At 39.2% G+C, this 288155-nt stretch overlaps 5 protein-coding genes across 5 annotated transcripts; 1 reads left to right on the top strand and 4 right to left on the bottom strand.

Moving 5' to 3' along the window:
* Window positions 1-11202: 11202 nt before the first annotated feature.
* LOC139731214 (bcl-2-like protein 1) lies at window positions 11203-24593 on the bottom strand. Its single transcript, XM_071642097.1, has 2 exons — window positions 23811-24593; window positions 11203-14679 (listed from the first exon to the last, which is right to left on the bottom strand). Exons 1-2 carry the CDS (start codon window positions 24261-24263, stop codon window positions 14554-14556), a joined length of 579 nt encoding a protein of 192 aa, XP_071498198.1. The 5' UTR covers window positions 24264-24593; the 3' UTR covers window positions 11203-14553.
* A 10675-nt stretch (window positions 24594-35268) lies between these two features.
* LOC139731237 (uncharacterized) lies at window positions 35269-41370 on the bottom strand. Its single transcript, XM_071642122.1, has 5 exons — window positions 41179-41370; window positions 39378-39505; window positions 38593-38634; window positions 37128-37202; window positions 35269-35791 (listed from the first exon to the last, which is right to left on the bottom strand). Exons 1-5 carry the CDS (start codon window positions 41368-41370, stop codon window positions 35269-35271), a joined length of 960 nt encoding a protein of 319 aa, XP_071498223.1.
* A 10758-nt stretch (window positions 41371-52128) lies between these two features.
* On the bottom strand, window positions 52129-61497 carry LOC139731238 (zinc finger CCCH domain-containing protein 10-like). Its single transcript, XM_071642123.1, has 3 exons — window positions 61465-61497; window positions 57851-57924; window positions 52129-55625 (listed from the first exon to the last, which is right to left on the bottom strand). The coding sequence occupies exon 3, from the start codon at window positions 55381-55383 to the stop codon at window positions 54265-54267; it is 1119 nt and encodes a 372-aa protein (XP_071498224.1). The 5' UTR covers window positions 55384-55625; window positions 57851-57924; window positions 61465-61497; the 3' UTR covers window positions 52129-54264.
* Window positions 61498-71478: 9981 nt separating this feature from the next.
* Window positions 71479-90507, top strand: LOC139731239 (uncharacterized). The gene is made up of 5 exons (XM_071642124.1): window positions 71479-71612; window positions 80306-80337; window positions 81825-81917; window positions 82540-82786; window positions 89932-90507. The coding sequence occupies exons 1-5, from the start codon at window positions 71544-71546 to the stop codon at window positions 90274-90276; spliced, it is 786 nt and encodes a 261-aa protein (XP_071498225.1). The 5' UTR covers window positions 71479-71543; the 3' UTR covers window positions 90277-90507.
* Window positions 90508-101545: 11038 nt separating this feature from the next.
* Window positions 101546-269190, bottom strand: LOC139731213 (SWI/SNF-related matrix-associated actin-dependent regulator of chromatin subfamily D member 1-like). Its single transcript, XM_071642096.1, has 10 exons — window positions 269060-269190; window positions 266015-266183; window positions 195930-196052; window positions 194253-194366; window positions 147037-147138; window positions 138696-138857; window positions 132878-133030; window positions 107898-107978; window positions 103149-103271; window positions 101546-102148 (listed from the first exon to the last, which is right to left on the bottom strand). The coding sequence occupies exons 1-10, from the start codon at window positions 269167-269169 to the stop codon at window positions 101993-101995; spliced, it is 1293 nt and encodes a 430-aa protein (XP_071498197.1). The 5' UTR covers window positions 269170-269190; the 3' UTR covers window positions 101546-101992.
* Window positions 269191-288155: the final 18965 nt, after the last annotated feature.

Here is a 288155-nt window from a genome sequence, read left to right as displayed (position 1 = left end):
CAACAAGGATGTGTTTTACTGTTTTATAAAACAAATAATCCACGCCATTTTATTTTGTTCGGGCATTGGTATAATTACCCACACCCAGTACCTTCGAAACAGTCCAAACACCCTCGGCTACCTCTTCGAGAACCAAAGGATACTAAGTATACAACTTTTAATTGCTTGAGTAATTATTCATACTATAACGCCCTCACTGATTATTACTGGTATAACAATATATAACTTTTCTTCTTTTTGTCTGATTTCAACGAAACTTTTCCTGTCCTCTTTGTTTGATACATTAACTCTTTTATTAACAGTCAACTTTAGAACAGCGCATGCATGTGTAGCGAATGTTCACTTTAATTGACTCAAGGTCACAAGAAGAGGGGAAGAGGGAGGGGAGAGGGAGAGACTTTTGAATGTCTGGCCTGCTCGGAATGCTTGACATTTCGTTTCCATTGACGTATAGTATAGTATAATAGGGACCTGGAGAAATAAGGAGAAAAGTTGCCATGAAACCATGACCAATGACTGACTGCTTGCGGTATCTGTCAACAAATTAGTGACCGCTTGTTGTAACTTTCAGTTTGGATTATATTTTACGCTTCTCAGATTTACAATCCCTCTCCTCTAGTCTCACTTTCAGTCTCATCCTTTCTTCATCTTTCTACCCCCTCTCTCCCAGATCTGCGAATCTTCATGCATGCACTAATGTGTGTATGTAGACCTCTTCATCTTTATATATATATATATGATATATCATATATATATATATATATATATATATATATATATATATATATATATATATATATATATCTTAATTTACTGATATATTCATTATTCATTCATTCATTCATTCATTCATTCATTCATTTCCATAAGCGGATCCAGAGGGTGGCGCCCCGGGCACGCGCCCCGGGCACGCGCCCACCCCTATTTTTCTTTTCTTAAAAGAAAAGAAATAAAAGGAAAAAAATTAAAGGGGGTGCGGCATCCCCTTTAATTTTTGAAGAAACCATCTTTGTCAGCCGATTGTAGTGGCAGCAGTTGCGCTGAAACCTCTTTTGCTTGTCAGCTGATGAAACCCGGAAGTGGCATGAGGAACGGAAAAAGTGTGCGCTGAAGCGTATTTCTTTTTTGTTCATTTGTTTGTTTGTTTGTTTGTTGTTGTTGTTGTTGAGTTTGTGTGTGTGTGTGTGTGTTTTTTTTTTTTTTTTTGGGGGGGGGGGGGGGGCTTGTCAGCCGATGAAACTGGTACGTTGTAAAGTATACTTCCATTCGTTGATCTATTCATTATCTTAGATTGTCAGAATATAGAAACATACTTATTGCAAGGAGAACTTAGGACCAACGTAGACGATGTAGTACAACGATATAAAGAATATTTAAAGAGAATTCCACAAAATCTCATTCTTTGTTAAAGGACAAGTCCACCTTCATATACATAAAGATTGAGAGAATGCAGCAATATTAGTAGAACACATCAGTGAAAATTTGAGGAAAATTGGACAATCCGTTCAAAAGTTACGAATATTTTAAGTATCTGCCCAGTCACTGCTGGAAGAGAAGACTACTACAGTGTATGATGTCATATGCGTACAACTATATAAGGAAATTAAAAAGAGAATTTCACAAAACTATACTTTTTGAATAAAGTGCACATTTCTTCGACTTGCTACTGACGTATGTTAAGGGTAATATTATTCCCCCTGCCTTCTGAAAGAGAGAAGTCGAATGTTCTTTTGTTATGCGAGAAAAATGGAAATATGTTGAATTTTCTTTATTCTTTCTTTATATTGTTGTACTCGTGTGACATCACAAGCTATAGTAGTCTTTTCATCCAGCCGTGACTGAGCAGAAACTTCTAAAATTCATAACTTTTTAACGGATTGTCCGATTTTGCTCAAACTCTCACTGATGCGTTCATATTGCTGCATTCACTCAACCCACATATCTATGAAGGTGAACTTGTCCTTTAATAGTACATACTCTTTTCACTTGATACAACTGACATAATGTTGCCCCATTATGCCAGCATCACAGCGTCCCGAACCAGACAAAATCAACGTGAAAAACAATTCAAAAACTAGTTCTCAAGGCACTATGCTTGCCAGGAAATTTACATTTTTTTTTTTTAAATGGAGGCCATTGACTTAAAATCGTGCTTCCTTGATCTGCAGTTTATTACATCTGACGAAATGCAAAGATTCACTTGAATCTGAGTTGCGAAATCGCTCTTCTGTCATAATGTGAAGTACTCCACAGCACTCCTTCAATTCCAGTCAGAATCCTGAATTTTCTTATACTGTCTACTCCGAGGCTATCATCTCACTCAAGCATACTGTTAAATGATAACGGTCTCCTCCACCATCAATCAAGTGTATTCCTCGAAATAATAGTATGCAAATGTTCACATGTATATATTTGTCTATATTAATGTTACAACTTTTAGTATGATAAGAAAGATCAGATATACTGTAGTTAAATTGCTGATGATCTGTTACATTCTTTATTATTCGTATACAAGTGGACAAATGAAACAAACTGAAACTGAACCTGAAACCTGTAAGGTGCAAGGCATGAATATACTCACTGATATATAGATACGCGTATATATACATGCAAATTTCTAAGAGAGAGAGAGAGGGATAGAGAGACAGAGATAATTATAATTATGTTAAAGGAAACCAAGGCCCAAATAAATGGGGATAGAGAGACAGCAGCAATATTAGAAGAACACATTATAGTGAAAGTTTGACGAGAATCAAGCGATCGATTCAAAAGTTATGAATTTTTTAACAATGTCATTAACTGTAGTAGTCTTCTTACCTTATCCAGCAATGGGAAAACACTGCTGCACCAAATACCGAAACTTAAACATCATAACTTTTGAATCAATAAATGTTCGATTTCTCTCAATGATCTTTCACTGATGTATTCGATACCATTATTGATGCTTTCACACAATCCACACTGATACTTGGGCTTTTGTTTCCTTTAAAGGAGAGAGGGGGAGAAATGGCGAGGGTAGAAGAGTCAAAGTAAGGTGCTGACAGCAGACTCAGAAATCAAGTAGCCCAATAAGTCAAAGTCTGTTGCCTCTTCTGCCCTCTCAAAATGCCATATAAACTGACACAGACTCACCACTCATCTACACACGCTGATGGGAGAAGTATGACCGACGAGACACGCAAGTTCTTCAGTATCAGAGGTCGTTCATCATTATGTAAATTATAAGATAGCTTTATGGGTGAAAGTCAGCGGGTACCAAAGTCAGATCCTAATGGGCCCAACCTTGTTTTGCCGTCCGCCCGATGTGTTCTGATGGCTTTACCCTATATCTAGGGTGCTGAGTCCGAATCTGAATGATACAACTCTTGCATCCCTGAGGGTTTTGAGATATCCAAAATGGCCGCCAAAAAAAAAGTGAATTCTATTATTTGGGTGGGTTTTTTTTATAAACGGTGAATAAATTGAAAATTTAAGGTGGTGTTTTACGCTATTTTGAGGATACTGAAACCGAATCCGGGGGTGCAACACTTGCAATAATCCTTTAGGGTTTTGCGATATCAAAGATTTTGCGTGGCCATTTTGGCGGCCATCTTGAATATCTCAAAACCCTCAAGGATGCAAGAGTTACATCATCCAGATTCGGATTCAGCACCCTCGAAATAGGATAAAACTATCAACATCGGATGGATGTTAAACAAAGTTCCGCCTCTGGCACCCAGACTATGACGTTTCCTTCTCCGAGGGGATTTCCCGTCTACGGCCCGTTTCTTTCTCAACCAGCACATTCATGAAAACTTTCATGCACGCAACTTTCGCTGGACGCGTATGATCACCTCGCAAGAGTTTCCTCCTTCGTTAAAGGTCTACCCAAAAGTCATCAGATAATATAGGTAATGACCATGCACAATTCTTATTTTCTTAAACACATTTCTTCATTTTTTAAATTTTTTTTAAATTTATTTATTTATTTATTATTTTTTTTTTTGGGGGGGGGGGGGTCATTGCTGTTCTTCATTTTATAATTCCTTGCTGGGCGAACCATTTCATTGTCAAGAGCACAATGCTATTTCTGCAACTCCTCACAATTTTCGCCGAATGTTCAACTTTATGATTTTGTCTTATTATCCAAGGAATACAATGTGACCTGATTCAAATTTTCTCAGTTTCCGTTTGACTTTTTTCGTGAAACTTTCAGCCGTGGCAAATACATATCGGAGTCATGCAGGAATGAATGCTTCCCGTAGAATATTTCGTGTAGGGGAAACATTTCGCATCATAAACAACAGAAAGGGAAAGGTTTACAATGGTGACGACATAATAATATTACGCATACTGATAGCTATTCCGATATTCTCGCAAACACTTTGTGATAACATGACTTCCGTTTGAGAATATTCCTTGTCTTATTTCTAGGAGATTTTTGCCTGTTTACTGTTCGTTAATTTTGTTGCATAATGTCATCTCTTCCCCCATTGTATTATGCACCCTCGCTTCTGCTTTATCATGTTATGGTCTATATAAACACTGGTCGATGATTGGTCAAAATGCAATCACGTGACTAATAAACGGAGTATCGAAATAGTAATTTTTGCTAGCAGTGACGTCACGTCAAGTAATATAATTCTAGAATTTGACAGGCTGCGACGAGGCTATAATGGAATGTGTATTTATGTAAACAACAAATATTGCCCCGTCTATCGTTGTAATATAAGACTTGACATACCCTTGAGCATTATTTTCCCCTTGAGACAATGTTACCTATACGCGGGGGTGGGGGGGGGGGGGCGAACTCCTGATGTCAAGAACTATACTACATATATGTATTACATTTGTAAAGCCTCTAAAAAGGCAATGCATAAGCTCGTATACATACATAATTTGGTGGAACGGTGTAATGACGTCATCCTCTCACAGCTTTCCCAGTTGTTGTGCAGTGATACAAATCATGTTTGCAGCCCAAATTCAGCAACTACAACCCCTTCTCCATACATATTATATAGAAGTCATTACCTGGTTATGATAACACAACTATCCTAGTGTGATGGGAAGGAAAGTAAGTTCTTCTCTTTTATTTCATTTGTATAACTAAGGATATTTAGTGAATATTTTGTGCAGGTCAGTTGGAGTCTTGACCGGTGATGACGTCATCAATGTGAACAATGTGACTGTAATTTACGTCACTGTTTCGTCAAAACAAGCGACATCATAAATCCCTTAGAATATTCTAGTTCTATGCCCGATTTTCATCTTTGAAACATTCTGGCCTGCCAATAACTGACCACAAGTCGTGTTGGTCAGTTCACTTTAACGATGGAGTGAAATCACACTTTAAGAGTGCGCCACAATGTCAAGTCAAAATCCAACGTCCATTGATAGCTCGAGTCCAGATACACATGGATCACTTTCGGTTTTTGGTCCCCAGCAGTGAGAGTTCATTCAAGATTGATACCGGACGCCGCAACTTTCGCTAAATGATCGGATATGACAATCGAGAACAATGGCAAACGAAAGCGCAGTTTGCTGGGTAAAATGCTATTGAAACTTGCAAAAGTGGAGAACAGAAAGAACGTCAGATGACAACGCTTGTTTTTTCTTCCCCCACACATCCCTTTACAGCTGCGCCTGGTTAGAAATCAAAGCGTGATCATTTTATTGAGCAACCATCAGGGATCTTAAAGGGATAGTACAGTATTGGTGGAGATGAGAATTGGGCTTTTAACTTTTTGCGAGATACCAAGAAAACACTTATGATATAGTACAGAGCATACCATTTTAAGAGGAATTCAAAGTTTATTTGATGAAAATCGGGTTTGGAATGAATGAAACATCCAAAAACAAGGTAAAACAAAGCGATCGTAATAAAGTGTGGGTCCCACACTTTATCAGAATCGCTCTTTTTTGGATATCTCAGCCATTTCAAAACCAATTTTCATCAAATAAACATTGAATTCCTCATAGAATTACATGCTCTTTCATATTTCATAAGAGGTTTCTCATTATCTCACCAAAAAATGTTAGAAACCTGAAATTAGGTCTCAACCAAAACTGTACGATCCCTTTAACTTACAAGAAAAATACTATTTGTTTACTTTCATTCTAGACATCTGACGTCTTAAATCGCCTGGTTCCGGGGCTCGCAAGTATAAGATCAATCAAGAAACAAAAGCGAAAATTGAAATACCGGGTAGGGAGAAAACCCGGCGACTCTTTTACAAGAATCCTATTGTTGAGCAGCCTCTCACAGGACTATCACATGTTCACAGGTGGGAGGGTATGATGTCAGTAAACGGATGAATAGAAACTTTGATACTTTGTTTCGTCACCATCATCTATACCCTATTTATAGATTTAATTGTCACCTATATCGATTCTATGCAGAAAAGCTCGTTTCTAAAACTTACTTCCCTAGCAAAGTTTTTCTTGACATCCAGCAAGATAACCTTCCTTAATTTTTTTTTTTGTATTGTATCTGTGTTCTCAAAAACCATTGCTTTTAGAACAATCCAGATAGGCCTTATGTACTTTTTTAATACTTTTTTCATGCTAGGGTTAGGTTTTGTGTTAGGGATAGGATAATTGCTGCTGTTTTGCTTTTATTTATCGCTCCGCCACTTGCAGGTCATGGACTTTAATGAGGGTTTTTGCAAGATTCGAAGACATATGACATACATGTATTGCAGATATACTCACCGGGATGTAGTCTTTTTCTTTATCATAATTATAATCTAGGGTAGCCTCTTCAGTGTCCACTGTTGCCACTGCTCTACCCTTGTCTGCCACAGGGCCCTGTACCATTATCATTGGTTATCACGTATCCACAGAGGAACAAAGGGTAAAAACATCCTGTCTAAGGACGTAAAGGCATTTGATGATATTCGAACTCGGGACCTCAAATTGAATGTCAAGGGTCTTATCCACTATGCCATTATGCAGTGGTGGATCCAGGCGGGGTCGCACCGGGCGCGCCCCCTCCCCTTTATTTTTGTCAAAACAAAAGAAATCAAAAGAAAAATGGAAGGGGGGGGGGGTGCGCCCCTGGATCCGCCCCTGCTATGCTACAATATTTGGGGAGGTCTCCTCTCAATCACATTGTCATTTGGAATGCTGAAAGTGAGTACGACCCTGCATTTTACATGAAGATGAAGATCATTTATTCTGTCGTGACCTTTGACCTTAAGGACTTCCCCCTCCCCCCTTTGCCTGAGGGCAAAACCACCCAGTAGGCCCTACATGTATAGTAAGTACCCAAAGTCAACCTAGGAAAACCATTCACGTAGCATTTAATGATTATGTGGTAAAGCATCAGGCAAATTCACTCAGGAAGTTTCTTTTTCTTTTCTTTGTTCTTCCAACTGATGAAATGGTCATGTTGATGTAGTTGTTCATGAAATCTGGAGCAGTCCCTGTAGATATAGAAATCTGGCTTTACAATGTAAGTAAGTCGACAGATGAATTTATCCTATGAACGGATGAACCAACGTCCTTATTCATAGGTTGAGGCATAAAAACCTACCCTGTAAACACACACATTTTTTACACATACACACACACACACACACACACACCACATTTGAAGTGTTCAACATAGAAATTTCATCCTGCATATTTCTGCGTTTACACTTTTGACAAGTTTCCCTTTAAACTATTCATGCACAATAGAAGGTGAACAGATTCAGGGTACATAATAATTCACCCCACATTCACAAAGAAAGCTATACAGTGTGCATCATTATATCAAAAACTAAATTTGCACTTGAATGACAGAAAAAATGACAATAAACAAAACATATTTCAGTCAACATGTTCTACACTTCTTTATTCATTCTCAAAGTGTATGAATAACAGTTGCAATGTATAACATTGTACAAATTAATGTACACCATTGGGCATGACTACACAGTTTTTAGCAAAAGTACAGAGACCTTTGACCTTCGAACTTTTACTTATCAACATAGCAATTTATGCATATAATTGTTATTTTGTTTCTACCCTTCCAACCAAATTTACTACAAGTTCTATGGGCAATTAAATGAAGTTACAGTTCAAAAAAGCTTCCCCCTTTTTTTAGTCAATTTTGTGACCTTTGACTATGAGGGAATCTACCCCAAATCTAATCAGCACATATTGGCTCATGTAGCATCGATACCTAGGCCAAGCATTAAAGGGATAGTACAGTTTTGGTGGAGATGAGAATTGGGTTTTTAACTTTTTGCGAGATACCAAGAAAACACTTGTGATATAGTACAGAACATACCATTTTAAGAGGAATTCAAAGTTTATTTGATGAAAATCGGGTTTGGAATGACTGAAACATAAAAAAACAAAGTAAAACAAAGCGATCGTAAAAAAGTGTGGGTCCCACACTTTATTAGAATCGTTCCTTTTTGATATCTCAGCCATTTCACAACCAATTTTCATCAAATAAACGTTGAATTCCTCATAGAATTACATGCTCTTTCACACTTTATAAGAGGTTTCTCATTATATCACCAAAAAATGTTAGAAACCTGAAATTAGGTCTCAACCATAACTATACAATCCCTTTAAAGCAAATCCACGGAACAATTTTGATCAAAGTGTTGACAACGAGATCTACATTGTACTTGGGATGGACGGAGACAGACCAGGAAGGCGGATGGTCCACCTCCCTGGACAGACAGACTGACAACCTGAAAACATTTACAACTACATGTATACTGCCTGAAGCAGCCTTCAGTGCAGAGATAATACGAAACGTCAGGGGTCACAGAATTCCTTCCTAATGTCAGGGGTCAGGTGTCATAATTACCACCATCAGTTTTTGGCAGCCAACACAAATGTCATGCCACTTTAATGTTCAAGTAAGATTAACAGATAAAAGCCTTCTATTAGTCCTGGAGACAAATCTTTATCAAGTTTCTCCTCCATTTTAATTTTTTTTTAAACAATTTTTCTTAAAATATATATATATATATATTATATCCTGTTCATTAATTCACTGCAGTGTTATAATAGCCAAATATTAATGACCTCCGTAGCAGGAAGGGGTTGTAGTTGATCAAGAGCATTTTGATGATATCATTGTGTACAAACCAATGGAAGAGTACATCACCCCACAAAATGCAACTGTATGAAACTTCAAATTTCAAATCTTTATGGATGTCTCGTGGATTTGTTTCCAATCTGCCATCATGCATCCCCTACACGGGTGGCAAGATGTCACTTATTATTGACTTTTTTTCCAACCCAAACCTATATAAAGATTCTTCCCATTCATGATGTCATTGCCAAAGATTTCTGTATACACTGTATTACATTTCACAAATTTATCTTTATGTATACAGCTGTAAATCTAAATTTATTTTTTTTTTTCTAAATGTATACTTTTATCTCCCAGTCTGTGCTTTAAACATGTAGGACTACTCTTACTATCTGATTACAAAATATGTTTGCTACATTTCAGAGTGGAATGACTGTAGAATAGGGACAATATACAACGAATGTTCATTAAAACAGCAACAGGTTTGTGTCATATACTAGGTCTTGACAAACATCGTTTTAATAATGACATACATACAACTCTGTGTCAATTACATGTACAACATGAAACTCCATACAGCAAAAAAAAAAACAACAATTACAGCAAGAGCACAGAAAACGGAAAAATGGCTCACAACCTAAAATGGCAAGATGGCAAGTGGTCAATGAGAGATATTCATTCATTGTCACTTTGGCCCGAATTCATGAAGGTGGTACAAATGAAACCATGGTTTAAACCATAGACAAAAACCATGGAGCGCCAAGTGTCGCACGGAATATTTCGTTACGAAATTGGTCATTTCGTCGACAAAATGACCATTTCGTTAACGAAATTATTATTTCCTGGACAAAATGTTCATTTAGTTACAAAATGTTGTCATTTCGTTACAATTAATAATTTCATCGACAAAATGACTGATTTTGTAACGAAATATTCCATGCGACACTTGGCGCTCCATGGTTTGCGCTCCATGGTTTAAACCATGGTTTCATTTGTACCACCTTTGTGAATTCGGGCCATTGTGACAAGACCAGTAGTGTGGGGAGTAATGGGTGGCCAAATTCACTCGCTGCCCACCAGGGTACATTCGAAAACCACAAATAGCACTGGTCAGATAATACTTAGTGCATCGAAGTGTACTAATGGTCGACTCTAATAGCTGAAATTCTTCGGCTACCTGTGCACAGTGTACAAACACAGAGATCAGTAATAAAACTGTACACGATTCATCACGAGGATTCTCGAATAGACCCAAACAGGACCAACCTACCCATTGTATCCCCACACTCCCAGAGGTCTTTAACAAAATAAGATAAAACATTATTGTTAAATTGAAAACAAGAGCTGGGTGACTACTACTCAGGAGCCTTCATTAACCCATTTCTCACAGCGTTCTTAAATCACCATTGACTTTACACACATCTCATCACATTCTGAGAGACAGTGGTTTAAAGTCGTATGGTACAGAAATAATGAATGTTGCTGGATATCATACAGGTTTCCTGTTCTAGTTTCTCCATAAACACTATCTTTTTAATCTAAATGCAACACATCTACAAATACTTAACATCTTTGCCCTAGTCAAACATAAACACCACAAAGATTCTTTAATTCATCATATAGGGCAAGGTTTCATTCTATATCTTTACTGTTGCTTGTCATTTTACTTGAGGTCCACTGCATATGTGTACAATTTTTTCTTATAATGTAAAGATATCAATTCAATTTTTGCATGAAGCAGGCAAACTTGCAAACACAATGAATCATTGGAATTACCTTTTCCATCAAATGATACTATTTATGGACATTCTGCACATTGATGTTGTGCCTGAAAAGTGTACTTTCAGCCAAAGTTCAGTGACATCAGTCATTTTGGCCCAAGCCTAGGCAGCACTCATATGTCTCATGAAACATTACAAGTATAACCAGGCATGTCATTAAAAAATTCACATTTTAAGATTCTTCCTAAAATCATAAGAATGAGATGTGACAAGAACAGACTGACAGACAGATGGACACACAGCCTGACACCATGGTTTTAGCACTCTTAGGGGTAGAGGTACAAAAGGGGAAAAATAAAAGATATCATGCACATATGAATACGAGATTTACAATGGCAAAACAAAAGCCAAACAAACTTGATGCCTACGAAAACCCCCCCCCCCAAAAAAAACAAAAAAAACAAAAACAAACAAACAAACAAAAAAACAAACATCAGGTTTCAGCTTGAGCGTGTGATTGTCAAATTCGTTTTTGATAGTCAAACATCTTAACATACATTCATGTCTTATCAGCATTACAGTTGCTTTTTTTTTAAAGATAAGTTTTACTGCAGATGTTTTAAAAGCTTACAATATATTCATGTCCAGAGTTTTTCCTGGCACACGATTCAGGCATCCCATCCAGCATCCCAGGTAAAAGATGGAGATTACATTTCAAAACAAGGTTCCACTGTCAGCAGTTTGTCCCCATATGCAGTGGACCCCAGATTCAAAACATCAAGATGAAAATGTACTCAACCTTGTACACAATTGTCATCACACGCACACACATACACACATCCATAGACACAATGGCAACAACATAGAAACGATGGCAATCGCTAACAAATTCACTCAACTAAACATAGATCTATAGAAGGCATTCCAGCATGGTAAACATATAAATTATGTACACTTTATACAACTGTACAATAAATAAACCACAAAAATACTGTTTTGAGTCATGTACAAATTAAAAAAGCAAAAAACATTTCAGAGTACTGTCAATTCTGAAATGAATAAAATGAACTGTTAAAACAATAATAACTACACTCTGTATATCAAATACAACATGCTGAAGTACTTGTACCTTTAAAGGATTTTTGAACACAAACCTCATACATGTACTGCAGAAAGAAATACTGTACTTTACACAGTTCATTTCTATTCCTAAATCACTCATCTACCAGTTATTCTGAGCTTAAAGGGTGCGTACAGTTCTGGTTGAGGTGAAGATTTAGCTTTTCACGTTTTGCGAGATATTCAGAAACCAATCTATGAGATGTCAAAGAGCATGCAAGTCTAAGGGGTATCAAAAGTTTATTTGATGAAATTTGGTTTTGAAATGGCTGAGATATCCAAAAACAAGGTGAAACAAAGAGATCCTAATAAAAGGCGTGGCCTGTCGCCTTTTATTATTATCATTTTTTTTTTTGTATCTCAGCCATTTGAAAACCAATTTTCATCAAATAAACGTTGAATCCTTCTTAAAATTACATGCTCTTTCATATTTTATAACAGGTTTCTCATTATCTCACCTAGGAATGTTCAAAACATGAATCCCCACCTCAACCAGCACTGTACAGTCCCTTTAATGAATTCATGAAGGGACTGAAAATGTGGTCCACAACACTATATTGCAAAATGTGTATGGTATCATAAAAATTTCAGTGTAGCTTTAAAGGGAAGGTGAACTACATGTACTTGATATGATGATTATTGATATCTGCATCTTGGCCTTCTATGTACAAGAACTATTTTCTCAAAAGGACTTACCTTCACCTGAACAGTGAAGTTCAACAGTTTCATAGTAATTTTCATCTCCTTTCCATCTATCCAACATTCTAATCTTTTATCATGATCATTAGCATCATGATTATTCATGGAATCAAAATTGCATTGATCTCGCATTATAACATTTTACCCCTTTAAAACCATGAGAGCCCTGTCTCGTTGTTTCATTAGACTGAAAGAATTGTGTTATTTGCCAATGCTCATTCATAAATCAAACTTAAAAACACAATTTTATCTATGAATAAACCTGAAGATTACTTTAAAATGCAATCTCCCTTCAGTTTGCTCTTTATCTTTTCCCATAAATTCTGCAGAACAATATCTTACAAGAGGTCTCTCTTGCTTTTGACAAAATAATGGTATACCCAAGTGTCATTCATGTGTGCGCAATGTTAATTAATAGGGTTTTGACCTTACCATACATACTTGACGATCAATAATGACATCATGCTATAATAATGCACAAAGACACAAAAACATGATTGAAAATATTTGCAAACAAGAGAAGCACAGGTGTGTTAACAACTATAAATCCTGGTAAAACCACAAGCCCCTTGAAGTCTATCCAGTTTTCAGGGAGCAATAACAAACAAAAAATACATCTACATGATTTGGCCACTTTTGTATTTGAATTGACTTTCCCTCTGTTATCAAAATGTGTAGATGTGATTTCTTGCCAAGAGAAAATCTACGAAATGGCCAAATATACTGAAGCTAACCCATCTTTGTTTCCCATAAACCTTGTCATTAGACTACAACAATGAACTTTCAAACAGCAAACTTTTTACACACAGAGTGTAACTTGTGTCAGATGAAATGGATACTCCACTGTAAGGAATTTCAGTTTAGGACATGTGTCACATAGATACATTTTGGCGATGGGGTGACAAGACCTTGGTTCTAAATTTTGGTGAAAATAACTTAAAAAGAAAAAAAAATGTCAGATAATCAGTAAAGTAATATTCTGTCTAAATCCTCTAAATCCTGTCCTACTCCTAAGATGAAGCCCTCATGGCACGTCATAGGAAAGGTGATCCCATTTGCTATAGTGCTTTAGCTGCCATGTCTTTTATTTTTTTCTGCTCTTCTGAACATTTGAGATTTCTGAGATACAAGGTTTTGTCCCCCCATCAGCGATTTGTAAGCCTGACAGAGTATACAGTCTACTAGTATCCACATACACTGTCGTGAATACTGTAGAATCAAACATGAATGAGAAGTAAATCAAATTTTGGCACAGTAGCATTCCATTCTGCATGGATCATGTGGATGACACAAATCCTTTGCATCCTGCCTCATAGAAAGACGACCCAAGTTCTACCTTCTCTGAGCAGATTAAAAAAACAAAACAAACTTACCTGAAATTTACACATGTCAAAAATTTGCTCTTAAAGTTACTTGCTCTAGGGCAGTGAAACCAAAGAAAATTGATGAATATCTGAATGACATTGAGCAAATATCAAGAAAATCACTTATTTTTAATTGATTTATAAATGAGAAACACAATATGAAGATAGAAAATGTTTAACACCACCATTCTATCCTGTGAAAATTTAGTAGAAATTCTAATTTTGGAGATCACTAGCATCATAAAAGGAGTGGTTGAATAGGAAACTGTAGATAACGGAAGTTATGACATTTCTTGTGTCCTTTGAGCGCTCAGGCAGAGTGGTAAAGAGAATTACAAATACCTTTTAGCATTATGATTATTATCATATTTAAAGGGAGATAAAGTATTCAATTTCCTCATGCTCAAGTTCTAAAGCTGATGGCAAGGACAGTCAAAGTCATCATAAGCTGAGAGCCAGAAGCACTACTGTCACTGTTCAACATCCTCATACTCAGCATCCTTTTGCTTCCAAATACTAGCCGGTGTCATGTGATGAAAGCAATGCTCATGTGGAAAGACATTTCACTGCACTTTTACTGTCATGTCAATGGCAATCATTCATAATCAGCAGGGAAACCTTGAACCACACCTCAAGGCCGGAAGAAGAAGGAGCCGACCTTAAGGAGTCCCAGCGTTGCCATGGTTGCCAGTTGCTTCCCGCTCCACGCTCCAGTGGAGTCCCTCGACCAGTCCTGGTAGAATTCAATCAGTCCCTCCTGGGGAGATCACAAGACAAGAAAGGGCAATGAGATTTGAAGAATGTCAATTTGTGGTTGCTAATGGACTGTAATAATGCTGTTAAATCATTACACAGTAACCTGTACATCGGACTGAAGATGCATCGATGTCAGAGTATTCCTTACACAAAAAAAAAGAAAAAAGAACAAGACGAAGAAAAAAAAAAACATTATGGAAGACCAAGCAAAAACAAAATAGATATCAACTTTAGGACTACATAATAGGAAAGAGACTACAGAGATACTACAGAGTTAAGGCAATCCACGATTTGTACTGATGGTAAAAGACAGACATAATGGGAAAGTGTAGATTTTCACCCATATCGCGTTTAACCAGAAATTAGCGCCAAAATACATTGTAAACACACACATATATTTTGTGCTTGTCATCTGTATCATTATGCAATGTCTTGATACCGTGGAATTAGATACACACAAAATTGATCTTACTCTGCAGAGTGTGAAAAATTACTCGCGCAAAAATATCCACTTTTACTGTACAGTACATCACAAAGCAAAACAAAAACAGATCGGTAGACAACCAAAAACAAAGCAAAGACTGATCTTGCGAATCAATCAATATGCATATAGGCCAACCGTCACCATCACCAAGCTCTGGTCACTGCACACATTCCAATAAATACAGAGACGAGACCCCAGACAGAAAGTATTAGTCACCAGTGTCCATTCATCTTTCCCCTACCCTACCCCCCATCCCCTATTTTTTTTTTCGGGCAGGATGCCAAGAGAATTCCAAACTGACCCTTCCACACAATTCAAAGAAAAGCATGCCAATCTATCATTCCCTGACACACTAGAAAGTGTGATTCATCGTGATTATCATAGAATGCTGGGCTCTTATTACCCCAAAATTAGCCATTTCACTCCCACGTTAGCCCCTCTATAGAGATATTGTCAGCTGTTAAATACAGTGTCGTGACACAAACACACTTGTGCCTGTCATGATAGCCATGATAAATGGGTCAATTCCCTACCTAAAAATGTGTATTACACAGGGCTAGACAACTTGTTTAGTGTCCCATATGTCTAGTGGCCCATTTGGGCCACTAAAATCCTTTTATCTGAAGTTTGGTGGCTTAAAAAAACCCCAGAAGATATGTAGTGGTCCAAAATAAAAGCAAGAGTACCATATGCAAATCCATTTTTAATCTTAGTTGCCTAATCAGGCCATCAAAAGGCAAATTTGGTGGCCCGACACCAATTTTGGTGGCCCGACACCAATTTTAGTGGCCCTGGGCCACCAGGCCACTGCTAATGTCAAGCTGTGATTATAGTATCAATTTGTTATTTGGTATTAAACACTGTGTCCCCTCCATTCCCCTAACAAAACAACAAGAAACAAGTCATACATGCATTTCATTATTACCGGTATTATTATTTTTTTATTATTTTTTTATTTTTTTATTTATTTTTTTTTTTTGGGGGGGGGGAAGGGTGAGTGTGGGTGAGTGTGCAAGGGCAAACTATATCATAACTCTATCTCTTTACATTTACATAATATAAACTCATTCTCAGTTTTTCTTCGAAACAATGGAAAATTTGCAATGGTGTGATACTACCGTATACAGGCATGATGCATCCACTAACCGCAGGAACTTTGCAGATTGAGTGAGCACTCACTAATTTTGGCTTTAGTTACATCCTAAGAAAACGTCACAGGCTTTCTCTACATGCCTAACGTCATGCAATATCACCTATCACTTTACCTCATGAATATGGAGCTTACTGTGCTCACCAGCAACATGAAATTTACACTGAATCACATTCTCCGCTCCTGTCATCATGCTTTCCCAGTCACATGACTCATAGTTTTTTCCCCGCTGGCCAACAAATTTCCCCGTACGGTCAGCCACATCATCAAACTCCACATTATCACACTTTTCCATGATGCAATAAATTGCGCAATACTTGTGCATATCACCAGCAAATCAAAACATAACAAAACATAACAAAACAAAACAACAGAAGAAATCTGAGGGATTTTCTGTTTGTTGGCTATGTAGCCATTATCATTCTCAAGGCCTATATCAAATATTCATTCCTACCAGCGTAGTCATAAGACCTGTTGTTTATAAGATCAACAAGCATGTGACAATGACAAAAGCATGTTATTCTCTACTGCTGGCAAGAACTTTAATTGGCAAGAAAGAAAACTCATAAATTATGTTTGATCCCCCCCCCCCCCCCTTTTGAACAGCTCCCGTTTTTCCATTGTAATTGAGGTAGTCAACATGTCCTTCGTTTTCCTAATTTTAGGAATTCTGTAATACTGTAAAACATGATATATTCGCGGCATGAATTTTTCGCGAATTGGAACCGGCAGCCTTTTTCGTGGTATGAAATTTTCGCGAAGTGCCACTGGCGTTCAATGCATAATAGTGTTAACAAGGACTTTCGCGTGCATTTTAATTTCGCGAATCTTGGCGCTCGCGAAATTAAAGTGCACGCGAAAATTCCTCGTTTTACAGTAGTTAGTGACTATTACATGACCTTTTCACGTGGCATGTTTAATGTGATAGTATGGAGTAAAAACCTCCTGGAGTTGTTTACTTTCATTTCTAACACTAGCTTCACTGTATCATTTTTGTCTAGCTACCCACTGATGGATGGAATTTATTTACAAAATTGTTGATTTGTGTTGAGGTTGGAAATAGAAACCTCCATGATGAAAATAACATCAATGGTACACTTCATTTAACTCTAAAAACAAAACTTCAGTTTTGTCTCCAAATCATGTCTGTTGGAAAGTATGTACAATGTACTGCACGCATGTACAACAAGTACAGTCTATCGATGCTTGCATGCGTAACATACTTCATACATAACATACCATATAACATACATAATACACAAAGATCTTGACACAAAAATTATATAATAGGCCTACAGAACATGGTGAGTATGTGATGAAAATATGACAGAAATTAACAGGAATATTAAGGCATTAGGGTACACACAGTTGTACGTGAATGTACCAGTACAATGTACATGGTGTACATGTGGGCCTAATTGTTTTCAAAAGGTTCATGTTGTTTAATGTTCAGTGTCAAATTTATTGCATGAACCCAACACATAAGCACAGTGAGGCTACAATATGATGCATACTTAGTAGTGTGATATTCCTCAAACAACAACAACAACAACAAAGTAAACTGATCATGTCAATACACCTATATGACAGCAAGAATGTGTTGTATTGGTGAAACTAGCACTGCCAAAATGTCACATAATGTCTGCTACAGGTCACCATCCTAACCTTTTGACTTGAAGCAGGGTGTGTTCGGTTTGTGGTCTCCGAATAATACTGACTTTTGCTCACACACCAGAGAATAAAAGCTTCATTCTCTCTTTAAAATGCCAGGAATGCTGCTCTTCTGAAAAAGTGAAATGAAGAGCAGAATATGAGAAATGTGATGTGATTTTCAGGCCAGTATATCATGATTTCTTATCTTTTGTGACATCATACAAAATGTTTCTACCATACAGAATGTTCATTATGACTATGATTGTGGGATACCCAATTCATCCGTTCTTACTTTCCTCAAAATAGTCTTTCACTGTCTTTTCGAATTGTCGATAATAATTTCCTTTGGTGAATCATTGGTTATGATTGATATGCCCCTTTATGTCATTATCAGAGAAAATGCACATTGCAGGTTCTGTTTTTCTTGTTGCTTTTGTTTATTTAGCTTAGTTTTTATTTCCTCCCTTTGGTGTTTTAATGCATTTAAGCGAATGCTTCATAAATATTCAGTATAGTTTGGTATTTTGTAATGTTGTCTTTGCCTGAACATTTTGTTTGATCACACTACATCACAATTTGTAGTTCGTGCACAGCTCACTGGAGAAAAAAAAAAAGACAATAGTCACATTCATACCTGACTATACACATTGCTTTGACAATTCATCAACTCGAGGTATTTTGTTTGCTTTTCTCACGCTGCCCTACCCATACAGGAGAACGTTGACTGGAGTTAGCTCAGCCACACAGGCAGGCAGGAGTGTACACTGCCACACCTCCACTACACAAGTAATAGTAGTCTCAGATTCAGGCACTAATATCCTGTATAAACACCACACACTGTAAAACACGATATATTCGTGGCATGAAATTTGTGCGAATTGGAGCTGACGGCCTTTTTCGTGGAATGAAATTTTCACGAATTGCCACTGGCGTTCAATGCATATAATGTAGGTAAGAACTTTCGCGGGCAATCTAATTTCGCGAATTCTAGCTCTCACGAAATTTGCAAAATTAAAATGCATGTGAACATTCCTCGTTTTACAGCATTTCACTGGGTTTTTATTTTCACATATTTCGAGCAACTGGCGCTTTTCATAAATTTGAAAATACGTGGAAATATCAAGTCCAATCCTGACATAAATGCAACATGCACAAGTACATACAATCGTACATATTTCTCCATCCATTACTGTCCTCCACGATGGCGAGTTTAATGAATTACAAAATTGATGGGCACTTCCTATTCTAGTTATAAATAGAATGGGATCCAACAGCAGCCTACTACAGCAGTCTTGGTATCTCCGTGAGTTTTCTCCTTTAAAGGGATCGTATAGTTTTGGTTGAGACCTAATTTCAGGTTTCTAACATTTTTTGGTGAGATAATGAGATTATGAGAAACCTCTTTATGAAATATAAAAGAACATGTAATTCTATGAGGAATTCAACGTCTGTTTGATGAAAATTAGTTTTGAAATGGCTGAGATATCAAAAAAAGGGCGATTCTAATAAAGTGTGGGACCCACACTTCATTACAATTGCTTTGTTTTACTTTATTTTTGGATGTTTCAGTCATTCCAAACCTGATTTTCATCAAATAAACTTTGATTTCCTCTTACAATGGTATGCTCTGTACTATATCATAAGTGTTTTCTTGGTATCTCGAAAAAAGTTAAAAGCCCAATTCTCATCTCCACCAATACTGTACCATCCCCTTGAAAGGATGGTAAAGTTTTGGTTGTGACCTGGCTTCAGGTTTCAAACTTTTTTGATGAGATATTGAGAAGCCTTTAATGAAATGAGAAAGAGCAGGTACAGTAATTCCAAGAAGAATTCAGAGTTTATTTGATGAAAATTGGTTCTGGAATGGCTGAGATATCGAAAGCAAAGTGATCCTAATAAAAGGTGGGACCCACCTTTTATTACTAGGATTGCTTTGTTTTACTTTTTTTTTTTTTGATATTTCAGCCATTTCAAAACTGATTTTCTGAGTACCGGTACCAGTGTCTCACAAAAATTTAAAAGCTGAAACCTCGCCTCAACCAATAGTACCTGGTATGTATACCATCCCTTTACAACGTAAATCAGTTTTGGCCTTGATGCCCCCTAACTGGCCCTGATGCCTCCTCCACAAATATTAGACCCAATATTGACCCAAATCAAATGAGATTTGAGGCCTGTAAACATTCCTACATGCATCCCAACTGTTTGTCCTTCTGATCAGATGATTGTATTGTGATTCTCTTAATCGTGACTATTGTAAAAAAGCAAATTTCATGACATGAAATGTTTGTGGATTTGAGCCAATAGTCTTTTTCGTGGCAGGATATTGTTGCGAATTGTTACAAGCATTCCATATGTATGGTGTATAAGACAAGAACTTTTCCATGCATTTGAATTTTGCATATCTTGGATCTCGCAAACTTTGCGAAATTAAAAGGCACACAAACATTTGTGGTTTTACAGTATGCAATGCAAATGTATTTGACTTGTATTGTTTTAATACATTAATGTGTATTACCCCGATTGCCACTTATGCGGCCCAAAGAATATCTACATATATAATGTTCAGTTTAGTTCATTTCTGCAATGTGTTTTCAATTCAATATATAACAGAATTTTACAACAAAATGTCATGACTTTAAACATTGTACAATATGTAGGCCTACATGTAACGGGGTAAAATGTAAAGCAGTGTCAAATTGAAGGTGCATTATATGGGAGGGAACACTTCAAATTAAATTTTGAGAGAAAAAAATAAAAAGGGTCATATACAATGTATTTCATTATAATTGTCCTATTTTCTTCAGATTAAACCTTCCAAACCAATACTCTTCCAGTGACATCATCTGTCATACACTGCCAAAGTACATGTACTAATATGATCAACAAAAGACATTGTCACTGGAATGCACCTTTCCTTTAATAGGTATAGACTGAGCAAAATGTGTACCAGGTATATTTCTATGTTACAATACATGCATGCTAGTTATGCCCACAGGTCCATTCCAATGTGTTAATCATACCAGGGTCTACATAGTACTTTACAACTGTATTATACAACAAAGGGTCAGATTTTACAGTTTTCAAATCCTTGGCTTTCGGTTTCTCTACAATAACTTTCTAAAACTGACCTTACCCTTCCCTGGTATGTGTATAATTCCCAAACATGACATCTTAATCTTTGTTGTCTAATGTCTTGATGTACAATTCATAATGAACTTCATTGTCTGTTCAATACTTTCAGTCAGTCAACATTGTCAAATTTCATTCTGTCTGTGAGTGATGTCATTGTTATTCAATTGGGGTTTTTTTCGTGGGGGGGGGGGGATGTTGGTTCCTTTCTGTGAAACAAAAGTTTATTTTGATATCAACCTGTGTACATGAGTTTGTATCGGTATACTCCGCTTTAGACTACAGTATGATACTGTGAACAAGTGTCTGGATGCAAGACTAGGCATTGACCTACTGTACCCACAAGGCAAAGGTAACCCCTGCCTTCCCATGGTGAACAAGTTTGAATAAACAGCTGTAACCACAAATATGCAGCTGGGGAAATTGGAAACTTCCAAAGCACAGTTCATTGCTGGAATGTCAACGCAGAGCACTCTCGAACGCTTGACCTACATTCGTGACACAAGCTTTCGCTAGTTCAATTTCACACACACACGCTTGCACATATTACACAGATGGGTAGGACCTACATCTTACTTACTTACACCATTGCACACAAACACCTACTTGTATGGCCGCTGATAAATGCCGCACAACTTGCACGCTCTTGTGCTCAATCACGTTTTCAGATATATGTGAGAAGAAATTAAAAAGCCCAAGTTGCCAATGCCATTTATCGGTGGGGAAATTTAATTCTAGGTTCGATCAAACAAGGGTTTTTATGGTTAGGGGAAGAAAGGTTTGCAGTTTAAATTACGGACCTATGGTTTGCCATAGAAAAATAGACAATTGACGCTAGGATATATTGGGGCGGATGCATAAAAAACAGCAATTTCTTGTGCTAGCCTTTTGCTTGAATTTGTATGCATAAACACAAGCAATTGCCTTGGGGGAAAAAAGCTTTAGTTAGCAAGCACAAGCAACTGCTTAGAGATCAAGCATTTGCTTAAAAATGTATATATTTGCATAGAATTAGAACAGACCTTTTGCTAATATTCTTGCTAGCAATCGCTTACAATTTTCCAAGTTCTGTAAAATGAGCTTGAGCTTTTGCTTAATTGGGACGTTCGCTTTTAAGTATCATTTTCATATTCATAAAAGAAAGACCAAACCTGTGCAGGAGTGGTATAAATCATCTACAAGATATTCGTCTTAAGTTGTGTAAGAAGCTTTTTCAATGATGGGAATGTCCAGTGGCTAGCACACAAAATGTGATGAGAAACAGGTAGGATGTCTGACATCTGTGTAGAGCAAGGAAACCTCTCTCCAGCCTCCAGGTGTGACCTCACAGATCTGGGCTACCACAGAATAAGTGGTGATGGGAATCAGCTAGTACTGCACGTGTAGATATGTGTGTGTGAGCGTTTTGTGTGTTTGCGTTTTATGAGTATCATCTCATATCATAAATATTCTGCTATGTCAGGAAATGTTTCTACACTTACACACCCTTTCAAATACACGCTCTAAAACCCCGCCTTTGTTCTTGCGTTCGCACAGGCATGACGTCCCATTTGTTTACAATGAAGCAATTGCTTGTGTAGGACAAGCAAAAGGTATTTGCTAAGCAAAAGCAAAAGGTTATGCACAATTGCTTGAGCTAGATCTTTTAGTTTTACTATAGACGAGCTTGTGCTTATGCTTGAAGCAATTGCTTAGTTGCAATTGCTGGTTATATGCATTCGGCCCATTATCAGGTCATTCTTTTTTTTTTTTCTTCGGTAGAGTAAATACTCGATACTCGGCTGTTTTGAGCAGGTTGCCTATTTGTGGCTAGGGCAGTTTACAGTTTCATTCATCAATATAAACACTCCAGCTATATTAAACATCTAGGTGTGAGCTTAGTCCCACTTTAACACTTAGACAACAAGCAGAGGCAGGAGCTTTAAGACAGAAAAATCTGTCTGTCCAGCGGAGTTTTTTATCATATTTTGACATTTACGCCCTTACCACTTAATAAGCTAAACAGTTAGGGCTCTCCTCCGTATCCTGTGAAGCCAGACGTAGTGTGGGCGGAACATATCCCCAACGACCAGATACAGGCCGATCTTTTGGTCAAATGAAGGAGTTAGGCCCTACTCGCAAGTTAAAACTTATGGGAAGTGACACCAGCGTGATTGGGCCTTTTCTTCATCAATGAATGAAACGGCCCCTGTGGCAGTAGGCACCTTGTACAAGCAAGGCCTGTCGCACACAGGGTTGTTTTACTCTAGAAGAATTTAAAGGGTGTGTACAGTTCTGGTTGAGGTGAGGATTTAGCTTTTAACATTTTGCGAGATATTCAGAAACCACTTAGAGTCTATGAGATGTCAAAGAGCAAGCAATTCTAAGAGGTATCAAAAGTTTATTTGATGAAAACAGGTTTTGAAGTGGCCGATATATCCAAAAACAAGGTGAAATAAAGAGATCCTAATTAATAAAGTTGTGGCCTGTAGTCTTTTATTATTATCACTTTTTTGGATATCTCGACCATCCGAAAACCAATTTTCATCAAATAAACGTTGAATCCTTCTTAAAATTACATGCTCTTTCATATTTCATAAGAGGTTTCTCATTATCTCACTTGGGAATGTAAAAAACATGAATCCCCACCTCAACCAGTACTGTACAGCCCCTTTAAAAAAGAGGGCGAAGAAAAAAATTACACTAACATGTCTACTGAGAACTATCTTCTTACCCATCCCCCATTTTCCAAAATCCATGTCATGAGGTGTGTGTCGATGTACGAAGTCATGAGCTGTTGAACTCGTCTGCTTGCCTGGGGAATTCGTTTCTCGGAGCTCCAAATGCACAAAGACCCCCCAAAGGTCAGAAAGGCGATAATTCGTCCCCACGATATCACTGTATCGATGAACATTTCCTCCGTCACGGCGGAGAACGTTGAAATTATCGAGTTCTCCGTCACATCTGCGGTGCCGAGCCCTAGCTGCTTTTGCATACCGCTGAAGGTATCTCCGTACTTCATCATGAATCGTTCAGAAAGATTCACGACTGCTTCGTGGAGATCTTGTGGGACATTTTCGTACAAGGCTGGGTTCGGAAAGTCATTGATGTGAATGTCTACTCCGCTGCTCTCTAAACGATAGCGCACAAAATCCGCCACGACACTTGCCGTACTCACGCCCGGCATCTTCAATCGTTCCTACCTTCCTTTCTGCTGCGAAGCCTTTGCTTTCTTCCTAGCTTGACAAAGCGCAGATGTTCGCCTCAGCAACAAATCGATGACTTCGGTGTACTGAACTCTAGGAATCGGGATTTCCACGGGTGTGAAGGTAGACCTAGGTTGCCAGTTTAGCCAGATCTCACTAGTCTATGCCTCCTCCTGATAGAACGACAAAACCGCGCAGTAGTATTGTAGTACAGTAGTGATGATTTTACAATAGGATCATTTTCTAATCCAGTAATGCGGCATGCTTCGGCAAAACTATAACCTCGGCATCACACAACACGTGTATGATTATACTGTGGGCACGCTGTATGTGATACTATAACGTCAAGTTCGCGATTCGCGCAGTTTCTCGTCGGTCGAGGGTTTTTTTTCACTATGCAGTACATGCAGTATGCACACTGCACGATAAAAATCGCTCGCTTTATACACAGGATCTAGGATCCACTAGCGGATTTCAAGGGGAAAGCACCGAATACTAGTACACGCATGTGGGACTGCATCAGGCTGTGCCATTACGCCTGCAGAAGAACAACTACAAAATGAATAATTGAAATGTCAATCAGGGCTCTCGAATTAACGCAATCATAAATGCATAGCTTGTTAATGCTTTGCAAAAAAATAGAAGAAATGAAAAGATGAGTAGAAATATTCGTTTACTTCCAATTTATTTAGCCACTCGCAGAATATGAGAAATACAAACACCCCTCTAAATAATATAGTTGCCCACGGAGCCGGGAGGCCATCCACCCACCCACCTAACCCCCCTCCCATAGTGAAAGTGTGACGGCGGATCTCCTAGTACGCACATGACCAAGCTAGTGAGCTTCCTGTGACTCACATGAACAGAAATTCCCACGAAAAGTTTGACTCTAAACATAAGCAAACGTAATATCGTCAGGTATTACATTTAACTAAAATGACGTACTTTCCTATTCAAATAGGTCTTTTACATCGCACCACGCTTGATAATGACATACATACATTTTGTTGAAAGTAAACGCTTTTGTTTATATATATGGAGGAAAATTTGTCGTATTGGACAGTTTATAGTGAAGCACGAAAATTAAGAAAGTATACGATGCAGTACTTTGTTCTGTTAAAGCAAGTAAAGATTAAGGGGGCTGTACAGTACTGGTTGAGGTGGGATTCATGTTTTTTACATTCCTAAGTGAGATAATGAGAAACCTCTTATGAAATATGAAAGAGCATGTAATTTTAAGAAGGATTCAACGTTTATTTGATGAAAATTGGTTTTCAAATGGCTGAGTTATCCAAAAAGGTGATAATAATAAAAGACTACATGCTCCAACTTTATTAGGATCTCTTTGTTTCACCTTGTTTTTGGATATCTCGGCCACTTCAAAAACGATTTTCGTCAAATAAACTTTTGATACCCCTTAGAATTGCATGCTCTTTGACATCTCATAGAGTGGTTTCTGAATATCTGGCAAAATGTTAAAAGCTAAATCCTCACCTTGACCAGAACTGTACACACCCTTTAAGGTAAAAACTTTTAAAGATATATGTTTGAGATTTGTGTTTTGTAAATCCCCCCCCCCCAAAAAGGAGAAAACTGATCAATCCATCTCTTACAACAGTATGTGCGCGAAACTTTTTTTTTCTAAGAGCTTTCAACCAATCTGGCGCTATCAGATCCACTGAAAATTATGGATTTACACCTTTTAAAAGCAAGCTCTTCTTAGGTTTTATTGATTTCAACAATTGAAATACAAATGCGCGTGAAACTTGAAGGAGATTTACAAAAGTAGATTCTGATTTATTGTCATGTTGCACAAAATAAGATATAATGGCAATAAGTCTATATTCTGGCAGTTTCGGTTACAACTAAAAGAAAAAAACAGAGAAAAAATAGTATAAACCATAACAATATCTACATAAAAATATATTTGCGCAGATTCACTAACAGAGTCATACGCTCTTAAAAAGAAAAGGGTAAATCAGCGTTTTAAAAGGGGCGAGGAGTGACAGCGTTTTAAAAATTTTGTATTCACCCCTTTTCTTGCTGTATCTAGCACATCTAACTGTTGGATTCAGCTGGATAAATAGGGTGAACATTATTTTAAAAACGCTGTCACTCCTCGCCCCTTTTAAATGTTGATTTACCATTTTCTTTTTAAGAGTGTACATAAATGCATGACACAACTTTGATACAAGAAGAACCGAGAACTATTTTTTCCTTTGCACAAAATGTGGTGTCTTGTAACACGGTATCGTATGAACCATTCGAACGTTACCATTTTTATCTACATATGTGATTAGCCAGTGATTTGAAAGTTTAACAGAAGACTTACCAAAAATGTTTTTTTTTTAATAGGATGTGATAGGTCCTAACCGTCTGATTTGGACTGATGCGTATCGAGTAATTTTGCTCACAGAAATTCCCTTCGAGTAAAATGTAACAATAGTCATGTAACGTGATACTTCATACACTACATGAAAGTTATAATAATCGGCAGTAACTATGTAAGCAATGTTAATGTAATGCGCTGTCTCGACAGAATCGAGTAGGCCTAAATTAGAAGAACAACATAACAGAAGTTTAGTAAGAACAAAACAAAATCAATATATTCATGAGAAAGTTCTGGAATTTTACGTCTAAATGAATACAGTGGAAAAGATAGGGGCGATGTACATGTTATCACACGTTTGTAAATGTACACACACACACACACAAATAGGAAAACATGTTTCTAGTCCATAGCAGTTGCTTTCACTTTAGAGTCATTATAGTTGTAGACAAATCCAACAATTAAAATATTCATTTGATGCTATGGCTACAAATTCTTATAGTTTCATGTTCAAAAGGATGTTATCCAAGGGAAAATTTATAAAGAGATGACGTAGTCATCATCATTGCCAATTTGAGTATATATTTGCGATTCCATCACTTATTATCAGACATGGGGAAATCTAAAATTCCATAGGCCTAACTTTCTGAATTAAAGGTCCAAAAAGGAAATGTCAGATGAATTCCACGAACTTTTATTTTTCATAAACAGGACACATTCCACCGACTTGATATTATGTTAAGGGTAATATCATTGACCTTGCATTCTAAAAGAGGTATGGCTAGTACTCTTTCATTATATGCTAAAAAAAAGTTAAAATAAAAATGTTGAATTTCTTTATATTTTCTTTATATTTTGTCCGTACATGACGTCATGAACTGTAGAAGTCTCCTTATCTAGCGATGACGGCACCGAAACTTGAAAAAAAAAATATCATAGCTTTTAAGTCGATTGCCTGATTTCCCCCCAACTTCTCTGATGTGTTCTGCTTATGCGCTATTGCTTTCACTCAATCCACATTCACATTTAGATTTACGTTCCATTCAATCATCACGGTATTAAATTCATCTTATAATAGCCTCGGATAACTAAGCGGTTTTTTTCCCTTTCCTATAGCTCTCCTTCAAAATCCCTTGTCTCTCGTTTCCTCTTGCTGTTTCTCTTTTTACGACGACGACGATGATGATGATGACAATAATTAGGTTAATGATCATGATGCTATACAATAGGTAATGGTAGGTGGCCTACTTAAAAGGACGACAATGATCCTATATACTGTACACTATCGCTCGAGTATTGCTACGGCTAGGTCTACTATATATAAAAATGATATAAAATTAGGCCTACTACATAACAATAAAAAATTGAGTACCGGCTTTCGGGAAATTCCCATTCTGGTGGGATACGTCTTCTATTCATGCCGTATACAGAATAATTTTGTTTGGTTGTATCTTTTTTCTTGTATTGACTTATATTGTATTCGTGAACTTGAGCTGCTCTCGACCATCATGAAACGCCAGATACAGTTTTTTGGCCATGTCGTGAGGAAGAGGCAAACGGAACATCTAGTCCTGACTGGATTTGTAAAATGAAAGAGATCACGTGGACGACAGCGACTCACTTTCCTTTCCACAATGGCTGGGATAACTGGCGAGAGAGGATCCTATACCTTGCTGCATTCATGCGACGATAGAGGGAGCTGGAGGAGGCTTATACTGCATCAATGATCACCAACGGGCAGTGACGTCCATGGTGGAACAGAGAGAGAGAGAGAACCATACTGTCTTTTCATCGAGTTGTAATTACTACAAAAAAGACATTTCTGCATTTCGTTTGTTTGTTTGTTTTTGACGCATGATTGAGGGGCATTCTAGATTAAGGGGAAAGGTAGTATTGTCAGAAAATCAAAGACATTCGTTTATCAGGAGAGTTTTGTTCAGTGTAGGGATATGGAGCATAGGACTGATCAATGTGCCAAAGCCGTACAAGAATCTCGCTAACGACCGGTACTCAATTTTTTTATTGCTATATGTTAGTAGGCCTATTCATTTTTATATATAGCAGACCTAGAAATGTAGCAGTACTCGAGCGATAGTAGTAGGATCATTGTCGTCCTTTTAAGTAGGCCACCTACCATTACCTATTGTATAGCATCATGATCATTAACCTAATTATTGTCATCATAGTCATCGTCGTCGTCGTCGTCGTAAAAAGAGAAACAGCAAGAGGAAATGAGAGACAAGGGATTTTGAAGGAGAGCTATAGGAATGTCAAAAAAAAAACCCGCTTAGTTATCCGAGGCTATTATAAGATGAATTTAATACTGTGATGATTGAATGGAACGTAAATCTGAATGTGAATCTTGCAATCTAATATTCCCGACGCAGATGCTATCAATCGTAACTCAGTATTTATTCACTCCTTTTGATTATTCACTTTTGCAATTTTTATGTCGTGCAGATCAGAACTTGTAAAAGAACCTATCACACAACACAGACGTAAAACAACAGTATGTAAGAATAGTAATCTGAAAGCTCAAGCAAGGACACTGAAGATTTAAAACCTTTTCATGGTGTCACAACAAGAGCTCTGAGAAATAGCATATACTCTTTATGGAGTTTATTTAGTGATGGTGTACGCATAAACGTGTTCTAACATTAGTTATTCTATACGCGTCATTAATTATAAACATGTAAATTCGTTGAGCTAAATGTTGGTTTGAATAATTTTGTGTTTGTTTGTGTTTTGTCGACAAAGGAATGAACAAAGTTGATTTATTGAATCTATTTATTCTATATTGCAAGATAGCGATATCATTGTCGCCATTACTGTATCCAAGTATCATCCCTATCATGTTAAGCAATATCATCACCTCGAATGTTAATTACTTGGACTGCAATTACAAGGAAATCTCTGTGGCTAATATGAACAAGGAGATAGGTAGTGCTAGTACCTTCTACCTATGAAGGTGTTACAAAAATGTGACTCAGCTAGGATATAGAGCAAGATTATCCCGACAATGAGGGCGCAGTCACCCCAATGACGGTAGATTACCTGCATTACAGATTCTAAAATAATGAAGGTACTCTAAATGACGGTAATCAAATCTTTCTTCAGCACATCAACTTTCGATCTATATCCATCATCGTCCATTATTCTTCATAATGGACAACTGCGAGATTTCTCTTGCACGCGATGGCGACATCAACAAAGATTTTGTTTTCGATAGGCCTACTCTATTGAAACATGCACCAATTAAGAACAAAAAGTACCTCTATTTTAGTTTAGATGAAATTTCTTAATCATGATAATTATATCAAAGAGTGAATTACCTGTCGAAACATACCAGTAAGTTTTTGTTTTAAGATTTTGTGCCATATCAGTGAGGGTACTTTCCTGTGTCTATTTTGCCCATCAATGCTTTTGGTGGAGTAATTCAAGAAGTGATGACTACCTGATCGTACCTTCGCATTTATAGGTAGTCAAATCACCGATTGACTTAATGTGATTTCCTCTAAATGGCTGTATTTTCTTGTGCACACTCTCTTCTACGACTGAAAGTGCAGAAGTATCAAAAGATATGACAGTGAATAGATAATCTAGTGAGCATATTATAGTTATTGCAATGATTCAAATGGAATGTGGACTCATGATGTGAATACCTGTAAATAAATAAATAAATAAATAAAACACATATATTATATAATTATATACATATAGAGATGTTTGTTTTCCTGTGTGTGTGTGTGTATATATATATATATTACCATCATGATCAAAACAAAACTGAAACGAAGTTCATGCTGTATTCACCAAGTTTATTTCTGCACACAAATTTTCGAGCGATTTGCTCTTTCTCAAGTGTTGATATTGGGAGAATAACAATTGTTATTGTTCTCTCAGTATCAACACTCGAAAAAGGGCAAATCACTTGTAAATTTGTGTGTAGAAATACATTATTGGTGAATACATGAATTTTTGTTTTAGTTTTGTTTTTGATATAATCACGCCAACACGTGGACAATATATATATATATATTTGAAGAGTTTGTTCACAAAACCGATAAGTCCATTTTTGAGGATTTTGAAGTACGGTCTCTGTCATAAAGTACAAAATAATACCTTTTGAATGATATATTGGTTACTACATATAAAGGTACATTTTTGAAGTTATGGTCAAAAGAAGCAAACATTTTCTTATTATTCTCTTTATTTTTCTTGACCTTTAATCGCAAATATCTCCATTTGACAAATATGGACTTATCGGTTTTTGCAAACAAACTCTTCATATATATATATAGGCCTATTATATATTATATGGACCGTGACGTGAGAAAAGGGCCCTTAGCGCCGTCTTCGAGCGTACGTATGGTAGTTTGAGCGTACGTACACTAGATAGCATTAATGGCAGCAATGGCCAGCCATATAAAACGGCACGGAAGATTGACAAAGCAATATGCGCAAAAACGATCAGCTAGCTAACTGCATGCGTATATGCATAGACGCATCAAAAAGTGAAAGGATTTGGGCAAAACATGCTATTGTAAATGCCATAACTGGGACATTTGGGAGTGGAATTTCAGAAAACGGTTTGCATACCTAAATACGTCAGAATTCATTCTACAATGTGGCGGTGAAAACTAATTTTCGGTATTTTATGCCCTAAGGGCCCTTTTCTCGCGTCACGGCTCATATATATATATATATATATAATATATATATATATATAAATCAAGATTGGCTATTAATGCATTCCCTGCATTCCTCTGTTGTGACTTTATTATTGCTATTTCTAGTACTGCCAATACGCGGAACAACTACAATATATATATATATATATATATATATATATATATATATATATATATATATATATGTATATACATACATAAATATTACATACAGGTTATGCCTATATACAGGGTGGCCCAAAAAGAACGGAATGCCTAAGATCTTTAATTTCAGCAATATCGTTGCAAATATGTCATCATGTTGCATACTATTAGAATGGCCATTCTTTTTCCAATAGAATGACACCAAGCTCTTTAATTTCAGCTAATGCATTACGATTTTAGGCCCATTCTTGTCAACCCTTGCAATTTTCAAAATGTGATCATTTTGCACTCTCAGAGATACAGAAACCAGTGAGAATTCGGCTTACCGTAGAACCAGTAGCGTTCGCAATGTGCGGAATGTGGGGCGGACAGTGTTATTGTCGTCAGGTCGTCTCATTCACAACGGTAACGGACAATGACAGCCACGTTCCACACATTGTGAACGTTACTGCTTCTATGGCAAGCCGAATTCTCGCTGATTTCGGTGTCTCTGAGAGTGCAAAATGATCACATTTTGAAAATTGCAAGGGTTGACAAAAATGGTCCTAAAACCATGATGCATTAACCAAAATCAAAGAACTTGGTGTTATTCTTTTGGAAAAAGAGTAGCCTTTCCAATAGTATACAAAATAATGACATTATTAGGAAAAATATTGCTAAAATTAAAAATCTTAGGCGTTCCTTTCTTTTTGGGCCACCCTGTATATCAATCATACATTGAGGGTACATTGTTGTCACTTGTACCATTAAACATGTTCATACCATGTAAGGGAATGATGAATATTATCATCACCATTGTCATACAATGTATTATCATTAATATCATCTCTACTGTCTGATGGTGTACATATCAAGTATCATTATATGTATTGATATCATTAGGCTCGGTGTTTCAACAACTTTAATACAGCTGTATTTTCAAATTTTCAAAACTCATAGATTTGCAGTCTAGAGCAGCATGAACACCCAGATTAGAGCTACATTTTGTATGTTTTAAACAGCAGAAGTACTGACCTTTTGATAATCTATTCAAACACCTGGTATTTAGTCTCTGTGGCCCAAATTCACGAAGGTGGTACAAATAAAATCATGGTTTATAAACCATGGACAATTTGTATGGAGCACCAAGTGTCGCACGGCCTTTTTTTTTGTACGAAAAACATTTCGTCGACGAAATGACTGATTCCGTAACCAAATAGGCCATGCGACACTTGGCGCTCCATATAAATTGTCCATGGTTTAAACCATGGTTTCAATTGTACCACTTTCATGAATTCGGGTCTAAGAATTATTGTAATTTTGACATGAATTTCTTCCTCTGCAAATCCTCTCTACCTCTATATATCTTTGTGTATGAAGCTACTACAGCGAGTTCATAGTAGCTCCATGCTCTGTGTATGTCTCTCAAAAACTGTCAATGGATTTTGAAAATAAAAATAAAAACAACACAAAACACAAAACATTAATCCACCACAGGAACAACCATGATTACATGGAGGTAGGAACACACAATTATTACATTTACACTTAGTAAATTGTGCCAATATGTCATGAATGAGTTTGTGTTTGTTTGTTTGTTTGTTTTTCCCACTAGTTGAAAAGGTAGACTTCCACCCATTAGCACACAGTGTCAAACATAAGTCGACGATAAACATCACACAATGTTTATTGGATACTTTGATTTCATGCAGTGATTTCAAAAAGAAGAGATACAAGGTAACATCTGAAATATTCTGAACATCTAAAGAAGAGTATGGTAAGAATCCTGATTTGGAAAATACAATGTATTATACTTGCCAAACAATGATGGAAATCTGTGGTAAATCATTATTCCTTCTTTCTGATTAAAAAAGCAAAGATCTCCTCAAATATCCTGGTTTTAAAGAATGTTACAGAACAAACAGATTTATTCTGTGTCCTTCCTTGTCTAGTTTCTTGGAGCAGAGAATCACTGGAAAGAATTCAGTTGTACACTAGAAAAGCACTCTAAGAAAGCAGACTTCTGCTTTTAAAGCAGCTCATTTCCACTCACAGGCGCATGCTGAGAATCGCCCAATTTCCCAATCTAGAAGCATTTTTTTTTTCGTCATCAGCTTCAAGCTGCGTGGCACCTGGCCTGAGCAGAGCACACGCTTTAGTGTGTGTAGTATGTAAACCTCAAATTAGCACAGCTTGAACTCCCAAGTTCATTTTCCTTTTTCTATCTGCCAAAATATATATTTTTTTTAATCCTTCAAAAATTCATTAAATATTCTCAAATCACTACCAAAATGTAATCATCTGTTCCTTGTGTAATTATCGACTCTTCCAGCATGTTTCATTCAAATCCATTCACAAATGTTTTGAGTCATTTTGCTATTAAGAAACAGACAGACAGACAAACCAACCAATGCAATGAAAACATAGCCTCCTTCCTTGGTGAAGGTAATTGGCACATCAAGCTGGTACAACTCCTTCCCTCTGCTGTGCTATCAACAAAGACAGGTAACAATCTTCACAGGTTGTATCAATTTGTAACTGTGAAGCTGAATCCAGGTTATGAAAACTTAATCAGTTCTATGACTGTTTGATACGGTGCTTATTTCTTGCAGCCCATCAACAATCTATAATGCAACTAATTCTCCAGTCAAGGACATTAGGATAAAATTGGATGCCAATTTGTCAAGAATCATAGAGAATGGCAGTCATTAGTGAAAAAGGAAGATGGTGCACGCTAAGTCCGCAGAACTGGAAGCATATACTGGATATGGGAGCAGTGTTATTAAAAATTTTGGTATTACTGATACTAGGAGGGTTTGTTTTGTATGTGTTTTTTTGTTTTGTTTTTCTTTTAAACAAATACACCTGCGATTCAACAGTACACTCGTATCACTTGTATACCAGTATGGCCACAGCACAAACTGTATACAATGTAGTGGAATCCTCACTTCCACCAAATGAAGCGTGTAGATTTTTGAAAAGCATTTTGCATTTAGAAAAGATACATATCCATTGCATTACCTGAATAATAGCATACCATATTTTTTTCTCTTTAGGTTGTTGAAATTAGATGGTCATCGGGAGATTTGTTTGTCTGGTTGGTTTTAGCCAAAAAGGACTTCAAAAACAATCTGATCACTTTTTGTAGAGGTAGTACGATGGCACAGGAGCAATCTTGACTGTGTTGATGGTTCCCTGCTATGTAGCTCTAATCACAGTGTTCAGGGAAACGTTGTTATACTAAACTCGATTATAACGAGGCACTCGTTTTCTCAAGGCAAATTCACCGGTCCTGATTATCCATTATTGTACTTACATGTGTAGCTGGTCTCTCTTTTAGTACATTTACGATGAAGTACATGTTATACAGCTGTACCAAGGTGAAATCAGCTGTCCTGGCGACTTCCACATAACAGGGTTTCCCCTGCATTCTTATCTTTCTCTCTGCCACATCTGGGTGGAAATATCCACTGGAAGGAGTATAGAGTACATTTGCTATCTTATATCATATGAAGATGAGAGCCTTGTTGGTCTGAAACAGCAGCACATCTTCCTCTTTAATCTTTTCTGCACACAAGGCTTCCTGAAGGACCACTGCTGCCCTTTACCTTTAGTCACCACAGCCTGGTAATCCTGAGTTTACTGCATTTCTTATTCGTCATGCAGTAAGTGGTGCTCCTTTCACCTTCTGCTCTCTAGTCCCCTCTACTCCCATCCTGTGATGCACAGTAAAAATCCTTTAGCTAGACATCATCATCCTACAGGTGACTTCAGTGGTCATCAGTCCTGCAGATCAAAACTTGATGTCTCGCTATCCTCTCCCTTGGGTGATATCAGCTGACCTCAATCTGTCTCCATTTTGTTGGCCACAGGTGTACCCTCCCCACCCTTGCCATGCCCCTCCCCGCCCTTGCCCCGCCCCTCACCACACTTACCCTGCCCCTCACTGCCCTTGTCCCGCCCCTCCCCACCCTTGCCCCGCCCCTCACCACCCTTGCCCCGCCCCTCACCACCCTTGCCCCGCCCCTCACCACCCTTGCCCTGCCCCTCACCACCCTTGTCCCTCCCCTCACCTCCACCCATGCCATGCCCCTCCGCTCTACCCACCCTCCTCTCCTTGCTACCACCAGTTCGCCTTTGCTTTGGTTGCTGGGTGTCGCCACGCCTCTTCTTTCTGCGGTTCTTCCCGCCCATACTCCCCTGGGTTTCACCCCTGCTGTCTTCCCCCTTTGCGTCCCCTTGCTGTCCAGGCTGGCGTCCACCGTGGGGTCTGGCCACTGACTGCTTCTTCTGCTCATTCTTCCTTCTCTTGTCCTTGCGAGCATCTTCCGTCCACTTGACTTCAAATGACCCTGGAGCTTGATACCTAGATGAATGAAACAGATGGCCAATCATTTAGATTTCCCAGCACTCAGATCTTCTTAGCTTAGGTACAGTGCACTCCCGTTACAAAGAACATGGTTATGACAAAATTGTGGCTACAACGAGGTGAAAATTCAGGCCGTAATATTATCCATTCTTTGTATTTTTATTGTTTATTAGTTTGGTTATATCAAACTTTTTGATATATCGAAAGAAATTGCCTATCCCACAGACTTCTGTTATTGTATCCACTGTATTTATCTAAATCGATGTCAAGCTAGACTCAAACATACTGCACAGGAAACTGCATTTAAATCAGTTCACAAAAATATCTATGACAGAAAGAAATCTTCAATTTCACTAGGAAAGCAAACTGACCAATTCCACCTTCATGTAGGTCGAAGGAACACACATTCCTCAACAGTTTACAAGTTTGGACCAAATTTTGGTTCTATAACTAAAGCCCACATCACCCTTGGAATTTATTCTTACTCATTGTGAAATCTACACTGGAAAAGTAGTCAGATTTGCAAATCATGAAACCTCTATGCATTGGAAGAGAAATAGAAAGGATGTCCATGTCTTCAAAAACAATTTGATTTTTAATGTTGTTCATTGATGAGAATGTGAGACAGAAAGATCACAGATATCCCCATAACATAATATCTCTGGCTTCCTTGGGGGAGGAGCATCTATCCAACAAATGCTGCAAGACAATGATCCCTGATGCATAAGGCAAATCTCTGCATCTTTAAAACAAGGGGTCTACTACGACAAGTGGCAAAAGAGGGTATATTGCACATGACCATAATAACAGAGACAAATCTAAATGCAATGACTACAACGGTTTTACGTCAAGTTCAGCTGAGGAAAGTGCGATAGTTGAGTAAATCTGTTTTGCGAAGCGAGCCCCCAGTTACAGTTAGGCCAATGTTCTTGTCTGGAAGCTAAGTATGTATTAAAGCATTGCAGTATTTGGCTCTGAGAAACACAAATTCTTTGGCCCGAATTCACAAAGGTGGTACAATCTTTGTCCATAGTTTGAACCATGGACAAAGACCGTAGTTTTGTATAGGGCGCAAAGTGTTGCATGGTCTACTTCGTTACAAAATCAGTCATTTCCTTGACGAAATTACCAAATTCGTTAAACGAAATGATCATTTCATCGACAAAATGAACATTTCGTTGTAAATGACTGATTTTGTAACGAAATAGGCCATGCGACAATTGGCGCCCCATAAAAAAATGTACGGTCTTTGCCAATGGTTTAAACCATGGACAAAGATTGTACCACCTTTGTGAATTCGTGCCATTGTGTTTGTATGCAAATAAATACATACCCAGGTTCTGTTTCCTCCAGGGGATCTTTGGAAAGGAGAATCGCTAGGGCTGGCACCTGTCTGTTCACTCTTAACCTGGTGAGCAAAATGTCAAATAAATGGGAATTATGTTCACTGGGTATCACGCACAGGAACATCTATCACTGTGCTGTTTCTTCAGAGAGTTTCACAATACATCACACTCACAGGCTGTTATAACAAATACAGTTATAACAATTTTCCGTAACAATGAAATAAGAATAAGGCTGCAACATCATCCTCTCTCTGTTTTTGTATTGTTTATGTGTTCATGTATAACGAAAATTTGATACATGTCTAATGAAAGAAAACTGCTGGTCCCCAGGACTTTGTTACAATGGGAGTCCACTGGATCTTTCTTTTGCTGACTAGCAGCAAGGGGAATATCATGGCAAATGTCTGTCAGAGGGCTCAAAATGATAACAAAGGAATTATCTTCTCAATAAATTGTACTTTAAACCCTGAAGTACATTGTTATCTACACAGATTACATATCTATTTTGATGTTATGAAATACAGCATTGCTGCTTTACAACATGAAGCTCATCTCCTCTGTGATTTGTGATAGAAACATGGAGCCTTTACATACAACATACTGTCAAAGTGGAAATTTTCGCGCATTTCGCGCGACCAGAAACTAGCGCGAAAATAAAAGCACGCGAATATTTTTGCTTACCATATTTGCCTGTGCGTGATGTCTTGATTCCGCGGAATTAAAAACACGCGAAACTCTTCCGACCCTGCCAAGCGCGAAAAATTAGTCACGCGAAAATACCCACTTTTACAGTATTGTATCCATGACATCTGCTCCTACAAAAACTGCTCCCACGAAATATCTCCACGCTAAGCTAAACATAAATTCTACCCACAAACATAACCCTAACCCTAATCCTAGTCCTCAGATTATACTTAACCTAAAACCCTATCACAACCCTAACCTTAAAGGGACTGTACAGTACTGGTTGAGGTGTGGATTCATGTTTTGAACATTCCTAAGTGAGATAATGAGAAACCTTTTATGAAATATGAAAGAGTATTTAATTTTAAGAAGGATTCAACATTTATTTGATGAAAATTGGTTTTCAAATGGCTGAGATATCCAAAAAAGTGATAATTATAAAAGGCGACAGGCCACGCCTTAGGATCTCTTTGTTTCACCTTGTTTTTGGATATCTCAGCCATTTCAAAACCGCTATTCATCATATAAACTTTTGATACCCCTTAGAAATGCATGCTCTTTGACATCTCATAGAGTGGTTTCTGAATGTCTCGCAAAACGTTAAAAGCTAAATCCTCACCTCAACCAGAACTGTACACACCCTTTTAACCATACATTTGTAAGTCCTTGGAGAAATTAAGACTCGCAGAAATTGTTGTAGTCAAAAGTTGTGTCACTAATTAATTTCATCAAATATGATAAACGTAATGATTACTGTCCAAGACTTACTTGTCAAGACCTTCCTGCTTTGGCTCCCAAATTTCTTCCGTTCTGCAACAGAAACATAAATGACTATTAACAAAGAATAACAAAGCAAAAAAGGAGAAAAAAAAGAAATAGGTATGAATTTAGATTGAAAATTAACAGATTTCTCTATTGAATCATCATTCTTTGATGTCAAATAACAAAGCAATACTTGATATGATAATCTATTTCTTCAGATATAAACAGTACTCAGCGTAATAATTACTCTCTACAGATCTTGTAAAATTAATGCAAAGGAGGACCGCTATCAAAATGTGCATACATGCAATCTATACAATCATCGTGCAGTTCTAAAAGCATGGATGTATATGGGGACTAAACTCTCCTAAAGTGGTCTTAATAATGGGGAATTATGCAGATTTACTGGTTCTACAATTTTGCTCGTAGCAAAGAGTCACTTTCCGCCATTTTACTGTAAATCATCGCCACAGTTACAGATACTCAAGCATAAAGCAATGATTTCAATTTTTTTTAACCCTTGTGAGATACCAAATGGGTATTACAAGTGTCGTCTTGCAATACGCTTCATAAGATATTATTCTTACATCAGTGTTCATGATATTACATATAACAAAATCTTACAAAACATGTTTTTACAGCAGAGTTATGTCACATTAAGATAAGCACAGTTTAAAAAAAAAACATCAACTCAATTACCGTGTCAAATAATTGCCCCCAAAAAGAACTTTACAAAAATGATACGAACAATGACAACAAAACAACTCATGTCAAATTTTATTTTTCTTTACCTCCTGAAGTATGCCTTGTTGATTTGGTGTAGATTCTTCATTTGCCGTTTCATGATCTCTGCACAAGTAACGGTCTTTGTGACGGCTTGGCCCACCCCAGTGAAAATGATGCTTCTCGATTCGTCCTCCTGTGGAAAGTAGGCAGGTTGGTCTTTGGAGCAAATAATTGAATAATATTTGGAGCAACACGGGGGAATATCATTGTAACAAGGACTTACAAACTATAGCAATTACCTTGTTATATCACGCTCCTCACTACATCAGGGTACAAAGACATAGAAATATAAAGTGTTAAGACCTGCACAGTCACCTTGTTATAAGAGGGTTTGAAACCTGCAAAGTCACCTTGTTATAAGAGGGTTTGGGACCTGAAATCACCTTGTTATAAGAGGGTTTTGTCATACAACTTATATTCACTCTCTTTATATAACAAGGTTCCACTGTACAAACAAGCTCCTTTTGAGGATGGTTGATTACATGAGCAAGAGCCCAAATAATAGCAAGATACTGATAAGGATGGTGGTGATGACTGCAATTGTCACCACCATCCCTAAAATGACCAGAAGAAAATACAGTGCACTCCCATTATAACAAAATGCTCGGGACCGGCAGTTTTCTTTCGTTATACCGAATTTCGTTATAACCAAACAATAAACAAATTATATATGTAACGATAACAAGGAAACCATGCATATGTCATACTGTATTCTGTTTGTTGAATATTCATACACTGGAGAGCTATGTGAAATGGGATGGTACCTTTTTAGTTTTGTTTGATTATTACATTTAAAAGAGTTTTGTTAGTGGACTCACTTTCTGTATTGGATTAACGAAACGTTTTTTCGATGTTCCAGTTAATGAATGTTTGGAATTTTCAGACTAACAAACCATCATAATAAGAGCCATATTTCTTTGTCGGATTAACGAACTTTATTAATAATGAACCTTTAATAACGCCAAAATGTTCGTAATAACAAACCCTATTCATTTCCGAACTAACGGACATTTAGGTGTATCAGAATATGTGTGCTTTGTAATAAAGAACCTTCGGAACAATAAAAGGAACCTTTTTTAATTTCAAATTATTGTACTGTATTACAATAACGCAAGTTCCCCTCGGAAACTGTGCGTACCACACGAAGCGAACACACAGTGATGTGAAGCATTTGCCACAGTGGCAGAGACGCTATAAATGCCTGTTCCGCTACAAATTTTCGGAAGCGATCAGCATTTTGTTATAACGTATCACATTTCTTTTATTTTTCTTTGTCAGTGGCGCTCAGAAAATACTTCGCTATAGCGAAAATTTCGTTATATCCGTGTTCGTTATAAGCAACTTTTGTACCATAGACTTTAATGGCGATAATTTTGGGACCAGAAGTTTTACTTTGTTATAACGAAATTTCGTTATAACCGTGTTCGTCGTTTATGGGAGTGCACTGTAAGTGAATGCTGTCACATATATACAGCTGTATTTCATTTTGCTACGAGTCGGGAGCTATTGGGCAATGTAAAGTAACTTTTTAGGATTATTCCAACTGTCTATGAAAAAAGGTCTCGTGTGCAATTCTTTTTTTCTTTAAATTTCTGTTAATACCTCCATCCCAATGATTTCCACTCACCTCTTACAGTGGAGTTTTGAAGATGCAAATTAAATCCTAAATACCATAACTTAGTGTTTCCTGTTTGAATATTGTGGCAATAATTACAAACATTCTCATTTACTTAGCTGTTGCTTTTTGGAGGTTAAACTACGAGAAAACCAGGATGTTCATGAAACTTTGCAAAACTGCAGTTGTACCTTCATTTTCTTGGTGGCAAACGTGAGCAGGTTTCTAATCTTGCTGCCGTTCCTGACTTTCATCGTTGTCACCTCATCGAACCTCACTCCCATGTGGAGAAACGGTCCTTCGAGATCTTCAACCTCGACCACGGGTCCTCTAACATAGTGTTCCACTGTGATATGAAAGAAAAAGTATACTTGAGAAGTCATCTTGAAAAGGCAAGGTTACAGCAAAAACTAGGAAAAGCACTCTGAGAGTGCAGACCGCCACCAAGCAGCTCATTTCCACCACTGATCTTGTCCTTCCATAGAGATCAGTGACTTCTACCCATATGTATGCGTGCTGAAAGCCACCTGATTTCCTAAGCCTTTTGTTACATCATCAACTTCCAGCTGCGCATCACACCTCGCTTTAATAGAGACTTGAGCACAAACTTTAGTGCGCTTATGAAAGCTTCAAAAATGTGCAGCTTGAACTCCCAAGTTCAGTGGCCCTACCTGCCAAAATATTGAAAATCCTTCATAAAATCCACAAATGAATTGCTGGATCACTATCAAAATTTAGTCATCTGTTACTTGTGTCATTCTCAACCTTTCCTGTAAGTTTCATTTAAATCTGTTCACAACTTTTTGAGTTATTTTGCACACAGACAAACAAACGCCAAAGAAAACATAACCCCCTTGATCAGCAGAATTATTTCATCCTCCAAGAGTCCAAGGCTGGACTGGGATACTAGTTTGCCATTAAAAATTTTTTTTTTTTTTTTTTTTGGCCATCATCTCAAACAAATTTGGCAGGATTAGGAATAAGGTAAACTACATATATTCCATGTGGATTGAGTAAATGCAGCAAAGATAGAAGAACACAGTAGAGAAAATTCGGAAGAAAACCTGACAATCCTCTCAAAAGTTTTGAATTTGGAAAAGTTTCAGTGCCACCAACGCTGGATGAGAAGACTACTCTAATTTGTGATTTGATATAAAGGAAATATAAAGAAAATATAAAGAAAATTCTACATATTATCCCTTTTCTCGCATAATAAAAGAGCATTTGACCTGCTTCTTTCAGAAAGCAAGGAGAATATAATAACATTACCCTTACTATATGTCAGTAACAAATCAAGGGAATGTATACTTTTCATAGAAAATGAAATTTTGTGGAATTCTCTTTATATTTTTCATATCGTTCTACACCGGACATCACAATCTGTAGTACAGTTGTTGTCTTTTCATTCAGCAATGACTTCACAGATACTTAAAAAATTCATAACTTTTGAACAGATCATCCAGTTTGCAGCATATGAATATCAAAGTGAAATATGCCCTTTAACTTTTCTGAGGCTAGCAAGGAAAATGGTACAATTGAGCAATTACCTAAACAACCACAAATTCTGAATGACTACTGTAAAGCACGATATTTTTCACAGCATGAAATTTTCGCCAATTGGAGCCGATGTACTTTTTCGTGGCACGACATTTTCACGAATTGTCACTGGCATTCAATACATAAAGTGTAGACAAGAACTTCTGCATGCACTTTTATTTTGCAAATCTTGGCTCTTGTGAAATTCACAAAATCAAAATGCACAAGAACATTCCTGGATAGAAAGATAGAGACACACACATGCATTTCTGAACAGACTTTTTGCAACTTGCCACAGTCACTGTACAGTACAACTTTCATTTTAGCTCGCATGTTATGTCCTGGTTGTTGCTTTGTCACATAATAATTTTTAATCTAGACGGCCAACTTCGGTTTCAGATTGTGCAAGCAGCACACACCGCAATTAGTCATGAAGAACGAGTTCGTTTTGAGCAACATGAAATTCGAAGTTGATATCGACACTTTCTGACAAAAGACTTGTTTAAAATTCGCGCAAGTACTTGGAAATAAGCTTTGAAGTGTATCCTGTGATTTTTGAGCTATTTCATATTTGGTTCGGTGGAATTCCAGATATTGACATGGATACAAAAGAACATTAATGCCCTTGTGTCTTTTTATGGACTGTCTGATTTTCATCAGACTTTGTTGATGTGTTCCAAGCTGCTGCTGTCCCTTAATTGAGGTTATTAGGTTTCATTCTCCTCTCATCATATCATCTCATGTCATTACATCTTGGGGGTGAATATCACTGAAAACGGTATGCCGACAGACGCAGCTACAGAGTATGTATAAAACTTACACAAATGTACCACTCAGAAATATTAATTCATACTCATAACTAGTGGCAGTGCTATCGACAAGTAGACAGGAACTGTGTTCGGCCTGACTAATAGAAAACTTTAAGTAGGCCTATAGTGGCAAATTTAGTAATAGTAGGAATCATCAAGATAGATTAACCTTATAATTTACCAAATTTACTGTTTTCTCTGATTTTAGACCTTATTTCTAATTCAGATCTACAACTAGATAGACGCTTAACCAAATCTGTTTGGCAATGTGGATTTTAGTAAAATTTACTTTTAACACTATAAATAATTACACTACTGAGTCACACTACTATAGAGAAAAGTACCAGGACTTTACAGTAGGAATTCTGATAGGACTCTACTTGTAGTAGACTCTAGTACTAAAGTTACAAGTATCTATTAAACAACACACTGTGGACATAGCCTCATAGGGTCTGTCCGCAGTCCTACAGAACACGCCTACACGGTACCGCACCTACCACAGTCAGGTACCGCTAGGCGTGCGCTATCTATGTTAAAGATAGCCCTTCCCTTTTGCATTCCTTCCCAAATAGCACAGAACATGATATATTCTACCGGAATGACAAGACTATGACTCATGAGTATTGTAAATCTATAACATTTATGTGATATTAGAAGGTTCAAATAATGCACCAAATGCTCACCGTAACGTATTCTGTGTACTAGGCACAGCTGCATACATTAATCCTCCGGTGGTTGTAATAATAGACCAGTTCGTAATTCCACTTTGCGCATGAGCAGAAAAAGGTCATTTGTACCAACAGGCATTTTGGTTTGTAAATTCATTGAGATATTGTGATAAGCATCTGTGATGCAATGATTATGCATGTGATCCTTATCTACATGGTGCTCGCCAGCACATCCACCTGACAGCAAGAATGGTATTTTGTAACATAAAAGGAAATAGGCTCTCATTGCATTCAATACAAAACAATGAAATATTTGCCTGCTAAATTGACAACTGATGGAGTATTCTGATCACCTGATCTCAACACAAGTTAATTCTTTGTTTGAACATGAATTCCATAAATTGTTACATCGGGCAAGCTTATGAATTATGCCGCTTTGAAAATGAGTGAAGTGCCTAACCAACTGAGAAAAAAGAAAGGTCATTTGCACCATTGTGTACATGAGCTAATTACGAACTGGCTTATTATACTTATACTTCCAACAAAAGATATACATATTAAAGCTGTCAGCTAGAAATGAAGAATTCACTAGCTTCTCTTACTTTGTTGTCGATAGCAAATAACAACACACCACTTACGATGAACTACACGTGCAACTAAGTGCATCACACAGGTCTGTAAAACTACACAACTACTGTACTACACTAGTTTCTAGAGGTGGTCGAGGGTCTAGGTCTAGTAGTTTAGATTTGTAATTTTTTCGTAGTAGACTATTTACAGCAACGGTTACTGAATGCCTATTTAATAATTCGGCATACTCGTGAAATAGGCCCCACCACTGCGTGTCCGTACTAATACTACGGCAGCTCGCCTATTTATACTCGTGAATTCAGCCCCACCGTGTGGCATTCATCGGTAGGTAAAGCACGGCGGTGGGGCTTCCTTCCACAGTATAATACTCGTGAATGCGGCCCCACCAAACGGCGTTTACGCGAAATTGATACAGCGGTGGGGCCGATTTCCACAGCATAGCACCTTTCGTCCTCTCTTTCTTCTCGGAAGGACTCCCTAATGTCCCTCGACTAATTTAACGGCCAATTTAACCATAAATACAACCCTACCTAACCCTATATCCTAACCCTAACCCTAACCCTAACCCTAGGACCTACCCTTGCTTGCTAACGCACGGGTACACGCGCACTGCGGTGGGGCCTATTTCACGATTTTGCCAATAATTCAAGAGTTAACAGTCCCCTGGCCCTGCTGCGCCCTGTTGCTGTACATGTAAACGTTAGATCTATGCAACTATGGCTAGCCATTGCTATTGGTACCGCACTACGGCACGGGTATGCGACAAAGAATGCAATGCGAAAATTGAAAACACAGATCCCACTTACAAAAATATTAGCACATGGGACTACAGTAACGTCAATTCATTCTTACACCACACCAGGTCTATTCATCTTGGTATTCGTAATTATCTCGTCAGGGATATGATAACAACAAACCATGAATGTTAAGGTAAACATACTTTCTTATAATTCTTCGCCGCCAGTGCTAGTGTCATGAAGGTGCAGTGGTCCGTCTCATCTCATCTCATTCACGCGCCTACCTCACGGTTTCTTCACTGCATGCATGCTGTGCACATGTGATATATACTGAACTTCTTATAGAGAGGCCTGTATGTTTATTGTTTGTAGTACGTGGAACGGACGGTGTGGGATTGTTGTTGTTGTTATTTGGATTTATTTGGCGTTTATCATTCCTCAAGGAATATTTACACCAAATCAATGTTCATAAAATCACTTTAAAGTTTTCAAATTTTACCCTAAATTATTTTCATTTTTTTAAAATAATTAATTCAAAATAATACACAAATATATCAAAATGAAATCTCCCTCACTGGCCTCGGTTCGAGCTGCCCAATCGACGATCGTATTTTCTGGCCAGCCCGGCTCGGTACCTTGAGCAGACTTCTCAGCAAGGAGGGGCCGTGATTGGCTGTCCGCCTGCCTAGGCCACTCCAATACACGAGAGGGGCTCGACCGATGCTCGTGATCAATCGGGAGTATTCAACGCGAATTTTATCACAAATTTACATTAATTAAAAAACAAAACAACGCTGAGATATAAAGCAAACATCTGGGCTGTGTGCAATGTGCAGAATGATTAAATCAAACATATACTAGTACTTAATATCTAACAAAATTTTGTGTTAGAGTGAATCTTCTTGTCCTCTGGACATACTGAACGAAAGCACGCATATGTTTTAAGTTAGGGAAGACTTCTACTACCTAGTCTAGATCCCAGACTTCTTGTTGTTTACTGGCGCGTCATTTGTTTCAAACAGCGATTCTTGCTAGAATAGCAACTTCTTGTAGCAACAGGCAGTCAGAAAACGCCATACCTAACACCATTACCACTCTCCATTAGATAACAAAGGAAACGAGTGGTTTGACATATTCCCATGAAATAGAGTCCAGGATGTAGACTCTCAATTCAAGCTTCAGTAGATCATTAAAGGTCCAAGGTCGATGCCTCGGCTGGATGGCAGAAATCAATGAAGTGAGATCCCGTCCATGACGTACTGGTATTTTTCATACAAAGTAAACCTTACACAGTACATGGTGCAGATCTCAGAGATGTACAAGTTGAACATTGTATAAACACCGTAATTCTTGTCAGTGACATCTCTGAAGTGCTGAAGTGGTTCCATGAAGATGACTGATATTTTGATGCACATATTTCGCTGATACATGGTCTTGAATATTTTAATTGAATATTTCACCGACAGTGATTGTTTTTGTATGACATTCTCTACCATTCTACACACACACATTTAAACTAAAAGATACATATACAGTGGGATGATGCTGATATGTTACCAAACGCTTTTGTTATCTTGGGAAGAATGATACATAATTGAGACAATTGTACACTGTCTTCAATGGCTCAATTACACACACACACACGCACACGAGCACTGAAAAGTGGACCTGTGCGCTATACAAGAAGCCACTATTATTATTATTATTATTATCATTATTATTATATATATATATATAAGATGACGAAGTAGAGTGGTAATGCATTTTGACAGTCCAATAGTGCCATTTATTCAGACCAAATTTTCGATGAATACATTCGTCGAAAATTTGGTCAGAATAAATAGCACGGTTGGACTGTCAAAATGCATTACAACTCTACTTCGTCACCAACGCGCGGACTACAAGTATCATTATATATATGTATATATATCCATAATAATAATAATAATAGTAATAATAATAATAATAATAATAATAACAATAATAGTGGCTAATAATAATAATAATAATAATAACAATAATAACAATAATAGTGGCTACTTGTATATAGCGCACAGGTCCACTTTGTTGTGCTCATGGGGCTTCAAAAATGAAGAGATATATACATGCATACATGTTCAAACATGTCAACAAAGAAGAAAATGGCAAACAAAATACAAATATATACCAAATAAAGAATACAACATATGCCATTTAAAAATACAATATTGTTCCGAACATTAATGACATACAGCAATTATAATTATACATTCCTCAGTGTGAGAGGAACAGATAAGTTTTAAGTTTGGATTTGAATGTCTCTGTAGATGACAGTTCCCTTAACAAAATAGGTAACTGATTCCACAATTTTGGTCCCACAACAGAGAAAGCACGATCACCCCATCCATGTTTTACTCTGGGTGTTTGTGGAGTAACAATGCATCTGATGATGCACGTAGACTTCGTGTCTGATTGTATTTTTGAACAGAATTACTTAGGTATACGGGGGAAAAAGAATGAACTGAATGATGTACTAATAACAGAATCTTTAAAATATTTTTTTTTTTTTTTTTTTTTTTTTTTTTTTTTTTTTGCTACAGGTAACCAATGTAAGGAATGGAGAACTGGTGATTATGGAATCAAACTTAAAAGTAAAAGTCAACAATTGGGCAGCAGAATTTTGCAACCGTTGAAGTTTTGTGACATCTTTTCTTGGAAGATTACACAACAATGAATTCGCAAAATCCAACCCAGAAGAAATCAGAGCATGAATAAGTATCTCAGCTGCAGATTTAGACAAATATTTCCTTATGAAACTTAAATTATGCAGCTGATATCGAACATTCCGCTGAATTTGAGTTATATATATATATATATATATATATATATATATATATATGTGTGTGTGTGTGTGCATGTGTGTGTGTGTGTGTCAGTGTGTGTTTCCTTTCACAATGATTTTGGGTTTGTTTTATTTCAAGGCTTGGGTTGGAATGTGAAGAAATATAAGTCACTGTGAAATTTTAGCAAAGTCAAAACAAAAAGGGTCAGAATTTGGTGACCCTGTGAATGTTGTGGCAGTAAGTTACAAATTGCTTTGAAGGTACAGCTCAATGTTGTATTTTGTATCTTGCCTTCAACTGATTGAGATAGGAAACCACCCTCACACGTCAGATTATTATCATACAGTGCATGTATATATATATATATATATATATATATATATATATGTATATATATATATATATATATATATATATATATGTATATATATATATATATATATATATATATAATATATATGAACCCTTCAAAAAGTTTGGAAATCTTTATTATTGACATTATCGTACATATTTCATCCTTCTCTTGATAAAGGCCTACGTACGGGTATACTGTATGTGGTAATTATATTTTACACATGTTAAAATACTCTAATAAAGTTGTACTGTCAGTCGAATATGTGACCATGTAATAAACCCTTCAAAAAAAGTTTGGCAATCTGAGTTTGATCAATCATTTCTCATTTTTCCTTATAAATAACTTATTTGTGCTTAGTACCACATAGAGATTGTTTGATTCTGTGTAAAATGATACCATACATGTTATGATTATCGTATACATGGAGGTGCAGTACTTACAAATATGAGGTAAAGTCAGAATTTAAAAGCTGCGAAATGGCTGAATTTTTGACGTCCCTACTGGAGTTTCCTTGTTATGAGTGAGTTCCCCATTGTTTCTTTGGTGTTCATTTACTGTAACATTAGCATTTTTATGGAGTGAAACATGTATGCGTTCAACCAAACACATAAACAAACAAACACACACATACAAACACAAACGATCATGACTCATACCATTTATCTCACAGAACCTCGCCACATCAATCACAAAGACATGAAAAAGTGAAATGGCATGGTCTTGATTTTAGTGGAGTTTCATGTTTACATTGTTTTCATTTTGTCGTTATTACGTCTGTACTTTGTCTTTACATTGTCAATGAAATAGGGGCTCAGTATCTGGTGGACAACCCAAGTGCTTGCACCACCGCCTGGCATCATGTCCTCATGCTGTTAATTAGCTTCGTGATATTCTGACGAGGAATGGTGTTCCACTCGTCAACCAGTATCTGATGGAGTCCTGCCAATAACGTCGTTGCATTTGTGACCCTCTTCCTCACAGCTCGGCCAAGTTGATCCCAAGGATGTTCTATGGGGTTGAGGTCGGGGCTGCATGCAGGCCAGTCCATTCTAGTGATGCCCTCTCTCTCGAGAAATTTGCGTACTCATCTCGCTCTATGTGGACTTGCGTTGTCGTCTTTTTGAAGCATCTCAGCTTCAATTTGCCCTATGGGCTTTTTGAACATTGCTTACACGTGGCACGATGCACAACCATAAAACTTGATGAGCTATCAAAATTGCCTGGCATGGCACCACTAAAAACTTGAATGTGAAGTTAAGATGTCTAATGAAATTTGCCTTCATGGCCGACCAGTTGAGAACAAAAGACAAAAGAACATGTTCTCCATTTACTCTTCACGACCATTCTCATTCACATGGACCGTTCTTGTTCATTTTGCAACTTTTCAATGCAGACCTTATCAGACACTTTTGAGTACAGCACTTTACTTGATAGCATAATCATAATGAGTAGGATATCATTTTAAAGAGATCTTTCCATTGATGTCAAGCATGTATTGTATAGTGCTTGCAAAATGGAGAAATTTACAACTGAAGTAAGATTTCCAAACTTCTTTGAAGGGTTTATATATATATATATATATATATATATATATATATATATATAATGGTATTATTATCCGCGTGTTGGAACAAGAGCATGAAGACGATGAAGACAAACAAGTTGACATAATGCATTAGAATCCATCTTCATTTATTTGTAAACCAAATTTTCGACCCTTGCACGGATCTTCCTCAGGTTTTTAAATTTGGTTTACAAATACATGAAGTTGGATTCTAATGCATTATGCCAACTTGTTTGTCTTCATCGTCTATATATATACAGTATATCTATATCTATCTATATATATATATATATATATATATATATATATATATATATATATATATATATAATATATATATATATACTGTATGTAAACAACTCTGGAGCCAGCTTTAGGGAGACATACAATGTGTAGATAAGCAATGCCAGCAGTAACGTATGCAACTGAATGGGATAGACACTGTACATGTAATATACATGTACTTGAAAATGTCGAGACACAAATTGTCTCCTCTTTAATAAAGCACAGTGCACTCCCGTTATAGCCAACACGGTCTTAGCAAAATTCTGGTTACAACGAAGTAACAATTCAGGTCGCAACACTATCCTCTCTATGTATTTTTATTGTTTATTTGTTTGGTTATAACGAAAGAAAACTGCCAGTCCCAAGTACTTTGTTATAACGGGAGTCTGCTGTAATCATAAACATGTAGTGTCTCCCTAAAGCTGGATCCATAGTTATACACTGTAATTATACAGTTTACATGTGTCCAAAAATGTGTGTTCTTCAAATAAACTGTTGGTACATGTATCGACAGCATGATACATGTCCATTTCTGGAGTTCTGTTCTACTATTGATAATATTTGACAAGCATGTTGACTACAAATTACTTCACAGACACAAACACACATATATATATATATATATATATATATATATATATACATACATGTATATATATATACATATATATACTAGTATATATAGAGTTACACACCCACACAAGTATATTTCGTACGATAATATGGTGAGAAATCTGATTCATGTATAGTAGCATATAATAATTTGTGATGTTTTTCAATCCTTATTGCAGAGTGTGCTATGTGACACTTGGCTAAGCCGTCATTTCTAGAAAGAACAAATGACAAACGATTCCTTTCTGTATTAAAAATAAAAATCCAACATTTATACTAATAAGTACACGTAGTCGATGGAAAGCCTCTCACAATCAAAATGTCTATATTGCTCCTAGTTTGAATAAGGTCCTTCATCCTCATTGGCTAAAATGTGACAGATACAGGTGACTCTCTTCATAACAAAGTCCTCAGGACCGGCAGTTTTCTTTGCTATATCAAAATTGTTTACAGCTGAACAGGAAAAAATATAGAGATATACACTTTGTAGTGTCTTCTGTTGAAGTTTTTGTGATGTGTGTTTTGTCGTATGTATAATTGAATATATTTCTTCCACTTCCACTTCTCTCGATATAAAGCATATGTTCTGTACATTTTCCATTTGCCTTTATGACGATTGCTCTGATGTAGAATGTAACTGCCTTTATCCAATTTGTGGAAATAAATTGAATTGAATATACAATGTAGGTCACATAATAATTTTGTGACCTGAATTTGTACTTTGTTGTAATGAGAATTTTGTTATAACCAGAGTCCACTGTGTATGCAATAATTAATATACATACATATAACAGTGCGAGAAGAAGAGCAATTGTGGATGTACACTGTAGCTAGTGGTCAACGTGCGTGTTTATTGCCGAGCTTTCGGTCTCGTTAGGACCTTCATCAGGGCTGTAACAAAACAAAAATGACTCACTCGTATGGCTACACTAATAACGCCTACGTCCACAATTGCTCTTCTTCTTGCACTGAATATAAATAATGAAGGAGCTACACTGGTGCTGTAAATGGTCGAGACCCCTTCTCGCAGTCATATATATATATATATATACATGTATATATATATATATATATATATATATATATATATGTACATGTATATATGTATATAACATACATGTACACATGTCTTTATACATATATTTTTACACACACACACACACACACACACACACACGATTAGAGTTACACATACCAGTACTCATCCAACAGTCGTACCTAGGAGTCAAAGGGACGTAGCACTCAGGCAAGCCAAGCAATCTTTTTTTTTCTCTCATTTGTACCGAAAAAGCACTGTTTAATCAATAGAACACAAATCAAACCAGGTGCAACGTCATGATGTACAAGTATTGAAGTTAAAAGAAGAAAGGATCTCTGTTTACACAATCAAAATGCTACACCAATAACCTGAAACTAACCTGATTTTTTTTTTTTTTTTGGCCAACTTCTGTTTGATTATGATACAAACAATGTAACAATATAAGCATTTCTGTGTAAACCACCCCCCCCCCCCAAAAAAAAAAAAGAAAAGAAAAACTATTTAAAAGAGATGATGGTAACGCAATGATCTTGACATGGGTATATGTACATAGATTTTGAGTGGTTGTTTGACCTCTGAAACTAATCTGCATTACTTCTTTACAAAATACTGCAGATCAAATTACTACAAATGTCATCAAATCTGAAGTCTCAAATTTGTACCTACAGTTGTACTTTGTACCTGCATAATGAAATGAAACTCCTACAAGTTTAAACACAAGTACACTTCAAAAATGTTTACTTGTAACCAACATACACATAATATACAAAAGAGAATTTTTAAAGAATTAGACAGTATGTACATTACGCACTGAAAAATAAAGCATAAAAAGGGTAAATCTCCACATGTGAAGCCATTAGCTAATCTCCACTGCGTTCTGGTCTCATCTGAATTGTTCATGTTTTTCAAAACTCAATAATGGATGCTTGTTAAATTTGGCAACAATACAAGTGCAGTTATTCACAATGCAGTACATGAATGTACAGAGGGCCTCAAAGTCAAGATTAAACATTATCTGCACATGCCTATCATTTAAAAGTACAAGTATGAAGATGACACATTTTAACTCAGCAATCATGAACATCTGTCCTTCTCTGCCATAGTGGTTTGATATGACCTTGCAAACTGGTTCAGGAACGTACTCAAAAGTGTTGATGATATAAAGTGATTTCTAAATTACTTCTGTAGGTGTGGTGATTCAGTACATGCTCTTCTACAACGTACTTGCTTGCAATTCACATTTTCTGCTGCACTTACTCAAACTATAGTACATCATTCCTGTACATGTTTCCTACAAGTAGTCCAACATCTTTCTTGTTTAGGATATCTCTATATACAGCAGCTCCCATGTAAGAAATACATTAAAATTCTACAAGATAAGAAGCATCACGCTTAAAGTTAAGTAGTTACTTTTGGGAGAACAAATGCATCCTTTTCCCCTCTGTGATAAAATAATATATTGATCCATTTCTTCAAATAACTAAGGAAGTTCATATCATTCAAGTTTATGGAAGTCAACTTAGGCGCATGGGTATAAGCATTTCATGACAACCAGGTTTTCACCTTGTAAGGAGCATGTTTCATAGTAGAACAATATATATCAAAAGCAACGAAAGCTGATTTCTACGCGTACATCTTGCCAGCGGAATTGCAATAGATTTAGATCAGACAAGAAAAACTGCTATCACACTTTAGTTTTATCTACAATGAGATGTTAAGATCAATCTACATGTAGGACACCTTCTTTTACCTCAATCTTAAATTTCCTGATCTGAGTGATACAGAAGGATAACTTACTAAGTGAGAGCTACAGAGAATATGTTATTCTAAAGTGCAAGATAAAAGGGAATATTCTGACATTTATCAAAACATCAAGTCCTCCATTCAAGGTAGAACAACCCCCATCATCTGAAGGGAATATCATGTAAGAAAACACTTACAAATCTTTATCATATCTGCCAAGATCCCATGAGCCGACGCTTTACTTGCGGCCTAACCTCTACATGCCCAAGTTCAAATCTGTACAAAACAATGAGAATAAAGTAAATCTGTGTCAATTCACGTGTATGGATCATTCTTTACAATATTACAGCAACAATTTACAAAAGCATACTGTACCTCTTAACATATGACATTGACATTTGATTATGCTTTAAACTTTTGTACAGACTTCTACTCATACACCTTGATTTTATTAATCTAAGATGATCACTGCGTCTTTTGAAAGAAAATTGAATTTGAGCATATTTGGGAGCTTATTTAGGACATGGCTGTGCGCAATGTTTGCGAGACAATGGGATAAGAAACCATAGAGGCTGTAACACCAACGCTCATGGGCACTACATGGCCTTGAGCCTGAGCCATTGAGGCTGCTAGGGCTCCTGGCTGCAGGGGAGCTGCAATCAACTGGGCGCCTTCTCTGAGGGCAGGGCCTGGGGCCGGAATGGCATTCTCTGCAACAATGGGAACCTGAGCAGCACGCGCGGGGTACATAACGGGGGCAGTCGCGGCAGCAGTATGATGTGTAGAGGTACCGAGGGACCTACCTTGGGACAGCAGTGATGCTGCTGTGGCTGTTGAGTTTACCAGGTGGGTCTCAGCTTGCAGGACGGCAGAGGTGGCCTCTGCACGCAAGGCGCGCAAGCGGGCATTCTGCTCTAGGAGGACGTCGTTGGTTGATGTCAGGTCGGCCACTGTTTTGCGCAGCTCTTCATTTTTGCGACGCAGTAAGGCATTTTCCTCTTCCAGGTCTCGGGGGTCTTGGCTAAATCTGCTGTAGCCTGGTGGAAGGACCTCACGGTCACGAGCCTCTCTCGGTTCACGGGATTCCCTCTCTCGGTAGAGCCGATCCCTGTCCATACGGTCAAAGTCTTCATACCTGGAATGCTCGAGCCATCGTCGGTATCTGTCGTGCTCATACTCCTTTCCATAGCGGTCTGGTGGGGGAGGGGGGTATGGCCTGGCGTATCTGCGATGTAAACGCTCCTCATGTTCCAGGTCTCCACGGCTTAAGTGTCGATAACGACAAGAACTGGCACGGCCACATTCACCATTTTGGTAGTCGCGACAGATCGGGACTTCCCCGTCGGAAGTGCTGGGTGCAGATCGCCTTTTGGTAGCAGCCTCTTCTACACCGGGTGGGAGATCGCCAGTCTGGTGGTAATATTCTTCTTCCTCCTTGCTGCAGTGAATGAATTTGCAATTGCCTCGGGTACACATTTTATTCTGGTAGTCGTGGCAGAACTGCATCTCTTGCTTAATCTCGGCCTGCTCGGGATGCCTAAACTTGCACCTACCGCCGCGTTTGCACACGTTGCGCAGAAAGTCTCTGCACACTCCTTCTTCACTGTTATTTGCTGTGCCATTTGCTTTAACCATGGTGCTAACCCTAGATCAATTTAGCAAACCTAAGCAAACTTCCCACTACGCTCTCAGTGACTGTCAAATTCGGACCACTTTGGCCTAGCTTGCACTGCGCAGGGGCCGGCCAGAGCTCGCAAAGGAGGGTGCGATGTCGTCAAGCTTTCGAGAAGACAACGCAGTACTTTATATGCAACAGTTAAGCACGCCGGTCAGCAGGCTGCAAGGAGTCTTGGCTTCGCTCGTGGTGGCAATGTGACCTGGCAAAAAGAGTAGCGCATAGAAATACTGCATGCATGCTGAAAACAATTGCAATCATAGCTGTATACGATGATTTATGCAGCACTGACATTAACTAACATTGCTTAACTTTTCATAAACAGCTTTGATTCTTGTACATTTGTACTATTAACTTCATACACTTTCCTTTCTTTTGCCAATGCTTCAATTAAAACAATGATTTGTATTGTTTTATCCATTCATGTATAACTTCCCCATTTTTCTTTTTAAACAAATAAACACATTGGGCAGACTATGTCTTGACAGACCATATTATGTACATGTACATGAGGAAATTTGTGCTCTGTGTTCTTTTACTCATTAATTTATAAGATCTCTACTGCTGTAACAAAAAAGGAGAAATAATTTTTTTTTTAACACACATGGAAACATTAATATTGTTCAAATATTTGGAAAGAACAAACAAAAAGGACCATCATCATTACTGTTCAAACTATCTGTTACAAGTACTGGGGTCTGAGAAAGAGAGCACAATGAAGCACAACATACGGAAACCTACATGAAACAAGACAGACGGAAAACAAACTTGCAAGGATGGATAGAATCATCCACAATGGATGGCTGATAAGTGAGAAACAAACATCTAGGCACAAACACATAGGCCCGAATTGACAAAGGTGGCACAATCTTGTCCATGGTTTAAACCATGGACAAAGACCGTAGTTTTGTATGGGGCGCCAAGTGTCGCTGGAATATTTCGTCACGAAACCAGTCATTACGTTGACGAAATGATCATGTCGTAACAAAATGACAACATTTCGTTATGATCATTCCATAACGAAATAAGCCATGTGACACTTGGCACCCAATACAAAACTACGGTCTTTGTCCATGGTTTAAACCATGGACAAGATTGTACCACCTTTGTGAATTCGGGCCAATGAGTAATTTAACTTGCATCTATATGTAGACTGGATAGATTGATGGATTTCCCTTACCACTGTGGCCCCATGTACATTTGTATACGTTGCCTGTACACTGGTAAAGAGGCCATTCTTATTCCCCCTTTATTTGATTTGATTATTTGTTTTAATTTTTTCAAACTTCTTTGATGGGGTTGCTAATAGCAAGATTTTGGGTAAACCAGAGTACTAAAAAACCCTGCTTATCAGTGCATTTTCTTTGGTGGGCAAAAAAGGGGAACTTCTGCCTATTTATGCCACCAAAAAATAATAACAAATAGGGCATGTTCCTGATATAAATGGACAATCAAATTAGAAAGTCACCAAGGCTCGGCCATATAACTGCAACGCGCATTTGACATGTACCCATAGTACATGAGAAAAACTAGATTAGACACATTCTGTGTTACAAATTTTTCATTTTCAAATGACTAAATAACAAAGTATATTTTTGCCCATTTCACATCTTCACTGATGAAAAGCTGAAGTTAAAATAGACCATTAAAACTCTAAACCTCCCAACACAGTTGTGCTCTTTAAAAACAGTAGTCCTTACAATAAAAGAAATCTCTACCCCTCACTCAAGTTCACAGAATAAAAACAAATGCAAAGTTCAAAGTAAAGGTAAAAACTTTCAATTTCACTGGAAAAAACAAACAAAAGTTATGGAATTCTCAGCTGAACATTTTAAAGAAAGATTGAAATCAGTGTAAATCATAAAATTTGGCAATGTAATGTCACTATCTCACATGCCTATTGTACTTTGTATTTAGTATTTGATTTCAATTTTTGTCAATTTGGCATAAATAATATCCTTCCCTTTGCAATGTCAGTGCTACATTTTTACAACCCAAGAACAATTCTGAATGATGCCCTTTCTTCTTCAATCAATGTAAAATGAGAAAATTTAGAGGTTTCCTGTATGAGTTGCTGAAATATGTGTGAGGCTTAGACAGTATCACCTTATTCAAGTTCATATATGTGGCTGCAGTTGACAAAACTTTTGGAAAAATATAATTGACATTATAATTTCATAACTTTACTTGTGTAATTGTGTTACATTTTAACATGACTTTCACTCTATCCATTATCTAAAGTCAACTTTAAAATATGGCTGTTTTTAAAATCTTATGTTAAAAACAAAACATGAAATTCAAATTTCAGGCTATTTGAACTTGATGATCATGCAATTTGGATTTGAGTTTCAATTTGACAATTCTAATCTTGATTGGATGTGTGAAAGTCTGAAAGGGTTGCAAAAATATCCTAACCACTCTTAATACCTTCACTTTTTCCACGATGTTCTGACAGCACATTGGTGTCGTGTCAGCTTGCCAGCCTGTCATTCATGGAAAACCTGCAGGGAACACACACAAAGTCAAGAGTGAAATCCATGGATAGCATGTACTTCATAAATGTTCACCTCACTCTCACACAAGGCAACAACATTTCATATTAACTGCCTTTTAACATGCCCATGAAAACAGAAAAATCAACGAAGCCAAACAAAGCAGCAATCAGCATTAAAAAAAAACCAAGGAATGAGGTGTAATACGCATTTTTTTCTTTTTCAATTTCAAAGAATCTGCCAGTTTGGGTTATGGTTTGATGTGATGTTGTGTTTGTAGTTCTGTAGCTCTAAGTATTGTCAGTGGAGGGCACATATGGCAACAATACCTTTAGCTGTACCCTTTTTACTCCCTGAATCTCACAAAGATTATTGCTCTGTATTTCTCTAACAAAGCATTGTCAAATCATACATATCACATGAGAGTGATTGTGCAAATAGGCAGAGGCAATATGCATCTGACCAAAATGACAGGGGGGAAAATGTCATGTTGGAAGTGACTTTGATGGGCCTACGCCATGGTACTGGTAAACCAGAAATTTTCACCTGCATGAAAATTGGTTGAATTTTGCAAGCCAAGTCCTGCAAAATTTATTTAAAAAAAAAACACACACACACACAAAGTTTTGTCTCCTCAATGTACTAAATGCCAACTCTGGCAATTTGCGCAAGTTTCATGCCGTGAAAAAGCCTGTCGGCTCCAATTCTGCAAAAGTTTAATGCCACAATTTTTTTACAGTACTGTAACATCCATGAAACTTAAGAAGTACAAACAGTGGAAAGCTTCCTGTAACATGTGAGCACTGTACTGTAGTGTTCAGCTCCAACTATATTACAGGACAACAAGTCCCATTCAAACTCACAATAAAGCAATTCTAATACAGATAATATCAGGCAGGACAACAAACGATGAACATAATTTACACTAGCTGAGTCGATTGTCTACCTATACGTATTACAAAGAGATAAATGTGGAACACGTTTCAGGGAATAATTTTCAAACTCAAATTTGATTAGCAATTTTAGCTGGTGAAAAATATCTTCAATGATTATATCCTGTACACTTCTATGTAAGAAAACTGCTAGTTAGTTTGTGTAGCAGTGGTGAAAAAATGCATCTAGCACATTGCAATGCAATACCAGGAAAATAATCCCCTGCATTTTCATGCATTACTAGCGCAGCCGAGTGAGACATTGCATAGCCTAGCTCAAGTGACTTCATGGTAACAATGACCTAATCTAATGGTAGGTGAAGTTAGAACCTTTTCCCTGACTCCTACAGTGCTACATTTTCTCAGTCTCAGAGTCTGGAATATTATGATGATCCCGTCTGTCTAAGGGTTTGAACAATCTCTGCCTGAGAATAGCAGGGGATACAGACCATGTCAAACTAGTAGTGTAAGGTTAAAGGGACTGTACAGTACTGGTTGAGATGGGGATTCATGTTTTGAACATTCCTTAGTGAGATTAAACCTCTTATGAAATATGAAAGGGCATGTAATTTTAAGAGGGATTCAATGTTTATTTGATGAAAATTGGTTTTCAAATGGCTGAGATATCCAAAAAAGTGATAATAATAAAAGGCGACAGGCCACGCCTTTTATTAGGATCTCTTTGTTTCGCCTTATTTTTGGATATCTCAGCCATTTCAAAACCGATTTTCATCACATAAACTTTTGATATCCCTTAGAATTGCACGCTCTTTGACATCTCAGAGTGGTTTCTGAATATCTCGCAAAACGTTAAAAGCTAAATCCTCACCTCGACCAGAACTGTACAAACCCTTTAATCTCTTTTTAGTCAGAGAGTGCATGTAGTATTATCGTATAGTAAATACTTAGAATAGACTTTGTGCTGATCATGTAGACGCAACATCAGTGAGTTTCTGTAAATAAACTGTATAGTATATACAGGTAGACCACTATGGCATTACCGGACAGCACGGTAATTCCGGACACGCACATTTTTGCGTGCTAATGACATTCAGTACGTGCCAGATTTCATAGATTAGCCTCACAGAACGTTGTGTGGGCCGAAATTGCAAAAAAATGTGACATAAAAATGTAAAAACGCGAAGAAATTCACATTTTACCTCAGATTTATAGTCGAGTAACTCGGACCTCGTCATAGTTAATAGTCACGCATGTTTGAATCACATTTCATCACTGAAATTCTATGAAATCCCACTCACATACAGGAAAAATGCTGAAGATTTGAATCTAGAACCACAAGTTCACTGATCGATTCCGCAAATTTGCAGCTATCGTCCTCATACGCGAATGATGCAATAGTTGTGCGCTAAGGAAGAAGCCCGCAACTCGCCATCCGCGCTCCCATAGACAAAGCACATAAAATAGAAGTCAATTTTTTACCCATTATTCGAAATGTTCAAGACAGACATTTTACCATAAAATACGAAATTTGAGCCTCATTTGCAATTTTTTTTTTGTGTCGTCTGCTCAGTAAGAATGTGTACGGTGATTCGTGGGATGAATTGTGATTCTGGTGCAAGGACAAGGTGCGAAAGACGTTGATTACGAGTATTTCATTACAAAAATTGTGTCCGGAATTATGATGCGATTTTACACCGCGCAAAAAGACAACTTTGTGGAGAGGGATATAGATGAATTCTATTTGAAGTCGATTTTCCCAAAATCGGAGTGAATACTTTTCATAATTTTGCTGGATTTGTAATTTTCAGGACTTTGTGAATAACTCGTGCTATTTTTGGCCGAAATTTCATCCTCTGAGTACGGAATTCAGAGCCTCAAAAAAAGAGCGTCCGGTGATACAATCAACTCTCCCAGTAGTATCGTAAATAACACAGTCTGCAAGAATCTTCAGCCTATTTGAAGGAGGCACACTTTACCAGAAGAAGAAGAAAAAGAAGAAGAGCTTCTCAACTCAAGTCTTAAGCTCAATAATCACTGCACTGGATCTGGAAACAAAAACATAGACTAACGCCACGGTTACCGGTTAGATCTAAATTTATCTAATTCTAATCCAGATTGCAAACTCCTCAGGCTCCGGATTGAGTCCTTTGAATGGCCATTATTAATAGTCTAATTGAACAAGTCTTCAACTTACTGCACTGGGTGTCATCATGATGACATCACGGTAACATTTAATAGGTAATTCAGGAAATACACGTGTTGTCCACAACAATGTCAATGATCAGTGAGGGGCATACACTTCACATCTGATTTTCATCGTGTTAACGACGCCAGACGCCCCTGAAGATATAGATCTACATTTGTATAGAACTCTACAACTATGAGTAATAGTAATAAATCACGTGAAAAACGGATGTAACGTTAGGACTTCCTAGAAGTAGGTTTCAAGGACAGAGTCAACTGTGGCTGTGTCATGCCACATTGTTGTGTTCTGTTTCTGTTCTGTGACTGTGACCTGTGTCGATCGCGAACCGTCACTGCTCACCAATTGATACAAATTAAACTCATCAGACTAATCGTACACTGTCTACATACCTTCATCAAACATATAATATACATAAAATGTTTGAAATAAGCATTGTTCAGCAATATTTACCTTTTTCTTTGACGGACGTCGTCCACTGCTCTGCGAAAGCCTGCTCTGTACTCGCACGATTGAGTTGGTATGCTTCTACACAGCGAGAACGTGCTGAAGAAAGCGACGATTCTCGCCGGCGGTGTTGTTTACTGTATGGTATTGCGCAGCTAAGCTACTGTACGATGGCGGGTGGAAAGGAGATTGCACAATCTCGAACAGCGACGAGAGTAAAAAAAGGTGGAAAAATATGTAACAACTTGAAGGTATATTGAAAGGCATGAAGATTTCAAACATCTCCATGGACGATTCCCTTAGACTTAAGAAATATATAAATATACTCCTATGTGCACTCTTTTATGCCTCGCGTATCGATCTGTATGTTATGTGTGAGAGCATACCACTATAAAATGTGCGAGTGTATTCGTCCGACGCGTAGCATGCAATCTCGTTGAGCCCCACCTACAGGCTGATGATAATAGTTATCGGGTGACACGATATTGCTCGACGGTCTGATAATATTTTGACAAGGACTGCTATTATTACTCGGGTTAGGATAGGGTTAGGGTTGTGGTAGGCCATTTCATGTGAGGACATGGAGCTATGTATGAGTAGGGTAAGGGTTATGTCGTTGTTGTTGTTGTTGTTGTAGAGTTTTTTGGCGCTTTTTGGCGCCATGTCTGTGGAATGGATCTCATGTTTTTAAAGCGTGCAGATATTTCATGGGGGCAGCGTCAGAGGAGCTATTTAAATGCCATGGAACTGTCGCGGTTCTTCACAATCTCCCAAAAATAAAATCTTGAGAAAAAGCAGGAGGAGGAGGACTAAGAGGAGAAGGAGGAGGAGCCAGAGAAGAAGAAGAAGAAGAAGAATTGTGAATCTATTGCATAAAGTAAAATAACTTACTAAACATCACTTACTGGTTCAGGCTATGCATGCAAATAATATGCATGTTGACTTGATGAATGCGTTTGTTCACAACTTGATACCTTCAACATCTCTTCTTTCCTCCAGATATCACGGTAAAACAAGGGAGGAACATTATTGTTCCCATCATCTAAAGGAGTTCATAATACATATTAATAGTGTTATATTTTAGAGGGGTTGTGTAGTTTTGTGCGTGTGTTTTGGAGTGCAGTTAATCATAATACGTCGTCCTTTTCCACTGCATTTTTTTTTTCAAACCCATTTCATAAAGGATGTTAGGATGGCAACTCTAGCTGGAATGACAACTTCCAATATCAACAGCCAATCAGGAAGCTGGATTCTTGTCGTTACAATTGCCATATTCCAGCAAGAGTTGCTATGATCAACTTTTTATGAAATGGGGCCAGGTCCTATGCTTTGTAGCATCTAATATGACATGAGTTGAAGTAATATCTTTTCATTTTATATGATTTGTGAAATCCATCAACATTCCCTAATCGTCGGCATTTCATGACTGCTATACAAGGATGCACGCCGATACCTATGTGATACAGTAGATGCTATATCTTGGGATATAACATGACTGTCCCTCGTCTGCAAATAGCTAGACTACGATAAAATAAATTGTCTCTTACTTCAATTGGCGATGCAATCAGCAACATGGCGTTCTCTCCACGCTCCGCCACCGCAGCGACTCCCTTTGCACACGGCACTCTTAAGGTTCGCGCGGAACAATGACCCAATCAGAACAGGGGTCATAGTCTAGTTGCAGACGTTTCTTCTGGTGTGAACGAGCCGTGCGCACAAGTCTTTATCACGTGAACAAAGTACTACAGTAGTTGCTTTGTCTGCTTGTTTGAGTGTCGCAATTGTTGTTGTAGTTTGTTTCTTTTTGTGGGGTCTGTATGGCAGAGATCCGTGGTTTGTTCTCTCAGCTCCCTGTCGTATTAGCACGGGTCAATAAATGGCGTCCGTGAAAACGACAAAACAAACTGCACGTGTTTGTTTGATCTTCCTTATGCAGAGAGTCGTGCTGTACCTATGGCCCAAAGTCTGAAATTGATGGGAATTCACAATGCACTCGTCATCTATACAAACGTGACTCGAAAAAAAAAAAAAAAAGTGGCACAGAAGTGACACCTCTGCCTTAATGTCCAAAGTATAAGATCATTTATACTTTGCCGTTAATCATTGTTACTGTAATTGCTTAAGAGTCGGCAATATGTCATCAGGCAACTACTATCTAGAAACATTTCATTACGATGCACTGTCACTATACACATTATCGTACATATTTCATCCTTCTCTTGATAAAGGCCTACGTACGAGTTGTATGTGGTAATTATACTTTACACGTGTTAAAAGTCTCTAATAAAGTTGTACTGTCAGTCGAATATGTGACCATGTAATACATATATAATATAATATATATATATATATATATATATATATATATATATATATGTGTGTGTGTGTGTGTGTGTGTGTGTGTGTGTGTGTGTGTATGTGTGTGTGTGTGTGACGGAGGAATGACTCGCAGACGTGACAGTAATGTTCACTATGGCCTTTTATTCTCCCAAGCTTTCGACTGTGTTACCGGCCTTTTTCAAGGGCTTGTAAGTTGATGAGACATATTTTGCCTTATTTTGTTCAAATGCATGCAAATTGGTTGCTTTTCTGCTTTTATGTTTATGTCTCATCAAGCCCTTGAAAAAGGCTGGTATACACAGTCGAAAGCTTGGGAGAATAAAAGGCCACAGTGAACATTACTACAACGTCTGCGAGTCATTCCTCCGTCACACATATATACCCAAAGAAAATGCAGCACCCACAACGTATTATATATTAGGTGAAGCGGGCTTAGCCTCGTATACGTTGTGGGTGCTGCATTATCTTTGATTGTTCAAACATAATGATATCTTTGGCTCTCTCCCTCTCTCTATTCCAATATATATATATATATATATATATATATATATATATATATATATATCGTTTGTTTGATTGCTGTTTTGACTGCTTGTTTTGTTTGTTTGTTTGTTTGTTTGTTTGTTTGTTTTGTTTTTTTTTTGGGGGGACTTCAAACCGGATCATTGGTGGTATACCCTGGATATCAATTTGATGAGATGATAGTCAACTCTGCATGTGGAATACATGTATTTTTTTTTTTGGGGGGGGGGGGGTAAAATTCTCCTGTATACTTACATTTCCTTGGATTTGTATGGGTAAAAACGGGTCTGATGTCACAAGCTTTATCAAAAACAGCTGATGTCGAAAAAAATTGATAAACCCAGAATGGGACTGCACAAAATTATGGTAGATTCAACAATGTTGTCTATCTATCTATCTATCTATGGTATCTATCTATCTATCTATCTATCTATCTATCTATCTATCTATCTATCTATCTATATCTAGTATCTATCTATCCCTCAAACTCCCCCCCCCCCGTACTCTGCTGAATAAGGGATGCCTAAACTCAGTACTTTTTTTGCATGCAATTACAAAGTCATCTCATTATACATGGACCAATGAAGGTCTAAAAGATAGCTACTTTGATCTTTGCAAAACCGATATACAAATTCTCACTCGCTGCCTTCATTTTATTGTCTTCAATATGATCATGCCATCTGTACAAACCTCTCAAAAAAGTCCTGCAATTCGAAATTGATGTATCATATTTCCCTAAAAACTACATTATTTCATTTAAATGTGACATCATAAGCAAGCCTGATTAACTTCCTTTGCAATGACAACTCACTTGTTTACATTAAGCAATCGTGGAATGCACGGTACGACTTTGATAATGAGGAAAGGTCAAAATAAAATTTTGCAACATGGAGCAAACGTGTTATGTCAAACAGTACAATTCTAGTTTGCTTGGTTGTTTCAGGGAAGGAATGTGCTTGAAAAGAATGCATCGTGAGATTTTTTCACTTTTTACTTTTGATCTGTCCCCATAGGACTCAGCTGCTTTGCACATTTCGCACATTTCAAGAACACCCAATCATAGCAAGTGCATGAAGTGTCATTTTAAAGATAATTAATCAGGCTTTCCCATGATGTATCTATTTAATGAAGATACTGCCGGGATAAGAGAAATATGACATCAACTGTAATTGCACAACTTATTTTGAGGGGTTTATATACCACACTCTCACAACATAACAACAACAACAAATATCCCTTTTACTGACTTTTATGTATAAGCGAAAAAATGCATCATTCATGAGTGAAAGTGATAAACCTCAGCCTGTTAGCTGACATTTTTTCAATCTGAACAACACCACTATGCTCAAAGATGAAGAAAGGGTATAGCGTAAATTGCAAAAGTATTGCATCCCACCCTCTCTTTCTCGCCATTGTCATGAATGCCATCCATAATGCTGGAAGGAAAACACGAGGAACAATCGCAGCATCTTTGGATAATTCAATTTTCACTCGAATAGAAAACAGAAAAATGACCAAAATTACTCTTTTTATTTTCTAACCCCTTAATGGTAGTGGAACATGTCCAAAAAGCAATTTTCCATCTTTGTGTCTTAATAGAAAGAGCAAAATGCAAAATTGAAGCCAAGTTTTTTATTTTGCGTGTCGAAAGCAAAGCATATACGGCACTGAAGCAAAGTATTGAAGAGCGCCCTCATCGTCTACTTTCTATTCTCTATTCGGAATACAAAATAGAAAATTGAAGAGTGGAAATCTTTATGAACCGCAAGTGAATGATTGAATAGTATTGCATGTAATAATATATTGCCGTCCGTTTCATCTGCATGTTTGCGAAAAACCGCTCATTCCATAAATACCCGACTTGTCACTCTGATGTTATTTCATCTATCTTAAACTATAGGACTATTTTGACTCAATCTATATTTACACTATTGCTGAACCTATAACTATTGGAATAACCTCTGTGATGATTTAAAGGCGTCTTCAAGTTTAAATTCTTTTAAGAATAATTTGAAGAAAAAAAAATGAACATTTATAAGAATCTATCGGAATCTTATCATGAAAATTAATTACATGTATATGAATATTAACATTATGAAATTGTAAAATGTTGCTGATCCTTTAGTGGTTGCAAAGAACTGGAAAACTCAACATTATTTTTTGCTAAAACCTGAAAACCAAGCAATCACTGCTGAGCGACTCCGACCACCCACTGCCTCTCGTTTTGTTATAGTCTTCTTCTATCTCTTTTTGACTTTTATCTTCACACCACGTCATAAGTTTTCACACACACACACACACACACACACACACACACACACCCTCCCTCCCCCCCCCTCTCTCTCTCTCCCTCTCTCCTCCTGCATGACAGCGACATATATGGATTAATTGTCCAGGGTGTTTGTCTCGGGTTAGTTAATTATGTCTCCATCTCAGCTTCTCTTGTTTTTCCCCTTTTTATGTATCAGTCTATCATGTTGTATACGTGCGGTGGAAATGCACCCTACAAGCACTGCTTTCAAGCATTCCTCCCCATTTCCTGCCTTTCCGTTGATCGATACTTTTATTTTCTTAACTTATCCTGTAGATATTATGATGAAATTAATGTATTCAATTTCTGTAAAATATTGATATGTTTCTGTTTGAAATGGAAAAATAATGAATGAATGAACGAACGAACGAATGAATGAATGAATGAATGAATAACGTGGCATGGATAATGATTCCAAAAGATAAAAATGGATCTAAATAAATCTTATCATAAACTGAACGAGAATCTATGGCAGACGCAGTATTGACAATCATCATCATAGTCATATTTTGAATACCGCATTAAAATGCCCTCTTCAAAAAAAGAAGAGTTAAGAAGAGTGCAATGCAAAACATGGAAAACACGAGGAAATGGTATACAATTTGTACTTGAACATATGAAATTATAGGCAATATGCATGCGGGCAATCTGATTCCAAAATGAGTTCAAATTGATCGAGAATCGGGCATACACGGTATATATTGAGACACAGCATCGGGACAGTCAGAGTATCGTTATACTATTAAAATGCCCTCTTCAAAATAAGAAGAAAGGAAGAAAGAAAGAAAGGAAGAAAGAAAGAAAGAAAGAAAGAAGGAGAAAGAAGATTGTTCTGTTATTTTCAACATAATCATCATTTAAAAAAAAAAAAACTTTGCCAGATGGTATATACAGTGTCAATCTGAATCAGCCGGCCTTGAGAACGAAATGCTTTTTTAGAGGCCGCCATCAAACTCAAGCTTCAATTTAAGATGACGATCTCTTTGCATTTTGTATGTATTAATTATTTAGTGAATAATCAATGATTTTCCAATTGTTTTGTACATGATTATAATTCACCTATGATACAATATTTCATTATTGGTACATTTATATGACTATGTTTATGTTCATTTTGTGTTAGATATAATAATAGTCTTGGAAAATTGTTTATGTTGTATATGTACTTTGTGAAAAATGCAGAAATAAATCAAATCAAATCAATATAGAAGATGCCATGTCTGTGTCATTTTTTTTTATAATAGCTCATCTGGTCTCCTTTTACAATGCAAGAAAAAGTCGTGATTCAGTTCATATTTTTGAGACTACAACACTTTTCAGTTAAGGTAGTAATTGTTACGTTGTTGCAACACAACAAACATTATGTGATGTTTAGTTTCTATACGGGATTCTGTGTTAAGAACTAATTTTAGCGAAAGTTACATCATAATCTACAGGACAATACAGTGGTAGACTACTTGCAAGTTCTTATAGAGATCAGGGAAAGGACGCCATCACAATTATCTCACTTGCAATTTTATTGCAAGACGTGATGGTTGATGTTATGGGTCCACCTTGATAGACATGTGGATTGAGTAAATGCAGCAATATTGGTAGAACACATCAGTGAGAGTTTGAGGAAAGTAAGACAATCCGTTCAAAAGTTATGAATTTTTGAAATTTCTGCTCAGTCACTGCTGGCTGAGAAGATTACTACAGCTTGTGATGTTCATTGTGTAGAATAATATAAAGAAAATTATAAAGAATATTCAACACATTTTCACTTTTCTCGCATAATAAAAGAGCGCTTGTCTTGCCTCTTTCAGAAGGCAGGGGGATAATAATAATTATTATTACCTGTAAAATACGTCAGTGACAAGTCGAGAAAATGTGTACTTCTTTCAAAAAAAGATAAATTTTGTGAAATTCTTTTTATATTTCCTGTATATTTTCCTAATTTTGTTCTACGCATGTGGCATCATACACTAGTCTTCTCATCCAGCAGGGACTGTGCAGATTCTTTGAAAATTCATAACTTTTGAACGGATTGTCCGATTTTCCACAAACTTTCACTATATGTGTTCTACTGTATATTGCTGCATTTACTCAATCGACATGACAGTTTATGAAGGTAGACTTGCAGAAAGCACATGTACTAATATTTGTAGCTACTGCACCTCTTATATGGTACATATCGTATCATCAAGGCCAATTAAGGAGGTATTAGATGTACCTCCGTGGTTATATGACCATGGAACCACTTAGCTCCCTCGTATCAAGGAGCTTCATGTGTTTGAGCTCCTTGCTCGTATCAACAAGCAAGTGCATGTGCACGGCGTGCGTGTCCTGCCCCCCCCCCCCCCTCCGTCATGAAAGAGTACACAGAGTTTGCACCTCCTGCTTTAGCAGTGGCGGATCTATACGCGAAGGGGGAGAGGTTTAGCCAGCGAACTAACCATCCCCCCCCCCCCCCACCCCTTCTCATGGGGCTGCCAAGTGAAAATGTGATGTTCAAGTTCAAGTTTATTTTCCATTCAGCATAAAAAATTTATTTCATACAATGAAAACAATTAAGATGGCGAGATGCAACTGTATATGAACAATTAAAGAGAAATACACACATGCACATATACAACAACAACAACAGCAACAACAACAACAACAACAGAGACTCCAACTCTCCCGTTTTCGACGGGAGATCTCCCGCCGAAAACCCATTTTTGCAAAATCTCCCGTTCTCCCGTTTGAGATTTAATTTCTCCCGCCCTGGCTCTGTGTCTCCCGTTTTAAAGGATTTCTTACTTATTGCTATTGTATTTGAAAAAATAAGCCGTAGATAGCACCAGAGAGCATCTAGAACCCTAGGAACTTCGCGCTTCGCACACATCAACTTGGAGTCTCCCGTTTGCTAGGGGCTTCAGGCGGGAGAATCTCCAGATCAGAAGGTGCTTTGGGTTGGAGTCTCTGCAACAACAACAACAAAACCAACACATAAATATATGTGAATAGGGGGTCAAAAGGGAGGAGCAATAGCCTTATGAATCGCTGACCCCTATAGTAAACATATCAGGAAGCATGGAAAAGTACACACGGGGCCTATATATACTGTTATACGTCCCCCCCCCCCCCCCCAAAAAAAAAAATACAATGGGACCCTTCGCAAGGATAACTTTAAAAATAGGCAATCAATCCAAATTATTATACAATACTTGTATAGGGTATGAAACTGTAATTTATTACCCACATCTTACAGGAAACCCCCATCCGATTTGCTTCAGTGGTCAAAGAAAAATGAATATTTTCGTATAGAGCATGTCAGGAATCCCTTCCCTCCAAAGTTCTGTCCATTGTCTTATATGCAGTTCCAAGAGCATCCAAGTTAACTTGGAAGAATCAGACCCATGACATGCTAGTTATACAATGATCCACTTTCTCTGTGACCACTTTACCAAATTGAATTTGGTTTTCTGCAAAATATAGGTAAAATGTTATATTTTTAGACCTTGAAATAGTATTCAGAAAGATTAAGTTATCAATGCGAGAATCTGAAAGGATTTTTTTTTTTTTTGGGGGGGACATACTGGCAATAGAAAGAGAGAAAAAAAAGACTATATAGAGGATTTGAAATGATGGTTTCATTTTGAAATAAAAAACGATACTTCTTTCCATATTAATGGACCTTTAAAAAGAAACTGTATTCTCAGAGATATTTGTTTTAACATTATAACGTAAATGATAATCGTTAACATGACGGGTGTCATAATCGTGAATATTATACTATTCAAAAAAAATATTTGGAAGAGATAATTACAGGGCAATAAACCTTTTGAACACATAATATACGTAAAAATCGCAAGATTATATCTATTGGTATCATATGCATTTAAAATCTTCGAATGGAAAAAAAGAGGTGTGGCATTACAAGATATATTGGAAATTATTCGAATAGCCAGATATTGGACGGTACTTAGTAATTAATGAAATTAAAAGTATCACCACTTTGAAAAACAGGAATTACCAATTTTCAATCTCCAGTTAGTGATCCGGAAACACTACTATAGGCTATTAGAAATTTACTAATTGAATATATAATATAAGTGAACAAATTACACGGTAATCACTTTTTTCACAACATCTATTCTACACTGGTTTTGCTCTTTTAATCATTCAAAATATCAATCATTTTGTTTGCATGTTATTGAAGAGAAACTGCCGTTTTATCATCTTTTTTTTTGTCAATTGAGAACTATACTCATGATTTGAATATTGCACATTGTTTGTAAGATTAAAACCGATATCAACAATATAATTGTTAAATGTTTCTACTATATCATCTTTATCAGTAAATGATGCATGCACCATCAATATCAATTTTCACTTGTTTTTTTTTTTTTTATAGATTTCACACCTAGTTCATTTTCTGTATCACAGATGTTTTCCTTTGCGAGAAGTATGCCTACCATGGTCCGTGGATACACGTACATTGAAAAACGCTTTCAAAGATAATGATAATCATAGTGTTGATTGTGCTCAATCGCAAATGAATAGCTTTTTATGCACAATAGGAATATACTTGGTATTTACTTGGGGTATAAAGTTGTAATCAGCAGGTATGAGCCGACACCACAACAACTTCCATGGTGTTCCCACGCCTACCGGCTCGCGCGTGCCTCAACCAACCATGTACAAGCATAAAAGGAGACATCTCAACTATTACGTACGTAGGTCCGTGCATGCCGCCACCACCGGATACAGTACACCTATGTACCGTAAGTACGTCACGTCATGATGTAAAATCCGCAATGTAATCCTGTTCGTAATACAAAAGGAGCTCCTTGCGGGTAATACGCACGTCTACGTACAAAGGTAGCGAATAGCGTGCAGTGAGAGCAGCGATTTACGACTGTGATACGGCTACATATATGCGAGTAAAATGTCGGAGATGTGGATATCATCAACGTTTTTGTGGGCCGTCTTCAGCCTCTTTGAAACATTCTCTTCGGTATGTCGAGATCTGTATTTTTGTTGTTATCGTACAAATGAATGTTGCAGGAGTGTTAAATGTACACTCACTCAGGCCAGGGCAGGGAGGTGGAAGAGAGAACTCCCACCTCCCGTCCCGTGCGCGTGCCCGGTGATCCCAGTGGTGGTATCTACACCGCACCAGTCAGTTCACGCTGATTTCGTAATCTTTTATTCTTTGACTTTGGTAACTTCAAGCCCTTGTAGACAAGAAAATCTACATCAATAATGCATACCTGTACCAGTAACTTGGTAGGGATGAGTATCGACTGCTAGCCTAGTCGATGATACCCCAGCAATTGACACTGTCACTGATTTTGATCGAATTTATATAAGATTCATTAAGTTTAACAATTGTTAGTAGATCTATTAAGTATGGTACAGTTTAAGTAAATTTTAAATGACATAAACAACTGACATGCAGACAGGTTACCGGGTATCTAATGCACATGGTTAAAGTTAAACTTTTGTTAGGTTATAGACCCTAGTCTACTATTTCTACTAACTCAGTCTCAGGTAACTGACCTGACTGACTGTAAATTCAATCAAATTGCCCGTGGACCATGGTGGTAGGCCTACCCCTGTCCGGCCCTGTAATGACTATTGCACTGTATATATTGTGTGGTTGCACAGCCAGGTGTTTCATTAGCTGTTCTTAAAAGTATGATTCTTATCTGCTTATGCTTATATCTGCTATATTGGCACAAGAAAGATACATGTAGAGAGAAACTTTGAAGTGTGAGTGCGGTAAGGCTTTGTTTTGCGCAGAAGACCTTTTTTTTTTGGGGGGGGGGGTGGCACCAGAAGTCTGAAGTGCCCCCCCCCCCCCCCCCACTTTTGAAAAAGTGGTGCTGGCCATGGGAAGTTATGTAAAGCAAGTAGCTCTTTTTATGTGGGGGGGGGGGGGAGGGGTTAAACTTAATCAATTTTAAGTAGTGAATGCATGGGGGCATGGGGGTAGGACAGTGCGTGTAGTTGACTCTTTAAATAAACCTGGTCACAGATTGTGTTTGATTATACTTGGGCCTAAAGATGGGGAGATGGGGACTGGGACTGGATGTTATCTGATGATACTGTGAGGGATGAGTGGCACCTTTCTGATGTTCTGGTCAGGGCCGGTGGAGCGTTTTCAAAAGTGTGGGGGGGGGGGGAGGGGAGCCACTTCCGGGTTTCATCAGCTAACAAGCAAAAAAAAACACAAAAAACTTATGTCCTTCCGGGTTAAAAAAAGTATGGGGGCCCAAAGTGATGACACCTTATGTATTCCTTTGTATGGTGCACAAAAAGTGTTGGGGCCCGAACCCCCACAGGCCCCACGGTTCCGCAGGCCACGCTGGTGGTACATTGAATACTTGAGGGATGATGAATGGAGATCTGTGACTCACTGGAAGTTGGGAGTATGGGTAGCAGAGGTCACTGACTTCCTGATGGTAGGGAGATAGGTCTGGCCTGGTCAGCATTGTAGACTGGGAGGGGGTAGTATAGTAGTAATAACTTTGGGTATCATTATACAGCAGTAAACTTGTCACATGGTACTCTCTTGTGACCACCATTAGTTGAATTGACTGGTCATTTTAAATCAACCACATGTAAACTTTACATTTTTACAGTTGTATGCACTGCAATACGTCATGACTTCAATATATTGATGACTATGTATTTCTACATACAATACTATGTATAAAATAATTAAAAGAAGAAAGCCAGTACAGTTCTTAGTAGTGTAGTATGCAACAACAGGCATACAATCAATATACACTTTGTAGTGCTTTATGAAAGTCTGAATAAGTAACATCTTTCTTAGAGGTCCATACGTCCCCTCTACTAAAAATGACCAAGATAGAAAAAGAATGAGATACTGTACACGCCATATATTTCGCGAGTCTAAATTTTCACGAATCGGGAATTCCCGACGATTTCGCGAGTGGTTTGATTCGCGATCATGGAGTCCTGTACTGAACGGAGAAGTGTACACGCACACGTCACATTCACATCGGGATCAGAGTCAATATTTTCGTGTGCCTTTAATTTCGCGAATAGCACCTGACTCACGAAATTCGCAAAAATAAAAACCTCGCGAAATATTTGGTGTATACAGTACCTAGGACTACTGAAATATGACATCTCTTAATCTTCGAAAACTACAAATAATTTGAAAGAAAGGATATTATTCAGAGGGGTGAAGGAACAAATACCCAAGCTCCGAGATTCCGACATTGTTATGTTAAGTAGTCCAAGGCGGACAAAGCATATACATGATAATGAAAGAAAGGATATTATTCAGAGGGGTTCAGGTGTAAGTTTCTTCAGTTTGTCTCCCTCTACAAATTAAATTTGTTAAGATCGCAACTGTTGATCTGTAAATTAACAAACATGTCGGAAAAAAGGAACCAGTGGGACTCGAACCTGTCATCTACTGCTTTCCGGGCAGCGACACTACCTCTCGGAGCTTGGGTATTTGTTCCATGTTCATCGTGTCACTGCCGGCAACCAGGGACAGCCTGGTGGTAGTGTCGCTGCCCGGAAAGCAGTAGATGACAGGTTCGAGTCCCACTGGTTCCTTTTTTCCGACATGTTTGTTAATTTACAGATCAGCAGCTGCGATCTTAACAAATTTAATTTGTAGAGGGAGACAAACTGAAGAAACTTACACCTGAACCTTCACCCCTCTGAATAATATCCTTTCTTTCATTATCATATGCTTTGTCCGCCTTGGACTACTTAACATAACAATGTCGGAATCTCGGAGCTTGGGTATTTGTTCCATGTTCATCGTGTCACTGCCGGCAACCAGGGACAGCCTGGTGGTAGTGTTGCTGCCCGGAAAGCAGTAGATGACAGGTTCGAGTCCCAATGGTTCCTTTTTTCCGACATGTTTGTTAATTTACAGATCAGCAGTTGCGATCTTAACAAATTTAATTTGTAGAGGGAGACAAACTGAAGAAACTTACACCTGAACCCCTCTGAATAATATCCTTTCTTTCATTATCATATGCTTTGTCCGCCTTGGACTACTTAACATAACAATGTCGGAATCTCGGAGCTTGGGTATTTGTTCCATGTTCATCGTGTCACTGCTGGCAACCAGGGACAGCCTGGTGGTAGTGTCGCTGCCCGGAAAGCAGTAGATGACAGGTTCGAGTCCCACTGGTTCCTTTTTTCCGACATGTTTGTTAATTTACAGATCAGCAGTTGCGATCTTAACAAATTTAATTTGTAGAGGGAGACAAACTGAAGAAACTTACACCTGAACCTTCACCCCTCTGAATAATATCCTTTCTTTCATTATCATATGCTTTGTCTGCCTTGGACTACTTAACATAACAATGTCGGAATCTCGGAGCTTGGGTATTTGTTCCATGTTCATCGTGTCACTGCCGGCAACCAGGGACAGCCTGGTGGTAGTGTCGCTGCCCGGAAAGCAGTAGATGACAGGTTCGAGTCCCACTGGTTCCTTTTTTCCGACATGTTTGTTAATTTACAGATCAGCAGTTGCGATCTTAACAAATTTAATTTGTAGAGGGAGACAAACTGAAGAAACTTACACCTGAACCTTCACCCCTCTGAATAATATCCTTTCTTTCATTATCATATGCTTTGTCTGCCTTGGACTACTTAACATAACAATGTCGGAATCTCGGAGCTTGGGTATTTGTTCCATGTTCATCGTGTCACTGCCGGCAACCAGGGACAGCCTGGTGGTAGTGTCGCTGCCCGGAAAGCAGTAGATGACAGGTTCGAGTCCCACTGGTTCCTTTTTTCCGACATGTTTGTTAATTTACAGATCAGCAGTTGCGATCTTAACAAATTTAATTTGTAGAGGGAGACAAACTGAAGAAACTTACACCTGAACCTTCACCCCTCTGAATAATATCCTTTCTTTCATTATCATATGCTTTGTCCGCCTTGGACTACTTAACATAACAATGTCAGAATCTCGGAGCTTGGGTATTTGTTCCATGTTCATCGTGTCACTGCCGGCAACCAGGGACAGCCTGGTGGTAGTGTCGCTGCCCGGAAAGCAGTAGATGACAGGTTCGAGTCCCACTGGTTCCTTTTTTCCGACATGTTTGTTAATTTACAGATCAGCAGTTGCGATCTTAACAAATTTAATTTGTAGAGGGAGACAAACTGAAGAAACTTACACCTGAACCTTCACCCCTCTGAATAATATCCTTTCTTTCATTATCATATGCTTTGTCCGCCTTGGACTACTTAACATAACAATGTCGGAATCTCGGAGCTTGGGTATTTGTTCCATGTTCATCGTGTCACTGCCGGCAACCAGGGACAGCCTGGTGGTAGTGTTGCTGCCCGGAAAGCAGTAGATGACAGGTTCAAGTCCCAATGGTTCCTTTTTTCCGACATGTTTGTTAATTTACAGATCAGCAGTTGCGATCTTAACAAATTTAATTTGTAGAGGGAGACAAACTGAAGAAACTTACACCTGAACCTTCACCCCTCTGAATAATATCCTTTCTTTCATTATCATATGCTTTGTCCGCCTTGGACTACTTAACATAACAATGTCGGAATCTCGGAGCTTGGGTATTTGTTCCATGTTCATCGTGTCACTGCCGGCAACCAGGGACAGCCTGGTGGTAGTGTTGCTGCCCGGAAAGCAGTAGATGACAGGGTCGAGTCCCAATGGTTCCTTTTTTCCGACATGTTTGTTAATTTACAGATCAGCAGTTGCGATCTTAACAAATTTAATTTGTAGAGGGAGACAAACTGAAGAAACTTACACCTGAACCCCTCTGAATAATATCCTTTCTTTCATTATCATATGCTTTGTCCGCCTTGGACTACTTAACATAACAATGTCGGAATCTCGGAGCTTGGGTATTTGTTCCATGTTCATCGTGTCACTGCTGGCAACCAGGGACAGCCTGGTGGTAGTGTCGCTGCCCGGAAAGCAGTAGATGACAGGTTCGAGTCCCACTGGTTCCTTTTTTCCGACATGTTTGTTAATTTACAGATCAGCAGTTGCGATCTTAACAAATTTAATTTGTAGAGGGAGACAAACTGAAGAAACTTACACCTGAACCTTCACCCCTCTGAATAATATCCTTTCTTTCATTATCATATGCTTTGTCCGCCTTGGACTACTTAACATAACAATGTCGGAATCTCGGAGCTTGGGTATTTGTTCCATGTTCATCGTGTCACTGCCGGCAACCAGGGACAGCCTGGTGGTAGTGTTGCTGCCCGGAAAGCAGTAGATGACAGGGTCGAGTCCCAATGGTTCCTTTTTTCCGACATGTTTGTTAATTTACAGATCAGCAGTTGCGATCTTAACAAATTTAATTTGTAGAGGGAGACAAACTGAAGAAACTTACACCTGAACCCCTCTGAATAATATCCTTTCTTTCATTATCATATGCTTTGTCCGCCTTGGACTACTTAACATAACAATGTCGGAATCTCGGAGCTTGGGTATTTGTTCCATGTTCATCGTGTCACTGCTGGCAACCAGGGACAGCCTGGTGGTAGTGTCGCTGCCCGGAAAGCAGTAGATGACAGGTTCGAGTCCCACTGGTTCCTTTTTTCCGACATGTTTGTTAATTTACAGATCAGCAGTTGCGATCTTAACAAATTTAATTTGTAGAGGGAGACAAACTGAAGAAACTTACACCTGAACCTTCACCCCTCTGAATAATATCCTTTCTTTCATTATCATATGCTTTGTCTGCCTTGGACTACTTAACATAACAATGTCGGAATCTCGGAGCTTGGGTATTTGTTCCATGTTCATCGTGTCACTGCCGGCAACCAGGGACAGCCTGGTGGTAGTGTCGCTGCCCGGAAAGCAGTAGATGACAGGTTCGAGTCCCACTGGTTCCTTTTTTCCGACATGTTTGTTAATTTACAGATCAGCAGTTGCGATCTTAACAAATTTAATTTGTAGAGGGAGACAAACTGAAGAAACTTACACCTGAACCTTCACCCCTCTGAATAATATCCTTTCTTTCATTATCATATGCTTTGTCCGCCTTGGACTACTTAACATAACAATGTCGGAATCTCGGAGCTTGGGTATTTGTTCCATGTTCATCGTGTCACTGCCGGCAACCAGGGACAGCCTGGTGGTAGTGTCGCTGCCCGGAAAGCAGTAGATGACAGGTTCGAGTCCCACTGGTTCCTTTTTTCCGACATGTTTGTTAATTTACAGATCAGCAGTTGCGATCTTAACAAATTTAATTTGTAGAGGGAGACAAACTGAAGAAACTTACACCTGAACCTTCACCCCTCTGAATAATATCCTTTCTTTCATTATCATATGCTTTGTCCGCCTTGGACTACTTAACATAACAATGTCGGAATCTCGGAGCTTGGGTATTTGTTCCATGTTCATCGTGTCACTGCCGGCAACCAGGGACAGCCTGGTGGTAGTGTTGCTGCCCGGAAAGCAGTAGATGACAGGTTCAAGTCCCAATGGTTCCTTTTTTCCGACATGTTTGTTAATTTACAGATCAGCAGTTGCGATCTTAACAAATTTAATTTGTAGAGGGAGACAAACTGAAGAAACTTACACCTGAACCTTCACCCCTCTGAATAATATCCTTTCTTTCATTATCATATGCTTTGTCCGCCTTGGACTACTTAACATAACAATGTCGGAATCTCGGAGCTTGGGTATTTGTTCCATGTTCATCGTGTCACTGCCGGCAACCAGGGACAGCCTGGTGGTAGTGTCGCTGCCCGGAAAGCAGTAGATGACAGGTTCGAGTCCCATTGGTTCCTTTTTTCCGACATGTTTGTTAATTTACAGATCAGCAGTTGCGATCTTAACAAATTTAATTTGTAGAGGGAGACAAACTGAAGAAACTTACACCTGAACCTTCACCCCTCTGAATAATATCCTTTCTTTCATTATCATATGCTTTGTCCGCCTTGGACTACTTAACATAACAATGTCAGAATCTCGGAGCTTGGGTATTTGTTCCATGTTCATCGTGTCACTGCCGGCAACCAGGGACAGCCTGGTGGTAGTGTCGCTGCCCGGAAAGCAGTAGATGACAGGTTCGAGTCCCACTGGTTCCTTTTTTCCGACATGTTTGTTAATTTACAGATCAGCAGTTGCGATCTTAACAAATTTAATTTGTAGAGGGAGACAAACTGAAGAAACTTACACCTGAACCTTCACCCCTCTGAATAATATCCTTTCTTTCATTATCATATGCTTTGTCCGCCTTGGACTACTTAACATAACAATGTCGGAATCTCGGAGCTTGGGTATTTGTTCCATGTTCATCGTGTCACTGCCGGCAACCAGGGACAGCCTGGTGGTAGTGTTGCTGCCCGGAAAGCAGTAGATGACAGGTTCGAGTCCCACTGGTTCCTTTTTTCCGACATGTTTGTTAATTTACAGATCAGCAGTTGCGATCTTAACAAATTTAATTTGTAGAGGGAGACAAACTGAAGAAACTTACACCTGAACCTTCACCCCTCTGAATAATATCCTTTCTTTCATTATCATATGCTTTGTCCGCCTTGGACTACTTAACATAACAATGTCAGAATCTCGGAGCTTGGGTATTTGTTCCATGTTCATCGTGTCACTGCCGGCAACCAGGGACAGCCTGGTGGTAGTGTCGCTGCCCGGAAAGCAGTAGATGACAGGTTCGAGTCCCACTGGTTCCTTTTTTCCGACATGTTTGTTAATTTACAGATCAGCAGTTGCGATCTTAACAAATTTAATTTGTAGAGGGAGACAAACTGAAGAAACTTACACCTGAACCTTCACCCCTCTGAATAATATCCTTTCTTTCATTATCATATGCTTTGTCCGCCTTGGACTACTTAACATAACAATGTCAGAATCTCGGAGCTTGGGTATTTGTTCCATGTTCATCGTGTCACTGCCGGCAACCAGGGACAGCCTGGTGGTAGTGTCGCTGCCCGGAAAGCAGTAGATGACAGGTTCGAGTCCCACTGGTTCCTTTTTTCCGACATGTTTGTTAATTTACAGATCAGCAGTTGCGATCTTAACAAATTTAATTTGTAGAGGGAGACAAACTGAAGAAACTTACACCTGAACCTTCACCCCTCTGAATGATATCCTTTCTTTCATTATCATATGCTTTGTCCGCCTTGGACTACTTAACGTAACAATGTCGGAATCTCGGAGCTTCAGTTTCGGTTGCAGAGTTGCTATGAAATTCTACACAAATATGCTGTGCTATAAATCTATGTATTGTGCAATCCAGTTGAACTTTATTTGGATGTGAAAATGAAAACTAGCCCCGGATGTGTCATCAACCTCCCTCCTGTCTTTTCCCACTCTCACACTTACCCTTGGCTTTGTATACAATGTTTCACATCAACTCATGTTGAATAGGGGATATGAATGGCCTCAAGACGACATGTGGTTTCCTTTCTGTTTCCAAGTGTAACTCCATTGAGGTTTTTAAGTTCTTTAGTGACCGTGGCATTTTCTGTGATATCTGCTGTCCCTATGAAAGCAAACATGATGTAAATGATAAATAACAATTTGCTCATAGCTGCTCAAGACCCTGATTATTCCTGATATTGATTTCCAGACCGTCTCTGGAATTTTGAGCCACATATTCCCCCTTCTGTCCACATACATGTACATTGTACATGCCAATGTTTTATATTTGTTTTTATCTATGAAATCTGCATTTTCCTTTTTCTTTTTTTCCCCATCAGGTCAGTGCAGAAATTTGCCATGATGGAAGAGAGTAAGTATATCTCCATAGTTTCTTTGCATTGTTAGGATAGGAATTAAAAGATGAGGTAGCATGGGGATATCAAGCAGGTGAAGGCTGACCCTTCTGTGGATAAATTTGAGAATTCCCTTAAAGGGTGTGTACAGTTCTGGTCTGAGGAATTATCTTTTAACGTTTTGGGAGATATTCAGAAACCACTCTCTGAGATGTCAAAGAGCATGCAATTCTAAGAGGTATCAAAAGTTTATTGGATGAAAATTGGTTTTGAAATAGCTGAGATATCCAAAAACAAGGTGAAACAAAGAGATCCTAATAACAGGCGTGGCCTGTCGCCTTTTATTATTATCACTTTTATATTTTGGGATATCTCAGCCATTTGAAAACCAATTTTCATCAAATAAACATTGAATCCTTTTTAAAATTACATGCTCTTTCATATTTCATAAGAGGTTTCTCACTATCTCACTTAGCAATGTTCAAAACATGAATCCCCACCTCAACCAGTGCTGTACAGTTCCTTTAACATATTGAGTACCCGTACTTGGACTTTTCACTAATTTCTATGTAGGTACATGCATGGAGGTAAGGTACCTCCATGGCACATGTATACACGGCCGAAGAATCTCATGAGTTGTCCGTTACCAATGAGTGTATGCTTTGATGCACGTATTCTCTGACGAGTGCTATTGCTTTTCGAATGCTTTCAATAAGCAGCGAGTGAAGATAGGATCGGGCTCTCCGTGTTTCCCCATGTTACCGAATCTCTAATGATTATTGTGTATCTGTCTGATGCCCATGAAAGCTTCCACAACTTCTATCTGTATTTAAATCCGGACACAATGTTTTTTCTTTTTTATGGTACTCTGTAATTTGCATGTAGTGAAACGTAATGCAAGGTTCAACATTTAAGCGTTTGTTTCGGGCAAGTGGAAATCGAAGTGCAGCAAGTGTTTTGGAATGATAAGCGAAATGCTTGCCCAAATTGTTACGATTACAATTTTCTTCTCCATCGAAACTCAGAAAATCTTTAGAAATATGTACACATCCTTTGTCTAATGCCCCATTTATACAGGGCATAGAGTGCTCCAGGAGCGCTCCTGAGCCCCTCTGAACGCTGTTTGAACAGACAAATGGGCCCTGGAGCACTCTGAAGGTGTGCCCCTCTGGAGACTAGGCCCAGGCACACTCTTTAAGTGCTCTAAACTCTGTATATGCGGTGACCAATGTTGAGAGTGCTCCAGAAGTAGAATGTGGTGTGTACTGTGCATACAGTTTGTATTTTAAAGTTCCCACACACTCCCAAGGCCACCATGACAGTTAATGCCCCTCTCAGCTACGTCACATGATGTCTTGGCAAGCAGTGAATCTCTGTATGAACAGACTCAGAGGGGCATATGTCGAAGCGCTTCAGGAGCACTCTGGGCCCAACTTCATGTATGAATGGGGTAAATAGACAGTTGTTGTAGACCGTTACAAGTGTGTCTCTGTGTATTTTCCAGGTGTGACCAGTATTGCTGCGGGAGTTCATGTTGCTCCTCAGATGACTATGGTTACAGCTATGGATACGGCTTCTACAATCTCTGGTACTTCTGGTGAGTACAGCATGTGGGTTTTTAATATCCAGACCATTGCCTCTGACTCTCTGCATCAGAAGAGAGAGCTTTATGAAAATGATGATAAAAGTAATTGCAATGATAATGATTATGATGATGATGATGAAGAAGCACTGTCAGTGCAACAAATGAATGGAACAGACTTTCTACTTTCATCAAATCTGCAACCTGAGGACACACAAAAGCTGATCAGAAAATGTTGAAAACTTACCTCTTCTTGTGTTGTAATGATTGGATGTGCCTTATTTGTTTTTGTACGTGTATATCTTTTTTTCAAGTGCTGTAATGTGAGGTCAATCTACAGTATGTAAAGTGTATTTTCATGCCTGGTAATGACGATAATTATGATGATACTAAAGAGAAATCTGTATGTGCTCATATGTATTACAAAATAGTCATAACATACGTAATTCAAACTAAGAAGCAGTTTTAAGAAGATGAATTTGTGACCTTGTTGTAAACTTAATAACCATGGCTGCCTGCCCTACGAGGAGAGGGAGATAATAATAATGGCTGATGGGCTGCCTTACTGTTTCCGTGATATCGGTGTGCATGTGGGATTATTCTGTCTGTCTGTCTGTTTGTGCAATCAATCAACAAGGTTTGTGATCATCATGGTCATGATGACGTGTTGCGGAGCGTGCAGCTACGTGAAGCGTCGTCAGTATTACCTCCAGCAGCAGCAGAGCCTGGGCGCAAATGGGATGCGTAACCCGGCAACAGGCGGACACGCCCACCACACCCACCACCACCATCACCACCAGTCTCCCCTCGTCTATGGTGGTCAGGTGAATCCAACCATGGGTCCTCCAGTGGGCACCTTCCCAGGCCCACCGGCTTACAGTGAGGTGAGCAGAGCCTATCACTTTTTCAATACGAAATCCCATCATCCTCTCTGTGCCAGGGACTGTGGGCATTTTGTTGAACATTATTGTAGTTTTCTGTGCCAATCAGCACTTAAAGCACCCAAAGGATTAAACCTCTGTGTGCCTAGGCACAAGTTTACGTGCCAAGCTTTTTCATATGGAAGCGTTCATCCAAACTTTCTTGTAAAGTTACCAAACCACTTTCGTTTTCAACACCAAGTGAAGGAAATAGTTTCACGCAATCACAATGGTAGTACACTTCTTTCTATGTTGATACTTCAAAAAAACAGATTTGAATACCCTGGTTTGTGTGTGTTGAGTAATAGTGACAATCTTTTATAAAGAGATTACTATATAAGTATAGTTTGACATTTTCTCGATTAAAGATGGAATCAGGCAATAATGTTGGCAAAGTTTTTTCTCCAAGTCTCTGAAGGTATCAGCAGATTTGCTTGTTTGTTGTGAATGTTTTGATGAGAATCACAAACCTGAGAAATTGATGTTTAGTTTAAATACATTTGACCATTCAAATATGGCATAATGTCCCTTGTACACTGCCTTGTGTGTTTACTGTACACTGCCTTGTGTGTTTACTTTACACCTGTAAATACAAAGTGAGTGCGTTTTTAGATGGTGTTATGAGTGATGTGGTGAGTTACTGTATTATGTGGGATGATTTCTGTTTTATTTTTACAAAATTTGCAAGTCAGCTGCATTCGCAAGAGTAACAATTCATAGAAATATCGGCTCGTGTAACACAAATGTGTTTTCGTCTCATCCAAGGTAGGAAACCATTGATTTTTCTCTTAAAAAGTAAAAGTGATGACACTTTGGTCCTGTGTCGTCTACAACTGTATGTAGACTTTCTCTATTGTGAAGTCAACCACATGTGAAATTGTGTACAACCTGGGGATATGTAACATGCAGTGGATGGAGAACACAACAAAATAGCACTTGCAGCGCACTTGCAATAATCAAGAGTATGATCAACTCAACATTAGTAAATGTCGAAGGCTAACCATCAGCAAACAAACTAATGGACTGCATACATGTTTGGAGTTGCCCACAGTGCATACATGACCCAGGTATGTGTGAGTGGCTAATGAGGAGCAAATACATTAAGGTATAACTACATGGACAAGTTCAATAGATTTAGTCATCAGCCTAACATTGTGATGGTGTCAAGTGAAATTACGATGAAAGAATGACTTGCACAAAATAGTGTGCATTTCTTGCACTGGGGAAATGTCTCATTGAGATTTTAAAAACTTGTTTGGTATTACAGGCTGCAGACTGTACATGATGCCATGCAAATGTGTGTGATTTGTGACAAAAGATTGAGCACTGCACCCTCTTTCATGACAGAGTTTGTGTTTGCCTTGAATACAAGAAAATTGATACAAGCAGGATTGACATTTCACATTGGTTGTCTTACAATTTATAACACCTGTGTGAATAGAAAAAGAAATGCAATGTATATCACTTCTGACACTTTTATTAAAATCTTCACAAATCAGATAAGAAATCCCAATCATTTTGCTGTCACTCTACAGGGAATTATTTTCCAGCTCAAATTCAATCAGCAACTTCAGCTGATGAATAATATTTCAAATGGTATCCTGGACATTTCTATGGGGGGAAAGAAAACCTGCTACACAAAAGATAGTTCGTGTGGCAGCCATGGTGTAAAAATGACAAGCAAATTGCGATGTGTTATTAAGAAAATGACTCCCTGCTTTTTATCGAACCTGGGTCCAACTCCACTATACAGGCAGAGAGAAGGACAAAAAGCTCTCAGCTCAGAGTTTTCTGATTTGAGCCCCGAGGTCTAATCAGCATAATTCACATGACTGAATATTGATCAGTGTGAGGTGTAAAATGAATAATATGAAAATGTATAGCAAGATGCAAATGATATGTAAATCTGTCCAACAAAAAAGAGCTTGGTGACCGAGGAAGAAGAATGTTTATGTAATGTATGCAAGTCATGATATGAAGTGAACGAGTGAACATGGCAAACTTGGGGAGGTTGAGGGAACCTGCAGGGGGCATGGTGTCCATGTGGATATTTTAAGTAGAACATGCGTGGCAGTATACAAGGATTGGAAGTATTCTTGGTCAAGCAATGACTATTCATGGAGAATAGCCTTGGACAAAGTTGACGTACAAAGTAGTGTTTCCTGGCTGACTGCAGGAATAGAGCAATGTTCAACAATCGTGTTAAAAATATATTCCTACATTTTGATTTCTTTTTCATTTAATGTGAATTGAATGTTGTTTCAAGCTGACTTCAAAGTATGGCCACACGTTTGATCATATATAAATGCTTGCATATAAATACTTTTAGTGCCAAAAATGCACATTGCCAGATGAAAACCAGCAGATTTTGCAGCCGACACATTGTGAATCTTTTTTCATATTTACCTCGCTTCATGTGACAACCAACTAACCTTATTCTTTCAACAACTACCACGATGCTGAACATCTTTGTAACTAAAAATACTTGCATAAGTATGCATTACATGCATGCATGATCCTCAAGTATGTCATGACATTGTGACTCCAAGCAATTCATACAATGGATCTGGATAATCGCTTGACTGAATAGTTTGCATAAAATCAGTCATTGCATAAAAAAATCTGCCTTTTGGAAGAGTCCTAAAGTTGCTCTTCAGAAAATTGCATTGACTGACTTTGTGTATTAAACTGTCAAGAACCATGCACCATGGTACAACAAACTTTGGTCCCTCTTTTGTGAACACACTATTGATGACATAGCAAAAAAAAAAGAAAATAAAAAAAAGAGGCTTGATTGCTGCAAAGTGTCTTGTCTGAAATATGTTTCAAGGTTCACTGTAGTACTGCACTTTATTTCTTTTCTGTGAAGTGTATTGGTTATTGAATCATATGCAAATGGAATGGGTGTATTTGTTATCTTTGCGGTGAATGTCGTTGATAAGAGATAAGGGTTTGATTAACTCAGGACACGAGGATTTGCCTGTCGTCACAGGTGGAAAATCATAAAGAGGAAACGATGATTAGACTTTGAACACACTCAAGTTAATTCCAGTTGTAGATTACATGCACCTGTATGTTCATATTATGGACAACATGCCTCCAGTCAGTCTAGTGGTGTGAATTCACCATGATAAATCAACATTGGGGAGGATACATGTATGTGTTAGCTATCTGTGGTCTGGAAGCATTATCTTCAGTTGATGTTTCAATTTGGCATTCCTCAGTGAGGAAGGAGGATTGAAGCCACTGCAAAGACACTACATGTAGTAAGCGACCCTTGCACTGATGTGATAAATGCAGCTCTTTACTACAAGGCTATCACCCTTGGCTACAAATACTTGTAGATAAGATGGTGTACTGGTATTCGATGATGGTCAGCCTTTCCATCCTCACCATTTTTTTTTCCCATAATAAGAGGAAATAGCTTGGATCTCAGTAGATTGATAACTGCCCTTCAGTACTTGCTTGAACTAAATTGTTATCATTTTTGTGTGTGTGTGTGGATAAGCTCTGATGAGTGATGGGTCATATTTGTGTTTCAAGAGATCGACCATCTGAAAGGCCTTGGTATCATATCAGGACAATGCTTGAAATATTGCGGACTAGTGTCAGACTCTCTTCTTCACAGTAATTTAATTGAAGTGTGGCACCAGGTTTTTTTTAAATAATTTTTTTTTGTTATTTTATCTTTGTGCGTTAAAAAGTCTGATGAATACTGTACAAATGATGTAAACAGTCATATAATCTTGACAATCGTGTGGAGATCTGTTGTGACTGCTGTGTGAAGTGGATTATAAAAAAACAAACAAACACCAACATAGTAACATTCAAATGATCATGAGCTAGTGTGGCACCATGTTTGTTTTTGTTTTCTCAAATGTTTTGAATAGTGACATTTAGCTTTTATCTTCAGTTTAATAGGAATTGGGGATATTTTGAAAGCTTGTATTTTCAGGAGGGCTGATTTCCTGATATGGCTGCTGAAATAATCTTCTTTCAAATCCTCTTTCCTCTGTGTTCATGACATTGTGTAGAATTTGACTCATCATTGCTGCTGTGTGGTTGTTAGGATTGACAGTAGGCTAGGATTCACAGGCATTATCTATAGTTTAATTCTCTCATTATGTTTCTTGCTGCTTATAAATGCAGATTTATTATTTATTTATTTATTCATTTATTTCATTTACTTATTTATTTATATATTTATTTATTTATTTATTCATTTATTTATTCATTCATTCCATTCATTCATTCATTCATTCATTCATACATTCATTCATTCATTCATTTGTTCACTCATTCATTCATTCATTCATTCATTTATTTATCTATCTTTTTTCAGGGTAGTCCATTCACCAATAAGTAGTGGTCTTCTATGGGACCCTAATTAAGATCAGAATATAAGTTACACATGTACAAATATCAGGTAGCAAAACTTCAACACAGAGGACCTACGCTGGCTTATTGATCATGCTTCAAATGTTGCTTTTTAACTTGTGAGAACATATTTTCAGATGTATAGATTTTGTTTTCTATTGATGAGAATTGTTCCTGACTCTACGTGCAGTTTCAAACTTGAGTATCCTATTTCATGTTTCCTTACGCAATTTAGTGTTTCCTGATTTGGTTTTGTATCCTTCATGTGTAACCAAGTTCAGGAAATCCTTAAAACAATCCTACAGCTTCACTTTCTGTTTCTGTACAAGGAATGGATGATCTGTCTCTGTAGTATATTTCTCTGTGTCTAACTGGACAAAGTATTTTAATACGGAAGTTCATCTTCCATGGGCTCAGTCTTTGAATGTTTGTGGCACTCTGAGGTTCATGTGGTTTTGAAGGGAAATAGGGCACATAATAGTATGGAAACTTGACTGTGAAGCACCCATTATCAACAACAGTATGTGTTTGACTTTCTTTGTGTGCAAATCAGCTGCAAGCTGCCTGAGCACTTCCATGAAACTTGAGAGCGGAAGTGAAAAAGTGAGCAGTTGCCTTTATGTAGAAATTTTAGAGCATGAAAGTGAGCAGTTGCCTTTATCACAGAGAAATTGTAGAGCATTTAGTAGAGCCTGTTGAAGACAGGACTGAATTGAATAAGATGAATATTGTAACAGGATGACTCTTCTGCAACCATCATTAACTTTTTTACCACTATCTTGTACATATCCATTTGTGATGCTTTGCTGCCCAAATTCTTATTTCACTTGCACACACAGTGTACTTGACATTCTAGATAGATACTCTCTGCTCTGTCCTAACCGAAATGTCCACCAACATCACTTGTGTTTATATAATACCATTGTTATCTTATCTTGCATATCAACTCTCGGTATCTGGCTTTTGTCTTATTCTGAGAAAGTCCTCTGCATCCGATATGTTAATCAGTCAGGCGCTGCTTTTTGAGAACCCTCAATATTGATCGCAAGCGAGTTTCTGCGAATACTGCGATGATGTATTGTCGTCAGAGGTAGAGTCAATTAACATTGACACGACGGCGTGAATGTAACGAGTTTGAAGGCTGTGTGGGGTCTAATGTAATGTACGTGTGTATGCTAACGAGCGTATCTGCATGTCACGTTCTCATACTCGTGCACGTGTCTGCCTGCTTTGTGAAATTTATGTTACGGCCAAACATGCACTCTTAATGACAAACTGACATGGTATGTTTCTGTCATCATTTTTCTGTACCAGTTCTGCTTACCATATTGCCAGTGTATGTGTCTGATATGCCATCAATTTGGATAAAGGGGAGGGGGATGGGTGCACTTGACTAGTGCAGTAATCTTTTTCTATGAAAAATATTTGCATTTCACTCATTAGAATGATGTGAGTACAAAAATTAGGGTAAATCATACGATGTGTTTGTTCACAATGTATGTATGTGACTGTGTACCGCTATGTGTGTCTGTGTGTGTGTGTGTGCATGTGTTTGTATAGTTTGATCTTTGGGTATGCATCGTGTCTATCTCTTCACATGAAATTATGAATGATTTATTTATACCATTTTGTTGAAATAACAAAAAAACTATTTTTACAAGTATAGTGAGTGTTTGTTGAGTGTTTGTCAAAGTTTCATTTAGCACTGATCAGTTTGCTGTAAATGCACTTATCAAAAAACAGTTACAGTGTATCATTTATCATAACTCATCATTTGGCTTGTGCTTTCCCTTTGGGAAAGTACAGAATAAAGTCTTGGTGCTTTTTTCTTTTAGGTGTATAACATATTACATGCAATATATGTCCAGTATTGTGGCAGGATATGACTATGGTTGTTTCTGAACCCCAAGGACCTCTCATATTATAGAGTGCTATGGTCATCCGTTGTTCCTATTTTGATGTGTCAGAGATAGTGTTTTGAAGGGTCGTCGGTCAAATTACACGTATGCATACAATGTACACTGGTATACATCCGGAATCAGGAGCAAGCATTTGCCTTGTCAAGATGAAACAGAGCTCTTGGAAAATTAACCCTTTTTGTGCAATGGATTCTGGATAGTGTATACAATGCTATGGGGTTTTTCTGTGCTACACTATGTAATCTGCACTCGAAGCACACACACAGTGTTCAATAGTAATCATGACAGAGTGTATACAGGGCAGCCTTGATTATTACTACGACCTAAAAACCATGACCTTGTTATATCAGATATCACTCTATGTCAGGGTGCATGAACAGAGAATTATTCATACGGAGTTGGAACGAGTCTGCAAAATGACCTTGTTATTTCTAGAGGGTTATGTTGTATTCAGCCCCTTTAAACCAAGGTTTTCATGGTAAGTCTGTGAAGTGCATGAGTATGTAACTCTTTGCCTCCAGATTATGACGATTTTGTACCAGATATACACAAATTCACATGCCATTCACATACACAAGGTTAAAGCGTAGAGTGCTGGAGGAATCTTGTTACAGATTCTTTAAATTGGCACCATTGAATTTCACTCCATATATCATATTTGATAAAGTTTTGTATGGAACTGATTAAAGTACTGAAACACAATCTGGAATTAGTAAAGATTTTCCATTTAAAGAGAGAAATGGAATTTTAATCTACCAAAATGTTTTGCCACTTAACATTCATGTTTATTCTTATACTTCTTTCATTCACCAGGTTACGAGCAAACCAAACGAGTACCCCAAGGCAGATTACAGTTATCCAAACTATGGTTTTGCTGCACCCCCGTACTCGGCAACAAATCCGGTCCTATCACCCCAGTCGCCTACCGGGATGGACCCAACCGCGGCTCCAGTACAGAGCGCCGTGCAGTCCCCTTCAGCTGCTGTCGCCCAGGCACCGTCTCTGTCTCCAGAGGTGGGCTCCTCCTCCACGATTCAGCCACCCCAGATCGCAGCTGCTTCTCCCGTACCTGCCCAGGCTCCACCTCCATATACTCCAGTCTCGACGAGTCCCTCGGTAACGGTGCCCTCGCAGGAAGTGTCGCACGATTCTGCCTAACTCCAGTCACGAGCTAACATGGAGTCTTTCCAGGAAGCCGTGGGTCATGGATGCACTTTATCTTAGATTTGGTTACAGAGGGAAGGTTTTAAAGTGGCTGGAATGTTGTCACCATCATGCAAAATTATATACAAATCACAATCAAATATCAAATCCATGCTGTGGATAATTAGCTGAATACATAAGCCTTACAGAATGCACTCTTTCCCAGTTCATATTTCTTTTCCTCTCCCCCCCCCCCCACCCTCATTATCACATTTGATTAAGTATGATTAGGCAGTTAAAGTGCAAGCAAAGTTCTTTTAGGGTGTTTCAGGTTGTAGAGATATTGTCAAGATCCGTTTTGAAATCCTGTTTTCCTAATCGCAGTGATGGTCTTGTTCTCCAAGTGGAGCCCCCTGGTACTCATGGCAAGATTCCTCGTTAAGGAGTGTGTCTGTCTGTGGGTCCGGTGGTTGGGACCACTACCGTTTTGAATCTTCTGCAGAGATGAACCCCAAACCAACACTACTAGTTTAGCATTTACTACCATGTCAGAGCCACTATGTGCCTTCAGTGACTATGGATGTAGTTACTGGGCCAAAGTATCCAAAAGGGAATTATCTATTAAACAGCATATTCTGTGGTGCTCTATTAAATTCTCTGGGTTTGATTTCAGACAAATTTTGCATTCTGGTATAAATTCCAGTTTAAAGGTCATTAGTTGAGAAATATTGTATCATGCCTAACGATCATCAGCTCTCAGTGTATAGATATGAAAAGCAAAATTTTAACTCTGGCCAACCTACGATTTATCTTTTCTGTAATCACCATCGTCGTCATTGTCATCATCACTATTATCACCATTGTCATCATCACCATCAGCATCATCTCTTAGAGCAATGTCAGTATCTGTAGAACACATGATTTTAGTTCCAAGGTCTGTTACACACACACACATTTCACCATCGTACTCATTGTACTAGACCAGGGTCCAGTGTACACAGTTAGAATTGTCAAGGCGATTTCTATCGTACGATTACCCATCATTCCGGCTGGTCCCTGTCAATGAGTCCCTCCGGCTCTGATAAGGTGGCACTAATGCAGAGATCCGAGATTTTGTATCCCAATACACATCACTCGTTAGTGAGCTGTTGATGGTCTCAATGTAATGTATGTTAGCCATTGGACTGAAATTTTTTAGATGCACAACTGATTGAAAATAGTAAAAATGATGCCATGATTTCTGCTATCCACTAGTTCAGGGTTATGTATTGGAACAAAAATAGGTATTTTGATGAGCAGTATGTTACCACAAGGAAATCGTTTATAGCACATGTAAAGATCGTGATTTTCACCTCACAAAGTGCCTGTATATTCAAGCATTTTTTTTTTTTTTTTAAATGACATATTTGATTCACCAGACATTATTCTTCTCACTCACTTTATATTCTAGGTGGTTACTTTATGAAGTTTGATCCAATATAACAGAAATTTACTGATTGTGAACGTAACCAATATAGTTGTGGAGGTAATGTATCGTTTTGTCTTGCACATGTTTGATGTGTACTGTCTTTCTGTGTCAGTCTGTTATCAAGCCACCTACTACACTTTACCTACTAATTGACTAATGATGCCAACCACATCAGGGGAGTGTGCCAGTAATTCGTGAGCTCCATCAGGTCCTTTAACTCTCTGGGTTTATCCACATTCCTTCCATGTGTTGTCTTTGTGGAGCTTTTGGGCATACTCGGAAATTCTGTGGTACATTGTATCTGCAATGTGCTATAATTTGAAAGCCAGAAGAAAACGGTACGTGGAAGGTGTGGTCTAGATTGTTTCTTCTTAAAGAATCACGTCTTTTTCTTCTTTGTTTTATTCAGAGAAATGATTTTGGAAAATCACATTGGTGCCTCTCCAGTTACATGGTGACATTTTGATATTGCAATGAGACTCTCTGCTATATTGATTTGGGGAGTATCATCTTGTTTCTTTGATATTGTATGACAAATTCAGTGGTATCAGAAATGGTGTAGAAAAAGACATTTTTGGCTCAAAGTGTCATCGTGGGAAGATGGGAAATACAGCAAACCTTCTATAAGTCGACATTGATGCAGAACCAGAGAAATCTGTCGACTTATTAAAATGTCAACTTACGCATCAGTCAACAAAAGGCCTGTGAAAAATTTAGACATGATCAAATGAAACTTTTTGCAGCATTTCCCCTGTTTCTTTTGTTTATTCAACACTATTTGATGACATTGACTTTACGCGGTTTGTCGACTACCCGCAATGTTGACTTATGTTAGGTTTACTGGGCACGTGAATTGGATAAGATTTCTATTAATGGTGCAATTTCTATGGGTATGCATTGTATTCAGACTCTTCACATTCTTCAAGCATTTTACGTATGTGTGTATATGTATGTCTGTTGTTATGTGTGTATGTTTCTGAAATGTACATGTAATTTGCTGTGATGTTTTTATAATGTATGGAATGAACTGCTGAGTAATGAGTGAAAATGGTGCCGGCAATATTGTAGATGAGACTATTCAGTGGTTCGTTGACTTCTTGAACAGGAATGACAATTTTGTAGATAATCAGCATAAATTCTATTCCCTATAATTCTATCTATCATTATATACTTTATTTACTTATTTATGTTTTTTTTTTCTTGTTTGGAAAGTGATTGTCATTCCCAAGACTTATCAGTAATACAGTGTATATGTGAAATCACTTATTCAGAGTTGAATAGTGAGGATTGTTGGGTATTTCTCACAAAATTTGGGTTTGTTGTGTTCACAGAATTGTTTCTGGCTATATATTAAGAGGGATCCTGCCTGTGTGACAAATCAAGGATTTTCTCCGATCGAATTGAGAATCTTTGACTCGAATCCTCAACTGCATAATTGCGTAGTTGACAATATATTTTTGGGTTTGTTTTAGTGCAGCCTTCTTGTTGATCATACTGTATAAGTGGAAATATTCATGCCCGTGATATTGTGCACTGAGCTGAGTACATGAATTTTGCTTGTTTTTTGATATGAAATAATTATTCAAAATATGAAATAATATCACAAATAATGAGGAAAAAACTTGCATGCTTTTCTTTTTAAGGAACCAGTTTCATGTGGGTATGAAATGCATGCAAATTTCCACTAGTACAGTTACTTGGCTGTGTGATGCTGTCGTATATCAGCTAGTCTACCCATAATGCAACTGGTGCTGGGATTGCAAAGTGTATTTTAATACCACAAACACGAATTTATCCACACTCGTGTGTTGTCAGACATACACGATTTATATTACATATATGTAATATTTATATTTAATATAATACAATGTATAATAACATTATTCTAGAATAGAAAATGGAAAAACGTTCACTACATGCACGTATAGACCTGAAGATGAAGGATTATTTCAATATTGTATTGTACACAGTATATGACATACAAATTGGAAGCATGATCTTTTTTCGTAAATTTAAAGGGATTGTGTAGTTTTGATTAAGACCTAATTTCAGGTTTCTAACATTTTCTGGTGAGATAATGAGAAACTTCTTATGAAATATGAAAGAGCATGTAATTCCTTGAGGAATTCAGTGTTTATTTAATGAAATTTGATTTTGAAATCGCTGAGATATTCAAAACAGAGCGATTCTAATATAGTGTGTGACTCACACTTTTTTTACGATCGCTTTGTTTTACTTTGTTTTTGGATGTTTCAGTCATACCAAACCCGATTTTCATCAAATAAACTTTGAATTCCTCTTATAATGGTATGTTCTGTACTATGTCATAAGTGTTTTCTTGATATCTCGCGTAAAGTTAAAAGCCCAATTCTCATCTTCACCAATACTGTACCATCCCTTTAAACTTGAATGTCAATTATGTGAGAGGTTGAATTCACCAACAAGAACCACAGCAAGAGACTAAGAAATAATTGTATTGTCAAATTCTAAGAAAATGTAATAGTTGCTTCTTTCTTATACTTGCTTTTCGTGTGGTCTCCTACGGATGATATCAAAATGCAATCTAATGTACAGAGGGCAAAAGCATGAAATATTTTTTTATGAAATGGTCTACACAAATACTGGTCAATGATTAGGTCATGATGCATTCACGTGCAGGGAATAATTTTCCAACTAGAATTTAATTAGCAATTTCAGCTGATGAATAAAATATTTCAAATGTCATTCTTTACACTTCTGTCGAAGAACCGCTGCTACACAAACTGTCTTATGTGTAGTAGTGGTTTAAAACTGCATAGCAAATTTGCGATGCGATACCAGGAAAATTATTCCCTGATGAACTAATGCAGCGAGGGTCATAATCGCTATATTGCGAGCAGTGATGTCACATCAGGTAATTTAATCCCATAATTTTTACCTGCTGCTGACGGGGCTAGAATGAAATGATGTGTATTTATGGAGGCCATAAAACATAACAAAATATTGCCTTGTCTGTTTATCGAAGAATATAGCACTTGACAGTCCGTTGAGAGTTTTTATTTTTCTCTATAGACAATATTTTCCCTCAGCAAGATGGCAAAGAGTGAGACTACTGCCCAAATTGATGTGAGACAACATTTTAATTAAAATCAAATCCCATTTATCACTTCTTTACATTTCAAACATGTACCGTTGTATGTATGATATATTGCAATTGTATGGCCAAATAGATGATTATGTATTTAATGATAATAACATTTCATAGATCAGCATTTCGAAGTAATCAGTAAAAAGTCAGTACTATTAATAATTGTATTATATGAAGTGTAATGTAGCTCAGTAAGTGACAGAGTTTTTGATATATGAAGACTTCTGGTTCTTTACTGGTAATAGCTTTCAAGGGGGAAAACATAATGCCCAGTATTTAGGAAGAAAGTAGATGCTGTATACGACATCTGATTTGCGAGCATAATATTTCTCTAATTTGGACTTGAAAGACGAATTCTGCAAGTGGTTAAATTTGTGAAAGGAAGACCACAGTGATATATTCTCCCTTTTCAGGTGGAGACGAAGGATTTCCTACTGTGGAATATCAGCTAAGTGCACGTCTGGTTATTGTTAGTTTATGAATACCAGTCAACTCCTGTAATTTGCAACAGTGAAATTAGCACAGAGAAATATGATGTAAACAGTGCCTTGGATGTAATATTGGCATTTCTCTCTCTCCCCCCCCCCCCTTTCTTTTTCTTTTTGTGTTTAAGAGTTAGAGGGAATATCAGAGCAAGTTGAATCTGTAGACTTGTTGTTGTGTTTACGCCATTGGATCCATGTGTATCTGTTAATGCCGGTGGCTTGGGATCAGGGGGGTGTTTCACCAACGTTTGTCGGCGCTGACAACTGTCGGCGCTGACCAATTTCAGCAAAATCCTTGGTTTTGATTGACTGAGATGCTCTGGTCACTGACTGTTACTATGGTGATTCAAGTTGTCAGCGCCGACAAACATTGATGAAACACCCCCCAGGTGTACATTATTTTTCCTGTCAGACAATATGGGGCGAGAGAAGTTGGTTAACTTTTCACTGACCAATTATGAATGACATGAAGCAGAAGTTTGTCTGAAGGGATTTTTTTTTTAAACATATATCCTGTATATTATTTAGATAATAGATTACTTACTCTGCATCTGTTTGTATGTATAAGTGTGTAAGTGTGTGTATATCAAGGGAAGCAGCAATGGCGAGTCAATTGCACATTAAGAAATAACGTACATTGTATGGTACAGTAGGGTTGATTTGTCACGCTCATAGATGAACAACAGTGGAACGTTATTACAAAGCGGTCAGAAGTAACAAAATCCGCTTCTAACACATAATTTTGCTGGTCCCAACTGTTTACAGTTCTTTACATGTATTTTTGTTCTCCGATATAGTCACAATTTGTGATAGATATAACGAGGTAATTGTAATGATTTTAAGTCACAATTTTAGATCCTCCTTATAACAAAGTTTCCCTGTAATACATGTATGTATCATTATATGCTGTGCATTGACGGCAACAAATTTCTTAATTTAGTTGGAGGGGCGATATGGTCATGTTTTTCTCAAGATATACAGCCTTCATAACCCATCAATAAGAACAGCCATTTTAAAATCACCGACTTCACACCATGGATTAATTCACAAACATGTGACCAATACTGTTATAAGCTACTGGTAGGGTACCATGTTAGATGCTTTGCTGCTGAAGATAGATATCTCACATCTGATACTAAAAACTTTCATCGGCTGGGGATGATGAATAATTAAATGACTGAGCTTCAACCAACCTTGAATTGTAGAGGGCAAGCTTTCGTCCTCTCCTGAGGACTTTCTCAAGCCTTATGCAGTGGAGTGTTGTCTTGCTGCCGTTGCCTGTCTTTATTAATCACTGGACCATAGATTGGTGAAAGGGTATATCCCGAGTCTCTGTTGAGAGCTGGATTGACCCTTCTGATCCAAAGTGCTTCCTTTATTTTTCTTTTCAACCAGTTGCTTTCAAAGTCGCGTATCATTGACTTTGAAAGCAACTGGTTGAAAAGAAAAATAAAGGAAGCACTTTGGATCAGAAGGGTCAATCCAGCTCTCAACAGAGACTCGGGATATACCCTTTCACCAATCTATGGTCCAGTGATTAATAAAGACAGGCAACGGCAGCAAGACAACACTCCACTGCATAAGGCTTGAGAAAGTCCTCAGGAGAGGACGAAAGCTTGCCCTCTACAATTCAAGGTTGGTTGAAGCTCAGTCATTTAATTATATCTCACATCGTTTGTCACACTTGTCATCATCTCTTGCTTTTATTTCATTGCTTTTTGTAGGACCATCCTTCATCTATTCGGATACTCTTGGATACAAATTTCAATTTTCCAGATCATGTTCTGTCTGACAAGGGAAGACTCAAAATGTCAAACTGGAGAATGTTCTGCATAAATCTGTTTCATATTTCACTGCTAATGAAAAACAAACATAACAAAACACAACCAAAGAAGTTGAAACATTATGAGATTGGCCTATGTGAGATTATATGTGATGTTACAGATTTGTTATTTGGCTGTGACACAATTATGTAGTGAATGCTGATAATGAATGTAACAGTAGACTCTTTGATAAAAATGGAGGCATAATCATGATTTCATCACCTAAAATCCTCTTTGTGCATTGACTCAGATTGGAAATACCCAGTGCAAATTAATTGCGTATGTGACATAGATACAGGTACTAAAATTGTAAGATTGTATTTTTATCACGCAGTGGTCATCGCCAAATTTGTGAATTTTGTACTTATATTGTCTTCATATTCTGACTTCTTGATGATTTCTAGTATTGGAAATAAAGTGAATGGTAATTTTTTTATAGAAAATCACATACAACTACGTATTGTTGAACGAGTATTTTCTTTATTTGGGTAGTACGTTTGTTGTATGTGCGAATGTGCACCATGCATAAAGGCATGCATGAAACACACACGGACACAAAAACTCCCTGACACACACATACACAACAGACACATATCTACACACAGACACACATGTACACGGACACATGCCCACACTCAAAAGACACACAACAAGTCATCTTCCAATGTTATGGCCTGTCCTTCAACATCATGTGTAACAACATGTACTGTAATACCCATTGACTAAAAACTCAACACACAAGTACATTCCTATGAAATGGAAAATCAAATACGATACAGTAAGAATAATTAAAAACAAATTCTTGTGTCCTTTGTTTGAAGTGACATTATGACCAAAAGCTTATTTACACAAAGAGATTAAAGGGATCGTATGGTTTTAGTTAAGACCTAATTTCATGCCTCTAACATTTTGGGTGAGATAACAAGAAACCTCAATGAAAATAGGAAAGAACATGTAATTCCCAGAGGAATTCACTGTTTGTTTATTTGATGAAAATTGGTTTTGAAATGTCCGAGATATCCAAAACAGAGCGATCTTAATAAAAGGTGGGACCCACATTGTATTACGATCACTTCCGTTTTACTTTGCTTTTAGATGTCTCAGTCATTCCAAAACCGATTTCATCAAATAAACTTTGAATTCCTCTTAGAATGGTATACTATACTTCATTCCTTTTCTCCCACTCTCACACAAACAAAACAAAATCCACAAATTACTGTCTTCAATTCTTATGGTGAGGAATTGTTTTATTTCCAGAGATCGTACATCTACATTCTACAATACAAAGGAAAAGCGCTACAAGTTCTACGTAAACTACTAAAAGCTTGAAAATGAACTCGGAAACAAGGCCATAAAGCTGTACGTAAGCAAACAAAACAGGCTAATTGCTCTTGTGTGTCCTTTTAGCTGTCATCAGCTGGTATATCATAGAGGCTGGTAACTTGGACCTTTCATCAGAATAATGAAACTGGAAACTTCTTTATGATAAATGGGGAAGCAATACTGTAGATATCCAGTGACTTTATTTGGACCCCGACAAGAAATCTAACTGTTATTCTCGGTGCAAAAGGGGAGCATACAGCGTATTCTCGAGTAACATGGTGTTAGATTTTTAATTTCTATTTTCAAAATAAAAACTGAGGTGTATTACTGCAAGATTTCATACCTGATGATGGAAAACAGTATTCGTCAACCAGATAAAATTTTGTCATATTTGCAATAGGGATATATGCTAGTCACATAAGTGTTCATGGGATACAAAATGCAAACCTGCTTGAACATTCAATTTGTGCAAACTGTAGAGTTATTCTGTATTTCAATCACGATGCTTTCGAACTAAACATCCAAACAGAGGGAGAGAGAGAGACAGACAGACAGATAAAGCAAGACAGGCAGAGGGACAGACAGATGTCAGAGTTAAATTTAGAGAGTGTGACATTTTTACTAGATGAAGATTGAAGCTTGTTCTTTTTTTTTTTTTTTTTTAGGGGAATATTTCATCAAGGAATTGGAACAGGGAATATTCTTCACCACTGCCTATTTTGAAGCTGTTGGGTGAAATAGACCTTGCATTAAAAAAAAATAAATAACAATGCTAGCAAAGCTTCATTAGCATGTCAAGATAACAAAGTGAGCCTGTGGAAGGATGCGGATGCTGGGTTACCATAGCAACATCACCCGGAGGACATCAGTGATGTCACAGACACCAGGCACAAACATCTCTAACGAGTATCCAGAGACTCTATCAGATGTGATATTGCCACTGATGAAGGCCAATCTCGTATGTTCCTATAACTGTGTGACATCTTGCAGTATTGAGTGCATTGCAAAATGTCCATGTGGTTTTGCCTGAGTTTATCCACAGAAACAGCAAGTTCAGTACAGTCTTAGGCAAATGATATGAAAATGAAATAGATATCATTAGCAGTAAGCAAAAGGGGACAAACTTAATTCTGAGCAATCATTTAAACATCAATTTTTCATTAACTTGAAACAAAACACATTTTACAAAGTATGTATGAGAAATTATCACATCTTTCTCATAAGCTCAGGTGCCTTTCTATAAGGTCACATCCATGAAAGTTCTTTTCAATACACGTACTTACAAAATAGTGAGACACAATAAATACAAGGCATCATAGCTACTCTCATTAGTGAGTATGTTCCCTCGCAAATGAGCTGAAAATGCAGCTATTTCTATTTCAGCTTATTTACACAGCACCTCACTAGAATAACTCGCCTGCACTGATTACTTTGTACTTGAGATTAACAAAATTGACATGAATAGTTTTACCAAAACAATAACCATACCAAAACAAATCATTTTATCTAACATACAGCACTGAATCTTACATACGGCATACAAATAATTTTCACAACATTCGAAATGAGTCGACAAGATTACAGCTACCTTACACGATGCTACACATTATGTACAGAGTCAAACTAAGGCGGATGCTTTGGTCTAGTAAAGATCATCTTATATCAAACTAAGCTTGAAATCTCTTTCATCCTTTCTCCTTGCAGAGTGAGAAATAACATCACATGGTAATCAAATCATTTACAATCCAATCCTCCCCTTCCCTTTGAAAAAAACAAAATGACCATCAAAAGGCAAAGATCAAGAAAATATAAATCAAAAGAATGCTGCATCCAGTCAAATGCCATTAAGCCTTACTACACCACCATCACATTGGAATGCCCTATTTATTTACTAATACTTCTAATAAAAAAAAAAAAATGTTTGAATGACTATCGTATTATACAAATGGAAAAAAAAAACCCCAAAACCCTGTGTGAACGCCTTTTTTGTATTATACAAATGATACACACTTCAATCTGCCTTGGAGGCCACCTGCCGTATATGACCACTGAAAAGATTCCCCCCTGAGAAGAGCAATGTTAAAGACCCTGTCTATAGTGGCCACCCATTTTGTCTCCCTTGGGTCGCTGCTATAGACAGGTTTTATTGTAGTACCCATGACTGAATCCAGAGACTCCAACCCCCAGCACCTTCTGATCTGGAGATTCTCCCGCCCGAAACCCCTAGCAAACAGGAGACTCCAAGTTGATGTGTGCGAAGTTCCTAGGGTTCTAGATGTTCTCTGGTGCTATCTAAGGCTTATTTTTTCAACATAAGATAGCAATAAGTAAGAAATCCTTTCCACCGGGAGACACAAAGCCAGGGCGGGAGAAATCAAATCTCAAACGGGAGAACGGGAGATTTTGTAAAAATGGGCTTTCGGCGGGAGATCTCCCGTCGAAAACGGGAGAGTTGGAGTCTCTGTGAGTCCATAATTTAGTGTCTGTACCTGTCTTTTGTACATGGGTAGATTACCATTAGTATGATCCTTAGCATGGGTTAGCTCTGTCACTATTACAAAGGTAAGTGCATCTACACTGCACAAGCAGTCAAGAGGTATTTTAAAGAAGTAATCCCTACTGGGAGTAATGGTTAGGTACAAAGTTGTTGTTTTTTAACAACCCTCCTTTCTCAATCTACCATGGGAGGATAAATGCATAGCAGCAAAAGCCAATATGGATGCACCAAGGCATCACAGATAACAAGCTCTTGCAGCTCTTTAACACACAACTGTTATCTTCTTTGATTGAGTCATATTGGGTTTACGTTAGATTAATTTTGCTTGCTGAAGTTACTATTCTTAAAATCAGTTTATATTCTGGCACAACATCCTCTATCAAGGACACAGTGAAACATACTAACACCCTTACAGTGGTGACTAGTAGTACCAGTATGAGATGAGTCAAGGTGCAGGGTTGAGAGTAACATCAGAATTAAATACCACTGGCAGAGACTTGCAGTTGAAAGCGTAAATGAAGTCCATCCACAGTCCTACACATATCATATGATGTCCCTTATTCAATGAGAGGACAGGGTCATCTCTTAATTGAAAATGATTAGTGAGAATACACAGATTTTTGAATGGTAGCTGTTCCTTTCTAGGTTTTCCCCCTAGCCCTCTAATCCTCAGATTACCCCATAAAAACCTTCACCATGCTTACAAGCAAAAACAGAGAACCCATCTATATTCACACATTGCCAACATATGTACAATCCGATGTTCTTGCATGACAAAGGTGCCCTTCTCCTATTATCTTAACCATTCTAAATTCAACTGACTGAAATACACCTCCAGTTATCAAGCTATCTGATTCACTTGAAGTTGCTATCATTTCAATCTACATAAATTACAACCTGCGCTTCCATCTCTTGTGATGCGACAAGAATAGACTGTAGAGGGCGCTACAATGAGTTAAAAATACTGAGGGTGTCAGAGACTGGTCGGTGCGGAGACGACAGAGGGCGCTATGTATTACGTATACCCAGGGCCTGTTCCAGCTCGGCCCGGCGCTGCTGCACCTTGCTGAAGAAGTAGCGCCGCACTGCCTCCTGAGCCCACGGCTGGTAGTAAAAGTCCACTCTACGCTCCTCCTCTGGATTGGACACTACCTCCGTCATACACTGTGGATGGATGGATGGATGGAAGGATGGATGGATGGATGAAAAGAAGGATGGATAAATTGTTGAATGGTTAAAGCCATAATTTACCATTTGCAGATGAAACAAAAACCCAGCAGAAGTGCTTCAAAATACTTCTAAAATGTGAGTTAGGGATACAAACAACATATGTAAAATTTTGAATCATTATAATCAATGTTAAGTATTGTTCAATATAAAAAATGTGAACAATAACTTTACAATAAAAATGTTTGCGGGCTTAACCGTCTACAGTTATGGTTTATTGAGAAAAGCAGTGAAATCTCCTTATATTTTAGGCTTTATTGCGAAAATTTTATATGGTAGGATGTTTTGTGATACAGCTGATCTACACATATGCATCAAATGTGATATCTTGAACATTTTTTTTTAAATCACTGTTCCCAAAGGTAAACAGGACCTTTAAGGTCAGAATAGCATTGATTTGGATTTTCATTTGAAAAAAAGAAGAAGAAAGATTCACTTTAACACTGATTTAGGATATAAACTTGATCACATCCCTACATACGTATATACAGGCGGACTTGTCACATTTCTCAAAGTACATTTTAAATATATCACAGCTGGCTTCTACGTAAGTGAAACCTTACTTTGCTGCAACTGTTTGTCATTGTTAAAATCTTTTTTGTCATTTCTGGAGAAACCTTCTACATGGTAGTATATACATGTAGATACCTTTTTCCCTACCTTTAAATACACTACAGTCCAAAAACACATAACATCTACCAAAAATAGTAGACAAACAAACAACTCAACAAACAAGCAGTCAGACAAACAAACTAACAAACAAGCAGACAAATATACAAATGACAAACAAGAAAACAAACAAACAAACAAACAAGTAGACAATTATTCAAACTGACCAACAAGGAGACATTTATACAAGCTGACAAACAACTAGACAAATAAACAAGTAGACAGATAAATAAAGAAACAGACAGACAGACAAACTAGTCTCACTCACCTTAAGATCTCTGACCTGAGAGACCAGCCACTCACTAATGAACTGCTGAGGGTCTCTAGCAAAGCCCAGCATGAACTCCCTTTGCACTTTGAGCTGGTTGATGGTCTCAACTGTCTCATGAATCTATGGGATGGGGCAGATAGATAGATAGATTATAGACAAATAGATAGATAGATAGAAGGATAGATTGATAGATAGATGGACAGACAGACAGACAGATGGACAGATGGATAGATAGATAGATAGATAGATAGAGATAGATAGATAGATTGATAGATAGATAGATAGATAGATAGATAGATAGATAGATAGATAGATAGACAAATAGATAGATAGATAAATAGATATAGATACATGGATAGATAGATAGATAGATAGATAGATAGATAGATAGATAGATAGATAGATAGATAGATAGATAGGTAGGTAGGTAGGTAGATAGAGAGATGAATAGATAGATAGATATAGGTAGATAGATAGATAAAGTTGAAGAGAGGTATAGAAGAATATGTAAAATGGTGATGTGGATCCTTATCAAATGATTGGCCGAGAGCTATCACATGACTAAACTTTTATTTTGCCTAAAGGCCCAAATTTACTATTTAACAGTTGTCATAAGGATACTAATGACTAGTGTTCACGACTGCTCATCTGTGGTCAGTAGCATTGCCTGTTGTACAAAGGCATTGCAATTATTTGTGTGTGTGGTTTAGTTAGCTTGGAGCTGTCGCAGGCCTGGGAATCATGCGAAGACAGGCGCCATGGAATTGAAATCATGTCACCATTTTATAAAACAAATAATGCACATGACTTGGTTGGGTAAAGGTAAAATTATCCACTGTCCATTACTTTCAAATAGTTGTACCTCATGTGTTTCCAACTGTTCCAGAGTCACTATCAGGAATCTCATCTCATAATACCATTTGAAGAGAATCCCATCAAAGCTTTGGGAGAAAGCTCCATTATCAGTGTGGTTAGCAATCAGATATTATACAAGTGGAAAGTTTGGGTCATTTTGCACGACATGAAACTAGTGGGAATTACTTTTGCTTGTTATTTTTGCATGTGCACTGAATGTGCGCTTGAATTATACACACAGGTACCATGCCACATGTTTGCATCTAGTCAGGATAGGCTGCACTTGTTTTTACATGTGATTATAACAAATATTACGGAATATTGTAGGGGGATAAAATTTGTGTTACTTGTAGATTTCTTTACATTTGCATAGTCCTAGAGTGCGAGTGACTTTGCTGCCATAATGCTGACCAGTTACCAAGGAATTTCTATGTTTGTAGCTCCTGTACATTTTAGTTGGAGGAGGTATGAACTTCCGTCATGGGGGTTTGGAGTCCTTTAAACAATGCATTACCTGATCTACAAACCACAGTGACAAATCCAAACAGCCTGTAGCTAATTTAGAGTAAGCTAACATGAAGGTCTTTATCATCACATTTAATTGGCAGCCATACTGTGACAAGTACTTCACATGGTGAACTCTTTACCTGCCAGCAACCAGGTACAGTAAAACCACAAGTTTAGATATTTATGGAAATAATAAACTGATCATCAAAGGAGTATTTTCATCTCTTGCTGCGGTATGCAGTGGACCTTGAAATTTGACACATAGTGATGTCATGTAATGTTGTGGAGCAGCAAGCCACAAGTGCTGATATCAAGAGTGGATGAGCGCCCTCTGTTGCCCAAATCTGTCACACACACACACACACACACACGCACACACTGCCACTGGATAGATTTGTGCATCACTCATTATCCACACCACACCACATGCTAGAGTGCCTGAGTCTATAAAGCAAACCATGACGTGCAATAGAACACTTTTGAGTCTCAAATGTTGCAATCTCTCGATTCAGATGTAAGAATCCCAATCTCATATTTAACATTTCTTGGTATAATTGAAATACCCAGCGTAAGCTTAATGAATAAGCTCTTAAAAATACAAATTTGTCAAGAATCTACAGCTCTCTGTTAATACCTGCAGGTAATATGATATCAGTTTGCATATATACCATACTATAATCGAAGAAGTTTACTGGCATTGGAATTTGCCATATTCATAATCTATGATACCAACTCAGTTTGCGAAAATTTTGAGCAAGGAAAATCCATCCACAATTTGTTCATTTATTTTCTATGATGGTGAGAATATTCTTTGGCAGGAGGTAACAACTTTGTCAACCGAAATTCAAATGTTGAGAAGGTGATGGTCTATGGTCTCGAGAAAGACTACTGTGGTAAGCTAAGGTCAAGCCGGATGCAAGGGGGCAGCACTTTGGTGAAGGCGGCAAACTTGCAATACCACATCCAAACAGACCATGGTGTTGGTGTTAGTGGTGATGGGGAGGGGAAATTGGGAGTGGGGGGAGGGGGTAGAAATAAAGTGGTGGCAGTGGGGATGGTAGCGGTAAGAGTGGTAACAGTAGTGATGAGAGATGTGGTGGCAATGTTGAGAAGATGTTAGTGGTGATGATAGGGTCGGTTACCATGGGGATGGGATGTAGATGGTAATGAGTACTGGTAGTGATGGAGATGGGAAGGAACAGTGTTGATAGTGGTGATGAAGGTGGTATGTGGTGGCGATGAGAGAGACGGTGTTGGTGATGATGATAGGGGATGGAGTTGGTGGTAATGGGAGGGGATAGATTGGTGGGGGTTATGAGAGCTGTGGTGGTGATGGGTTGGAATGGTGGTAATGAAAGCAGTGGTAGTATGAGAGAGGTGGTGGCTGAGGTGATGGTGGTGGTGGTGATGTTGGTGGTTGCCATGGGGAGGGGATGCTGGGGGTGATGGGCAGTGGTGGTGCTAGTAGAAATGGGAAAGGACAGTGCTTATGGTGCTGATGAGCCACGGTGATGGTGGAAATGGGAGGGAGCAGTGTTTAAGATATGGTTGTGCTGAGAAGTGGTAGTGGTGGAAATGGGAGGGGATAATGGGGACAGTTACGTGGTGATGGTGGTGATGTAGGTGGTGGTGATGGTGGGAAGGGATAGTTTGGTAGTGGCTATGAGAGTTGTGGTGGTGATGGGGTGGGGATGGTGGTGATGGGGTGGGGATGATGGTAGTGGAGGTGATGAGAGTTGGGGTGGTGGTATAGAGAGTGGTAGTGGTGATGGAGGGGTTCTATGGTGGTGTATGAGTTAATCAATGTTGGTAGAGGTGAGAGTGATGACAAGGGATGTTGGTAGTAAGATTAGTGGTGGCAGTTATAATTTGGGAAAGGGTGGAATTAGGTAGGTCATGTGGTCTTAGTCACTTTACACAGCAGGAAAAGATGTGAGTTACTGACTCAGATGCCTGGACAAGATTATTGGGAATGGCTTTTTTTTTCATTTTTGTTTTTGAATATGACAATAATAGGACTGTCTAGACTGTATCTCCATTGTCTGCATAAGAAGTATGTCTTCTTTCCACACTTCATCTTCTTGATACAGATTAGAACTTAAGACTCACTTTACCCCCTTTTAACCCAATGAGGTCAAATTCCGAGTATACTTGGGCAGGGGTTCTATGGGAAATGCGTGTTGTAGCAAAATCGGTCTGTCCCTAATGAGTTAAAAGTTCCTAGGACGTGACATCATAAAAGCTGCCATCTAGAAACTATCAATTAAAGCTTCATCAAGGGAAGAAGAGTCAACGTTTGATTGCATCAGGGGTGTGTTGACAAGCCAAGTATCTCATCCCAAGGTCACGGGGTCAACAATAAGCTGGGTCAAACTCTGGAAGAGCACACAGTCAGTCGAACTCCGAAGGGTAAGCGAGTTTTCCTAGAATGAAACACCAGGAGGAGTAATCCAACTCCCTCTTCCCCCCTTCCCCCTTCACCAGCTTCCAGTGCATCCTAATCCTCCATGTCACTCCCTATTACTTCTCCCCACTGGTATAAGGGGCGCGCAGCCCATCGGGCAGGGCTGGGGTTTGGGGACTGTTGTGGGGTAGTCTCCCAACATGCAGACCCTACTCTGACATCATCTCAACAGACGAACCGGTTTCCATGCATTACGCATTCCACTGCATGGAACTATGAGAGTTTCTGACAACCACAAATCTTACCTCCATGGCTTGCCCTACATAGCAATGATGTACGTATGTACACAAACTGGATTCTGAGCATTGGACTGTTTCAGTGGGAACAGGCTAAGTGAATGGCTTGTTGTGAGGTCATTCGGAGAAAGATATCGGTGAATTAAGATACAAAGAGGAACATGCAAGATAGAGTGCCAATTAAACAAAATGTAATACATTCTTATAAATTATGATTGAAAGAAACATACTACTTCATGGACCCTGTCCAATTTAGCAATTTGTAGTTATGTATTCATTGGAAAATTAATTGTATAATGTATTCATTGAAAAAAAGGAATGAAAATAAATGAATTCAATTCAATTCAATTCAATTCAATTGATTTCTGCTCCTTTGTGTGATATATTGCCCGTATTCTTCTACTTCTACGACGGAATAAATGAATAAAAAAATAATAATACAAAGTGGGTGAAAGACTCTCATTCATAAACTATGAATTACAGTGTATGATCCTAAACATGAATTTGACATACACATGACTTCTTCATCTACTGCTATACTCCTTGATCACAAATTCAACCGCTCACAAAATTGTCAGGAAGTCCCGGTTCGCGCTAAAAGTTAGACAAGTTTGCCAAATATATGGTGTGAACCGTTTTGAACCTTGTGACCTCTTGACCCAAGAAACAAAGATGGCCTCTCACCTTGTTGTCCAGGCCGGCTATCTCTTGCTGACTGGCCATGGAGAGAAGGAAGGATTTCATCTGTTCCTTCAGCGTGTCATCCTGTGGAAAGAGAATTCATTCACTCGTTCAGTCATTCCTAGCACCTTCTTTTTTCTCTCAGTCACACAAAATGTTAGTACAAGTACTACAAACAAGATACATGTCTGTTCATGGCATGAAATACCTGCGATTTGGAGCCGACGGCCTTTTTCGCACAATGAAATTTTCACGAGTTGTCATCGGCATTCACTGCATACAGTGTAGATAAGAACTTTGGCAGGCATTTCAGTTTTGAGAATCTTGCCGCTCGCAAAATTTGTGCAAAATTCATGTAAACATTTCTTGTTTTACAGTAGAGACATTTCCATTACATCTGTGGTTTGCAATCATGAACAGTTTCACTTTGCAGTACATTCCTAATGATTTCCTTTCTTTTCAGGGTTTGGTTTAGGATTATGGCCATCAAAGAGAGGTAAGACAAACTTCTTAAAATGAACGAATAATCATCATATTGTCATATTCATGACAATGATAATTACTAAAAAAATCAAAAGGCTCAAAATGGTCTGAAATGTATACAAAATTTTGAGCTCGATTGGAGCATTTCAAATTTTGATGCACGCATATGATGCACACATGTGCCAATCAGCAGACATTACAGTGTTGTGTAAATAGATCACCACATGAAATATGCATCTGCTATTAAAATTTCATAGCAAAATGAGATTTAGAAATGGAGGTAGAGACAATAATGTGATGTGAGAAAATAGTGTCATAGAGATGTCAAAGGTTAAGTGATCATGTGGAAAAAAATGCTACAGCATCTTAAAGGACAAGTTCACCTTCACAGACATGTGGGTTTAGTGAATACAGCAATATTAGTAGAGCACATCAGTGAGAGTTTGAGGAAAATCGGACAATCCGTTCAAAAGTCATGAATTTTTGAAGTTTCTACTCAGTCACGGCTGGATGAAAAGACTACTATAGCTTGTGATGTCACATGTGTACAAAGATATAAAGAAAGAGTAAAGAAAATTCAATATATTTCAATTTTTCTGGCGTAAACAAAAGAACACTCGACTTCTCTCTTTCAGAAGGCGGGGGAATGATATTACCCTTAACATACGTCAGTAATAAGTCGAAGAAATGTGCACTTTATAAAAAAAGTACAGTTTTGTGAAACTCTCTTTTTATTTTCCTTATATCGTTGTTAGCATGTGACACCATACACTGTAGTAGTCTTCTCATCCAGCAGTGACTGCGCAGATACTTACAAAATTCATAACTTTTGAACGGATTATGCGATTTTCCTCAAACTTTCACTGATTTGTTCCACTAATATTGCTGCATTCTCTCCATCCCTATGTACATATGAAGGTGGACTTGTCCTTTAAGATCTTCAGACATGGTGACAAAAGTTTCGAGAGATCACAGCTTGAAATTTTAGAGAAACAGGAGACACAAAATCTGGGCAGAAAGAAAGAAAGGAAAATGATAAAACCAAAGAATTTGTACAGAAACAGAAGGTGATCCGTGAGCTTTCACAGATCACCTAACAAGAATGGTGACAACGACATATTCGTACTATACAGTCCTAGCAACACAATGAATGTTTATATAAATTGACAATACATTCACTACATCATCGCAACATACAAATGCTCAAACAGTTTTAGGCTCGTGATTCTGCCACAGAAAATTTTTTAGAAAACCACATCCTCATACGCATATCAATCAAGCAATTTGAAGATTTTTTAAAATTCGTTTAATTATCATCATTATTACTTTTTTTTTTTTTGCGAGTACGGAGTCTATGGTGAGAGTCAGGTACTGGTTGGGCAGGATGACTCAGTTTAACCAGGGAGGTGGGAACCTCCATCACAAGACACTCTGTCCAGTTTTGTAACTTACTGGTGATGATTCACAAAAGTCTGTGGAATGGACAAATGCAGACCACTGCAATGGTCAAGTCTGGACAGGCAGAATACACCTTGGTCAAGTATGTGGACAAGTTGACAGATTGATGTGCTTGTCATCATGGGGTAAGTTTTTTTAATGAAAAATGACTGTTACACCAAGAAATGAATCAGCCCTGATGGACAGAAGATATAGGAGCCTCTTTAGCCAAATTATGTCATAAGAAACTGGTGCTGTGTATGCAAATGTTCTCAGTGTTTTATCAAATGCTTTAATTAAAAAGCAATAAAAATGCTTGTATCTGCAATTGAATTTGTCACCCCTTTCAAATCCAACAACAAAAAAAAAAAACCTATTCCACACCTCCAGAAAGACTAAAAGACTATTAAGTCAGAAACATCAAAAGTAGGTCAGTGGAGGGGGAGGGGATCATAACCACTTCTCCCGATCCTAGCCCTGTTCACGAGGCAGTTTCACAATCATTGCCATTCAAGACTCATCGCTAAAGTGGCCCAGAATTAAAATATTGCTCCAGTCCACTCCAGTCCTCAGGAAAATAAACAGAAAGTCGAGGACTGAATTGTTGCGATGCTCACATCAGACGACTGGTAAATCATCTTCTGGCACAACTGAGCACTTGTTGCCGAACACGTGGATCTCACATGGATTTTTGAGTGTGGTGAAGAAAACGTGCTTGCAGCGCCACTTTGCTCAGTATGACAATGAAGCAACATGGATGGTTGTCCTCCATAAATTAATATTTTTTCTCTCTTGTTAGACTAAAATCTGCAAAGTTTGTGAGAGTTTGTTCATCTCTAACTTCTTCTGCCACTTTGGAGTAAAGCGTGTCTGTCACATGACAGCTTGTGTACCTACACAGGATAATTTTATCATCTAGGCTGCGGATAACAAGAAAAATATCAGTTTGTATCTTAAGTATTTTTGAGCACTGTGTGAGACAAAAGCTTGAGGTGTCACAGTTCACATAATTTACGTCAAACATTTGCAGGTTTTTTGAAAACTATTGGATTCATCATGAAAGTTTCAAGAGTCTAAATCGTGATTCTACATGATATTTTGTTTTGTGCAGTGGATGCTGCAGCCAGGGCTTTATTAGCCAGTGAAAAATTGACTGAAAATATCAAACAAACAAACAATCACAGGAACGGATAAGAGGAGAGCAAAATTTCTGACCCTGTACCGCATTTTGATGGGTGATGCTCATTATTCCAAGGTTTGTTAATCTGAAAATGAGATAAGGTTCTTTAATCCACAATTCATTATTCTGAAACACGCAAATTCTGTATGCATAGTAGAGGTTCATTAATCCAAATATGAAATACAGTTTGCTAATCTGAAAACCTAAAGATGGTGCATACTAACAAACCTTTGGAATAATGAACCCTTTCTCATTTTCTGATTTAATAATAAGGAACCTTAAAGGTAGACAAACCTTACTTCATTTTTGGATTAATGAACGTGCAGAATAATAACTTCATTTCATTTTTGGATTATCGATCGCTCGGAACAGCAAACCTTATTTCATTTTTGGATTAACAAACCTTATTTCATTTTCAGATTACAGAACCTTATTTCATATTCGCATTAAGGAACCTTATTTCATGTATGGATTAACATACCTTTGGAATAACAAACTGTAACCAATTTGACAGGTCCTTGTGTGGGAGTCGTGCTTCCCCCTCTCCTTCGCAATGGCTGAGCTGGGAGCATCATTTAATATCCTCTCTGTTTCAACTTAAGACTCCATCTTATCGGAGCTTTCATGTGTTTTCATGTATTTGCAACCTCTGCAATGTTGCCTGAAGCACATTAAAGTGCAAAACAGAAAAAAGAATAAGAACCAAAGGTATCTTTGAAACTTTGACAAAAAAAGATAAAAAGTGTTGCATTACAAAAACATTGACCACAAACCTTCTCATCAAGGTTAAAAAACAAACAAACACAACATACATGTACGACACAATTTCATAATGATACACTTCTGCCCTACAGATTTCCATACATCACATGCACCTCATCAACAGGCAGACTTCAATGATAAGAGTGAACATATGTGCAACATTTCTCAGGGACACAAATACACAAATGAATTGCTGAATAGCCCAGGAAATGTCTCAAGGCCTCATTTGATAGGCACACGGCCAAACATTATGGCAACAACAAACTATCAATTACACAGCTTTTTCTATCAACTACACAACTTTTTCAGCACCACAAACCGAAGATAGCAAGGCTCTTATTCTATCAGCCGCATTTTCACCAAATTTGTGTCAAACTTTTGGCAATCTCATATTGGCTCATACTGGCATAGTGATGAGAAACGAACAAACCAACCAACGAAAAAATGTCCTGAGAAGTCCACCCCGCTTTATATTCTTTGAAGCTCAACAAGCCTTAATGCATTATAAATTCTACATGCATTATTCCTGGGGGATGTTTCACAAAGAATATAAGTCGAACTTAAATCTAAGATCAACTTAAAAATATGGTAGGTGTGTGTGATTTCAATAACATTCTAACTTTCATATACAGGCATTAATTACCAAAATAAAGTAAGGGACAAAATTTTTTTTTCTGTAAATTTTGATAAAAATTTGAAGTGGATTCGGAAAACATTACATAAAACTAAGAAGGAAACCAATGGCATACCATAATTTTAAGTTGATCTTAACTTTTAAGTTTGACCTAAATTCTTTGTGAAACACCCCCCCCCCCAGCATCCTACCTACTTTCTCATATGAAAACATCTCCTTGAAACATTGCACTCTCCTCTGACACACCTTGAACTTTGTTTTGAAAGACCTCATCTCCAGTGCTGACCAACCTTCCCATGAGGCTTTGCAGACGAGGGCTACTACAGAACCTCTGGCTAACTCTGGTCCTCCTACAGGGTGTTCAGACGCAAAAAAATTAAACTAGAATAGTATAGCTATACCAAAATGGTATAGCTATACATCTGAATGCTGGCTAACGAAACAACATATAATGAAACGAGGGTCAGAGCATCGTTTCGAACTAGAGCTTGAAAACGTGAATCAGCATTCCATAATGTCCATTGTGCGTCTGAACGTATGGCGACCATAGAATGGTATAACTGAGCAGGGATTAATGGGAGCATGCATGAAAGGTAACCCCATAGCTGTCACTCATTACTATAACAGCATGCGCAGTGGGAAACTGCACATCTACCGGTATACAACGTTTTCCAGAATGGTCGAGATTAACATCTGAACGGTCTGTTGGCTATGCGATGATTCTTTATACATCATTTCTTTTGATGAGTTTTGGTATAAACTTGTTTGCGTCTGAACAGGGGGCTAGTAAGGCATCCTTGCCAGAAGGCATTGCAGAGGGATCATCCCCCAAAGTCCTGCATGATGCATATTACATTTGACCTCTGACCTCATGCATTTGGTGTGATGTGGTCCTCAGAAAATGAGGTCATTTGTACCCCATTCATACTGGGCATTTAGAGCCGCTCCAGGAACTCTCCTGAAGCCCTCTAAACTCTGAATGAACAGACAATCTGGCCCTGGAGTGCTCTAAAGCTACATGTATGCCTCTCTCAAGGCTAGCTGCAGGAGCACTCCTGAAGCACTCTATAAACTCTGTATAAGTGGTCACCAACGTTTAGAGTGTGCTACAAGTGGTATGTGGAGTGTGCTGTACAACAGTTTATACTGTATATTAGAAGTTCCTGCACAGCAGAAGGTCACTATGACACTTATGTCCCTCTAGAGTCACTTGGCATAGTGGTCACAGTGAGTGGTGATTCTCTGCACTAGGAAACTCAAGGTGTGTTCATGATTACTGTAAAACGAGGAATTTTCGCGTGTACTTTAATTTCGCAAATTTCGCGAGCGCCAAGATTCGCGAAATTAAAATGCACGCGAAAATCCTTGTTTACACTATATGCATTGAATGCCAGAGGCACTTCGCGAAAATTTCATGCCACGAAAAAGGCTGTCGGTTCCAATTCGTGAAAAATTCATGCCGCCAATATATCATGTTTTACAGTAAGATTTTTGGCCATTGTCAGCATTTGAAACGTGATTAGTGGAAGTTACGGTTGCATCCTGAGGCACTATGATATAAGTGCCATTTCAAAAAGGTCATTCCACACGCACAAAAAAGTGCATTTTCGATTTGTGATTTTCTCTAATCATGTTACTTGGGAAGGCTTAACGAAAAATCATGTATGGTTGGACCTACTACTCATCGACCGCCTAATGTTTATTTAAAAAAATATCGCCGACTAACTTGCGTGGCCTCGTTTCAGCTCCCCGCAGTATCGCTTGTTATTAGGATCGACCGCTGTTTTTGCATTGACCGCAATGCACGCAAACCGAGTTGTATTGAACACTGTGTTGTAGAAAAAGTCTACGAAGCTTTTTAGAAACTTCCATAGACATTACATTGTGCTGTCATTACGATTCGGTGAAAATATTCATTCGAAATTTTGTCCTTGATTAAAACCATTAATGAACAGTGAATTTTCGCGTTTTCCCACACCATCCTCATCAACATTCAATGCATGTTGCGAAATCTGCTCTTTCTCGAGCTTGAAAATACTGAGCATAAACAGTACTGCAGTCATTCTGGATCGGAATTTCAAAAAGCTTCTGCCTTCACAAATTGAGTATAAATGCACCCTCAGAGGGGTATATACCTGGTAAGTCAAAGTGCTTCAGGAGCGCTCCTGGGCCCAACATTGTGTATGAATGGGGTATTAAGACCACGGGAACCACTCACCTCTAATGAGATAATGCAATCTTTCATGAGAATCATAATACATGGTCACAGTGGTAGGCCTATTTACTGTTTCCATGTCTTTCTCAGGGGCAAGATACCAAAAGAAATCTTCACAGGTTTTTCCTGTCGAGATGGAATCTCCCCCTCACCTGTCGAGAGTAGCGGTGGCTTGCAACCTTCGTGATAGCCTCATCACTCAACTGAAACGGGATGAGATGTCCTGAAACTATCTACCTGCTCTCATGACCCACATTGCCCACACACGATCAGACTACATCAATGATTAGAGTGCCTTGAGTGGGGAATTTTGATTCGTTTCCAACAGTGATATTGAATACCCTACATTTTCCCACTCGAGGACGACCAAAAATGGGGTATTTTGCATACTTTACAAATACATTTGATAGCTATGATAGATGCAGCTCTGCCCATGCCAATAGCATCTGTGATCAGTCACTTTTCTCATTAATTTCACAACTTTAAAAAGGATGCAAATATTCTCAATTCAAAATCAGAGAACTTCAAAAAAGCTGTTGGGTTAATAGCCAAATCCTGAACACTGTTGTATATATATTTTTTTTTCATTTATTTATTCATTTATTCATTTTAATTCTGGAGGAGAAGAAAAGAATCAAAGAGGCCCCTGCAGAATGAAGGAGTCTTAGCAGCTCTGACTCCTTCCATGACGATGCTATCTCAACTGGGTTTGAAAGGAGCAAAAACTTGAGAAACTTCAGAACAGTTTAGAGATGCAATGATGTCATCTTCACATACTCTATTCATCTGCAGGATTCAGACTGACATGAATTAGTGGGATACGAATCTCAACATTTGCAATGCAGTGCAAATTCTTGCCTGCGTGGACATAAAAATCCCCCTAAATCGAGTGATCAGCATTGTGATCAAAATCCCAAGAAATCTTGCATTGATTTTGGAGTTATTGTGATAGTTTGAGAAAAAGCATGATAATTTGTACTTCTTCAAGTGTGTGAATGCTGGGGCAAATGATCTCGAGATCTTTTATTTCATCACTGAAAACATACATCACAACAGCGCATGAACACAAGGGCAAGGGTCTTCACTTCAGCAGATTTTGTGCAAGCACAGTTTGGTCAATTTATCATGACAGGGATATTTTTGTCCATCTCAATGAGTGCAAAAAAAAAAAAAATCTAAAAATCTCGGTAACTGGATCGCGATCAACATCCCGTTATTTTGTCAGTGGGAGTGATGGTATCATTGAGAACCCTCCCGATTCGAAGTTGAAAATAAATCGTGTGGATGGCATCAATAGAACAGTCAGATGAAATAATGGCAGTTTGATGGTAATACCAGCGAGGTGGTCTCCATGGCAGTTTTAGATTCCAAGCTGGAGAAAGTAAACGCATGAAATTTTTTCTCTGAGCTTCTGTTTTCTTCTCTTTCCACTTTGCCTCGAAGATGAAGAATGGAGTAAAAAGGGGTTGGGCCAGGGAAGAAAGCTAGCTGGAAAAGTTCCCGTTTGGGGTCGTTGATTTAGACATCTTTCTCCCATGAAGTCGCCGGCATGTGAACCACATGTGAGACTCACAGAGCTTGACAGGGATTTCAAGCGTAATATACAGCCTGTCACAACACCATTGCGCCGACGTGTCCATACCCGTAAATCACTTCCCCCAGGAAGAGACCTACCCATCTTCAATCTTGCCCCTATACCCATCTTCAATCTTCAACGTTGCCACAACCAACCTTTCTGCCAAAATTGATGAGTGTTCCTGTTTTTTCCTTGCCCCCACTACAAAGTCTGAATCTAATTGTTTGGATATTTTTCAGTATCCTCGGTTTACATCTGAGACGTTTTTCTGTCACAAACCAAGCAAACTTTGTTGTGGAATGCCATGTGACCTTGGCTTAGTCTGTCTGTCTGTCTGTCTGTCTGACTTTTTATTCTTTTCTGTTTTTTTTTCTCTGTCTATCTTGTAAAGTGCTTACTGTAAGTCGTGGTAGTGTAAATATTGTATCATTAGAAGCAGTAAGATGGACAAACTACAGAAAGTAGTCCTGCTGTGAGTAGGAAGTTATCATGGAGGTGTCGCACACATGATTGATGAAGATGAAGATGTATGATGACAGAATGACAGCTCTATTGATCACGTCTTTCAATGATGCAGGTTGGTGTCGGTGGTGATGTTCGTATTGCAGCTCCAGTTGCCATAGCGATGGCATTGACAGGAACGGACAGTATTGAAACAAAAATCCCATTGATGCTGGTAAGTGTGGTATGAGAGGATACTATGCAGAATATATGATCTCGTATGAGCTCTGAAAGTATGTTTGTCACGGTGAGCTTAAATTTGGTGTTTCATTTTTTCATTGATGCTAACAGCCATCAGCGCATAAAACGTAGTCAGGAATCCTCCTCCTCCTACCATACCAAAGTATCCTCCATGGAGGTTGGAGGAAAATGTGGAGTATCCGCTGTGAAGGTCTCTTTGAGCAAGCCACGCACATGAGGCAGACACAGAAACTATCTGTGACACATACCACCTTGGCCCATCTGAAACGTCTTAGGGCGGATCTCCAAAGATGACACGGGGATCGCCGGTCTAACAGAGTGACTCTTCATCGCTCCTTTCCCTGCCCATCTGGATCTGATGAGCCGGGAGGGATAATCCCCCGGATTAGCAAATCTAGGCCAGGTTGTTTCTGGGCATTTTCGGGAGGGCAAATCCCCCCAACCTCTAGGGATCGGGTGGGGCACGGGGCGCGGAGTTTCCCCCCTCTTTATGGGAAGAGCGGAGGAGCCATCCACACCCATTGTCCCCCGGTGTCATCTGGTTGTCATCATGTTCCACCTGGCGACCGGAATCAAGAGGTGATGCGGATTCATCAATCTCTCTCCTCGGGAGTGCACTGGGGCAGAACTTTTGCTGCATCATCCGATTGACAAGCAGCCTCGTACCAAGACCACCCCACCCCCTTTAGCCGAGAGATAATGTCACTACCACACACTTTTAAAACAGAACTCATACAACTTTATGTAGCTCTCACTCTGGAGTCCATCCCTTCACATCCAGTCAGCTTGGATTACCTGCTGATCACACAATATTACCCTACATGGACATGATTACACTGCTGAATTTCAGTCACGTCTACCGGGTATATAACCCTGAACAAAATAATGCTGCCTACAACCTGAATGCAAGACTATTTGTCAATGTTACATCCTCGAGTCTGTCTGTCAAACTCACACCACGGTTTGTACCTTTTGTAGTTTCTTTTGCAAATTTTTGGGCTCTTTAGTCATTTCTATGTCTTTGTCATACTTGAGACGCCATAATAAATTACCACACGATGGAATGCGCCATCTGCCTTTCAACCATAATAAAAAGAATGACTTTTACTTCTTTATCTTGTCGCTTTTCAAAACTTCTGTACTGGAATATCTAGCTGAAGAACCAATCTAATGTCAGACAAAGACCATTCAAGGTGGGATACCACCAACATCAAAGAAGACAAAGAGCTCACTGTGGAGACTCCCTCACCAGAGCCCCACGGTTAACCCCAAACTAATCGCCACTACACTAATCACTCCAACAATCCTGTCAGAACTCATGAAGTATCTGCGATGATCTCAAGTAATGATCAAGGCACGAAGCTGATGGAACCTAAAACAAAGAGACTTCAAACTTCTGACTTCCACGAAATTGGCTAACCATATCTGGTAAACCACATATGTGACGACATAAACAGTTTTCCTAACTTTATAGTGTACTCAAGAAACATGATTTACTTTGACAGAACAAATATATATTGGGAAAAGCCACTCTTTAAATTTCCTTGGAAGCTGCACACTATTTTCTGTTTAGTCTGCTGCTTGCTAATGACTTCTTTGGAGAAGTTTGGGGTTTTTGGATATCATTTTTACGGCTATGATTTACAAGGATGTGGTGTAATGACGACTTATCTAGAAACCTGCATGTGATGTAAACAAACAAACAAAAGCCTTTCCACCACACAAGGTACTACATAAACACAGCCAGGAAGGTGATATCATTTTATACAGGTCCAACATCCTTACGTGAGGTCAATGACACAAAGTCTTCCATGAAACAATAAAGCAAACCACATTCGAAAAGTCACTTCTACAATTAAAGTATATTCTTGGTCATTTAAAACTATTTCAAACGATGCAGGGCGCCACAGTCACTTCGTTGTTGCTTATGTTGTTTCAGCGTGTGCTGTTCTTTTAACCTGAAGTTGAAGACCATTCTTTTTTTTTCATTCAATTTTATTTTCTAAATACATGAATAAAATCACATACAAGTCATCCTGAAAGAAAAAAAAACAACAAAACTTTACCTGACTTATTTTTTCTTTTCGGGTTACCAGATATCTCATTTTTCATATTTTTACTTGCTTGTTAGAAAACCTGCTGTCTAAAAGCTTAATCTAAGAAAAAAAAAATCATCAATAATTTCTCATTAATCTCAACCACTTAGGCATTTTGTATGGCATTTGAAGTTTGTCATCTTGAATCTGGGGTTGAAAGAGCTGCAATTTATTATGAATTCACATACTTTATAAACTTTTATTGCAAATCTGTGCAAGCCATCATCGCTGAGTCTTAAAATATGATGGCATACTGCACAATGCACATAGTCAGGCATACTCTAAAACATGATACTTTCGCTGCATGAATTTTTTTTTTTGCAAATTGGAGCTGACAGCCTTTTTCATGGCATGAATTTTTTTTTTTTTTTTTGGTGAAGTGCCTCTGGCATTCAATGCATATAGTGTAGGCTAGACATTTCGCATGCATTTTAATTTGCGAATGTTGGCTCACGTGAAATTAGTGAAATTAAAATGCACAGGAACATTCCTCGTTTTACAGAATATACAAGACAATGACACATACAACTGTATATTGTAGATACTTTGTATGTACATGTAGCAGATGTTTTACACTCAAGCTTCAAAACCACACCCAGAAAATATGTACAGTACATAACATAATTGAATTTGGTATACAGGGTAACTGAACAAAGCATTAAATACATTCTGTTAATTTCATGCTACAATGTTAACAGCATCAGATACAAACGGTATCATGATGTAAGAAAGGCAGAGTGTGGAACAAACACTATAGGCAGCATGACAGGCGAATTTATTGCACAATATCATACACAATGTTATCTCAGCTCAGCTAGCAGCTCTTGAGCTGGCTTTGGCATCAAGACACTGGGTATCTAATGCTGCTCTTGGCCATCAACAGCCAAATGCTGTCTCTGCTCCTTACCCACACCATACTTGTGTGTTTGTTGCTTCTTGGAATTGTTAGCAATCATGCTACAAAGTAGCTTCGCCTTTTTGGATGATAACGACTTTCCAATGCTTACAAAATTCTGCACATAATTGGCTCATTTCGAGAGATTTTTTGTTGTTGTTGTTCAGATTCTCTTCATTTTACCATAAAAATGCTACTTGCTCAATTGGGCAAGTACATTTAACCATTTTTGTGGAATCATTTGCCTGACATGAAATTTTGCTTGACCTGGGCAAGCTGGTAGCATTAGTGTTGAGCTGTGAATGACAGCTACTGCTACTTCTACTACTACTGCTGTTGCCTCTTTTTGTCTACTACTGGCACTGCTACTATTACTATATAAACTGCTGCTACCAGTACAGCTAGTACTTTTAGTAGATTACTAATTCTAGTACTGCTACTAGTGTACTATCACTACTATTACTACTACTATTTCTTCTGCTGCTACTATTACTATCATTATCATGGTCAATCTGTGACTGCTCATTACTTTAATTTTTAATATTATCACTTTTTATTATTACCATTATTTTGCTAACCATGTTAATCACATCTCTTTTTGTTTTCGTTATTTGCATAATATGGGAATTTTGTTCTCATTCTCTCAGTTGGTGTTGATATTTTTTTATTACTGTTATTTTCACAAACAGTCAATCATTGGCCTCGTCATACAAAGATATGGCGGGGGGGGGGGGGGGGCGGCGGAAGGGAAGGATGCCATGCTATCTATATTCTTTGGCAACGTCAGTAAAAGTCTGCTACACTCATCACCGCAGGTGCTAAATTTGTAAAATTGACAAATTAGGCTAACACGATTAGCTAGCCACACAGTGATTCTTACACATCGATCGGCACCCGAACGTGACACCTTTGCCTAATTCTGCCTGTCGCCAGCTGAAACATGCCCCCTTGTCCTGTGCCCTGCCTGCCTGCCCTGCCTGCTGGAGACCCCTAGCCATCAAGCCGGTCTCGCTGCTAATGATTCCAGACTCACCCAGCCTCCTTTTCCATGACCCTCATCATGAGCGTTGTGAAAGCATCATTTTCTTTTTCGCGTGTCCCCCCCGGGGGGTTTGCCACATTTGAAGTGCTTGCACCGCTTGTTATACATGAGTCATTTGTTCGTGACATCCCGTGATGGATAATATTTGGCAACAGAGGTAATTTACACATGAGAAATAGAAAGTGTTGGCCTGGGTATTGATAGGTGAGAGCAAAGTAAAGAAAAATAAAGAGAAATAAAAGGAGAGCAAAGGAAGAGAGAATGACAGAGAAAGAGGTTCCATTAACCTCAACCCTTTTGGCCTTATGGATACTAGTCCATTAACTCTTTTAATCTCAAAGGCAACATGTTAATGTATACTGTCAACAGAATTTTAGAATGATGAAGGTTTATAGAGAATTTAAGGACCTACATATGCAATACAAATGCATCTTGACTTGTGTTTATTTATAATACCCTTATCCTCACTTTTGTAGCTAAAAGAATATCCACATACATTGTACATAACTGATATTTTATAATAATCTTTCATGGATAAGCCCACAAATATCTTCCAAACCAAGAATCTGATTAACAAAAGACGATGGAAGTCACCTTCCCCTAGACTGATCAGAACTTACTTGTTTCCATACTACTGGTATGATTACCATAAGATACGGTATGAAAAAAACACACCCCCCCCCCAAAAAAAAAAAAAAAAAATGCATATTATGCTCAGTTTAGGGGAAGGTACATTACAGTCTATATTGTTATCAAATCACATATTTTCAAGGCATAAAAACACATTTTGGTTAAAATAAAATAAAATTTTAAGTATTAGACATTCCATAGCAAAATTTTGCACAAGAAACATACATGTGCAGGTATGTCTTTTATCTATGAAGTAATATTTCATTTGTAATGAAGAAAACACAAAATACTTAGTACATGGGAGAAGTGCTGAATCAATAAAGTAGAGAGTACAGTACTGTAAAACATGATACATTTGCGGAAAGAATTTTTTGCAACTTCGAGCCGACAGCCTTTTTTTGCGGCATGAAATTTTTACGAATCGCCACTGACATTCAATGTATATGGTGTAGACAAGAACTTTTGTGTGCATTTTAGTTTCGCGAATCTAGGCGCTTGCAAAATTCGTGAAATTAAACGCGAATATTCCTCATTTTAGAGTATGTAAAGAAGAAGGGGTAGAGATACAGGGTTGGTATAAAAGACAGTACTAGTCCATATTTTCTCTGCAATATGTTTGGTTTCCGCAATAAAACCAAAACTCATCTAAATTCTTGCCTGTCAGCATCTCCTTATTCCCGCTCTTGCCCAAAAAACTTGGGACCTAATCTTTCGGAAAAGTTTAGACAAACGTCTCGTCACCACCGCAACGGTTCAGTAGGAGTGGTGCTCCGGGGGAAGAATCATTTCTTGTTGATACCACAAAGATGTATTCAGCTCTCAATAAACATCACTTGTCGGGAATTTGTTCAAAAAACTTTTAGACATTTTTGGTCCCCTTCTAAGGGTGTTCCTTTCTTTTTCCTTGTTACCTGCTATGTTTACATGGTCACAGAGCGTGCGTGACAAAGTTGTCAAAATGGAATGCTAAATCGAAGGAGGGGAAGGGAAAAAATATGCTCTAGGAAAACAATTCAAATGACAGATTTGAGTTTATCATAAAGAGGGCATGCTTTTTTTTTTCATAATACTGCCAGCTTGATGGGGAGTTAATGCTTCAGGTAAACTAGGATTAAAGGTATTCATCAGTAATATGTATTACACACTTTATTCTGCGAGGGAGGAACAAATTCTTCTTCAGACCTTAGATAAGACATGAATACTAATAAAATCATATTTGTTAAAATAAAAGGTAGAGGAATTCTACTGCTGGAAAGAGAGCTGTACTCATCAATAAAAAAAAACAAAACAAAATCTGTATCTAATATCATTCAAATACGTGCTATGTTTTGCCTCCTTTATTTGAAACTATGTGATTCTTTTAAAGATTCTTCGTAGTTAATTTTGCATAGTTTAGAAAATCAAATCAACTTTCTGTACTGCTCTTTAAAGTAAGCACCTGGCACAACATTGCAGATGTCTCTAACACTTTTCACTCTGTAAACTCGACAAAAGTGGGTTAGAACTTGACACACGCACATATTTTTTTTCCCCTCAGCTTGCATGCCACAAGAGGCATTTATCATGATCTTGCCAAAAGTGAGTAATGATTTTCCGAAAACAAGTGTCAAAGTCCCACCTGAACGATCGTTTTGGACAAGAAATTTCCCCGTGCCATTCAGAGCTGAAATGAAGCTTTGGGTGCCCGACATTCTCTATCCTCCCTTATAATCTGTTTTCTGCAAGATTCTCACATCAATCTATCAGAACAATTACCCCACGAGAACAATTGAATACAAATAAATACACACAAACAATTTCATTTTTGAAAATTGAGTGAGTCGGGTGCTATTCACAAATTTAACAATACGAAAATATATTAACTCTGATCCGGGAATGAATGCAACGTGCATGCATACATTTCTCCCCTCGTAACTGTACTCCTCCATCGCCACGATCAACCACTTGCGAAGTTGTAACAATGTCCTGATTCCCCAAAAATTAGACTTGCTAAGTATATGGCATATACAGTAATATTCTAATTTTGTGAGAAAGTGAATACGTGTTGACCTCCTCTACTGGGCCTTGCCAAGTTTTAACTTATTTCTTTCAAAGATTTGGTGAAAGAAGAGCAACCTGCTGAAAATAGAGAACCAAAAGAAAAAAAAGAAGAGAAAAATCATTGGCAAGAGTGCGGAAAAACATAGGACTATTACGCCCAAGGGTACGATATCTCAAATGACATGCAGCTCTATTTGAGTGACTTACTGTAAACTAGAAATGCTTGCATGCATTTAAATTTTGCAAATTTCACGACAGCCAAGATTTACAAAATTACAATATACATGAAAGTTCTTGTCTACACTATATGCATTGAATGCCAGTAGCAAATTGTGAAAATTTCACGCAGTAAAAAAGGCCGCCGGCTGCAATTCACGAAAATTTCACGCAGTAAAAAAGGCCGCCGGCTGCAATTCATGAAAATTTCACGCTGCGAACATTTCTTGCTTTACAGTAATTGGAAGCACATTAACGCCTTAAATCAGTGCTTACTCCTTTTTGTTTTATTGTTCCTTTCTTGTGTTTAAATGCTAATATTAGCTCAATGCCCGAAGCAAAAATTGGTTCTGACAAAAACTTGATTCCCGTCTCACGAAACTGTTTGATTTTACTTGGCATTCACGCCGGATACAGATGTCTGCAAGAAAACAGTGTAAGTTTTGTTTAACGGCATTAAAATTCTCCGTTGAACCATATCGGTCCATCCGTCACACCCGCAGTCACGTACAGACGGGACGCACGCACGCTTCTCTTGCCGGCATGACGAATCTGACAAATTATTTCGAAGGAAGGTGTCGTCGCAGTGCCATGCACAAACAATGTATCGAGATGTGCCGCGGGCAAATATGACTGTCGGCCAATGACTCAAGACTGCATGCATTCCACATTTCCTGACATACTTAAGCAAAGTGCGACACATGCAAAATATCCTCTCACACTTTCTTTACTGTCACATGCTCATTTTGGGTTTGAAATCTTCTGTTCAACAAACTAGATATCATTCTAACAGGACTGGGAAAAATCTGGAATTTATTTACACACTGAATGCTCAGCATGTTTCATCCACAGATCTTACATTTCTTTTTCTCAGAACATGAAAACAATGAACAAGCCTCAAACAAGCCATGAAAACACAAAACTGAAGCAATCGCCCCCACTGGGGAGAGAGAGCGGATGACACGCTTTTTTCGTCTGTGGCACACTTTTCAGGGTAGCGAGTTCGTGGGTGGTCCCTCTTCTTTTTCTGTTGTTGAGGGACTCGACAAGTAGAGCTGCTTGGCGGAGAACGAGGCAAATGAGTCAAGGCTTGATTCACGCCACGTGAGGCGACACATTCCGATCGCGTTAAGGTGGCAGGGGAAGAAGTGAAGTTTGAGAGAGAGAGCGAGCGAGTGAAGGGCTGATTTTTATTTCTTTTTGGCACAATCCAGACTGCAAATGCTGACATGGAGGTGGGCCATCCCGTCAAACATCTGTTTCGTTTCATAAGATGAAACACTTTTGTTCTTTTGTTGCCTATTCATTCAGTGATGTCACTTGGTAATGGTCATCTCTACTAAGACTGGCAAAATGGTTGCACTTATGCAATGTTGGATTTTTCATCTCATTCATATCATCAAATGCTCAATTCCTTTTTGCTATCTAAGTGGCATTTCCTTGAGGGAACAGTTCCAGTAATAAGGCAACAGTGTAGCAAGACAACACGATGACAAAAATGTGAACTGCCCCTGATGCAGATTATGTGATTTTCTTGTCCCACTCTGCATCAACAGTTTACCAGGTAACAGCATTTTCACAAAGCAAATTTGGGAAGGGTGGTGAAAACCAATATACATCAGGTTGTCTCCCAGAAAATGGCCATCAAATTGTAGAATGGCAATGCAAGAGAAAAGAGATCACAAATAATAAGATTCAAAAGGGTTGATCTTGTGCTTGGTACCAACTAAAGAACAATATCCTAAAAGAAAACAGAACCCGTTTTCACACAATATGTCATTACCAATGCAGGCAAGTAGCCAAGCACAGAAGGAATAGGCAGAGAAAAATCAGCTCATCAAATGAAGGGAGCAGAGAAACGACCAAGAACGACTTCCTTAATACACACCGGAGGGACTGCCACATGATATTACCACGGTCGCAAGGACACAGAAATTGAGGGGACGTCGCAAAGGTTGTAGCGTTTGACGTTTGTCTGCTGCCGTATTGAAAATACCATGGTAAACATGCAGATGTGCGCCGAAAAGGGCTCCGAAAAACATGTCTGGGAACTGAAGCCCAGAACCTAGATTTGCAATCACAAACATTTCAAAAACAATTTAAAGTGCCGGGTATTTATTTGAATAAGTAATCCATAATTATGAAACTATGTCGGTAATGTTATTTACAATCATAGAGGGCAATGCGATTTGGCTTGACATTGATTGCTGTTTAAAAAGGAGAAAAACGTTGGATCACAGATGAAACAGGAATGTAACTTAGAAATTGCAAAATAGTCAAAGTTTACAATATTTCCATGACAACAGCATCCATACGTCAGGATGCGCCTGCTTCACACATTTTTGCAAATTTCTAGAAAAGAAAAGCAGCCCGGTAATACAAAAGACAAGGCATGATACAGGGAGTCAGAGTGTCGAGACATGACATGCAGTGGTCTTGGGCCATTTGACAAATGAACGCTTCATTTGATTGTAACTGACGTACTGTTGGCACTCAGTGTCACCAACCTCACTGGTCTCCGGTTTGAGGCAGATACGGTGATGTAAATTTAGCCGTGACATGATTCACGCCACGAGGCACTCCCGCGGCCTAACTCATCCCATCATCCCTCACTCTCTTCCATCTGAAGGAAGTTACGTCTTTGTTGTCAGCGAGCATCAGAAGTTCTCGTAAATCAAGATGTTTCCTCGATAATCTCCCGCCATCACCAGAAGTGACCAGTCGAACGAGGACAAAAGGCTTGCAAGTCATGTGCGGTTGGAGGCCGTCATGATAATTTGATATTGCCGTCATGACACGTTACTTATTTTTCTCTTTGAAATATCCCATACTAAGGGAAGGGGTCCATCAATTGTCTTTGTGACTAATAAATGTGTGAGAAGGGAAAAAGCAAACTTCCCCTTTTCAAAATAGGAAAACTATTTTGGTTATTTCTTCAAATAAATCCCCATGCAGGAAAAGGTTTTGTGACCCTGAAATGCGGTCCTGTCGAGAGAGTAAAAAGTGGTCTACACAGAGATAAAAAAAAAACATCAAACAAACAAACACCACCACCAAAACTTCAGACAAGTTTCGGCAGGGAACTTGATATGTCTTCTGAATATGGCAGACACCAAATCTTGGATGGCACCATGAAGAGACAAAAAACTTCCTTTTGCTGAGGATTGAACAAATTCAATTCCAAGTCTATTGACTTTTTCCCATTCATTCTTGCAAAGACTGCCCATCGAAAGCGCTTCTCTCAAATTTTGCTGACAGTGACGTGGATACTCCAGAAAAGTTATCACAAACACTTGTTTTATCTTTCCTTCTGCGATAAATTGGATTCTTGTTACTCTATCATGATGTTTAAAGGTCTGCTAAAGATGATGTAATAATAATAGTTCCCCCTATCTCCCAAAATGACATTCTGAAACATTTGTGTGTGTGTGTGTTTGTGTGTGTGTGTGTGTGTGTGTGTGTGTGTGTGTGTGTGTGTGTATGTCTTGTTTTTACTGGTGTCTTGCCTGAAAGTATTTCTGACCTACTGCCCACCTCCCTGTCATTTCAAATCATAACTCACTGATAATGGATGTATTTGATTCATGGGCATTACAGAACACTTGCAGGACTGATGGTGTCATCTTACCTCGACTGTTGGCAGCTTTACACACTCAAAAACGGAAAAGGAGATATTATCAATGAGGTAAATTTTTTGTGAAGGCATCACGAGCGATTCACCCTTTCCACCAAAAGTTTACATGTAGTATACCACTTTCACAACTGTCTGAAATTTGTGGTGTGGTTAGACCAGGAAGACCAAAGTGCAAGGGCTGAAAAAATTCAGGAACAGTTTGGATTCTATGCAATGACACCTCCTCTTGAAGAGGAGTCCTAATTTGTAACCATTTAAAGGAAAACATGACAGTAACAGTCCCAGGATGAATATGTTGCACCGACACCCTTTGGGTCCTAGCCCAGACTGTTCCCGTGCTCCTCTGTTAACCATTACTTCATCTTCTCTTGTCTCCTCTCCTACAGGACACAAAGATGGATGGCATTCCATGAACTAGATCAGGCCCTTCCTCGGGAGTCCGCACCCTGTCACCGGTCCAGATTTTCACCTCTGCGGTTTCCTAACCAAATTGGGTCAATGGGACGCACAATTTACATCATACGCAAATCAACCGAGCAGTACACGACCGGCCCTGTGTAAAAAAAAAAGATGAGTCTTTAAACCGGAATAATGACAATCCCATGGCTGAAGTGTGACCGATAAACTAATTCGCACGCTTTCTCTACCTTGTCTGTAATAGCTCCCCCTCCTCCGCCTCCTCCTCCTCGTGTTCTTTAACAAACTGTTACCCCTACCCCCTCCCATCACCTTTACACTCCCAAGGGGGTTCTCATCGCCCCCATGTGGAAAGAATTGTCTCCGTGGACACTGACAAGCACTTCAGGAAATCAGGGAGGATTCAGAAGCTGGCTTGGCTGGTAAACCAGCTGGCATGTTGCGAGTGAGGTGTTGGTTTGACTGACAGCGGACCCAGAGACTAAGATAGAGTGAAGATGGATGGAGGTGAGAACGGAAGAGAAAGAGGGAGAACGAGAGGGAAGAAAAAAGAAAAGTATGAAAAAGAGAAGAAGAAGAAGATGATGATGATGAAGATGAAGAAAAGAAGAGGAAAAAGAAGAAGAGGAAGGTCAAGAAGAAGATGATTATGACGATAAAGAAGAAGGAGAAGAGAGAAACAGTGTCTTTGGTCTTGGGTCCAAATATGTATCTTAACCTTTTCTTATCTTTCTTTTCTTAATCAAGCTCATCCAGATGGAGGAGGATTTGCCCGGAAATGTTTGACCGAGACGGGGAGATCTGGGGGCTTACAAACCCGGGCGGGCTTGAGGTACGAGTGTCTGTCACGTCAGTATTATTGACAAGGGTCTTCTCCGGTTTTCTGGCTCCTTCATTCCCCCTTTCTATGTTTTTGTTCCCTCTCATATCTAAAGCATTCTTCTTTTTCATCTCTTTGTTGCTATTACACTAAGACTGATGAAGAGGCAATCGACTCACACTGCAGTTTGACACATCAGGTAAAGATAAAACAAATGTTCACTTTTAGTACTATCCACACGGCAATTCCACCGATGCATCACACCGATTTACAACACAACAAGACTCACCCCACCCCCTTTACACTTTTCTTTTCACTTTCCCCATCTATTCTCTCGACAGTCCTTTTCAGGACTTTTCACACGGTGGATCGCACACTTTTTCATGTGTGAAATGTTCCCTGATTGATTACAAAAAAGGAGGACCAACATAAAATGGAAGACTAGAAATGTCGCTATGGCGACTGGTATGCCTCCGCCATAATGCATGATTCTCCTAATAGGTCTATAGTACATGTGGACAATGTGTGATTACATTTTCACAAAATTGGCAAAATATTAAAATGACATGTTTGTCACAAATGTATTGAATGTTTACCTTCCTTGACCTATGTTTAATTGGATGAATTGGAGAGCATGTACTTGGGGATTTAAGAACTTTAACTTGACTTTGACCATTTCATAAGTTTATGCACTGAGTAATTTTCAAGGTATGGGGAAAAAGTGCAATTTCTGTATTGAACAGTAATTTGTTATCATTTTCATCTGGCCTTTGATTTATAAGAGAAGCACTGTCAGGCAGAACATACATAAATTCAGCATGTACTAAGTTTCAAGATAACTTGAGCCACTTCCGAGATATGGAGAAAAAAGTAAGTTCAGCACTTTCACTTGATCTTTGACCTTTTGACCTTTGACCTTCTTGGCAAAAAAAAAAAATCCCAGAGAATCTCTATTGGGTTAGACATGCATACATCAAGATTTAAAAAAAAAAATATCCTGCTGGCATTGCATAAATATAAGGAAAATAGTAAGATTTTGAAGTATTGCCCTTGACCTTTGACCCCTGACCTTTGACCCCATGAACCCCAAATTCCCTAGATAACCACTGCCAGTCAGTAGATGCATATACACTATGTTCCATGAAGATACCTTGAACAATTTCCAAGATACAGAGAAAAAAGTAAAATTTTAACATTTTACTTGACCTTTTGACCTTTGACCTTTTGACCTCATGACCCCAAACTTTCACCAGAGAATCTTAATTGGGTAGTACATGTATACACTAAGTTTCAAGAAAATATCTTCAGGCATTGTATAGATATGGGGGAAATTATAAAATTTTAAGCATTTGACCTTGACCTTTTGACCTTTGACCTTGAGCATGTGCACCCAAAAGTTGATAGGCACAACTTCACCCCCTAATACACATACATGCCAAGTTTCATTAGGATACCTCAAAAGGTTTTGGTAGTTACCCTGTCCACAAAATTCATTACGGACGGACGGAAGGACGGACGGAAGGACGGACGGAAGGACGGACGGACGGACGGACGGAAGGACGGACGGACGGACGGACAACCCGAAAACATAATGCCTCCGGCACCACTTCGTGGCGGAGGCATAAAAACTAGTATCTTTCATGAAAAGAGAGGATAAAGTAAGGGTGAGAAAAGAGACAGGGAGATCAATAGATGGATATACACACACACAATATAATCTTAGACACATAGATAGATAGATAGATAGATAGATAGATAGATAGATAGATAGATAGAGATAGATAGATAGATAGATAGATAGATAGATAGATAGATAGATAGATAGAGATAGAGATAGATATATAGATAGATAGATAGATAGAGATAGACAGATAGATAGATGAAGTGGGAAAAAAGGGGAACAGTAAAGTAAAGTAAAGAAGGAAGTGCGTGTCTCCACCGCGGCCAAAATACTGCTTTTTTGACACATTTTAGGTGCCATCCAGGTTCCATAAACGGGGAAAAATATGCCCACATTTCAAGGGCAGAGTGACTAATGCTGAGTCTTTCATAAGCAGGATGGAATGTTGTCAAAATAATACAACTACCACCTCCATACTGAGAAGGAAAAAAATGGAGAAAGAACGGATACTTTCTTGTCAAACTGCCACAAAAAAAGGACCAACATCCTATGAGAAAACCACAAATTTTCTTAATATAATTCATTCCATAAGATATTTTCATTCCAGTTGCTTTCCCCATATGAAAATGTCATAAAACAAAATTGAGAACAAAATAGACCATAACCGCGAGAAACTAAACATTTTGGCATCCACATTTTGGCATCCGCGCAGCAGAAAAAATGGCAAACACATGGCACATTGTCTCTGATGACAACTAAAGTGTGCTTACTTCACACCTCTGAGTTGTGATTCATGACCCTGATTTCTCCAGATGTGTTTGAAGAAAATCTGATCAGATCAGAAGGGCTTTTTACACTTGTAAGTCCCGTACCAACGGTGGGGCTAAGGGGGGGCCTTAGCCCCACCGTTGGTACGGGACTATCCTTAGCCCACTTTCTGTTTACACACGTTTTTGCCAAAGTGGGCTAGCCCCACCAATAGTCTGGTACTATCTGGCCCTGAAAAATAGCAGGGTTAGCACCGCAATTGCGGTGCCAAGCAAGTGAGTGTAAACAGAACGAAAAAATAATCCTGGGCTAAGCGACGGAGACGAAATCCGACCCTCACTGACCAATCAGAAACGAGGTAATCAAGTGCTGCCGGTGCGTGCATGTACGACACAGTACACAGCGTAATCATGAATATTCATGTGGTTTGGAAAGTCCGGGGCTAAGAAATACGAGTGTAAAAAGGTCAGTTTTCTCCTTAGCCCCGGACAAGAGATAGTATGGGACTAATTGGCCAGTGTAAAAAGCTGAAAAAATTGGTACGGGACTAACGATAGTCCTGGGTCAGAGAAAGTCCGGGGTTAAGAAACACAAGTGTAAAAAGGGCTAGAGAGTCTGCACACTAAAACAGTTTCTTTTTTTCCACAAAGAAAACAATACAAACCCAGCACATAATGGAAACTGACTAAAAACTGGAAACTATATACAGCATAGATAGAAAAGTGAGTGGTACAAGGGAAAAAGGATATGACATTATTGACTACGTACTATGGTAATGAGGTCTTATGATCACTCCCACTCAAAAACAATGCACAGAAAATCAAATAAGTAAGACAAACATAATACAGACAAAAGGAGACATTCCAAACACTCAATTTGTACATACAGTGGATAGAGTTAAAAAAAGAGTAAACTTATAGGTTGGGTGATGAAAAAACAAAAATAAAAACAGGTAGATGGATAGATGGATAGACATAGAGAAAGTCAGATAGACAGATAGATAGATAGAGATAGATAGATAGATAGATAGATAGATAGATAGATAGATAGAGATAGATAGATAGATATAGATAGATGGATAGATGGATAGATAGATATATAGATATATAGATAGATAGATAGATAGATAGACAGAGATAGATAGATAGATAGAGATAGATAGATAGAGATAGATAGATAGATAGAGATAGATAGATAGATAGAGATAGATAGATAGAGATAGATAGATAGATAGATAGATAGATAGATAGAGATAGATAGATAGAGATAGATAGATAGATAGAGATAGATAGATAGATAGAGATAGATAGATAGATAGAGATAGATAGATAGAGATAGATAGATAGATAGATAGATAGAGATAGATAGATACAAATGTAGATAGATAGATAGATAGATAGATAGATAGATAGATAGATAGATAGAGATAGATAGATAGATAGAGATAGATAGATAGAGATAGATAGAGAGATATATAGATATACAGACAGAGATAGAGATAGAGATGGAGTGTAACAGTGGATAAGATCAAAAAGGAGGAGAGCTACAAGTGGGATAGGATGAAATATAAATAATCTCTTTTTGGGGGAGAGATGAATTTGCCACATATTTCACTTGAACAGAAACATGAAAGACAATTCAACAAGAATCAATTCACAGCAAAGATGCGGTTATGGTGTGCCATTTGACCAATACTTTAAAAAAAACTTAGTTTATCAGTCAACAAACTTAGTTTATCGGCGACAAACTAAGTTTTACATAATTCATTATTGGTCAAATGGTGCACCGTACAAGGTAGCTTAATCAATGGATTACCACTTCGACGTCGATGTCGTAGCAAGCGGTCTTCTTCTGATCAGAGCTGTCCACGTTGATGGTGTGGTGGATGACGATGGGGTCTGGGGCGTGGAGCAGCGGATGGAGGTGGTGGGGTATCTCGGAGAACTTCATCCTCTGACATTCAAAGATCTGTGAGGAGAGAACCAGAATAGGAGGTCAACCATCTTTAGACAGGGTACCGACATCATCAGTTTGAAATGAGAAGGAACATAGTTTATCCACAATGTCTGTTCTTTGAAGTAACAGGGGAACCTTGCAATAACAAGGACCCAAAACCCTGACAATTACCACTTGTCATGTCAGGTTTTGCACTATATCAGGGTACAAAAAAATAAAATAAAATAAAGCGTTGGGACCCAAAAAATCACCTTGCTAAAAGAGGGTTTTGTTATACCCGACCTCTTTATTATGAGGTTTCACTGTATTAGTCCTTATTTGACAATATCAGTGATTTTACAATTGATGACTGGTTTACTTTGACCAACGATCATGACCCACATGAAATAAGATATGATTTGTAATGTTTAATTTGTATACATGGTGCCACGTTGCACATACACACAGAAATTTGACATTTGGTATATTTGGAGACTCTAAAATTTCCAAGAGACTGTTCGGTCCTCCCGGCATAACGTGCTGAAAAATCGAGGTACATTTTACATCTTGATGTCTGGTGCGGAGTACTTTGAGACTGTGATATCCATGCATGATGATTGGTGAAAATGGGGAGGGGGGGGGGGGGGGGAGATGGGAGGCTTACAAGGAGGCTGCCACCTCTATACAGAGAGGAAGTTAGAGAGAGCTGAAAGTAATGATGCCAAAGCCCAAGATCAATGGAATTTCCTGCAAAATCTTATAACTATTGATACATGCTGGGGCCAGTTAAATAGCAGTCATCTGATGAGGTATCCTATGGGTGCTATAAAAGGAGGTGACTGTAATTTTTTGTCTGTGTACATTTATAAACTATCAGTAATTCCAATTTTCTTGATGGCACTGTCCCCCCCCCCCCAAGATTCTCAAAATAAATTGAAGACTTCACTTTCTTATACATATCATGCAAAGAGACATGACAATCCACAGAGATTCAATGCTGTAAAAGCGGAAATTTTGGCATGAGTAATTCTATATGCTTCGCCGAGTAGGAAGGATTTTGCCCTGTTTTTAATTTTGAAGACAATCAAGACGATTGAGGGCGCACTTTCAAACAGCTCAACCCAGCCATGGTGGTAAAGGAAGTTTGGCAGCACAAACTAAGATTAAAGGTCACTGGTCTGCATCACAACAGCAAGTTCACTCATGCTAAAGGACTAGCCAACATGAAGAAAATAAAAGCTAACAACTATTAACTAGCTTTACATAGTCTGCAAAGTTCGACAATATCCGTATTCACACATGGGGGCTATTGGTGTTTGCACCAAGATGTAAGAATTGATCTTATTGGCAACCGTTCACACACAGCAAAATAATCACTTGGCAGCAAAATAAAGCGCTTTCCATCTTCTGACTGTGCATGTGTAAACAATGACTGGAGCAGAGCCCCTGGCACCCACGTGTGAAGACCTACAATGTAGTGTGGCAAGTTGCATTATGGCATAAAAAAAAAAAATGGAGGATTTCCATATGTGCCACTCACACATGCTGTGCAGGCAAAACATTGTGACAGTTTAAAAAAAAAAAATCACACCCATCCAATTGTGTGTGTGTGTGTGTGTGTGTGTGTGTGTGTGTGTGTGTGTGTGTGTCCAAACACAAGAATTAACAGTTTTTGCACCAAATTGCAAAAATCAATTTTCAAAAACTGCTAATTTTGGGTGTGTGTGTGAACGGGAATAATTTCTGAAATTCAGCCACCACAAAATCAAACAATGCCTTTAGACAACCTGTCCTTACAACAAAGATCTTTATGGGAAAAGACATAACTCTGAATTTGGATGTTGCCTTTAAACAATACTCCTACCAAACCCTTGTTTCTTAAAAACAAAAACAAAAGTAAGGATTGTGCCCTGCTTTAATCAAGCCCTTTCTGCCATGCCAGGCAAGCCAGATGTGTGGGGAGAGAAAAGACTCCTCCAAGTGACATAGGTCCCTCATGTACTGCACTCTCTGCTTCAGATTCTAGTTAACAGAGTTCCCAAGGATTGTATGTCACTGAAACAAGCCATTTCACCCTCCATCAAATTTGTTAGAAAAACTAAAAATATTAAGCGTTTCCGGATTCAGGAAGAATAAATCCTGACTGATTTCATGAGAAGGCTGGCCATAATGACAGGAAACCCGCGATTATCTTCTCCCGGATTCTCGTCTTTCGCTCCGCCGTGTCCCAGTGATGGATCCAGCACGCGCTCTCGTTTGTTTGTAGCACAACCATCTCAGCGCATAGTCTCTCTTCGGAGACTGCAATATGAAAATGAGCTGTTCGCACCGCCGATTTTGAGGCTGCGCAGCGGAGCTCTGGGTCTGGACTGACTGTGCTTCGCATATGTCGTCTTGGATTTCATCTACTGCACATGAAAGTTTGATCAAAAGTGGACAACTATGAAACGAGACAGAAAGGACTACTTTACGAGGGCTTGATAGTTTAAAAAGGGCCTCGAGAGCCGAGACTTGGGAGAGGTGATTGCCACACAACTTGTAAGTGACGGAGTGTGAAGGAATTGAGTGTGAACTCAACAGGGGGACAGCACTCCTGTGTCAGGTCCGCAAACGCGACCTGACGTTGACGAAAGCAGCTGTAATGGCTGACTGACATTAACAGGATTACGGCTGACTTTTACGGCCGTTCTGGAGACAGTGCGTGTGCCGGCAGAGTGTCTGCAGAGGGCTACATGGGGGATTGTGGGTAACAACAAGCCCAACAAAGGTCCCCGAGTCGGAGATGTATGTGGATAGCCTTCGGCTTTCAAGAAGATAGTAAGGAAGGAGCGTGAATCCAACAGGCGGTCCAGAGATCCCCTGTCTCCTCGGCTGATGCTATGAGACACCAAAGTGGGCTGCTCCTCATCGCAGCATGGTGCGGGCGAGATTAGGGGAGACTTTAACGGCCGTGGCTGCTGAGGATGGCGCACGCACCACGAGACGATGTGGCTGGATGGGACTCTCCGCATTTATCCCCCAGGCGGTCGAAGCGGGAACAGGCCACCAAACGAGAGGGCTCTCGTGATTCAGAGCGACATAGGGGATGTGTGAGGGACAAACTAGAACCAAGTAGACCCAACAAACATCCTTCTTGAGGAGCTATCATTACCCCCCCCCCCCCCCCCCCCAAAAAAAAAAAAAAAAATAAGAAGGGAAGAAAAATGTGTGAAACAACACAACCAATGTTGGGCATTTTGGCATCAACCTCACAGACTCAGAACGATACAGCACGCCGTACCCCAGGGTATCGTCATATCCCTGTTATGGTGCTGTGCAGTGCCATCTCGTGGTAGTACGATGTCCAGTTACACACTGCCATCGCTGTGGCTGAATTACAGCAAGTGGCACAATATGATTCCAATGCTAATTCAGCCCGGTTACGACTTTTTAAAGCCATAATTACAATAATAGTAATAACACTTTTTTTGTTTTTTGTTTTTTCTTCAAAACATGCTATTACAATTTTGAACTGTGATTCAGAATGAGATCACTTCGATCCACAAACTCAACTTATGAATACAGTCCGACCTCTCCTATCCAGCCACCCTTTATCCGGATCTCACTATTATCTGGATGCGATCTTAGTGGGTTTTTTTCCTTCACTCTAATACATGTAATTACGGGAAAAGGGGGATTTCAAACTCAAACAAAACTCCTACACAAACTCACATGAATTAAATATCATTCCCAACATAATTGACATACATTCACATCTAATTTTCATGTAAAAAACATGCATTCTTGTTTTGTTATGGTAAAAATTTCACATTTCAACAACTTTCTTATCTTCTTTGTGACTCTGATGAAACTCTTTTTTTTTTAATGTTTCGTTGGTTTGACCTCGCTCTTCTTGTTCATGGCAACCGGAAGATGAAGAGGAGTTTCCCTTTAAAGGACAAGTTCACCTTCATAGACATGTGGGTTGAGTGAATGCAGTAATATTAGTAGAACACATCACTGAGAGTTTGAGCAAAATCGGACAATCCGTTCAAAAGTTATGAATTTTTGAAGTTTCTGCTCAGTCAAGGCTGGATGAAAAGACTACTATTGCTTGTGATGTCACATGAGTACAACGATATAAAGAAAGAATAAAGAAAATTCAACATATTTCCATTTTTCTCCCATAACAAAAGAACACTCGACTTCTCTCTTTCAGAAGGCAGGGGGAATAATATTACCCTTAACATATGTCAGTAGCAAGTCGAAGAAATGTGCACTTTATTCAAAAAGTAAAGTTTTGTGAAATTCTCTTTTTATTTTCCTTATATAGTTGTACGCATGTGACATCATACACTGTAGTAGTCTTCTTTTCCAACAATGACTGCGCAGATACTTAAAATATTCATAACTTTTGAATGGATTGTCCAATTTTCCTCACACTTTCACTGATGTGTTCTACTAATATTGCTGCATTCTCTCAATCCTTATGTATATGAAGGTGGACTTGTCCTTTAACCCTTTGCATGTTTTGAGTACTGATTGGTACAGAAAACCCAACAGCATTGCACACACTGTCCAAAGTCACTGGCATAGAAAGGGTTAAAGGGACATTCCAGACGATTCTCGTAATTTCACATCATGTAGTGCATAAATCGACAGCTCGAAGTGAGATCCGTGGAATTAATTGTGGTCTTTGAACGGAGAAACCAATACTCTGAAAAATCATAAACAAATTACACTGAACCGCGTTGATGACATAGGAGGCTCACATATTTCAGAAATGTAGCAGTGTAATTTCATTACAATACTGCTTGATTGACAGGTTCACCTGTGTAGAATCTATGCATGCCTTCTTCTTTTGTTCTGCTTCCTTGAGCCCCAACTCATGCATTCTTATGGTGAGGCTGCCATATCATCACCCTTGCTCATTGCAATTTGTTATAGATTTTGAAAACATTCTTATTCATCATCCCAATCACTCTAAATTCTGAAACTCTGTACTCGGTATAACTAATTTATCATTGTTCACATGTAAAAATCTGAAAATCATCCGGAGGTCTCCTTTTTAATCACATAGATGTTTATGCTACAGTCACACACGGCTGGGTCACAAAACGGATTTGATCAGGGTGAAAATGATCCGGATTAGTCCTGGAATGGAAGGTACAATTGTAAATTATACTACAGTCACACATGGCCAGAATTCGAACCGGGTCCATAAGGAATTAAGACTGTAATGACCCAGTTTGAGCTATAGAGACTTGTATTGACCCGTATCCAACCGTATAAATCCGCTTTACATGTAAATCCTTAACTATATCCTTTTCGACCCCTATCGACCAGTGTCAACCCGCTTCGACCCGTACCGACCCGGATGTAAACTTTGTCATCATCTGTTGCATGAAGGCAATGCAGTATACGGTAAGGGTCCATACGGTTTTACGCTGCGGGTTGCAGCGGGTCGATGCGAGTCAATGTGGCTCGAACCGGGTCAATTTGGTATCAATACGGAATTGAAATTCGTGAGAAAATTTTGAGCATGACCAAAAAATTTTCACCGCCAAACCGTAGCCCAAGGAATCCATCAGGAATTGACACGGGTTACGATACGGGTCAATGCGGGTCTCTACGGTTCGAACCGGGTTGATACGGTTTTAATTCCCTATGGACCCGGTTTGAAATCCAGCCGTGTGTGACTGTAGCACTAATAGCCCACCTGCTGGAAGTAGGCGTCGTTGTTGATGTACTCCCTCTCATGCTGGTCCTGGAGTTTGTGAGACTTAATGTACTGCCACAGGGCGTTGATGATGACAGGGCGTGTCTGGGTGTGCACCCCTAGGAGGCGGGCCAGGCGTGGGTCCAACTTGTACTGGGGTGGCTGCAGGGTACGAGAAGATAATAGAGGTGCCAGGTGCATTGTTATTAGAGTCATATATTTTACGCCTAACTTTGATCGATTTTTGTTTAATGAATTTCGCTGTGCAATAATTAAGTTTGTGTGATTAATGTTGCATGCATTGTACATGCATATTGAAAGTAAATTGTGTATAGTTTATGCTACCATGTTCAATTACACTGTATTGTAAATAACATTTACAAACCTTTATAAACCTATAAAACAATTTCTAAATACGTAAATGTGATAAGCAACTTGGTGAAACAGTACAAAGTAGCTTCTCGTTTTAACACAAAAAGCCTGGCAAAACATCATATAAAAGTTAGGATTTCCACAAACTTTTGGCCACATTTTTATTTTATTTCTTCAAAAGCGGAGAGAAAATGACAATGTATCTGAATAGAACAGAATGTAATGATAATACACAGAAACATAACACTGCAACATCACCCGGCACATGAAGTGTATGTTGACAATATTCGGCTTTGAGACACACACATTAATATATGTTATCACAGTCTCATAACCAATAACCAAGTGGGGGGGGGGGGGGGGGGTTGATTGATTGATTTTATTTTCTGTATAAAAATAACAACGGCAAGATGGCCCATATTCCGCAACGCCAACATGGCATCGCTGGTCTTCCATCGGTTCAGAACATGGAAGTTATACAAATACAATATGAAATTGTGAAATGGGGGGGGGGGGGGGGGGGGTGGGACCTTTTTGTTTCATTCTCAACAATAATGTTAACACATTCATTCATTACAGAAATGACTTGGCATGATGGTTAAACCTCAAGGGATTTGAACCCATCACCCGTGGCTTCCCACATGGTTACACTACCACTGGGACGCAGCTGGATTATAACTAGGATGCAAAGAACTTGGAACTAGTGCTTGGGGTTCTTGCACTCTTCCGATATTAAGAAACAGAAAAGTGAGGATTAACAACATGGGCTTGACGCTGAAATTCATAATTTTGTCTTGGCCAGGTTTACTCTCTTCTTCCTCAGCTAACTTGCCACACCTGTCAGTCTAAACTATTTTTTAACCTCTCAGCTGCCATTGTGTGCTGCAACCAGGAAATTCTGCATGTCAGTTATTCTTTCGCTAATTTTACGGAACCACCTATCCCACCAGGCAGACAGAACCTGAATTGCGTGCGATGCGCGTCATGTGTAGGAGGAGCGCAAGTGCCTCCATCGAGGGGGTTGAACCAAAGACCGGCAAATTACCTCTCACTCAAACCACTAGACCGCAAATCCTGTAAATTAGGGGATCAATTTTGGAAAGGGAACTAGAAAAGAATTGGGAGAATGTGGAAGGGGCATGGTCCGTGGAGAAATGAGGTCAAACGTGGGGGTGGGGTGGGGTGAGGACACCCACAGTCTCAATTTGGGTAAGCTGCACCTTCTTTTCTATGTCTGTCGTGAGGCTTCCGTGTTCAAAGACACTTCCTGGTTAACTCATTATGCCCCGTGTCTCTCCGAGAACGTGACAAAGTCCTTTGCTTCATCTCCCATCAACGCACGGCTGAAATAAACCGAATTATCAAGACAAACACTGACAGCTCGCGAGCAAGAAATAAAATCATCGGGAAGAAGACGTGCTCTGCTTAGAATGTTTCCTCTCCTGTTGAAAGTCGACTCATCTATGGCGCATGGAGGAAGACATTCTCCAATTCTGTTTTTTCCTCCCAAAAGCTCTAGAAAAAAAAAGAAATCCTGATTTCTTTCTCTAGCTCACATCGAGGGATGCTGTCAAAAAATTGAACTTCCACAGGAGATCTGTTCCACTGGCGAACCCTGTCTCCGCATCCAGGCGACAAGTAAACGGTGGCGGAGCAGCTCGCGTCGCACGAGTTGCCTCGTTTCTGGGAGGTCTCCTCATCAGGCCGTCGGGAGGAGGCAAGGAAGAAAAGTCTGAAATATTCGCACCCCCTTTTACACCGGTGGTGAAAAGCATTTAGAAGCGGCCAGAGGGCGCTCTAATATCCAGTCATGTGACAGAATTTAAATGTTGGACACTCACACAGATGGTTCATGGTAGCTAAAAGGAGTGCAGCACTCGTATCAGAAACATTAACAAGTGTCCAGAATGCAAAAACTCCAGTAGCCTGTAAGCCAGAACTGTTTCCCCAGTTACCCTTGTGTCCAAGTTGATTTTTTTTTTCATTATTATCTTTTTGACTTGGAGCTTACATTGGAGGAGGCCTACCTCGTTTTTTGACATGCAAGACATACGGCAAGCACAATTCTTTCGCACATCTAAATACAGGATAAAATATTGATGCAAACGTTGCTCACATTCAGTTGTACCCCAGTGACAACAATTCACTAATTGAGGTATGAGTTTTCTTCAAAGTTGTCTTCCTCTGTACAAATTAGATTTGTAAGATCACAACTGCAAATTGAAAAAAATTGAAGAGAACGCACACCTCAAACTTCACCCCTCTGCTTAACAATCTCGTACTTTCAATTCACAAATTCACTGACTTTCTAAAAGAGGAAATCCAGTGAACATATCAATCTTGTATTGCCAAACAACAAGGCTTTTCCTCGCAGGGAATCATAATGTTCCGACATAGATTTGCATTTGTTTGTTTGCATGTTTGCTTTTTTTTTTCTTCATTTTAGTCCTGATTTAGTTACTGAGTACAAGCTGAAGTTATATCAACTGCAATGTGGGAAGCATTTACCTTTTGCAAAGATAACTGACCACTCAGCACATCCTAGTAGATTCAAGACACATAGAGCTGCCTGGGGTCCCTCCTACAATCACCCTATCCCTACCCCTCCATTCTTTTCTATCTTTCTCTTCTTTTAGTAGCTGAATATCTCTTTGTCTCCTGTTTTCCCCTATTTTCTTGAGACCAACTCAGTTTGGGTACTGTTTTTTAATGGTAATTTCTAACTGGGAGGCTTCAAGTATGCCTACCAAAAGATAATTTATGCACTGATATAGCAACATGCCTGGCTCATCGCATAACCCATTGAAAGTGATTTTGTTCTTCTTTGGAAGCCCCCCAGTTATGGCCGCCACAAGTCACAGTGCTCTGAAGTCAGATTCATCTATAGCTAGGTAATCTAAGAGGGGCTATGCCACTGATTCATAGCATTATTCATTGGCTCATCCATGTTCATATGATAAGAATTGCGACTACAGGCAAGATTGAGAACCTTCTCTAACTGTGTCTTTCCGTCTTCTTCCGCCAGTCTCTTCCAAACTTCACTTTTATTGTTCTTCCCATTCTTCAGCCCAAAGCTATCTCATCACAGGCTAAGAAACATACCTGGGAATGTATGTCAACTAGAGAAAAATGTCTATCTGCATATACCATGCAGATATAAAGGAAAACAACACTACTTACATCTCTGTAAAAACTTGCATGTTTGAAATATGCTAAATACTCCATCGGGACATGATGGCAAATTTTCATCTGAATGGCTAATGGGATTCCTTTTGTTCTTCAATGTGTGAAGTAGAGAGAATAAAAGTTCAAGAAAAAGTACACAGAAGACCATAATTGATACAAAACAGTACCAAGAAAACAGTATGTGGGACTGAGAAAGTTTTTGTTTGTAAAATGATATGTTGGTCAGTTGAAAGACAAACAAGACACCTTAGCTGATTTAGTTATCACAAAGCAAATCTATTGTCCAGTAATTACTTCCTGCGGAGGAAATGCCAAATTCTTCATACACTTGCAATTACTCTTCTATCAGCTTTGAAACACAATATTCTAGTTTTAATTCTGCCGAGAATGCATCGCCTAGATGCCTGAATAAGGATGAGGGTTACTTGCGGTGAGTTGATAAATTCTACTTCCAAGGGAAGCTCTCTTTCCCTGCGATGTCTCCGTGCCTGTAATTACAGATTCTGCAATTATCTCCCGCCCGGCGAAAGTGTAAGTGATCGCCGGCGAGCCGAGCAACTTTACACTGCCAGGCAATCCCTGGTCTGAATGAAGTGGAATTAAGATTTAATCCGCACTGGATAAGTGGGAGAATGTGGAGTTATCATCATAAACCCACAAAGTACCATCTCCCCGGCTGAATCCTAAGCCCCCTGAGCTCTTGGTCTCTTTGTTGGTCGGACAATGAACCCCAATCTGTGACTGAGCGGGGCCGGAGAACCAGGACGCGAGAATCAAGACACGGGATGAGGCATCGCCCCCCGGGATGGGGGATTTCATTCTCTTCCTCAGCATCCTAGAGAAGCTCAAGAACATTGTGGAAGAGGATCAACTGGGAAGAATACTGAATGATGTTTGAAGAGGAGGAAAAATAGAAGCATGATTACATAGACAGGATGAAAGAGAACAGGTGGAACATGTTAACCCCAAGAGAGATTGAGGTAGAATATCTTTTTGAGTGGAAGACTGGATGCATCTTGTCGAAGGAATGTGAACTGCAAAAGAAGTCCAGTTTGATTTTGTCTCAAATAATTGGTGATTTGTTTGGAATGAATTTAGTGTATAAACACACACACACATACACACATACATACAATATTCAATTTTAATTTCAATTCAATTCAATTCAATTAATTCATTTCATAAAATCAAATTCAAAATATTTACAGAGATGTGTGAGTCAAAGGAGGAAATCACACAAAAGCCTGGGGCTTGGAAATGGAGATTTCCTAATACAATATAGTTTAAAATAAACTTATCGATAAGATAAAAATATCACATGACTGTGATCCTGGACATTTTCTGTGGGTTCAGTCACATTGGCTAGAGGCTCAACATGAGCGTAACCAAGTCTTTACAGGTTTGAAGAACTTATTCACATATACATGTATACACACACACACACACACACACACACACACACACACAAAGAGAGAAGTAGAGAAGAGATGTATTCTCATCCCTTTGAAGATGGTTTTGCAACTAAATAATGCCCACGACACTCCTTGGTAGAAGTGACTTAAAAGTTTCAATATATGACCTTTCTTCATCCTAATTAGTCAGAATGATTCATGAAAATGCAAACTAAAAGATTCTCACATCAAGGTGTACAGTCTGAAGATGAGTACAAAAAACAAAAACAAAAACAAAGGTGGAATTGAAACTCAAATGTTGATACATATCAAGACTAAACATTAAAAAAAAGAAATGAGCAGACTGTAAATTTAAGATAACTGATGAACAATCATCTATCAAAAATGTGACTTCACAACAAATGCATTTTTTCTATTCAACAGCTTCAGGAAAGAAACTTTCTCTTCTCCAAAATCCTTCCTTCTCGAAGGCTCTGAAATACAAGGGGGTGATACAGACTGTTGACATGATAATTTCACGGACAGCAATGAAAGCTCCGATGTGAGTAATGCACAATATGTATGTGCTCCTTTAAAAAAAAGAAAGAGAGAAATAATATATACGTAGGAGGAAAAGGAAGAGAGAGAAAAGGTAAACCATGCATCTTTCTGAGGAAAATTGATTGCCAAAACTCCGGGATGATCGTAACAAAGTCTGATCTGACTCAGTGATCGTAAACGCTTCCTGCACGGCCCTCCCATTGGCCCGGTGATACAGCCCTACTTAAGCCCGGTGTGGTCTACCACGCACGCAAAGGCAGATGTGAAATACTTCCCCACACCACCACCACAAGTAATCTAGGAGCAAAGCGGAGATGGGATTAGTTAGATGTCGTTTAGATACGCCCGACAAATTGGTTGCCATCTCCTCGCGAGGCGCGCCAAGAACCGGTAATTCTGCCATCTTATCTGGGCAGGGCTACGACAACAAATGTTCATCACCGAATTATCGCTTTAGGCTTAGAAGGGTGTCACAGCCTGGGATTTAAAAAAAGAGACTTAATAAACTTTGGTCGCTGACATGGGGGGGGGGGGGACGGGAACATGATGAAGTGTAGAACTTTTTCTTCACTTTGTTGTCAGAAAGACCAATGGTTTGTGATAACAGGAGCAGAATCTGTACTTTTAAAACCTCTCTACCGATGGTATCAATTCATATCGACACACATACTTCGCCTAAAAGCCATAAACTGTGAAAGCATTTTGTTGTTGTTGTTGCAAAAGCCGCAATCACTGACAAACACAATTACAGATGCACTTTGACATAAATGGCTCAATGCTCCCTGAATAACAACAAATTTTGACTGTATTTTTATGACTTTTGACACAGTTACAACTTTTAGAGTTTTTCTCCATATGATTTTTTTTTTTTTTCCGTCAGCATGAAAGCAAGACCTCTTTTTATGGTCCAAAAAAATTTACTGCCAACAATTCCACTGGCTATAAATGACCACTTGTGTTAAATGTAGCACAAAACTTGATTTGGATAGTGAACTATATCATGATGGATATCACTTCATACTTCTCCTGAAAGTGATCTATTCTAAATGATATGGGTCAGGTTGTGACACCAATGAAGTCATTTCATTCTAAAACTGCACACAAAATAGCACACCTAGGTTACGCCACACACGGTGTGATATTGTGACAAATTTCTTCTTGTTGTTTTCCCTGCTGTTGTGACTTTTAAGAGATTCCCAATGACCAGCTAATGCAAAAACATCACACTGACATTTACAAATAGATAGCAGCAAACGTAATGTGACGTTTTAACACACTTTTGAAGTTGTTTGGCTGCTTTCTTTGACTTGTTGTATATGATATCTCTGATGGCACCTTAATGCTTGGTTTCATTGGGTGTTGGTGTTACATTGCATTGGGGCTCCTTCACATATGTGTTCTAAAGTCCCTGAAATGCAATTAAAATGTGTTGCATCATTAAACAGTCATTATCTTTGGCTTCTGTCTGGTCGACTTCATGAGTTTGAAGGGGATTGAAAATGCCAAAAAAAAAAAAAGGTGGCTTCAAAACTTTTTCCTTGCCCAATTCAGGTAAACATTTTTTCTTACTGTTCCAACACATTTGCCCTACATGTACGTTCATTTTTCACTTCCCCCAAGCAATTGTGAAGCGCTTATGTGGCACCTTGCTTGGGTACACATCGTATGTAACAATTAAGTACTTGTAGCTTAGTCTCCATTCAGGGTGTCGTGTTTCTAAAGATTTTCTCCAGTTTTCAAAAAATTGCATCTTTCATTGCTGGAGGCAAAAGAGATATGTCTACTCACTTGGCTGGGAAATTGGTGGTGGTAACTAGCCACTAACCCATTGAGGACGGGTTGATTCTGCTACATCATGCATTTCCCACAGACACCTGCCCCAGTATACTCGGGCCTAGTCTTCCATGGGTCAAATACCAAGTACAGTTCGACCTCGATTATCCGGCCTCCTTTTATCCAGAAATCTCTATTATCCGGACGCGTTCACGCAGTGAAGGACTTTTTTTTTTCATCCAAAAATTGAGAAAAAAACAGTGACTTTACACTCATTTAAAATTCCTACAAAACTCACACGATTTACCTACAAGATATACTTTATATTTGTGAAGAAGGGACTACAATTTTGCGCAGGCTAGCATAGATTACACCACCATTGCGGGGTACGCTACCTGCCTAGCTGCCAGTGCACTGGGACGGCAGCTTGGACGGTAGCTATATACATTAACATTGTGTCTCCCATATCCGGCCAATTCGCTTATCCGGATGATCATGAGCGCCGGTCCCGACATGGCCGAATAATCGAGGTCGAACTGTACAGTGTAGCATGGGGATTCAAGGGAGGCCCGATTGACTTGATCTTTATTTGCTGCCCACCAAGGTACACTTGAAAACCAAGAATACCACCGGTCAGCGAATAATGTACATTGAAACGTATGCTCTTTTAGTAACGGTCAACTGTGGTCGAGATTCTTCGGCTGCATATGTACTTGTACAGAGATCATTGATAAAGTAGAACACAATTTGTGACGGGGATTTTTTGATACATCCGTACCAGGCCAGCCTTCCCCACTCCTTGGTGACCCCACACTACCGGGGCCCCGTTTCATAAAGCTGTCTGTAAAGTTACGAACAACTTACGAGCGACTGGTAATCAGTTCTTAATTGTGCTGAATTATTGAAATTCTGGTAAGTATAGCACATCAAACTGATCACCAGTCGCTCGTAAGTTGTTCGTAACTTTATGAACAGCTTTATGAAACATCCCCTGGGCCTATAACACATTCACTGCCAACCAACCAACTAACCAACCAGCCGCTGGCTCCATAACAAACCTGATGATCAAGCAGGAGAAGTAGGGTGCACTTGACATTCTCACAGCCAGGCCGCTTCACCTGGAAACCGTCCGTCTCCGTGGTGGTAGCCGTGCGGTGCCACTAGGGGAAACAGAGAGAAAGGACATTACAGCAATGAGTACTGCATACGCCGAATACTGTTTATTTTATTTCTAGCGAGTTAAAATTTTCACGAATTGGGTCTTCCCGCAGATTTTGCAAGTGGTTAAATTTGCGATCATGGAGTACTGTACTGAACAGTGAAATGTATTCGTGTGCGTCACGTTCACATCGGGATCAGAATCATTATTTTTCGTGCGTCTTTAATTTCGCAAATAGCACCTGATTCGCGAAATTAAAAACCTTGCGAAATATTCGGCATATAGAGTATTTCATGAGGTTTTTATTTTTGTGAATTTCACAAGCCGGGTGCTATTCCCGAATTCAAAAACATGCAAAAATATTGACTCTGATTTGGACATAAATGGGATATGTACTCATACATTTCTCCGTTCAGTACTGTGCTCCACAATCGCAAATTCAACCACTCGCAATATTGCCGGGAAGTCCTGATTCACCAAAAATGAGGTTTGCTAAATATATGGCATATATACAGTATGCGATTGCATTGTTGCTGATGAGTTTTCATTATGCATATCAATTAGTCACCCAAGAGATCACCTCCATACAGGGAGATGTATGGAAAATCTACGTTTACATATAAAACATTGTTTTGGAAATAAGCTTGACTTATTGTACCTATGGCATATGTCACTGAACAATCAAGCAATTGATTGTGAGTACATATAAATATTGATGAACAATTTATACTTCCTGAAATCAAGTACATTAGTAACTCTGTTTGTGATGTTGCTACCGAGAAAAACAATTACGGCAAGAAAATGTCTACCTTGAATTAGTCATGCAGAATGATTTACGGGTCTAAGAAAATTAAATTACAGCCAACATACAGCCATCAAAACACAATCTCAATCAATCAAATAATTTCTCATCAAAGAATTTAATTTCAAAAGATTATGCAACATAAATATAAATAAATATATATATATATATATATTTTTTTTTTTTTTTTTTTCAGTGGATACACAGTCCTAATTCCCCAGCAAAGATTATAACTGAAATTCAGATGGGTACGATGTAAGGGACAAGCCCATTTTTAAAAATTCGGTCAAAATAATCTTGTCCTTTGTGCAATTAAGACGTTGAGAACAGATAAGCCCCTATTTCTGGTAATCGTCCGTCCTCATCGACCGAAATGGGTTATCGCTTGCTAGGAGGAAGTTTGGTTTCAAGTTTCAGGGGACAGCCGCGGTTTGGGAGAGTCGGTAGTCTGATAGCAGGAGGGAGCTCCTCCTAAACTAATCATTGACTTTATTTAATGGCATGATTTGTGGGCATAGGAAACAGGGCAAGTCCCCCTCGAGTGCACTTGGGATAGAGCACTAGCAGTAGTCACCCCCTGTGGATGGCACAATAAATGTGTTCATATGCAGTCGAATCTTGCTGAGGTATTTTTTATTTAAAAAAACCCCACCTAAATGTACATATTTGTACTTGAACAACATGTCTACTGGTGATCTTAAGAATCCAGTCATATCACTGTCTACTATAGCTCAGACTGTATTAACTGACCTGTAAAAATACTAGCTTTGTATTCCTTATATAAGAGATATGTGCTTTCATTGTAATCGATATGTTGAAAAAGAAGATCAAACAAGAAAAACTATTAATTGCACAACAAATTCCTGACATAGCACTGGCATCAGGGAGAAAGCATAATAACTTGCACAGCTCTCTTGGCAGTTGACAAAGAAAAAGAACAAGCAGGAGCAGGAGACAAAATGAAAAGGAGGAAGAAGAAGAAGGAGGAGGGGAAGGATAAGGAGATGATGAAGAAGAAGAATGAGAAGATGAAGAAGAGGAAAAAGAAGAAGAATACAGAAGAGAAGAAAGGAAATAAGAAAGAGAAAGAACAAAGTAAGAATAGGAAAAAACAAATGAAAAAGAAGAGAGACTGAGAAGAAGAGGAAAATGGAAAGGAAGAAAAAAAAGTGAAGAAGAAAAGATGCTGCCCTAACCTTACTGGTATACCTTCAGTAGGAAAACAAGCAAACAAGCAAATTAATATAGAAACAATGAGCCCTGATGTCACAAATCATAAAATTGAGACTCAAACCTGCCAAGAAACAGAACAGAGGCCAAGAAACACCTATCGACGTACTCTACATCAAATCGTCATGTTTAACAGCACTATTTTACCATAACTTGAGAAATTTATGACAGGACCTGATTCTTTTCTCCACTCACAAAGAAGGGGGAAATTTGCTTATTTGCTCGTTTTTAGCTGGAAGGAAGCAAAAATAAAAGGTGTAGTTTTACTTCACACGTTAGATGCAAGTTGGCACACGATATCTTTGATGTTCCATCATGTGTCATCCACAAGTACAATATCTGGGTCAGGGTTAGGAATATGTCATGAGTATGATGACAATATTGTTAGACAAAGGCACACATATGACGCCTTTCAAAATGCTCCTCACTTGATAATTTTTCCCCCCTTTTCTCATGTGCCTGCCTTTTCCCAGCTGTTCTCTCCCTCCCCAGCATCTCACGGAATGTTCTAGATAATGTACCACTGTTCTTGCGCTTCACGTCCGCGGTACACCACAGCTGCATCGTCCCCATTGGGACTTGGAACCATCCTGGCTATAAGCACCTGTTCGGACCTGACCTAAAAAAATGCATGATCTAATTCTGGGTCCAGTGAGGTTTGGTTTGGGGGAGCTTCCTTTCTCGCTCCTATCACGCATCTGGGCCTAGGTCTAGGTCCATCAATCAGGGCCCAGTTATCTCAGGGCACCACAGGTCCTCACCCCCTGGACCTTTGCCACACTTGGGCCTGGACGAATAGAAGCGTGAAATGCAGTACGAGAAAGAGAGGGAGAGAGAGTTGAAAGAAACCGAGGGGAGAGGGACAGCGACAGCAGGCAGTTGCACGCCTCTATGCCAATATTTTTCTCTTCTACCGTATGGGGTTTTGACAAAAGTGTGAAATCTGTCAATTGGCATTACCTCCAACGCCTTTCCAACGAATCAGATGAAGCGTTGAATTCATTAGGCACTTCCCTTACCTGCCACAATCAATTTGATTCAAGCCCGCGACATCAAGACGAAAGTCAAAGTACAGTACGAACCAGGTCAACAGATCTTAGTCTTCTCTTCATTGGAGAATCTGTCAGTGTCTTTCTCTCCCTTTCTCTTGCTCGGATCGGTCATGAAAAACAAAACTTGCGGTGGCATGTGGGATCTGCTTATCGCGAAATTCCTGCCAACAGGGGAAGGGGAAGGAAGCTCGACAGAGGTGTGAAAAGCGTGATCAAGGGGGGGACCGAACCCTGTTAATCGCCTCCGAAACACACTGGCCCACATCCCGGCTAATCTAATTTGCGCCGATTTCTCTGCTTGCCTTGCTAAAACAAACATTTGGTCAGCATTACAACAGGATGCCAGCTCGATTTTATGTCTCTCTTGAGTGCCGTGCCGGACTGCAGAAGGGAGGGAATGGGGATTGCAGCCAGTTACCAAAGGCTTCGGAGAGGATGTGACTAAATGCGCTATCTGGGGCAGCACAATTTTGACGAGAGTGAATGCGTTCCAAAAAAACAAAAAGAAAGCCAAATAGATACAATTACGATTGCCCCAAAACAGAGGTAATCAGTGATTAGCAATACATTCGTCATCAGACACAGCACGGTTCAAATCATTGACACCTTACTGCCCCAATTTATGACAATTTGCGCAGTGATTGTGCAGATGTTTTGAATACTGTTTGGCTCTATCCCACCACTTGGAAACCTGATGATAAAAAAAGTTAAGAACCAAACAAAATGATGGGGTGAAATACATATCATTAACCCAGATGACTGTAATCTCATTACCAACTTGAAGAAATTGTGTGACCGTCTCCTAACTGGGAGAATGGCCGACCTGTAAAAATCACATGAGGGGCTGTGGCCAAGGCAACACTTAATTCACCAAAAACAAAACAGCATCTTAAGAACTCTGCTGCACAAGAGCGAAAACTGCACTAGTTGCACTGATCAAAAAAAAAAATTCTTACAAACAACCCCACTGACACTTTCTTGAATAGGAAGAAGATAGCAGTACGACTGTGAAAGGACACTATGACTTTATCATTTACATTTTATGTTATTCCTAAGAATTTTTTTTTCTGCCCTGATACGGTCACTACTGCTAGGGCAGTGTAGAACAGAGGTGAGTAGAGTTATTGGAATAAGATTAAACCAATGCTCTCCCTCTTCCTGTGTCTGTCTCACATTTTTTGACTGAAATTTCTGGAGCAGACAGTACACTGTAACTCCAAAACAAGTTAATGAGTTAGGAAGATGGAATGAAAAGGGACGAATGTGGAAAGATATCAAGTTCTGCCCATTTTTAACTTTATAATTTACACAAAGTCCAAGAATATTGCATAGTTTGGTGCATCACCCATATCTGTGTACGACACCAACCCCTTGATTTGGTTTGCAAACAGAAGAAAAAAAATATACATGGAGTTCCACCAGCCCTAATTTTAGCTGAAAGCTCTCAGTTTTATCATGTTTTCATGACATTGCTAATCTTAATGATTACTGTATTGATATGCCATATATTTCGCGAGTCTAAATTTTCGCGAATCGGAACTTCCTGACGATTCCGCGAGTGGTTAATTTCGCGATCGTGGAGTCCTGTACCGAATGGAGAAATGTATATGGCGTACATCACACTCAAAGCTTGATCAGAGTCAATATTTTCGCGTGTCTTTAATTTCGCGAATAGCACCCGACTTGCAAAATTCACGAAAACAAAAACCTCACGAAATATTCGGCATATACAGTACCTTAAAGATTTAAACTTTGATGATTATCTGGTTGTTTAGGCCTGTGTATAATAGACAAACTCAAATGTTACCGGTACCAATCTTAAAAATTAGTGATGTGTGCTGTGATGTGTGCTGAGAAAGCACTGTGCAGTATTCAGGGATTCATCAGGAAGTAGAAAGTGACAAAACAGTCAAAACCACTAAAAATTACAAATACCATTTGCTATAAAACGAATACCTAATTTGTTGTTATTGTTGTTGTTGTTTGAGAAATGAAGCGCTAACCTTGAACCCATTCAAAGAATTTCAGAGTTGTATGTGTTTAACCCCCACCCCTTGAGAGTAGATTACATGACAATTCCCATTTGTACACCAAATGCATTCAATTCTATAAAAAAGTGTAATTCTCACTGTGTTAAAAAAACAGGGGAAACAAAAATAACAACCCAAGTCCCAAAGTGATTATTCACAAGCATGCTCTCACCAGAAACACTTTCCCCTCCCGATGCCCCAGATAGATAAGAAAATGCCATCCATATTTTTTCTATATTCACACAAACTCTGATGTGACACGTGGCCTAATTCTGAGGGAGATATTCATCTATGAACATTTTCCGTATTAGAAAACTTTGGATACATTTCACATATTTAATAAGTGGTCAACTACAGCAAGAAAATCATTTAAGACATTTTTCTCTCAGAGGAGGTATATCCTCTTTTTGATGTCTGTAACATTCACTCTCATTTGGAGAGTGGTATGTGAAGATGACTGTCAGCAGTTACAATTGTTTCTGTCCATCGAATCACATACAGTTGAACCTCTCTTATCCGGCCTCCCTTTATCCGGATCTCTCTATTATACGGACGCAATCTCGCCGTGATTTTTTTTAAATAATTACGGGAGGAAAGGGGGATTCCCAACTCCTTAAGATCTCCTACACAAACACAATGAATTACATATACTTGATACATTTCTTAATAATTATTTAGGTAAATCACCCCAAGAATTTATAAAAGAAAATGATTTCATTCTTGCAAACACGAACCTCTATTTTGGGGTCTGTTACTGAGTGTAACAATGAAAAGGTTGCAGTATACACATTACTACATGTGGTACTACAATGGGCTACATCAGTACATGTGTATGTATATGTACATGTATAAAGCATTGAGTCTCCCGTATCCGGCCAAATCCCTTATCCGGATGAGCCCCGGTCCCGACTTGTCCGGATACGAGAGGTTCAACTGTACTCGACCACTGCCAGTTGAATGATTTGAATAAAGTCTACCCAACAACCTCTTCAAACGTCCATAAATTTCTGTGCTTCATTAGTTTCTCAAAAAGAAATGGGACAAAACTGATCAGACTCAACCATACAACTCTGTGTAATTCCCCCATACATTTCAGAATGGCATGTGGGTGCTACATATACATTCTCTCTGATATCCGATATATTATGGCACACTCTCCCGATGTACAAATTGGTCTCACTACTGCCATATTTTTAACCCCCTATTCACATTGAAAAATAAGGCTGGTCCTCGGTAGTCTTAGACCACATGGGAGCCAAAGGTGTGTACACACCAAAAATATCTGTCCTACCAGCTGCACTCCTAACCCAAATGTAGTCAATCCTGTGACAGCCACCTGTTGTAGAGGTGACAACTATAAAGGGATTGTAGAGTATTGGTGGAGACGAGAATTGGGCTTTTAACTTTTTGCGAGATACCAAGAAAACACTTATGAAATAGTACAGAGCATACCATTTTAAGAGGAATTCAAAGTTTATTTGATGAAAATCGGGTTTGGAATGACTGAAACATCCAAAAACAAAGTAAAACAAAGCGATCGTAATAAAGTGTGGGTCCCACACTTTATTAGAATCGCTCTTTTTTTTATATCTCAGCCATTTCAAAACCAATTTTCATCAAATAAACGTTGAATTCCTCATAGAATTACATGCTCTTTCATATTTCATAAGAGGTTTCTCATTATCTCACCAAAAAATGTTAGAAACCTGAAATTAGGTCTCAACCAAAACTGTACAATCCCTTTAAGATCTCACTGTACCAAAATACTAATGTGACAAGAAAAAGAAGGTGATTAAAGTCTGAAACTGAATGTCCTGTTGACAATACCAGAGCAACAAGCATAACCGAATTGTTAATAAATGCTAGGGAAAGCATGTAGTATGCCGCAAATGTAAAATGTTAAACACCCTTGACTAGTGAGTGTGAATGGTTGCAGTCTACATTTTGTTGATTCTCATGTGATCTTGTTTGACATGGGACCTGACGGAGAAACTTGATGCCGGAAGTAGCAGCGAAGTGAGACCAGGGTTCATTCGGCTCCCACCGTGGCCCCCGGAGGAACCCTCTGTGTGTGATACTCTATGCCTCCCATGCTCCGCGTCGCCATGGCAACTGCTTGATGCCAAATTAATCTTGATTATAATTATGGGTGTGTGCTCAAACAATTCACTTTGCTAAAAATTAGAACAAAATTTATGAAAGCGGGGAGAACATCATCACCCATCAAACATGGAACTGGCAATCTGTTTGAGCTCCAGTGAGAATATTTTGCTTTTGAATATAGTGTTTTTGTTTTTTAATCCCCCCTTTTTTTTGCCAATCCCCTAAGAGTTGACAAATTGGGACATTATGGCATTGGCACATAAATCAAAGCCATTCGTAACCTTCAATGACATGGCATTTCAATTGTTAAAATGAGGAATTGGGCTAACTCTGTATGTGGACATGAGGTCTAGTCGGGGAGTGACAAGGTTGCTGACACAAATCTGTGTTATCAACTTTATCAAATCCAAAAATTGCTTCAATGGCAACACTGGAAAAAAAGCAACAAAAATTAGGCCAAAGACACAGGCAGTCCATGACACTGGGTAGGGATGAAAAAAATAACCCTAAGAATTTAATTCATCTTGACAATCAACGTCAAATGACGACACACTTTCATTGGCTTTCATCTCTATTCCCCCTCCACAACAGAGCAAATTTCTGTTTACGCCATCCGAAAGTCACATGGTTCTGCTTGGACAGAACCAAAAGATAATTTGGAAAAAAAAAAATCTACACAATAAAATGGGAGAAATACATTTGCTATGTTTATACTTGTGTACTCACTAATGGCAGATGAAAACAAGCATCGACACGACTGGCCCAAATGTGGTTAATCAAATATTTATTCTTTTGTTCATGTTGTCCATGAATCGACAAAAGCATTTTATGATGGATGAGATGCAAATGAAGCAAGACATTCCATCAAACATGCTCCAGTTTTTGCTGTCAAACCAATGCAACATCAATTATCTTTGGCCATGCATCTTAATTCAGTTACCACAATTCCCTGATGGCCGTTTCATCAAAGGCATATCTTGTATTTAACCTCCGAGAGAGTTTTGCCCCATGCCCTACTGCCTGCATTGCAAATCTTCTAAATTCTCACATTTTACCTCTGTTGCTCACAATACAATGTACGTATGAGTGCCTAAATATTTTCACTATCTTTGTAAAGATAGCAAATTTTGATGCCAACCAAACACAAAGTCAGGTGGTAAGTCAATCCTGTATTACCCAATGAAGACGGGCAGATTTTGCTACAACACACATTTCCCATAGACACTTGCCCGAGCATACATACGTACTTGGGACTCGTCCTCAACATGTTACAGACACAATACAGTCATATGTCACTATGATAGCATGCACCCTAGCAACAGCCATTAACCTGTTGAGGACGGACTGATTTTGCTACAACACGCATTTCCCTTACGCACCTGCTGGAGTATACTCCAGGCTCGTCCTCAACGGGTTAACCTGCTGGGACCTACTGCTTATTGCCATGGTAGCTGCTTCTGAGTGTTTTTGTACAGGGAGATTAGAGTATGCCACAAGTTCCACACTGCTTGGACCACAATGGTTAGTCCTGGTCTTGGTCGTGTGCAAGGACTGAGACCATGTGATTCCTGGACCCATTCCACACAGAGATTTGGAATCTCGTAAGGGACTATCATTGTAGTCACTGCAGGAACAAATCACAATGATCACAGTTGATTGGCTCTTGTGGGAGTTGTTACCATGGCAACTGTTATTACCAAATGGTACAAGCATTGCAAAGTACTCTGTGAAAAAACAATGGCAGGTTTGGGAAGGCTGCCTAGCGCTGAAGAACCCTTTTGGCTCTAGACCATACCCTGTCCCAGCCCTGTGGACCAAGACCTACATCACGAAAGAGTCTCTTGTTTACAAATAAATGAATCTCAAACAAGTCTGGGATCTGTACTTTCACTCATAGCTCCAGTATAGTCCTGTCCTTTACATTACCCCCACAGGACCATGTATCTGTACATCATGCAGCTTGGGACCTGTAGATGTATATTTCTTTCAATCAGGTTTTCTGGCACTATGAGATACCACTACAGAGTGCAACAAAAAAAAAAATCTGCATAAAAAACAACAACAACAAACAAACTACAATTGGAATGCATTAAAGAAATAAGAGACTCTAACCACACGCATCTCTTAAACGGGAGATCCTCCTGCCTGGACCCCCTGCCAAACTGGAGACTGATCCAGCGAACATGCGCACTTGATCATATATATGCACGTAGCACACATCATAAGCATGAAGCGCGACATCCCTTGCAGGAGGAATCTACACGCTTAGAAGATGGTCTCTGGTGTTACATGTATCTTAAGCTTATTATCTTTTGAACATATATGAGAAAACTTAAGTTGGGAGGGAGAAAACTAAATCCTAAGCGGGAGAACCACCACAGCTAGAGCAGAAGAAATTCAAACTCGAGTGGGAGAGTGGGAGTCTCATTGAAATCAAATAGATGAAGACTGGAAGCGGCCTCAGCCTCATTCTTGGAAAATGAGCCGCTTGACAGGCCAGATGTGAAGGCTCATATCTAGTGCAGGTCAATGTCATTAGAATTAGAAAGAAAAGGCAGGGGTGGGGGAAGGTATCCACGATGGTGAGTTAAGGAAGGAGTTAGGCCGACATGCATGTCATGCAACATCACTGCTTTCTCATCAATACTTTGCTTTTATTTTTTTTTCTCACTTTTCCGAGGAGGAATGTCCCACTTGCAAATCTACGGACGCCTGCCAAGACAAATATACTCTCAAACGCTCTGCATTGACATCGGCAAAAAGTGACGACTAGTGACGTAAGTCTCGGAGGTGCTCCCCGTTGCCAATCTTGGAGAAAAAGGTGAGAAATTTTGGCGGAAACCGGGGGATAGAAACCTGGTAAGTCGGCTGTGACGGACCCGGTGCAGGGTCCCAACTCGGCAATAAAAACGTAGATATGAATCGCATGTCCTACATCTGGCGGCCTACTTTTAATCTTTTGGTTAAGTTGAAATATTCTCACAAGAGAAAAGGAACCTTGTGCTAGATTTCTGAAGAAGAAGAAGGAGAATGGGGAGAGGAAAAAAAAACAGAGTAGAAAAGGGATTGAGAAAAGGGATTTGTGATTGTCATCCTTGGATTATTTGACAAGGAGAAATAAAGGAGCGAGTCGCAGTCTCGAGAATGTGATGAGGGAAGGAAAAGGTGTCTGAAGAATACTTAGCTGGCATCTTGTTTTGGGCTGCAACATTGAGTCAATATCCTGATGCATCTCTACAGACGTCAAACTGACCCAAATTTGTCATCGCAGGACACCCACAGTGTCGCTGGTTCTTTGCCCCAAACATTCTTCTCCCCCCAAACATAAGAGTGTTTTCACACGTACCAAGACTGCGTAATTTGAATCACGATTCCAGTGATGCATCACTCAAAATTATATTTCAAATGATGCATTTTGGCCGCGTATGCAAACTGGAATCGCGGAGAATGATCTGAAACGTTATTAAAATCATAGTTCAAATCTAATTCAAATGACGGTTCAGAGGCGCTTTCTAGTGACGATTCTCCAGAATCACAGAATGAAACAGTTGTTTGCACGAATTGACCTCCAAATCATGGTTAAGGGGCAAAGCTTACGGGGGACCTTTCAACTACTTCTGCAGAAAAACCGCACTCCTCAACACTCAAGAGCGATTGATTGAAACTCGGAAACAAGCCACCCCTCCTCTCCTCTCTCTGAAATTCAAAACTGCAGAATCCACGAAGCCCTATAGATCATGCGTACAGACGATAATCATAAATTGCAATTGTAACTCAGCACTGTAATTACGGTTCTCGACCCGTGTGAAAACAGTCATAGCTGGGCTGCCCGCCGCTTGCGTTCTTGTTACCGTGGCTGCGAGGTTAGAGGGAGCCCTGCACCGGACGGAGACTCCGATATTGCCGGCCGTGACTGTCATGGACGGTTAATGACATGAATGTTGTTCCAGACCTACTGTCTCCCAGCACTACACATTGCCACTATTGGTCAACGTGACACAGATTACACGGCAACACCTCATCTGAAAGATTTTCCAATCATCGGCCTTCCTCTATGTCTAAAGAATCCTGCAAAGTTAGAAACACCTTCATCTTGGAATGCTTTATCTTGATTAAGAGAATTATGGTTGTCAAAGTTATTCAAATTTAATGAATTCTTGTGTCGCGTTCTTACAACGCAATGCAAGTATTCATTAAATTTGAATAAATACGAGTACCTGCAACATGCTATAAATATTAGAACCAGCACTGGGCTGTAGTGCAGAAGCTCGGTGGGCTAGTGGATAAGACGCCTGTCCAGTGATCAGGAGATTGTAGATTCAAATCCTGCTCTAGTATGTATGCCCTTGACAAAAAAGACAAAAAAAAAAAGAAGAAAAGGTCCATATCATTTGCTCATGTCAAGGAATGAGAGAGCTCAAGATTTCATGTTCTCCATGATACAAAAAGAAACAAAATAAAAGCATGGTTATGTCAAGATGGATTCCATGTCCAGCATTCTGTCCTTGGCAACTTGGCTGAGGTGAAAAGAAAAATGGAAGCTCCTACCTATCATCCAGGTCTGATAGTGAGCAACGGTCCCTTGCATTCATACTTGGAGAGGAAGAGGAAATTTTGTCACATTCTGAGCAACCACAAACCATGATGCGACAATCATATTTTCTCATTCTTTTCCACATATAAACTCATCAGATTTTACATTTCAGCTGTTTGTGACCACTCGTAGCGACACTGACTCTTGGGATCATACTGAATTGCTGAAATCACTGTATGGTCTAGAGCGAAATAAGTGAAGCACATGATAGATACTACCCAAAATGATAATAATGGCCGGAGGTTTTCAACACAACTTAACGTTCTTCCCTTCCATTTTTTATTTCTTTTTAATAGTTTCTCTGACATATTTCATTATTGCTAAGCCCAATCCATTCTTAAAGGCATAATTTACCATTTGCAGATGAAACAAAAATCCAGCATTAGTGCTTTAAAATAAGTCTAAACGTGAGTCAGGGATAGAAACAACCACTGTAAAAAATTGAATCCGTATAATCGATGTTAAGTGTTGTTAAATACACGAAATGTAAACAATAGTTATAATAAGAATGTTTCTAGACTAAACCATCTACAGTTATGGTTTATTGCGAAAAACACTGCTATCTCCTTATATCTTAGGCTTTATTGCAAAAATGTTATATGGTAGGATGTTTTGTGACACAACAGACCTAAACATATGCATCAAATGTGATATCTTGAACATTTTTGAAATCACTGTTCCCAATGGTAAACTGTGCCTTTAAAGAAAACTGCTGATAGGATCTTGTCTTTCCACCGCTTTCAAAAGCTTCACTGCTGTGCAACATCCTGTCTCATCTTTGTGTCTGTTACAAGATCCTCTTTCATCACCTTTGCATTCAACTCATTGCAATGTCTATGTATTCTCTTTGCATCTTTTAATATATGAGCTCCCATGAAACTCCTCAATTAATACCCACTCCACTCACTTGCTCCTGTTTCTACCTTGCTTCATTTTTTTCCTTTTCCAGAAACACTGATGACTGAGCGAGTACAACTTTTTTGTCTTCTCTGAACCACGATGGTAGAAATGGAATACTTGTCATTTTTCCCTATTGAAAACACATGTACATCCCATCACCTATCCCATCCTTTTCTTCCTTTATCTGTTGAATTTTTTCTCCTATCCCAAGCCTTTCACTCTCCTTCTGCCTGTCTTTCTCTATATTTCAAATTCCACAGGGCTCATCTTCACCGAGGAATGAATCCCGCCACGGATCTCTTGCCAAAAACACACCTGCCTGGCTTTCCCCACCCGTAACCTCATCCTCCGCTCATCCGAGCTGCCCACTCAAAAGATAATAAGCCCAGAAATTTGTAAACAATGCGAGACAAATAGATTTCATTCGGGGGAGATTTGGGGCTGCGAATATCGTCAATGTCCACACACAGGTATCGGCGACAAATGGTATCTATTTCTACGTCAACGCAGGGAAGGATTACTGGAACAAGTGATTGCTTGTTTGAGCAAGAGCCAGTCCCAGTTTATGATGCTAATACGCAGCAATGTTGACCCCGAAATGAATAAACATATCTACGTAACGTTGCTGTTTTTATCAATGCTAAATATAAAATGGGGTATGTGGAGCATTTGAATGGGGGGGGGGGGGGGGAGGGGGAGAGGGGAAAGCTCTAACTCTAGCTCGAACCTTCATCTGATCAAGGTGACAACAGAATCTAAAAATCACCAAAAGGAATACTGTAAAACCCAACACATTCGCAGCATGAAACTTTTTAAAAATTGGACCCGATGGCATTTTTCGCGGCATGAAACCATCACAAATTGCCACTGGGATTCAATGCACGGTGTTAATTAAAACATTCATGTGCATTTAACGTTCTCGAATGTTGGCTCGTTGCAAAATTTGCGAAAGTTTTTCACAAGCAGAACTTTCCGGTTTTAGGGTATTTGAATGTAAAAGAAACTGCAGCTTTACTAGTACAGCAGAAGGTTAAATTCATGTTAAAGTTAATATCTTTCTTGTAAATGCCATAATGAAAATAAAATTCTTGTGTAAATCAATCACTGAATGTGGGTTTTCGAGTTAGTGCAAACTACATATGAAATATGTTATTAATGATGGAAGAAAGTGTGTGTGCACTGCCAGTCACAGGTAATCTAACAAACCTGTGAAGACACATACAGCACATGGCACCAATAAAGCCAAATGGCACACATGGTGTTTGACATTTGTCCCAATGATACATTAATTTCACTCATTAGGCGTTTTCACATCAGCCCGATAAAAATCCAAGCTCGAGATATTTTTTGCGATTGCGAATTAGAGCGCTATTTCATTCTTACTCACATCAGCCCGAAGAGAATTAGCCCGAATTTTTTTTCGAGCTAATTCGACAGCTGAGTATGTGCAAACAGCATCAGTAATGTGTGTGCCCTCTCAAAAATTCCTCACGATTTGTGTGCAGTTTGCCTCGATCGATCGGGTCACACACGCTAGGCATGATGGGATGCATCGCGCTAATTTCTCGAGTCGTTTTCACATTATCAAATAGTGCGCTATCATCCCACTATTTCAGAAATTTCATGAGTTGGACTCGAGAAATTTTCTCGGTCAGAGCGATACAATTAGCGCGCTAATTTGTGTTCACATTATCGAATAGCGCGCTATTTCGCTCTCGGGAAAATTTCCCAAGTCAGAAAATAGCACGCTATTTCGAAACATCGGGCTGATGTGAAAACGCCTATTTATACTCGTTTGTTTCGAGGTCTTCAACAAGACATGGAAGAGAAAAAAATATTCCAGCTTTCATCAGTATGAACTGCAGCAGCTGATTTATGCATAAGAGAGAGAAAAATTGTAACACAGAAAGTTGCACCTTCAGATGATTTTCTGGTATGCCTGAAAACATCCACACTGGGTTCACTCCGCTGATTGGCAGTTTCAAATGCTTTCTAAATGGGCATATCTTCCTTAATCAAAATTTGTAAGTCTAGAAGCACACCATTAAGTATAAGTTGTATTTCTTTGTTTTTTTTTTTAAATTTGCTGGGCCTAGTTTGTTTCTCTCCTGAAATGGTATTGCCTGTTAATATCCATCCACAAAGTGCCTGAAAGTACACAAACATTGGAAAAAAAACAACAGAAATGTTGAAAATTGCCAGCAGTGACTCTAATTCTATGATGAATAGAACATTAGAATGAATGCAACAAGTTTCTAGTTAATCTGATAATCCTTAAACAGTCAGTACCAACAGGGTTTTGCTTCCCATTTTAGTTCTGCACACAAGAATGGTATACACCAATTTGGTTTAGGTACTCTTTTTTTTTTAATGTAATTTCTAACTGGGGGGCTTCAAGTATGCCAAAACAAACCAAAACAAACCAAACAAAAGATAACTTATGCACTGACATAGCAATGTACCTGGCCTATTGCATAACCATTAAAGATGGTCGATCGTCATCCCTAATGGTACGTACACTCCCGAACAACCGAAGTTTGTGCATGCAATTGCGCAATGCCAGACTAACGTGTGGGACAATGCTGCCACTGAGACACGTGTGCGTGTGTGTGCGTGTGTGTGTACGCATTATACACAAACATTGTGACCGCGAGCTGCGGTGATTGGAGGAGAGAGGCCAGAAGACGAGTGGCTCTTTTGGCCTCTCTTCATGCGCATGCGCACTGAGAGTGTGCGTCCATTCGGAAGCTCTCGTGGCTCGCTCGGACAGCCATTTTGGGTAAGGAGATTTGTAGCACAGAGCTCTTGTTGTCTAGTGTGTTGTTCGCCGACCCATTGAGCCAGCGCTATTCTCATTCGGGGTCACTACATTTGATACAGAATGGGGGAGGCAACGTGTTGCGTTCGTCTCCGTGCCGCACAAACCACTCGCCACGATTGAGTGCCTTTAAAGGTACTTTTGTCCTACTTTGGAAGCCCCCCAGCTACGACCGCCATGACAGTGCTCTGAAGTCGGATTCATCTATACTCATATTGGACTTAAACAGTCAAGCCAATGCTACTTTTTATCAAAACACATAGTAGCATTTGTACATGTCCAAGTACGTATCCTATCCACAGTTTAGAGTACCCAAAAATGATGAGTTATATATAATTCAAAGCTGACGATTTCCCGTTAAAATGTCATCTCAGCAAAAAAAAAAAAAAAAAATCTTATCTGGTGAATTTTTGTGCGATTTGTGACACAAAGGCGCCCACCTTAACAAGTTGTGCGTAGAATGAGTAGCCTCCTAATCAGCCTCTAGTCTGGCATCTACAAATTTGTAGACTCGAACTGATTTTTGTGAACTGATTTTTGTGAAAAGTTTCGCCCTCCCCCCATTCTCCTTCGGGATTCCGTTCCTATAACGAGGTACTTCCCTGTCCCAATTCCTGCCCAAATGTGTGCGCCGTGTTTTTGTTTGTGTTTGTTTGTGTGTGTGTATGTGTGTTTGTTTACACCCAATCAAATTAACGACATGCATTGTACGTTTTCGAGGAAAGACAGATGTTTCCATGGCAACACCTGTTCATCTCCAAACAGACCAAGCAAACCCACCCACTCTCTCTTGGCTTGATCCCAAAAGGGACACACCTGCCTTTGAAACACCCACTCCAACATATCTCTTCCTTTCTTTCCCCTCTCATCCCCCCCAACCGTTTCTTTCCTCCTCTGTGCAAAAGACCAGAGATATCAAAATAGGGGCTTTCATGGCTTGTTGACACTCGAACAAATCCGTTATCTCTGTACGCACACTCCCAGATTTGTTTTCATCCCGTGCAAAAGACAATGGGCCTTTCTCTGTGAGAAGTTGGTTGCTCGAAAATCTCCACGATGACGAAACCATCTGGAAGTGGGTCGGGCAAACTATTTCGGTCACGTTTCTTTTGACGTAACCTCTTCGAAAACAATAACTGAAGCGCAGAGTGATAAAGATGTGCTATTTCAAATAGTCTCTCTTTTGTTTTCATTCATTGAAAGGACCAGAACAGCATTATCAAATCATCTGACATTGCATATCAAGGTCAGTACATACAGTTTACAAACTATTTTATTCCTAACGCATTCTCACTATTTATAAACATGGGGATGCCATCGGTGAATATCTGTTAAATGGCATGCATGATAAGAAGAAAAAGAAAAGAATAAATTCACATTCACATTCTCTTACAATATAATTGTACAGTACTCTAAAGCCCTTTCAACTTAGCTAAATATTCTCAAAGAATTCTAAATTCATGAAGAAAGCATAATAAATACATGGATTCCTTGGGACACTTTTTCTTTACAATTGTTGTTGCACAACTTGCTTTGAGCAGTCTATTGGCAATGAGATCCTTCCTGTGATTTCACTCAAAGAGCACAACACAGCGCCATCTCTTGTTGAAACTGTGCCAAGGATGCACCATGCCCTGCCAACTCAGCTTCCGGACATACCATCGACCCCTAACATTAAGAAGATCTTACACAAATTTTTTCTTTCTATTATGACTGGGCAAAACCTACATTGCTTGAGAAGGAAGTGCTAAAAAGCTTGTTTGTTTTTTTCAGCCACTTGTAAACACAACTAGGATCTAATCATTAGATTCCAGTGAAAATGCTCATACAGTTAAATATATCTGTCCTGGAATTCTCTATTATATGATTTTTTTTTCTCAGTGAGCATCTGTGTCAGCTGAAAAGGTGCTTACAATCACTGCAAAAGGGAAAATGAAATTTTGAGATTAGAGATTAGTAAGTACATTACAAGCAGTGATGGACATCTTGCAAGCAACATTGTTGCATTTGAAGATTACTGTAACACCAGAAACATAGTTACGTGGCAAGAAACTTTTGTGAATTGGAGCTGACAGCCTTTTTCGTGGCACCAATGTCCAGAAACTGACTGCCAAATAAAGGGTTAACCTCAAGCAAAATAGCAATAGTTCTCGTGACCATGTCATCATCGCCTAAGGACTTGAAATTTAATGTTTTTAAATGCCTTTTGCTTGGTTTGTAAACTAGTGAACTCCACTGCTAGACCTGTCACTCCATGATTTATACCCCAAAATATTGTCAACGAGGGCTTACTGGTGTGACTAAAGACCATTGACAAATGTTCTGACAAGTTCACATGGCAACATCACTCAGAGTTATCTTCACAAACTCCCCATACATGTCCAAGTTTCAAGGAATGCATACATCTAGCTTGTGAAAAGGAACTTGCAAGAGCTTCTCCTTTTGCTCAGTCTTGGTTCTTTTTTTTAAAACCATCTTTATTGCCACTACATACTTTCCTGACACAGTATGTGTGTGTGTGTGTGTGTGTGTGTGTGTGTGTGTGTGTGTGTGTGCAACTCCATTTTTACAGACATGTGACTACCCCTCCCCTATAAAAGTAGAAATTCCCCAAAACATGAACAAAAACCTCTAGAAATGAGGATGTGTTTCATTCAATTCATGCACGGAAAGCCAACTCCCCATATTTTTCATTTCACAAACAACTGCTTCTTTTAGCCAGGAAAAACAACAACAATACAGAGAAGAATCAAAGAAACTTTCTGGTGAGATCTGTTCTATCTCATGTTAAATCAATACGGATACAAAGCTATTCATTTCCATATTTCACAGACTGCAGTTGGAACTCAGTCTTCTCTGACCGCTATACAGTAATACCAGAAGATAAAATACACAGACAGGGTTACAAAATTCATACGTGACAATTTTTTTTTTTTTCATCTGCCATGCAAAGCAAAATAAATAGACACTGAAAAAAAAGGAACACTCCACATTCTGAATATATGATGATATATTAATGGGCCCTAAAAGTGTAGATTTGGGATAGTAGGTGGGTAAGGGATGGGGAAATGGGAAGGTAGAGGATGGAGTTTACAAGTGGGTAGGGAAAGGGGTAAGGGATGTGAGTGGGTGAGGGGCAGGTAAGGGAGAATGAAAGACTGGTATGTATAGGTAAGGGGCTAGTCGGGGGGGTAGAGGACGGCTAAAGCAAGAGTTTGGTATATATAGGCCATGAGGTAGTGGATTCCATAGAGGTGTAACCGGTATCAAAGAAAGCTGCCGACCATGCAGGGAAAGGTGATTTGAATTACAGACGAGTGTGACACCATTTTCTGTGACTGCCCACGTACAATTATATCCAATCCTTTTTCCCAGAGGATGCAAACAAGATCACACCGATGATGATAGGTCCCGGCAGAAAAAAAAAAAAACCCTTTCCATTTTGCCACGATCTGATGCGAAAGCAAGCATTATTTTGTTACCAAACACCTGCAAACTATGGTGACCGGGATGAAGATGATATTTTGATCGTTTTGAGATCATCCCGTGGTCTCTTTTCCTTCGTCTCCCGACTCTTCCCGTCCTCTCCGCACCGGCTTCTCCGTCAATCGCAAGTGGGTGAAACATAATTGACTTTCAAATCCACCTGTACGGCGACGGGGGAGTGCAGACACGCACACAAAATAGCCCCACCTGTCATCGGGGATTGGTGCTGTGTGTTGGAATGAGTCACTAGTGGAGTTGGGATGGTATTCCAGCAATGGAACCAGGAGGCATGACGGGTCCAACCAATATGCATGTGTGTGTGTGTGTGTGTGTGTGTGTATGTAAGCTGGAAGAAGATGTTAACCCACTGAGGATGAGTCCCAAGTATACTCGGGCAAGTGTCTACAGGAAATGTGTGTTGTAGCAAAATCAGTCCGTCCTCAATGGGTTAAGAAAACTGGGAAGACTCGTACAGGGATAAGAGAAGAAACATTGCCACCTCTCATCAAATAATGAGACACAACTTCCTTACATGACTTTTATGACTCTCATTCGCTTCCCGTTGTATGTTTATTCTGAATCTTTTCCACTCAAGCTTTATGCAATCTGTCTTTTCTCCTTCTTTTACCCTCTCTGAACATTTGTTTCTCCTGTCTATCTCTGCAGTACAGGAGATATGGGGGGGGGGGAATGACAGAGAGAGAGAGAGAGAGAGAGAGAGAGAGAGAGAGAGATAAGGTGCATCAAGCTTTGTAAATTGCCCGTATCTGTTTTCACCCCATAGATGGAATGTTGGCTCCTGTTCTTACAACTCACAATGAATGTGCATCCTCAAGACATATGATGTGAAAAAAAATTGGCAGGGAGAAATCTTGGTAGCAATGAAATCAAAATAAAAATCTTCATGGCCAACCAATCGGGCTTCAGCGACAGCATCTGGGTAGTCTAGTTTCCAGACTTTGTTTTATTTTTGCCCTACCTTACTCACAATGCTGATGGCCTTTAAAGGACAAGTTCATCTTCATATACATGTGGATTGAGTGAAGGCAACAATGTTAGTAGAGCACATCAGTGAAAGTTTGGGGAAAATCCGACAATCCGTTCAAAAGTTATGAATTTTTAAAATATCTGTGCAGTCACTGCTGGGGGAGAAGACTACTACAGTGAATGATGTCATATGCGTACAATGATATAAGGAAAATAAAAAGAGAATTTCACAAAACTTGACTTTTTGAATAAAGTGCACATTTCCTCGACTTGTTATTGACTTATGTTAGGGGTAATATCATTCCCCCTGACTTCTGAAAGAGAGAAGTCGAGTGTTCATTTATTATGTGAGAAAAGTGAGAATATCTTGAATTTTCTTTATACTTTCTTTATATAGTTGTACTCATATGACATCACAAGCTATAGTAGTCTTCTCATCCAGCCGTGACTGAGCAGAAACTTCAAAAATTCATAACTTTTGAACGGATTGTCCGATTTTCCTCAAACTCTCATTGATGTGCTCCACTAATATCGCTGCATTCACTCAACCCACATGTCTATGAAGGTGAACTTGTCCTTTAATAGGTGAGCCTGGGTGGGGTATATTGTGATTTTATCATCAAAGCAGCGAGTGCTTCCGCTATACTTTCATGGACCAGAAGTAATAAGGTCTGAGTCCTAGACTATTTCATCCTAAGCATTGAACCCCTCCCCATAAAACCTACAGGGACAGGATGAAGAATTACACAGGAGCTCTTAACGACATGTACCAGCTGCGAAAAGTTACTTTAAAAAAGCTAAAGACATTGAAACAGAAAGGTTGCAACTATAACACAGACTGCGACACCTACATTACATGTGAGCACGTCCTGAACATTTGTCCAATCAATCACATGTCGGGAGGTGTACCTGTACTTCCCTGCCGCAGTCGGCAGTCAAAGAGGATCGCCAGGTGAGATTGCTTCCGAGCTCAACCTTCGGCAGGGGTGATTGGCAGCCTGGTACGTGGCCCTCTAGCACCCACCATCACGTGGTACGTGAGGCTCTTGTACCACAAGGCTGTGCATTTACTTCTATCAATCTGAACATTAAAGGACAAGTTCACCTAAATATATGTGTGTGGATTGAGTGAATGCAGCAATATTAGTAAAAACATCAGTGAAAGCTTGAGGAAAATGAGACGATCTGTTCAAAAGTTATGAATTTTTAAAATTTCTGTGCAGCCACTGCTGGACAAGAAGACTACTACGGTCTGTGATGTTGCGTATACACAATGATATAAAGAAATCTAAACAGAATTCGACATATATTCATATTTCTATCAAAATAAAAAAGAGCGCTTGACTTGCCTCTTTCAGAGAGCAGAGGGAACTACCCTTAACATGTGTCAGCAACAAGCTGAAAGAATGTGTACTTATCACTAAAAAAAAAAAATTGTAGAATTCTCTTTATATTTTCTCTATATCGCTGTACATACGTGACATCACCAGCTGGAGTTGTTTTCTCATCCAGCGATGGCTGCGCAGAAACTTTCATAACTTTCGAACTGATTGTCTGATTTCCCTCAAACTTTCTCTGATGATTTCTACTAATATTGTTGCATTCATTCAATCCACACAGGTTTATATTTGGGTAAACTTGTCCCGTAAGGTTTAAAGGGAACGCAAACCCAAAGAGCAATGTGGATTGAGTAAAAGCATTAATATTAATAGAACACATCAGTGAAAGTTTGAGGAAAATCGGACAATCGATGCAGAAGTTATGAATTTTTAAAGTTTTGGTGCTGGAACCACTGGATGAGGAGACTACTAGAGGTTATGACGTATGAGTGGACAACAACACAAAGAAAATATAAAAGGAATTCCACAAAAAAATCACTTTTATAGCAAAATGAAAGAGTACTTGACTAACCGCTTTCAGAAAACGGGGGAATAAGTGCTACCCCTAACATATGTCAGTATCAAGTTGATGGAATGTGTAATTTTCATGAAAAATTAATTTCTATTGAATTCCATTTATATTTTCTTCATGTTGTAGTCCTCTCATAAGTCATAACCTCTAGTAGTCTCCTTACCCAGCAGTTCCAACACCAAAACTTTAAAAATTCATAACTTTTGCATCGATTGCCCGATTTTCTTCAAACTTTCACTGATGTGTTCTACTAATGTTACTGCCTTCACTCAATCCACGTTGCTCTTTGGGTTTACTTTCCCTTTAAGGGCAAGTTACTCTTCAGTTGTTCTCACCAAATCCTCACTGTGGAGAATCACAAGATCCTACATTCCTGTATGCTTCTTTCCACTACTATAAAACAGCTGTAAATACTGAATTATTTCAAAACCTTTTGGTTATGAATGACACCTTGGTATCACATTATCAAACATTCAAGAAAATGCACATGAATGACAATTCTGACTTCAAGAAAGTAAAACTCAACATGAGTTACTTAAATATATTCATCACAGATGGAATACTAAAATGTATTTAAAAGATGAGTCATTTCATGTGTGTTCCTGTCAGAGGGATTTAACCCGTTGAGGACGAGTCCCGAGTATACTCGGGCAAGCGTCTATGGGAAATGCATGTTGTAGCAAAATCAAACCGTCCTCAACGGGTTAAGACTTTCCATTACAGCAAATTTTGTTCGTCATCACAATTCTGGAATACATCTCTATACATATACAGACTACATTCAGAGTACTTTAGATCCATTCAGACAGCATACAAATTGCACTCAGATTGCACTCACACTGCATTCAGACAGCATTCGGATAGCATTCAGATTACATTCAGAGTTGTTCAGCTCCATTAGACAACATTCAGGTTGCATTCACACTGCATTCAGATGGCATTCAGATTGCATTCAGATTGCATTCAGATTGCATTCAGATTGCATTCAGCCAGCATTCACAGTTACTCAGATCCATTCAGATAGCATTCAGATTGCATTTGGATTGCACTAAAATTCCATTCAGGTAGCATTAGGATACCATTCAGACTATATTCAGTTATTCAGATTCATTCACAGAACCTTCAGCTTGCATTCAGATTGCATTCAGCTTTATGGAGATTTCAGGTAGTGAATTGAGTGTCTTATTAAATTTGCTGACTGCTAAATTTGAACAAGATTCCATAATGACTATGTCACTTTGAACTCAACGACCTGTCAAACATGCAACCTCTATAGGCACGTCTTCATCAGCCCGAAGTTTCAAAATAGCGCGCTACCTTGCGATTACCAAACTAGTCCAATGTCAAAATAGCGCTATCTGTGTAGTGAAGACGCAAATAGCGCCCTATTTGATTGGGAAAATTTCCCCCAAAATCTTGGTCTAGTTTGTGAACTAGCGCGCTAATTCGTGAAATAGCGCGCTATTTTGGGTGCGTCTCCATCAGCCCTGAATTTTCTCGATCCCTCCACGCTTCTGGTTAGCCAGCTGGCTATGGAAAGCGCATATAAAGCTAGTGACTGTGTACAGTACATACACACACGGTGTATTCAAGGATCACATGTGTGTACTAGGCCTACTGTTGTTGACATCTTTAAAACCAGGGAGGTGATTCCTCTCACCTCCCTGTTAAAACTCAGTACTGTGCATGCTGGCTGTGGTTTGTACTTCTTCTTCTGGTCCACTCTACCTAAGCTGAAGATTCTTGCAGATTGTGCGTATTTTGGACTTCTTTAAACGTTGCAAATCGTTGATTTCATATAAGATGTCTCACTGGACAGAAGAAAGAGTAGCGTTATTGATATCCCATTAGAGAGAATATGTTGTACTGCTCACCTCCCTGGTTGTAGTATCGTACATACGGTGATATAGGAGATTTTGCGCGGGGAAATCCACTATCGAACCGCGAGTTATTATAATAAGCAGAGTAATGATGCAAAGTGCGCATGCGTCAATTTTCGGGCTAATATCCCCAAGCGGGCTGTTCGAGCTGATGAAGACGCACATTCGCTGGATCGGGCTATTTTCCAAGACCGCAAAATATCCCGCTAGTTTGAACTTCGGGCTGATGAAGACACGCCTTATGAGATTACAGACAAACTTACACACAAACAGCATTCACCATGGCAGAGGTACATGAAGAGATCATGCTGAGGCACACATCCTTTTCTTCTTCTTCTTTTGAATAAGTACAGTCCACCATCTGGTGTATTTTCACACTGTTTGGCTTTGAGTTCTAGGGTGCGTTTATGCTTCCATTTTGGGGGCCAAAATCAGGCTTTTGAAACGTGATTAGTGCAAAACCCTGTTGCGTTCATGCTCATTTCGATAGAAACGCTGATTCAAAATGCCGATCCAAAACGCACAAAAAGGTGCGTTTACGATCGGTGTTTCTGACTAATCACGTTTGACGGGGAAGCATGAACGCAACAGCGTTTCTAAACGCGTTTAGAGTGACGTCATCTAAACGCCTTTCCGGTTCACGTGAAAAAGCGCGCGCCGCCCGGCCAGCCAGCTACCCTGGCCTGTGCAGTTTTCCCATGTACTGTGCATACGCATGTCTTTCCCAGCTGCTCTCCCAGGCCACGCCACCGATCGCAGCATGCGCCCCAATTTGACCTGCCTTTGCTGAGGTCAGCGAAGCAATCGCAAACGCTCTTTCCAAGTCTCAAAGAAAGTGAGCATAAACAGTGCTCTTGTGAATGGCGTTTTGAATCAGCGTTTCAAAACGCTGATTCTGCCTTCGCAAATTGAGCATAAACACACCTTAAGAGATTTGAGCCCCTCAACATACATGCCCATGCCAAATATTAAACAAAATTGAAATGAAAACAAATCTGGAGGTTTGTGTCTTGGGAAGCACAATTCGTATCTCCTTTGAGGTTTATTTGAACTGTGCTCTGTTCAATATTCGGCACAGATATTTGAAAACTAGTTCTAAAAGAGTAGAGATTACCTAATCCCTTTAATCCACATTGCCTCACAATGGCCTTCCTGGTGAACTAATGCACATTGTAGTGGCGGATCCAGAGGGAGTGCACCGGGCGCGCGCCCCCTCTTTATTTTTGCTTTAAAAAAAAGAAATAAAAAGGAAAAAATAGGGGGGGGGGTGCATGCACCCCTTTAATTTTGTGAAGGTGCCTCCCCTTTACAGAATTCCTGGATCCGCCCCTGCATTGCTACATGTGAATACCCTTCTAACTTCATAACTATGTCAAGTTGAATGGATTAGTAAATGCTGATAAAAGAGGTATGCAAGTTTAGCTATAAATTAGTGGCTGGGCACATAAGGGGTTAAACAGAAGTTGTTTGTGAGTATGAAACACGTTTCTAAACATGTTTACTTACAGAATGAGAGTTGTTGTTGTTTTGTTTTTGTTTTTGTTTTTAAGTGTGAATCATTGCCATGTCTTTCTATGAATGTGCCATCATGTAGAAGAAAAACAGCTGTCATTTTCCTTCATGCGTTCATTGTTTGACATTATGGGTGAACAGTTGTTATGGGTTGAATTTGCAAGGGATATAAAAAGATGCATGACTGCTACGCCACATCATGGTGCCAATATTTTACAATTCTAAAAGTGTCTTTGTTTGTTTCGAGGTATCTGTGGATTCAGTCGGGGGAAATGGAAACGTTAAGGCCACCGTATGTGTTGACCGGACTTAGCCTCCACAAGCAGATAATCACAAAATTTATGTGGTGTCCCGAAAACCAAAAATAACAGAAATAAAACAGACCCTGTGACACATTCCACTGACCTACATGTGAAGGTAATATTTATGAAATGGTGTCATTCTCTATGACTTTCCATTCCAGAGAGAAGAAAAAAGAAACTCACCAAACGATAACCCCCCCCCCCCCCCAGCTCAGTCACAAAAAGACAGTCGTGAAAATATGTGATCCTGGACCAAATTGACACATAATTCTGCCGTTCTTGCATGAGATTTGTGAAGGGTTTGACCCAAACGGTATCACGTTGCATGGCAATCCAAAGCAATATGCTTGGAAGTAAATCAGAGGGTGTATATACTCTCCATCGGACCACATATCTTCACCCCTTCAACAACAGGCGCACCAGAAGACATACACCACTTTCCTCTGTTCAAAGAGGGTATACTGAACCAAGGAAAATTTTTGGGAATCTACAATATATGAGTGTTGCAGAAGCAAGATGGACTACAAGTGAATATATAACAAGAGTAGACAACAAATGAGTGCCTTCCCAACTCCCTCCCCTCCCACCCCCCACCCCCACCCCCAAAAAGGAATAATAACAAAGGAGCAAATAAGTTATTACTGTAAATGCGAACATTTTTGCAGCACATTTAGTTTTCATATTTCATGCTACTTTTGGCTAGAGTGAATTCTAAAACCCTTGAAAGAAACAATGCACGACACAGGCTAACCACAACTTTGGGGCTAGCAATTCATTTTTAAAATTCTTTTATTCTTCTAGTATTACGTGAAAAGTGTTCCCCATTCAAAAAAGAAAAAGAAAAAAGAAGAAAAAAAAAGAGAAGTACTCTTGACAGAGAAAAACCTTTTGAGATTAGCGTGACAACTTGACAAATCATGCCCCTGTCTCCATATTCAAAGGGTCTCAAAAGTTTCTGTAGTCAACATGACATGCAATGCAAACTCGATTGCCGGCTTAGCCCAATCAACCGAAAATTCAATCCAAGCTTATTTAGCGGCTTACAATAATTCAAACAACGGAAATGGGTCGGCGTAAGCCATTTAAGCCCTTCTTGAGACATGTTGCAAAGTGGACAGTTGACAAGTAACCCAACACTTTTCTTTCATAACAATAAACACAGATTTGGTTAAGAGATTTCAGCGCTCAATCACTGTATTGAACATTTCATTTTTCTCTTCAGTCCTTTCTTTTCTTTTCTCGCCATGTAAACACCTTGAGGCATATAAGAACTTATACCCCTGGAATAAAAAAGGGCAGAATAATAAACTGAAATAAAAGCTATCCCACTACAGAAAGAAAAAAAAAGAGGTGGAAAGTGGGTTACATGTTACAGAAAAGTCTGCATTTCACAAGTTAATGGGAACAAATTCCTGGCATAAAAACAAAATCTGTTTCCTGGTTTGACAACTCAGTGCCACTAATTTCCCAAGAGAGCTGTTGTTTAGAGGATAGAGTTGGTGTGGGTGGTGAGGGTACGGGGTGTGAATTACTCTCCTAATTGCCAATGAAAGTCAAAGTCAATCTGGAGAACCGAAAGACTTGCCATGGCGGAACACGCAGCACGCCTCCGCGTGAAAGCGAGCGATGTAGACAAAAACAAAAAAGCATGAAGCGTAAGTATGCTGTGATCTGATCAAAACCACACTTTGCTGAGGGACTATTAATCAATGTATAATGCCCCTTTATCTGTATAAAGGGACAGGGCCTCAAATAACTCGTCATTCACTCTCTACATCAGCAAAATCAACTTAAAACAGGCATGTGATACTAATACACCATCTTAACCCATTGAGGACAGGCTGATTTTACTACAACACGCATTTCCCATAGACACTTGCCGGAATATACTCCGGACTCATCTTAACGGGTTAAAGGGTGTGTACAGTTCTGGTCGAGGCGAGGATTTAGATTTTAACATTCTGTGAGATATTCAGAAACCACTCTATGAGATGTCAAAGAGCATGCAATTCTAAGAGGTATCAAAAGTTTATTTGATGAAAATCGGCTTTGAAGTGGCTGACATATCCAAAAACAAGGTGAAACAAAGAGATCCTAATAAAGTTGTGGCATGTCGCCTTTTATTATTTTCACTTTTTTGGATATCTCAGCCATTTGAAAACCAATTTTCATCAAATCAACGTTGAATCCTTCTTAAAATCACATGCTCTTTCGTATTTCATAAGAGGTTTCTCATTATCTCACTTAGGAATGTAAAAAACATGAATCCCCACCTTAACCAGTACTGTACTCCCCCTTTAAAAGCTATAATTATGACCTTTTATTTTGTTAATGTCTAAACTCAGACATTTAAAGTTGACTTGGGATTTAGAATGCACTCAGACAATTCATTGTGAGAGCAACCCAAAAAACAACAACAGTAAAAAAAAAAAAAAAAAAAACGGCAGAAATACGAGATTTCATGCATACACACTGGCTCTAGACTCATGAATCTAAAGATGAAAATTGCAAATTATGTCAGGAGAAAAACTATAATGCACAGATTACAACTTTTGTATGACTTTCATGATCATGTCTTAAAGGAAATCTACATTTTGGGTTTTTTTTTTTTTTCAGGAAACAGGATGGTATGTGTCAATATGTATTTCGTGGAAATCAGGGCACAGAACTTTGCAGTGAGCTTCGCGCTTTACGCAATCCTAATGACACTTGACGACCTGTACCGCAGATGACTGCAATGCTATTTCCTGAAGAGACAATGTTTGGCTCTTGATGTTAGAAGGACAGCTCACAAAATCCACGCTTTACACATTGGATTCAAATCACGGTTTCCGCAGGGTGACATATGACCCTAATTAATTGCTTCTCCGGCTCACTCGCTGCTTCTGCTTAAAAGTTTTCACAGTAAACAGTTACATCTGACTCTTACTCCCTTTCTCGGACAAAATATGGAAAGAGGAAATAAAATGCATAGATGGATCAAGGGAGTTCACTGCAGGTTCAAGTTTTCAGATGTGGTCAAACAGGTTTGCAAAGGTTATGACCACTGTGCATGAATGAATGATACCCACATTACCTCTCACAATAGCATGCAATGCACTCATATAATCCTGTTTGGATTATTTATCCACGAAGATGGTTTTGAGTTTCTCCAGCTGTGATACGATAAAATACTAGCTAACAATAACCTATAAAGCAATGGCTGATTTTGATAACTTTATATAGCTACCTTTCAATTTAAAGGACAAGTTCACCTTCATAAACATAAGGATTGAGAGAATGTAGCAATATTAGTAGAACACATCATTGAAAGTTTGAGGAAAATCAGACAATCCGTTCAAAAGTTATGAATTTTTGAAGTTTTTGTGCAATAACCGCTGGATGAGAAGACTACTGCAGTGTGTGAATAACTTAGATGTCACATGCGTACAACAATATAAGGAAAATATAAAGAGAATTTCACAAAATTTCATCTTTTGTAAAAAGTACACATTCCCCCGACTTGTTACCGACAAATGTTATGGGTAATATTATTCCCCCTGCCTTTAGAAAGAGGCAAGTCAAGTGCTCTTTTATTATGCGAAAAAAGTGAAAATAAGTTGAATTTTCTTTACATTTTCTTTATACTGTTGTACGCATATGACTCACAAGCTGTAGTAGTCTCCTCATCCAGCGGTTCCAACACAAAAATTTTAAAAATTCATAACTTTTGCATCGATTGTCCAATTTTCCTCAAACTTTCACTGATGTGTTCTACTAATATTGTTGCATTCTCTCAATCTTTATGTTTATGAAGGTGAACCTGTCCTTTAAGATCAAAGCGAATACTTCTACTATATTTTCCTGAAGAATCTTTCAGAAAAAAATAATTTTGAATCGTTCACTAAAAGATGAAGATATGTTCACTTGTATTAACCGGCTAAAAAGAAAAAAATATATGCTAACAGATAACTGGGTTAAGACCCCCAAAAATAAGCCTTTATCCTCTTCAAGAATCAAAGGCTGGAATTCACAAAGGCAGAGTAACTCTAGACCATAGATCATGCACAGTTCAATGTCATAATGTCACACATTGCGTACTCCAGCAATGAACGTAAGCTAACACACACATGTGCGATGTCGCTTGCTTGGTCCAATGACTTTATCAAAACTGAATTTCATTAAAAATACTTTTGTGAATTTGGGCCACAGTGTCCTTGCAGTCTCTGATCATCACAGAGAGACATTACAGAAAGTACTGTCTATTCAATACAGTATCCTTCATTTTTTGTATTCCTTGATCATTTACTGTAAAACATGATATATTCGCGGCATGAATTTTTCGCGAATTGGAGCCGACGGCCTTTTTTTGCGGCATGAAATTTTCGCTAACTGCCACTGGCATTCAGTGCATATAGTGTACAAAAGAACTTTCGCATGCATTTTAATTTCGCGAATCTTCACGCTCGCGAAATTCGCGAAATTAAAATGCACGCGAACATTTCTCGTTTTACAGTATCAATACTTTCCATATTGGAAGAGGCGTGCGTGTGTAGCCATTAGTTTCAGAACAAGAAGGTCGCTACGGCAACAGACATTAATGGCCTTCTTCTTCCCAGCTGACTACAGGGTCACATGTTGCCATGGCGAGTGTCAAACAATCAACATATTTTGATAGTACGCTATTTAAAGAGTCTTCCATTGAACCTGGGGAATGCTGAATTCGGAAACGACCGGAGACAAAATACAAAGGATCATGTGATTAGAGCATAGTATCCAGTCATCGTGTCAAAAAGCGCCACACTGCCATTCACTGCAAGAATAAAGGACAGAAATTAAGATGGGGAAAAAAAAGTGAGCGGAACATGTTGATGTGTGCATATTTACGGCCGCCAAATATTGACAGTTCCAAATTGTGGGCCTTGCCCCTCTCTACCTCTTGTCTGTCACAACGACCAGCGAAGTATGTCTTCACGAAAAGTCAACGTCGAAATCACATCTAGATTCCCTTCATTTGTCACGATGCGCAGAATACACAGAAAGACACAAAAACTCCTCAAACAAACCAGAAAACAATGTGGTTCTCAAACTCTAATCTGCTTCACTCCCTTCCTTTTTTTTTTTTTCATTTTTTTCCTTATACCTTCTGCTGTACAAACCTTACGGTATGCCAAAGTGCTTCTGCTGCACTGTTGAGCAGTATCGCTGGTGGACGGTGGGTTAACTTGATTTAAATGTATTCAAAGTGCTAGTATCCCTTAAGTCTCTGTGTCTCAATACCTCTCATGTTAGTTCTTGTGCACAATGTTTTCTATTCTACACATCATCCTCACAATGTTCGCTATTTCATACATCATCCCCCCCCCCCCCCCCAACTGGTATGAAATACTTGATGCTTGGGCCGACTGGTTGCTGGGCATTTGATTGACATCTGTCAAGCAGGGTATTTAAAGTATGCAAAATTGCTTCGGAAAATTGTTTACTAGGATCTTCAATAGCCATAATCATTTTTTTTTCTTTTCTATTTTTTTTTGTTGGAATGTGCAAATACACAGACATGTTTTTCATCCTGAATGTATATTTGCATTCCTCATGTACAGTAAAATTACTTGCACAAGCAAACGCTTACAAAATGTACACAGAATGCTTCTTATCAGGTCATACCTATTAAGGCAGCTTTTGTAGCACATCTGTACCACATATCTCGGTTTTGGCAATTACACAAATAGGCATTTTTTTTTCTGGTCATTTATGGTGACAAAATCTGTGTGTGAGGCCCTTTTTATTCAAATATTCCCCATGTAGGATAGTCAAAAAACTTGCAAAAAATCAATGCTTGTTTATCGCAAGATTCCCATCTTGATGCTTTTCTCTCCATGTCGCTCTCAGCCAAATAACTTTTCTCACAAAATTCTTTCGTGGAACGAGTCTGGAATTCAAAGAACAAAATCATCACTTCAAGTTATGGTTGCTGACTGAGGGACAAATTCGAGACTCCTCGGGACTTAGTAAAACCGCACGGTCCTCATGAATATTCTCTAACATTCATTGCAAATGTGTCCCAAATTTCGGCTGCGGTGACGAGAAATGCCGCAGAAGTGGGATCAAGGGTCAATATCCACTACTGGAGTAAGATGCGGTTGTGCCGGGCATCTCCTAAAAATAAAACTGAATTCATTAAAACCCTCCCTGTGGGATATATTTCGGTCAATGTCTTCTTGGATGATCCTTCAAGAATTCCTAGATTCGCTCTCTCTATACCTTGGCTGGCACAGAAAATGCAGCAAAGGATACCAAAGCTAGGACGGTAGAAGCTTTTACAATTTACACGATGACGTGCTTTCACGTGTTAGGATTTGAGAATGAGAACTAACCAAGGACTAACTAACAAACTGAGCCGATGGGGTGTGGAAGAAACAGACAGACCAACAGATGGACAGACAGACATATGATGAGATGAGACAGACAAATGATGAGATGGACTTGTTCAAGGAATATCATGAGATGTCTGACATTATACATCCATAGAGGGCATCAAACACTAAAAAGAGCATACACTTCAAAATCTGGGGGAAAGTCACCTTAAACTACTTAAGAAGCATTACATAAGACAGGAGAAAGAAGATATACTAGTAATACAGAGAGACACGAATGGTCCAAATTCACAAAAGCAGCTAACATCAAATCCACAGTTTAAATTTAGTCCACGGACTAAAACAAGTGCAAATTGAGAAAACCTTTCACATGCGCATGTCGGCAAACATCATTATGTTATGCACATTTACCCAATTAATATCTGCATAATCCATGGACTAAATCCAAACCACCTTTGTGAATTCTAGCCAAATGAATGTAAACTAAACACACACTCATACAAGAAGAGAAGACACACATTTATACATGGAGACAGTCCTAGACACAGTATGTTTTCCTCCCTTAAAGGACAAGTTCACCTTCATAAACATAAGGATTGAGAGAATGCAGCAATATTAGTAGAACACATCAGTGAAAGTTTGAGGAAAATTGGACAATCGATGCAAAAGTTATGAATCTTTAAAACTTTTATGTTGGAACCGCTGGATGAGGAGACTACTACAGCTTGTGAGTCATATGCGTACAACAGTATAAAGAAAATGTAAAGAAAATTCAACATATTTTCACTTTTTTTCGCATAATAAAAGAGCACTTGACTTGCCTCTTTCTAAAGGCAGGGGGAATAATATTACCCGTAACATAATGTTGGTAACGAGTCAAGGGAATGTGTACTTTTTTCAAAAGATGGAATTTTGTGAAATTCTCTTTATATTTTCCTTATATTGTTGTACGCATGTGACATCTAAGTTATTTATACACTGCAGTAGTCTTCTCATCCAGCGGTTACTGCACAAATACTTCAGAAATTCATAACTTTGGAACGGATTGTCTGATTTTCCTCAAACTTTCAGTGATGTGTTCCACTAAAATTGCTACATTCTCTCAATCCTTATGTTTATGAAGGTGAACTTGTCCTTTAATGTACAACACATACACAGTGAAATGAATCTACTCATCAAGACAATTGTGGCGAAGTGGATTTCCTGTAAAAAGAAAAAAGAAAAAAGGGGAGCCAAGATCACCATGGCACTTGGCGTTGCCATGGCAAAGCAAATTGCAATTACGCCAGTGGTACAGGAACAGGTTTGTCTCGACAGCTATGTTCTACTGCCCTCTCATGGAGAAAACTGGTAATGTCAGCCAATGACGACAGTTCGGGGTGGAGTATCAACAGCCACTCCCCCCCCCCCCCCCCCTTTCATTAAATGTTTACACAAAGCATAGGTATTTGGAGTACCTCAACAGTCCCACCTGTGCAATGTAATGGGATAAAAGAATAAGACACGACAAAACACCTTTGCCAAATATTGTGATCCCTAGACCTGGCATGGAAACCGATTTAATTCTGTTCAAAACAATTTGCTCTCTCTTTTCTTCTTTTTTTCCTCCCTTTTTACTGTCACTGTTATTTCCTGTCCTGCCTTCTCTGTTTCCGATCCAGGCTCAATGAATGGACGTGATGTGGCTCAAATGGTTCTGATGAATGAAACTGCCTGCTACACAGAAAGAAATATAGGGCAGGGAAGGGGGGGGGGCTGGATTTGTAAAACACTGCCCTCTGGGATGTGCTGTCATATTACTCACTTGCAAAGCATTCTGGGAGTTCCAAATACAGTGGTGATTTTGAATTCTTTTTCTTCTCTCTTTCTCGTTTCGAACAAGATGAAAAAAGCTGGACGAATGAAACCATATCCAAGGAAATGACTGTTATATGTTATGGCATCAAGGAGTAGGTCGTGGCTAAAAAGAAAGAAAAAAAACTACATTGAAAAACAACAACAACTCAGAAACAAAAATGGCTCCAAATGATTGCTATGTGGTAAACATATTACAACACTGCACAGTGATATTGCTCTAAAAATAAAAATAAAAATCTGGCAATTTGGACCCATTTACCACCGCCTGGTAATCACTCTACGCATTCAAATAAAACACAACAGTGTTAGGTTAAATCTGAATTTCATCTTTTGAAGGACTTAGGTGGGTATGTGGCTATAGGAGAAATACAACTAGAAAACCAAAACAAAACAATAAGTGTTTCACATTTGAGACAAATCAAGCTCAGATGGTAAAGCTACTGGCCAACACTCACTGGCAAATAGTTAATTGTGCAAGCTATCCATTTTGGACTAAAGTGATAAAAAAAATATCTCAAAGTACAAAATATCACAAGTTTTGGCCATCGTAATGCCATGCAGTTGCGCAGATTTGTCTTTCTATCATGGCACCAAAATAGGATCTACGTCAGTTCAAGACTGACACAAATGTTTTCTTCTTTTTTTTTTCTGGTGGCCCCTTCTGTGGAATGGAATGACAAATCAAAATCAGTACTATATCATCCTTGACTATCCCAACAAAACATTACATCACTCATACCACGCTCCCCAACCCCCGAAAATATACTCTCACAACTTTCAAGGTCGCCATGAAAGGAGGAAAACCGGTAATCAAATTATCTGGAATCTTTGCATTTTAATGTGGCTGTGTACTTGGCCTTTTGTTTGTTTGATCGGCTTTATTATTTCTTTCTTCCCCGGTGAGTGACGCCTTCTTCTTCATCACGTACGTCGCATTTTAACTGTCTGTCAATCATTCCATGACGCAAGTCAACACGGTCGACAATGCGTACAAGAATAACAACTCTTTGTCAAATGTTTGCTTGTTATGTCAAGCCTGCCCGTCTCAGTGTGTCCCCACCTGTCTCTTCTCTTTCTCTTCTTTACATCAAATTCTCTACATTCATCTTTCCACTTGAATATCACAAAGATGGGCGGTTGGGGGGGGGGGGGAGGGAGGGGAGGGGAGGGGCAAAGGGTAGAGATAACGATGCTTGAATTGTTTGCAATTTGTCAAAAAATCTGGTTGCAGATCACTAATATTTGCTCCCAAATACTGAGCAAAATGGGTCGAGACAATATGGCTGAGAGGATGACTACCACCAGACAAAGTACTGTCCGGGGATGGAAACTGGGCTACAATGTCGAACTTCCGCACAAATTTCACATCCGAAGGACGGGGACAACTGGTTTGAGCTGCGCAAACTTAGAAATAGCAGTCTGACGACTTCTTAGACCCACACTTTATTATTAATGGTGGTTCAAGATAGTCTGAAATGAGACTAAATTAAAAAGACTAGTAATTTGCACTTCAGAATCGACTAAGCATTCATGAGACATGGAGATTGGATGAAAAAAAAAACAAATCAAGTCATGTAAGAGACCGAGTCATCACAAGTTAGCGCACTGAGACAAGGAATACGGCAGGAATCTTATGTGTAAGATTGTAATAATGATAATGATGGAGTCTTCTAATGCACCATGTCTGTCACTCAATGGCACTTCTGGCACAGAGCAGTGAGACCTTGACATTGCTTCATTAGCAAAAAGCCACAATTGGGGGGAAAAAAAGCATAAAAAGTTACTAGAGCAAAAAAGGTTTTGAGACCTTTTTTGAAAAGAGGGAATGAGGTCTCCATTCTCAGTTTCACAGGCAATGAGTTCCAGAGGAAAGAACCAGACTAAGAGAGAGTTTATAACAAGAACCCTTGATTTTGGTCGTCTAGCCAGGCTTCAAATGAGGAGGAAGAAATTGCGAGGCAAACATAACACTTTGTGATGAAAAGGAACGAAGAAAAATCAAGCGATATGGCTGATGGGGATCGTTATCCCTATTACACCGCCAGCGTATTCAATCGTAGAACTGCTCGGTTTATTGAAAGCGACAATCCTAAACAGAGCTTTGTTGAGGAGACAGACTCCTCAATCTTCTCGACGTTAAAACAAATTAAAAACTCAGTGTTACTTCCTCGAGTCCACTTGTAACTGTTTAAGTTTTTCTCAAAAATCTGCCACCCCCAGCCGTTGCCAGAAAACAATAATTCAGGACACAAACAACAAACAGGCAATATTCCTGGAATTGTTGTCAATTATTCACTGCTGTCTTTCTGCAAACTCTTTCTCTTCCCTCTTTCACTTCTCCTACGTCTGTAGTTGCTGCAATTAGTGTCAGTGAGGTTGGTCAGCGGATATCGCCCGCGACACATCCAAGAAGCGTCCCTTTTGCCCGCTTCCGCCAGACAGGGCGGCTGGCCGCGTGCGACCCGTCCCCAGCAGACAGTGGGCAGAGTGAGTGGCCGTGCGTGCATCGGATACCGGGAGGCGTAACCGCCTTGTGGCGCGTGGGCTACCCACTTCGCCCCGCGACGGAGAGGTGTGAATTTAGACTCTGCCCGCGTGTCTCGTTCGTCAACGATTACTGTGACGGCGGTGTAGGAACCCTGATTTTCACAGCACGGGCAGAGAAGCAAGTGTCTATAAATTATCAGTTGGGCACGAGCCAAAGAAAACATTGTCGTGGAGCCAAGCAACCCCCATCAATACCCACATGCTGTGTTTCTGTTGCTTGTTTAGAATATTCAGGCCAAGGCAAAATAGCCCATGCGTTGTCAAGTGGTGACACCATGCGATGAAACAGTTTTGGCAATAACACACACATACGCAAAATAAAAAAAGAAAATAAAATTAAAAAGAAACAACAACAGAAGTATGAATAATAATTGTCGCACTCATATGACTTGATCCAGGATTAGCTATAACAGCACACTCTGGGATTAACCTATTATGATAAAGCTCAACGTTGTGTGACACATTAAACTGGATCTCTCTGTCCATCCCCCCCCCCCCCCCCCATCCCGTTTGCGTAAAAGTGACTACTACAGAAACAACTGCTGCACACTGTTTACTTGGATGCCTTCCCTTCTCACGCAATCACCACATACAGGGCCCTGTAATTCACATTTTGTTGAACACATTAACGGTCATTCATTCTGACCAACGAAAAAGGATCGACCTTTAACCCTCTGTGCGTGTAAGAACTACTTTCCAATTCATTTCTATCCCTCACATCACACTATTAATGGAGTTATTCAGTTTGGAATTCATGACCACAAAATGACATTATTTCTATCTAAAAGGGTACAACAGGATAGAGATTAAACAGTGAATATTCTGGGAATCTAGTAGACAAATCATATTTCTTTCGGTGTAGAATTCCAACCACAGAAAACATACGATGACATACAGAGACAAGGGATCTACTACAAATACAGCAGCTGTAGTAACCCCTTATAAAACTTTCCTAAGATGATACAGAATGGATGCTCACTCATATTCCAGTCAACTTCGTCACAAAATGTCCATCAGAATTGCCATGTTTGACAACTGTTTCCAATGAACAGAAATGATTGAAATATTAAAGGAAATACATTATACGTATAGGATTTTTTTTTTTTGAAAGCTCCCGAGATAACACAACCAGTATGCTACAGAAATCAAGGTGACAGGCAGAAATGACTTATTGGCAAAAAACAAAAAAACAAAATACAAAATGTTTGTATTTTGAGGAAAACTTTTACATCATGGCTCAACTTTCATTTTGACTGTACAGTATGTCCCCAAAAAAAATTACAATCAGATTTCGCATTGATAACACCCAATATGATTAACCCAATATGATTAAACTGTCTAAATGCTACTTCAAGGTCTCAAAATATAACATTTTAGCTCTATTTTGCAAAAAACCCCATTCGATTTGGTTAAGCGGTCACAGAGAAATGTGGATTGTTGTAAAGAATGTCATGAGTCTGATTCTTCCAAGTTTAACACTTCGATGCTCTTGTGTGTGAATACAATAGACAAAACTTGGAGGGAAGAGATTCCTGACATCCTCTACAAAATTCCTCATTTCTCTTTGACCACTGAAGCAAATTGAATTGGGCTTTCTGTAAGATGTGGGCAATGAGTTATAGTTTCATACCCTGACTTTGTATTTAGATTGATGCAATATTTTAAAAGATATCATTGCAGAACTCCCGTTGTAATTTTTTTTCTTTTGACATACGGTATAACATTCAATCCAGACTCTGAATGGAAAAGTGCTCTTATGTGAAAATCAAAGTCAGGGATAGTGTAGGGCCCAGTAGTTTTCATCCAACCATTTTCTACATCCAGTTGAATTCCATATGTATATCTATATGCTCCAATCCCAAAATATGCAGTATAGATGTTGATTTAATTCATTTTAGTTTCTGCCCATAATCAACATTTGCTGTACTATTCCCAAGGCACAAGAATAAATGAAAATGAAAATTTCAACACCAAAAATGCACAGAAAAAGTATGTCAAATATGATTTTGAAATCATTGCAGAGACCGTTACTGTATAAGCCATATATTCTACAGGGTTTTCATTTTTCCAATTTCGGAAGTCGCTGGCTCTTTGCGAATTGAACAATACACAAAAATATCAATTTTATCCAAACATGAATGTGACATGAACACGCTCATTTCTCCGTTCATTACTGCCCCCACGACTGCCAATATGACCACTCACAAAAATTGTAGGAAAGTCCTGATTTGCATCAGATCATGAAGAATTCAAAATAGTCCACCATTTGCAGGATGCTACATATTAACTTGCCCACCTGCCCTTGGGCAACTACCCCTAACTGTTGGGCAAGTAAAATGAATGAAAGTGTCAGGCACTTGCCCTAATATCCATTTCGGGCAAGATATATACACATGTATAAACGCGAGAACCTCGTTAACGACCTAAAAAACCATGACAATTATCTTGTTATTTTAGGTTTCTCATTATACCAGGGTAGAAAAACAAAGAAATATACAGAGGTAGGACCTACAAAATCACCTTGTTACTAGTATATCAAACAGGGTCTTGTTTTATCCAAACTCTTCTTAACGGGGTTTCACTGCATCATGTAATCACCCGTATCCAAGTGAACTCCGAGCTAGAGAGAATGAAAGCAGCACCTAAAGTATGGAGGTGTCTGTTGCAAGATTGAGGCTCTAAAGTAGGTAAAAAAGTTTTTCAACAAACACAACAAAACAACACCAACAAAATTAAACTAGGTCACCCATTTACAGATGTCCTATATTTCTTCTAGTCCCGTGGCACCTCCGTGTTGTCATGATCGACTAAAGGGTGGCGACTGGGTGGGCCCACCCTGCTCATTCTGAGAAAATGAAATCTTCGCATGTCACCAGATAAAGAGCTCGTCATCACCAAGTTGGAGAAACTTTGCGCACTTTGCAGCGTGGGTGATTGGCAACAGTGTGGCATTATCTCACTCGTTGCCAGGTATGTTTCATTTAAATATTCTTACTCTCTTTCTCTCTCTCTTTCTCCGCTCACACACAAATTTAAGTGCTTTTCCTTCACCTGTTTTGACGTCTGCATTTTTCCAAGGTGGTCTGTGGATTCAAAACTCACACACACACACACACACACACACACACACACACACACACACACACACACACAAAGACAAAATGAAGCAAAAGTGAAAAAAAAAGAAAACAAGAAGACGAGATAGATTCTACTTGACACGGAGGAAATTAACCTAAATTCCCGTAATTGCACATTAGCCAAAAGTAGAACATACAATTCACACATGAATGAAGGAATGAATGACATCGACTCCCCTTGTGAAAGTGAAGAGAGAGTGATAAGAAAGAAATAAGAAAACAAGATGGGAGGTGGGTATGTTAGAAGAGAGTTCCCAACAAAATGAACCACAATATGCAGACAAAGATCGAGAAGGTCAAAGAAGGTCAAGAAAGAATTAGAAGACAATCTTTCCTTAAAAAAAGAAAAGCTGACTTCTTAACCCGTTGATGACAGGCTGATTTTACTATGTACAACACACATTTCCCATAGACACCTGCCCGAGTATACTCGGGACTCATCCTCAAAGGGTTAAAAGGTAAGCACAGTGCTCAGAAGGGCTCCAAATTCATCTTCCAGCATTTGGAATTTGCTTGCAATATATTGAAAAGGTCTGCCAAGAAATTTGTCTGGCTGATGCAATCTGCCAGGATAATGAGTTGTTTTGGAGCATTTTGAGATCAGAAGTGTAAAACAATTTAGATCGGAGTAACGAACTTTTATTCCAGAAGAGCCCTCCCTTTTAGTAGTGGGTAGGTAGAATGTTACTGATGATTGATTGTGCCCTAGCAATTGTATTTCCCAAGAAGCTGCAGGCGATTCACTCTCACACGAAAGATCAATATATACTGCTTTGGCCTGATTCGTCAATTCTTAATAATTGATTATAAAACATTATCTTTTTGGATAATATTTACTTTTTTGTCATCACCCAGCTGAAATGATATTATCCCAGTGATATTCCACACATTATCTATTCATATGTGTCCATTTTAGAGCAAAAATTTATAGTTTTTGCAGTCATATGGAAAATACATTTTACCTTTAAATTCAGTGGGCATTCCTTGGATCAGAATGTTGTTCCAACTAAACATCTCAATAGTTTTTATTTCAAGATTTTCATTTTGGATCTCAAGTAAAAGGCATCATGTTTTACACTCTTGGTGTACATATACACGTACCTACCCTTTCTATCTGATCATTTCTTACAAAAGAATGTATGATAAATTTGTGATATTGTTGGTTTTTTTTTTTTTTGCACAAATTCTTTCATAGCCATCCTTGACTCCTTTCTCATATTCCCTATTTTCTTCTTTCTTTTTGCTTCTGCTCTGTCCTGATTTTTTTTTTCTTCCTTTCAAAACGGGGGCGCTGCGACTATTTAGGCAAACGAGGGTCGCCAGTGACAAGGGTGTTTAGCCCACTTACCGGTTGAGTCTCCTGGAGGAAATATTAATTTATCCGTTTGTTGCATGTTCCTGGCATGCTTTGCCACAAGTGACCTGTCATCTTGGATCCCGCCCCGTGACGGCTGATGGCAGGACTTTGGGGGTGCAGCGGCGCGCCCCTCTCCGCCAAACTTGGCATCACTCGGCAGCATTGTTGTGCATCATAGCAGTTTTGTCTCATCCCAGTTTTCGTGGGTTTTTTTTCCTCTTTCTTTTTCATCCCCTTACCCCTCCCCATTCCCTCTTTCTCTCTCTCCCTCACTCTCTAGTCCATCTTTCGTATTCTTTGCCGTTGTAAGAGGATGACGGTCCTAGAATTGTTGTGAAGAAAGCGATGGTCTCAGAATTGCTGCGAATTCTCCTATACATCCATGGGTGATTCTTTTAAGGCTTACAATTGACATCATGGAATGCATCGGTATCTAGTTGAGATACTGCATGCACAAAATGTCATAGCAACGGCAAAGACTGGTATCGTATGAGAACACCAGAGCCCCATTTCATTAAAATGTTAGAGGGGGCTTCCTGCATCAGCAATCCCCAACTGACAGTGACGTCCATGGTAAGGCAGAGAGAAATAGATAGCAACTCTTGCTGGAATGGCAATTGTCATGGTAATAACAAGCATCCAACTTCCTGATTGGCTGTTGCTATGGGAAGTTGCCATTCCAGCAAGAGTTGCTCCTACATCTTTTATAAAATGGGGCCAAGCTCATACTCCTTTTTAATCTTTTCAGTTGCTTTCTGGAAACCTTCTACCAGTAGAGCATGCCGTGAAAAATATAACCCCAAACTGCTCCTCGTATTGCTGTTCCTTCGTGGTCATGATATTGAATAAAGTGTCACAACCACCATTCTACATTCATTTTGGTATTTAAAGTCAGTTTAAACCAAGACATGATTCTGTGTCAGGCAAGACAGTATTCTGTTCTTTCCTTCCAACCTGAGACTTGATATCATGAGAAAAACAAAATCCTATGTTTTTCCGGCCCTACATGAATGAATGTGTATGCAATTTCATGAACACTTGAGCAACATATTCTGTCCAGGTTATTCCCATTTTATGTAGAAGTGGTATAGTGTGCCATCGCACACATCTCAGACTATAGAACTTGAGTACTGGGGTAGAGGATTTCAAAGTTATGCGAAATAGTGTCATGTTGCCAGAAAGGTACCTGGTAAAATAATAAGAAATAATTTGAAATACTCACAATTTTATTATCTATTTTTTGAGAGGGGGAAGTAGAGGAAGATGCTAATGATAGCCTCGACTTCAGTCATCAGAAAAACATTATCAAGCCACTCCAAATCAATAACTATATGTCATAGAATTCCAAATCGATGGGGAAACTGTGCACAGCACAAAGCGGTCCCACAAAAATTACAACATGATATCTCGTCCATGTACCTCCCAATCCTTTCTCCCTTTGTGATTTCACTCAAACTCTCATTCCTTCTCCCCGCTTCACAGCTCCATCGACAGGGGAATGTAAACACGTCTGAAGCTGTCGCTTTTGTTTCTTGTTGGGATTCTGAGAACATGCCATTAGTCAACATTCGTCAAAAGTCGTCACAGTTCTCGGTGAGAGGGGGGGATACCACAATATTTTGCGGGGCCGAACATGACAAAATAAAGTAGGGCCGAAAGTGCACTGTGCCGAACCTTGTGCGCACACGCAAACCAGCTGTCAAACTTCATCACGGCACCAGCCTCCTTCCAGGCAAATGTATTCCCACAATATCGGAAAAATGCCGTGTGGCAGGACAGCTAATGATAGAACCCTTCAGCTCTCATTTTGCGCAAGTGGCCAAAAGTACAAAAAATTCACTCCCGCTCCCAGGATAGCATCTCAGAAAATTGCATCACAGTGGAAGGCCTGGCCTGGGAGGAAGATGAAAAAAAGAAAGAAAGGACCCAGCAGAGCGCATCAAAACAGCTGGGAGAAAAATCGACAGGAATGAGGTGGAGAGATTGGATGGAGAAGCACATGTTTTGAATAACTGCAGATGGGGGCATCTACCCCCCAATCTCACCCTTCGGTTCCAATCATGTTGGACCTGGGCGAAAGAGCACAATGCAAGACCCGAATGCAGAGACATCATTTATGGTGGAGAAAGAATGTAGAATGTGAGTCTCAACAGTTACCCTGAGGAAGCAACAAGTCAAGCCAAAACTTTTTTTTTTCTTTTAATCCTTACTCTTTGTTTATTGGCACAGATGCCTAGAAACTAAAATGAATCAGTGAACAGAGATTACCTAATCCCCCTAATCCCCATTGTGTCACCATGACCATCCTATTGGACTTTTAATAGGCACATTGCTACACCTGAGTGGGCTTGCTAACTTTACGACTGGGTCGAAGTTATTGCGCCTGATTATCAAACTGCCCTCCATTGATGTAAATAAGCACTGAATTGATCAGTGATTTTAAAGTTAATTTTGGGTCAATGGTAATTTTGATGGACTTTTGGATGCTGATGAAAAAGCTTGGCAGTTTAACCGTAGTGCCTGGGCACATGAAGGGGTTATCTGGTGTAGATAAAGGAGAGGAGAAGTAGCTGGTCCCGGCATTTTAGCTGCACAGGTCACCACGGCAACTGCATCATCATAGGGAACTGCATCCTCACAAGAGTATGGTAGAAAATCTAAAATTCATGAATGTATTTAAACAATCCAAAAGTGCCACAACATTTTGCTAAACTGGCATTTACCATTTTCCTACATGTTGAGGATTTGGAGATAACATTTTGGAGAGTGCATACAAATGTCCACAGATTCCCCATACGCAGACACTCACAAAATGCTCTTTTGCTCATTGCTTTCTACACTGGATATGAAAAGAGTTAACTTCTCCTGTGATAACACCTACTGTGTGGCTTAAAATGCTAACACCTTCCCAGAGACACCAGCACTGAGCTTGATAACAGCTATATTTTGTTTTTGTTTTTGTTTTTCTCAAAACAACACATTCTTGTTTATTCAATCTGTTATTGTTTATAGAGCTATAACCGACATGATCATGGCTTGGTGGAAATACAGCTGAGTCTGAATTGAGCTACTATAAAATGCGATATTTTCGCGGCATGAAATTTTCACGAATTGGAGCTGACAGCCTTTTTTGCAGCATGACATTTTCACAAGTTGCCTCTAACATTCAATGCATATAGTGTAGACAAGAACTTTCACATACATTTTCATTTTGCAAATCTTGGCTCTTGCGAAATTCGCGAAACATTACTCGTTTTACAGCATCCCACACTTTGGTGCTACTGCAACGTCTGCACCTTAACCTTCACTCTATCAAATGTGTTACATGCATTCATTTCAATGACAATGCAGGAAGTTTTGCCTTGTCATCCTACAGACAATACTTCTTTGGCAGGGAAAGGGGGGGGGGGGGTAGATGGGGGTAGGAGTAGGGGTAATCCTAGCATTAAGGAGTTTGCCCCAGAAAGACTTAATACTGTATGATAGTACTTGATATCCTTGGCACCTACTACAATATTCTGAAAGCTGATTGGTCATTGCTAGGGCTGCTGCTAGGGCTGTTGCTAGGGTTGTTGCCAAGGCAGTTTCAGCCACTGTAAATTACTTTACAAATGTATGTCTGTCATGTTGCAAGCATGTAATGTGATCTCAGCCATCCGAGTTCCTAGCGTCAGCAAGGGAGGGGGGTGGTCTAATTTGGCTGCCAGCTAGACCACAAGCGACCAATCATCATGGGACGTGTTTGATCAAGTTCCAGGAATTCAAGTAACCCTGGGCAAGGTGACACCTCTGCAAATGAGTCTTACTTCACAAGCTTCCAAACGTTAGTTACGTTCACATGGAGGCCAATCATTGATGCTAGCTAATCATCAATGATAAGAGTTTCCCCCTTAAATTATGACGAGTATCCATGGGACACCTACATAATGTAATCCTTTAAGATTAAACTATCAAGAGAGTGTCCCACTCGATAAAACCACAGAACCAGAGGAAATGTACACATCTACACCAGGCTAAACTACACGCTTATCATCAAAGTTTAAAACTTTGAGACAATCTTTAGGATAAGGAATATACTGTATTCGCCAGATATTTAGTGAGTCTAAATTTTCGCGAATCAAGACTTCCCAACGATTTCGCGGGTGGTTAAATTCGTGATCATGGAGTCCTGTACTGAAAGGAGAAATGTATACGCATACATGTACGCCACATTCATATCGGGATCAGAGTCAATATTTTCGCGTGTCTTTAATTTCGCAAATAGCAGCTGACTTGCGAAATTCGCAAAAATAAAAACCTCGTGACATATTCGGCGTAAACAGTAGTGTGAACCAAACTACATGTAGTCCCTCACAGAATCTTTTGGGGAAGGCACAAGAGAGAGAGAAAAAAAAATTGCAAACATCCAAAACATTGAGCTCTTCACTGAATACATGTTGCAAGAGACTTTGCAAAGAAGCTAGACATGGAAATTTGTCAATGTTGACAAATTAGGTGAGCCGATATATCCGTAAATAAATGTTTTGAGCCCAAAATTCGATTCAGGTGATGCTATCCATTACATATCTGTGATTCGAGGCGAATGGCCAAGTGATTTTTGAGATTCTTATCAAAGACAGGTAATCGAACCTGCAATCTTGCGTGCAGAATTTGAGATTTGATAGGTCATATACTAACAAAGATGCAAAATGAAAACTCATATGAATGCACGGCTCCAAAAACGGACTAGAGGGTGTTTCCTAATATCATGAGTGTAATAATAGAAGTTCGCAGTTTGCTTCAAAGCGGGAGTTGTCAAGTTCTCTTTCATCATGCTAGGAAAATGAAAATATGTTGAATCTTATTCATATTTTCTTTACATCATTCCTCATATGCGACATCACAAACTGAAGTAGTCCTCTCATCCAGCAATAGCTGCATCCAAACTTTAAAAATTCACAACTTTTGAACAGATTATTCGATTTACCTCAAACTTTCACTGATGCCTTCTACTTATGTTGCACAATTCACTCAATCGACATGTGGGTTTCATTTCCCTTTCACAATGTATCTATCTTTTTATTCTATCATTTGAGCTTAAATGGAAGAAAATCTCATTCTATCATATAGAATTACTGGCCTTTTCTTTTCTGTGTTTTTTGGGGTTTTTTTTTTGCTTTTTTTGCTTTTTTTAAAAACAAAAATGTTCCCCCATGGGGTAACATACAAAGAGTGGAAGAATGTTTCAAATTTTCCGCTATCAAGTCACTTACCATGTTCATCTACCAGTTGTCTCGTATACGACTAACGCATACAACATTTAAGTCCAAAATGACGTGGCTTTGTCTCTTAATTCAAACAAGGCTGGATGTGCAACCATCAGCTGTATGTTCACATCTCATATAGATATCTCCTAGAAAAAAAAGCAAAACTATCTAAGCCGCTCTGGAAATGTCATTGCCGGGTCTTCATGCAGGAAAATAAAAACATAACAAAAAATAAAGAAGAAAATATTGAGGCTTTTTGTGCAAAAAAAAAAAAAAAATGCAGCTATATTGAATTCCCTGATGGCTTTTCGACTATCATCAACAAGAGTGTATGCCCAATTATCATCTTTATACACTTCTCTTTTTTTTTCTTTTCTTTTTTTGCCTTGACTCAAAAAATCTTTCACTCTGAGAGGTAACTCTTCTCATCTTTGAGGTGCCATTAAATGAGGTGAAATTTTAGGATTTATTAGTCAGACAATCAAATCATGTATGAAAATGTCTTATACACCAAAAGCAGGTGTATTTCATACCAACGGGCACAGCAATGTTGCTGTTATTGCGGTGCTACTTAAAATAGGCAACATTTATTGCAAAATCGTTGCTAGTTAAAGTGTTTGTTTCATTATCTGGGTTTTCTTTCACTGGAAAGAGCTATATATGTTTTATGAATGTTCAAAGCAAATGCATACTTCCTCCCACGTATGAACAGTATGAAAACTTATGAACAGTATGAAATCTATACCTTGTTTTCAGACATTAGATAAATATGATTTCATATTTGGTTTCTTATCGTACAGAGGGACAAAAAGTCCTGACAGGAGATTGTTCTCAAAATACAGAAAATGTTCTCGGGTAGCTGGGAACATCAACATTCGATGGTGTCAGCTGAAACCTTTCCTTGCAAACGGAAATTCAGAGAGCTAATTCAGAGAGCTAACTTTGGCCAGAGGCAAAATATCACTACACGAATTGCTGCACGGTTGCCACGGCAACTGGGCATCCACTTACTTCCACGAGGTGGTTGTCCGGTCCGTAGAGGTCCTTGTCGAGCTCGATGACGAGGCTCTTGAAGAAGGAGGAGAACTTCCGCTTCTGGCGGGTGTCGTACTTGGGTGCGCTGGGCTATGAAGACAATAAACAATATGTTTGTTGCTATATATATTCATATATTTGCTCATCTAAATACCATTTTAAAGAATAAACTGCATAATAGTGATGGCAGCACCCTCACAGGAAAATGGTGCTTATACCCAAGAGTCTGCTATGAGTGAATAAAAACCATGCTATTTTGATTTTCATCTTTGTTTTCTTCTTTTTCTCCATTAGTTGTTGTTATCACTATCATTAGATATTCAAGAGTCTACTATGCGTGAATAAAACCATGCTATTATGATTTTCAGTTTTGTTTTCTTCTTTATTCCTTTTGTTGTTGTTTTCACTATCATTAATATCATAAAACAATATATCACGCACAAACAAACTGTCTGTGTAGTTTTTTTCCAAACTGTAGACATGACATGTATTCACAACACTGCACATCTGTCATAAAGCAAGTTACAAGAGGCAAAGCATGTCACATCATCTCAGCATTTCGATTGTTTGTACCGCTCCGTGGATCAAAAGTCTCTTGACAACTGAGGCCCTGACAACACAAGGCATCTGCAGACAAAATGTTTTGACAATGTAACAGAGTTTGAAAACAAGGTGGCCTCTACAACTGTCAACATGTAGCTATACTTTCACTCGTTAAAATATTTAAAGGGAATATTTCATCTGCCCAATATGTGGGCTCAGCATATTAAGATTTGTGAAATAGTCGCTGAAAGTATGAGGGATATTGGATATTGGATAATTCTATCAAAAGTTATAAAACTTTGATGTGGTTTCCCTCTCTTACCTCTTCAGCAATTTATGTTATCAACTACACAAAGAACGAAAGACCCATGGGCCTCAATCGCGCTCACACGAGCAGCACACTCTGCCATCATGGCACTCCAACTGAGGCAAACTATTTCAAAAGTCTTGAGGTTGTTAGTTTGCTACAGGCCTCTTGGGCAACAACCTCCTAATTATAGGTATTTGCCCCCTACCCTTCCACCCTCCCATCCCAGAGGGCAAAACGTGGAATCAACCACAGCTTTGATAATTCACAACTTTAGAACAATTTGCTTGATTTCTCTCACGTATTCACCAAATGTTTTGCTTCTCTTTCTGCAATCATTGAATCCATACATATCTACATCTATCTATCCACTTCTCTCTCTTTCGTTTTGTCTGTGTGTCTGGTCATCCATATGTCTATCTACCTGTATCTATCTATCCATCTATCTATCTATCCACATATATATCCATTTATCTGTCTGTCTGTCTGTCTGTCTATCTATCTATCTATCTATCTACCTATATTTTACTGTCTGTCTGCCTATCAATCTATTTATAGATCTGTCTGTCTATCTATCTGTCTTTCTCTTTCTGTCTATCTGCCTATCTATCCATCTATCTGTTTATCTATCCATGTATCTATCTATCTATCTATTCATCTACCTGAAGAGAGAGAGAGGGAGAATTTTCTTTCCCTTTATGATAAGGGTGATCTCCCCTTAATCTCATAATATCTATAATTTTGCCTCTTAGCTCATTACTATAAAAATGAATGGCCTGAGTTAGTCTCAGTTCAAGTCTTACATCCTCCAGCAGACGGCCCTCCACCCGGAGCTCCCAGGATGGGACGCAGGCGTCTTCCTCATCCGCATCCGGCTTCCCGGGGTAGTAGGTGTTGGAGATGAAGACACGCAACTTGCGCTTTTGCTGCAGAGATGGACATTAGTGGGAAGAAAAAGATCAGAGAGAAGATAGCAATAGGAATAGGTGCATAAAAAAGAAAATAGAAAAAGAAGGACAGATAAGTGAGCAGATAGATACAATAGGCAGAAATATAGAAAGGTTGTTACAGAAGGGAAAGAGATATAGAGAATAAAAATGATAGATTAGTTGAAAGGCAATGATAGAAGGAAAGAAAGAGAGCAGAAAGATAAGGAGGGAGATTGATAGAGAGATGGAGGTAGATGAGGAAGAGAAAGAGAAAACAAAAACAAGTTAACTATCACTGTGAAGGACATGTCGCCATCAACATCAAAGAACAAAGCTTATGAAATCTATGATTGTTTGTATGCTTTTTTTGTGTAACAGTGTATTAGTGCTCGTGCAGTACAAAGAGAAGAAGGGGGGGGGGGGGGAGGAGGGTTCATAGATGACCTACAAATGGATTACGTGTAGTCAGGCTGACAGAAAAACAGAATGTGCCATCATATATAAAACAGCCTTACATTCTACACGGACTGTCAGAAATCGGTCTCAGATAACACTGTCCTCTTCAACTGTTTTGTTTGTGTGTGTGTGTGTGTTTTTTTTTTCTTTTCTTTTTTTTTGGTTCCAGGCAGGTTAAACTCTGAGTGAACTTTTCGCGCACTTCACAGGCAGAGAAAAGATATAGAATAGACTCTTTGATCACTGTGTAAACTAGATCACTGATTTGTTACAATATCCACAGAATCTATCACGCATCTCACCCTCTTTCTCTCTCTCTCTTTATCGCCACTCAGTAAGTCACAAGTCTAAACATGTGTGTGTTGTGTGTATGCGTGTGCGTGTGTCCTACGTGTGTCCTATCACATCTGTCTGTCTGTCTGTCTGTCTGTCTGTGACACAATACATTTGAGTACAGCGGAGTCATCATCTGCCTGTTAAAGATTCTTTACCCCCCTAAAATAATGTGAATGATGAATGTGCGGAGAGTGCAAATACACACAGCGATGAGAGGGAGGGGGGCTGCAGGAGTAGATGGAGGAGGGGGGGGGGGCTGCAGGGGTAGATGGAGGGGGGGGGCTGCAGGGGTAGATGGAGGGGGGGGGGGCTGCAGGGGTAGATGGAGGGGGGGGGGGGAGCTGCAGGGGTAGAGGAAGGAGTGCAGGGGATGGCATTGAGGAAGATGAAGTGGACCTATTGAAGACGCGACACAAAACCTTCACAAACATAACCCAGATATCATACAAGCCTTGTCGTAACACAATCAATTACACCATTGTCAGCTGTCATTTCTGACAAATCTCTTTCTTCCCCGGAGTCATTTATACCCAAGCTCTCTCGTTCTCTCTCTTTCTCTCTCTCTGTCCCATCACTCTAATTCAGCAGAGTTCTGCAACCTCTTTTTTTTTCTCTCTGTCCCTTTATTTTCTTTCTCCCTTTCTCACACCAATCCAAAAGCCATTTTTTCATTTTTTTTCTCTGCTGACTCTTTTACCATTGATATTTGCTTATTCAAACATTTGTTTTCCTTTGCAATTTACTTACATCTTTTTACACTCTTCTTCTAATGTTAGATTAACCTGGATTTTATTCCTATGAAGATAAGTGGAAAGTAGTATTCATGATTAACACAATGTCTTGTTTGAAACACAAAGACGCTATTGAACACTCTACACAATTTCTGCACTTGATACCTTCTTGCTCTATGCACTTAATGCAGAGCAAACCATACACTCATCAAAACATATGGCCGGTAAAACTGCAAAGGGCATTAACACCCAATACACTTTGTTATGATATTAACCAATCCCCCAAACATTTTCACACAACCACAGACCTTGATACAGAATGCACCAAGCTCCCATATGCAATAATACTCGTTTGACACTGTGGGTTACAAAAATCAGAACCACCCGTGATACAAGCCCATGTTGTATCAGGGGGATGGGAGGCATGATGATTAGGAACACTCTTTAATAACTGGTAAAACCTCCAAGATGAATCTTTTTAGCACCACACATATGCTTTAACCCGTTCCATTCTGAATTCTGAAATCCCTATAGACCGAATACACAGGCCATCAGGTTCCTGTATGGAACGGGTTAATTCCCTTCATTTCAACTTCTTTCTCTATTCACAGATGTAAGTGAGATAGAAAATGAAAGGTTCACTGCTCGCCAGGTCACAGCCTCTTTCATTCTCTGTTTTTTGTTGTTGTTTTTTTTTCCCCTGAAGGATGGCAAGGGAGGAAAAAAAAAAACCCTTTTAATACCAATCTGTCTTCTATTCTTTCCCTCTCCCATTTTTCTTGAGACAGAAATAGACATGCTTATCATAGCTCCCAAATAAATTCATGAGTGTGGGTGAAGGGAGAGAAAAGGAAAGGAAAAGATGGAAAGAAAGAGAGAGGAGGAGAGGTAGAAAAAGAAGATAACTGGTAGATATCCTTTAAAATTGGCCCCTGGCGGATATAATCTCTCATATTTCAGGCAGAATTGCATAAATTGCAGGAGAAAAGAAAGGACTGATTAACCTGTTGAAGTCTAGACCTAAGTATATACTCAGGCAGGTGTCTATGGGAAATACATGTTATATGGCAGTATCAGCTCAACCTCAACGGGTTAAAAAAAGAGTAGGAAAAATGATATATTTCTAACTCGCACTCTAGCGAACAGCTCACGACGTCACATATGGAAAATGATATTCAAAGAAAATATAAAAAGAGAGAAAGGGAGAGAGGGAGTTAAAAAAAAAAAGGGAAGCATGTCATACAGATGAATGAGATACAATTGAAACAGCACACAAAAACATCAGTTGGTATAGCTCGGGGTAGTTTTTGACCCTTTCATGTGTTTAGCCTATTTATCACTTGTCAAATCTCCACATCTCAGAAGTATCAAGGTAGAGATATAAACAACAAATGAACAAAAGCAAACACACACACACACACACACAATAAAGACTTTATGTGTCCCTGAGCATGGGTGACAAGTGGCTTTGTTTTTGCTTTTCACATTGTGTCTTGTTTTCAATTTCCCTTCCATCCTGTATGTTTGTTTTGTTACTCTTTTATTCTTGTCCAAACTTTTCTCCGTAATCTATCTATTTCTCATTTCCGTTCCTGCCTAGGCAGTTGGGCGCATTTATTGCTTGGTCCCAAGATGTTTGTTTTATTAAACCCAAGAGTCAAATTGTAAGGAAGTAGGGCAGTTTATTCTTAGCAACCAATGGGAGAAAAAAATAGAAAAGAGAGAGATGGAAAAAAAAAAGACGCTGAGAAAGAATAAAGATAGAAGAAACTGAAAAAAAAATGGCATCCCCTCGGGCCAATATTTCCATTTCAGTGAAAGCAGCTTTGCAATAAAAACTTTATCTTAGCATTTCAACTTGACATTTATCGCCTCTCGTGCAGTTTGCTCTTTGGTGTGTGAAAAGATATTGCAGCAAAGCATCGTTAGTCGGGGTCCTGAAGTTCTCCATAGAAAGGGGAAGAGGGGATGAGGGATGGGGGAGAGGGGGAAAAGGGGAGGGGGGGGGGGGAGAGGGGAGAAGGAGAGGGAGAAGGGGAAAACATAAAGGGGGGAGAGATTAAAAGATTGCAAGCCCAATTTCTATGGAGTTAGAATGAATGAAAAAAAGAAGAAGATAAGAGATGCGTCGATACAGGAAGAATGATAGAACACTAAGATGAAGGATAGACAGATTGAAAGAGAAAGAATGGCAGGATGAGAGAAATGATGAGAGAAATATATAGAAAATGAAAAAGATGGAATGACTCATGGATGGAGATAAGGAAGGTAGGATGTGAGAGAAGCCACATTCACACTAAAATTTAGTTTTTAAAAACTGATGTAATGTGATGGTAAAACCGTTGATTGGTTTGTGTGGGCACACAAAAATATCAACTGTCACAATCTGCATTCTGATGTAAAAAATTAGTCGCGCTTGAATTTTCTTTGTAAGAATCTCATGATGATTTGTCCCACGGGGTTGTCTGAACAGCACGTGGAGATTTCAACAATTTCTCAAAATCCCATAGTGCAACTCATCGCAGTAGGTCCACACACTCAGATGCCTGGGTTAACACTGTTGACTTTAAAACAAAAACCTCTCGCTATAATTTGTCCTGCATAACATCTGTGTACGGTGGCAAATAGAATTGATTTGTGCATTGCCATGCAAACTGTGATGCAAAAACCGATAATTCCTGTGTGAATGCAGCCATTCTAAAGAGAATGAAAGAGACTGAAAGACTGCAGGAAATGAGGAAGATAGAATGAGTGACAGAAAGAATGGGTGCATTTGAGCGCCGCCCTAAAGCATACTGTACTGTACCAAAGCTGCGCCAGCGGAGCGCTCAAATGCTCCCAAAGCGTACCATATCATAATATACATTGTATATTTTCTAAATGTGCAATATCAGCCGGATAAAGCTGATCTGTGCCGAGCTCCACCAAGACACATTTAAAGGACAAGTTCACCTTCATATACACGTGGATTGAGTGAAGGCAACAATGTTAGTAGAACACATCAGTGAAAGTTTGGGGAAAATCCGACAATCCGTTCAAAAGTTATGAATTTTTAAAATATCAGTGCAATCACTGCTGGGGGAGAAGACTACTACAGTGTATGATGTCACATGCGTACAACGATATAAGGAAAATAAAAAGAGAATTTCACAAAACTTGACTTTTTGAATAAAGTGCACATTTCCTCGACTTGTTACTGACTTATGTTAGGGGTAATATTATTCCCCCTGACTTCTGAAAGAGAGAAGTCGAGTGCTCTTTTATTATGTGAGGAAAGTATATCTTGAATTTTCTTTATACTTTCTTTATAAAGTTGTACTCATATGACATCACAAGCTATAGTAGTCTTCTCATCCAGCTATGACTGAGCAGAAACTTCAAAAATTCATAACTTTTGAATGGATTGTCCGATTTTCCTCAAACTCTCACTGATGTGTTCTACTAATATTGCTGCATTCACTCAACCCACATGTCTATGAAGGTGAACTTGTCCTTTAAGATGCAAATGATTCTTGGCAAGTGTTCAATTTGGCCACTTGATAGAGACAAAAGAGGCAATTGTGGCGACTGTGGGTGCACAAAACAGGTGTGATAAGGGTGAGGATCTGTGTGTATACCATTGACGTCTATCTGCTTTTCTTCTGACCTTTGACCCATGGAATGCTACAAAATTATTACAGCTTTCACTGTCCAGTTTCTTCAAGGTAACCTTTTGAGGTGACTTTGATAGATAAAGTCAGACAAACAAAACAGTATTCTTACATCCCTACTAAAAAAGGAAATTTTGGCACAGAAATTGTTAATTTATCAAAATACTGTACCATCTATCAGATTCATACATACCTATGCAAATTGAATGACATGAGTTCATAATGTTACCATCACCCAAGCACCATATTCTCATATCTTTCATAGAAATCTTTGCTCACTTTCCTTTTCTGAGATTAATCCTTTCCAAGAAATCTTTCAAGACTTTGATTGATTTGGCAATGGTGACATTCACAGAGGAGCTGTTCCCACTAAAGTGAAAGAAAAAAAAAAACATCATAAAATATCTCCGTGGGTTAAAAAGTTCCAGATAAGGGTACTACATCGCTATGCCTATTCAAATGTTCCTCAATACAAGTATTTTCATACTTTTTCATGCCTTACAAGCTGCATGAGCTAGTTGTTACAGTGTCAGGCAAGTCTGAGGAAAGCTTGTTAGAAGCAAGAAATGACCTCTGTGTAAAGGCAATACCCCCTTTCACTAAGCTTTTGGCTCAAACTGGTCTCTCATCAAAAGCAAATCACTTTTCTTCATGTCACCCACTGAAGTGTATCGGATCACAATCCAATGAATCTGATTTGTGTCGGTCGACTGTCACATCAGTGACAAACATGTCGAGCATGATCCAGTGAGGCAAGATCGTTTGATGAAGGAACTTAAACTCTGAGCTTAGTTCGCCATTAGACACCATTTCCGGTCGCAAGTCGAGTCAGTGTTGGATAAATGTTGAGTCAGTCCGAAAAGTGTCATGTCAGTACGATGTGTGTCAGATTTACATTGTGCAGCTATCAGGCGTGTCCAGTCAATGTCCTATGACAGTCTGTTGAGTATCCGATGATTAACAGGCATCGGACAGATTAACTTGAGTCCAGGTTCTAGGGGCTTTCTTGCACTGGTGTATCATTCTCCGTGAGCCTTGCCTGCATATCTCTTGAGTTTTTTGGCTCAGATTTCATCAGAACTCATCAGAACACTGACATTGTTGCACTTTTGCATATCAGATGAGCCTCAGCTTTCATAGAAGAAGGGCAGAGCTTGTTTCAGTCACATGCTATAGGTTACCGGCATGTGACCGATGATGTAAGTTTTCATGACTATCATTATTAAATGAAAAGTGTCACGACGTGATGGTTGTAAGATGAATGGCTGGTGGGATGAGAAGCCCAGTATCATAACCCCCTCACTGTGATGTCATCACAACAGACAATAGCAAGCTTATGCGACGCGAATGCTACGACAACACCTCTTCCCGGGTTGGACAATGGAAACAGTGGTCTCACGCGTGTGAAGAACATCATTTTTTGCCGATTAGCATCGTTATAGCGTTCGCGTCACAGATTTAAAACTCGCAAATGACAGTGTGGTACACAACTGACAAATATATATGCAAGTAAGCCAGTTTGTAATGACTGCATGAACACATTTCCTAAATGAACTTTCTCTTTTTTTTTTCAGTTGGTCAGACACTTGTTTCAAAGCGAAATAATGCATAAGCTTGCCTGATGTCATGATTTATGGAATTGCATAAAGCGGGTGATCAAATGGCATGCCAACGAACATTTGGGGGAAGCATCCAATTCATTGTTTTTGCATTAAATGCATGAACAAACTTTTTCTATAAATATTGCCAAATACTTGATACTGTGAAGTGGACGTACTGGCAAGTACCATCAATAAGGACTACATGAATAATCATTACATTAAAGACGCTGATCTCAGTAAATTAAAAAAACCAACATGCCTGCTGGTACCAATGACCCTCTTCTGCCCACGTACCAAAGGGAAAGAAATGGAGGTATGAATGGTTTATTCACAGGAGACAGGGAGACCAAACGCCTCTTGGAAAACGACCCACTTACTCCCTTGACTATTCTGACAATCTTTGAACGAACGGAGTCATTTACCTTCCCCCTTAAGAAGTATGGGACCTTGTCAAAATGCTAAAAGAGGGGCAATTGTGTTATTTCTACCCTTTGTGCAAATGATATCCCCCTGATAAAAGGCTATTTGGAGTGAAAAGTGCAAAGTGGGGGATCTAATGGGCGACCAGAGCAATCACTATTTTTTGTTTCTTCCCTCGCGACCGCAATTTTTTCCCGTGATTATCACGCTATATCTCTGGAAAAATAACATTGACTTTGTGCCTTTTGAAGCGAGCTGATCTGGGTTTCCGTGTCACCGTGAATAGCCCGATGCACAGTGCATTTCTCATGCTGGGCCCATTTTCGACAAAGACTCCCTCCGCGCTTGGTTGGGGGAAGACAAGGGACTGGGAGCGTAAAGAGAGAGGGAGAGGGAGAGGCAGGAATGTTTTTTTCGCTGCTCACAATGACACTTTTACAGATGCCCGCCTCCAACCTTGGGCCCCTCAAAAGCATGGTTGACCTTGAGCAACACGTGCAACGGCGCGTTACAGCTCCCATTGTGATTGCGCCTACCTAAAGAGCTTGGAGTTCCCGATTCCTCAGCTCACTGAGGAAGTGACAAAGGATCGTAAGATTATCCATTCACTACCAACTGTCATGTTTGTGTAATTTAACGGGGCACAGCGCAAGTTCTCAAAGGCCGCCTAATTTTTGTTATTCTTTCGCTAAGAGATCAAGAAAAAAGGTAGGCAACCATTTCAGTATTTGTCGTTGCCCTTGAGGGATTAATATTCAGCAAACAAGGAAAAGAACAATGCGAGAGGAATAAAAGGCGGTGGGGGGGGGGGGGGGGGAGGTTGGGTGGTAGAATCACAAGCCACGAGGGAGATACGATCTCTGCAGAGATGAACAGGAAGTTGCTCGGTTCGGCGTCGGCAATCGCTGGTCCATGAAATTTAGGTCAGTGTCACATGCTTTCATGGAGCATGGATTAGTGCACGCAATGCAGGAATGCGAACAGTGCACTTTAGCTAAACTAAGAGGGGACCGGCATAAAGAACCCATCCTTGAGGATGTAACAAGCTACAGCTGCTTTGCATGCAAACATGACTACACATAACAGTAAGTTCCAGCTTGTATTATCGCAAAAAAAAAAAAAAATTGTGTGTGATTATGTCACATGTTAATCAATGCTAGTTCGGCCAGTGAAGTATTCGCACATTCCTTCACCATTTCAAACAATGTTACGTGAATGCGACATACCTCTGCCATCAGTCAACTCTTCATAGCTGAGCTGCGAAGTGAATATGTTGGACTCAAAAGTGTGTCACGGTATGCCAGTGGGTGTACATAGTCTTAACTAATACAAAGCATCATCGCATGAATCACTCCCGACACAAAAGAAGGCTTTGATAATGAGTCTGATGCACCCCAACCACCCCTCCCCCGACACCAATGTGCAGGTGTGTTCAAAGTTTGGTGGGTTACGCCCACTAGGTATGCCACTTATCTGAACCTCTTTTCTGCCACCTAAAGAGGGGGGGGGGGGTGGTGGGGAAGAGAAGACTGTCTGTCAAGAAGACAAAGAGAGCTATCAGCAGGAGATGTAGAAAGATAGAACCACTCTTCCTCGGGGCCTAAAGTGGCACTACTTCCTCAAACTTCCTCCGTTTTTGGATTTTTTATGACTCCCCAGCAGCGGAGGAGCTCTGCCATGTGCCCACCTCGGTCTCCCTGGAGCCATAGATCTGGGAGTTTTGACAGATAAATCACAGACAAACAGAAAAACAGACACAGACACACACATACTTGAACATTCACATGCACCAACACGTTCATCCACACAATGTGTAAGAAAGTCGTAAAAATGGTTTTCTTTGAATGGGAGGGTAAGAGTGGGGGCAGGGAATTCTGGTTTATTGCCTTGCAGAAAGACCCAGATTCTGGAAGAAATCTGGTCTCGTTTGGATGGGAGCTCAGAAACTGGGACTGGTATAGACAAACACTGTGCTTACATGAAAGGCGGCATTCGCGGTTAAGGTTGACTGCGCAACAAGCTACCGTGTCATCGTCAAAAAAACGAAAGAAAGCTTCCCTGGGCAGGACAACAATGTAAGCACGTCTCCTGGCTAAAACATAATGCCACCACCTCCAGCATGTACACGTGACTATCTTGACGACGGCGTAATGCCAAACTAAATCTTCGGTTATCAATATACACAATGTACGTCTGTGGCCAGGGCGCCATGAACATTACATGCTTGACATGAGATCTATACACACCAGAATACAATCATATTCTTTATAAATTACATTCGGCTTCTCTCATTTTCACCATTGTCTACTTGAGTCCATCTCACATTAGATGTGCCAGGTACTGGAGACACCTTTGCATTAAAAGACACTGTATTACAGTGAGGAAAGTAACCTACAGTCTACACATGCTTGAGCCTTGGCCAGGCCATTGCTGAGATTGCAGTGGGGTTATATCACCTAACACATGCACACACACACACCCACACACACCCACACACACACAGCTCTTTTCACTGCAATGTTGTAGTCCAACGTTTCAATACCAATTCCTTGATTTATCAAAGAAACTTTGACCACCTACGCATCGCAATGCCATGCAACTTGCTACGGACATAATTCTGTATCACTTGGATGTTGTACCGTGAAAAGTAAAATAATTACGTACGGTATGTGCACGCAAATATTGAATGCACATTCTTCCACAGAATTTCTTGCTCCTATACGCTTTGATGCAGAGAGAAAAATCATGCCACACGTATGTGAGTGCCTGGCCTGTGATGGATCGCTCGTCACATAAATGTCAGCTTTTAGTGCGTTTCAGCGTCTGCCCTTTTGTAGCATGCAGACACAAGAAAACGTGATTGTAAGTGCGGTGAAAAAAAGATGCGGAAATGTGCATCTGCATGTGAAACTCTGAAGACAGTCAAGTACATTTTATGGAAAGCTGACATACAGGTGTATGAGTCTTGGAGCATTGGGAACATCCTGGGCGGCATGTTCCTCCAAAGCTCAAATGACAATTTAACTTGAACCTCTAGTTAACCTAAGAGTGAAGTCACGACAACTTTTCGCCGAGGATCAGCATACATTGTATCTGAAGACAATACACAAAACCAATTCAACCCTCTACACAAGGCAGCAAATTATTAACCTGTTTATGATGAGCTGGTTTTGCTATACCTTCCGCTTCCCATAGACACCTGCCCGAATGTCCTCGAGATTAATTTTCAACGAGTCAATTCGTGCCTCTGTCACTCAAGCTGCTAGATGATGCTCTACATTCGGTCTTGTAGAACAAATACACCACATAAATACACTATGAGGCAAAGCGCACCGTGAAGTCTGATTTCTCTGCTGTGTTTCCTCTTTAATCAATCCATTTAAAACTCTTCTAGCATTCACAACAGAAGAACGAGACGAAAATGAATTAAGAGAAATTCGAGAAACACCACAATGATCTATTGCCGCACCCTCTGGCTGAGCTAAAATTCGGCATACATGTATGTCGCTCTGACTGCACGGATCGTTCTACAAACCGAACAACAGTCCCAACGACTGAACTTTGAACATGAGCCCACAGACCTCATTACGCACATACTCATGCAATTTCAACACATGTAACGCAACAACCAACTAAAATGGAATGGACCCCGACTACATGCACACTCTTGCACAATTCTTTACAAGCCTGTCACGGGCACTCAGCAACAGGGGACATCTACACAACGTGGGATGTCCTCACTTTCATAGCAAGAGTGTACTGCTGGACTTGATCCACAACCTCACATTCATAGACACAAAGAAAAAAAATACACATGCCCGCCTACTGACGACCGACACCATTTTCTATCGTAGTGGGTAGCTTTATTTGTCATACAAAAGAAAAAACGCAATGCCACCTTTATACTTTTTGATACATAGAATGTTTTGTCATTTTGGACAAGTTTCTGATCTTGGTACAGTGCAGTCAGCATAGTTCCAGGTTCAAACAGTTAAAGTTCACTCCTCGGGCCACTGCTCTCGACATGGTGTGCACGAGAACGAATGGCCCATCGTGCGTAGCAGACACAGAATGGGTGGCCCATGGCTTGTAACTCGCAGCCTCCACTGTGATGCAACGTGCAAGTTAAACTGCGTGCAGGCAGAAGCAGTGTATCGCACCTTTGACAAACTTCTGATTCGGCAATAAAACCCACTGGTCTGTGAGCGATCGAGGGGCATTAATGTGGCCCCTTTTGTTTCGGTCGGTAAAGTTCCAGCCAGCCGAGTCTCTCCCAAAAAATTTCTATAGATTTTCAGATCCAGTCAATGGTTACTTTGCTTCCTGGTAGGGTGTGGTTGAAGGGAATGATAACAATATACTTTATTCATCAGAAACTCAGCTGACGGACAAGTAACGATGAAAAGACAAAAAACTCAACCCAAAGAAAAATCTATTAGAGCTGTCTACAGTAGTTAATGCAAGTGTATCAAGGGATGACTGTAGTAAAGGGTGTTAGTTCAACATTCTTTGCATGCCCTGGTATTGACCAGCTGTGTGAAAGTAAGAACTGAAATCCCAGATCTTTTCTTCGGCACATTTTTTCTTTGTGTCATTCACTATGGTACCTGAAAACAGAAGTGAGCTACTGATCACACCAAGACTAAAATTTAACAAAGAGAAAAAAATAAAACGAATAAAGTGCACATATTTGCTGATGTAATGCCAGGAACCATACCGGTATGTTACGTGTACGTGTATATTCCCATTTAGTCAATCAAGATATGAGTGGCACAATAAAATGTCAATGCCAAATATGCAAACATCCGTCAGAAAATGGCTGATGAGACTGAAGCTGCACTTCCCTCTGACAGCTTTATAACAAGGGTGCGATCAAATGAAGATGCATGGACATAGCCCTTAAAAGGGGAAATAAAAATTGGTTGCTCATTGATCATTTCTGTTCTAAATATCACTGACCTGCACACAGAGATTACAAATTAGAGTCTGCCCTCATTTGGTTTTCTCAGACTACATTTTGTCCTTCGCCTGAATGTCACGACTTCCACCATTTTTCTCCCCCTGTATGCTCTGAATATTTTCAGCCGTTACGTGGTTCTTTCTCATTCCATTCCAGCTGCCGTAGCTACCACGCAATCCTGCCTGGGTCTCGAAGCGGTAACTCCGGCACTACGCTACGGCTAAACGAATCGCTTGAGAAACGAAGCAGCAGAAGAGTTCAAGGGTCATCCTCTCGCTCTTGCGCAACAATCTGTCTGTCTAGAGTGCATCCTGCATGCGATACCCCATGCACTTCATGAGCGAAGCATTTCACGACCCCAAAGACAATCTACCTAGTGGCTGAGTCCAGGATTGAGAACCGAGATGGCAGAATGAGAAACATTAAAGAACCTTTGGCACAAAAAACAGTCAAAGATTTCGCACAATGGAGACAAAACACCTCGCACAATATACGTTATTTGGGGCAGTCCACTAACAATCTGTGATTTAAGACTCTTACAAGAATATTTGGAAATGTGAAAGGCACTTCTCAAATCTAAACTTTTCAAAGAAAAGTAAACATTCCCTTTCGTTGATACTTAGATACAATAAGGCAAATTGTTATTCTCCATACTTTCTGAAGGAGTTAGGTTTTAAAGTATTCCTACAATGTCCCAGAGAAATGAATTTGTATGAAAGTCCTTTCATATTTTTAGTTTATAGTATGTACTGTTGACACATCACATATTGTTGTACAGCCCCAATCTAGAGAGAACAGCACATGTATAATTCACCCAATTTTATGAAAAGTTTTTCAGTCATTGCCCCTTTCCCACCACCACAAATACCCATATAAAGCACATAAATGCACAAACACACATACACATTTCTAGAATACTCGCAGACACGCACGCACACACACACACACACACACACACACACACACAAGAAAATAAACATCACAGAAGAAATGATATAATTTGATAACTGCACGGATTTCTTGTTCCCTAATCCCTTCGAAGAAAGAAATCAGTTTATTGAGTCTAACCGCAAAGGGAAGACCTTTGTAGATTACCGCAGACATCTCACAATCAGGGTCATATCATCCAGGCACTCATATGAACTTGAAAATGGGAAAGACGAATGATGTCACATGATAAAATGAAGGTCACATGATAGGCAAAGACAGAGAGAGGTAGAGGCAGCTGCGTGAAAACAGAAAGGGGGAGGGGAGAAGTGGTCCAAAGTGGCCAAGTCACACCAAAAATCACACTTTTGCATCATTTCAACATTTCAACCTAGAAGCCATGGTCAGCAAAACCAGGTTCATCTGGAGGAATTTGGCATACCAGGAAAGACATTTTAAGGGAATGGAAATCAGCAAGAAAAGTCCTTATGCAGATCTTAATATGCAGAATCCTCTAAAAAATAAATAAAAACCAATCAGATGCTCTCCCTTTCACACTTGTTTCACACGTGTTTTTGTTTCACAAGTTTAGTCAGAAATGGCAGTATCATGACACCAAACTGTACTTGCATGTTACTCAGCCTTGCATATATTCCCTCTTAAATGTGCCATCTGTGCTTTTATCTACTGTTCATATGTTTGCGATCATGTTCAGCTGACTCAGCTGACTGCATACAAACAATTTTCTGCCCACACTCAGATTAGGAATGTGGATTCAGTGCCCCTATCTGTTCATGATTTGTTGGATTACCCGAATCATTGGAAACGGAAACAGATTCAGTCGGGGCACATCATTCGCGTATGATTAATTTCTAAGCTACACATTCAATTATTCCTTTCTCAGACTTCGACGAAGGCAGCCCACTACAGTAGAGGCTCACAAAGAGAGATGCAGTGATTGCCAATAAGTATGGAACAACCAAATCATGTCATTTCCAGCAGTCCATTGAATGAATTAAAGAACTAATCCAATGAAATAGATCTTCTGATCACAAGAGTGATTTAAAAACTTTGAATATTCATATATACTAAATGAAATGCAAAGCGTGGAATGCATCAAATTTTTTTGATTTTTTTTTTCTCCTGAAACTTCCTAGTGAACCATTACTTTTACTCTAAATTCAATTTTATGTGAAATTTGGTAGGACAAAACTTAATGTCAAGTTTATGCAAAAAATTATAACCATTCACTCATTCAACGTGAATATCATTCATTAGGTCTGGAGTTAATCGGGTAAGACTTCAGCATGGCAGCTGTGATATCACATAATTTCAGCCATTTCAGCATTCATCACTGAAGGCAAGCAAGCATCATCTGTTCATAAGTCCCACATCAAGCAAGCCTTTTCCCTCGTTACTGAAACAGCGAGCTGTCTGAAATATGAGATGGAAAGCTTAATTGGGCAGAGTCTGCATTTCAGTTTTTTGACAGAAGACTTGTTCTAGTGGCAGATTAAATTGCATCAGAGTGTTTAGAACACGCAAGTGATAACCACCTTTAATGGGGTGAGACACGCAACCCCAGCCCGACCTTGCAGCACAGATTGCAGAGCTCGATCCGCCCTAATCGCCCTAATCCCACAGCCCAGATCAAGAACGCAAACATTAATCACGTAACCCGCTTAAACAATTAAGCTGCAGGAAACCGCGCGATGACAGTTGTCAAAAGTCGCTGCTCGGCTGCCGCCGCCGCGCGGGCACGCTCCCGAATACGAGTCTGGCATTTCTGATCGAGATTTGCAGAGCATTAGCTGCCCCTTGCGCTACGTAATCACTAGGTTATGACGCGGTTAACAGCAATGCCAAGAGACAGACTCTGACGAACCTTGACACTGAGGCACAGTTCTATGCTTGATGGTGCATTCAAGAGCGCTGTATGCCATGGAGTCCCAATCTGATTCTATCTGACCTTCCTAAATTTTGTTTGAGAACAAAGCCGGGATGTAAGCACTAAACATTACCTTGGGATGCATACAAAGAACAATCAGTCAAATGTTGATACCTCCACATATTGACTGCTCAAAACAAACATGGACAATCTTGATTGAAACACAAACAAAATAGCATTGTTTCTTTGGTATTCTGCATGTTCGATGTTAGTCTTAGCTCTTGTTTGATAATGAGGAGAGACTTTTAAAGATCAATAGCATGTCCCCAATTCCCAATCATACCGCAACACCTACACAAAGCTTTTTAATCAGGGCTGGATGACGACCTTCAGTTATTCTTCCTTTGTTTTGTTTTTCTCTTGTGTTTTTTCACACACAGTTAATTTTTCTGCAAGAAGTCATCATATTTTGTTCATTGTGTTTCCACGGCTGATATGTCATGGTGGCACCAGAGATGTCCTATTTTACCCGGTTGAGTGATGCAAACTTTTCATCTGGTAACCATTAATGTTTTCAATGGGTACTAATCCATTCATAAAAAAAATTTCTGAGGTTGTTGAAAATATGACTATAAAAATATTGATATGCCTATGTGGGATAAATATGGTAGAATACAGTCTGCATATAATGTCAATCAACCAACCCAGAAACCCACCAAATAACAAACCAACAACAAACCAAGCAAGCAAGCAAGCAAACCAGCCTACCAATGAAACAACCAACCAACCCACCCAGAAACCAACCAACCAACCCAAAATGAAACTAACCAACCAATCACTCAATCCACCAACCCACCCAGAAACCAGCTAACCAACCAACCAACCAAAAGTGAAACCAACCAACCAATCACTCAATCCAGCAACCCACCCAGAAACCAACCAATCAAACAACCCAAAATGAAACCAACTAATCACTTAATCCACCAACCCACCCAGAAACCAACCAACCAATCAACCAACTAATCAACCGACCAACCAACCAACCAACCAACCAACCAACCAACCAACCAACCCAATGTGAAACCAACCAACCTCTCAATCCAGCAACCCACCCTGAAACCAACCAACCAACCCAAATGAAACCAACCAACCAATCATTCAATCCACGAACCCACCCAGAACCCACCCAACCAATCACTCATTCCACCAACCCACCCAGAAACCAACCAACCAACCAACCAACCAACCAGCCAACCCAAAGTGAAACCACCCAACCAATTACTCATTCCACCAACCCACCCAGAAACCAACCAACCAACCAACCAACCAACCAACCAGCCAACCCAAAATGAAACCAACCAACCAATCATTCATTCCACCAACCCACCCAGAAACTAACCAACCAACCAACCAACCAACCCAAAATGAAACCAACCAACCAATCATTCAATCCACTAACCCAACCAGAAACCACCTAACCAATCACTCATTCTACCAACCCACCCAGAAACCAACCAACCAACCAACCAACCAGCCAACCCAAAGTGAAACCACCCAACCAATCACTCATTCCACCAACCCACCCAGAAACCAACCAACCAACCAACCAACCCAAAATGAAACCAACCAATCACTTAATCCACCAACCCACCCAGAAACCAACCAACCAACCAACCAACCAACCAACCAACCAACCAACCAATCAACTAACCCAAAATGAAACCAACTGATCAACCAACCGACCATCAATCCACCAAGAAACCAATCAACCAACCTAAAACGCAGTCAACCAATCAACCACCAATGAAATTCACCAACCAAACAATCAAAAAACAAACCAAGCAACCAACCAATCAGCCAGTTAACCTACCAAGAAACTAACTAGACCAACAACAGACCAATTGATCGACCAACCAACTAACATCATGACACATAGCTATAAATATTTTATGTCACTAATTACACAAAACCTCTAAGCCTTGCCTACCTAGGATTGATTTACACAACACAGTTATTTTAGTTGGAATTGGCATACAACTCAGAGCCATCTGTTCCGTTACATTAGGCCTAAAATGAGTACTGTGATGAGTTGCATCTTTTCAATCTCTTTTAACACTTATCAGTCCGTGTCCTAGGCATTGAAAAGTCTATTCCTTTCAGACTAATATCAAATCATTTTAACTGACAGCCACAGATCGTGCCATATCTGTTCCGGTTCTGCCTGGCGGGGCAGCAAAATTCCAGCATGTCATGTTCTTCAGCTCTGTTTTATTTTGTTTTGTTTCTCTTTCCGTCAGGCTGCCCAGCAGGAAATTCACACAAACACACGCTATCGGCCGCATCGCAACTGTACGTGCAAGGTTACATCATTTTATTGGGAACCCAGGGGTGACAAGACAGCATCATTCCTTGATTGGCATCGACTTTGACAAGGTGTTTCGACAACGACAAGCAAGTGTCATCAAACACCATAACGCTGGCGGTGCGACCTCCATTTGAGGTATTCAGGTACAAATGCACGACGCCCCCAGTGATACACCTGTGACAGGCTTTAAAACTCTTCGTGCCTCAAACAACCTCGGCATATATCTTTTTCCCATTTCTTATCTTCCTCTAATACAAAATTTCTCTTCCCCTATGACATTGGAATGTCCCCTTCAATGCAGGGGGGTGTCAGTGGCATGATACCATTAAAGTTCTTGAACAGAGTTATTATAAGCTTGCACTTTTACGGCAAGGAATAAGCGAGGGATATTACACCACAATACTTGAACACCTGCTGAAGGGTAGCATTCAGAAAGGAATTTTTTTTTTTTTCATTACATGACAGCCCATGCAGGCTTATAATACGTATGCTGCTATAGCTTACAGAATGTGAATGATAATATGTACAATTTTCCCCATGACAAAACTAGAACAAAGAAAAATGTAGTGACTATAGATGATGCCATATGAACAGTTAAAGGTACTGTTTACCATTGGGAGCAGTAATTTAAAGAATGTTTGAGTTATCACACTTGATGCGTTATGTGTAGGTCAGTTGTATCACATAACATCCCACCATATAAGAATTTCCCAACAAAGCCTAAATATTAGGAGATATCACTATTTTCCTCATTAGACCATAACTATAGATGGTTCATTCCAGAAACAATTCTATTATAACTATCGTTCCCATCTGGTATATTCAATGATACTTAACATTGATTATACTGGTTAACAATTTTACATTGGTTATGTATGTCCCTAGCTCACATTTTAGAACTAATTTGAAGCACAAAAGCTGGGTTTTTGTTTCATCTGCAAATGGTAAATAATGCCTTTAAAGTATCAGATTTTTAGAATCCATAATATTGGTTCACTCCTAATCCAGTAGTATTTGCAATATTACAAATGTCTTGCAGTAAAAAAAGTCCTTCCAATATTCTACCAGCTTCACTTCTCTTCACAGAATTCCCAGTTACCCTATCAATCCAAATTGGGACATTGCCTGCACTCAACACTATGTCATTACGAATGACGAGAATACAATCTTTTGACACAGTACACAGAGAAATTTTTGGTCTTTCCTACACCAAAACATCGCCCCCACCTTTATTTTCTACCCTCGCTCTCCGGCTCCAACTTTCGTGCCTGCGTACCACGAAGCAAGAGGCGCAAATATCTTTGCGAGTCAACACCGCAAAGTTTGAACGGATGTTTGCTTGCGGTAAGTTATACAGGCTTAACACACACAGCCCGGTGTTTGGACATTTATTCCGGCTGAACAACACGGAACTGCAAACCTCTGATTGGTGGGAGACGCCATCATTTGGCAAAGGGAGCAGGTCGGGGGTGGGGTTGGCGTCAAAATGAGATGGACGAGGAACATGAGATGAAAGACCCCTCTTTCTTTTCTGTTTTTTTCAAAAATGTAAGATAGAAAAGGGATATGAAAGCAGTACCTGTAAAAAGTTTGTGATAGCCTCCATTACCACACAATATACAGTTATTGTGAACCTAAGTTCAGTTCTGTTTGATCTGGTCACAGGTCACGCAAGTGGGGAAACGCAGAAAATGAGAATTGCTCCCGCGTGACTGGCAAAGAGGCGGAGGGAGACCGGAGAGAAAAAAGATTAAAGAGTAAAGAGGAAACAATGAAGGAGGAGTATGCAAACATCTCACGTAACTACGGAAGCAGGGGAAAACAAGACCGGTTATAAGACCAGGAAGGTAGAAAAAAAAGAAAGAATGCTGCCACCTGCCTTTACATGCTACTTGGGCCCGACAAATTACGAGATCATGCCAGGTTTCCAATGCATTTTGCAATCTGCAAAATAATCTATGCCATGCATACGCAGCGGTGTGTCCGCAGCATGCATTTGTAACCTGTAATCACCCAAGGAAAAAGATAATAAAGTACGTGCCTTTAAAAAAAAAACACACAAAAATTGATTTTCCTGACATATACAAAACAGAGGAGACATGGAGGATGGGGGGGGGGGGGGGAGCGTTCTGATTTTTTGGTGTATCATGCACTTATGGCATTCCTTCTCATTATTCATTTTTCCTTCTTCTTTTTAAAGGCTCTTGTTGTTGCAGGAAAGTATTTTGGAACGTAGCTCTTTTGGGGGCTGTTTGAATTAGGTTTTACGGTATTTATCCCGTGGGTTCCCCTCGGGTTGGCCTCATGACCAGCTCATCGACGGATCTCTCACGTGTCAGGCCGAGAAGCCTCCTACTTCTTTCACTTTTTTTCTCCTACCTTCCCTTGATGTGTTTGACAAGGTGAACCCTGATTGTCATTTTGGTTTCTCAGGTTTACTCTTCAATCCATGTCATTTAGTCTGAAGACAAGTTGTCAGTTACATATTAAACTGTCCTTCATAGTTAAGCAAAGAAAAAAAAAATATTTCAGGCATATAACAAGTGTAAAAGGACAGTAAACAGATTATTACTTAACCAGCAATGGGCAGAGCTACAAGTGGCCAAAAAGTGGCTCTTTAAATATCTACATTTCATCAATGTCAATTTCTGTGACTGTTTCGTATTGAATGGAAAATCTTATATCGGCTTTTTACATGTATCAAGAGTGAAACTGGCATGTCATATTTTGGCAAGTTTTGGCACACCCTTCTGTTGTCTCAATGTATGTGTGGGCTACAACCACTCAGAAATTCTTCAATCAATAATGTTTGGCACCATTTCTAATTTGGGTGACATACCTACCCTAAACCACAATTCTGTCATCTGATGTTGAATATCTTAATCATAATTCTTACATCTCATTCTTTAGTTTTATGTGGTAGTGAGAAAAATTCTGTCTCATATTAGTCATTGTAGTTAATATACAATTTCTATTTCAGTTGCAGAAGTTTCAAGAGCCTCTTAATCACTACACTTTAGAATTGAATCTTAAATTGTCCACACATTAAAGAAGGTTTTAATTTCTACCCCAAATCGGCAAATCTTAGTAAATATCTATCTGATTTTGTGATGGCTGTGATGAATTAATCCGGTTCTAGCATATCTTTCCTTAATACGAGATATGCAGTGAAATTCAAAAGTGCCCCTTTGATCATCACCAAATCATGATGTCTGCAGAGATTATGACGTATGAGTGGACAACGATATAAAGAAAATATAAAGGGAATTCCACAAAAAATTCATTTTTCATGAAAATTACATATTCCATCAACTTGAAACTGACATATGTTAAGAGTAGCAATTATTCCCCTTGCTTTCAGAAAGCGGTTAGTCAAGTGCTCTTTCACTATGCTAGAAAAGTTAATTTTTGTGGAATTGCCTTTTATATTTTCTTCATATTGTTGTCCACTCATATGTCATAACCTGTAGTAGTCTCCTCATCCAGCGGTTCCAAAACCAAAACTTTAAAAATTCATAACTTTTGCATCGATTGTCCGATTTTCCTCAAACTTTCACTGATGTCTTCTACTAATTTTGCTGCTTTTACTCAGTCCACATTTCTCTTTGGGTTCCCTTTCAGCCTGTCACACAGTATACGATCAGACCGGTCATATGACCTCAAGACCGGAAGTGTGACGTCACCAGCCTTGCCAGTTTCCAGTCGTACCACTGGGTCTTAGTGCCAGTCATAGAGATTTGACAAGTCAAATTTCCGCGACTGGTCGTAGGCTTTCAGCCAGTCACGATAAAGTACTATGCCATGAGTACAGAAGCTCACGCAATGGGCACTGCGTGCGCTTCCATATTCATTGGTAAAATGTACTGAAGCCAGAACGGTCATAAGCCTAGTTGTGTAGTCTGATCGTGTGTGGTGCGTTGTCAGGTCTTACGAACTGGTCTCACGGTCTTAAGGTCGTACGATCTTAGGTTGTACAGTGTGCGGCGGGCTTTAACCTGTTCACCACCAGTCCTGGATATATGGGGGCTAGCACCACATTTACACAGAGCTTACAGAACACTCCTTGAGCACTCCTGAAGTGCTCGCCTCTCTGTATGAATGGACCATCAGGTCCTGGAGCAGTCTAAAGTTATGCCCCTCTCGAGGCTAGGTTCAGGAGCGCTCCTGCTGAAGCACTGAAAAATTCTGTCCAATGTTTTGAGCCCTTTGGAAGTTGTATATGCTGCCCGCGCTGTGCATACGGTTTATATGGCAGGTAGAAGTTCCCCTGGATGTGAAGGTCCCCCATGACAGTTATGCCCCCCATATCCATTTCTATGTGGTCCTGGCGCGTGGTGATTCTGTGTATGAATAGACCCAGAGGGGCATAAGTCAAAGAACTTCAGGAGCGCTCCTGTGACTAACTTTGTGTATGAATGGGGTATCAGTCTATGATGCAGAATGGGCAGGTATAAAACTACAATACTATTTGATGTGTTAAAAAAAAGCAATGCTATATGAGTCAAGTTGAAACATCAAGAAAAACATTAACTGTAGACTTCAAAATATAGCTTATGTAACCTTTTACAATGAAATAGGACTGTTTGTCTAAGTTTAATCATCTCCTATCTTTATCAATCTGTTTGTGAGTTGTTATCCAACTATTTTTAATTATATTGTTCTCTCTGTATTTCCGTGCCACCTAAATCCGCGTTCATGCGATAAATTACCTTGTCTGCTATACCAGCCAGCCACACAAAGACAACGGCAACCCATCACGTCCAAAAAGCAATGCTATATGAGTCAAGTTGAAACATCAAGAAAAACATTAACTGTAGACTTCAAAATATAGCTTATGTAACCTTTTACAATGAAATAGGACTGTTTGTCTAAGTTTAATCATCTCCTATCTTTATCAATCTGTTTGTGAGTTGTTATCCAACTATTTTTAATTATATTGTTCTCTCTGTATTTCCGTGCCACCTAAATCCGTGTTCATGCGATAAATTACCTTGTCTGCTATACCAGCCAGCCACACAAAGACAACGGCAACCCATCACGTCCAAAAAGTCAAGTTTGAGCGCAGAGCATCAAGGACGAAAGAGCCATTAAAATCGTGGTCCGTGGAAAGCCCTACTTTTTGATTCTTCATCCTGTAGCTATTTATTGTGTCTCTTTCCTTCACCTCCTTTTTTTGAGATGAAAATAGCTTCTTTCACTTCTTTTTCTATCTCTGTTCTCTGTGGAAACAAAACCACCATACTTGTTAAAACAAAGAAAAAGATTTGAATAGAACCGCACGTACGCAGAACATTCTTCAAAGACAAAAAGGCAACCTGCGTCACTACTTTAAAGTAAAGTTACGGCTGACTGAGCTTGTCTTGTTCTGTATTAATACAATATAACAATAGATTTCAAGTGCAGCACAGGATTAAATTGTATTTTTTTTCCTTTTGTAGCAAGCATCTTATGGCATAGGAAGGACAAAGGAATTTTCCATCTCTCTCTCATTGAACATTGACTAAAACAAAATGCGACTTCAGACAGCTATTTGCGGAAACAGAATACATATCCTACGATAAGTATCCTGCGCGTGAACAGCACACAAAGACTTCATCCCATAATGCAACTATCCACATTAGGTATGCACACTGCCCGAAGTCATGCTCTGGTAACCACTGCAGTATGCATACATTCTCAACTTTTATTTCTTTATTTTTTTAACCAAGTGTGAATGGTAGCAAATAAAAGTAATTTTTTGCATGGCGATGCAATAACCTATAACTCCTGTTTATTAATGTGACTAGAAGGGCACACCACATGAAACAGTTTGCCCTGTAAGTTTGTAGAGTCCTCTCAAGCATGAACAAACTGTAACATGTTCACAGTAAGATTGCATGCAAGTAGCGCAATCTAAAATAAGTGTATGCAAACTTATTCAGATTACTGCTAGCTTGTTGCAAGCTAGTGATACACTTGCCACGCTTACTGCAACCTTGCTGCAAACTTTCCTAGTTTTCAGTAGTGGCCTGCAAGCTTGTTGCAAGCATGTTGTAAGCATGTTGCAAGCTTTCAACTCATTTCTTTAAAGGTGTCATACAAGCTTGTAAAGTTTTGTGTAGCAGTCTGCAAGCTTGCAACACTTTTGCTAGTAGCCCGAAAGCTTGCGGCAAGCTTGCAGACTTCTTTCAAGATTGCATGCAGGTTGAGTGATCTAAAACTTGTGTTTGCAAGCTGATGAAGATGACCGCAATCTTCTTACAAGCTAGCAACATGCTCGCCCCAAGCTTGAATTTCTGCAAGGGTAGAACCAGCACAGATCCAGATGCAACCCATCTCCTTCACCCTACAACTCCTGCTGTGAATGAAACTCTCTACGGCTGCGTTTATCCTAACTTGAGAGAGAGAATCATGAACAAAGTCTCAAACGCGTTTCAAAATGCCCTTTGAATGGCGTTTCAGTTGGCATTTCTAAATGCGTCCGAAAACAAGGTTGGGTTCAATATCTATCCCTCAAAATGTCTCAAACGCGTTTAGGATCGTGATTCTGCCTTTTTTTTTTTCCTTCTTCTTCTTTTTTAGATAAATGCACCCTGTGATGTAAGTGGTATTTCAAGGTAGTCATTCTGAAAGGGTCAAAGAGTGTTGGACCATGATCCTGACAAGCCGAGTTTGAGTGGCTTCTCCCTGAATGACACACAGTGGATTTAAAGGTAGTGGTTCCCTTTTGTAAAATACTAATGTCATGCAGAATATCTCAGAGCAAACTGAAGCTGAATGTATATATCTACAAAACTAGTGCGAAGATGAGCAAGGTCATAGCATCTATTTCTTAGAAGTAAAAGCCTCCTGCATTCAGGCAAAAAGATATGATATGTGTTTGGGCGAATGCAAGCAAAAACAGACACTCCATTATTAATCTTGACATGAAAGGGAACACATAGAAGTACTTATCTATGGTGACTCTTCTTTCTATCTCTATCTTTCTCTCTCTCTTTCCATCTCTCTCTCTCTGTCTATCTGTCTCTCAGTTGGTGCAAAATATGAAAAATGGTCTCGATCAAAGCAATTAGCGTATCCCATTCACAGCCCTTTCTATCTATTTCCATTATTTTCCGTACCTTGACACAGGGGTTGAGAGTATCTGGCTGAGCATAACTCATCTCAGAACTATTTAAGGGATGATAAGCTGCATAAACTACAAATAATAATGGAAAGGTGACCAGACAGACTGAGAATTTTAAAAAGAGATACAAAAAAAATGAAAGAAAGAGAAACAAACAAACACAGGAACACTCAAGGAATTATAAACGTTGACAAAAGGCAAGAGATATCCAATTATCCTAATCGGTGCCATCAGCCGATTTTACGCCTTTTCATATCGGCCGCATTTGAAGGTGAACCCCCGGAAACAAGAAACAATGCTGGGTGAGTGTACCCCCCAGCACAGCAGTTTTACAACCTATACATGCATTAAACATCTCCCCCTATAAAAAGAACGTATCTTTGAATCTCAAGTTCACATACTCATCGAAAGACAAGTCGTAAAATTTGCCTCAAAGAGCGAGAGAAAAGGAAACTGCTCAACTACCTACAATGAAGAAGCACTAACGAGCCAAGTACGACCAGTGAGGGAACATGCTTGACAATAAAACGCTATTAACACGGTGAACAGGCATTTGAAAAATGATGAGTCTGGCACGGCATCTGCTGCCTATTACAGCTTCCTATTAAAGCCACCGTACGGATTTTGGAAATCATCTGCAGTGATGTGCCTCCCCATTCTGCAAAAAAAAAAAAAAAAGAGGACGAAAATAAATAAAAATTTATTGTTTTCCCCCTTAGAAAACCCTTGAAATGTACTCATTTGTAGTCCTTGTACTGGCATCTGTGACAGTATTTTTTGGTGTGATTGAACAGGCCTTGAGAAAATGCCATGAAATTTCATGCACTTTCTGCAGAATCACAACTCATCATCAAAGGAAGGATTTAGAATCCCTTCAGAAGCTTAACGTCGATTGGGACTTTAACTACTTGGTAGGTAAACATGCACCACCCTTACTTCGTTATTGTGGCAAATTCATATGTATCTCCTTTGTGCATCCTAGGAACATCCTAGCTGGAAGTGTTACATGAATTGAAACTAATCACTGGCAAAGATCGTCTCTACATCGCGAACTTGAACTTGAGACCTGGATTCAGAAACCCCTTCGGTGAGAATGTGGCCGCTGTCTGAACCCACTCCAAACAAATCCACAAACCGGCTCATAAAACCTCCGCGTCATAACAGGCAGGTCATAACCCCTGTACTCTATAATATCATCATCTACAAATGAAAAAAGGTCAATGTTCTTTGATAAAAGATGATGAAGATGATCCACACATATTCCACAAAGTACGCAAGATGGTACGGGTGAATGACAGGATCGGCTGTGATAGAGTTGTAGTAGCACATAAAATTAATCCCTGATAGAGATGACAGCATGATCGTTGTCTGATAATCTACTTAACTCTTACCCACTATCAATTAGCTGATATGAAACCAATGAAACCATAAAATAAAATTTACTACCATAGACTTATACCAAGAGAGGTCTATACAATTTCCTGCCTACTCATATCCCCCCCATCCTTTATCTCTTGATCTTTTGAGTTTCATCAGTTCTAAACATAATCAGATGGCGTACAATATCTCCATTAACTCAATCACAACAAAGCAGCAATTTGAAAAGTGTTTGAGAAATTAATAGCTTTCCCAAACTGACATCAGCTCTGTGGACAATGCAAAAAAAAAATCAAGAAATAAAATGTGATAGAATATGAACAAAACAGTACAGTGTACAAGTAAAATTTCTTTTTGCTTTGCTTGCATCTATGCCCATGGATGTATTTTCATGTTACTAGAAAGTTATATGTAATCACAAAGGACAAACTACTTGACGAAAACAGCTTTCCTGTAATTTTCTAGTATGGATGAACAACGCGGAAAAGTCTCATTTCATGTGAATGTCGTATAACTAGGAATAACAGCCATATACTCACTCTCAGGGAATGATGATGTATTACGTGAGAGGGTGTGTGTGAGCGTGTTTGTGTGTATGTGTGTGTGTGTGTGAGCATGTATGAGTGTGTACCCTTCCACATGGGTGTGTACGCTGGTATGGGTATACCTGTCAAAAGCGATTAAACAGTGGTTTCATGGAATGGGGGAGAAGAGTGGTAATTCAAGGCCTAGTCAATGTGTCTGTTTTAGCCCGATGAGTCTAAAATAAAGTCGTGCTGCACACGGAGGGCCCCCGATCCCTATCGCTTTTGGAGCGCCTTCGCGATTCCGCCGAGAAACGGGGAGCGCTGCGTTGGCCTTTCACTGCTGCTCAACGGAACGAGGGGCGGTGATGCGTAGTGGCACAAGATCCTGTCGAGGCTAAAAGACAAACATCCCCCTCCCCAAGAAAACCAAAATTGGGTCGCTAGCCTAATTATTAGTCACCTACAGTCTCTACAACTCACTTTATGGGCGGCTGTATAACAGATTCACAGATGGCTCACACTGAAATTATCTTCCCCTTCACATTCCTTGCCTGTGCACATTCAAGTAGAGTGAATTTTAAGGTAACCACCTTTACTCGCAAATAGTGTGATGCTTCTCATATGCTAGATAGGACAGGCATTGCTGTACAATACCAATGTTGGTTTAAGCAAACCTTAACTTCATTAACTAGTTTAGTTAGCAGGTGCCCCCCCCCCCCCCCCCCCCAAAAAAAAAAAAAAAAAAAAAAAAAAATGTATATATTGGCTGTTAACATAAACAGCACTGTTGTATGTGTATTTTTAATACCGGTACTTAGTATCTGGTATTCTTGTTGTAACACACCTGCTACACTACAGTCACTATGGAAGGGGTTGGTCTAGTATATACCTGTTCTTTTGTTGTAATGATGACGATATGCCCCCCCCCCCCCAACAAAAAAAAAGAAGAAAAAAAAAGAGAGAAAATAATTATAATAATGAATAAAATGATGCAAAGTCTGTTGGTGTTCGGATTGAAGAATCCTCTCTTTATTCTTTATAAGGAATCATAATGTTTTGAATTTCACAGATGCTTGTGTAAATTTATCAAGATATAATTTGTATTTCAAAAGGTTCGTGACAAGATTTTGTGTATTGATTGAAGGTAAGTAACTGATCTAAGTATCTAATTACTTTGTTCATGTTTCAATATAGATTGCTTGTTAATCCCAAGAACACACACAGGCTTCTTTGAATACTAACTATTCTATATTAAACCTTGTAGATGCAACATTATTCCTCCTGTTAATGCTTTGTGTGAGTTGTCAAATTTCATAACACAGAGCAAATAAGTATTGCATCTCAGTTTGATAAAAGTGAATATTTTTTTTTCACCAAATTTATAGTCACTGATTAAAAGATGTTTACTGGGATATCATGCGTTCGTTCTTCCATGAACAAGATAATTTGACTAAGTTTCTATAAAAGATTACCATTTCTGTTGCATTCAAAACACCACACATTGCTTGTGGTTTATCTTTTTTACCTTATCGATGGTATATCCAAAAATTTCATTTATCTTATTTATATTATTTTGTAATGTCGATATATATATATGCAGTTATATTCTTTGTTCAAAAAATTGTACTTACATGCTTTGTTGGAGATGAAAAAAATGAATGAATGAATGAATGAATGAAATAAAGTTCATGCTTTTGATGGAAGGTAGCATAGCATACGAAATTTCTTGCACTTGTGTGGCATTTTGCGGACAAGGAAGAACGATAGAACAGCGAGATCAGATTGTGCAGCGCAGTCTAGACAGATAACACCCAAACCAGGCTGGCCACAGTGGCAATTCATTGCGAGACGTACCCTCAGCACGCCTTGCCGAGCCCGCCTCACTGATCACCGCTTGCACTTAACCTCGGCAATAAAATGCCAATTTGATCTAATCCAAGGTTGCCGAAGCACGCTGCGACACACGAGTGGCAAGGCTCGTCTCCTCGGCAACCGATACTCCGCCCACCAACGTATACACCGACGTACTGATAACACAATGAAAAGGGGTGAACAAGAAATCAAACTCCTCCCATTCCGAATTACGCGCGCTCCGTCGCCCTGTATCATTCCTCTATTGTATACGGGCAGCACGCGCTGCAACTTCGCAGAAGCAGCCCACCTCCATAAAGTGCACGCGAGAAAAAAAAGACGCTACGCACAGCGGGAAATCGTATCATGGCCCAATTGCCCACTTCCTATATCAGTTGTATTGTTTCCTCTGTCACTTCCCGCTAACTGATATGGGCCACAATTTTACTCCCAGCGCTACGCTGCGGCTAGCTCGCTGCGGCAGTTCCGATGCGATTGTTCTAGTTCTCCTCATTACGCAGTGCGGACCCCCTCCCTTTTTATTCCCCCTTTTCTGAACTCTTTCAACCCGTTTCTTCAATACTTATGTGTGTCAGGTTTTTGTTGTTGTTCTTTTTTGTCCTCCCCCAACATCTTTTTTCCCCTGGCTCACCTAGTTTCGGCCTGTCCCACATTTACAACATTGACCTAGAAAAATCAGACATCATTATCAGAAGTCGAGTTCAGAGTGTAAGCCCCCTGCTTTTGTTTTGGCGATCTTGGCCAGGTTTTTTTGTTTGCCTTTGTGCCTGTCTTGTCTACATGTCCTAATTTGCGGTCCACACTTCGTTCCAGGTTTTTTCCTGTTCTATCCCCTTCTCTCTTATTTCTCCTTCTCTCTTTTTTTTTTTTTTTTTTTTTTGGGGGGGGGGGGTATTAGAACACATGTTGGTGATTGAGTCAGCTCATGCAGATGGGCGTTGTGTGAGATCAAAGCATGATCACACTCAGAGTGCGATTCCACGGCATGTTCAGGTTGATTTTTAATGAATGTAGCACATTCTGACCGAAAGAATGAAAGAAATTTTATCAAAACTGGGCATGATGCAAGAAAAGTATGGGATGGTAAAGATGCCCATGCTTTCACAAATCAATAGTTCCTATTGCAACCATATACCGTACTAAAATTGGATGACATAATAATGACTTCACTTTTACAAGTCTTTCCTTTAACTGTCAACAAATAACCCTGAAATCAAACTGCATTTACTAAACCACATCTTACATAAGTGATTTACATGCTTATATTCTTTAAAAGATATCAGATGCTGTATTTGGAAAAAGAGGTTGAAATTGTAACTGAAAAGTGCTGGATATGAATTTAATGAAAAGCCTCAGAATTGTTGTAACTGATTGACAAATTGCCCTACATTAATACAAATAAGCTCTGAATTAAACAGTTCTTTAGTAGAAGCCAAGATGAAAATTGCTCTACCAAAAATTGGTATAAAAAAGAACGGGGGTAAAATTCATCAAAGCCACCTCTCCTCGACCTCTATCCATGTCCACCCCTGCTGCGAGATCCCAGACGACCCAGCGAGGAGTGGAAGAAAATACTGTCACCCGCCGTGCGAGGCCCTACCCTCGGAGGGACGGTCACTTCTGATTAGGGGCCGGTTTGCTCTGACAGACCTTTATTGAGTAAGACCTGGCCAAATGGCCGTACATTATTCGTCCCTCCCCCTCTCCCATTTCTCTCTCTATCAAATCTGTTAAACTTTGTATGATGAGGCCTATTCACACTCAAGAGTCATCGCGATGCAATAATTATATTATATTGGATGGCAATGAATGGGACACCAGGGAATACTGCACAAGTTAGGGCCAATATTGCACAAAATGATGACACTACCCCCAGCTGATCAGCCCACTTCAGTTGCCTGAAATCAGAGTCACATACTAACATAACCCCACGCACAATGCAAGAACTTGCAGTGATGGCGGACATCCTTAAAGAGGTTAAGAGGTAGTCCTATAGATTATGAAACATCCAATGAGTTATTTTGGCCAAGGTTAGTCACTACAATGTCAAGACATTTACTCATCAGAAACATTGTACTGATTGTCTCGATGTTTGAACATCAGACTGAATGTCTGGCCCCATGAAAGATAGTGAGTCAATATACACCATTGTCAGTTAAAAATTCTGTTATATGTTGTGTTCCCAATTCTGGTAAAGTGCACTGACCAAGATAAACATTTGAGATTGGAAAACCATGATTTGATTTGACGATTACCGAAGATAAGTGAGATTCACAACCACGGAAGAACACTTAAAATGTTGTTTTTGTGACTCCGATTACACATCCACCTTACGCTGTGGTCGTGCAATCAACTCTCTTTCCAAGAAGTATCCACAACCTCAAAATTTTGATTGAAACCAATGCGTCGGGGTAAAGACGACGTGGCGTGAGTCAGCTTGCTTTGTCCTGGTTGGGATTGCGCACTGGACGGGTTTATGGGACGTAGGAGAACAAACTGTTTTCGGACGACAGAACGACAAGACAGCTGTTAGCGTCATTCCTGGCTCGAACGCTGAGCAACCCGAATGGAAGGTGAACCAGCCAGCCAGCCAGGAGGCGTGCGCCGGTTTCCGAGCAACGTTAATTGGGAGACGGTGTTGGGAGTCCCTTTTATCCCATATCCCAACCAACAGATGATCATCTCATCTTCTGCCAGTGACACCAAGAAGACACAGAGTTCATCATCAGTCATCGCCGACTTTTTTTCTTTCTTTTCTTTCTGCGGCTATGCACGGTGAAGCGAAATCATTCAGGAAGCACAATACCTCCCGAGGACATAATTGGGACGGGCTATAAATGTAAATGAGTGGACGATTACAGAAGTCTTTGAGTAAGAGTTGAGAGTGAAATCGGTTCGCAAACACTGCATCCCTCATCCTATCTCTAAGTCATTCCACCTAGGAGGCTGGACACAGAGATGAAATAATGCTTTGCCTCAACAGAAATGACTCACAAACTTCTATCATACCTTATTGAAGAAAACTACCAGATTATAATCCTCCACAAATGCACCATCTAATTCGAAACAGATCTCTCTTTTGAAGTAGTAATCACCAAAAACATAAAATAGGTATTTTCATATTTCTTACATTGTTGAAAAAACCATTACCTTGCCTCCTTTAGAAGGTAGAGGGGCATTGACATCAATTTTAACATATGTCAGCAATAAGTCAAGGGAGAACCAAGAAGGATTTTTATACTTTTCAAAAATATTTCATGCCAGCTCAAAAAACAAAAACAAAACAAAAAACCTCTGACCTTCCATTTACTTGTACTCAAATGAGGAGATCAAAAATCATCCCCTTATTTATTTCTTTACAATTTGCCTGTGTCTCCCACTGGTTTACTTGCTTGCTTATCAAATAGTTTGTAGTGTCTAGTTTGAATCTTTTCAAGTTCTCTGGACAAATTTCCCACCCTCAAACAGATCATCATCTACTTCACAATTTTCACACAGCAGGCATACAAGTTCAAACTGTTGTGAGATGCTAGATGTTGGTTTTGATGGACTGGATATTTCTGTTTGACACAGCCTCTGACATCTGGAAAGAAGCTTTGCTATTGAATTGGCACACAAAAGATGTTTGAAATTTTCTTTAACGGCATTGCTTCCATGGTATAATACAACCTGAATATAACAGGATTGTTATGACCAGCTTAACTTGAACCACTTGTTGAATACCATGCAGTTTAGGAGCTTTTTACACATCATCAAGGATAGCTCAGACAAAGAAGGTATTATTAATATCCATCATGCCCTTTTTGTTACTTTTGATACATTACCATTATGATTATGATTGTTTCTGATTAAAATCCTAATTACCATGATCGTTGTCATTAATCATCTATATAATTATTCATTTATTTCTGTTCTGGATCTATGGTGACGAAATGGCTATTCTTTATTATCTTAGCCAACAAACTTTTCACCTTCCTTCGTCTACCTTGTACGAGCATAACATAACGCCCTCTAAAAGGCCTTTCTCGAATGAACAAATTTAAAAGAAAGGAGAATATATTTTTGAGAGTTACAATGTAGTTCCCTATCTGAGATGTGGTATTCTCATGAGTAGAAAAATACGTAACCCGGGACAGCATATCACCTTGGGGAGGGAAGTATACATAGTTTTAGCATGAAAGATATTAAATTAGTTTGTCTGAGCGCAAGAAATTGGTCATATAATCTCTGAGAACATGTAACTGGGGTGGGGATGGCTCGAATAGAAGCTCGACACCCAAAGGGTCAAACCATGCCATAGCATGACTCACGGCCCAGCAGAATCCCCATTCTAGTTTGCGAAGACCTACGTGACACATGGGCAGATTTGAAAAACTGCAACGTGTCTTCATTTTGGTGACCTTCACATTTGATCATTCATCTTTTCCTGGAAAAAAATACATGCACCCTTCAAAAATAAATGTTTTCTATAGATGATGAAATGCAGCTATCACAGTTTTCAAAAGGATCTAGGTTTCATCAAACTATTAATATCCCTCTTTGTCATTCAAAGTAGTTCTCTTTTGATAATACAAGCGTGACAAACATTACAGTGAAGCGTTTGAAGACATGAAATACATCTCAAAATTACCCACAAATGATCACAAATGATATGGCCTCCTAAAAGAGTGGTGCAATTTCACTCTAGCTATTTATATAGTTGAATGCAGGGTGCTTTAAACATGAACTTGTCACTGGACCCATGGACACATGGTCTCATTACATAACATGGTCATCAAAAAAGAAGAGATGAAATCACCCATTAACTGCTGACCCAACAGTCTCTGCCATATGATAGCTATCTATCTATCTATCTATCTATCTATCTATCTATCTATCTATCTATATATCTATCTATCTATTTATCTTATCTATATATCTTATCTATCAATCCAGCTATCTAAATTGTATCTATCTCATCTAGCTATCTGACTTATCTATCTATCTACCCACCTATCTATCTACATTGTATCTATCTATCTATCTATCTATCTATCTATCTATCTATCTATCTATCTAGCTATCTATCTATCTATCTATCAATCAATCTATCAATTTATCTATCTACCTCCATGTCCGTTTCTGTGGCTTTGAATCGGGGAAAACCCCTGATATATGATCCTTTCCCATTTAGATTAATGCTGACAAAAGGCAACAGTTTGGAGGGTTGCCCTTTCCTGAAAAGAAGACAATTCATCAATATTTAACAGCAGCATGTCATTCATTGATGCACTGACTTGATGAATTATCTCTGCCGTATATTTATAAGGCAACTGTAAGATAGTGACAATACTCCTAAGGAAACAGAAATATCCTATAAAGAATAAGTCCTTCTCGGACAAAGAAGTTGTACTGTCATAAAAATGATATTTCCTGATGAAGTTCCAATTCTGGCTCCTGATGAAGGTTAAATGAGGTTAAAAACAGGAAAAACGTGGAAGCACAAAACATGAACTTCAGTCAAGTTGATATTATGGAGAGTAACTCTATCTACTGGTATTGAATAAGCACACAAAATAAGTGAGTTACACTTAAGTTTCTTTGCCCATTGCTATATCTTATATCCCTTTCACACAAGTCACTCTGGTGATCATCCGCAAGATTCAATGGTGAATCAAAGAAGGAATACCCATGCGGAATTTGTATTACTGGTGATAAACCATTGTTTATCTCTCAATGTCTTAAGTTCAGGATTATAAAGCAATTTAATTTTGTGAGTTACAAACAGTAAAATGAAAAAAAGGGGGAAGTAGTGTTTTTGGCAAGTTATTAGTGTAGAGGAATGCATTTCAGCATTACAGGATTATCTGGTTAGTCTTCAGATAAAACCTAATAACATGGAGCTTCTTTTTCTTTTATACCTTGAACTTGATCTTTTATTCTTAATTCTAGGATAAGATGAAATTAAGATCAACCACAAATATTGAGAAGTATGCATCTTATCAATATCTTAAAGTCACCCTTGAGAAACTACCCCCCCCCCCCCAAAAAAAAAAATGGAAGAGTTAACCCCTAAAGTATAGCAAATATCAATGGAGTATGATACCTGGAGGGGCAAATAAGCACTGTTTTTACATCTCTTCATCTATGTTAAAGTAAATCTCAAGCTGTACATAAAACACTGCATTTAAATGTGAAATGTCCCCTCATGTGCCTCGCTCACGAAGAAATAATGACCTTTTACCACACTGGGAGTGGAAAAGTGCCTCCATTATTTTAGTCAGATTTGACAAAGTCAAATACTTTTTTTTTCACTACCATCCACTGTAGTTTCAGTTGATTCATTATGCCAATGAATCATGAACCAGATGGCATGCAGTATCTCACCGAAATTTTGCGAAAGATGGGTAAGAAGTATGAAGCGACATGAAAAAGAAAAGGCCCTGAAAACTTTGACAACCTCAGCAACTGTCTTAGCAGCCATCAGACAAAGACATGTAGCCAAATATCGCATAAACTATTAAATCTTGTGAAAACAACAACAAAAAAAGACGGCAGAGGGAAGAAAGTTTCGGGGTGGTATTAACCGACACCCATTGTTTCGGCATTTGACGCACATGTGACGGAGGTTAGGCTCATCACAGGGACCGACGCCCGACACAAACAAGAAAAATTATGGCGACACGTGGAGCGATTGTAACATCTTCGGAAAGATGGTTTTAAGAATTTCTTTGTCTTAAAGCACGCACCCATGTGATAGGAGAGCGGAACGCATATGATGGAACCACTCACTCTCCTCTCGTATATCCTGGAATTGTTTGCACGAGGACGAGACAATTGTTTATACCACCACAATTCATAAATTCTGACAAATCTGGGTTGGAAACATATACAGAAGGACACATTCGCCTCCAGGTTACAACTCTCCTCCAGATTAGCGCTCCCTGGGATGGGCCGACCGGAGTCGTTCATTGATAAATATTATGGCAGTTATGTGAATGGGTTGATGGGGAAAAGGGGATGACTTAGTGCCCGCTGCTGCTTCGAGTCCCATTTCAGTTTCAAAATTGTGATATATGGGTTTGGCAGAGATCTAGTGCACTGCTCACCCAGTTTACACAGACACAAATTGGTGGCGTTAACCAGAAACACTTGTTCCTGCAAATCTTAAAGTTGGCACGGACTTGGAGGACACATATAATTTTTTTTTCTGCCTTTTTTTTTTTATACCACGGTATCACAGGTAAGGCAGTATTCCCATGCCATGATTCTTGTCAAATTCTTTACTGGGGTATTTATACCGCAAAACTCGGTAGGAAAATAATCAGCGAATGTTCTGCCTGTATATAATCCCTATCTCCGTCTCCCTTGAAGGTTTTAGGAGGGGAATCGAACAGCTCTTTCTCGAAAACCATGGTGACATCACGAACCAGATTGGACTCCTCATCCAGTGGAATAAAATGTTATTCCAGGTTAGGGTCAGTCAAGGGAATGTCATATAAGTTACCGAGATTAGAAAGGTGATAAAAGAATAGAAGATGAACTGAAGAGAATGAATAACAGGAAGAAGCAGCGTAAGTGTGTGTGTGTGTGTGTGTGTGATCTTTTTTATTAAACCGAGTAAGTGTACATTGATAAGAAAATATAGAGAATTTCAATTTATGATGTTACATGGCGTAGTTTACACTAAGGAGCGTTTAATGAAGTTTGGTTTTGTAACAGACAGCCTTTGTTCCTGAATTCATAATTAATTATTTTGATATAAATGAGTTAAGGAATATGAATTGGAAGAGATATATTTGGGGGAATCTCTGGTTATTCAAATAGATCAAAATGTGTAAATACTTTGATTATCTTAACAAAATACATCATTTTTAAATCTAGAACGGGAAATAAGTTACCCACTGGAGAAAAGATGCAAAAGATTATTGTTGAATTAATAAATGAGGAAAAAATCCTTGCGACCAAGGCTGGGAAGCTACATGTACATTTACAAAAATGGGAATATTTTGAGACTTCGTTGAATAAACCAGTCTGAAGCTACGTGCAACGTCTGTGACTTTTATGAAAATAGTAATGTTTCCATAGTATTCCACTCTTTTCTCCCCTTTTTTTTTTCTCTCTCTTTTCTCCCCCTCCTTTCCCATGCGTTCCTGTCAGCCTGTTGGCGGGCTGATTATATAACTATATTTACTATATTGTGATGTGTAGGCAAGAGCAGTTAACCAAATTAGGTGTGTGTATGTGTGTGTGTATGGGTGTGTTTGTGTGTGTTTGTGTGTTGCATGTGTACAGATAGGGGTGGGGGAGGAAACTGGAAGGGAGGGAACTGGTGGGGGTGGTCATAGGGACTCAGTAAGGGATATGAGTTAGTAGGTGGGCGGGTATTGGTTGATAAATAATATGGTTCCATTATTTATTACTGTATAATTTTGCTGCATAATTCATTTGGATGATTATTAAGATTAATGCTAGAAGAATTGAATTATCACTGTTAAATTTAAGCAATTTTTATTGAGAGCATAGGGGAAGTGACTGTATGTAAATTGATAATTGTTCATGAAAATGTAATTTTTGTTATGTCATTATGTACAGCAATAGCAAATTTGAAAATTATGATCACAAATGTATATTTTCGTCATTTCAATTGTAGCAAATGAAAATTGTTAATTTTTTTTTCTATTACTTTGAATGGAACAGAATAAACATCGTTGAAAAACAAAAAAAAGTGTGTGTGTGAGTGTGTGTGAGTGTGTGTGTGTTTGCAGCAGGAAGGGGGGAATAGTAAAGAATGGGGGCAAAAACTCTTCTCCATCAGGCCCATTTACACCTGCTGTGAAATACTGTGGTATTTTGTAATGTACGTGAACACACATACACGAAAAAATACCATGTGAAATACATCGCGAAATATCGTGGTATCAAGGGTGGCAAGTCAAACTTTGTGCCAACTACGCATGCGAGCCTTGAATGTGAATCACGTCGTGAAACACCATCCAGCGCACTACGGTGCACATTGCATTTCTACATGATATGGCATGCTTCCTCTCGTCTCCCCGTAGGCAGTACACACTTGCATGGTGCTTACTTTGGAAAGGTGTACTTTCGAGCCGGAAATACCACGATATTTAGTGAACGAAAATGGTAACACCGGAATAACCACAGTATCTATCACCGTGGTATTTTACAAATGAGAACAATGACAACAAATTATCTTCAAGTTGGTATTTAATGCCATATGGTGGTACACATGTAATTCTAAAGTGAATGCACCTAATAATGACTTCTAGCCTCTGCCTCCGTGTTCTTGGACAGTTGGTCATACCCGGAATGCCTGTTCAGCACAACCGGGATGAGATTACTGGGACAAGCTGTCCACCAAGATGACACAAAAGTTCATCATCTTCCCTCCCCCCCCCCCCCCCCCCAATCCCTGCACAAGCTGATGACGCGAGGAACACAAAATGCTGCATTATGGTTTGGGCCTTGAACATGCCACAATCATACATGCACTCGATCCATTCAATTTGGGTCCGTAATGCCCAGCGAAGTATACTTTGGGCTTGCATATATAGAATCCTTGCCATCACTTTGTGTTAGCCAAGGTTTCGATTAGCACCGCAAACTCCCGAGAAGGGAGGGGTGAAAAAAAAAGGAAAGAAAAAAGGAGAGAGACAAAATAAAATCCCGATTGGTTTCGCAGGGACCTGAGCAGCCTGGACGCTGTCTCCACCAAGCAGTATTACAACATCACCAGCGAGGAAAAATTGAGTTTGACTCGTCACGGTTTTCTGCCGCAATCCACTCGGCCGGGACCATGGAGAAGGGGAGAAAAGTGTAGTGACCTGACATCTCACCACCACTACCAGTGCTTCCATAGGGGTGCATTGTCACACCCCTACTACCGCTCCCTGTGGCTCCCTTCCTCTTTCCTTACCTCTCCCTGCACCTGACAGAATCGATCCTTCCCTTCTGCTCCTGTTCTTCCAATATCTCTTCGATTTTTCCTTCGGAAGATCAACAGAAAAATGTGGATGGCTTCGGCTTCATGCTGGCTGCCGTATGGGTCGGCAGCCTTTTAACACAAATTATCTCTTGCGATGTACTCACCGCTGACATTAAAATTGCCAATTAATTCCCCTGCCACAAAACTAGGACCAAGACCGCATGAACCATGACCTATGTGAGGGCAAGGGGGAAAGGGGGGGGGGGGAGGTCGGGGGTCGGGAGAGACCTGGAAGAAAAAAATCTGTATTTCACTAGAACCATGGAATATAATCAATACATAATGCACATGCACACACGAATGTGTAAGGCTCAATTGTAAAATCCCTGCAATGAAATCATATGTGAAATTGAGCATAAGTGTAGCTCGACATACACGTTTTACAAAGAACAGAATTTGGGTCGTCATTCATTAACTCATTGTGTGTTTTGCTCCTGTGACATCATACATAATTCTGTCACAATCAATTTTCGCTCGTTCTCCCCCAAATCCACCATGACCAGGCTGTCTCACTCTCATTCACATTTCTTCTTTGTATCTCACATCCTATTACAATGTAAATCGTCTTGGAAAAAAGCACGCCGAAAAAAAAAGAAAACTAGATCGCGATGAGAGAGTACTGGGACCTCCAATCTAGGCTAGGGTGTGCGAATGGTCCAGTTTGTGTAGGGTAGAATAAGATACGACAGCTATCCAATTTCACTGAACTTTCTGGGTTAATTGGATGCAACAACAAGGACTAAGGGAGAAATGGGGCTTTAGGATATTGGCAGTGAAGGGGGCGGGGAGGAAGTGGAGAGGGGGACGCACGTACGAAGCGGTGTTCCAGGACGCCGGGTGATCACCGAGAGATAAAACAGAGGAAGGGGACAGCAGAGGCATCCTCCAGGGAGGTTTGCTGGGGTTGGGTCTGGGGCGAAAGAGGCTGGGTTTATCCTCGGACGACATCCCCAACATTCTGTGTACGTTGACGATAACATCAGAGATATGTATGCGCACAGCACTGATGCAACTCAACTCTGCGCGATTCCTGATGTAGAGAGCAGCCAGCCAAAACAATGGGAAAAAGATTATCGTTTACTCTATGGTGAAAACAATTCTGTCTCATGAGACGACAAATAACATTCATAACACAATCACACACACAAACACATAAAAAAAAAAAACTGTCTCCATGGAACATACATCTACAGTGCAAAGTGAATAGCGAAAAGTTCTAGCAATTGGCACATACAGTTGGAGATCATAAAGGGAAGAAAAATGTGTATAAAGCCAACTTTGGCAATATAACCTTTACAGTTTTCTAATTTTCAATTCTTTTCACAAATATTTTCCTTGCAATAACGTAGGATGAACTACATATCAATCAAAAGATTAGCGTCTGGCAAATTTATATCTGTCAAAATTAAAAAAAGATATATATTTTCCTGACATCATATGGCTTTTCTGGTGTAACATCACATATCAGTGGATGTTTTTGGGACACTCATTGAGATGACATCGTAGCATATCTTTTGGTGATTTCTGGTCTAACATGCAACAAATTCTTTCTGGAGTGAGAAAGAGGTGGCCCTGAAAAGGACCATTAAGAGTTTGGTGCATGACGGACAGCAAATCACCAAAGTTATGACTCTCACAGTGAAAATCTTCCAAGATCAATGTTTATCAACATTAGATTCTCATTCGAATGAAGCCAGAGACAAATATCTGATATAGCATTTTAAAGTGGAAATACAAGGAGTGACACACAAAACCCGCCAATAATTGAGATTTTTTGTATCATTGGAGTTATAACTTTGAAAGGAAGTTCTGGCTTTTTGAAGGCTTTATCATTGTAACCTCCCCTCACCTCTCTCCAATAAAGGATAATTAAATTTGTGAGAGGAATACAACTTTTGTGAAACAATAAGACCTTCATATAAGCAGAACCCTTTATATCATGTGTCTTTAACTAAAATAGTAATTACTGACATCCATTGCACAAAACCAATGAGGAAACTCCTGTAAACATTGCCAGTGTTGCAAGACAATTTCTTAATGTTATTGGAGAATTACATGACGATAGCCTTTTTGGCTTTTTGGGATGACAATTACTTCATTGGGCAAATATGTTCTCACGAATAAGCGTCTGCTATTACAGTGTATATATTGAAGTACGACCCACATATACGTGGACGACAGCCCCGATACAACAGAATGTCATGACAGGCATGGCTAAAAGAGTAAAGAATCCAGACCTGAGGCATTGACATTGACAAAAGACCACAGAGCGTTTTAGCAGTCAGATTCCAAATGAACGGAATATGGGACTCGCATAAAGTAAAACAAGCAAGCAAAGCAAACTGGTGATTCCTTAAGTAAACTTCAAGCAAATTACGCATAATTCGATGTTTACTCGCTGCAGTAACCACAACGCCTGCATAATTCGCCCTCATCTAGAAGCGGGCTGGATTAATCGATTATGCACGTGTGTGATGGGGCAGTGTTGATTCAAGTAAACCACATCTTTTACTAAAAACTAATAGAAGTGCAGTCATTATCTTGGCTTTCCTGCTGATCTGTTTTTTTTTTTTTCTTCAGATGTCACTCAAAACGATCATTTGCCCTTGATAGTGCAGTAGCTGTACTTTTCCTTCAAGCTCGAATTTCGTGTAGCTTCCGGACTTCAGCCTGAGCGATTTCCCTCGTCAGGTGAACAACCTGCATGGGAATTCACCCACGTGACTCCCGTGTAAGAGCGCCCTCGCGAATTGCGAATTTCAACCAATGGCGACCCATCACGGACGTTTACTTCCCTTTGAGACCTCCAGAACTAAGGGACCAATGGGTGGGAAGGCGAGATGGCATAAGTTTTGTTCTGACTAATTCTCCATGTTTGAAAAATGTGCCGTGTTCTCCTTGCTCAGGTCTTGATATTGTGGAATTGAAATTCACCATGTTACATTCAATTCTTCTTAATTTCATTATATCCCATCAGAATATTGCAACATGCAGTCCTTAACAAATTGGTGATACCTAATAACATATCAGCCACCACCTTTGCCCCACCTCCCCACCCCCGCCCCCCAATATTAACAATAATTCACAGAAGGCCACATACTAAATGACACACTTTATAAGAACATCACTTCATCAGGCCTGTTCACAAAACCCCCCAAAATAATATAGATAATAAAGATACAAAAAATTATAAAGATACCAAATGAATATAAATAATAAGAATAAAATATATAAAAATGATATAAATAATAGAAATACAAAAAAATAATAAAGATTCAAAAAAAAAAACATTAAAAAAATAATTCATGGAAGGCCACATACTAAATCACACATGACTTCTTCAGGCTTGTTCACGCACACCAAAAAATTACAAATCTTTAAAGTCAATCTTTGCAATGTGATGCCCAAACCAATAATACATTGTACTTGAATATGGACACAAAAATCACTATCACAATTAGCATTGCAATGCAACAATTGCTCCATATTTATTTTTTCTTTTAACCCATGTGAAATTTGCCTCACACAGTATATGAGCAAATGAAATACATAAGAAAAAGGCAAACTTTTGTTTTCCACCATGGTTCGACTGCTGTACTGAGTCTGACTGAGGTCATACTCTGGTCATGCAGAGTCTGAAGATTTCATGCATTTCACTTGCACCCAAGTGAGCCGAGCATCGAATAAAATCAATTTTTGCATCTCAATCCCAAAATTAATCATTCATTCTTCTGTGTGAAAGGGTCTTATGACTTGTTCCGTAGCAACTTCTACAATTCAAGCTTTTTGTATCCTAGTCTTACTCTCCAGACCTTCATAAATGTCTCTTTACACCAGAGCAATGTTGCATTTACTAGTCTACATAATGGCTAGACAACTTGCAGTAGCTAACTATTCCGCCGGAAAAAGAAAGAAGAGAGAGAGAGAGAGAAAAAATGAATATAACAGTTAGCTTAACATGGTTCTACAGGGAACATTCTATGAGACCTCCTGCATGGAAGTATGACAATGCCTACCACATACTGTACAGTACAGGGGAGAAATGAGATATGGGGCTGAGCAGGCGCTGGAACATGGGATTTGCGCCCGTAAGACTAGCCCACCGGGCTCAGGCGGGATTTGTATGTTTGGGAGACGGTCACGAGTGATTGTCGCCGGGGTCCGTCATACGCTTCTCACTACAGCGGATCAAAAGCAGAGGAGGGGAAAAAAAGGGGTCGGAGATGAAAACTAGGTCACAGTCATGAACTTTGGATGTCTCTCTGATATTTCTGCTCGCAGCGAACCCTTTTCACTTCTCTCTATTCTCTCATCCCATCAATGCTTTTCTTTTTTGCTCTTTTTCATTATTTTTTCTTCTCTCTCTCTTATTCATTCATTTATTCATGCTTCTATTATGCTCTTATCTATCTCTTTCATTATTTCTTACTTCCAGTCATGATTAATGGCTTTTTTTACTTTTTTTAATTCAATCTTTATCTTTTTCTCCTTTTTTTTTGTGTTAAAAAGCTTCCTATCTCAATATCATCTGCAGAAATAACATAAAATACGACCCCCCAACAAAAGAAAAGCTATTAGCTACAGCATATAGTTTAATTCATGACTCTTTTCATAATCACAAAAGCACTCATTTTTCTAAGTATTCAGAGAACATGCTTCATGATTATCAGAAAGTTTGAAAGTAAACCTGAGTTACACCCCCCCCCCCTTAAAACACAAAAACAAAAAACTCCTCGAGATCATGTTTTCTCAATCATGGTTCTGAGTGTTTTTCAACTGAGGAGAGTGTTTAGGGTATCTACAGTCTTGAAAATTTGATCTAAAAAAAAAAAAATAGTAATAAAAAATAAGATTGGCCAAACTTGATCCTTCTTCACTTTCACTGACATAACCATGAACTCGTTGGTTCTATGTGGATGGATAGTGGCTGTGAACGTGCTGGTAGCTGTCAGTTTGAGGGACAGGCAAATAGAGATACATGTAGTGATACAGCTGAGACATGGCATACTGGATGCAGTTTGTGGTTGCCGGGGGAGACGCATCCCAACATCCAACATCTCAGTCCCTGCCTCTTGAGATGGTAGCAATGCATTTCACAAAAATGACTGACAAATAAAGCAAAGTCTAAAGGCAGAGATGTAAGGACCATCACCAAATCTCCTCTCTTCCCTACTGCTGACAAGATGGTGAAGAATTTCACTGGTGTGAAAGATGCCATGAGATGCTCTATGAGCAACTTTCTGCCAACAACATGATGAAGGTTTCACTGGTGTAAAGGATGATACCAGAAGACAGGTGAGGAGCTGCTTCTACTAATGCCGTGGCGATGGGTTCACATTGGTAAATACAAGCGACTATCCAAGCAACTTCTAGAAGAAGATGATCGAGTTCTTTGAAAAAGATTGAAGATCATTAAAGTGCAGCAGGACACATATACACAATGTTATCATTTTATCAAAATCGAAATCCATCGCTTGAATCGTGATTCTAGTGATGCGTCACTAGAATCGTGATTCAAATCACGCACTCACGGTACATGTGAAAACAGCCCAAGACTCGTACCTGAAGCCAGGTGAGAATAGAATGCCAGATATTTGGATCTCTATCTCTTTCTCTCATGATTCTCCTGTATTAAAACCCTCGGCTCTAAGAGGCCAGATAATTGGTGTCCCGTGCTCCCTTTGACCTTTCACCGAGGTAAGATAAAAATCCCCCTCTACCCAGCGCTCATGTATTTATGCTAGGCATTCTATTTCTGTGCGTGGAAGATCCACGCGGGATGCCTAATTGGCATGTATTCCTGGAAATGTGCCGTCTCGGGACGGATACGGTGTGGAGTATTGATACAGCGTCTATTCGGTGAAGCCGGTCTGAATCTCGGTGACCTCTGTCTACCGAGATGATGGACAGATAACGAACGGGACATCTCCAGCTGGGGATCTTCCTTTCAGTTTGGGTAAAGCATTGTTTTCAAAAGGTTTACTGATTTGTTCCTCTGCAGACGTGGAACACGCTCACTACAAGTAAGAATCACCTCCCAAAATAATTATATAATGATAATAATAATATAATAATAATAACATCTTATTTACCCAGGGTAGTGTCTTCAGTGTTGCCACTGCTCTACAAGAGAGCCCTGCCATTGTTATTACCCCAGTTTTGCCAGGTACCCATTTATACATCTGGGTCGAGAGGGACATTGTACGTAAAAACATCTTGTCCAAAGACGTAAGCAATGGACGGGAATCAAACTCGGGTCCTCCGACTGGGAGTCGGGAGTATTATACGCTATGCCACAGCACCCCCAATTCTACAATGAGTTTCTCATCTTCAATTACCCCTAAGTGTCACGAAGTTTCTGGCAATACCAACTTCAAACTCATAAGATGAACTCATTTTACCTGTTACATTAGCTGTAATTGACTAATTTGATAGAAGGCTGTGAACTGGACCCTGGAACATCTCTTTGTCTTTTATTTTCTATTTAAACTTTGCACAGGTTGTAAAGGTATTGAAAAGCAATTACTATCATTCTGCATTTCTTTCAATTTATGGGGGAAAGGGTTTGACACATTTACTACATCTACTGTATCATGCATTCTGCATAATGCCGGGGGAAGAATTTCATCTCATGCTAATGTTTGCAATGGCAGAATTGGCTGGTTGCACACAGGAAAAGGAGGTTTCATGTTATCAGGCTTTTTTCTTTCTCTTCCTTTCCTTTCCTTTTTTTTTCCCTTCTTTTTCTTCATCCTGTTCCTTCCCTGGCGATGCCACAGTGCGGCAAACCCCCGAGTCGCTCCGTGATCTCTCTTTGATCACGATATCACTCGTCACCGCGATCGGGCTGTGCAGGAGAGAGTGGGAGAGAGGGAGAGGGGCCCTGAGACCCGCTGCCAAGATGACATCGCCCTGTGTGTGAAGTGTGAAGAGGCTAACCCCCCAATGCACACCCCAGTCAAAGCCTCATAAATCACCGGTGAAAAGGCCGGTGAATAGGGAAGTTCAAGGGAAGGGTTAACGCTGAGGATGATGAGTGGAGGCAGAGGAAGAGAAATTGGGAAAGGGGTGAGGCACAGGGATGGGAGGGACTGGTGGAGGGAGGTGGGGAGGAGGAGGAGGAGGAGGAGGAGGAAGAGGAGAAAGAAGAGGAGGAAGACGAGAAATCCAAAAAGGGGTGGGGCATGGGGACAGGAGGGGATGATGGAGTGAAGTGGGGAGGAAGAGGAGGAGCAGGAGAGGGAAGAGAAAGAGGAAGAAGAGAAAGAGGAGGAGGAGGAAGAAGAGGAGGCAGAGGAAGAGGAAGAAGAGGAGGAGGAAGAGGAGGAAGAGAAAGAGGAGGAGGAAGAAGAAGAGAAATCCAGGAAGAGGTGGGGCATGAGGACGGGAGGGGCTGGTGGAGTGAGGTGGGGAAGAAGATGAGGAGGAGGAGGAGGACTAAGTGGAGGGGAGTAGGAGGAAAAAGAGGAGAAGAGGAGGAGGATTAGGAAGAGGAGGAGAAAGAAGAGGAGAAGGAGGAAGAAGAGGAGTAGGAGGAGGAAGAGGAATATGAAAAGGAAGAGAATTATGGGGACGAGGAGGAAGTTATATGAAGATGAAGTAAGAATCACAGTTGGGAAGGAGGAAAGGAAGGAGCAACACAAAATGCAGACATGAAAAAAGATGAAAAGGAAGATATAAAAAAGGAGCAGAAGGAAAAAAAAGTCCTGAAGAAAGGGACCAAAAGAAAAAGTAGGAGGAGGAAGAAAAGATGGTGCTGTTGAAGGAGCCAGAATAGGAAGGTGACAAGGAAAGGGGAAGAAAGAGGAGAAAGGAAAGGATAAATAGGAGGAAAAGAACAAAATGCTGAGGGAATTGAGCCAGAAGGAACATGAAGAGAGAAGAAACAGATGAGGAGAAAGAAGAGGAAGAAAGGAAATGGTAAAGGAGATGAAGGAAGGAGAGAAAGAGAAGAGAAGAAACGAGAGATTTGATACTGAAGTTGCAAAGAGACTACTCCATCAGAGCAAGAGGTGGAAAGAGGAGGACAAGGAAAATGAACGAAGAGTTACATGCCCCAGAAGACATGAGAGGACAGAAGGAGTGGTAAAAAAAAAGAAAGAAATCATGGTCAGGTATTATTCAGCAGACCACTGCTGATTCAAGTCTTACAACTGTTGCTAGAGACCACATCAATTATCACTGAGAATGGAGGGGGGGGGGGGAGGAAGTATATAAGACAGAAAATGAAATATGATGATCAATCCGAAATTTACTGAAGTGAAATTGGAATGGTGACAAATAAACAGAATTTAAACAGAGGTGTTGTAAAAATTCTAAGAACCTGAGGCCACAAACAAATCAGAGAGAGATACAAAAAAATGGAAACATTTTTCTTGTACCTGGATACAAGATGGTTTGGGAGGGGGATGCCAGAGGAGCAATGAAAATTGATCAAAAATTAGATTTAAACAAGGGGGAGAAGACTGAGGGAGAGGGAAAAAGAAGGAGGAAGGAGAGAGAAATACCATGTTCTGCATGATCTAGATAGAAAAAATGAGAGATGGAGAGGGAGAGTGAGAAAGGGGGGGGGGGAGAGTGCTTCCTGACGAAGTGACAGGTACGTGATGTCAAGTTTACATTGGGGTCTGGAAGATATACACAGGGGAGTTTGCTGAAAACTGTGTTTCCAGGCTAATCACGGTGCTATTTCCACAAAAATAAACCCTATCCCAATTTCTCCAGCTTAAAGCTGCACTTGGGAGATTGATCCAGAGAACGAGGCACAAATCAAAGATGCGCTACACATTCTCCAAACTACTGTTGCTGAAAACAACAAGAAGAAGCTTGTAACTGTTATTGCTTAAATATCACTACTATCAACACACATGATCAAAAACTATACACTTTAGATTCAGGTTCGCATCACAGCGACAACTTCTGTCAATAAAGTAATGATCACTCCTTTGAAGATGAGTCTCCCATATATACTCTAACAGAGAGTGAGATGAAGCTGCCTGATCAAAAGTCTGCTTGTGCTGTCAAGACAGAAAATATGAAATTTAAATTATTGTGGCATTCAGTGCATATATATATTTTTTTAATGAACAACTGTTTAAATAACTGTGAGTTTAGGACTGCATAACATTGATGAAGATCTTGAGAACCAAGTCATCCTACACAGATATGATATTCATGATTTCGATGTAAGTGGTAATGATGATGGTGATATTGGTGCTGATGGTGATGATAGTGTTGGTACTTTTGCGATGACATACCAGCAATGGTGAGAGAGATGACAGTTGATGTTTTCACTTGATGAATCAAAACTGATACAAAGAGGAGGAGGAGAGATAATGGGGATGATGATGATGATGATAGTGGTGGTGGTGGTGATGATGATGATGATGATGATAATAATAATGCTGCTGCTGATGATGATAGAATCTTTGTTTATTTTACAATCAAACCATATTAAAGGGATCACAACAATCACACATTGTAGGAGTTGAGAGAAATCCAAAATGATTCCAAAGGCAATGATCATATGTTGGTATTACTTACACCTAAAGAAACAATCGCAGATACGAAGAGAGGGGTAGGGGTAGAAGAATGAAAATAGATACAAGAAAACACCACTGATGCAAATCATATCACCTTTAACAGCATTGACAATAACTTGTACAAGAGTGTACAAAAGGCATAGCATCACTTTAAGTCAATGCCCTTCTCCGCTTGGCACTTGGGGTATGATTTTTACCCCCTCCACTGCCATTTAGGGGGAATACCCAATGGCTGAAAGGTGTGGAATCAGGGGAGCAAGGGGGCAGGGCCATGTGAGAGTGTGGGTGAGATGGAGGAGTAGGGGAGGGGGGGGGGCTGGTGGGGGGAAAGAAAAACATAAGGGCCAGAATTCAGGTTATTGGGTTAATCACCATGTTCAATGGTATCAGGTTCAATTGGTTACAAAGACAGAGCGGATAATGCCATCTCTTGCCCAGGCAGGTCAGCCGCTCCGCGGCGTACTTGGGAAGGAGTACTGGCGGCAGAAGGTGATGGAAGAAGTAACAGAATCCAAAGTAGAAATACACATCGAGATCTAGAAAAGACAGCATGGAAGGTGAAGAAGGAGAAAAAAAAGCAAAGAAGAAAAGCAAGATAAAGAACAAAAATAGAAGAAATAAAAGGAGAAGAAAAAACAAGAAAAAGAGAGGACAATAAAAGGAAGAAAGAACAATCAAAGAATAGGAAAATAAAAGACAGGAAAGACAAAGACTACAGAAGGAACAAGGTGAGAAAACATACAAATAAAGAGAGAGGGAGAGTGAAAGAATGAGAAAGGACAAATAATGCACATAATCTACATTGCAAATGAATATGGGATTAAAAACAGTAATATAGAAAGCAGTTTAGATTTTAAGTGAGTTACTTTAACATTGATAAATGAATATATGAAAGCTCCCTTCCCTATCATGTACACATGTTTCAGGGTTGAAGTTAATGACTTGTTTTGGTAATTCCCACTGCTGTTCTGTTTAAAGCCATGAGATAATAGCATGAGTGGTTATCATCATAGGCTCTCATATGTAGGTGTATAGTGTAATCAAGTCAGGAAAATTTTTAATTCAGTTCAAAATCTACAATTTTGAATAACTGAATAAAATTGTCAGTTTCATAGTACAATTCCTGAAAAGAAAAAGAAGAGAAAGAGGAAGGGGGAAAAAAGAAATAAAAAAGATTTTTCATTTTGAAGCAGGTTCATTCGCAGGAAAGTGACAGGACCTTGAAATATACAACGCACCAAAGAAATAATCTTGCAATTTTTTTTTTGACGGACCGAGAAACTCCACAAAGTGCACTCCATGCATTGAGACAGGTGTTCAGATAAACTTTTTTTTCACTCCCCCCCCCCCTTAATATTTTTTTCTCTTTCACTCTACAAGTTTAAGGACAAAGGAGGGGAAAAAGAAAGGGGGCGAGTGAAAAATCCTTTGATCCGATGGCCTTCAGTAGGATGAGCTTAGAGAAGTAATTTACCGGCAAAAGATTTGGCAGGCCCAAAGGCATGCCGCCTCCTCGCGCTAAGCTGAAAGGCAAATTGGCACTACTTTGGCCGTTAGGATGCGTCCGATGTCTGGACCTACCAACCCGCTGCTTACCTTGTCCTCCCATGTCGCAAGACAAACTCAAAAAATATTTTTCCTTCTCTTTTTGTGCCTGTGAAGTCATAGCCTACCTCATGGTAAAAAAAAAAACGCACAAAAAACAATTTCTGCAAGGAATAACTTACTCTAGATACATTTATCAACACAACGGAAACAAGTTCCTTTTGAAACTCTTCCATTTGACTCTTAAAACAATTTGCCATGTCAGCATTGTCTTAAAATGTGCAGAATTGAAAATCAGCGAACCTTTTGCAACTGTAAACTCATCAGAATTACCTTATATCTCTCATATTTTGTTTCTTTACCCATTCACACTGCCTTTTGCCTTCTCTAACATTCTTGCCCCTGTATCTTTGTTTTCTTTTCCCTTTTAATGAGTTCCTCTCCCCACCATGTCTCTTCTTTCTTCAATTTGTTTTGCGTGTTGAAAGGATGTTCATCCTTGTTTCTTTTTATTTCTGTTTCTTTTTCTTTCTTTCTTTTTGCCAGCATCTGAAGGTGGGTATAATTGTCATTACAAGTTACCTTTTTGTCTGCCTATTTATCAACTTTTTTGGGGGGATGGGGTGGGGGGGGGGGGGAGAGGTGATGATGAATTGATATTATCCACAAAGTTATGCAAATGTCATATCATGGAACTCCAACTTTTCAGCATCATGATCAACCAAGGACTTAGCCAAATAATTTTATGAACGTAATATTATATCAAAGCAATTTTTTACATGTACATACAAAATGTATACAGTTCCTCACCAAGAAACTACCATTTTCCACCCAATCCTCCCCCTCAAAACAACAACAACAACAACAACAACAACAACAACAACAACAACAACAAATGAGACAAAACAAAACAAACATTCTGGAACAGCAGGTAATCATGTTACAATGAAGAACAGCTAAAATGTTGTCTTTCTGTAATCCCTTTCACATATTCCACAAACTAAACAGTATATGAAATACAATGCCCAAAGTTCTCAACTCGCATGTCACGCTAAAATCTCATAATTTCTCTTTTTTCCCCCATTTCTATTAAATGTCATAAGCCACTTTATTTTTGCTTAGCCTAATATCAGCTGTGTGCACTCTTGACTAAGAAACACCAGAATGGGCAAGCAGTATCCAGTGTACTGTACTTCCCTAGGTCCATTTCACACTCAACATAAATACACAAGAAACGCTGACATGACAGGTGATGTTATCCATAACATAAGCTTGCAAGTTTCTGTGCTAGAACTCCGAGCATGATATTGCAATGACATTAATCACACTGATCATTTTCCATGTGATCGGGGTCTTCCTAAGCGGCTGTGACTGTTGACGTCACAAGCCATACTTGATTGTCGGTGAGTGTGGCAGGCCGTTCCTGTGGGGTTCGCAACCTCCTCGACTTTTGAGCCGTAATTCAGCGCCATTTGTTTTCACAGAACTCGCAAGGAGCTGCAACACTGAACACGTGCCGCCAAACAAGCCGAAGTCAACTGCCTGACCCGGAAAAACTAACAATATTTCAAATTCCCCACTAATCATTCCACTTTCAGAAGAAATTGCTTGTATTCTTGTGTCATCGTCAAATTTGCCACTACACATCTCTTCCCTGCAGATAAGCAGATAACCTTGTGCATGCTACATTGTATTGCAATATGCTACCACCGTGCAACATCTCAAAAAGACTATGTCAATATGACCCTCTGTTTGTCTGTCCGTTGGTCTGTCTCCTGTCGAACACATTGAGCAGCGTGTCACACAACTCATCGTCATGAAAAATAATATCAACGTAACGAAAACATGCCCTGCTTTCTATAAGACTTAAAAAAAAAAAACCTTTTCATCATCCTTGTCCCACATGATGAAGGTATTACGCCATTTTCTCTTACAATGGAAGATGTGCAAGAAGGCACGTGTTGCTAAAAACATATCTTAAACAGAGTCGAGGAGATAAATTTCCCTGCGAACAAGCAAAACGAGTGACACTTCACGAAACCTGCGAACAAGCAAAACGAGCGACGCTTCACGAAAAAAAAAATGCACACCTGAGGCATATTTCACAGGTGATATCACAGACATACAGTGAGTCATTGTTTAGGCACGCGAAGTTCAGAGATTTGCATGAGTTGTTTTTCGCCACGTGAGCGCGGTGGCACACGAAATCGATTTCTGTATCGCGATCCGTTAACCGAAAATGCTTGTGTATGAATGAGGCGAATATAATGCTTGCCGTAGCTCCCTCTCTCTTTCTCTCTCTCTCTTTCTCACGTTCTGTCTCTTCACAGGTTATCTATCAATGCCGGCAGTTAACAAAATAGGTCAGGTATCTATTATAGCACAGATTACAGATCAAGGAATTGGCGAAAAATAGAAGAAGGGGGGGGGGGGACAAAAAGGGGGAGAGAGACACAGAAGTGAGTTTGTGTGTGCGTGCCGAGTTATGCTGGTGTATATGTAGTCGCCTCCGAAGAAGCATGTAACAGGTCCGCACAAGCGTGACACTGTGCACTTCAATCAAACCCCACCTGCGCCTTGTGTGTCGCATTTCCCTGATTATCTATTTGCGTTGAGCAATTTTCCGAAAATCAGGGCATGACAATGGAATAACACAAATCTTGTCCTTGCCCTTTGTTACTCCCCATGTCGTTTTTTTCTTTTCTTCCCTCCGTCACAAACCATTACAAGAACTATTATTCCCACCCTCTTTATTACAGCTCACATCACTATTGCAGAATATCTTTCAGATCACTGTTTTTTTGTGTGTGAATCTGTACTTAACACAAAAATAAATGCGATACAAATAGAGCACGGATAAAAGGGAAGTCCCAAACTAAATGCACGGTATGTGCATTAGGGAGGTGGGGCTATTTTTTGCTTGTATCAAGCTTTAACAATGTTAAGACACTGAAATTGACAAAGAAATCTGGGACAGTCACAAAAAGGGGGGTGCAAAAGTACAGACTGTCATTCCAAGTGCACATCAACATTCAAAGTTAAAAGTAGAACATAGATATTTCAGCTAATGGATAATGATAGACGTAAACATAGAGAAACGAGCAAATACACGCAAGAAAGATAGAGAGGGTATCAGGTAAGGGCAAAAAAGAGACAACTGGTACAATGTATGTAGCAAAAAAGGTGGCATACCCCAAACGGTTACTGAAGCGAATAAGACATATTTGGGGGAGAAATGTCGGTCATGGATATATTTTATTTTGAAAGACCTGCGAGAAATGCGTGGTAGACACAGTGCCTTTACCTTCTTTGATGGAGCGCAGCCATTTGTGATGGGAACATCTCACCTGCAGTCAAGGCTAACCAGAATGGAAACTGTAATCCCATCGGTTCATTCGATAGAAATTTGATCCAAATTAAACATGCACGAGAAGAATCCTAGATAATACGTAATGTTTTCAAATCGGAGGAATTTACACTATTGGCATCACATGAACAGGAAGCATTCTCTGTTTCTTTTAGCTTGTTAAACAAAAAAAAACAAAATCAAAAGGACTGACCAGCTGAACATGAAAAACGTTAGCTTGACATGATCAAAGTGGACATTTGATTAGCCAATTGGACGCCCTTCACTTAATTCTATAGTTATACAGTTTGATGGTTCGTATATTACATCTAGCCCATTTTCATACATTGTGACATACATTGGATCACAATATTAAAAATCATGACGAGTTGCACACAGAAAATCAAGAAGTCATTGCTGCAGTAATACTGATGCGCATTTGGCTCATCACAGTGTGATGATTACAGCTATCAAATGGGTTCCAGAATGCAGCCAATCAGAAGTGCTGACATAAGTCATGCTTGCACCCTTTATTTTCTGACTAACATGCACGGGTGTGCACAAAGTGTCCAACAAAAAGAGCATAACAGGACAACGTGTTATACCATGGCATATTACTGACAAAAGCATAACTGCACACTCATTGATGTCACAATGCATACTGAAGCAGCGCACACTCAATCGGTTCTCACAAGCGCGTAGAGTGTGCTTTCAATCACTTATTTCTGTGAACAACTTCTAGTTCTTCAAATTCATGAATTTCTTCCGTCGAGATGTTTTCATTGCAACTGATTGACAAATTGCTATTTGTCAATCAGTTGCAATGAAAACATCTCGACGGAAGAAATTCATGAATTTGAATAACAAAGCAGTACCCGCTGCATGCTATAAGGATTAGAACCAACACTTGCTTTCGGGCGAAAGCTCGGTGGTCTAGTGGAGATGACGCCTGTCCGGTGATCAGGAGGTCGTAGGTTCGAATCCTGCTCGAGTATGTACGCCCATGATTTTTTATCATGGCTACTACTAAACACTGATCAATTCAGTGCTTATTTATTTACGTCGATGTAGGGCAATTTGTCAATCAGTTGCAAACTTCTAGTTCGTGTAGGAGTGTTTGTAACAAACTTGGCTTTTGTTGGCCGAGTTCTACATGTAGCTGACTGGAATTCACCCACAAAAGTACATACAAAATGCTGTTCATTTTTTTTTTCCATTTTATAAAACAAATAATGCACAGGTTTAAGTTTACGATGTTAGTGGAAATGTAGTTCACCCTTGGGTATTCACAATGCCATTAACCATTGTAAATATCGTCGCGTGCTCTGCACCTCCACCAACGCACTTTTATCTGTGCATTATTTGTATACTGTGACGAAACAATAGCCTGTGTGGTTAGCAGCATTTTGGCAGGATGAGGAGGGCATTTTGGTTTGTTCTTTTTTCCTCTGAAAGTGGTTATGTTACAATTTTGTTGTCACATTCTCTAGGATTAAACAAGGAATTAATCACAGCCACTTCCTCATAACAGTCTGCCGACCCATTTGATAAAAGCTGAGCTGGAGCCGGCCGTTTGTGATGCAATAGCCGCATCGCGACACCTATCTCCACACTCAGGAAGTCATTATTAGCCGCCTAGCGATGCCGTCAAATGTTTTGGTGATTCATGACACCGTTTTTAATATGTGGGACAACATATTATTAGCTCGCTCTTCTCATGCAGTACGGTCGCCGCTGCTGTTGTTTTGTCAATGTTAACTGCTTGGGAGCATCCCCTCTTGGATGTAGGGCAGTTATTAATAAGTGGAACAGAGGAAGGTTGAGGTTTTCCCCTCCCCTATCACCCTGCAATCTCTTCTTTTCTCCTGTTTTATCTCTTTACCCCTCCTTCGTCTTTCAAGGCTTCCATCTATCTAGAGTATGGAGGCATCAAAGTTTTTCATATATATAGCAAAAGACCTTGCTTGTAGCCAGTTTGTAAAACACAATTCATGATTGCACCTAACAAAGAGTTTAAGGGACGTTCAGATGCTGATCAGCAGGACTTTCGTTCGGGTAGGAACCAGTCGGAGCTGAAGACACCACACGGATGATTCATGAAACCGCTCTCTCTCTCTCTCCATGGTTTGATCTACCTTTAAGTCCAGTTGACCAGCGGTAACAAGTTTTCTCACATCAAAGAAAGCTGGGCCAGAAACATGGGAGTAGTACATACCTAATGCTTATTAATCAAACAATTGAAACACAAAGGAAATAAAAGAAACAAAACTTAGTGTCAACTTAAAGTGCAGGAAAGCAACACGACAAAGCAACATGTACAACCCTTGGCTTTCCACAACATTTTATACGTACAGATTCTATGAATAACTAGATTGATATTCATAGTATCATACTTTCGTCATTTATGTCAATAGACATCATGTATACTGTTTGTTTCTTGTTGTGTGGTTGGATTCGTCTTTGTCCTACCCCATTCACTGTGTTTTATGTGTGTTGAAACTTGTGAAATATTTGCAATCAAATTAATTTTTCACTGGACATCCATAAGTAAGGATTAATCACTTTCTGGCTGCTGCCTACCATAGCAAACCTAAACACCTCTGAACATCATTTGAATGTTTCTGACGTTTACCTGATATGTACGTAGTTGTATGGTGCAGTGAACAATTTGTTTTTCTTTTAATACTGTATATATCTACCGCTCCAGTGAAACAAAGAAACTGAAAGCTGAAACTGAGATAGGAGATAATCCAGCAAAGGTAAGGAAACCTTTTCTCATCAGACTCTCCAGGTATCTGCCGTCTGCTTGAAGACCGGTTTATGCTCACCCTGCTGACACCCGTTTAAAACTGTGCCTGATCTATTTACCCTCCAATCACCATGGAAAGGGGTGTGCCAGAACGTTATGGAATAAGATCGTGCATAATTGGAATAAAATGCCCTTTAATCTGCAAGCTGTGTGAATCGTGCACAAAAGTAGGCTACACCCACAGTGCAAACAGCATGGTGACTGTTACACATAGCTTTTCTTTAATAAAAACAAAAATACAACTTTTTTTTTAAGTTTGTTCCCAGAAGTTTCAGCAAGATGAGAATGAAATATGGATCAAGAGCACACTACTAGGGTGTTTCACAGGTTAGAACAACTTTAAAGGACAAGTTCACCTTAATACACACATGTGGATTGTGTGAATGCAGCAATATCAGTACAACAAATCAGTGAAAGTTTGAAGAAAATCAGAGAAATATTAGTAGAACTCATCGATAATAAGTTTGAGGAAAATCGGACAATTCATTTAAAAGTTTTTAATTTTTGAAGTTTCAGTGCCGCCATCGCTGGATGAGAAGACTACTGCAACTTGTGACGTCACATGCGTATACAAGAACGATACAAGGAAAATATAAAAGAATTCCACAAAATTTCATATTTTTTTTTACAGTACACATTCCCTCAACTTATTACAGATGTACATTAAGGGTAACACTATTCCCCCTGCTTCTGAAAGAGACAAGTCAAATACTCTTTTATTAAGCAAGAAAAATCAAAATAAGTTGAATTTCCTTTATATTTTCTTTAAATTGTTCTACACATGTGACATCACAAGCTGTAGTAGTCTCCTAATCCAGCCATGGCAACACTAAATCTTCAAAAATTCATAACTTTTAAATGGATCATCCGATCTTCTTCAATCTGTCACTGATGTGTTCTACTAATATTGCTGCATGCTCTCAATCCACATGCATATCAAGGTGAACTTGTCCTTTAAGACTCAAGATAGTTGGCCATTTTTTCGGTTGGCTTTCTCAAATTTCCATCTCTGCCATAACGGAGCAGGAGAGCGTAGCGCTGCCGAGAGCCTCACGTGGGCTTCCATTATCACTCATTCACGGCTTTTCTGCATTAGCAAAGTGGACAAGCTCTAGATATTGCATTAATGGCTGACAGGCGTTATTAATGTCCTATGGTGACAGAAGTCATTCCCCCTGTATAGTATTCTAATTTGCCTTTCACCTAAAGGTATTTCAACAAGTGGTTGATCACCCCTGTGTGCTTCCATCACATTCTTCCCCTCTCCTCTCTCCCTCTCTCCTCCTGCATCACCTATACCTGCATCCCCTCTAGCCTCAATCCAGGCTGTTCACAAGTTTATTTCTTTCCCTTAGCCCTTGAGCAATTCTCCGCTTGAGAAAGAAAGTAAATAACCCTACAATCCTTTACCTTCTGGCAATCTCCTTGATTTCATCATCCAACAGGAACAGATAATAGCATCGACATGCTGTAAAACGAGGAATGTTTGCGTGCATTTTAATTTCGCGAATTTCACGAGAGCAAAGATTCATGAAATTGAAATGCACGTGAAAGTTCTTGTCTACACTATATCATGCATTGAATGTTAAAGGCAACTCACGAAAATTTCATGCCGCAAAAATATCGTGTTTTACAGTACACAGATGAAAATTTAAATATAGTGTGTCATTTTATGCTCCGCTAACCTACAAAGAAGAAGAAGATGATGGTCATGATAAAGAAGATGATGGAAGAGGAAGCTGATAAGGAAGAATTAGAAAATGCTTTGGACACAGAGGTATAAAACATGAATCTTAAACGTCACTTATGATTGCTTGCACGTTAAGTTTGTCTCATGTCTGTGATGTTCACTACTAAGTGTTTATGAACGGAAGTGAAAGACGATAATAGTTCTGACTGGGACCGTAGCATGTGCGCAAAACATTGTTTAGCAAAAAGGTGACTGTTGAGAGTAAAAATTAGTCCAATTGTCTGGATAAAAGGCTGAGCATTGTCAACCGGGTACTCGGAGAAGCTTTGTAGGATTCATTCCAGCCATGACGCCCCAATAAGCCAATTGACCACAAGCAGAGCAGTGCAAACAGCTGGCTTAGGCCCATCCCACCGAGACCCATGTCATTTTTCGCCAATTTGGAAATCGGAGCGCCCAAACTCGGCAGGGCCCCTCTTACCACGTGCAAGCAAGGCACAAGAAAGCGTGAGGAGAATGTTTTTTCCTTACCTTTTCTATTGGGGGGGTGAGGAGGCTAGAGAAGGGATATGGAATGTTCATTCTATGAGCATAATTGAATGGAATGTAAGGGAGCGGATGACCAGATGTAGATGTGTAAGGTCAAGCTCACATGAGAGCATTTGTTCTTTCCTTCGTATAAATAGCAGGTTTTTTGTGACATTCACTGCAGGCTCTGCTTTTGTAATTTGAAAACTTTAAAGGACAGAAGCAAAATACATAACATAGAGACAATTCTCTCAAAATTCATCACAAACTTAGAGCATAAGCCATTAAAGCAAGCTGGACTCACTGCACAACTCCCAATACGTTCAGATATGACCGATCAGGGGGAAGTTGGATTGTTTTCACACCGATAGATCTAGAAATGTAATTGTAATGCTCAAAATATGATTTGGAGGTCAATCTGTACAAACGATCGTTCCTTCAGTAATTCTGGCGAATAACGATTGGAAAACACCTCCGGACTGCCATATGAAACACAACTGGAATCATGATTCAAATCACCCTCTGCGATTCCAGTTTACATTCACATGACAAAATGTGTGATTCAAATCATGATTCTAGTGATACGTCATTATAATCGTGTTTCAAATTACGCCCTCTCTCTACATATTAAAACATTCTTGGACAAATGGTCTACCACAAGAGACTTTCCCACTAAATAATAAAAAGTAGAGAAGTTCTGATTTTTATTTGTTTTTCAAATATGTTGCAAAATCACAGTGCTGCAAATCTGCAGTGAACCAGAGCAGGCAAATATTGAAATCAATTGTAGTGCAATGATGCCCTTAATACTTACTTTAAATAAGAAGCAAAACAAACTGAGGAGCAAAAGTTCATCCTGACTGCTTTTATTTGTTGTAGCACTCTTTTAAAATTAATATTGTTACTGCATTTGCTTTACTTTTGAGGAGGGGGGGTGGAAAAAGTGTGAATAGGGAAATTATCTCCTACAATCTTATAGTCTGTTTTTCCTACATAAAACCTGCAGATTGTTTTTGATGGTAGGTAATAAATCAGCAGAAGAAACACCTGCAAGTACGATCATGATTTTCCTGATGCCCTTATGTATAAACCTGATTTTTTTTTCTTTCATTTTTATATGTCATCTTTACAGCAATAAAATGTTCCCCCTTATTTTCCATATCCATCTGACAGAAGATAAAACATAGAACATATGTGAAGACAGGGCCTTTATATACACTGCCAAAAAAAAAAAGAAAAAAAAAAGAAAGAAAGAAAGAAATTCAATGGTCATCAAATATCATAAATCCTGCCTTACTAGACTTGCGAAGAAAATCAACCAGCAATAACCCATTTCAATAAAGAGCAGTATCAAAATATCAAAGTCAGTATGTAAACAAAAACAAAAAATACAGTGAAATGATGATGGTACCTACACAACTGAAGTTTTAGCAACAACAACAACAACATTTTTTTTTTCTAAATTAAAAATCTACTATGGTATTGCTAAATCCTTTCATTACCACTGGCACTTTGATCGTACATGATAACCATGTGATTCCGAGACGGTAGTATTCAAAGGGTTAAATGCAGGAATTTACATTCACTGTGTCAGCAGTCAGTATAGTAAAAAAAAAAAAAAAAAAATTGACAATTTCTTTCCCAAAATGATTGGTGTTATTACTCTTGTTGCCTTGGAATCTTTACAGGGCTAAAGAAAAAGGTAACTTGTAACCACTCTTTAATGTCCTGCAGCATCCTTTGACCACAGGTCTGTCCAGCTATTTTTGAGACCTTGGCCAGAAAGGATCTCTGCGGGGCCTTCACTTTGCTGACCTGCAAAAAATACTTTTATGCAAACAAACAAACAAACAAACAAACACACACACACACGCACACACACACATAAACTGAGATGTGATAGATTTGAAATGAGTCCCGCCAGCACCATCCCAGGTACAGCCTCTGAGATGTCTTTAAATCCATCACCTCACCACACCCACCTGAGCGTATCACATTGACACGAAGACCTAGTTCTTTTCTTCCATTAACACAGTTAACCTTATTTCACCATGTGCGTGTTCGTTTGCAGCAACAACATCCATTCCCCCCCCCCCCTTTACTCCTTTATCACTAATTGTTGTATCACGGGGATTATCAGCGATATCGTGTCTACGAATCACTGAGGTATGATGTGACCTATTTTGTCTCGCAGATCGATTGGTGTATGACAAGAGAGTAAAGTCAATCAAAGTCACGTAACCACAACAATTAACAGGCAAACTCCACACTAACCTTCACACTGGGTACTACACCCACCCCCCCCCCCCTTCAACCAGACACCACAACACAACTAATTTAGGCTTTGTTTGGAACTTAAAAAAAAGGGTACCACAACAAAATGATAAATAAATATGGGTCATCAACATTAAAACAGAGTACTGTCCTTTTCTGATCCTGATTAATCGGAAAGATAATGTCTGACTAGCGATGAGAAAAAAAAAAGCATGTTTGGGTTGATGGGTCGCTGAAAGTTCAGGTGACGGTGAGACCGCAGTGGTTGGTTGTGTTCTGTGGAGGTTACGCTGCTGCGCGAGAGCCTCGGAATGAGCAATATTTTGTCCTGGTCTTTCATGAGATTACATCCTGGTGTGAAATCACCAAATGAATCCACATCCTGATGACGAAGACAATTAGAATGGCAATTTACAACATAACATCCTGTCTCCATTGGAACTATACTACTTGCACATACACTGTACACCTATAAGTACTATGTAAAAGACAGGGGGATAGCATCTGCAAATATTCTTCAATATTTCAATTACTCTTTAATGGCAAATGGCATGCTACCATTTTGGCATTAACCTATTATTTGTAAGATCTTGTCTACTGCATGTCTAAACAGAGAAAAGTCCACACACATGTATATAAGACCCCACATCTTTTGTCTAGAGAAGAATTCTCCATACAATGTTTCTACCCTCCCCCCCCCCTTTTTTTTTCTTCCTGTCTGGGTATAAGACACAATAACACAGCACATAACCACAAGCTTCATCAAACGATAATTCTGGACCTTGAGACACACAATGACCTTAACTCCACTCCCTCCCAACAATGACAACAAAAATCAAACAGACAAAAAAACAAAGAAAACAATCAACAACAAAAAAATCCACACGCACACACACACACACACACACACACACACACGAGCATAATAGAATAATAGGCCTGAACTGCTTCCAAGTAGTTATTGCTATTGTAAGTGACATTAATGACTGTATTTTTTTTCTATCTTGCTACATTGATAATAGCAACAAAAGAAAAAGAAAAGAAAGATCTGATTCTCTGATATATTCTTTGTCCCTGTTACTGTATTACTTCTTTTCATTTCCTCAATCTGCAGATTGGGGGCGGGGCTCTCTTCCTGGCCAAAGTTGTTAGTTCCGATCTCTTGCAATCATTTCTTTGCTTTATTTTTTGCAAGCAAATATTGTTCTAGGAGTTGTGTGAGCCCATTTTCTTCTATTTGTCCCCGTCTCCCGCACTCAAGCACATTCTCAGGTGAGGCTCACATGAACAAGCCGCGACCCAAATATCGGCCTAATTACCGGCCTAGTTTCTATATTTTGTGTATCTCTCTCTCTCAATCTCTCTTTTATTCCCTGCCACTGAATGGCTTCGTGAAATGGAAAAAGGGGGGAAAGTCCACAATCCCGCGCCAGTTTGTGTAATGATCTGTGCCCGCTCACAGTTTAGACGACCCCACTACGCATCAATGCACGAACCAACCTTCCCCTCCCCCCCCCCCCCCCCTTTGATCTGGGCTATATAAACATAGCACCTCTGTCTTTCAAACTATGTTGATCTGTTTGTGTAAACCCAATTATTTTTATTGACAAGTTTTTCCTTGACACAATTTCGGGCGCTGAGGAGGGAAAAAAAGTAGAGCAGTGATTCAGACGTGATGTAAGCTTTTGTCGTTGAGCCCTCGCCGTATCTACTCCTGAGCAATTCAGTTTGACCTACTTGTGCTTGTTGCTCATGCTCTCCAGAATATTTCATGCGAGGGTAGATTCTGATAGAGTTGCTGTCATGTCTTCTGTGAGCCATGGGCAAATATATTTTCAACATAACAGTAGGCCTACGCAATGCCTTATCGATTTCCAATAAAATCAGAAATTTTTCAAAAAACTTGCAATCCATGTCTCAAATGTTCTGAAGCAGCAACTTGAAAATAAACTTGTCCTATTGCAGTTCATTGGTTGCCTTCCCCCCCCCCCCCACCCTTTTTTCTCTCTCGCACACATCAGCACTGCTTTAATGACCACAGCATTTGGATATACTATACAGTGTAGCTCAGGGATTTACAGGAAGACATTATAGTTGGTAATCATTCCATTGTCTTCATATCTGGTTACATAGTCCTAACACTCAATGTCACTTACATGGTTCAGATGTAAATTAATAATATCATGATGATAAGGATTTTGATACAAGATCCATTTACACGGCAGTCAGGATGTATCAGCAATGAAAGCAAACCATGATATACAAATAAGTCCTGGAAAACTCTTGTCATATCTGTCCCTGAAAATATATGGAAAATATATCAATTTCATTTACAGGGGAACACAAAGTGTTTTCTTCTACATTTCATAATGAACACAAAGAGAAAACTTACAAAAGTACAACTTCACATCACTTTCCCCCTTCAAATACATAGATTTCTCTGCTGGGAATCTTTTAATACTACTATCCACTAAAATCTGAACAGGGATTAAGCGTTTCATGCGATGAAACATTCATCACATTAATAACCTGACGTGAAATCGAAATCAAGATAAAGCGGAGAAGCTCCTTTAAACACAGAATGACATCACAAGCCAAAGTACAGAGTCATTAACCTGTTCTGGGGCAATCAGACTGCGGAGATAAATCAACATCACGCAGCTCATGCTTCATATTTGTCTGTCCTGTCGGTTCATGGCTGTGCATGAAAATTTCCAAAAATCAAACAAACGAAAAAGCAATGACTCTACAAAAGCGTCTTGCACCTATGATGCATCAAAGGATGTGAAGATATAGCATCAGGTTGAGGATTCCATGTTTATTTAGTCATTTCCATGGCTGGATTGGGCATCTCATTCGGAGAAAGATAAGTTTTGTAATGAAATTACTGATTCATATGGTTTAGGGTTCAAAACCTACATTAGTGATAATCACATGAAGGAACTTTGGGCAAAGAGTACAAGTGTTAAAGAGAAATATGGAAAAAAACAGCAATTATATAATGTTTAAAGGGAGATAGGGCACATTACACAAACATCAGAAAAGTATATAGCCAGTGATGGGTACAGGTAGCTCTGCATGAAGGAATTCTTTTTCAACATCTCCTTCCATTCTTTTTCTCTTCACCGAGTTCATCATCACCATCAACCTCATCTTCCACACTCTTCTTCTTCATCTTTGCTCCCTAGCCATCACACCAGGCCTCCTCTCTCCCCTCTATGTTACGTTCTTGGTCTATTTTGCCTATTTCTTCACCATACCCTTTTTTTCTGAGAGTTTTTCTTCTCAGCCTAAAAGTTCTTTCTTCTCCTTTTTCACTCTTTTTTTTGTCTTACCCCTCTCAATTATCTCTCGCCTTCCCTCGTCATTTTCACACGGCTCCGTTGAAGAGATCTCTTATCACTCTGTGATAACCGAGATTAAACTGATACATCCAAAACATGGCACACAAATCACACTCCTCCCCCTCCCTCAACATAAAAAGGAGGGGAAGTTATGTTAGATTGTCCAATGGATATCTCCAACTATTCATACAGAAACACACAAAAAAGTTTTGTTTCTCTAAAAAAAAACAGAGGTTTGCCAAAAGGACTTCCCACCTCTCATCCCGAGTGTCCTGCACAGGAGTCGTCAGACAATCCCGTCTCCCAGCTCGCTATTGGAGGATCCGCGCGCACATCAGTGACGGGTGGGGGACGAAAAGTAGAGCAGCATCAAGCCCTTGACCTATTTTGTCAGTGGGATGGGATTGTGCCTGATCGAATAACCGCATTGAAGAGCTATTCTCTTCCTCGCTCCCCTCCCCCCCCCCCTTCACCTCGCTGCGTGCCAATGATATTTCCTTTCAACGGAGCAAGATGACCCACAAATGAGATAACATTATCCAATCATAACGTAAATCTTATTGGGCTAATAACAAAGAAATAAGATCAATGCCAAACTGCAAAGAGAAATCCCACCACCCACCTCTGCGCAGCAAGGAAACTTGGCCATGACAATTCCAATCGGGTCAGTCATGCCTTGGGTGGATTTTTTTTTTTCATTTGTTTTGGGTGTTTTTGGGTGTTTTCTTGTTTTCTTTTCACTGCAATAATACAGACACCTGAACACAACTATTTGTTTGAAGTAACAGCTGCAATGTTTTGCTTTCCTCGGTATACTTATCATTTCTTATTCCTTCTTATTCTTTGTCGAGTGTCAGGGACACACACAAAAAAGAAATATTGTATCTGGGTCATTTCACTGTGATGCATGATGATGAAATATTTGAACCGTAAGTCAAGTAGGCCCAAGGAGCTGCTTTGAATGAAATCATACCTGGTGATAAAATCTCATCTTCCAAATCAACATGTGGAAGCCACAAAATTCCCCTTCCTCTCGACTGACCAAAAATCTTGACATCATGACAACTCGAGGCATCACTCAGGAAGTTGCTAGGCAACTGCATCAAAAGCCATCAGAAATAGCGGAAGAGAAATTGCTCACTGGAATGCAATTGTTTGTGGACTTCATGTGAAGCTGTCATGATCTGCAGTGAGAACCCTCAACACAGAAAATTTTGCAATGATTGTCAAAGGACTTTCACTTCATATTCAATTACACTTCCTGCAGCCTTTCATACAATGCTTAATGTTGCAGTGAACAAGCCAAGGTCATTACCATTTGTGTAGCAGCCACTGCTGTACAGCTATAGGCATCTGAGCCATTTGGGCATATACTTTACGACAGCAAAAATCATGTTAGGTGCATTAACGTTGCAAGTTTTCAGAGCAGTTTCCTTTTATAGTATTGAAAATTTACTATCACCCTCATCAACCACAGCTACATGTAAGAACTTCTTGTGGACCTGGCAGCCCTTATTTCTAATGAATACTAAATTACCTGAATTACCTACGATGATGCCCAGTAAGTTGAAGACAAGTAACAACGTCCATTAAGGAATTACTTTGTCTTTGATAATGTCATTGTCAATGAGAGTGAAAGATACAGCATACACTGTATGTTAGATAGTTGAGGTGTGTCAGTACAAATCAGTAGCAAATTGGCAAACTCCAATTTATGGGTCATAAGTCTATTGCTAGTCACCTGGGGTGAACCATGAAGAATCAGCATCAATCACCAATTTTTCTAGTCAAGTTGTACGGACCACTATTCACAGTCACCCCCAAATTCACAACATAGTACACGGCAGATGTTAACCCAATGTTAGAGGGTTAACTGGTAAGGCAATTAACCCGTTGAGGACAAGTCCAGAGTATACTCAAGCAGGGGTCTAGATGGGAAATGCGTGTTGTAGCAAAATTAGCCCGTCCTCAACGGGTTAACCTAACTTCACCAAGATGTTCACAAAATCACTTGCTTCCCCCCCCCCCCCCCAAAAAAAAAAAAAAAAAATGATAAACTCAAAAGTCCCCTTTCTTTTGGTAAGATTTGCATTATATGTTCATAATGTTACACACTGGTTCACTCTTATATTTCCTTTGTTTGTCTTTTCATGTGAAAGTAAGTGTACCTAGTTCCCGTTCTCTCCTAGAAAATGCTCTGGCAAGATAAGTTCAAGTTCAAGTTTATTTAATATTTCAAATTTGTCCAAAACAGATGAGAATACAAAAAGTGCTACAGCAGGAATCACTGATATGATACAAAGGTAAAAAAAAAAACATACTCAAAGCTGTTAGGAGAAAACAGGATAATATCAAATGTGGGGCACAAAGGCCTATGATCAATTGCTTATCACAAGAAATTCTAAAAAATGCACTTCAAGTATATTATATGCACACTTGAGTCTACAAAAATGGAGCGAGTCAACATTCAAAGGTCAGAGAAAACCTAAAACATGCCACCTGTCACTAAACGTGTGTGACGGAGTCCTATATAGTAGTAATGAGTGTCAAGGGAGCATGGGTGGTGGTTCTTATCTGGCGATGGGAGATAACTTCTCACCTTCGGAGCGACACAGGTGAAGAGAAGTCGCGAGGCGGCGGCGACTGGCCGAGAAATCTCCAGATACGATTTTGATAAGGCACACAAAAAATGAGGCTAATTGATGTATTAGGGGGGAGAGAAGACATGAACGGTCTCAAGCTCGCTGATTAACTGCACTCAGAGAGAATACAAATGTGGATAGTCATAAATTTCAGTCTGACAAAGAAAATCAGATAGGCATTTAGATAATTCAAAGACGTGCCGGATCTCCAAAGATGTCAAATTGAAATCACACTCGCTATTAATTCTCAACAAAAGCTCTTTCTGTGAAACTCAAATCATTCAATAATTTGACAGATGAAAGGTTATTAGGTAAAAGGGAAATTCAACAGTAAGGAGTTTCACATGGCAGTTTACGAGTGAGATTTGGATCATGATTCACACATTAATATTTGGATCACCATCCAAATCTCATTAATTTGTTGTGTGAGCACCAGGCAAGCCAAAAAACTGGGATTCAATTCACAATTTGGACCACTATCCAAATCTTACTGTTTGTGAGATTTTTCCCAAATTACCAGGGTGATAGCTCCGAGCCATGTCCTGTCAGAGCAGTGATTTGAACATTGGTGTTTTTATGCCCACAATGCATCAGCTGCTATCCCTGGGGGCTGGGGCTGTTAATGATGATGATGGTGATGATGATGATGATGATGATGATGATGATGACAATGATGATGGTGGTGATGATGGTGATGATGATGATGATGATGATGATGATGATGACAATGATGATGATGATGATGATGATGATGATGATGATGATGATGTGTGTGTGTATGTGTCCAGGCCTGGGCCTGAGTTGAGTGTGCTGTGATGCATTTAAACAAACATGACACATGTAATCATGCTACATGTTGGGTAGCTACAGTAGCTCTGGGCCAGGCTCAGGTAACAGGCATTCTACTCTAGTGGGTTAGTGAGACTTTTGGTCATTGTGTGAACGGCTGCCACAAAAATATTGATGATTCGATCACAATTATTAAGTAGAATTTTAGTCTTGTTTGAACGGTGAGCTGAAAAGTGAGATTTAAATCACAATTTGTATCATGATCTAAATGTCACTCCTTCTGCTGCAAGAACGCACCTTCTTTGACTTTACAGGTATCCCCGACTCTCTGATAACCATGTACACCTGCCATTATGACTTATCTACAAATGACGACTTGTGAATGACATTTGTGCAGGATGGTTTTGCCTAGGAGTGTTTTGGCTAGAAAAGACAGTATCACTGAAGTATAGTGTTTTTCACAAATCTCTTACTTTCTGTCAGGCAGCTTGCCCAAAGGACAATCCTGAACCACATATAACTTGATTTTACACACAAACAATCTACAAACACACTCAAATTTCAGAAAAACAAAATTGACTAGATGTAGAGAAGTTATGAAGTGTTAAAATTCAATTTTTGAGAAACAGTTCTTGAACAGTAGATATCAATATGCAAAAGGGTGAGCTAATGTCATCACCTCACACTTTTTCAATGATTAAAGGCATAATTTACCATTTGCAGATGAAACAAAAACCCAGCATTAGTGCTTCAAAATAGTTCTAAAATGTGAGTTTGGGACAGAAATAGCCAATGAAAAAATTTGAACCAGTATAATCGATGTTAAGTATTGTTAAATATACAAAATGTGAATAATAGTTTTAATAAAAATGTTTCCAGACTAAACTGTCTACAGTTATGGTTTGATGAGAAAAATAGTAGTATCTCCTTATGCTTTAGGCTTTACAGCAAAAATTTATATGATAGGATGTTTTGTGATACAACTGACCAACACATATACATCATAAGTGATATCTTAAACATTTCTTAAATCACTGCTCCGGAAGGTAAACAAGACCTTTAAAAGTCCAATCGTAAATTGAAGGTTCTCGTTTCTGGGTATTATAACTAAAAGACAACAATATGCTTCTTTTTTTTATGACACACTGCATGGTAATTTGCTGATGTGGGGTTTTGACCTTCGCAAAGAACACAGCATAGGTCACGTATACCAAGAAACAGATGCGAATCTCGCCAACAGATATTTCTGGCCGCATCCAATAGCCTTATTGTATAAAGAATAAAATTTAAAACAATTTTTATGAGGTCAAACTTCACACTGTCTGCTTCCTCTTCACACTATGTCTGTTGTATTTTAATGATTGTGGACCAGGGGAGATGGACTCAGATCTGGTCAGACTATTATTTTTTTTTTTTTCAGCATTCTATAGGGACGTTTGACTGCAGTAATCACTTCTGGTTTTCTCTACGTGTTTGCAAGGTCATTAAGTGTAGCTGTATCTGTTGTATATCTGCTGTATATTGTGAAGCTAAACAAACTCCATACAAATGGCATAATACCAAACCAACAGAAAAAGAATCAACGCTGATCTTCTCACGCGCACATACAAACAGACAAAACCCATGGAGCGCCAAGTGTCACAAGGAATATTTCTTTATGAAATTGGTCATTTCGTGGACAAAATGACCGTTTCGTTGACGAAATTATCATTTTGTAGACAAAATGTTGTCATTTCGTTACAAAATAATCATTTCATCCATGAAATGACCAATTTCGTAAAGAAATATTCCATGTGACACTTGGCGCTCCATGGTTTTTGTCCATGGTTTAAACCACGGTTTCATTTGTACCACCTTCCTGAATTCGGGTCTACAAGTTTAACTTAATTCAAACTGAAACTGCATCAAATTCTATATCGACATACAATGTTAAGACATAATCCCCCTAATCCTTATTGTGTCACCATGGCCTTCCTGTTGGACTGAGTCACATTGCTACACCTAAGTGGGCTTGCTAACTTTACAACTACATGTGGATGGCTTACTGAATGCTGATGAATTACAGAAAACTTGGTATTAAAGTTTAAGAGCTAAGTGCCTAAGCACTCACAGAGTTAAGTGGAAAAGGGCACAACCAAACTAGGACTTTTAGACTTTTAGCACTTTTCTTTTTATCGGCACATCCGTATCATAACAAATCAAACGATTTATGGCATAAAAGTCAGCCCAAGACTTCACTTTCTATACATCAATATTTTCCCAAACTTTTCTTTCAGGGTTTGTTTTCTCAATCAAGATAACCATTGCTCTGTTTAAAAAGAAAAGAAAAGAAAAGAAAAGAAAAGAAAAGAAAGGAGAACAAAGGAGCAAGGGTCGATAAACTTGAGGTTACAGGTTGGAGAAGCTTGATGCTGTGTTATTTTGAGGAAAGTTCCCTTATTTCAAACGCCGCGGACATTGACCCTGTTGAAAGGAAAGAATAACGGGGATAATATCTATCAAGGGGGTTGCGAGATCTTAAACCTGCGAGCAAGAAGTTGACGTTTGACCTGCTCCTTTGCATGACAACAATTGAGATCAAAAGAGGAAACAGGTAGTTAAGTTCTCAGGAAATCATCCATTTTCAGACTATTTTCCTCATATTTTTTTTTCGGCCCCTTCCTGCTAGCCTTAAGCGGCCCCCACTGGCCACTCTTTCACACCTTGCATTCGGTCTGTTTGCGTAGGTGAGACAGCAAATCTTAGCTGCTTTCTGAAGTGCAATAGCCATCCCGTACACAAGGCCGTACATACAGCCTTGTTCTTAGCAAGTCATGCTGCTATGATTATTACGCGCACAACTTGAGATGGCTCAGTGAGCTGCAGAAGATCACAACACTCTATCTTCAGAAAGCAAGAGCAGATGGGTATCGAGGAGCATTTATGATGATGATAACAACATAGTGAGTTAAATGCACTAATATCACTTTGTAAACCAACCTGTGTTAGAGGATAGATGGTAGGGTGGATAGTTTCCCTGAGGTACACACACATTTATGTAAACAAAAGTCATCTCATGCGGGTGAAAGAAGATGAAAATGTATCTCCCATCTTCATTAATGACACACACACCAAACAACAACAATCAATTACATGTCCCTAGATAGCTTGCTTAACACGAGAAAAACAGAAAATGAATCAAGCGGGTGGCTATTCAAATCAGGCTCAACGCTTTTCATGAGGTGAAATGGAGGAGAGGGATTGAACATACCTTGACTGGCCGTTTCAGCGCTTCCTGAATGTCCAGCCGCTTGCGCATAATGGTGGCATCCAGTTTGCGCTCAAAGGCCAGGAGGTCCATGTACGCTTGGGACTCCGGCACGAGGTCCCGGATTCTCTGCGGTAGCACCTTGTCGGCCATCTTCTTTTTCTTCCTGCTGCTTGGATGGAGAGAAGGAGAGGAAGAGTGTGCGGCCAGAAGAAGAGATGCGAATGGAGAAATAACAAAAAGAAGATTCAATCAGTGCTGGCAAATGTAGTGATGGTTAATGGAGGTGGACAACAATTGAAACAAGCTAATCTGATAATATGAGATGGTTTAGAATGAATTTGTCTTTGATATCAAATAAGAAATTGGAACTGCGGATAAAGTGAAGGAGGGTCTCTTAGTGACAATCAGAGATATGATGGATCTAAGAAAAGTGTCAATCTAGATCTTTCATGATTTTACGAAGGTACAGAGTTAGTAGATTTTGTTTATTAGTTATGTTGCATTTTTTCATTTTCCTTCAAAGTCTAAACATTCACGGAATGTTGAAGTTCTGAACAACTGTAACTTGCTCAATTGCACTTTCTTTACAAAAGACAGCATATAATGTGTGTCATCATGCCACACTTTATTGTTGCAAAGACTCAAATTTAGAACAACCTTGTTTCAAGACAGCTTCATTAAATCTCCTCTATCCCATTTCCAATTCTTCACTATATATAGGTAAGTCTTATGTTTTGTTGTTGTTGTTTTTTTATTTACTTGACGCCTTACATATGTTAATAATTTTTATCTCATTTCCTATTCTCCACTATATATAAAGTCTTTGGGTTTTTTTGTGTTTTTTTTTTACTTGAAGCCTTACATATAATAATTTTCTGTGGGCCCTTCTGTGTTGCGACAGTCCTAGAGACATTACAACTGTAGCTAAAAATGTTTACATTTTGAACATTCTGAGCTGCATCATGATTCGGTATGCTACTAAGCTCTCTGATACTGTGTACAATTGAAGAGTTTTAATGCAAAATGAGCCAAGTGCCATTTTTAAACATTTCAAAGTAAGTCCATCATCAGATAGAGCAAAATTAAACCTTTCCAGTAATACCTCACTTGTGACATAATAAAGAATATTCTAGAAGTTATGATTAGAAATATCCTGTATTTTTAAAATCATTTCTTCATTTTTTAGCAGCTTTAATCACAAATATCTCAACTTAACAAGAATGGAGTTAGCTCGTTTTGTGATAAAACTCTTCAATTATAAAAACGAAGCTACATCGAAATGGGGTTGAAAACATGGCCAAGTGCTTCAAAAAAGTGAAGTCTGTGAGTGGTTTGATCCATCACACTCAACATCTCATGGACAATCACGTCAGAACTAACCAATCAAGAAATGTTTATAACCATGCTTGCATTTGTTCACATATCATCTTGGTAGTGACCGCATGATCTCAAAACTCTCGCATGCTGAATTGTATTTTTATGCATTTGGACATCATCCCACTGCTACAAATACAACTGTAAGTCAGCAAAGTTCGATGCTTTCTGAAATCGAGCCATTATGAGTGTTTATCTTCATGCAATCATCTTGGTAGTGAATCAACCATCAAAAACTTCACCAAAATAGGTTATCTATCAAGAACAGTTTCTTTATTCAAAATCCTATTGGAGTACTCGTTTCTAGAAAATGTAGCATAAAGCGTTCTTAACACAGAAAAAGTTATATTGTATCTTCAAACTTGTACGATTCCTACCATTAATGCCATTGACAGTCACTTTGGAAAAACAAAAGTAACAAGTGAACATGACCTTTGCCAAACTGCTAGCCTTTTGCACTTCTAAGCAAATTTCTGGGCCTCCCAATTTCAGCAAAGTGGATAATGAATGCATATGTATGGTTACGATTCAATGAGGCAAATCGAATAACAAATGCAGCATAGTTAAACTGGAACGGTTCACAAACTTTCCATTTATCTAAGTTCTTGGAATTGCTCTACGGCCCTTTAAGAATGCCAATTGTAATCATGTTTTACTATCTACACAAAGTTGTAAGTATTAAAGATACGCTAGATGACTTGACTTACACCTTGTCAACTGGAACAAGTCCATTCTTCAAAGGGGGTGGGAGGGGTCATTATCAGTTCAATCAGAGGGTAGACAATAACATCTGTTGACATTGTTTTCATAACTTGATCTTTTTTTCATCAAATTGAAAACTGGTTTCATAAGTAGTACAAAGAATGATAAATTATCAAACAAAAGACATACAATCATCTGAAGCATTTCTTTCTTAGCTTCTCTGCCATGCAGCTTCTAGCTTGCCTAAAACTGAAGGAAACATGTGATGACTAAAGGAGAATGAAAAACCTGCTGTAATGAGATTCCATAGAGAGAGATCTACTTCCACCCAAGTGAACCCATTTTGTGTTCCAGATCCAAGAGATTTTTAGAATGTCCTGTTGATTTTGCTCCGGATTGTGCTGAAGGGCCGTGTGTGGTGGTGGTGTGAATGGTGGTGATGGTTGTGGTGGTGCATGCATGCTTCTGCAGTCTGGCTATCGTCCCCGTTGGTTTTGTTTGGGATCGTTTTGGAACATGAGTTGAACAACGTTTACAGTAAAGTTTATAATTCCAGATGAACCAATGTCTCAGATTGAAAACCAGTCACCAGCCAGGACTTCACAAACTGACCATCTCACTGACCAAGAAGCCCTGACTTAAAATGGTCAACCACTACACATGACGACACACAAAAAAAAAACACAAGACAAAACATATCATGTGAAGAGTTTGATCTTGAAATGGGTTAAGCTCCTTTTTTAAAGAATAAAGTCCATCCATCATAAAATTGAGCAAAGTAAAACCTTTCCAATGATACCTCACTTGTTACATAACAGGCAATATTCTGGAAGTTCTGACTGAATACTTCTCATATTTTCTTATCATTTTTGCTGTTTTTTAGCAGCTTTAATTGCAAATATTAACCTGCATGGAGTTCACACACTTTGCGATTGAACTCTTCACATTCTCTTGGTGGGTCTCACATACCTCTGTGACTTCTTCTGGGCCTCCGATTGGGCGTGGCGCTTACGTGACTGGTCCATACCCTGGTTCATACCCCTCATCCCAGCATAGGGGGGCGGCATACCGGCCCCCATTCTTTGGGCGGAGCCTCCTGGCCTCTGTCATGGGAACAAGGTGGGCAGAGAGGAAGAGGGGAGAGTAAGGAGAAGAGAAGAAGAAGGCCAGGCAGATAGTGGAGAGGTGGTGGAATGTGATGAGGGACAGAGGGATGAGAAAATGGAAAAAAGAAAATATAAATCATTTACATTTAATTCTGTCGTTGTCACAGTCAAGGGGCAATAAAAGTAATCAAATTCCAATGGATGCATCAGGGTAATACAGTCACATCTGTCTATCGTGCGGCAACCCAAGGGAGAAAAAAAAGTGGCCATTATAGACAGGTGGCCACTATAGACAAGTTCTTTAACACGCTTTTTCTCTCAGAGGGAATTGGTTTTAGTGGTCGCATACATACAGCAGGTGGTTGCTATAGACAGGTGGTCGCTAAGAAACGTTTGACTTTATTGTATCTCTACAGAGGCCAATTGCTCGTCTGGCAAGGTCCACCTATTATGTATACACAGATGAAGATTTCACACAATTAATAATGAATACACAATAGTACAGTAAGTATGAAGTTTACACGGCAACTCGGCAAATTTTGAGATGTTGCTTTTGTGCCTTCTTAGATCATCGACAAGGCAGGTTTCAACGAGGCACCTTGGAAGTTTTGAACAAGTCACCTTCTCATTGCAAGTTTCAGCTATTGTATAAGATTGTGTAAACCTGAATTAACATTATTCATCATGAGATAATTTGATAGCAAAAAGCAAGAAAAAATAGCGCCCTCTGTGTGCCAGGATGTGACTTTTTTCCAACACGGGACTGGCCTACTGGGTATATGCAGCAGTCAAAGGTTAAATATAAACTGAGAACAAGGCAGGCAAGATACTTGAAAACCAGAAATTTTCGCGTTGATGAAACTTTCACAAATTTTGCAAGCCAAGATTCCTAAGAGCAAAATGCACATAAGGTTTTTTTCTACACAATTCATTGAAAGCCAGTGGCAATTTGCGAAGGTTTTACGCCACAAAAAAAGGAAGTAGTCAGCTCAAATTTGCGAAAGTTTCATGCCAAAAATGTTTCTCTTACATATCGCTCATATTACATGCAAAACACACACAAACGCACACATAAACACAAATGCACATTCCAATATCACATATCGTAGACTCCCACCAGAACAAACACAGACTTTTTTTAACACAACTATTATTCTTGATCATTTGGATATGCGCCTTTCCTTGTCATTGATTTGTTAAGATTTCATGCAACAATGTTCTTCACCTAAAAAAAAAGAAATTCTTTGTCATGCTTGCTGGGCACCATGCCACAAGAACTCCACCCAAACCTGCATTCAGATTCCGGCACATCACGCGATACACCCATCTCCACAAACAGTGGCACATAAAAGACACACACACACACACACACACACACACACACACACACACACACACACTCTCTCTCTCTCTCTCTCTCTCTCTCTCTCTCACACACACACACACACACATATATGGGATACTCTAATGTTTCTTCTTGAGGTTTACTAGACTTACACCGCATTCCTTAGCTCAATGAATTTTGTTTAAGTAATATCATCCTTTCTTACTGTGTTGTACATGTATCTAGAGGAGGAGCCAAAAATCCATCATCCTAAACTGGCAGTGTGCCAGCCATTATTTTCCTTTGAAAAATCACAGATTACAGTAAAAATTGCGGTGGTCTCATTATTACACCGCTTGCGATTGTGAGCTTGGTGAATTACTAACCATCCATTCACGGAGGAAAAAAAGAACGAAAGGCCGATAAAGCCTGCCGCTTCATGGAGCCTACTGGGCGCGATAAGCCCTGTTACATTGAATACCACCGTTTCACACTCAATGCATTAACCCATGCTGTGTTAAAATAACACCATTCAAGGGGAGCAATCATTCAGAAAATCCATCTTTTTTCCCCCGGAAAAAAAAAATGTCTCAGTCAGGCACTTCGCTGCTCTAAGCGGGCGATTGTGTGCATGTGTGAATGCCAAGTACATTGCCCAAGATACCAGATCAAGAGGAAATTCTGACAAGGATGTTTACATCCTCTGTTCTCTTCACACATTACATGGGCACTAAGAATAAAAAAAAAAGAAGGAAATATCAAAGGATATTGAGAATCTTGTATGACAGGCAGTCGTCAAAGTGATGCACCGGTAGGGGGCTAGGTGAGGGAAATTCACAGAAGGCAAAGCAGGGCATATTTTTCGGGGTTGTTTTTCTGTTTGTTTGTTTGTTTGGGTTTTTTTCGAGGAAAGGAGAGTTGTTTGGTGTACATGACCACAGTTTGATGCTCATCTTGCATGACAACAACACGACCCCACGACCTCCGGTGGTGGGAAATCGGCACCATCGACTGTCCTCTCTGTGGAGGCACAAGGGTAAAATCAAGAGGTACTGGGGTGCAATCAAGAGGTATTGCGGTCCACACCTTACCCCCCTCCTCCTTCCAAGCTTTTCTCATCGGAGGAAGCACAACATACTTCATTCCAATTTTCATTCCTGCAGCATGATTTCTGTTCAATCTCCTCCCCCCCACCCTCTCATTTCACATACAAAGAAGTAGCACAAGTGCTTCTTTCAACTAGGATTATGACCATCTTCATTTATCAGTCATGACTGCTGTGTAAACAACAGCATTACGTGGTGCCAACTTGCTTTGAGCTAAACATAGTTTTGTCAAATCATTGCGCCACAAAAGTTACACATGCACACACATGCACATTTCCAGCTACCGAAGTCATCTTAATTCGCAAAGCACTGATACTTAACTAACCAGAACATTCTCTTGCACTAGAATTGTTAATTTTGGCACTTTGATGAATATGTGATAACACCTTAAAAGTTAAACGACCTTTCTACACCAAAGAAGAGCTCTCCAATCATTCCAATATCATACTTACAAACATAGCTAGATTTTTAATCTTACCAAAAAAGAAAAAGCACCATATCCTGACTATTCTTTTAAACTGGAATCAAACATCATTTCCATGTGAGCCAGTATGACTTGCTCAGCTATTGTTGATATGTATTTGTAACTGCATTCATGATTTTATTTAGCAAGTCATCAGAGAGTAGGATTTAACTGAAAAAAAAGGAGTTCCACTCACTTTTTAATAGCTTTGTTCCAATTCCTCAAAGGGGATCTTTACCCTAAACTATAAAATCAAAAGTACACTCAAAACAACTTACCCCTTTCTACTAATCCTCCCCCCAAATCCTCACACTTTCATTCATGTCATTTGAACCCTGCGGATTTGATATCTCTCTGGTTATAAACTTCGCCCACTTTTAATTTCCAATTGGTGCTCACTCACAGCCTCTGTGGTTTTCTTTGATACAATTGTGGAACTTTGATGATACCATCAACAATCGAGTGTAAAAGCTTAAATGAGTATGATTTAAAAAACAAATTGCTAGTGGCAACAAATCTTATTGAGTGTTAACTGAGGACATCACCATTCTAGTCACACCATGAAAACTCCTCAATTCTGATTGACATGTCAGGAGAAATGAGTTCTTGTACCTCCACAAAATAAAAAATATCAGTCCCTATTGGACAATCGATAGTCTTAGATAAAAGACACAAACAGTTGCAGTGTTACAATATCTACAGTACTTCTTCTTTTTATCATTTATGGGGTAGAATCCACTTTGTCATGCTGTAGAAATAAACCCCATCAACACCAGACATTCTTCTTGACCACAGAAAAGAGCACACAAAGATTAAACAGCTGCACAAACTTTTATTTAATTCAAGCTGCACATGAATCAGTCAGCTAGGACCTACATGTACATTGTACCACTTAAAGGGGAAGGCTAGTAACTGATCAGTGGGAATCAGTGGAAATGCTGGGAGATGATTGTTCCAATCCTTATGGGATTCATTCAAGAGTTCATTGTATATCTATTGCTGTGTGAAAATGATTTGCTTCAAAATGGTCTCATATTCAAGTAATGTGCAATTTAATGCTTCCAGGTTAGCGTCCCTGGTCAGTGACGGAGCATTAATCTGCACATTACCTGAATATGAGACCATTCTGAAGCAAATCTTTTTCACACAACAATATATACAATGAACTCTTGAATGAATCCCATAAGGATTGGAACAATCATCTCCCAGCATTTCCGCTGATTCCCACTGATCAGTATACTAGCCTCCCCCTTTAAGGCAAACAACACAGAAAGGCAAGTATTCCTATGTCATGTGTTCCCTCAATACCAACCTTGACCATGATTTAAACAGGCCTGATGAAATGTCCAAGTCTCTTTGCTGATGAAGACTAAATCATCGATGGTTCAGTAGTAGCACACTTATAAAGCTGCCTGGAAAGTCAGAGGTTCAAATCTCCACTGAGAGCTGCACTTCGAGTAGGCTTTATGAGCCAATGAACGAGAACTTCCCTAACAACTGGAGATGAGATGTCTGATCTCCCATAGAGGGTGGTAACAATTGACATTCAGCATGCACCATGAGCCTAAAACTGAGCTCTGGAACACTGTTTCATGAAAGTTGTCAGCCCTGACAAGTTGTCATTCTTTGACAATTTCAGTAAAATCCTTGGTTTTGATTGGCTGAGAAGCTTTGGTCACTGACTGTTACTATGGTAATTGTCAGAGACTGACAACTTGTCAGGGCTGACAACTTTGATGAAACGGTGCCCAGGTTTTCACGGAAGTGCATGTAGTGGGTAATCTGCCCAGCCTTTTCCTATTTTTTTTTTTTTTTTCAGGATGAAATGCTAACGTCCAACTTTTCCAAAAAACACTAACACTTTCTGACTCCTTCCTACTCTACTTTGACTTTTACTAAACAGAACAAGATAGTATTTGTCACTGGTGCAGCTCTTTGCCAAAGAAAAAGTATAGATTCAACATCGTTGCCTAAAAAAAATCCACTTAGACAACCACTCTAGACAGATGCAATACAGAAAGACTTGAATGACAAGATTTTGCTTCAGCGTCCAGAGATGGAGAGAATTTAATGGAGGACAGTCTGGAGTCAAGGCTAACTGTGCAACACTTCAAACCGAGCTCTCCGGCCAGTAACAAGTGGCAAATTGCTTCTATGCGTGGGCACATTTCCGCTCAGTGTGAGCAAATTGGAGAAACAGAGCGCCAAGTGGTGTAAGCGCAAATTATACAATTTGCGCTGAGACAATTGATATCCCAAATATCCACATGTTTACAAAGAGCTGTTGCCCTCAATTTCATCCTCAATACCCCATCCATCCCCCCCCCCCCCACCACGCACACAAGAATGGCACCTTGCATTACTTTTAAAAAGAAATGATAAAGATCACGGTTATACATGGGAGGTACAATGTAGAAAAATTTATCAGAAAGACTTGAACAAAATATTTGGAGAAAAAAAATGACTTGTCAATAGTGGTTATTCATTGTATTTGGGTTTTTTTTTCTTCATGAATTAACATTTTTACTAAAACCTCTCAAGATGGAAGCAAAGTGCCTTGTGTTAGTGTATTAAAGGACAAGTCCACCTTCATATACATAAGGATTGAGAGAATGCAGCAATATTAGTAGAACACATCAGTGAAAGTTTGAGGAAAATTGGACAATACGTTCAAAAGTTACGAATATTTTAAGTATCTGCGCAGTCACTGCTGGAAGAGAAGACTACTACAGTGTATGATGTCACATGCGTACAACTATATAAGGAAAATAAAAAGAGAATTTCACAAAACTTCACTTTTTGAATAAAGCGCACATTTCTTCGACTTGCTACTGAGGTATGTTAAGGGTAATATTATTCCCCCTGCCTTCTGAAAGAGAGAAGTCGAGTGTTCTTTTGTTATGCGAGAAAAATGGAAATATGTTGAATTTTCTTTATTCTTTCTTTATATCATTGTACTCATGTGACATCACAAGCTATAGTAGTCTTTTCATCCAGCCGTGACTGAGCAGAACTTCAAAAATTCATAACTTTTTAACGGGTTGTCCGATTTTGCTCAAACTCTCACTGATGTGTTCTACTAATATTGCTGCATTCACTCAACCCACATGTCTATGAAGGTGAACTTGTCCTTTAAACTTGTGAAGAAGGGATGCACACAAGAATATTTTTATTATCCTGTAAAACAAGGAATGTTCACATGCATTTTAATTTTGCGAATTTTGCAAGAGCCAAGATTAGCAAAATTAAAGTGAACATGAACATTCTTGTCTACACTATATGGATTGGATGCCAGTGACAATTTGCGAAATTTTCATGCCGCGAAAACGGCCGTCAGCTCCAATTCACAAAAAATTTCCTGCCAAGAATACAGTATAGTTATGCTCACGTAACATTCCTAGACTTCAAGATTAGCTCAAAGTTTTAATCTTGGAAGATTACTGTGTACTTTAGCCCCATGTTGACTGTAGATGCACTCAAAAGTCAGCAATTTTAAAGATTAGTCGATAACATCTTGGCATTTACACTCTATCCGCAAGTTGTTGGGGGTCCCCACTCGTAGGTGAGCAATCGTGTTGACACGATAATCAACCAATTCAAAAGTTAGCATGACTTCTCAGTGAACCCTATTTCCTTTCGGCTTCTGAGCCACCCTCCAGTAAGTGTTGTCACTACTGTATCGTCACACATTATCCGGTTTATCGCCAGCTCTGGGTGTATGTATTTTTTCCGGTCGTGTGGTTTCATCATCGAGCGGAACTCTCGCTAAAAAATTCGATCTCTAATAAGACTAGGTGTCATGTGGACGTGTGTTGTAGTTTATTAAAATCACAAGCTAATCATCAAAGTTGAAAACTTCAAAGATTAGAAACGTTGAACTTAACTATAAACTGTGGTTCAGTGTTCAAGAAAAAGGCGCCAGAGCGCGCCAAAACTTGAAGAGCTTTCAACGTGGGGATCACTGGCCAGAGGCACAAGAGACTTTTCCTACGTTACAGGTGAATTCACATTGGAATTACCATGGTTTTGAATACCATAGTAATTTGTTAGTACCAATCTCACTGGCGACATGCCACTGTCATAGAAACCGTGAAAATTCTCTTGGTACCTTTCTCATTTATGAGGTCTTATTTATCCAGGGTAGCCTCTTTGGTGTTGCCACTGCTCTACCAGAGGGCCCTGCCATTACTATCACCCAGCGTTGCCAGGTACCCATTTATACACCTGGGCCGAGAGGGACATGGTGGGTAAAAACATCTTGTCCAAGGACGTAAGCACTGGGCGGGATTCGAACTCGGGTCCTCCGATTGGGAGTCAGGAGTCCTATCCACTATGCCACAGCGCCCCCACTGGGGGCCGAATACCATGGCATTTCTGGCCAAAAAGTACTCATCTCTCTGAGGTATGCGCTGCACATGCACAAATCTTCTGTGGCCACAAGCAGGAAGTGTGTCAGGTCACACAAGAATACACCGCTGCATGATTAGTGGTACTTCATGACGCAATTCAGAATTTTGAGTTGCGGATCATCCTGACCAAGTGTCAAAATGTATTGTAGAAATGAGCAGGGTGCACAAAAATCACTGCAGGGTTGTGGCCGATTATGATTTCTGCTTTTTGAAGCTGAAAAGACAAAATAACAAAGTGAGCACATGTATTTCAAGAGTTTCTTTCACGCGTTTTGCTTTTTCAATACCGATCATGAACATTCCCCATGTTGTTTACAGTCACGACAATTTCTTTACTATTCTCTCTCCATCTCCTCTCAGTTTCCATTGACGCCTTATCAACCATCATCCAACGTGTCCCATCTACTCCAATAATTCTTCTTTTTATCTTTTTTTATTACTGCAACAACCAAACTGAGTGGAAGAATGAAAGGACCCCCTACAACAAACTGCCATGTCACGCAAATTTTGCCCTGATTTGACAGAATACGAAAGGTCAAAGTATGCCCTCTTCACAAGTGTCCTGGATAAAGCATAAGGGTTAGAAAAACTGAATATGAATAACTAATTCTTCCTGTCTCTATGATCTTTTCAATAATCTTTTCAATAATGGCATGAGGGGGGAAAAAAGAGCTAAGTATCATTGACACTTTGAATGGTGCTATGAAAACTTTTCTCAAGGTTCCCATGTGACTGAACTACGAGTGCAGAGCAGCACATAATTAAACGATGTGATATTGTCCAATTTAATCCCATTAGATCAAATAAAATGCAATCAGGCTAATGAATAGTGCCACACAAAAGCTAAATCAATATCCACTCGTGTAAGCTCACAGCATGCCACTCATAGGAGTCTATGGAGTAAAAAAAAAAAGAAGAAGAAAAATTCACAGCAAGCCCCACTCACACACAAATTACACAAACACGCATTCACAAACAAAATGATCACCAATTTGCACAACTCGGGCACAAAGGGCTTTCAATGCTCTCCATCGTAAAACGCACTGGGGCTTGATAAATCAGGCCAATGTAAACCAACTTGCCAGTCTACCCTTGTTGATAAATAACAAAGGAAGCGAGTCACGAACTAAACAACTTTTAGTAAAGATCTTAGGCTGTACTTAACTTACAAAAGGACACTGAAATCAAAAAAGAAATACGGAACTCATTTTTCTTCTATTCTGTGGCACAAATCTGAAATCCCCAAAAGCATCATATACGTGCACGTCAGTAATGTATAGGTCTTACTTATACACTCACATATAGACATACATTTGTAGATGTAAATATTGATAAATTTTAAAATGCTACATGGTCTATTAAAAGGACATTTGTTATAATCCTAATTGCACTTATGCAAGACATTTCAGACAAATTTTCTATATAGATGAAATGAAGGAAAATGATATATGATAATACAGATAGGGCCTATAATAGTCTTCTGGAATGTTTACAATTGGCTAAAAAAAAAGAAGAGCAATGTCTTCCTATTGCCTCATTTTTAATCCTCCAAATATAAACAACTCTACTACAACTATAAGGTTTACTTCGATTGTTGTTTTACAGTTCATAAAGTTCTAAACTTTCACTCAAAAGTGGAGGTTTGTGGGTAAACAGATTCCTTCACAGATGATGGTCAAAACATTTAGAAGGACATGGGTTTGTCCACCTATGTTTTGTGATGTTGATGTCCGCCTAATGACACTTAAAAAAAAAAACCCAAATGTCCACTAATGGCGCATTATACCAGACTCCACTGCATGAATGGCCCAATGCTACAACTCCGTACAGTCAAGAATTAACTGGATCATGGTTTGTAAGAAAGAAAAAAAATGGGTGAGGGGGGTGGGAGAAAAAAATCAGGCAGGTTTGTTTCCGCAAAGCATGCCAGCAGAAGTTGGGGCCTTGCTGGGAGCGATTGTGTAGGGACAATTTCAAAAATGTAAATGTTATTGCAAGCATCATAATGGTTGGATAAACTTGTGTCTGGGCCAACGGTAACGGCCGGGCTTTCTCTAACGTGGCCCATTGTAGCACCTCGGTTTGGCAGGTGGGCTTATTGTTGTCCGGGATGCGAGTGGGACTAAAGACGCTGCTGACAGTGGAACCGGGAGAATGGCCCGCAGTTTTTACGATCCTTCTCTTTCGTGCACTCGCTCCCCCTCTCTCTCTCTTTCTTCTACTCTTCTTCTCTTTTTTCCTTCGCTCTCTCGCTCCTACTCTTGTCTGTGAGAACAGAGAGCTGCTACTTATTCTAACAACCAGCAGTCGGGCTAGCTTTCCGCCAGGACATGGCAGGGAGCAGGTCAGGCGTGAGACAGCCTGCGCTCTTGGGGTCTGCGAAGGAATGAGAGGCGCTGAACGACAGAGACCAGTTGGGATAAAGACCAGGATAAAATAAAATGGATGGAGGAGGAGGAGGAGGTGGTATTATGGGATGCACTGATTGTTCACATGAGTGCTATTACATGATACAGAAGAGGTACAAACTAACATACAGAAAGATGCTGAGATACAAACATACAAAAAGATGCTGAGATACAGACATACAAAAAGATGCTGAAACACAGAGACTTGAAAAGACTGCTTTATTTTTGGTTTTTACAATTAAGACATAACAGGTTTATTTCAGTTTATTTTGTGTGTGTAAATATCACTAACTTTTATAAATGTAGGTCTAGGCCTACTCTGAGCTTAATGAGTAGGACACACACAATGTACAATGTTCATTGCACAATGTATGTTAGTATACCCCATAAAGAGGTGAAGTTCACTTTATTCAATGAACTAAGGTATTCAGCATTTCATCTGGAATAAATAACTGATTTGGAAATGAGAAATAAGACCTTGTGGAAAATGATAGTGAAGACAAACTTCAAAAGAAAAGATGTAATTTGCCACGATAATGAGTCGTTTTAGAGTGTTTTAATGTCAGAAGTGTGAAATGACAAAAGACGGTGTATCCGACTTGTATTCCTGAAGCGCCCTCCCTGTTCAGCGGTGGGTAGGTAGAATGTTGCTAAAGTATGTGATGATCACAACATGCCCTAGCAGTAGGAATGAATCGCATGCAGCTAACAAGCTGCACAAGCAATTCACTCCTATGCAATGGATACTGCTACATTGTACATGCAGGGCTGCCAACCTTGAGTGAGAGTTTGGCGTGAGACACTGCGAGGGAGCGGAGCGACCTCCATGGCTAGCGCCTGGTGGCCTGCTGTGCGGCCATACGTACGTACTACGTACACAGTCAGTGTATGTAAAGCGATGTAAAGCACACGTCATAGCCATACATGTACTGTAATTTGCCAAAAATACAAGCTACGCTCACGTGGTATAGGTAGAAACCAATCGTAATCCAATAGCTCGTCTTTGGGCGTGAACCAAAAACGATTATTATTGGTTAAGCTTTACACCCGCGCGGGAAAATCTCGAAATTTTGGGCTTGGGCATATCGATGTTCGGAATATCAGAGAATTTAGAGATATATTTATTTTTGTAGTCATGTACATTCCATTTTGGGGGTTTAGCATGAGATTTCGTTTATCAGAGCGAGACAGTCAAAATCGGTTGAATTGCGTGAGTCTCACACTCAATGCGTGAGAGTTGGCAGCCCTGTACATGTTGTATGGCCAGATGCGTACATAATGCTTGTATGTAGTTGATTATACACTGTAAAATGCAAAGTAGCAACCACAATAGGGTATGCCCCGAGATTGCAGTACTTGTATACCTGTATACCTTTTTGGTTGATATTTCACATTTTTTAGTCATTATCCACCTGAACTTGTGCTATCACTGCATTATTTCACACATTTCTCTCATGCATACAATGTAGGTCTCCACTTCGAGCAAGAGTCAATAGTATAGATGTAATCATATCGCAACTATGTTTTACCTTAAATGATTATGTGGAATTCTAAGAATTTCCAACACTGATTCAATATCAGTCAAGCACAACTTTACAAGAAACAAGAGCTAAAAATTGCTCCCATAATGATCTCTCTCTCTCTCTCAAAAAAAAAATCACATTAAAAGAAAGAAAAAAAAAAAAAACCCGGACACATTTCTGTGGTTCAATGCTATGCATTTTTATGATATTTACTTTTCATGGTCAGTAGGTTCATAAGGTACAATGTAGGTTAAAAAAAACCCCTCACATCTGAACCTTTTGCTGATCATATACACCGTGTGCATTGTAATTGCTTGTTTCACTATCAGTGATAGAATACACAGAAGCCTCCTCATCACTTATTTCTAAACTTATTCTTAACTTGGCAATACACCTAAAGAAGGTTGGAGCAGGGAGGTGCAGGTTGGAGCACCTGCTTCTTTCAATTTGGCTATTTTTTTTAATAGATTTCTTTGTGGTCTTGTGAAGGTTGAATGTCTGTGCTGAACAAAGCCCATTGCTGATCTCCTCTGATGTCAGTTTTCATGCAGAGAAATGTAGGAAACACCAATTTAGTGACAGCAAGAAATTTTGTCGCAAAATTCAATCTTGACGCAATGGATTAAAAGTTCACATGATGTGTTCACACGCTACTCAATACTTCTCATGACGCAGAGGATCTTTCATTATGCTTATCAAATATAATAGGATGCCACAACCCTACATACCCCCCCCCCCAACCAAGAAAAAATAGGATAATAGATGAATATATTTACATGATAATCTCAAGGTTGGAATAATGAAACGGCACATGACTACCTCATCTTTTGATTTCATGAACCAACTTTACATTAAAAACAAACAAAAACAAGATGGCGCATGTGCTAGCAAAAGGCTATGTACAATAATTGCCAAAACTGTGTTAGAAATTAAAGAGATACTAAATAAGGAAGTATGCTACAATGTATGTGTGCATTTTTGTGTTGTTGTTTTTTTAACAGAACAGTGTAATGTGAACTTTGAAGTGATTTTAAAGAGGTACAATCACTGGACAGTGTTGCATAGAAAGAAAAAAGAAAGGTGCAATATATATATATATATATATATATATATATATATATATATATATATATATATATATATATATTCATACATTTCTTGTTGTTGTTGTTTTTGTTGTTGTCATCGCTACACTGTTCAAGAGGTTTGCCCACTCTGATGGACTTGCTTGTGCTACCATTCCAAACTGGGATTTACCCACACCTACTCTCGGTACACATACATTTTGTCTGATTGGAAAACTGAGGTATGTAGCAATATATTACACACTTTCATTCTCAAGGATAAATCATAATGTCCTGTGATCATGTATTAATGAACCATTCCAGTTGAGGTTTTGATACCCACATAGCACCTCTCTGTACACACATTTTGTCCACTTGGAAAACCGAAATACGCAGCAATACAAGTACTTATATTTTCAAGGATAAATCATGTGTCCTATGATCGTGTAAAATGAACTAATTCCGTGAGGTTCCAACAGTAGCTCCCACGGCATGGTTGCATATCACTTTGACCCAAAAATTAATGTGAAAAGTGAACGGGACAAAGACTTGATTAGTCGACCGAGTTAACCAAATGACTCAAGCCCATAATGCAAGCGACTATTCAGCCTAATTTGGCTAGCTACTAGCATAAAAAAAAAATAACAAAAAAATGACAGATCCCACACACTGGACAATTTTGTGTTTTTAAAGTACCTCATGTAACATGGGATGTTGAAGCACCAGAAAGAAACATCAAAAAATATTTTGATAAAGAGAATCGATAGATTCAGATATATGTGTGATAACAGGGTTATAAAGTGAAACATAAAATATCATGGAAGAGAAAAGTTACAAATTATGTGTGAATGTTCAAGCGACATTCCTAATCTTAAGAATTTGCTTAAGATTTAAAACTGTGTCGATTAGGTGACAGTTTTGCCCCCTGTTTATGATTAGAACAACAAGATTTCTTAGGGTTTACTCTCTATCCATGCATGCCGCGAGGGGTCCAAACTCGTAGATGAACATCATGTGAACACACGACAATCGACAAACGAAAAGGTTGGCTCAACGAAACCTATTCCCCCTCAGCTTCCGGGTCAACCTCCAGAGCGTGTTGTACACTAAATGTATTCTCATACCTTATTGGGTTTATCGCTAGAGCTGTGTGTATATTGTCGCCAGGGTGAAAAGACCTTGTATCTCAAATTTTGGTAAAAATGACGTTTTTGGATAAATGGTCAGATAATCAGTTAAGTGATGTTCTGTCCAAATTTTAATTCTAGCTGTCTTACCCCCAAAAATGGAGCCATCACAGCTTGTCAAAGGAAAGGGAATCTCATTCGTTACAGTACTTTGGCTGCCATGTTTTTTTGTTTTTTTGTTTTTTTGCTCTCCTGAACATTTGACATTTTGTAGATAAGAGGTCTTGTCACCCCAGCAACGCTATATTTCTTCCAGTTCTGTGGTTTAATCATAACGTGGGACTCTCACCCCAAAGTTCAATGTTAAAGATTAGGTGTCGTGTGGACACACATCTTAGTTTAACCCTTTTCTATGCTAATGAGTCACATGTTAACAAATTTTACACACATACCTACGGACAGGAAAGAAATGTAGTACGCAGAGGGTTAAGGTGCAAGATCTAATCATCAATGGTGATTATACACAATACCAAGGCCTTTAAACGAGTCATTTCTTTGCCGTTCTGCTCCACTAATGAAAATCATTGATCTTAACCGCTTTCACCCACAAAAATGCAGAGTAAGCGATAACACAATGCCTCATGTAAAAAGTCTCCCGTCGTCATTGTTAGCATGCCCAAAAAGGTGTGAAAAACTATGCTGAGAATGTCTTTTTTCTTTTCCGCTCCTGCCACCAATAAACCATTTTATTTGCACGTCACATAGTTTGTATCCCCCCCCCCCCCTTTTCCCAAGTTTACATAATATTCATGGGGGGGGGGGAGGGGGAAGAGTTTTATTTGTTTAACTTGATGTGTACCAAAGATTTTCTTTGGAAGATCTCTTTTCATAGTCCTTTGTTTATTGGACAATATATAATCACTATCTGTCAAAGTGTCTGTCATCACTAAAACATTCATATGTGGGACTGAGGAGAATTACAGCTATTCGCAACTACTGATGTGTGAACAAGGTGTTCTGTTTTAACGAGTTTGAAGCGTAGTGACACCTCTGGAGGTAAAATTAAACTCTTTTAGCACAGTTCGGAGTAGATGTTCAAATTGAAATGCAGGTAAACGCTCCTTTTTGTGATTTTTTTTTATTTTTTAATTTTTTTTTTTATGATGGTGCATTTATTAAACAAAGCAACACGACAGACTTTCATAGAATGACATACAGTGTACCAGCGTGCATGGAATACTCATATTATGCCAATACTTTACTACTGTATTTAAAGGCCATTAGTGGTAGTCAATAATTTGAGAGCAGTTATTCCTAGCAGTTAATCATGTGCATCTCAATGAGATCTGAAGTTATTCTAGCCTTCAAGGAACACACAGAAACACAGTAAACTTCAAACAAGTTCACATTATTCAATATTTGACAGGTGCCGAATCAATGTATATTATGATATGTAAACTGGAACCAAGAAATGAAATATTCTACAAGGTGTACAAGAATCTCTACTTTTTATACAGGGGAATTCACCTCCAAAATTTTGTGGATTCAGTAAATACATTAGAACATACACGGATCAGTGAAATCTGAGGAAAGTTGTAATTACCAAACATTGCAGATTCGCAGGATTTGGCATGCATGACAAATTTGCACGCAAATCAATCCTCCGAAATCATTCAACCATTCCAGTGATCTACATGGTATTTCTTGTCTATTAAGCCAACTTTACCTCCTGGTTGATTTTCTTTTTTTTTAATTCATTCTATTTTAACATGGTGATAACTAGGACTCCTCCCCCCCCCCCCCCCCCAAAGCCCTACACTAACAGCTGGCTTGGAAGATTGCTAGCAGCAGGGTAAGGACTCTCCCTAGACTTGTTCATTTTGTTACACATGCAACATCTACTGTTAGAATTCCAGGTGAGTCCCATATTTCCTGCCTACAGAAAAGGGCACCTGTTGAGATAAAATAGGCCAGATGACCCCGACGATACGCTCACACACGCCCCCGGCCACCCGCTGGAGATGCATGCGGGATTGACCCAAAAAAATCCCCCGAAATAATCGGCCAAGAACTGGGGCATGTAGAAGTCGCAAAGCGAGCGCCGAATAATTGGCCATTGTGTCCCCCCGCGTCTTTTGCAAATTGAATAGAATTTCTTCAAGGTTTCTCATGATGTCACACACGATTGTCCCGATGGCCCATCCTACCAATGTGCAGATGTGCCGTGTGTGTGTCTTGCAGCACGGTGCGTTATGTCGCAGGCGTTGTCATTTACACGGGGCGGGGGGGGGGGGGGGGGGGGGGGGGCGTGTGGGAGAGAACCGAATGTCAACACGGGGTGAAAATAAAGTTGGGACTGTCTGCACGGCATGTGACACAGCTTCGGCTATCTCACTGACTTGTATACACACAGCCAAAGGTATTGACGAGGGATGACTTTTCTTGTGTGGTTTTACGACACAGTCTATTTCATTCGCATAGCAATGTCTAGCACATAAATTTCAGCAAAACTGTATTGTACAAAGGCAAACTACCCAATGCAGCTTTATTGTAGTCACTTATGGCTTTGCAGCGTAACCAGGGACAGAATGCACCGCTAAAGTTTACGATCCCATATGTTTGATTCTATTCTTTGAGCTTTATCATTCACTTGGTTGCATTCAAAAGACAAATCTGAAATGTTGTTTTCAAAAGGTACCTTTCCCCCTCCAATCGTACAAAAAGAACATTCAAATTTCCCCTTTTCCACACTAGAAGATAATTGCAACTTGCAGGCTGTAAAATTGCTGCGATGTTGGGATGATAAAAGGGATAGTATAGTATTGGTGGAGGTGAGTCTTGGGCCTCTAACTATTTGCGAGATACTTAGAAACCACTTTATCAAATGTAAAAGGGCATACAATTCGAATTCAAAGTTTATTTGATGAAAATCGGTTTTGGAATGGCTGAGACATCCAAAAACAAAGTAAAACAGAGCGATCGTAACAAAAGGTGAGTCCCACCTTTTATTACGATTGCTCTGTTTTGGATATCTCAGCCATTTCAAAACCAATTTTCATCAAATAAACGTTGAATTCTTGGAATTACATGCCCTTATACTCATACAAGGTTTTTCATTATCTCACCAAACAACAGAAACCTGAAGTTAGGTCTCAACCAAAACTATACGATCGCTTTAAAGGACAAGTTCACCTTCATAGACATGTGAGTTGAGTGAATGCAGCAATATTAGTAGAACACATTAGTGAAAGTTTGGGGCAGATCGGACAATCCATTCAAAAGTTACAAATATTTTAAGTATCTGCACAGTCACTGCTGGATGAGAAGACTACTACAGCGTATGATGTCATATGCGTACAACGACATAAAGAAAATAAAAAGAGAATTTCACAAAACTTTACTTTTTGAAAAGAGTGCACATTTCTTCTACTTGTTACTGACATGTTAAGGGTAATATTATACCCCCTGCCTTCTGAAAGAGAGAAGTCAAGTGTTCTTTTGTTGTGCGAGAAGTGAAAATATGTTGAATTTTCTTTAATCTTTCTTTTGCAAGTATGGTTGTACTCATGTGACATCACAAGCTATGAGTAGTCTTCTCATCCAGCCTCGAGTAAGCAGAAACTTTAAAAATTCATAACTTTTGAACGGATTGTCCGATTTTCCTCAAACTCTTACTGATGTGTTCTACTAATACTGCTGCATTCACTAAACTCAAATGTCTATGAAGGTGAACTTGTCCTTTAATAGATATCCGAAAATTTGACAAGGCCATCATCAGTGCGCTGAGAAAGACACAGATCTGAAAGCAGCCAGAGTGGAAGCCTACTGTACATCGTCACCCCAGATATTGCAGTCATTCCAGTAATGTGTCACTAACGGTGGAAATGGGGTCTGTTTGTAAACAGAGCTTTCATTTCAATCACTCACAGCCACTCCAAGACGTAATGACATGCTGACAGTCGACGTGTTTTCTTACTCTATCTCTCTCTCTCTCTCTCTCTATTTCCCTCTTTAGGAAAAAGACTCCAGCAAGGCCATACTCACACGGGAACTAGAAATGTAATTGCAATGTTGAGTTACAGTTACGATTACAATTACAATTAGAATTATCATCCATACACATGACCAAGGAAGGCTTTGTGGATTCTTCGGTTTTGAATATCAGAGCGAGGAGAGGTGTGGCTTTGTTCCAAGTTCCCATGAATCTCTATTGAGCGCCTTGACTGCAGTGCAAGTAAGCGAGGAGTGCGTTTGTTTTTTGTTTTTAGGTGATCCGAGTATCCTTCGGATCACCTTCTGTATCTGTACGGATTCTTTCTTCTTCTTTATTTCTTTATTTCTCCCCAAAAGTTGTGCAGAGGTTAGCTCAGAAAGTCCGCTGCCTATCAATTTCAAAATTATACCATGTATGCATCATGTCCCAAAGACGACACATCTAATGTATCATTGTGATCAGTGGACGGTGACGTCACTATGACGTCATTATATGAAAACACATTCTCAATCATATCTCATTAATGGAATAGAATTTTTCAATGAAATTTACGTCACATATATTTCAAGTTATGCGCATTCTACTCATGTTCTCAAAATTCATATTTTCTCTTAAAACGTGCGCGTACGCGCGCGTTGAAATATTTGTATGCTCCAATCGAGCTCAAATTTTTTTTGCACACGTTTCAGAACATTTGGAGCATTTTTTGAAAAATTGAAAAAATCGGACGGACGCGTACGCGCGCGCGCATATACGCACGCACAGCTCTTATGCAATTGAAATTTCCAGTTTTTTTACTTTAATCGGATGTCTGAAATGTTAAGGAAAATTTCTACTAAGTTTCAAGTCAATCCGACTCAATATGACGTCATACGGGCCCGTCAAAGTTGAAATTCCGCGCGCGCGTCAATGGCGATATACAGTGCAACACTGCCAAAAAACTGCCAATTTTAAATCCGATTTTACTCGTCAGGATGAACGGTGACCTCCCATTTTCTTTACATATTTTGAAAGCTGATGAGTTGTATATGTCATTTCATGGGTTGGCAATGCTGACAAAATGATCAAAAGATATCAAATTTCTTAGTAAAGTAAAAAAAGTGAATTTTCAAAATGACGTCATCAAATTTCAAGTTTATTCGAGCATATCTCACTAGTCCTTTGTCAATTTTCACCCAGATTTCAGTATGTTGTAGCTTATTTAATGTTCTTACAAACATAAAGTTACAAAGTTTTGATTGGATAACGGTATCACCTCGTAAAAATGGATTGAAAGTAATCTTGTCAAATTTGACCAGTTTACGTGTTATCTCTATGGGAGTGCAGTTTGTCTGGAAATGAAAATTGACATGACTATCTTTATCGAGCACTAGCTCACTTACCCTTCGGTAAATTTCTCCCAGATTTTAATATGTTGTAGCTGAGACTTTACGCTACCGTTAGTGTGCCCTTCATTTTTTCATTTGGTGTCGGGATCACGTCAAAAATTTTGGTTGAAATTCAGGCTTATCTTCGATGTATTGAGATATTTCTTTCTTTCA

Source organism: Diadema antillarum, unplaced genomic scaffold (genome assembly GCF_040938485.1).
Source record: "Diadema antillarum isolate AM-2024a unplaced genomic scaffold, OU_Dant_1.0 seq00000367_RagTag, whole genome shotgun sequence".
NCBI classification, from domain to species: domain Eukaryota; kingdom Metazoa; phylum Echinodermata; class Echinoidea; order Diadematoida; family Diadematidae; genus Diadema; species Diadema antillarum.
The sequence above is the reverse complement of the archived record's forward strand: the minus strand, read 5'-3'. Positions and strand labels throughout refer to the sequence as shown.

What these genes read in the sequence shown, in the direction of transcription:
- LOC139731213 (XM_071642096.1), bottom strand. Translation starts at nt 269,169, where the DNA reads ATGGGGGCCGGTATGCCGCCCCCCTATGCTGGGATGAGGGGTATGAAC. An exon ending in CGCTGAAACGGCCAGTCAAG is followed by an intron (nt 196,053 to 266,014) that starts GTATGTTCAATC and finishes CCATCTCTGCAG; the next exon opens with CAAAAGCGCAAGTTGCGTGT. An exon ending in CGGACAACCACCTCGTGGAA is followed by an intron (nt 147,139 to 194,252) that starts GTAAGTGGATGC and finishes TGTTTCCCCTAG; the next exon opens with TGGCACCGCACGGCTACCAC.
- LOC139731239 (XM_071642124.1), top strand. Translation starts at nt 71,544, where the DNA reads ATGTCGGAGATGTGGATATCATCAACGTTTTTGTGGGCCGTCTTCAGC. An exon ending in TCTTTGAAACATTCTCTTCG is followed by an intron (nt 71,613 to 80,305) that starts GTATGTCGAGAT and finishes TTTCCCCATCAG; the next exon opens with GTCAGTGCAGAAATTTGCCA. An exon ending in TACAATCTCTGGTACTTCTG is followed by an intron (nt 81,918 to 82,539) that starts GTGAGTACAGCA and finishes TCAATCAACAAG; the next exon opens with GTTTGTGATCATCATGGTCA.
- LOC139731214 (XM_071642097.1), bottom strand. Translation starts at nt 24,263, where the DNA reads ATGCCGGGCGTGAGTACGGCAAGTGTCGTGGCGGATTTTGTGCGCTAT. An exon ending in TTTTGGAAAATGGGGGATGG is followed by an intron (nt 14,680 to 23,810) that starts GTAAGAAGATAG and finishes TGATCTCCCCAG; the next exon opens with GAGGGACTGATTGAATTCTA.
- LOC139731237 (XM_071642122.1), bottom strand. Translation starts at nt 41,370, where the DNA reads ATGACTTCTCAAGTATACTTTTTCTTTCATATCACAGTGGAACACTAT. An exon ending in AACAAGGCATACTTCAGGAG is followed by an intron (nt 38,635 to 39,377) that starts GTAAAGAAAAAT and finishes TTTCTGTTGCAG; the next exon opens with AACGGAAGAAATTTGGGAGC. An exon ending in CTGGAGGAAACAGAACCTGG is followed by an intron (nt 35,792 to 37,127) that starts GTATGTATTTAT and finishes TCATTCATCTAG; the next exon opens with GTATCAAGCTCCAGGGTCAT.
- LOC139731238 (XM_071642123.1), bottom strand. Translation starts at nt 55,383, where the DNA reads ATGGTTAAAGCAAATGGCACAGCAAATAACAGTGAAGAAGGAGTGTGC.